Source organism: Lithobates pipiens, unplaced genomic scaffold (genome assembly GCF_037356315.1).
Source record: "Lithobates pipiens isolate NorthernLeopardFrog02 unplaced genomic scaffold, aLitPip1_a1.2 Scaffold_25, whole genome shotgun sequence".
In the NCBI taxonomy this organism is placed as follows: domain Eukaryota; kingdom Metazoa; phylum Chordata; class Amphibia; order Anura; family Ranidae; genus Lithobates; species Lithobates pipiens.
The window spans coordinates 167,803,100-168,091,457 of NW_027507787.1; the positions used below are offsets into that span (position 1 = coordinate 167,803,100).

The following is a 288,358-nucleotide window of genomic DNA, read 5'->3' on the forward strand; positions in this document are numbered from 1 at the left end:
TTACATCTAGTTCCTGTAGGCCACTTTATCATAGACCCTTGGACTTAAAGAGGAGGGCCGGTTAAAAAAAAAAAAAAAAAAAATTAAAAGTCAGCAGCTGCAAACACTGTAGCTGCTGACTTAATAAGCTGACTTACCTGTCCAGGGCGCCCGCGATGTCGGCCGCCCGAGGTCGACCCGTCCTTTGGCTCTCGGGTCCCGGCGCCACCATTCGATCTAAGGGAAACAGGCCGTGGAGCCTTGCGACTTCACTGCCTGTTTCCTACTACGCATGCGCGAGTCGCGCAGCGCTTTGTGAATGGGACGCGCTGTGTTCTGGGACACACAGTTCCCAGAACACAGCGCGAGCCATTACCCAGAAGACGCCGCACGGTGGAGAGAAGAAAGAAGATCTCCACGGAGGAGGAAGAGGCAGATTAGGATGATGTGCCTAGCAACAGGCATTTCTGGTAAGTAAAAATAATCATTTTTTTTATTTATTTTTTTTTATGATTTTTTTTCTAATTTTTAAAGTATTTTTTTTTTTTCAGGGTGGCCCTCCACTTTAAAGAGGAAATGCCGTCTGCTCACATAATTTGTAATAAAAACATCTTTGCCATTCTGAAGCTTCCCTCCAACAATTTTGCATATTAATTTATATATACTGTGATTCTGTACTTTTGCTAACTATGCAGAAAACTCCCTCTACTGAGTCTGGCTGCAACCATTTTAACTGTGGGCAGCTAAAGCTATTGCTTGTTCACTTCCTGGATTTACACAGACACACCTCCAGCTTTGCAGCTCTCATTGGCCCTCTTATGACTCAGCACCCCTCCCTTCCTGGAAAACTCTTGCAACAGAGTGAGGGAGAGCTGTGCATGATGTCAAAAGCCTAGGCTAATGATTAGACAAAAACAAGAAGTGGGCTGTATAAGTTATTTACTGGCAGAAAAAAAAGTTTTACTGTCCAAAGTTAAAACAACAAGGGCAGAAGATTTACTAGAGAGAAAGTTGAAAAAAATTACTGAAGTTCCGCTTTAGGCTGCATTGGTCGAATACCTGGACCTGAATGTCAATTTAAACAGACCAAAACTAAGTATGTATGTACCATGTGGTATAAGGGGGACCATGCAGCAGAGGTAAAGGCTTCTCTTGTGGAAACCATACCACAGCAGAGCAGGATTTATATTACAAGTTCTGCTATGCACACACCTCTAATTAGCTTACTAGATAGGCCTTGGGCCTACGTGCCACCTCTCCATGTGTAGGGCACAACTTTAGAAGGCAATGGGCTCCTCACCATTCCACATGTGGCTATCCTACTGTGCAACAGGCACCTGTTTTTTTCTCTCTCTCCGTCTCCCTCTTGAGTATCTTGTACCCCGTTTCTCACTTTGGTGGTTCTGACAATCTCTGCACATGAAACCTCTCCAGCCAGAATAAATTCCTCTTCCCTTCTGAAGTGTTCAAGTTGTCTTCCGTCAGGTGTTTTATAATGGTGCGGTCTTGATTAATGGCAAAACATTTTTTTTTCAATTTCTTTAAATTCAGAAGCCATTCCCATATCACAGTAGAAAGTTTATATGCAGCACTTAAATGGATGTATGAAACCCAAAAGGACAAGTGGAAAAGAAGGAAGGAGGGTCCCCTGGACCGACTTCAGCATGTGAGCCCACACACCACACCAACGTGCTGATATCAAATGCCCTTTCCAGAATGTTGATTAAGTCAGGCCTCACAGGGAGCTCAATCCTTCTCCAGTAATCCACCAGAACGCTCCAACTGCCCGACTGGCATCAAGGTAACCTTCCAATGCAGAGCAGATAACACAGCCACGGGATGGACATCAGAATTCCTCTTGCTCTGTCCAGGACTCCAGAGTTTCCACAGATCATAAAAAACTTGATAGATCAAAGATTCACCACCATAAAATGAATCTCTCATAGTGAAGTATGTAGGGATAAGCGACTTAATAAAATTCAATGCAAAATACAGCTGTGTTCATAAAAATCATAGATAAAAATCCAAAAATACAGTGGTTCGTAGCGTGCTTATGGCATCAGCAGACAACCTTATGCATTTCAGCCAATAGGCCATCTTCAGAGGTGTGATCAGCTGATGCAAGCATGCAGTTAAATACACAGCAATATTTTGGCTGGACAGAGGTAGATGAGAACAATCCCATACAGGGGTAATTACTTCCGCTGGGTAAAGGATACTCATTGATGTCCCTATTAGAGACAAAAACCTTTCCAAAAGATATCAAGAAACGTACAAAGATGAAGTGATCAAAAAGATTAATTATTCAGGGGTACCACATCCCAATGTTAAATACAAAACCTAAAGAGAAGGGAAAAAGGAACAGGGCTGGAGGGTAACCAACCCCCGGGACTTTTAAACGGTACCCAAATAGGGGCAGACAACAAGAAAACCCATATAAAAATAAACAACATTTTTTTATTAAATCATGAGACAAAGTTTAAAACAATAAACAAATAGATATCAAAACATAGAGTCATATCTGTGTGTACAGACAAGATGTAGATCGAATGACCATAGGATGTTACCAATCGTGCACACGGCAAAATGCTGCTAATTTCAACATGTTTCGCTCCCATGAGCTTCTTCAGGACAATGCAGCTTTTTGTTAAAAACTAAAAGAAGGGGAAAGTAAATTACCAATACAGTAAATAAAGGTATAGTTATATAGAAATTACATATGTTAATCATACATATGCAGTATAATGTATATAAAGGGAGAAAATTACAAACAATGGAGAAGTAATCACATGAACTCAACATAGTTAGTAAATATAAATATTAAGTGAAACATAGTGATTAGGGTGAACAGGTAAGCGAGATAGCATCTTACCAGGTGGATCAAGGCTCTTTAAATTATGTGGTTCAAAAAACAGAAAATATACGCCATTTGTACACCTAGTAAAGGTGAAGAGAGCCGCATAGATACACTGCAAAGACCCCAGCAATCTGCAGAGATGGACATTTCAATTAGAATGGAACAGTAGAGACTATACTGAATTATAAAGGTCATACTAAAGAAAGCAATTACGGAAAAAATACCTGAAGGTAATTAAAGTAACCTACGTTGAATCAATCGAGCCCTCAAGACTTGATACGTAGGTTGCTTAATGACTGCCCACCTAGGATATAAATCACAAGGGGGGGGGGCACATATATCAGTACTAAAATCCTAAGGGCAGACCACCGATTGTAGTTTACTTCAATTTGTAGGACAATGAAGGAATAAGGTAAAGTACGAGAAATTTACCTAATAAAGAAGCGGTATCAGCCGCACAGTGAAGCAGTGAGGAACTGCCTGCTGCAATGCACAGTAGGTGACAGCCAAAACCAAACGTGATCCGTCCGCATCAATTGCCAAACAGGCAGTGATGCGGACTGAGATCTTCCGTGGCCATAAAATCTCAGTCCAGCGTCGGTTTTAGTCCGTCGGACTAGCACACAGAGGAATAAATTGTCCGGCAGACAAATTTGAAGGCAGTCTTATTTCTAGGTCCGCCAGACTTTTGGGAAGAAAAAGTCCACTGGAGCCCACACACAATCGAATTGTCCGACGGACTCTGGTCCACCGGACCAAGTCCGCTGGAAAGTCCGATCGTGTGTACGCGGCATTACTCTTCTCCTCATCTGCATAGAAGAGGCACACACGTTGATTCCTGAGGGGAGAGTATAGCAAGTAATGCCATATTATCTTGGCGTGAAGGAACCCAGACCTAAATATGTGGTATCCTATCATCCACCACCTACTTCAGAGAAACAAAGGACCTGTTCTATTCCCTCCAGAACTCTGCAAACCTACCCACATAGCACAAGATGGTGTGCTATCACATGATTGGGGAAATCCACCAATCACAGAAAGAGAAGGCCATAATCCCCTTAATAACCCACACTCATGTGTACAACATTTTTCTGCCAGGGGCATTCACTGTAGAAATATAAATATCACCACAAAATCAGCAGTTTAGCATCTATCCTCAGACGGAAGGGATTTGCGACTCATTACACATCATTATATCATGATAGAGAAATAAATCCTGCAGCAGACAGCAAGACAGTTTTCTCTGTCTCATTCTCTTTTATTACCAAACACTAAAAAAGGTTCCAAGTGCTGCCTATTTGTGTTGGAGAACCCATTATGAGGCACCCCACTAGCAGTGTTAATTTTGGCATCACATTTTAATTTAGTTTTAGACATAGGGGGTTATTTACTAAAGGAAAATCCACGTTGCACTGCAAGTGCACTTGGGAGTAAAGTCGCTGTAGATCCAAGGGGGACAGGCAAGGAAAATAAAAAACTGCATTTTAGCCTGCACATGATTGGATGATAAAATCAGCAGAGCTTCCACTAATTTCAGATCTACTCCTTAAAATTAGAGCGACTGCACTTTCAAGTGCACTTGCAGTGCAAAGTGGATTTGCCTTTCATAAATAACCCCCATAGTCTTTTCACTAAAATACAATTTTAGCTTTAGTCCCATTTTAGTCTTCTGAATTGTTTTAGTTTTAGTCGTATTTAATCAATTAAAATCTCCAGTACATTTTAGTTGACTAAAATCGAATGGGTTGGGTCAATTGTAATGCATTATTTAACCACTTCAGTCCCGGACCAATTTTCAGCCTAAGGACCAGAAGTCTTTTTACAATTGCGCACTGCACTGCTTTAACTAGTAATTGCGCGGCCATGCAATGTTGTACCCAAACGAAATTTGCGTTCTTTTCTTCCCACAAATAGAGCTTTCTTTTGATGGTATTTGATTGCCTCTGCGATTTTTATTTTTTGCAATATAAATGGAAAAAGACCGAAAATTTTGAGAAAAATATATATTTTCTCATTTTTGTTATAAGAAAAATCGAATAAACTCAAGTTTAGTCATACATTTAGGGCAAAATTTATTCAGCCACATGTCTTTAGTAAAAAAAATGTCAATAAGCGTATATTTATTGGTTTGCGCAAAAGTTATAGCGTCTACAAACTAGAGTACATTTTCTGGAATTTACACAGCTTTTAATTTACAACTGCCTATCTCATTTCTTGAGGTGCTAAAATGGCAGGACAGTACAAACTCCCCCCCCAAATGACCCCATTTTGGAAAGTAGACACCCCAAGGAAATTGCTGAGGGGCATGTTGAGCCCATTGAATATTTTTTTTTTGTCCCAAGTGATTGAATAATGGCACAAAAAAAAAAAAAGTTTACAAAAAGTTGTCACTAAATGATATATTGCTCACACATGCCATAGTTATATGTGGAATTGCACCCCAAAATATATTCTGCTGCTTCTCCTGAGTATGGGGATGCCACATATGTGGGACTTTTTGGGAGTCTAGCCGCGTACGGCACTCCAAAATCCAATCACTGCCTTCAGGATTTCTAAGGGTGCAAATTTTTGATTTCACTCCTCACTACCTATCACAGTTTCGAAGGCCATAAAATGCCAAAATAGCACAAACCCCCCCAAATGACCCCATTTTGGAAAGTAGACACCCCAAGCTATTTACTGAGAGGCATGTTGAGTCCATGAAATATTTTATATTTTGCCACAAGTTGCAGGAATATTACAATTTATTTATTTTTTTGCACAAAGTTGTCACTAAATGATATATTGCTCACACATGCTATGGGCATAAGTCAAATTACACCCCAAAATAAATTCTGCTGCTTCTCCCGAGTACGGGGATACCACATGTGGGGGACTTTTTGGGAGCCTAACCACGTACGGGACCCCGAAAACCAAGCACTGCCTTCCGGATTTAAATATAAAACGCTACCAAAACAAACTGTTAGCGATCGCAGGGATCAGGCCTGACTCTGCGATCGCTGCAGTTATGTGTTTAGTGTTTTGTAAGTGACAGTGATCGATCGATACTGCACTTGGGTGGGCTGGGCGGAGGGGCAAAACGCAGGTGCTAGCAGGTATCTGGGCTGATCCCGCTAACAATGCGTTTTTTTAGAACCCTAAACTGCTAGTATAGATCTGATCAGATCAGATCAGATATTGATCTGTTCAGATTCTATACCACTACGGGAGGTTTATGCTTTGCGTGTGGGTGTTAGCGGTACTGGCACTAACCTAGCGCTGCCTGAGGCGACGCAGACCCTGACCCTAAAACCTAATTGATATCACCCGCCGGGTGATCAGGGGGTTAAACCTTTATTGGGTAAAAAAGCAAACTAACCAGAGTCACCCGTAACACTTATACAGTGATCACTGGTGAAAGGGTTAACTAGGGGCAATCAGGGGTTCACATTTTTATTAGGTAGTATATGGGGGTCCCTGGCGCTATATAAAAACCTGATGGGGAACCTAAATAACTAACTGGCTAACCAGCGTCACCAGTGACACTTATACTGTGATCGCTGGTGAAAGGGTTAACTAGGGGCAATCAGGGGGTTATTGGGTAGTATATGGGGGTACCTAGTGCTATAAAAACCTGGCAGTGAACCTAAAAAAATAACTAGCTACCTAGCGACACTAGTGACACTAATGCAGCGATCAGAAAAATGATCGCTTATGCCGCGTACACACGATCAAACAAGCGGGTGGAAAAGTCCTGCAAACTCAAGTCCGCCAGACAATCCCCCCGTGTGTAGCCTCCGGCATACTTTTTTGACCCGAAAGTACGGCGGACTTAGAAGGTAGTGTTGCACTCCAATCTTCCCGCCGGACTCGCATTTCGGACAATCCGGCCGTGTGTATGCCAGTCCGCCGTACTTTTGAAATGAGCGGACTTTTCCCGCACTGAGAAAAGTCCGCTCATTTCGAGCGGGTCTGCAGGTAGGCGGGGGCCCGCGAAGGAGACGCCGCTGGCCCGTCACCTTGTATGGACTTAAAGGGGAACCCCAACGCCGAAAAAAATCGGCGTGGGGGTCCCCCCAAAGTCCACAACAGACCCTTGTCCGAGGACGCTACCCGGCCGGCCAGGAAAGGAGGGGCGAGCGAGCGCCCCCCCCTCCTGAGCCGTACCAGGCCGCGTGCCCTCAACATGGGGGGTGCCTTGGGGAAGGGGGGCCGCGCGGCCCCCCCACCCCAAAGCACCTTGTCCCCATGTTGATGAGGACAAGGGCCTCTTCCCGACAACCCTGGCCGTTGGTTGTCGGGGTCTGTGGGCGGGGGGCTTATCGGAATCCGGGAGCCCCCTTTAGTAAGGGGGGCCCCGGATACCGGCCCCCCACCCTATGTGAATGAGTATGGGGTACAATGTACCCCTACCCATTCACCTGTAAAATAAAGTACAAAAAAAAAACACAACACACAAGATAAAATAATCTATTGCACAACTCCGGGGGTCTTCCGTCTTCGGGGGTCTTCTCGCCGGACTCCTCCGCTATCTTCTTGTAGCTCTTTTACTAGCGGAGGAGCCCAGCATTCTTCTTTTTCGCCGCAGCCTCTTCTTCCGACTTCGGGGATCTTGTCCCCCTCTTCGGTTCTTCTGCCGGGCCACCGCGCCTTCTTCTAGCTCTTTTACAGGCGGTGGCCCGGTCTTCTGACGCCGCCACCGCCGCCCGTTCTTCTTCTTCTTCTTATTCTCCTTCTTCTCCTGGAGATGTTGACACGACGTTCTCTCCGGCCGCAATGCCAGGGACGCGCTGCGCTGCCACTTATATAGGGACAAGGGGCGGTGTCACATGGGTTGGTGTCACATGGGTTGGTGTCACATGGTGACCCCACCCCCTTACGATGTCACAGTCCCGGAGGATGCTGGGACTGTCACCATGTGACATCAACCCATGTGACACCAACCCATGTGACACCGCCCTTTGTCCCTATATAAGTGGCAGCGCAGCGCGTCCCTGGCATTGCGGCCGGAGAGAACGTCGAGTCAACATCTCCAGGAGAAGAAGAAGAAGAACGGGCGGCGGCGACAGAAGACCGAGACAGAGGAGCCCGGCATTCTTCTTCGTCGCCACGGCCTCTTCTTCTGACTTCGGGGGTCTTGTCCCCCTCTTCGGTTCTTCTGCCGGGCCACCGCGCCTTCTTCTAGCTCTTTTACAGGCGGTGGCCCGGCAGAAGAACCGAAGAGGGGGACAAGACCCCCGAAGTCAGAAGAAGAGGCCGTGGCGACGAAGAAGAATGCCGGGCTCCTCCGCTAGTAAAAGAGCTACAAGAAGATAGCGGAGGAGTCCGGCGAGAAGACCCCCGAAGACGGAAGACCCCCGGAGCTGTGCAATAAATTATTTTATCTTGTGTGTTGTGTTTTTTTTTGTACTTTTATTTTACAGGTGAATGGGTAGGGGTACATTGTACCCCATACTCATTCACATAGGGTGGGGGGCCGGTATCCGGGGGCCCCCTTATTAATGGGGGCTCCCGGATTCCGATAAGCCCCCCGCCCTCATCAACATGAGGACAAGGTGCTTTGGGGTGGGGGGGGCCGTGCGGCCCCCCCTTCCCCAAGGCACCCCCCATGTTGAGGGCACGTGGCCTGGTACGGCTAAGGAGGGGGGCGCTCGCTCTCCCCCCCCTTTCCTGGCCGGCCGGGTAGCGTGCTCGGACAAGGGTCTGTTGTGGACTTGGGGGGGGACCCCCACGCCGATTTTTTTCGCCGTTGGAGTTCCCCTTTAAGTCCATACCAGGCGGCGTGGCCAGCGACGTCTCCTTCGCGGGCCCCGACTACCTGGAGACGCGCTCGAAATGAGCGGACTTTCCTCTGCGTGTGTGGGCGAGTCCGTTCATTTGAAAAGTAGGGCGGATAGTACAGCGGACTTAGTACGCCGTAAAAGTGCCGTGTGTGGGCAAGTAGCCCGTTCGGAAAGTCCGACGGACAGTCTGGCGGTAAGTCCGCCAGACTAAGTACGTCGGACAGACGGCTACGTGTGTACGCGGCTTTAGTGACACTGGCAAAAGGGGGTGAAAGGGTTAACTAGGGGCAATCAGGGGGTTAAAACCATTATTGGGTAGTATATTGGGGTACCTAGTGTGCCTGTGTGTGCCTACATGTCAGTGTAGTGTTGGTGCACACTTACTTTCACTTCTCCTCGTAGTCCGGTCTAAAAGACCGCCCCGAGGAGAATGACATCACTTCCTCCCTGCCTGTGTTTACTATACACAGTGGGAGGAAGCTTTTCATTCGCCAGGAGCGATCGAGAGGGGATGGCCATCCCCTCATCCCAGATCGCTCTTGAAGCGAAACGGACCGCCGCATCCAGCGGGAGGGGGTCCGATTGGACCCCCCACCCGCTGGAAGGCGAGCACGTACATGTACGTGCTTGTGCCTGTCGGTGTCATTGCACCGATGTACATTGCCATGCGGCGGTCCTTAAGTGGTTAAGCATTTCTCAATATATACTCCTGGAGTAAAAAAATCTTATATCATGTTATTATTTATGATATTAAGCCTTGAACAAACTCACACATACAGATTTAGCCACTCTGGATGCAGGGCTGTCTTTAATATTGAATGGACCCTAGGCAAAAAATTTCTTGGGGGCCCCCCCCCCATGCAATTTTGCTCTCCACCTGCTGTGAGACATACAATAAATAGCAGCTAGACTTAAAATCAGTTTACTGTATCAGATCAGGCAGCTATTGCGATTGGTTGCCAGTGGTTACAGCATATCATTACTGCTTAATGACTGGTTGCTAGAGGTTACAGCACACATTACGGCTCACCGATTAGTTACTAGAGGTTACAGCAAATGATTTCTGCTTGTTAATTGGTTGCTAGAGATTACTGTTAAGTAATACTGCTCACTGATTGGTTTCTAGAGGTTATAGCACATCATCTCCTCACTGCAGGGGAGCATGATACACATATGGATGCCACCTTTATTTACATATCAATGCTGCCAGCTGCATCTATTTACTTAGTGATGCTGACAATATTTACATATGAATGCCGGTTATTTACATGTAAACACGGGTCTGTAGGTGAGTCATCTGCACACAACAATAAGGCAGAGCTGGGCAGCATTAGTACCATCACTTCACACTGAGATATCAGGACACAGTACAGGACTAAAACTTCAAGGGACAAGGGCATTTACACTGGGATAGTAGGCAAGTATGAGGCAGCTGCTTTGGGCCCCACAACAATGACAGGGCCCAGGGCAGCTGCCCCTTTTGCCCTGCCTTAAAGACGGCCCTGTCTGGATGGTCTGAGGAGGTCTGTAATGTTGCACAGTGCTCTGGACGGTGTTCTGAGGAAGCCTGTAATGCACAGTTCTCTGGACAGTGGTCTGAGGAGGCCTATAATGCTGCACAGTGCTCTGGACAGTGGTCTGAGGAGGCCTGTAATGCTGCACAGTGTTGTGGACAGTGGTCTGGGGAGGCCTGTAATCTACAGTGCTCTGGACGGTGGTCTGAGGAGGTCTGCAATGTTGCTTAGTGCTCTGGATGGTGGTTTGAGGAGGCCTGTAATTCAAACAGTGCCCTGGACATGGACAGTCTGAAGAGGAGACCTGTAATGCATTATACACAGTGCTCTAGATGGTCTGAGAAGGCTTGTAATGCACGCATTGCTCTGGATGGTGGCCTGAGGAGGCTTGTAATGAACAGTGCCCTGGGGCAGTAGTCTGAGATGATTGCAAAACACAGTGCTCTGGGATGTTGGTCTGGTTGTCTGTAATGCTGCATGGTGCTCTGGATGGTGGTCTGAGGGGAGGCCTGTAATGCACAGTTCTCTGGGACAATGGTAGGAGATGCCTGTAATTCTGCACAGTGCTCTGGATGGTGGTGTGAGGGGAGGCCTGTAATGCACAGTGCTCTGGATGCCACTGGTCAGAGAAGGCCTGTAATGCACACAATGCTCTGGATGGTGCTTTGAGGCAAGGCCTATAATGTACACACTCATAATGCTCTGCTCTGGATGGTTATGAGTTGGGACTCTCGCCGGAAGGTCTGTAATGCACAGTGCTCCTTTGGATGGTCGCCTGAGGAGGCCAGTAATTCTGCACAGTGCTAACTGCTAAGTAGTAAGCACACTACGGACTCACTTGCTGGGAGCAGAAGCACTCACAGGCTCTACACAGGCAGAGCTCCGTGGAAACCAGAAGTTCGCAAGGATAAACATCCCTCCTTCACATTATCGTTTCATTTTTATTCGTTAACGATCTTTTGACCATGCAGGTTTAGGAGATATTTACAATACTTGCAAGTACCTGTAGGTAAAAGTGGTGTAACATGGTTTACAACCACCTTAAAGCATGTATAAGATTATATTGAGTATATATCTACTTTACGGGGTCTTTTTATAAAAAAAAAAATTTCTGTCAAGCATTCGCACAGCCATCATGAATAATCACTGTATTGTGCAATATGTTTATTTCCTATAATCTTCAGCTCCATCTAGTGGTCATAATGCAGTATATTCCTGATTGGAGTATTTCAGGCAAATACCACATTATGGCTGCTGAATGGAGCTGACAGTCATAGGAAATAAACATATTAGGTACAGTACGTTGATAATCTATGACAACTATGAAAAAGCTTGGGACTTTCACAACAGCAATTTTTTTCATAGTCTCCTAAGTATTCATGTACTGTTATTACAGCTTAAGAAGGATAAAAGACAGCTATAAACAGTATAACTTGGATGTGGCATTGATATATAATGGAGGAGATGACACAAAATATAATTCTTTAAGAGGAGAGCAAATATCATCGTAGGGCTGCATAGTTACAGAATAATATTGTTCCAGCACATCACTATGGGAGGACACTGTAAACTGATACAAATAATCCTTTTCAAAGAAAGCATTAACAAAGGATTTACAAGAGGTTAATAAAAGCGTGCCTCGTCATTGAATGGTGAGCAAAAAGAAAAGTAATTGAATCCATGTGTTAAAAATAGATTATACACATTTAGGGCCTTTTCACATGGGCTGTCCAATCAGGTCTGCATGTCCGCTGACATCCGCCGTTATCCGATCTGATGCTATCCAGATGGACGGTGGTCCTATTTTCCATCTGTCTGGTGGATCGGATCGGATATCATCAGATGAAAACGGACAGACGGTCTGTTTTCATCTGATCTCCCCATAGAGGAGAGCGGGATTGGGTCCATCTCCATCTGCTCAGCAGGGATCAGCGGAGCGATCCCCCACTGAGCAAGCGGATCCTGGAAAACAGAGGCGTCCGTGTCAAAGGGGCCTTACGTAGTCATTGTCAGAAACCATGAAATCAGACCAAGAGAGAAGTACAATTAAATCACACTTGTTTAATAATAAAAGTAAATAGAACAAATGTAATCAAAACATAGCCAGAGTTCAGGAACTGAAATGTATAGTCAGACAAGCCAAATGTCAGGGAGCCCGAGATGACCGTAGTAAAACAGCAAGCAGGATCTGGAACCAGAAGGAATGTCAGCCAAGCAAGTCTTTTAACAGGAATGCAGGAGAACGTCTCTGTGATGTTGACTAAGGTGAAGGCAGAGATCCTCTGGGCTGGACGGCTTAAGTAGGCAAGACTGACAAGCAGGATATCATCAACAGATGAGTTACTGTGAAGAGATGAGAGCTGGCAATTAGCTGACAGCTGAGCGGCCAGCTCAGAGAAGGAAGGGCTGAACCCAGCCCTGAAAGTTATAAAGGCAGAAGGTTTTTTTACCTAATGCATTCTATTCATAAAGGTTAAAAAAAAAACTTCTGCAAGCAGCTTCCCTACCCCTTTCCCCAGCCCCCACTAAATACTTACCTGAGCCTGATCTCAATCCAGCAATATGCACAAGAGTAGAGGCTCTCTCGGCTCTCTCTCAGACAAAAAAGCAATAGGAGCCATTGATTCCTGCTGCTATCAATCACAGCCAGTGATGAGGGGGCAGGGCCAATCTGCACTCTGTGTATCTTATGGACACATAGAGCCAGCTTGGGAGCGAGCATGGTTGAGTGCACCTACAGTGGTGTGAAAAAGTGTTTGCCCCCTTCCTCATTTCCTGTTCTTTTGCATGTTTGTCACACTTAAGTGTTTCGGAACATCAAACCAATTTAAACAATAGTCAAGGACAACACAAGTAAACACAAAATGCAATTTGTAAATGAAGGTGTTTATTATTAAAGGTGAAAAAAAATCCAAACCATCATGGCCCTGTGTGAAAAAGTGATTGCCCCCTAAACCTAATAACTGGTTGGGCCACCCTTAGCAGCAACAACTGCAACCAAGCGTTTGCGATAACGTGCAATGAGGCTTTTACAGCATCCTGGAGGAATTTTGGCCCACTCATCTTTGCAGAATTGTCCTAATTCAGTTACATTAGAGGGTTTTCGAGCATGAACGGCCTTTTTATGGTCATACCACAACATCTCAATAGGATTCAGGTCAGGACTTTGGCTAGGCCACTCCAAAGTCTTCATTTTGTTTTTCTTCAGCCATTCGGTGGTGGACTTGCTGGTGTGTTTAGGATCATTGTCCTGCTGCAGAACCCAAGTTCGTTTCAGCTTGAGTACACGAACAGATGGTCGGACATTCTCCTTCAGGATCTCTTGGTAGACAGCAGAATTCATAGTTCCTTTTATCACGGCAAGTCTTCCAGGTCCTGAAGCAGCAAAACAGCCCCAGACCATCACACTACCACCACCATATTTTACTGTTGGTATAATGTTCTTTTTATGAAATGCAGTGTTCCTTCTACGCCAGATATACTTGGACACACACCTTCCAAAGAGTTCCACTTTTGTCTCATCGGTCCACAGAATGTTGTCCCAAAAGTCTTGGGGATCATCAAGATGTGTTGTGGAGAAATTGAGACGAGCTTTGATGTTCTTTTTGCTCAGCAGTGGTTTTCTCCTTGGAACTCTGCCATGCAGGCCATTTTTGCCCAGTCTTTTCCTGATGGTGGAGGCATGAACGCTGACCTTAACTGAGGCAAGTGAGGCCTGCAGTTCCTTGGACGTTGTTGTGGGGTCTTTTGTGACCTCTTGGATGAGTCGTCGCTGCGCTCTTGGGGTAATTTTGGGCGGCCGGCCACTCCTGGGAAGGTTCACCACTGTTCCATGTCTTCGCCATTTGTGGATAATGGCTCTCACTGTGGTTCGCTGGATTCCCAAAGCTTTGGAAATGGCTTTATAACCCTTTCTAGACTGATAGATCTCAATTACTTTCTTTCTCAATTGTTCCTGAATTTCTTTAGGTCTCGGCATGATGTGTAGCTTTTAAGGATCTTCTGGTGGACCTTACTGTGTCAAGCAGCTCCTATTTAAGTGATGCCTTGATTGTGAACAGGTGTGGCAATAATCAGGCCTGGGTGTGGCTAGAGAAATTGAACTCAGGTGTGGACAACCACAGTTATAGTATGTTTTAACAAGGGGGCAATCACTTTTTCACACAGGGCCATGATGGTTTGGATTTTTTTTCACCTTTAATAATAAACACCTTCATTTACAAATTGCATTTTGTGTTTACTTGTGTTGTCCTTGACTATTGTTTAAATTGGTTTGATGTTCCGAAAACACTTAAGTGTGACAAACATGCAAAGGAAAAGGAAATGAGGAAGGGGGCAAACACTTTTTCACACCACTGTATAGCAAGCGTCTTGCTATGGGGGCACTCGGCAAGAAGGAGGGATCAGGAGCGCCGGTGGTGGGCCCAAGAAGACAAAGATCGGGGCTGCTCTGTGCAAAACCATTGCACATAGCAGGTAAATATAATGTTTGTTATTTAAAAAAAAAAAAAAGTGTCTTTACAATCATTTTAATATGATATAGGTTATGTGAGAAAAATAAAAAATATATGTGTCATAAGTTGAAAAAAAAATATATAAGTATAAATAAGAATTAAGGGATGGGATTGCAGAGTCCCATTTTGGGGAGTCATGGGTGTTCATTATCAATTATGTAATATAAAAACTTTATTTAGACAATGGAGCTTTGGGAGGGACCACTCTATTTTTGGGGGAAAACTCTTATGCCCTATACACGCGACTGGTTTTCCCGTCGGAATAAACTCTGAAGGTTTTTCCGACATAATTCCGCTGAAACTGTCTTGCATACACGTGATCACACCAAAGTCCGACCGTCAAGAACGCGGTGACGTACAACACATACGACGGGACTAGAAGAAGGAAGTTCAAGAGCCAGTAGCCAATAGCTTCCGTCTCGTACTTGCTTCAGAGCATGCATCGTCAGAACAGCATACAGACGAGCGGTTTTCCTGATAGGAATTAGTTCCGTCAGAAATATTTAGAACATGTTTTATTTCTAGGTCTGTCAGAATTTTCTAAGTAAAAAGTCTGATGGGTCGTACACACAATCGAAATATACGATGAAAAGCTCCCGTCTGACTTTTTCTGTCGGACATTCCGCTCTTGTGTACGCGACATTAACCCTCCCAATATTGAAGAATATGTAAGGCATCAGCATAACAGGGGTTTGCAAGCTCTTTGCTCCCTTGCTAATTGGATATCAGTCAAAATGCCTGGTATGCCAAGCTGGTAAGCTCTTGTGAGAATTGCTCATTATATGAAAAAAAAAAAAGAAAAAGATAACCATAGCAGCACTTGAACCAGGTTCAACATTATGGACAGACATTCAATTTTCAGTAGTAAAATGGAAAGATTCAACAGCTTATTGGGGGAAATGTAAGGTGTATATGCACAGAGGGTGACATTCACCTCTCTCTCTCTCTCTCTCTCTCTCTCTCTCTCTCTCTATATATATATATATATATATATATATATATATATATATATATATATAAATACATAATCAATGTAAAGGTTTTCTCCTATGGCGAGCAGATGTTGCTACATATCAAGAAATGTAATTTCCTCAAGAAATGTAATTTCCTCTGGTAAATGTCCTTTACCTTGGCTTTATACATACAAATGTTTGGCAAATTGCTCATCAAATCTTTAATATATAGACCCTTGCTTACAATAATTTTTAAAGAATATTAACACAAACCAGCACTTTTACTATGGGAAAATACTGCTCAGTGAAAACTTGATGTTATTCCAGATGTGTGATATTTACTGTTAATCTTAGGTGTGGATCAGAGTTATTAAGGACTTAGGAGAATAGATGTGTGGGCATTTGGGGCCATCTAGGGTTACATATATGTCTGTGACCTCCGTGTTCATTCAAAAAAGCAACACGTAAGTATGACTTCTGTTTTTTGTCAATACAACAATTGTTTTTATAAAGGATCGCTTGACCCAAACGGAAGTTTCAGTTTTTGATAGAATAGAAGTCAGGTGCAACTGAAGTCATGTGTGAGTACCTAGGGTTGAAATTGGGTATTTTCAAGTCCATGTAAACATAATAAGTGTTGGGACTGCATATGAACATGGCAGAGGCTGGCGATTGCGCCAATACACAGAACAAGGGAGTACTTGCTAGCCGATTGCACAGACTTGGATCTATATGGCCTGTATGGTCTTCAACTATTACTCTACATCTTGTGGCCAAACTCCTGAGACCTGCTTACCCTTGCCTGACCTGGCCTGCTCTTGGTGTTGTTTCACCTCTGTCTTCCTGTTACTGTTCCTAATTAGTTCCTAACCCATGTTTGTATGTGCTGGTTCTTGGTGTGACTGGGGGGAAGCACTAAAAGCAGAGCATGCAAAATCTGGTGCAGCTCTGCAAAGAAACCAGCTTCCATGTTTTATTCTCAAAGCTTAAAGTGGTTGTAAACCCTTACAACCAACTTTGACCTACAGGTAAGCCTAGATTAAGGCTTACCTGTAGGTCTAAGAAATATCTACATCTACACGGTTTACGAGATATTTGCCGAAAGACAGGCACCGCTGTCTACGGCGATATGCCGCGACTGGTGGCTCCTGTGCGCATGCGCGGGAGTGACGTCATCGCGGCTTTGCCAAATGACAGCGGCGGAGCTGCGAGACCCACCGAGAAGATGGATGCGCCGGACTACAGGGGACAGCGGTGACTTCGCTGGCTCCTGTGTCAAGTAAGTGACACATAACGGGCTACTATGTGATGCATAGTAGTCCATTATGCTTTACCTTTGCAGGGAATCAAAAAGGAAGTAAACTCATCAGGGTGTACTTCCTCTTAAATTGAACAAGCTGAAGTTAAAAACTGATTGGCTACCATACACAGCTGCACCAGATTCTGAGTGCTCAAGTTTCAGTAAATCACCCTCCTTGTCTGGTTCCTGACCATGGCTTGTATCTGTTGACTTTCAGGTGTGACCTCAGCTTTATACTGTACAGCATTAACACGTCACCATTTTCTAGGTAAATATATTTCTAAAGGTGCTATTGACGTGAAATTTTCACCACATGTCGGTAACAACAACCCATGCAATCCATACATATAAATAAACCAAAACGAATACGTTCAGAAATTAAAGTTATGTGCAATAAAATGGAATGGCACAGGGAAAAGGTATTGAAAACGCTAACTGAAATTTATGTAATATTTCATACAAAATGATTTGTTGGTAATGACAGCTTCAGAACACCTCCTGTATGGAGAAACTAGTCGCATCCATTGCTCATGTGTGATTTTGGCCCATTCTTCCATACAGTCTTCAAATCTTTAGGGTTCCGTGGGCCTCTACTATGAACTCTAAACTTTAGTTCTTTGCAAAGATTTTCTATTGGATTCAAGTCAGGTGATTGGCTGTGCAATTCTAGCAGCTTTATTTTCTTTCTTTGAAACCAATTGGCTTTGTGTTTGGGATCATTATCTTGCTGAAATGTCCACCGTCGTATCATCTTCATCATCCTGGTAGTTGGCAGCAGATTTTTATCAAGAATGTCTTGGTCCATTTTTCCATTCATCGTTCCTTCAATGATCTGAAGTTTGCCAGTACCGTATACTGAAAAACGGTCCCACACCATGATGTTCCCACCTCCAAACTTCACTGTTGGTGTGGGGGTGTTTTTGGAGTGATGTGCAGTACAATTTGATCTTCAAACATCGTGTATATTATAGCATCCAAAGAGTTTAATTTCGGTCTCATCTGACCAGATTATATTCTTCCAGTATTTCACAGGTTTGTCTAAATGTTGTGCAAACAAGTTTCAACCTGCTTTTTCTTCAGCAATGGAGTCTTGCATGGTGAGCATGCATAGCGGCCATGGCGGTTGAGTGCATTACTTATTGTTTACCTGCTAATTACAGGTCTTTTTGAAGCTCTCCACAAATGGTCCTTGGTTGTTGGACAACTCTTATGATAATTCTTTTAACAACTCTGTCAGAAATCTTGCGAGGAGCACCTGGTCATGGCGAAATTATGTTCTTCCCACTGGATTATGGCTCCAACAGTGCTCACTGGAACATTCAAAAGTTTAGAAATCCTTCTGTAACCAATGTCATTAGTAAGTTTTGCAACAATAAGGTTGCAAAGGTATTGAGATAGCTCTTTGCTTTAACCCATCATGAGATGTTTCTTGCGACACCTTGATAATGAGACTCCTTTTTATAGGCCATCGCTTGAGATTTAACCAGCTGATATTAATTTTCACTGACAAGGGACAGGATTGCTTTCTAATTACTAATAGGTTTCAGCTGGTGTCTTGGCTTTCCATGCCTTTTTGCACATCCCTTTCTTCATGTGTTTAATACTTTTTCCCTGTTTCATTACATTTTATTACACATAAGTTCATTTCTGAACTTTTTTGTTTTGGTGTCTTTGTATGTATGGAATGCATGGGTTGTTACTGATAAGTGTCAAACATTTCATGTCAATAGCACCTTTAGAATATATATACCTAGAAAAATGGTGACGTGTTCAATACTTATTTTACCCGCTGTGTTTCTGCCTTCTACCGTACTTGCTGTCTGTGATCTTACCTACCAAGCTCTACCTGTCTCTGACTACACTTCTAGCCTGACCTGTGCTCCAGTGTTCTGCCAGTTGCCTCCCAGTCTCCTTTTTCTTGGTAATCGTCTCCTATGTGAGCAACTCACAGTCAAGCCTTCTTCGAGAAGTGAGCTTCCTCTGTGTTCTCTCATTCCCTGTGCTCCATTTTAGGGGTGTGTGGTCCAGAGGTGTAAGTTGTAAGCTCAACACCGCCTCTAAACTGGTATGGGAGATCTCGCGAGATCTCGGCTGTAATAACCCAAATCACGCGAGATGTCGGCTGTAGCACCCGAAATCTCGCGAGATGTCGGGTGCATTAGCCGCAATGTCTCCTGGGATTACTTCAACGAGATCCCAGGAGACAGTGCGGGCTTCAGCAGGAAATGACGCTGATCCCCGCAAGAGACCGCCCATCGCCGCAGGGGTTTAAAATAAATTACTACAGATTACAAAAGGTAGGTGAATCCAAAAAAAAAAACAGGTGGCATTATGAAATATATGAACTAGAGGCAACAGAATGGGCAAATGTTTGATTATGAGTGCAGAACCCCTTTAAGGGCCCATTCACACCAGCAGCTTTGGGCTGCATTCCTAGTGCAGTACCAACGCAATTGTGTACTGCACTGGTATATGCTGAAAAAAATTGGTCACAGTGCCTTGTAGTGTACAACAACAACAAATGAGAAAAAAAAACCAATGCGGTTTGACTATGCATTGTAGTGCACATAAAAACGCACACCTGTGTCCATTATGCACACAATAACGTAAGCGCTGTGGTGTGAATTTGCCCTTTTGCTAACCATAATGCTTTGTTTATAAACAAAGCCATGTGATCATCATGTCAGTGCCGATATCGTGAGTACACGGCTTTCTTGATAAACATTGCTTTGCAGTGATGTGTTGTAAAACATAACTACGCACTACTGCAGTTCAGCAACACTCTCATCATTCGTTTTAAATACCATGCCAGCATACCCATACTGTAACACACCACAAGGCTGCGTCAGAAAAAAAACACACACATCTGATTTTGGCTGCATTGTGGTGTTAGAGCAGGTAAAAATAGGAAAATAGACAAATATACAAATAAATAGACAAATAAATATGTAAAAAAAATAGGTATTTACAGCATTTAAGTATACCCAAAGAAAGCAAGACCCCATGTCATAGTTCCCATAATTTACCATCCAAAATTGACATTTAAAGTGGTTGAAAAGGTAAAAAAATAAAAATAAACATTTCTATACCTGCTCTGTGCAATTGAATTCCTCTTCTCAGGTCTCCTGTCGGTGCTCATGGCTCCTCCTCTACGTCCAGTGCCCCAATAAAAGGCAGATTCCCATTGGGGCACTTGTGTGTGTTAGCCCCTGAGCCCTGCCTCTGCTCACTCATCACTAAATTTGATTGACAGCAGTGGGAGCCAATGGCTCCCAGTGACTCAACAAGGCCAGCGAGACCTGGAAGTGAGAGGAGAGAAGAGCTGCAGACATGCAATGCGCTGGGACGAATTAGGGCTCAGGTAAGTAACGGGGGGAGGGGGAGGTGAGAGGGGATACTGATGCCTGAACATTTTTTACCTTAATGCAAGGAATGCATTATGGTAAAAAATGTTTAGGCTTTAGAACCACTGAAGGTGGATCTTGCTGTACTGAATGAGCCTCTAGCCACTTACATGTCTTGGATACTCCATCAGTGAAATCCCCTGCCATAATTTTCAACTCTTTTCCTACCTCTCGATAATATAAAATTTATTATAAAAAAAAAATATGGAGCCCCTTATAATGAACATTGCAGGTCTACAGACCCAGAAACTCTGTATGGGGATGGTGGGAACCCTCATAATGGGCATAGCAGGTGGACAGACATGATAACTCCCACAGGGATAATGGGAACCTCTCATAATGGGTACAGCAGGTGCACAGACCCAGGAATTCAATGCAGGGACGGAGGGAACCCCTCATAATGGGCACAGGAGGTGTACAGACCTGGGAACTCAGCACAGGGATGGTGGGAGCCCCTTCTAATGAGCACAGCAGATGTACAAAGCCGAGAACTCACACACAGGGATGGTAGGAACCTCTCATAATGGGTACAGCAGGTTTACAGACCTAGGAACTCCGTATGGGGATGGTAGGAACCTCTCATAATGGGCATAGCAGGTATACAGACCCGGGAACTCGCACAGGGATGGTGGGAACCTCTCATAATGGGCAGAGCAGGTGCACAAACCTGGGAACTCAATGCAGGGATGGTGGGGACCCCTCATAATGGACACAGCATCTGTGTAGACCCAGGATCTCAGCACAGGAAAGGTGGGAACCCCTCATAATCAGTACAGCAGGTGTACAGACCTGAGAACTCACACACAGGGATGGTAGGAACCTCTCATAATGGGTACAGCATCTGTGTAGACCAAGGATCTCAGCACAGGAATGGTGTGAACCCCTCATAATGAGTACAACAGACCTGGGAACTTAGAGCAGGCATCTCAGCCAGAGGAACAAAACAAATTATCAGGGGATTTAACGCTCCAAAATTCAACAAACAATGAACAGTGACACTGAATGACACAGGTAAGCTCTATTCATTCTTGTAATTTAAATAAAAACTGAATTTTTTTTTTGCCTTCTACTCCTTCATAAGGAGTTCCAAAAGATCATGGATGGCACCCCAGGATAAAATGATCAACCCATATCCAGTCCAACTCCAGATAGAGAAAATCGTGTACATAGAAAGTTCAGTAGCTGAGTCCATCTGCGGTACAACCATTTCAAAATACTCAGCGTCTTCATCTGTTGATGATGTGAAGAACGTGTCTTTGTACATCTGTACTCCTGTATGAAGACAAAGGGAAAAGGTACACACTAAGGGTGAGAGGTCTATTTACAATGATGTCTTATGGTAATGCATGTATCTTATGTCTTATGTAATGCATGTATAACAAGCGGTACAATGGTGCAATGCATTGTGAACCCACACAGACACATTAGTGATCAATATACCCGCAATGCACATACCATGCACCGTGTTGGCCTGAAAGGGTTTTGTCCTATTTTTGGGTGATTGCAATACTGTAAATGAAATCATAATGCCCTGGGAAAATGTAAACCTATTAAGATAGATGCGAACCTTGGCACCCAGATGTTTTGGAACTACATTTCCCATGATGCTCAACTACACTGCAGGGTACATGAGCATCATGGGAAATGTAGTTCCAAAACATCTGGGGTGTCAAGGTTCACCATCACTGAGATAGACTGATAGGAGCTGACAGCAGCCACTGCCTTTTAGGAGCCACTGCTTAACCTCCCTGGCGGTATCCCCGGGCATGACTTGGGGTTGATTTTCTCTGCCAGGAGCGGTAACCTCGAGTCACGCTTGGGGTAATATTGCAGAGCTGCCAGCGGAGACCTTACCTTCTCCTGACGATGTCCTTCGCTGTGATCGACAGCGCGATCGCCGGCGAGATTATCGGCATCTGACTTACTGGTTCCGTTCCCTGCGAGCAGCAGCGGCGCATGGGAGCGGAACTGAGCGGGAATTTCAAAAGTGAAACATAAACACAAACACATAAAAAGAGGTGATACACTGTAATCTGAGAGGATTACACTGTATCATCTCAGATCTGACTCATAAATGTACAGTGCCCCTTGCCTCCAATTTTTCCCAATAAAATATTTCTAACATGGCATCAAAAAAGTGCCCCTTCACTACAAAATTGCCTTTGGACCAGTTGAGTAACAGCGACACGGAGTTGCTTGCAGGAATTAGCGATAGTGTGTCGTGGGGAGATTTGTCGTCTGACACTGACACGGATCTGACAAGTGACAGCGGTGATGATCCCGCACCTGACCTCAGTGATGTGCGCACTTGGTACCCTATTGAGTGAAATATAGACCAGGTAGCGCCCCCAAGATTCCCCTTCACTGGATCACCTGGGATGAAGGTAGATGTTGAACCTGACAACCCTCTGGCATACCTGCAATTTTTCCTCACTGAGGAGGTCATTGAAAAAATTGTCACAGAGACAAATCGCTACCAAGAGCAGAAATCCGCTACGCTGCATGCCAGGTTTTCCCGAAGCAGAAAGTGGGAATCGGAGACCAAAGAAGACATCTGGCAGTTTCTGGGACTCATTATTCTTCAGCGGGTGGTGGGGAAACCGCTCCAGAAATGGTACTGGACCACCAATAAATTACTGGCCACTCCGTTTTTTGGCACTGTGATGTCCGAATACCGATTCTCCCTCATCATGAAGTATTTCCACTTCACAAACAATGAACAGTTTGATGAGGCCACGCATCCTGCACCCAAACTAAAAAAAAATCTGGGAGGTATGGCAAATTATCGTGACCAATTTCCAGCGGACCTATGTGCCAGAAAGGGACGTCTGCGTGGATGAAAGTTTGATGGCCTACAAGTGACACCTAAGCTGGATACAGTTTATTGCATCCAAAAGAGCACGGGTTTGGCATAAAATCCTACATGCTCTGCGAGTCATCCACTGGGTACATCTGCAATTCGGTCATTTACACCGGTAAAGGCACGAAGTTCAACCCCAGGTACAGCGGCAATGGGATGGCCACATCATCAGTCCTTACACTGCTGGAGCCATTGCTGAACCAGGGATATTGTGTGACCATGGACAATTTCTATACGTCTCTGGAACTGTTTGAGTTTTTGCTACAAAACAAGACCGATGCGTATGGTACCGTTAGGCCTAACCGACGTGACATGCCATCTATGTTTTCTAATAAAAAAATTAAAAAACAGAGAAATGGTTGCCTGGCAGAAGGGTAAGATGATGGCAATGCGATGGCGAAACAAGAAGAATGTGTGTCTCATGAGTACTGTGCACAATACCTCCACTGCCATGGTCCACAACAAACGTGGGAAAATTGTGCTGAAGCCGCAAGTCGTGATAGACGATAATTGCACTATGGGAGGTGTCTACAGAGCCGATCAGGCAATGACATTTTATCCGGCTATGCGCAAACAGAAAAAAAATATTATAAAAAGATTTTCTGGCATCTTCTGGAACAATGCCTTTGGAATTCTGTACAGAGCAAAGAGTGGCAAGCCTCTTGTTCATTCTGACTTTATCTGGAACGTGGCTGAGCAGATTTTTGTCAAACACCAGACACCATCAGGTCGTCACTTTATGGACTAGATACCACCAACCGCAAAAAAGGCAGCACCTACCAGGATGTGCGTGGTTGCAAAAGAGAAAAGAAAAAAAAAAGAAGAAAAAGAAAAAACTGCGCTGTCTAATAAATGAAAGCAATATTAGCTGCCTGCACAACGGAAAATCTATGTAGTAATTTAAAATATTGATAAAGTGCGGCGCTGGTTGTGAAATATATGTGAAGTATTACAATCAGTGACGACTATATATGATTGTTTTGCTTGCATTGTCCCCTCAGATCTGCAGCGACTGCACTTCCAAGTGCACTTGTAGTGCAAAGTGGATTTGCCTTTAATAAATAATCCCCAATATATGTCACTTGTTAACATATGTTGCTTTAACCTCTTCAGCCCCAGAAGATTTGGCTGCTGAATGACCAGGCCATATTTTGAGATCCGGCACTGCGTCGCTTTAACTGACAAGTGCGCAGTCGTGCGATGCTGCACCCAAACAAAATTTATGTGCTTTTCCCCCCACAGATAGAGCTTTCTTTTGCTGGTATTTGATCATCTCTGCTTTTTGTATTTCATGTGCTAAAGCCTTACTTCATTTACTAAGTGCATTTTGAAATGTAAATTTAAAATGTAAATATAAAATGCAAATCATTTGCAAAGTGCACAGTCTATTTGCCTTTAGTAAATTTTAGTAAATAAACCCCATTGCTCCCAGCTCAACAGAACTTCTCTCTGCTATGTTATGTTTATGTTATGGAGAAGAAGGGAGGAGAAGGTGTTCTGTAGTCCTAATATACATCTAGAATGACAATGCTGCTCCTCCTTTGATACAGTACAGCCAGTGAGCGTTGTCAGCAAATTTCGATTTAGTCTTAGTCTTTTGACTAAAATAGCATTTAAGTTTTAGTCCCGTTTTAGTCTTCGGCAATTGTTTTAGTCGTTGTTAATCAACTAAATCTCCAGTATGGGTGTAGTAGTTAAATTGTAATGCATGATTTAAGCATTTCTCTACAATTTCCAAACTCGTTATATACGGCCGGAGTGAAAAATCTAATATGTTATTATTTATGGTATTTAGGTCTGAGCATGCACTACAGACCAGTGTTAATTTTGACATCAAATTTCAATATAGTTGTTTTCATACTGTTTTGACTAAAATGCCATTTTAGTTTTAGTCATATTTTAGTCATCTCAATTGTTTTAATCTTATTATAGTCGACTAAAATAGTATTAATGTAGTCAAAGAAAATGTTTTAGTCGACTAAATTAACAGTGCTCCCTAGAGCAGCAGTGTGTTACTGGCAAGATCACTGTGTTAAAATGAATACACAAAAGACAACTAATGCAGACACAACATCTAAGGTTCATTATATTTCATTTTTGGCCTTTATGTTTGGATACATTTTAAATTTCTTTGTTTTTGGAGCATCTCATTATTCATTGGCATAGGTGCTAACTCCCCCAGTTATGTCAGGTTAGTTCCACATCTTGGACCAGTGGGGGCTGGTGTTTTTTTTATGGGGGGGGGCAAATAACCCCCCCCCTCAGGCCGCCGGTGGAGCGGCACTATCACAACTAACCCCCCACACTGCACGGCACTAACACTCCCACCAAACCCCCCCTCCACCACCCTCTGTCCTTACCCTGGATGCGGGTGGTGAGAGCAGCGGTAGGAGCTGATGCGGCCATCTTCCAGCCCTGTTCTTAAGCATGGCCGACTTGGGGAAAGCTACTCAGGAGTCCTCTCCTCTCTTCGGTGCGCTATCCTCTCCTCTCCTCCTGGCACCAGGCATCCAAAAGGATTGCCTAATGTTTTGGCCAATCGAGAAACTGGTTTTATACCTGCTTCCCAATCGGCCAGAAGAAGAATCAGTCTTGCAACAGCGAATATTCTTTCGCTGTTGTAACACACCTGCATGGGCTCTGGCCTCATGCTCTGCGACTGGAGCCCACCCTATTTTGAAGCCTATTAGAGCCTCTGGTTCTAATCAGGTGCTTTAAAAAAAAAACCTGACCACTGTAATTTATGTGCCCGGTGCCCTGAAAGGGGCCGGACACATGAATAGGGGGCGGCCGCGGATAGATTCATGCTATGCTATGCATGAATCTATCCACCTCATATAGTGGGGTGGCGAGGAGAGAGGGGGCGGTGCCCAGGTTCCCCCTAATGGACGAGCCGCCACTCTCTTAGACCTCAGGCCCTATGATGTTTTGTCCCGGGATATGTCCTGGGATCACAGCATCACCTTCATTTAAGTAAGGCCTGTTTCACACAGGCTTCAACTTGTCTAAGAGCAGTGTGAACCGCAAGATTTGACAAAGCATTTGCAGAGAAGATTTGTTAAAGCTTTTTAACCCCGATATACGTCGGCAGAATGGCAGAGCCCAGCCATGGATCGCGCGTCGCTGCTGGTGTCCCGCGATTGGGTCACAGAGCTGGAGAACGGGGAGAGGCAAGTGTAAACAAACCTCTCCCCGTGCTTCCTAGTGAGCTTGTCACTGATCGTCTGTTCCCTGTCATAGGGAACAACGATCAGTGACGTCACACCCCAAGCCACGCCCCCTACATTAAGAAACACACATAAGGTCACACTTAACCCCTACACTGCCCCCTAGTGTTAACCCCTTCACTGCCAATGACATTTTTACAGTAATCAATGCATTTTTAATCGCGCTGATTGCTGTATTAATGCCAATGGTCCCAAAAATGTGTCAAAAATGTCCGATGTGTCTGCCATAATGTCGCAGTCACAATAAAAATCACTGATCACCGCCATTACTAGTAAAAAAAAAAATATTTATAAAAATGCCATAAAACGATCCCCTATTTTGTAGACGTTATAACTTTTGCGCAAACCAATCAATAAACGCTTATTGCGAAAAATATGTAGAAGAATACATATCGGTGTAAACTGAGGGAAAAAATGTTTTTATATATTTTTTGGGGATATTTATTATAGTAAAAAGTTAAAAATATAGCATTTTTTAAAAATTGTGTTTATAGCGCAAAAAATAAAAACCGCAGAGGTGATCAAATACCCACAAAAGAAAGCCCTATTTTTGGGGAAAAAAAGGACGCCAATTTTGTTTGGGAGCCACATAGCACGACCGCATAATTGCCAGTTAAAGCGATGCAGTGCCGAATCGCAAAAAGGGGCTTGGTCCTTTAGCTGCAAAATGGTCCGGGGCCTAAGTGGTTAAGGACCATTCATCTCCAGTTTGTAAATGCAGAACACAGTTCCTATTAGGAGTGCTGATTGCCACTTTAAGCAAACTGCTAGAAGACTTCAACACTTCTTGAAGCTTGTTGAAAGCCTGCTAGCAGCTCGCTAAAATGGTCAATCAACACCCCCATTGATCTGTGTTCAGCATTTACAAACTGAAGCTGAAAGGTACTTAAAAAGCTTCAACAAAGCTTGCTGAAAGCTCTTATACAAACTAAAGCTTGTTTGAAAAAGGCCTTATTGCACATGCACAGGAACTGTAAGCCATTTATTCCCCGCATCACAGGAGCTGCAAGTGGGTGGTCCCTGCCTAATCACAAATGGCATATTGGCAGGCCACTCTGATAAGAGGGTGGTATCAGGGCAGGGCCACCTGGTCATTGGACGGGAATCAATGAGATAATGGGCAACAAGTGGGTACATCTATTAGTAGCAATCAAAAGCTTTCTTTGCCCCATGGAGAAGAGTCATCATACACACCTGGATATTCCTTGCTCTCGTTCAGTTTTTGTCTGAATGTCACCATGTCTGGAGAGATGTAGGCAGCATCCAGTGTCAGGCCAAAGGCTAAAATGAAGAGCAGAAGTAGCCTGTTCATGGCTATCTTCCTGATCAGAGTCTGAAGATTAGTCTCTATGTAGATCGTTTTTCACATATGGCAATATTTACAATTTCCTCTGGCTGTCTTGATCGCTGACAGCAGCCATACCGTTTTCACTCCTTAATGTTCGCTATTGTACAGTTGCATGTCTGTTATTAAAGATAACTGTCACTGCTGCTGAAAATAACTGTCACTTAATGGCAGAGAACCTGCAACCACCAGAGCTTAGGGGAGAAGAGGCTGCAAGGACTGGTCTAGCAGTGTTGAGGCAATCTGCGGGAGAGGAGGATCAGGTAAAAAAAAAGTGCTTTTTCTGGTCCCCCTGACATAAATTAGCATTTGATCCTTGCAGTGCGGGAGTAACCACTCTTCTACGGAGGATTTTTTTCGCCCCAAGAGTTGAGGCTGAGTTCTCCATTTGTAAAAAAAAAAAAAAAGCAAATGCACATGATTGTTTTTTTTGTTTTGTTTTTTACCATGGTGCCTGCAAAGCATTGCACCTGCAATCTAAAGCCCCATACACACTATTTTCTGCTGATTTTTGTCTTCAGATTTACCAAAACCATATAGTATGAGATCAAACCTTAGGAGTTTGAATTTGTATGCAATCAGGCAGGCCCTTGTACTACATGGTTTTGGTAAATCTGAAGACAAAAATCAGCAGAAAATCTGATAGTGTGTATGGGGCACCAATGTCAGACTTCTGCAGACACTGCTGACACCTCTCTGCCCTTACCTTCATACAGGCAGTTACTCAGCTGCAGGAAGTGTCAGTGAACTAGGGGGCGCTGATGAGCACCCTAGTGATTCACTGCAAACTGTGGTGAAAGACGGGACTTGTAGTTTATTCACAGATCATTGTGAATGAATGACAGGACTGTGTGAGCAGAGCCCTGCACAACTGTATAACTTAAATATACAGCGGCAAGGCAGCTCTGCTGTGCAGGATCACGTACCTAGTACGCAATCCTGTATTTTTGTGTCTAGGGCGCACATGCACGCCACCGTCGGCCTGTTCCCGCTATGATTATATACAGTGGTGTGAAAAAGTGTTTGCCCCCTTCCTCATTTCCTGTTCCTTTGCATGTTTGTCACACTTAAGTGTTTCGGAACATCAAACCAATTTAAACAATAGTCAAGGACAACACAAGTAAACACAAAATGCAATTTGTAAATGAAGGTGTTTATTATTAAAGGTGAAAAAAAATCCAAACCATCATGGCCCTGTGTGAAAAAGTGATTGCCCCCCTTGTTAAAACATACTATAACTGTGGTTGTCCACACCTGAGTTCAATTTCTCTAGCCACACCCAGGCCTGATTATTGCCACACCTGTTCACAATCAAGGCATCACTTAAATAGGAGCTGCTTGACACAGTAAGGTCCACCAGAAGATCCTTAAAAGCTACACATCATGCCGAGACCCAAAGAAATTCAGGAACAATTGAGAAAGAAAGTAATTGAGATCTATCAGTCTGGAAAGGGTTATAAAGCCATTTCCAAAGCTTTGGGAATCCAGCGAACCACAGTGAGAGCCATTATCCACAAATGGCGAAGACATGGAACAGTGGTGAACCTTCCCAGGAGTGGCCGGCCGCCCAAAATTACCCCAAGAGCGCAGCGACGACTCATCCAAGAGGTCACAAAAGACCCCACAACAACGTCCAAGGAACTGCAGGCCTCACTTGCCTCAGTTAAGGTCAGCGTTCATGCCTCCACCATCAAGAAAAGACTGGGCAAAAATGGCCTGCATGGCAGAGTTCCAAGGAGAAAACCACTGCTGAGCAAAAAGAACATCAAAGCTCGTCTCAATTTCTCCACAACACATCTTGATGATCCCCAAGACTTTTGGGACAACATTCTGTGGACCGATGAGACAAAAGTGGAACTCTTTGGAAGGTGTGTGTCCAAGTATATCTGGCGTAGAAGGAACACTGCATTTCATAAAAAGAACATTATACCAACAGTAAAATATGGTGGTGGTAGTGTGATGGTCTGGGGCTGTTTTGCTGCTTCAGGACCTGGAAGACTTGCCGTGATAAAAGGAACTATGAATTCTGCTGTCTACCAAGAGATCCTGAAGGAGAATGTCCGACCATCTGTTCGTGTACTCAAGCTGAAACGAACTTGGGTTCTGCAGCAGGACAATGATCCTAAACACACCAGCAAGTCCACCACCGAATGGCTGAAGAAAAACAAAATGAAGACTTTGGAGTGGCCTAGCCAAAGTCCTGACCTGAATCCTATTGAGATGTTGTGGTATGACCTTAAAAAGGCCGTTCATGCTCGAAAACCCTCTAATGTAACTGAATTAGGACAATTCTGCAAAGATGAGTGGGCCAAAATTCCTCCAGGACGCTGTAAAAGCCTCATTGCACGTTATCGCAAACGCTTGGTTGCAGTTGTTGCTGCTAAGGGTGGCCCAACCAGTTATTAGGTTTAGGGGGCAATCACTTTTTCACACAGGGCCATAATGGTTTGGATTTTTTTTCACCTTTAATAATAAACACCTTCATTTACAAATTGCATTTTGTGTTTACTTTTGTTGTCCTTGACTATTGTTTAAATTGGTTTGATGTTCCGAAACACTTAAGTGTGACAAACATGCAAAGGAACAGGAAATGAGGAAGGGGGCAAACACCTTTTCACACCACTGTAGAGCAGGAGCTGATCTGCGGGTACTGAGGACTCAATGTCCACCGTCACCCGCCAATCATTTAGCACAGAGGCAGAACGGGGATCTGTCTATGTAAACAAGTAGTATGGGAGGCATTGATCCTGTGTTCCTGTAAAGCAGGGATATTGATAAATGCCTTCCCCTAGTAAAAACACCTCCCCTACAGTGCACAAACACTGGCTAGACACACATTTAACCCTTTGATTGCCCCTGATGTTAACCCCTTTCCAGCCAGTGTCACTAGTACAGTGACAGTGCATATTTTTAGCGTTTAGTGTCACTGGTCCCCAAAAAGTGTCAGTGTCTGATTTGTCCACCACAGTATTGCAGTTCCACTATAAGTCGCTGATCACAGTCATTACTAGTACAAAAAATAAAAAATATTGAAATTCCAAAAATCTATCCCATAGTTTGTAGACGCTATAACTTTTGTGCAAACCAATCAATATAAGCTTAATGGGATTTTGATGAAGAAATTCGGCTTTTTACTGGATATGCGTTATAGCATAAGGAAAAAAAAAATATATTTTTTTTCAAAATTGTCGTTTTTTGTTTTTTGTGTATAGCACAAAAAAAACACAGGAGGTGATAAAATATCACCAAAAAATGTGTGGGAAAAGAAAAGGGCATAAATTTTGTTTTGGTTCAACGTCACATGACCACACAATTGTCAGTTAACCCCCCCTGGCGGTAATCCCGAGTCTGGCTCGGGGTGGAAATTTTGTACCAAAAGCGGTAACCCCGAGCCAGACTCGGGACCGCATCGCTGAATGCAGGGAGACTTTACTTACCTTCTCCCCTGGATCCAGCGATGCCCCCCCGCTGTACGAGTGAGCCGTCCTCCGCTCGATCTATCACGGAGCCGATCTCCGTTCCCTGCGAGCCTTGGGACAGATGGAGATCGGCGCCAAATTCAAAAAGTGAAGCACACAGTATACATAAAGTATAATGTAATCTTACAGATTACATTGCTGTATGTAATTATTTTCACACCCCCTTTGTCCCTAGTGTTCTGCCCAGTGTCCTGCATGCAGTTTTATAATATAAAAACGGTTCTTTATGCCTGGAAACTGGAGATTGTCCATAGCAACCAAAACTGTCCCTTTACATCAAAAATGAATTTAGACCAGCTAGAAAACAGCGATAATAAATTAGATTCACTCTCAGAATTGAGCGATAGTGATTTGTGGGGAGATCCGTCATCAAATACTGAAAAGTAATGACAGTGACAATTCTGCAACTGAGCAAATTTTTGTGTTTTTGATTTGATTACATTATTAAATATTTTTTATTATTGTTATATTATTATTTGGTATAATTATTTATAGTTATTTATTATATTATAATTGATGATTTCATTTTTCAAACTTTATCATACCCGGGATGTCTGCTAGACTTTGGTTTGGACAGAATTAAGTGAGTTATTCCTAAGAATTAAATCTTCCGGATGTCAATTTGTCAAATTGTGACAGTGGATGTAGGGATAGGGTCCTCCGCCCACTGTCACAGTGACGGATTGGAGAGGTGCGAGGTTGCTGCATTAGTAACATGTTACATGTTACACCCTGCATACAGACAGGTGTAATATATAACATGTTATGAAAGGTGACATTATGACCTTATCCTTTGATGTGATTGTAAACTCCGTTACACCACTTTTACCTACAGCCAAGCCTATGATAAGGCTTACCTGTAGGTACCATGAATATCTCTTAAACTTGCACCGTTTAGGAGATATCCACTGTACCCGCATGTGCCGACATCCTCGGCACACGCTACTGAGTAAACGGCCTGCTCGTGATGTTTCTTCAGGAGCTGTGCCATGACCGACGGCTCCCGTGTGCATGCGTCATCGCGGCTCTGGCTAATCACATCGCCGGAGCCCGCAAACCCGGGAGACATTTTGCCGGTCACAGCAGTGTGCGGGGAGCGCTGCAACAATTTCGATCTAAGGTAAGTATTTCAGAATGAGCTAGTGTGCAATGCATACTAGCTCATTATGCCTTTGTCTTGCAGTTTTTGTTGTTGTTGTTGTTTACAAACATTTTAAAGAAGAACTGTGAAAATAGTTGCCAACATGTTAAATTCGTTTTCATGGTTGTCATGTCATTATAGACCTAATTTGGATATTCTCCAAATCATTACAAAAGCACTACAAAATGCTGACATTTCATCCCTGCAGGTTTACAAAATCTACCCAAACCCCCAAATCCAGGCAAACAGCTGTAGTGAATATATAGTGAAAGTGAAATATATAAAGGAGCTGTTGAATCTGCCAAAAGGATTTGTTTGCCGACAACAAATAAACTGGAATATTGATATAATCACAGTCCAACTGCAGAAATGGTAGAAAAAGTAGCATAAGCTAGGGCATTGGGCATTGGCAGTCATCTGACTTGACATGGGGGGGGGTCAAGTGACTTCACAAGGTCTGCTCATAATATTCAGTGAATGCAATCTTACAGAAAGCTGTCAGGGACTGCAGATATGCAACAAGAGATAGTCGGAGACTACGGGCATGTTAGTAGAGATAGTCATGCGACTATGAGCATGCCACATGAATGGGTCAGACTACAGGCATGCTACAAGAGATGGTCAGAGACTATGAGCATGCCTCGTGAAATGGTCAGACTACGGGCATGCTACATGAGATGGTCAGAAACTATAAGCATGCTACAAGAGATGGTCAGAGTCTATGAGCATGCCTCATGAAATGGTCAGACTACAGGCATGCTACAAGAGATGGTCAGAGACCATGAGCATGCCACATGAAATGGTCAGACTATGGGCATGCTACAGGAGATGGTCAGAGACTATGAGCATGCTACAGGAGATGGTCAGAGACTATGAGCATGCCACATGAAATGGTCAGACTATGGCATGCTACAAGAGATGGTCAGAGACTATGAGCATGCCTTGCAAAATGGTCAGACTATGGGCATGCTACAAGAGATGGTCAGAGACTATGAGCATGCCACATGAAATGGTGAGACTATGGGCATGCTACAGGAGATGGTCAGAGACTATGAGCATGCTACAAGAGATGGTCAGAGACTATGAGCATGCCACATGAAATGGTCAGACTATGGGCATGATACAGGAGATGGTCAGAGACTATGAGCATGCCACATGAAATGGTCAGACTATGGGCATGCTACAAGAGATGGTCAGAGACTATGAGCATGCCACATGAAATGGTCAGACTACGCGCATGCTACAAGAGAGGGTCAGAGACTATGAGCATGCCACGTGAAATGGTCAGACTATGGGCATGCTACAGAGACTATGAGCATGCTACAAGAGATGGTCAGAGACTATGAGCATGCCACATGAAATGGTCAGACTACGGGCATGTTAAAAGACTTGGTCAGAGACTACAGGTATAGCACAAGAGCTGTTGGAAACTAGAGGACATGCTTTAAGAGAAATTCAGAGAGGGAAGACACATTGAGGTTGATTTAATAAAGACAAACTGGCTGTTCGCTTTGCAGGGGAATTTTCCTTAGCTTATAGAATGAGGTGAAGATCTGCTGACTTCCATCATCCAATCATGCACAAGCAAAACACTGTTGTTTGTTTTTTCTTTATTTTCCTTGCATGTGATTAAGTATTCCTTGCAAAGTCAATTTTCACCATACTAATCTAAGTTAAATTCTCAAAGTGAACAGCCTATTTGCCTTTAGTAAATCAACCCCAGTACATGACACTGCTAGAGATCACTGCCATTACAGCCCCTATACAAATCAATGCTTCTAACATTGCAAGAGCCCTGAGAGCCCCAAGAGAGCCCCAAGCCACAGGTTAGGCACCAGGGATGTAGAGCATCTGCTTCTGAAGTAAAAACAATTCTGCATGCTGCGCCATTATATGAATAAATAAGGTGTATTGTTAAGTGGGCAATAAATTGTGATTTAATTTATTTATTGTTATGGATTATTATACTAAATTATACATTCTCTTATCCGATTGCCTGAGAAGCTTTAGGGATTTCACCTCTTCTTTGCGGGGGCATCTTTAACTTCTACCTCCCTTAAACTTCTACAGGAAATAAGTGCTACTTGTAATTTTCACACCGGTTTCTGGTAAACATTTACAGTCAAGGCAATAAAAGTTTCATAAGATTTAAAAAATGTCCTCTAATTCATCATAGAGCATTACTATCTCCATTTTCCATTGAGAAAAACCTTGGAGGAATCCATCAGGTAAAGGTTAATGGGGTTAGATGCTGGATAGCCCATTATTGCCCAATCTCAGTCCAATTCGGAAGGTAATTCCAGAGTTATCTTGCCATTAATCTCAAGGTAATAATCCCTGGTGGTAATTCTCAGGTTGGACAGGAAGTCAAAAGAAGCGATTTTATCAGCTGTGTTGTTAATTTAGACAACTAGAGTGAAGTCATAAGGCAGAGAAGAAGTATTAACACGCTGTAGAATTTAGCAATCAACAATGTAAGAAACTGAAAAGAAACACATGACAGCCTGAGGAGGAATACCTTTAAAAAAAACGATGAAAAGAAAATCGATATTTCACAACACGGATGTCCATAAAAGTCAAGGAACAGTGGAAGTGGTCCTAATGATGAGTAGATTATGGCTAATCTGATCTGCCGTTAACCTGCTACATAAAGTCCTGCTATACCTTTAGCTATTTTTTAAGTAGTTCACATAACTAGAAACACATTTATTTAAAAAGACATCCTCACCCTGCCCATCCAGAGAAAAGAGGCAGTATCTTTGCCCTCCCTACCCACTTATACTTACCTTGTCAATACTCCCCTGTAGCTCGATGCTCTGAAACTGCCAGCTGCAATACCCAGTGGCAGTGCATCCCAGTATGGGGTAGCACATTGTCTCTTCTCATGTGACATTTCTCAGGTGTAGCAGCCAATCACTAGACATGAGCGCTGTCACATGCCATAGTGGCATCACCACACCTCCTAACCTCCAATACCAGTCAACTCTGGGATTTTAGTGCCAGCTATGGCATAGGAAGGGACAGTTGGGAAGGGCTGGTGAGGTGACACTTTTTCCAAAAAAAGATGAGGTAAAAGTGTCTTGTTTAAGCCCAATTCTGGGGCTTTTCTTCAAAAAGCTTTTTTCCCCAGCTGCTTACTAAGATAACAGCCCTGGCTGCAATATTCAGCTCTTCAATCTGTCAATCACAGCAATTCCTTTCTCCAGCAAGATGTCCCCAGTCATTAAAGTTGAAGCTAGAAGACTGAGGACATGATCTTCTCAATGTCAACCACAGTAATTCCTTTCTTCAGCAAGATGTCTTCAGTTATATAGGTTGAAGCTAGAAAATTTAGTACATGGCCTCCTTGCTGTCAACCACAGTAATTTATTTCTCCAGCAAGATGTTTTCAATCATCAAAGTTGAAGCTAGAAGACTAAGGACATGATCTCCTCAATGCCAAACACAGTAATTCCTTTCTTCAGCAAGATGTCTTCAGTCGTGTAGGTTGAACCCTAGAGAACTTAGGAAATTGAGAGGTGCTAACATCATTGTTTCTTTGTTTCTATGGCCAGCCATAGACAGAGCGAATTTTCCACCATCAACCCAGACAGTACTGAGAGGGGCATCCCTCTCACCGAGTCATTGTGTTCTCCCTGGGAGGGGGGGCAGGGCATGGGGGGGGGGAGCTGTCCCCGCTGGGAGAACACAGTGATTATTGCTAGTGGGCAGCTATAACAGCTGCTTACTATAATCACATGTTAAATCCAGCTGGCTGGTTGTAGCCAAGTTAATTGATCAATCAACTTGGGTACATTCAGCCTGCCCATACATGGTTCGAATCTCGAACCAGCCAAGATTCAAACTGTCTATGGCTGCCTTAAGTGTTACCTGTAACTCTATGGTTGATTTAGAAATACATGTTGCAAAGCAGAGTTGTCCTTTAACCCCTAGCCAACGATCTCACACAGGTATACTGCGGCAGGTCGGCTCCCCAGCACGAATCTCTATGCCTTTCGCTGCATGAGCATGCCCGTGCACTCTATGTCCGTCAGCGACCCACGATCGCCTAATACAGAGGCAGAATGGGGATCTGCCTTTCTAAACAAGGGAAATCCCCATGCTGACAGGGGACATGTCAGAGATCTTCTGTTCTCAGTGATCGGGAACAGTGATCTCTGTCATCTCCCATCGAGCCCATCTATCCTACAGTTAGATAACACCTAGGGAACACATTTAACCCCTTGATGGCCCCTACTGTTAACCCCTTCCCTGCCAGTGTCCTTTTTACATTGATTGGTGCATTTTTATAGCACTGATCAATGTAATAATGTCACTGGTCCCCAAAAAGTGTCTTTTGGGGTCAGATTTGTCTGCTGCAATGTCAGAGTCCTGCTAAAAATCGCAGATCGCTGCCATTACTAGTAAAAACAATAATAAAAAAAAGTCCCTAAATCTATCCCGTAGTTGTGGATGCAATAACTTTTGCGCAAACCAATCAATATATGCCTATTGTGACATTTTTTTTACCAAAAATATGTATAAGAATATATATCAGCCTAAACTGATGCATAAATGTGTTTTTTTATTTCGTTTTTTGGATATGCATTATAGCAAAAAGATAATAAAAAAAAAAAAAAAAATTTTCATAATTGTTGGCCTTTGTTTGTTTATAGTGCAAAAAATAAAAACTGCAGAGATGATCAAGAAAAGAAAGCTCTATTTGTGGGAAAAAAAAAGGATGTAAATTTTGTTTGGGTACAGCGTCACACGACCACGCAATTGTCAGTTAAAACGATGCAGTGCCGTATCGCAAAAAATGGTCATGAAGAGGGCAAATCCTTCCGGGCTGAAGTGGTTAATTAAACTGGAAGACTGTTGAAGACCCACTCTAGCAGTTTTTTATTTATTTTTTATTTTGTATGGTGTAGTAAAGGGTTAAAACTTCAGTCATAATTTAATTATTGCCTCCTTCCTTTACATCCGGCTCTGTTTTACGCCCATTAAAATTTAGAGGTACATTCCCATAATGGGGACAAAGACAGATACTCTACAACACATAGGTGGGGATGTACTAAAAGTGGAGCACTCAGAATCAGATGTGCATGGTAGCCAATCAGCTTCTAACTTTAGCTTGTTCAATTAAGCTTTGACAACAAAACCTAGAAGCTGATTGGTTTCTATGAAAAGCTGCACCAAATTTTGCACTCTTTCGTCTTAGTAAATTAACCCCATAGACTTCAGTCCCCGCCACCCGACTTACAGCAATAACATTAATAATAACATTATTAAGAGACCACAACAAGAGGGAGCCTTAATACCTTGAAACTTGTTGGCTATTGTTTTTTAAAATGAATAGACCAATAAACACAATATTAACCTTTAACCTGCTGAAATGTTCAAGACTTAGGGCTCAAGCACAGAAATGTAAATACGGGCATATGGCCGTACATCATGAACTATGCCTGTATTTGCAGTGTCAGCGAGCCCCAGCCGGTACGTAATTCTGACCTTAGGACTGCATTGACACAATACGCTGTATGTAGGGTTGCCACCTTTTCTTCAAGCCAAACCCAAACACTTTAGCGGCACAGGGCACATTTGTTTCGTAGTATACACTATAGGATTATAAAAGACCTGGGACACCTTTGGGTGCCCCCCAAGGAAAGTGGTAATGCAGCGCGCTGCGGCAAACAGTGGGTGTGCTCAAACTGCTCTTACTAACATCATGCCCCCCCCAGTGATGCCAAACCTACCATCAGAGAGCATATCCCGAATGGCAACAGATTTTTGTTTTACTATCTAAGCTACTCGGGGAGCCACAGCCCAGTCTAAATAATGTGTCTGGGTTTCAGTCTGCCTGAAACCCTAACACAGGATTCCAAACCCGAACTGTCCGGGTGAATCCTGGACAGGTGGCAACCTTAGCTGTATGGGGTATACGCCTGTAAACAATGGTAATGAGCATTTGCAATAATGTGCAAGTATGCTGGGTTTGCTGTCCTCTTCGATGTGAGGTCCAAGCTCCATGCATCTCCTCGGTCCCCACAGGTGCCATGTCTTCCTCTTCTTCCACTTCCAACTTTTTCTTGAGCCACTCATTGCGCAGGTAAAGGTAATGTAACTCCTGTGCTTGCAAGCTGGAATTAACCACTTTCAGACCGGACCATTTTGCTGGTAAATGACCAGAGGTCTTTTTACACTTTGGCACTGCGCTGCTTTAACTGGTAATTGCGCGGTCATGCAATGTTGTACCCAAACAAAATTTGCGTCCTTTTCTTCCCACAAATAGAGCTTTCTTTTGATGGTATTTGATTGCCTCTGCGATTTTTATTTTTTGCGATATAAACGTAAAAAGACCGCAAATTTTGAAAAAAAATTATATTTTCTACTTTTTGTTATTAGAAAAATCCAATAAACTCAATTTTAGTCATACATTTAGGCCAAAATGTATTCAGCCACATGTCTTTGGTAAAAAAAAGTCAATAATTGTATATTTATTGGTTTGCGCAAAAGTTGTCACATCTACAAACTAAGGTACGTTTTCTGGAATTTACGCAGCTTTTAGTTTACGACTGCCTATCTCATTTCTTGAGGTGCTAAAATGGCAGGGCAGTACAAAACCCCCCCAAATGACCCCATTTTGGAAAGTAGACCCCCTAAGGAAATTGATAAGAGGCATGTTGAGCCCATTGAATATTTTATTTTTTTGCCTCAAGCGATTGAATAATGACAAAAAAAATTTTTTTTTTTTTTTTTTTACACAAAGTTGTCACTAAATGATATATTGCTCACACATGCTATGGGCGTATGTGAAATGACACCCCAAAATAAATTCTGCTGCTTCTCCTGAGTACGGGGATACCACATATGTGGGACTTTTTGGGAGCCTAGCCGCGTACGGGGCCCCGAAAACCAAGCACCGCCTTCAGGCTTTCTAAGGGCGTAAATTTTTGAGTTCACTTCTCACTACCTATTACAGTTTTGAAGGCCATAAAATGCCAAGATGGCACAAAACCCCCACAAATGACCCCATTTTAGAAAGTAGACACCCCAAGCTATTTGCTGAGAGGCATGTTGAGTCCATGGAATATTTTATATTTTGCCACAAGTTGCGGGAAAATTACAAACTTTTTTTTTTTTTTTTCACAAAGTTGTCACTAAATGATATATTGCTCACGCATGCCATGGGCATATGTGAAATGACACCCCAAAATAAATTCTGCTGCTTCTCCTGAGTACGGGGATACCACATATGTGGGACTTTTTGGGAGCCTAGCCGCGTACGGGGCCCCGAAAACCAAGCACCGCCTTCAGGCTTTCTAAGGGCGTTACAGTTTTGAAGGCCATAAAATGCCAAGATGGCACAAACCCCCCCCAAATGACCCCATTTTGGAAAGTAGACACCCCTAAATTTAGGGGTACACTAGTGAGACTAGGTAATAAATGGCGGGTGCCCTGAAACTATAAAAAAATAACTAACCAACCAGCGTCACCTGTAACAGTTATATGGTGATCACTGGTGAAAGGGTTAACTAGGGGGCAATCAGGGGGCTTTATGCGGTAGTATATGGGGGTCCCTGGCGCTATAAAAAGCTGCGGCGAACCTAAATACCTACCTGCCTAACTAGCGTCACCTGTGACACTAATACAGCGATCAGAAAAACGATCGCTTATTAGGCTGGGTTCACACTGGAGCGATGTGGGAACGCCACAAATGCGCGGCGGGTTCCCGCATCGCATGCCTCCCGGCGGCAGTTCACACTGCCCTATGCGAACTGCTGGGAGTGTCAGTGAAATGTTACTGACACCCCCAGATCAGTTCGCATATCGCAGTGCGATCTGCAAACTCAGATCGCATGGTGTGAACACCCATGCGATCCGATTCTGCTGCGGGCCAAAAAAAGGGTCCCGTGCGAATTTGCGGCGGGTGCGGCGAATGGCTGAACTCGAATCGCACAGAGATCGGATGTGATTTGCACTGCAGTGCGGTGCGAATCACATCCGTTCTCAAACCGCTGCAATGTGAACCCAGCCTTAGTGACACTGGCGACGGGGGGTGATCACGGGGTTAAACCTTTATTGGGGGGGTTAGGGGGGTACCTTAGAACTAAAGGGGGCTAACCCTAACTGCCCTAACAGTTATTAGTCACAAATGACACCCGCCGGGTGATCAGGGGGTTAAACCTTTATTAGGTAATAAATGGCGGGTGCCCTGAAACTATAAAAAAATAACTAACCAACCAGCGTCACCTGTAACAGTTATATGGTGATCACAGGTGAAAGGGTTAACTAGGGGGCAATCAGGGGGCTTTATGCGGTAGTATATGGGGGTCCCTGGCGCTATAAAAAGCTGCGGCGAACCTAAATACCTACCTGCCTAACTAGCGTCACCTGTGACACTAATACGGCGATCAGAAAAATGATCGCTTATTAGGCTGGGTTCACACTGGAGCGATGCGGAAACGCCGCGAATCCGCGGCGGGTTCCCGCATCGCATGCCTCCCGGCGGCAGTTCACACTGCCCTATGCGAACTGCTGGGAGTGTCAGTGAAATGTTACTGACACCCCCAGATCAGTTCGCATATCGCAGTGCGATCTGCAAACTCGGATCGCATGGTGTGAACACCCATGCGATCCGATTCTGCTGCGGGCCAAAAAAAGGGTCCCGTGCGAATTTGTGGCGGGTGTGGCGGGTGCGGCGGGTGCGGCGAATGGCTGAACTCGAATCGCACAGAGATCGGATGTGATTTGCACTGCAGTGCGGTGCGAATCACATTCGTTCTCATAAACCGCTGCAATGTGAACCCAGCCTTAGTGACACTGGCGACGGGGGGTGATCACGGGGTTAAACCTTTATTGGGGGGGTTAGGGGGGTACATTAGAACTAAAGGGGGCTAAGCCTAACTGCCCTAACAGTTATTACAGTCACAAATGACACCAATGCAAAAAAAAAAAAAAAAAAAAAATGACATTGGTGTCACTGTGACTGGGGGGCAGGGGTAATTGGGGGGGTGATCGGGGGGTAAAGGGGGGGTGTGAGTGTGCCTGGCATGTTCTACTGTGTGTGTAGAGTGTTGGTGCAACTCACCGATCCGCTCTCCTCCGTGTCGGAACGAAAAATACCGACACGGAGGAGAGAATACATCACTTCCTCTCCTGTGTTTACATTACAGGAGAGGAAGTGATGTCACGGGGGATTTCCATTCGTCGAGAGCGATCGCGAGGGGGTGGCCATGAATGAATGGCCACCCCCTCATCCCGGATCGCTCTCGAAGGAATGCCGACCGCCGCAGGCACCGGGGGGGGGCCCGATCGGGCCCCCCACCCGCGGGCAGGCAGGGACTTATATATACGCCCATATGCCTGCCCGTGCCATTCTGCCGACGTATATCGTCGTGCGGCGGTCGGCAAGTGGTTAATCTCAATACCCAGCTCCATTTCTGGCATCTGTACATTGCCTGGACTGTACACCGTCATGCTTTGCAGATTTTAAAAAATTGGCAACAGGTAAGTAAAATCGTTTTTGGCAGAAGAGACTTATAAATTCTCCTTTACGAAAAGACTCTCCCTGCTTAAAGTGTCACTAAACCCATATCATAAGAAACTATCAATAAATAGTGTATTACATGCTGTTCATACTCACTCAGCCACTATGAAATTTGTTTTCTGTATTCTGAAAAAAACCTATTTGTTCCCCCTTTCTCATCTGCCCCACCACTGTACCTCCCCGCACATCTGCTCCACCACCGTACCCCCATACTCTTCTGTCTCACCGCTGAACCATCTTCTCACCTGTCCTAACACTGAACTTATCTGCTCACCTGCCCCACCCCTGTAACCCCCCCTGCTCTTCTGCCTAACCACTGTAACCCCCTGCTCATCTGTCTCACCAATGCACCTCCTTTCACATTTGTCACACCGCTGTACCCCCTGCTTTCTGTACCACCGCTGAACCCCCTTCTCATCTGCCCCAACTCTGAACCCCCCCGATCATCTTTCCCACCACTGTAACCCCCTTTATCATCTGCCCCACCAATGTACCCCCTTTCTCATATGCTGAACCCCCTTCTCATCTTCCCCAAAACTGAACCCCCCCTGCTTTTCTGTCCCACCACTGAACCCCCTTCTCACCCTTCCCACTACTGTAACTCCTGCTCTTCTGTCCCACCACTGTAACCCCGCTGCTCATCTGCCCCATCAATATACCCCTTTTCTCATCTGCACCACCACCATACCTCCCTGCATATCTGCTCCACCGACTCATCCCCATGCTCTTCTGTCTCACTACTGAATCACCTTCTCATCTGTCCTAACACTGAACCCATCTACTCATCTGCCCCACCGCTGTAACCCGCTTTCTCTTCTGCCCCACCAGTGTACCTCCTGCACATCTGTCTCACCTCTGTACCCTCCTTCTCTTCTTCCCCATCTGACCCACCAATACACCTCCTTTCACATCTGCCCCACTGTTCTACCCCACCTTGCTCATCTGTCCCATCACTGTACCCCCCTGTTCTTCTGTCCCACTGCTGAACCCCTTTCTCGTCTCTTCTACTACTGTACCTCCCTGAACATCTGCCCTGTCTCTCTACCATCCTGTTCTTCTGTCCCACCTCTAAACCCCTTCTGCTCATTTTCCTCACCGCTGTACCCTCTTCTTATCTATGATATGGGTGATATGAAGCAGAGATGAAACACATCTACCTGTCTTGGCACACTCATCCCGCTGATTCATCTCTCGCATCCAGCCCACGTGCTTGTATGTGATGTATGTGATGTCACATACAAGCATCTGGAATGGATGCGCAATGATGAGCTCAGGTCAGGGTCGGATTAAGAACACCATGGGCCTGGTGCTGAGGATTTTGGTGGGGCTTTTTATAATAATAATATATATATATATATATAATAATATATATATATATATATATATATATATATATATATATATATATATATATATATATATATATTTAGCCCCCGTTCACACCTATGCGAATTAGATGTGCGTTTCCCCACATCTAATTTGCATAGTAGAAGAATGTGACTGGCTCCCTATGGAGCCGGTTCACATATTTCCGGGGCGGATGCGGAGTGCACTGCAGAAAAAACGTATGCATCTTTGGCTCCGTTTCAGGGCCGAATTCAGGCATAGAATCGTCCCTGAAATGGGGAACAGGGATGCACAGCGCTCCCGTGCGTTATGCAGCGGGTTATAGTGTGAACCCGGGCTTAGAGTAGCTGACATCCCCTATGTTCCTCTATACATCACAATAGTAATCACAAAATTAAATGAGTACAATATGAGAACTGAGAAGATTTCCTTTAGTTGAACTAACAAAAGTGTGCCCATTCTAGAGCTGGTAACATTGATGATATTCAATATAATTTTAAGGAACAGCTGTGGTTGGTAAGAGGCATAGGGGAGGAGTATGGATAGTATAAAAGTGTGAAGTAAGTGCAGGTGAGGGAGAGGAATGTGGGGGGTATAATAGTGGGAACTATGTACAGGAGAGGAGTGTGGAGGGTATAACAGTGAGCAGTACGTACAGGAGAGGAGTGTGGAGGGGATGGCAGTGGGCACTATGTACAGGAGAGAAGTGTATGACAGTGTGCACTATGTACAGGAGAGAAGTGTATGACAGCAGGCACTATGTATAGGAGAGAAGTGTGGAGGGAGGAGGGTAACATGGGAAGTAGCTGGGGAGTGACCAGGTTGGTGGCGAGTTGGAAATGGATGATGTGTTTCAAGTTTTTAACATTTGCAGTAATGCTTACTGCCCTCTGAAAAGTCATCTGTGGTGGATTGCTTTTCAATGAGTGATATAGCAGCAACTGACAGGTGTTCTGCTTCTGCTTTACCATGCAAAATAGTGTATGTTAATGCTGTGCAATGGAGCTTTCATTTTTGTTTGCAAACTTACATGAGCCATCTTAGCTTAACGCATATCTGGTGAGCCACTAGGAATGCTGAAAAACACTGTAGTATGCAGCCCATGATTCATACAGTGATAGCCATAATCTTCTGGTTGTTCCCTCTGCACATTGACCACAAGGGGTCATGTACTTACCACCTCTGCAATTCAGAAAATGTCTTGTATGTCTTTTGGGAATACAAACTGTTCTCTGATTAGATGGGGTTTAGATTGTGGCCTCGTGGCCCCTCCTATCCACCTCTTCCAATCAGAGAATGTCTTGTGTTAATTGAAAAAATACAGCCCATTCTGTGAATAGCAGCTGTGAATGAATGAATGAATGAATGAATGAAATACTTGTATAGTGCACAATGCGAACTGAATCGCCTCTGTCCTGAGCGAGCACCTGTGGTCAGCGTGCAGAGGGGAAGCCACTCGAGCAGAACCCAGAAGATTGTGACTATCACTGTTTGTAGCGCCAACTACTACAGTGATCATCAGCTTCCCTAGTGGCACTTAGGATATCAGATAGGGGTTGAGCCAAGCTGGAGCAGCGTAAGTTTGCAAAAAGATATAATTTCAGGAGTTCCGCTTTAAGTCTTGGTTTACACATATGCCATGCGGGAACCAGCGTGTTTCCTGTGTAGGTTCCCGAATCGCATGTCTCTTCACACTGCCCTATGCGAACCGCTGTGGGTGTCAATACAAAGTTAATGACACCCCCAGATTGGTTCGCAGTTTGCAGTGCGAACTGTCAAATGGTGCAGAAATCGGATCGCATAGGTATGAACATCCAATGCGAATCTGATTCCAGAGTGGACCAAAAAAAGGATCCTGCATCATTTTGGTCTGAACGCGATGTGAATTCAGCCATACAACCAGTGGCGTAACTAGAACTTTCAGGGCCCCGATGCAAGAAACCATGAAGGGCCCCCCTGAACCCCAGCCAGGGCCCTTCCCTCCGAGTCCGGCGGTGGAACTCCAGGGCGTGGTCACAGGTATGACCTTTGTGAGCCCTGTAGTTCCACCACTGGTATCAGTAGTTTTTATTTATTTATTTTTTTAAATTTTTAGGTGCCCCATTGGGGGACTGTCCCTAGGCAGAATTGGGTCCCCGTCCCCAGAAGAGATGAGGTCCTTTTCTCCAGGGCAGAGGAATTTACTGCCCCCAGGTGAGAAGGGGTCCCTGTCAGCAGGGGAGGTGGGGGTCCCTGTCCTCACGTGAGAAGGGGTCCCTGTCCCCAGGGGGATATGGAGGGGGTATGAAATAGTGTGTGCTAGCTGCCTATGCTGCTGCTGGCCATATGTAGAGGGGGCTGCATGGGCCCCCTGAATCACAGGGCCCAGTTGCGGTCGCGACTGCTGCACCCCCTATAGTTACGCCCCTGCATACAACCATTATTGGTGAATTTGCATCGCACAGACATCGCATTTGATCTGCACAGCAATGCGCTGTGAATCACATGCGACGTCTGACATCGCAATAGTGTGAACCAAGCCTAAAGATGGCCAAACTTCTGTAAAAACGTTTCTGTCATAGTCAGCTTCATCTGTATTCAAGATAAATCTAAGTAAGTCATTTAGGTAAATTTTCCAGCCTACAATATATATTTTCATCCTGTTTGTTTCTCCTAATCAGTGATATCAGCCTACCAGGATCTGCTGCGGTATAACTCCCTTCACTTATTAATAGGTGTTTGTTGGTTTAATCTTGGATTTATCAGGACTTCTGTCGGAAATGAAGGTCTCACATGTCCATAATCTGAGATGCGTATTGCTGATAAGACGGAGATCAGTGACAGAAAAGTCTGTTGTGCTGGCTGTGGAATTTTCTCTAAAGCCTCCACGCTCTATGAGTTTATTATGTACATTCCATCGCTCCCAATATCCTCACACAACCCCAATGTCACGGAACTATCCTTAACTCTCCCGTGACTGGAGGCTGTTGAAGTCTAGATGCCTAGATGGAATTTAACGGCACTGGGATGTATCAATAGACTTGACTATAACGCTATAGAGCTGATTTACTAACACTGGAAAATGCAAAATTTGGTGCAGCTGTGCATGGTAGCCAATCAGCTTCTAACTTCAGCTTGTTGAATTAGGCTGGATTTACACCTATGCATTTTTAGTGCTTTCTGCATTTCTGCATAGGAAACCATGTTAAATGGACTGTAGTGCCAATCTGCAAAATGCAAAAAGCACTAAAAATGCATAGGTGTGAATCCAGCCTTAAAGTGGTTGTAATGGTAAACATTTTTTCACCTTAATGCAAAAACATCTGACAGTGCCAGCGCCCCCAGCCCCCCTGTTTTACTTACCTGACCCGACATCCTCTTCGCCGCCCAGCCTGGCCATTGATTGGCTGGAGTGGATGGATTGAAAGCAGTGCAGCCATTGGCTCGCGCTGCTGTCAATCACATCCAATGACGCGGCGCGCGGGGGTCGGGGCCGAGTGATACAGTGAGCGGCTATAGCCGCCGGCTGTATCACAGGAACGTGCCCGCAAGTGCTTCTCACCATGCGAGGGAGCTTGCATGAACGTGAGAAATAGTGATGGACGAACTTCCGACGGGACGTTTCGCGAACGCGGACAGCGAACGCGGCCGATAGTTCGCGAACCGAAACGTTGACTTCAATGGGAGGCGAACTTTGCAAACCTACAGGTCAAATTTGCAGCCACAAAATAATTAATAGCTGTGCAAACATAGTCCCACCACATGGCCAATGACATAACACATGTATGAGGTGAATCTGGGATCGACAACTACAAGCATTCTTTTTGTATATGGGAAATTGTTGTGACAATTCAGGACTGTGGAGCGCATGAAGGCAATGGAGGAGAGGGAAGGTCAGGGACCAGTGTAGGCAAAGAAGAGGGTGACATACAGCAATGACACCTGCACCGTGGTAGAGTCATCTGACAGCAGCACCGTGATAGAGAGCACTGACATCAGCAGCATGACATACAGCAATGACACCTGCACCGTGATAGAGTGATCTGACAACAGCACCGTGATAGAGAGCACTGACATCAGCAGCGTTACATAAAGCACTCACACCAGCACCGTGATATACAGCACTGACAGCAGCACCGTGATAGAGAGCACTGACATCAGCAGCGTGACATAAAGCACTCACACCAGCACCGTGATATACAGCACTGACAGCAGCACCGTGATAGAGAGCACTGACATCAGCACCGTGATATAAAGCACTGACAACTGCACCGTAAGCAGCCCCAGGAGGAAGTCAGCATAGCACAGGGATGGTGGGAGCCCCTCATAATGAGCATAGCACAGGGATGGTGGGAGCCCCTCATAATAAGCAGCCCCAGGAGGATGTCAGCATAGCACAGGGATGGTGGGGGCCCCTCATAATAAGCAGCCCCAGGAGGAAGTCAGCACAGGGATGGTGGGAGCCCCTCATAATGAGCTTAGCACAGGGATGGTGGGAGCACCTCAAAATATTCACAGCAGAGGTACAGCCCCAGGAGGAAATCAGCACAGCACAGGGATGGTGGGAGCCCCTCATAATATGCACAGCAGAGGTACAGCCCCAGGAGGATGTCAGCACAGCACAGGGATGGTGGGAGCCCCTCATAATAAGCAGCCCCAGTAGAAATATGACACCGCTCAACCTCTCCAAAGAGGAGGGTACGGGCATATACTGTACCTCACTCAACCCTATGTACTGTAGCACCCTAGACAGACCAAGTTACCAGTCCTTATAAGGACTTTTGTGGACCAAGTAGGTTGTGTGTGAGTGATTAGCAGACTGTACGTCAGTCCCTATACCGATGAAGGACTGCTGCAGTATAGGGCAGCGGTCAGCAGTAGTGCACCTCAACCCTATGTATTGTGGACTGATACCAGTCCTTATAGAATGGCAGACTGTACCTCACTCAACCCTATGTACTGTAGTACCCTATACCTTACCAGTCCTTATAACGACCTTTGTGGACCAAGTAGGTTGTGTGTGAGTGATTAGCAGACTGTACGTCAGTCCCTATACCGATGAAGGACTGCTGCAGTATAGGGCAGCGGTCAGCAGTAGTGCACCTCAACCCTATGTATTGTGGACCGATACCAGTCCTTATAGAATGGCAGACTGTACCTCACTCAACCCTATGTACTGTAGCACCCTAGACAGACCAAGTTACCAGTCCTTATAAGGACTTTTGTGGACCAAGTAGGTTGTGTGTGAGTGATTAGCAGACTGTACGTCAGTCCCTATACCGATGAAGGACTGCTGCAGTATAGGGCAGCGGTCAGCATTAGTGCACCTCAACCCTATGTATTGTGGACCGATACCAGTCCTTATAGAATGGCAGACTGTACCTCACTCAACCCTATGTACTGTAGCACCCTAGACAGACCAAGTTACCAGTCCTTATAAGGAGCTTTGTGGAACAAGTGGGTTGTGAATGATTAGCAGACTGCAGCAGAAGGGCAGCAGTCAAGTATAATATTCTTTCTATGTTTGGAAGAAAGAATATTATACGTGTACAAGCCTATTACCATACCACTGATACCAGTCCTGAAAAGAACCTTTGTGGAACTAATAGTAACAGCTACTGATTAAACTGACCCTCACTGCCTCACACACTGCTTCCTGCCTGTCCCTATATAAACTGACAAAACAGAGGCTACTGGAACAATAATTGAAATAGCACTTTTGTGGACCTGATAGTAACAGCTAATGACTAAACTGGCTGTCCCTGCAGCACACACCGTCCTGTCCCTTTCTCTAAACTGACAAAAGACACTCAGGCTGCTGCAACAATCACTAGCACAGCACTGCCTATCCTGAACTACACCTAACACCTATACCAGTCCTGAAAAGAACTTTTGTGTACCAAATAGCTAGCGATTTGGGTCACTGTAATCTCTCCCTGCTCCACACAGCAACCTCTCCCTATAGTGACAGAAGAAAGAATGTAAAATGGCCGCCGGATCGGGTGTTTTTATAAGTTAGGGGGAATGTCCAAGTGTCCATGTGCTGTAATGTCTCAATTGGCTGTCCTGTACCCCATGATGGATGTGTCATCATAGGTCAAAGTTCTTTTACACAGTAAATGTGGAAGTCCGCCGGGTGAACGGCGCCAATAGTCCGCCGAACGGGCGGACCACGAACAGCCGAAATTCGCCGTGAAACGACCGCCGGGCGAACCGTTCGGCCATCACTAGTGAGAAATACTTGCGGGGGGAAGCCGAAACAGCCGCCAAGGGACCCCAGAGGATCAGGTTTGGGGCCACTCTGTGCAAAACGAGCTGCACAGTGGAGCTAAGTATAACATGTTTGTTATTTAAAAAAAAAAAAAAAAATCTCTTTACAACCCCTTTAAGCTTTGATGACGGAAAACAGGAGTGCCAGCAGGGGGCCCGAGAAGAAGAGGATCAAGGCAGCTCTTTGCAAAACCAATACACAGAGCAAGTAGGTATGACATGTTTGTAACATAATAGAGCATGGAAAAATAATGACAAACGCAGAAGAATATGAGTATATGGAGACATTGTTAGCATTCATTGACCCCTAACAAAAAAATTCAGCTTGTATAAGGAGTGAATCATCCGTTCTGTATAACTGGCAATCAAGAATTCCATAAACCACCACTCGCCAATTCACTGCATACACTATGTACTCTTTCTGCTTTTATATGGAATGTTAAGGCACAACAGAGCACAGTAAGACTTATTGGGGTGTATTTATAAAAAAAAAAAAAAAAGCTGAATAGCTGTTCGTTTATCAAAACTGCTTGTATATTTGTTCTGTAAGCAAAAAATCTAATGTTCTTTGGATATATTCTCAGAGATCGAATGTGTGAATGTGGAAAATACCGCATTCTGGTCACTAGATGCCAAAATAGCTGTGCTACTCAGCTCCACCTAGTGGCCATATTGCAGTATTTTTCCTAATCACACCTCTGAACTGCAGAGCCTTTAGCCTGAGAATATTTGATTTTGACTCATTCACACAGAATACATTTATTAGGAACTAATGGACAAACTATGTGCAAATCTTTTTTTTTTTTTTAATAAATAGATTTAACTTTGCCCACATTCACATCGGGCCATTTTTGACATGCGATTTGACACGTCAAGATGATGTCTATTGCCAGCAACGGTACCATCCGGATCAGTGCGACGCCAACTTTGCGGCAGCACCCCAATTCCAAAAGTAGTTCCTGCACTACTTTTGGCGACTTCAGGGGCGATTTCAATAAACATCTGTGCAGGAATCCGCACAGATGTCTCTGAAACCGCTCCCAAAGTCTGACTGACATGCAGGTTTGAAATTGTGTGCATTCAGCTGAAGTCGCACGAATTCAAACCTGCATCAGTGTGAATCTGGGCTTATTGGGGGGGATTTACTAAAACTGTAGCATTCAGGATCTGGTGCAGCTATGCATGGTATCCAATCAGCTTCTAACTTCAGCTTGTTCATTTAAGCATTGACAATAAAACCTGGAAGCTGATTGGTTTCTATGCAGTGCACCAGCTTGTGCATTTTCCAGTTTCTTTTTCTGTACCCCCTCCCTTCTTTCCTTGCTAAATTATCAATAAACACCCTTCTATGAATGTGAAAGAAAAAGCATCACATGCGGCAAATAACCGCTAACGCAGTACCACTTTTTAATGGTACTAAGGCTCTATTTTGCTTTAGTTTCGGAGAGGCAAGAGTCTTGGGTTGTTTTTTGCTATCTGTGTCCCGCTGGGGTAATTCCCTTTACATCCTGTCCCAGAGAAGCAACAGGTAGTAAGGTGGAATCCCCTTTTAGGCAGTTGCCCCAAAGAACCCATGTCTCCATCGGAAAACATCCCCTCCCCTCTTGTTCTCTGACAACTTTGACATTTTGAAATTCCTTTCTCAGTGGCAATGGTCACCAGCACAAATAGAGCGGGTGAATCTTCCCAATATGAACACATACAGCAATAAACACTTGACAGAGGTCTAGCCCTTCCCTTAGAGATACACTTTAAACCACACCTTGGTACAACCCCCTCTCCCCCCACCTCCTTGCTGTCCTGATCAAGCCTTCAAATGCAATTACATTCCTCGCTGTCCCCTAAATAAGGCCAGGCAGGACAGATAGGTGGACACTAGGGTGCCACAGGTTTCCTTTTTCCCCATGTAACCTACAGTTAGTAACCTGCTCACATAGTGTCAAGGTGTTTCTCTTAAAGCTGAACTCCAAATCCATATATATATATATATATATATATATATATATATATATATATATATATATATATATATATATATATATATGGTTCAGAGCCCTATGGCCGGTACGGATAAGGATGACAAACAGGGTTAACATGAAACTTACCACTTGAAATAGACCTGAAAGTGTGCCTTGGTCTAACGTACGGTATACCAAAATAAGGGGGCATACCCTAGATAAGAAATGAGGATAAATGAAATGATGGTGAAATGAAGTGAAATGAGTACTCCTGTGAGGAGTATGATGCTTGTGAAATGCCCTAAAAAGGGGATGGGAGGGTGGGTATCGCGCACAGGAACCGACAAGGAACACAGCCGAACGGGCTGGTTAAATACCCCTCCGGGCTCCTCCCATAATTTTAGGCCACCATACTGGCCTTCTTATTTATGGTTCAGAGCCCTATGGCCGGTATGGATAAGGATGACAAACAGGGTTAACATGAAACTTACCACTTGAAATAGACCTGAAAGTGTGCCTTGGTCTAACGTACCGTATACCAAAATAAGGAGGCAAAACATACAGGTAGGGATTGTGCTTTATTGATTTGACTTATTTACTCAGTGAGCTTGACGAAGGCCTGGGCCATCTCCACTTGTGGATTGGGGATATAGCGGGCGAAGCAGTTAGATTTCCATCTGCCCAGTTTTTTGATCACGTGATCCGGGACTCCTTGACGGGAGGCTGTTGAGGCTGCCCCGATGCGGAATGAGTGTCCGGAGTACTGAGCCTGGTTGAGGTGGAGGATGCGTAGCAGAATTCTAACATGTTCCATGAACCGGGCCGTACTTAGGGGTTTAGCCTGGAATGGCAGGAGTGGACTAGTGTCTGGTTGATCGGCCAGAAGGGTCCATAGGCGGGTAAGAGTGGAGACTGGGCACCAGCTATTATTGGTTTTATAATAGTGAACATCCGTACCAGAGCCAGTCTGCTGTGTCTTGGAGACTGCCAGATGTAGGGTAAAATGGTCTTCGCAACGGACCAGGTAGTGTTTGCGAAGCGTGCGTTCTGTGGGGCTGCTACAGGTGAACTCACCTGGCCGTAAGAAACCATAGAAGGCCAGATGAATGGCTGCCTGTAAGACTATACTGGGATGTAGGCCAAAAGGTGACGTGGCCAGGATGTCTGACATATTCCTGAAAACGTCTCCTGTGATCGCCAGGCGTTTGGTGCTGCACACCGGCTGCCTTCTCTGGATGCCACGCAAGACGGCTCGTACCGCATGGTAGGAGAACACCGAGGGTTCGGAAGGGTTTTGGAACGACGAAAAGTGCTGAATACCGGCCAGATACAACCGGATCGCATTGTGAGACAAAGTGAGTTCTGAGTGACAGTAGGTGATAAAGTCCAGGATTTGTTTGATGCGGGATGTCTCTGTATGGTGGCATGCCAGAAAGCGGTTGAAGGCCCTCCAGGCCGCCTGGTAGGCCTTGAGGGTGTTGCGTGAGAGTGATATGTTGATGAGGTCTGTTGCTGCTAGAAGGTGTGGGGCTAGTCCAGGGTCAGCTGAGACCAGGCCGGGATAGGCGCTGACGTCGGCACGGCTTCTGGTACCTGTTCGAAAATTGAGACCAGATTAAACCGTGAGAGGGCATCGGCTGCAGAATTGTGTCTACCAGGGATGAAGGAACAGTAAACGTTAAATTGGTGTAATAAGGAGAGCTGGACCAGCCGGCGCAGGAAGGACATTATTGTTAGAGACCTGGACCTGCCTTTATTGATGATCTCTGCCGTGGCCAAATTGTCTGTTGAGAACCCCACGGTTTGACCTGACCAGCTGTGACCCCAGACATGTGCTGCTGCTACTATGGGGTATATCTCAAACAGGGAGGATGTCTCGGAAAAACCGGGTATCGCCAGAATTTGGGGAGGCCAGGGAGCTGTGAGCCATAGTTGGCCAAAAATTCCCGCGAAGCCCGTGGAGGCGGCAGCATTGGTCACCACCTGGGTTGAGAGGGAGGACACTGAGGGAATAAACAAGGATACGCCATTCCAAGATGACAGAAATTCTTCCCACATATAGAGATCTGCCATGGCGGCGGTATCAAGGCTGAGGACCTGCTCCGGATCCTGGGTGTGGGATAGCAGCACTAGCAGGCGGGAAACGAAGGAGCGACCCTGGGGTATGATGCGCATGGCGAAGTTTAGCATGCCAAGGAGAAACTGTAATTGTTTCTTGGTGCAAGACTGGGAACAGGTGAAGTCCCTCAGAATGGTCCTGATGCGAGATAGCTTGTCCGTGGGAGGCTGGCCTGCATGGTGTTGGTATCTAAATTAACCCCGAGAAAGGTAATGGCCTGTGCTGGACCATCTACCTTATGCTCTGCAATAGGGATATTTAGATTATTAAAAACTACCCTCAATCTATCCAAGTCCCCAGGTGGAGAGCTGGGTGGCTCGATCAACAGGAAGTCGTCGAGATAATGTATCACCTCCCGACATCGGGCTACGTATAGTAGGACCCACTTAAGTGCCTGGGCAAATGTATCAAAGAGCCAGGGACTGCTCTTGGACCCGAAGGTCAGCTTGGTTGCAAAGTAATAGAGGTCCCTCCACTTGATGCCGTGCCAGCACCAAAGGGACGGGTGGATGGGGAGGAGCTTAAAAGCATCCGCAATATCGGCTTTAGAGAGCCAGGTGCCTGTACCCGTCTTTAGTATGGCCTGGATAGCCATGTCCACAGAGGCGTATTTAAGTGAAAACTCCTCGGAGGGGATGAGGGAGTTAAGACTGGGGATAGAAGAGAGTTGAGGCGCTGACAAGTCGTAAACCAATCTTAGTTTATTTGAAAATCTTCCCTTAACAAGCCCGATAGGGCTGACTCTCCAGGTGTTAAAGGGGGGCTGGGTGAAAGGGCCTATCATAAAGTCCCGGTCCAGCTCGGCTTGCAGGAGCTGGTCTACGGCTGATTCGTCCAAGGTTGCTGACCGTAGATTCCGGCACTCGTGCGTCACATGGGGGAGAGATATGAGACCCGTATGAAAACCTTGGGTGAAACCTTGCATCACGTAGATGGACAGCATTGGAGTGGGGTGACCAGCCAGGTAGAAGCTAAGCCAGGAGACATCGACCCGGCTTAGTCATGTTTTCTTAAATTGTTTCACCTCACATATGAGCCTGGGGTGAGCCCTTTGGCACAGGGTGCAGATATGGAGCAGCCGGCATTGGCTGAAGTTGCATGATCCGTAATTATAGTTATTACAGATCGCCACGCCACCTACGGTTTTGACCGGATGCCCAAACCTGTCTATCTGAGGTAGGCGTGCGGGGGCCTGTTGACCCTGAGCAGAACCTGAGGTTGAAGCGCCACCCTATTCTGGACCTCGGAGACTGAGGTGGCCAGGGAAGACACTAGCACATGCAGTTGCGTAATGGAAGAGGCGATGGATTCCAGGGAGGCCTGCTGGACACTGGGGCCTGCCGTGGCTGGAGGTGGAAAGAGGAGCTTGAAGAGCTCGGCCTTCCTGGCAGTCGCAGGGAAGGGAACGCCTCTATGCCTCAACTCCGCTGTCAGCCTAGGAATGGTCCAAGCCCTGGGGGACCGCAGGCTGGCATCCTCTGAAGCTGGGGATGGGGACAACGGGGCTGTGAGGTCCTCACTGCCAGCTAGAGACATACTGGAATAGTCCAGGCCTGGGCGGATCAGCTGTCCTTAGTGTTGACTTTCTTTCTGAGCGGAACCTAAACAGGGTGACATTAATTACAACAAAATACCAGAAATCTATATGCAATCACTTAAATGAAAATAAGCACAATACCATATAGCATGCCAGGTGAAATGTGTGAAAAAGAACAATTCTCAGTAGATCTAGTAAAACATATAAAAAATATAAAAAACTTGAGCTGATATTCCATGCAGTGCATTACATTGTGCAAATGATGCTGGCAACAATAAAAAACGTGACCATTGCAGGTGAAAAATAAATAAAAATCAAAAAGATAAAGTGCTAATAGTCAATATGAAATGTTCAAAAAGTAATATAAACGTGCAATATTCCGGAAAAAAAATAAAATAAAAAGTTCTTTGCTTCAAACTCCAGTGACACGTGCAAACATATAAGTGCAGTGGCTTTTCCTTCTTTCATCCAATGAGTGAAAGGATGTGCCCTTACCTCACGGCTGTGAGGTTACAGCCTTATTGAAATAATGATGTGTAAATCGCTCCAGTTCTATGACCTTAGGGTGGGTATACCTCACAAAATACAGAGATGGTAATAATCCATAGTGTAGTATTTAGAAAAAAACTGTTTATTAAGTTAAAATGTCAGGGTACTCACATTGAGCAGTAAGCATAAACAGCGGTATATAAAGCAACAAGCGGTGCGTTCCAGCGTCCTTCCTAGTGTCTCTCTCACTTCCTTCCTTACGCGTATTCGTTTATATTACTTTTTGAACATTTCATATTGACTATTAGCACTTTATCTTTTTTATTTTTTTTTATTTTTCACCTGCAATGGTCACGTTTTTTATTGTTGCCAGCATCATTTGCACAATGTAATGCACTGCATGGAATATCAGCTCAAGTTTTTTATATTTTTTATATGTTTTACTAGATCTACTGAGAATTCTTCTTTTTCACACATTTCACCTGGCATGCTATATGGTATTGTGCTTATTTTCATTTAAGTGATTACATATAGATTTCTGGTATTTGGTCATAGACCTTGGTTTGTCACTTTATTTAAAATACTCACTTGGCATGCCATATTACAGTTTTTCACAGCTTTTTTGAATATTATTTCATTATTCGTGTGTTTAAGTATTTACTTATGATTGATACTACCATTTAGGTTATTACGCACTATATCAGTCTAAAGGCACTGTTTACATCTAGTCACTATCCATATCTCTATTTTCTTTCTAGTATCCTTTCACCTGTAGTCCCTTTGCCTCCTTGCCCATTTTCCCTCCATTCCCCATTTTTTCTTCCCCCCTCCCCCCACCTCCCCCCCTTCCCCTCCCCCCCTTCTTTCTTCCATTCCCCCTCCATCCTCTTTTATATTGCGCAACACTAAAATCTATAATTTATATCTCTCACGGAGTAGGTTAAGCTCTTCTCTAGTGTTTGCAGCAGTGTTCCATTTCCTTGTTTGGTTGGTTGGCGCAGAGGTATTTTATACATCAATTAATTACAACACTCGTTGGTGATCTCTGATGGGATACATACCTAATAGAGAGGATGGGCACTTCTGCTTACGTGCGCCTCCTCCCCCGTTCTCATATATATTTTCCTTACCCAAGAAGGCACCGTCCAAACTGGTGCAGGGTGGACCTACTGTGACTCGACTGACCTAAGTAAGAACATGAAAGTAAAATTGCTGAGAGTTCCGCCCTGTTTAAACAGAAAGTGGCTAAATAGTGACTTGAGTGAGGTGACAAGGTGTGTTGTTCCCTTTTCCTATTCATCATTTATTTATTTTTTATTTTTTTTCTCTTTTTTTTTTTTACCCCCCTTTTTTTTTTGAGATGAAATGAAATGAAATGAAATGAGACGAACAAACATAAACAAAATGTTGCCTTTGATGAGAATCTGCCATGACAGAGGCGCAGCTCAGTCGTGTCGCCGGCGCAACTGACAATGAGCCGGACTCTGGAGCATGTACTGAAATGAGGCAATTAGTGAAATGAGGCCAAATGAGCACGGCCCCTCGGGTACAACCCGGACATTGCAAAACAACTGGGTTTGAACCGAGGAGCAGGAGGTGACAGTGAAATGAGTGAATCCGCCATGATAGAGGCCCGAATCGCCATGCCGTAACTTTGCGACTGAGCACGAAGCGGACTCTGGAGCATGTACTGAAATGAGGCCTGTCCTGGGGCACGCCGAGACGAATTAGTGCACAGGCGTGACTATTCGTGTTGGAGCGTGATAGGTGAAACGAAATGATACCCATGACAAAGACAGGGATCAACGGCTGCACTCAAGAAGTGACAGTGAACCCCGTCTCTGGCGCATGTACTGAAATGAGGCGTAGCAGCTGGGCACACCGGAACAAATCGGTGCATGTAACTGCGTCAGGATTCGAACCGGAGCGTAATAAGTGACACACCATGACAGAGACCGGAATCAACGACTGGCCCAACGATTCGGTAAAGAATCTGTCTCTGGAGCATGTATAGAAATGAGGCCAAACAACTGGGCGTACCGAAGCGAATCGGTGCATCGGTATAATGCGACTGGATTCGTAACGGGGCGTAATAGGTGACCAGAAATGATATGCCATGACAAAGACAAGAATCGAAAACCATGCCTGAACCTGCGAGTGATTCTGTCTCTGGAGCATGTATTGAAATGAGGCCGACAACTGGGGCACACCGGAGCGAATCGGTGCATCGGAGATGCGACTAGATTGGAATTGAAGCGCGACTCGTGACCGAAATGAATGAAATGAAATGAAATGATTGAAATGATTGAAATGATTGAAATGATCCGGTTAACTTTAGAATTTAGGACGTCTGATTGGGCATTTTCGAAATGATCCGACGTTTTAGTAGGGACCAGTGATATGGTCGAAAGGTTTGTGAAATGATGTGGTGTCACGGACGGGTGACCACGACTTCTTTCGAGAAGTAAGGAGCACGAATGTTTAGAGGTAACGGATGTGTAAAACAATATCGGAAAATACGATGGTGACATTTCAGTGAGTGGTTCGTGAGTTCAACGCATCACAGTTTAGTGACATGAAATAACATGAAATGAGAAATGGGAGCCCTACCTGCGACAGCTGGACCAGATGCGTTGTACGACACCGGCAAGTTTCGAGTATTGCGACAAATACACAAATGCTCACGATGACAAAAACAGACTGTAACACGAGGACGAAGACAGGACTTTGACGAACACGGAACTCACGAACACTGCACTCACTCTATCGAATGGTCTCGAATAGTCGGCCCCTAGATCTGTGACGTAGTAACTATCGCGCACAGGAACCGACAAGGAACACAGCCGAACGGGCTGGTTAAATACCCCTCCGGGCTCCTCCCATAATTTCAGGCCACCATACTGGCCTTCTTTATATATATATATATATATGTATATATATATATATATATATATATATATATATATATATATATTTGTGTAGCACTGACCCCCGAAGGTCTAGGAGTTCCCGTGATAGATGGCCAAAAGAATGTGGAAACTGAATCTTCTTTTGGGTTATTTATTTATAACAGAAAACAGAGTCTTTCAATAAAGGGTAGAGGGTTAGTAGTGAGTTCAGGTACTCGTATTGCAAAAATCGGAAGTCTTTAGAGAAAAATCCAGAGAATAGCAACCATTTCACAACTGGATTTAACAACCACCGTATAGACCTCCTCTCGCTAGGCCTAGCAGCCGGTAGGGTGCTCGAAAAAGTCTCTGCCACAGACTTGTGATGTACACTTGAGCGTTACTGAGGTTACTGAGCGTTACTGAGGGACATAGATCAATTTAAAGAACTAACATACGGTACCAGGTTCTCTCAGCCGATCCGGCGATACCGTATGAGTGTTGATCCAGTTTGCGTCCTTCAACTAAACCTCCAGGCTCCTTTTAGAGAAGCCAGCCTTGCACACGGCCTTCTCCTGAAGAGTCCTCCTCTGGGGCTCTTCAGTTGCAGGGCCTCTCCATTCAGGTGAGATGGCACCGGACCACCTTTGGATCAGTAGGCCCCGAAACTTCACTCGAGCCTGTCCCTGCAGTTGCGTTGCCTCGGGCCAGCCGGCCCCCGAGACTTGGGATGCATGGTTCCGCACCCCAGACCAGAAGAGCCATGGGGGCTGGGTCAGGGGGACCACCAGAACCGAACATACAGAAAATAAAAGATGAAACCCCAAACCATGAGGCGTTGGTACCTTAAATACCACCTCCCAGAATGCACGGCAGGAAAACACTCCCACTGGGCTGGTTCTGAGAGAATAATGGCATTCAAAGCACCAGCTAGACTGCGTTCCTACTCTTGCCGGCGGTGACAGGGACACCCGCGGTCAAAAAGAACCCAGTGCAACCCAGCTGGACTGGTACTGAGATCAGAAATTTAGAGAAATAGTTCCGAAACCCAACTGTGGTTTCAGGAAAATTAACTCCTGCGCTATATATATATATATATATATATATATATATATATATATATTACTCTTTATTTATATATTTTAGGTCATACAGGAACAATCAGTCACATCAAAAAAAGAATAATACACAGCATGGGCATGTTGCAAATATGGAAATTAAAGTGGTTGTAAACCTCAGTCATGGAACCTGAGCAAAGTACATATATCTGCAGTGTTTACTTATCGCTTGCCAAAGCTCTAAAGCCTCGTACACATGATCGGATTGTTGGCCAACAAAACCATGGACTTTTGCCCGAAGGGTGTTGGCCCAAACTTGTCTTGCCTACAAACGGCAAGGAATTGTCAGCCAACAAATACAACTCTTTAGTTCCACCCTTTGGTCTCCTACTGCTAATTTCACGTTAGTAGAAGTTTGGTGAGTTTTCATTTTGCGCTTTTCAGTTTGTTTCTGAGGACATAATGTGTTATTTATTATTGGCCCTGGAGTTATTGGTTTGACATGATTTTTTTTTGGTTGAATAATGATTTGATTTGGTATATTTTCTATATTTTTGGATGCATAGAATGCACTTTTTGGTTAAGTTCTATTGGCAGATAGCAAGTCTAATTATTTTTTTTCTTTTTTTCTTTTTTAATGCACAATAAAAAAATTGTGGAGAATAATAATTGGCTATGTCTTTTACTGCAAATGACAGTTTGGGAGTAGGCAGTTACATTTAAAAAATACAATGTAAAATTGAGAAGGGACACCAACATACCGTATATACTCGAGTATAGGCCGACCCGAATATAAGCCGAGGCCCCCAATTTACCCCCAAAAAAACTGGCAAACTTATTGACTCGTGTATAAGCCGAGGGTGAGACATGCCTGTCCATCCCTGTGTGTGTGTCCGTCCATCCCTGTGTGTCCGTCCATCCCTGTGTGTCCGTCCATCCCTGTGTGTCCGTCCATCCATCCCTGTGTGTGTGTGTGTCCATCCATCCATCCATCCCTGTGTGTGTGTGTCTCCATCCATCCATCCATCCATCCCTGTGTGTGTGTGTCTCCATCCATCCATCCATCCCTGTGTGTGTGTGTCTCCATCCATCCATCCCTGTGTGTGTGTGTCTCCATCCATCCATCCATCCCTGTGTGTGTGTGTCTCCATCCATCCATCCCTGTGTGTGTGTGTCTCCATCCATCCATCCATCCCTGTGTGTGTGTGTATCCATCCATGTGTGTGTGTGTGTCTCCATCCGTGTGTGTGTGTGTGTGTGTGTGTGTGTGTGTGTGTGTCCAGCCTACCTGTGTCCCGAGCCTTTGTCCCGAGCCTCCGTCCCGTGCCTTGCCTCCTTGCCTCCGTCCCGTGCCGTGCCTTGCCTCCGTCCCGTGTCGTGCCTTGCCTTGCCTCCGTCCCGTCCCGTCCCGTGCCGTGCCTTGCCTTGCCTCCGTCCCGTGCCCTCTTCGTCGGCGCCTCGGCGGCCATTGTAAAATTCAAAAGCCGCGCCTCCGCCTTCGCCTGTGATAGGCGGAACACTGAATTTCCCAGCAGCCTGTGTTCCGCCTATCACGGACATCGTATCATCCTCGTCCGTAGTACGAGGATGATACGATGTCCGTGATAGGCGGAACACAGGCTGCTGGGAAATTCAGTGTTCCGCCTATCACAGGCGAAGGCGGAGCCGGAGGCGCGGCTTTTGAATTATAGAATGGCCGCTGTCTGTCTGCTCGACACGCTGATCGAGCGGGCAGACAGCGATGACTCGAGTATAAGCCGAGGGGGGCACTTTCAGCCTCAAAAAAGAGGCTGAAAATCTCGGCTTATACTCGAGTATATACGGTAGTTGTATCTTTGATCTTAATAACTACGGGATAATGGTGTTGTGGTAATTTGCCCAAATAATTTAAAAAAAAAAACATAATAATATTATTCTTGATATCACTAGAAAAAAAAGCCCTTGAAAATGAGTTTGCAATAACTCCATCAGTATCACCAGCAAAGCAGCTTCATTATTATCCCATTAAAGAAGAAGAGAATGTGCGCTGCATTTCGAGATTTCATAATTTGCCACGTCACGAATGTTAATTCTCCATTACGAACGCTAGTTTACAAGACCGACCGCTTCTGGCTCGTCCTTGCTTCCGAGCATGCGTGTTTGTACTATGGACTTTTGTCCAATGGATTTGTGTACACACGCTCGGAAAATCCGACAACAGACATTTGTCTGTGGAAAATGTTAAAACCTGCAATCCAACATTAGTCAGTGGAAAATCCGACAACAGCTGTCCGACGGAGCGTACACATGGTCGGATTTTCCACCGACAGCCTGTCATCACACATTTCCCGTCGGAAAATCTGATCGTGTGTACCAGGCTTTAGTGTCGTTTCTCTCTGATGCTTCGTTCCTATGTTATCAACAGAGTCATTTCTAAAAAGTTTTCCTAGCACATGACATAAATTTGTTTTGGGGATGAGAGCTCACAACACAGTTCTTTTGCTGTGTGAAGAAGGGTGTGTTCCTATCCTCCAATCAGCTCACACACTCTCTGCACCCCCCCCCCCCCCCATGCTCCTGACAGATGAAGAAAGATTTCAACACAATCTGTAGGGAGGAGAAGACTGCAGATAAACAAGTAAAACTTATGTAGGAGGATTTGTTTTATCTCTGTGCATCATCTGAGTCTGTTCACGTCAATGTGTATACGATGCAGCTGGAAAGTATTCACAGCACTTCACTTTTTCCACATTTTGTTATGTTACAGTCTTGTTCCAAAATTGAATACATGTATTATTTTCCTCGAAATTCTGCAAACAATACCCCATAATGACAATGTAAAAAGAAGTTTGTTTGAAATCTATGCATATTACAACATTAGCTGATACATAAAACCTCCTCCGGAGAATTATTCCCTCCCCTTCCCCTCATATATACCTTTTATGTTCTTCCCTTACTATATAATACTTACTATAAACATACTTTAGAAGTTATGGTCAAAACTTTAAAATCATATATTTTCTTTTAGACATATTTATATTTTCTTGGGATTAAAATGTTTAAAACTCAGCTATAAGAATGTTTTCAAATTCTAAAATATATAAGGCCATTTATTGTCATTCCCACGAGAATATCTTGAAATTCTTATTTGCTTTGTATCATCCGTACTTCAATATGTGTACTTTTTATTTCTGGTATCAAATAATTTGTCTTATATTCTGTACATGTAATTTATTTTAACATGAAATAAAAACTTTTGAACGAGAAATCTATGCACATTTATTAAAAATAGAAAACCAAAAAAATCCCATGTACATAAGTATTCTTTGCTCAGTACTTTGTTGAAGCACCTTTGGCACAAATTACAACCACAAGTCTTTTTGTGTATGATGCTACAAGCTTGGCAAATATATTTTTGGGCAGTTTCTAAGATCCTTCTTTGCAGGACCTCCCAAGCTCTATTAGATTGGATGGGGAGTGTCACTGCACAGCCTTTTTCAGATCTCTCCAGAGATGTTAAATCGGGTTCAAGTCTGAGCTCTGGCTGGGCCACTCAAGGACAATTTACAGAGTTGTCCCATAGCCACTTCTTTGTTATCTTGGCTTTGTGCCTAGGGTCGTTGTCCTGTTGGAAGATGAACCTTTGTCCCAGTCTGAGATCCAGAGCGGGTTTGTCTCTGTATATTGCTGCAGTCATCTTTCCTTCAATCCTGACTAGTCTCCCAGTTTCTGCCGCTGAAAAACATCCGCACAGCATGATGCTGCCACCACCATGCTTCACTGTATTGATGGTATTGGCCAGGTGATGAGTAGTGCCTGGTTTCCTCCAGACAGGACGCTTGCCATTCAGGTCAAAGAGTTCAATCTTTGTTTCATCAGACCAGAGAATTTTATTTCTCAAGGTCTGAGGGTCCTTCAGGTGGGCTGCCATGTGCCTTTTAATGAGGAGTGGCTTCCGTCTGGCCACTCTACCAGATTGGTAGAATGCTGCAGAGATGGTTGTTCGTCTGGAAGGTTCTCCTCTCTCCACAAAAAAGTGCCGGAGCTCTGCCAGAGTGACCATTGGGTTCTTTGTAACCTCCCCGACTAAGACCCTTTCCATTCCGATCGCTTAGTTTGCCTGGGCGGTCTGCTCGAAGAGTCTTGGTGGTTCCAAACTTCTTCCATTTACGGATGACAAAGGCCACTGTGCTCATTGGGAACTTCAATGCTGCAGACATTTTTCTGTACCCTTCCCGAGATCTGTGCCTCCATACAATCCTGTCTCGGGGGTCTACAGACAATTCCTTGGACTTCATGGCTTGATTTTTGCTCTAACATGCATGGTTGACATGTGGAACCTCATATGGACAGTTGTGTGCCTTTCCAAATCATGTCCATTCAACTAAATTTACCACAGGTGGACTCCGGTCAAGTTGTAGAAACATCTCAATGATGATCAGTGTAAACAGGATGCACCTCAATTTTGAGGGTCATAGCAAAGTCTGTGAATAATTATGTACATTTTTTATTTTTAATAAAGTTGCAAAGATATCAAACAAACTTCTTTCAAGTTGTCATTATGGGGTATTGTTTGTAGAATTTGGAGGAAAATAATGAATTTAATGCATTTTGGAATAAGGCTGTAACACAACAAAATGTGGAAAAAGTGAAGCGCTGTGAATACTTTACGGATGCACTGTATGCAACGGTTTACAACCACTTTACAGTGATTATAAACCTCAGACATGAAATATGAACAAAGCATATCCCTCTATAGCAGTGTTTCTCAACTCCAGTCCTCAAGGCGCCCCAACATGTCATGTTTTCAGGATTTCCCTCAGATAAGACGGCTGTGGTAATTACTAAAGCAGTGAAACTGATCAAATCACCTGTGCAAAATAATGGAGAGCCTGAAAACATGACTTGTTGGTGCGCCTTGAGGGCTGGAGTTGAGAAACACTGCTCTATAGTGTGTGCCTGTCTCAGTTAAGAGCACCATGTGTCATTTCTGTCTGCTGTTTCATTCCTCTGCTATCAGCATGAGTCACTTCTGACAAGTTTTCCTGACACCAAGAGAAAAAAGGTGACGGGGAGGGACCTACAGCACACAGCCTGTGATTGACAGCCTCAGCTCGGTTCCTGTGTGATGTGTGAAGGGGGGGTGTCTCTTCCCTCCAATCAGCTCTCACAGCTCTCCTCACAGAGCTCAGCAGAGTATAATTTTAGCTCTCCGCCCCTTTTTCTGACAGCTCAGGCAAGCTTTATAAATTCTGCACTTTGAACAGATGTGGAGAGGAGAAGACCGCAGATAAACAGGTACAACTTTTGTAGGAGGATTTGTTTAATCTCTGTATCATATACCCAGTCAGGTCAGTCACCTCATGGGGTATATGTAATGGCTTTCAACCACTTTAAATCATCATCATCTCAAACACAGAGGAGCATTACACTAGAAAATGCATATAAGAGATTAAGTATTGAAGTATTGAAGAACTGCATATACCACTGTGCCAAAGAACCCCTATGGAGGTATATCCTGCACGACTTTAACCACTTGCCACCCACCGTATGCAGAATGATGGCCGGGAAATGGTTCAGTTATCCGCCCAGTGGGATAGGCCGCGATCGTGCGCCTGTGAGGCGGGGATTGGGGGTGTGGTGCATCAGTCTAACACACCGCATCTCCGATCGAGGTAAAGAGCCTCTGACGTAGGCTCTTTACCATACGATCATCTGTTCACAGCTGATCGCAGTGTAAATAGGAAGAGCCATTTATCGTCTTTTCTTCTACTCCACTCGCAATGCCAGATGCGAGTAGAGGAGAGCTGATCGGCGGCTCTCCTGACAAGGGGGTCTGTGCTGACTGATTATCAGTGCAGCCCCCCCACCCGAGGATGCTAACCCAGAACCACCAGGGATGCCCACCGAGGACCACTGGAAATGCCAATCAATGCCCAATAGGGATGGCACTCAGTGATAGTGCCCATCAGTGATAGTGCTGCCTAACAGTGCCATCTATCAGTGCTGCCCATTAGTGCCCTATATTAGTGACCATAAGTGGCCACCAATGCCACCTATCAGTGCCCATCAATGCCACCTATCAGTGATCAGTGCCACCTATCAGTGTCACCAGAGGCGGCTCTAGGCTTTGTGAGGCCTTAGGCAAAACTTGGACATAAGGCCCCACTCACGCCCATAATGGGAAAAATAAAAATTGTCTGCAAAAAGATGCACAGATCTAGCACACAGGTGATCAGCATCATTTCCAGGGCACCCATCAGACATATGCAGCCAATGCCGGGGGGGGGGGGGGAGAAGGGAAGGTGAGAAAGAGAGAGGGGTGATAGAGAGATCCCTAGCCCTGTCCCTGTCTGCAGCTTCTCCTGTGCCCCATGTCCCAGTCTGCAGTCCCTGTCTGTGGGAAGGTTGGTGTGATGCTTGTTACAGTACCTTCCAAGCCAGCCGGATGTTCATGATGGCCAGCAGCATGCAGGGTCCATTCTTGTTCTGGGTGGGGACAGTGTTCTCCTTCCAGAGGATGTTTGCTGTGTGATTGAGTGGTCCCTGGTCACCAGCACCTTCTGCTCGTCTTTGGTTTCTGGACCCCAGTCAGCCTGTCCTCCGGTCCTGGGAGGTCTTCAGAGCTCTTCTCCCTCCAGGGATATGGGTCCTTGCTGCCAATGCTGCTCACCTTCCCCACCAGGCTCAGACTGGGACAAAAAAAAGGGGCCCAGGTATTTTAGACTGAGCAGTCCATGAGACTGGTCCCCTCCTCACTCTCCATCCTTACAGATCCCCTGCAGCAGCCGGTGGGAGAAAGGAGACTGGAACCTTGCAGAGCTGTGGGGGGGGGGGGGTGAGGGGGGCCGAGAGAGAGCACAGGGATATCGGATAGCATGGGAGTGAGGCAGAGAACACTCGGGGGGGTAGAGAGCAGGTGGGCTGAGAGCACTAGGTGAGTATAGAGCGGGGGGGGCAGAGAGTAGGGGGGAGCTGGAGAGCACTAGGGGAGCAAGAGAGCACTGGTGGGGCAGAGAGCACTGGTGTGGGGGCAGAGAGCACTGGGGGAGCCAGAGAGCACTGGGGGAGCCAGAGAGCACTGGGGGGGGGGGGCAAAGAGAATGGGAAAGGAGAGAACAGGAGCTGAGGAGCATGGTGGGTGGAGAGCACTAGGGAGAGGAGCCAGGGAGAACGTGGTGGGACAGAGAGTACGGTGCAGTGGAAAGCACTGGGGGGAGCCAGGGAGCACATGGGGGGCAGAGAGCACTGGGGGAGCTGAAGAGCACTGTGAGGGGGAGCTGGAAAGCATGGTGGGGTGGAGTGCATGGAGGGGCGGAGAGCATGGGGGGGAACTAAAAAGCATGGTGGGGTGGAGAGCATGGGAGGTAGGCAGAGAGTACTGTGGGGGGACCAGAGATCACAGTGCGGTGAAAAGCACTGGGGGAGCCAGGGAACACATGGGAGGGGGCAAAAATCACTGGGGGAGCTGAAGAGCACTGTTTGGGGAGCTGGAAAGCAAGGTGAGGTGGAGAGCAGTTGGGGGTTGAGAGCATGGTGGGGTGGAAATCACAGCGGGCCAGAGGAGATCATAGGGGGTGGAGCAAGGGAGCACATGGGGGAACCAAGAGCATGGTGGGGTGGAGAGCACAGAGAGGGTGGAGCAAGGGAGCACATGGGGGGACAGAGAGAATGGTGGGGTGGAGAGCACAGAGAGGGTGGAGGAGATCATGGGGGCGGAGCCAGGGGAACTGGAGAGCACGGTGTGGTGGAGAGCACTAGGGAGGGGCAGAGAGCACTGGGGGAGCTGGAAAGCAAAGTGAAGTGGTGAGCATGGGGGGGCTGAGAGCAGATGGGGGCTGAGAACATGGTGGGGTGGACTGAGAGCATGGTGGGATGGGGAGCAGGTGAGGGGACTGAGAGCATGGTGGGGGGTGGGCTGAGAGCATGGTGGGGTGGGGAGCAGATGGGGGGATTGAGAGCATGGTGGGGTGGGGAGCAGATGGGGGGAACTGAGAGCATGGTGGGGTGGAAAGCAGGTGGGGGGACTGAGCATGGGGTGGGGTGGAGAGCAGATGGGGGGACTGAGAGCATGGTGGGGTGGAAAGCAGGTGGGGGGACTGAGAGCATGGTGGGGTGGGGTTTAGAGCAGATGGGGGACTGAGAGCATGGTGGGGTGGGGAACAGATGGGGGGACGGAGAGCATGGTGGGGTGGAGAGCAGATGGGGGGACGGAGAGCATGGTGGGGTGGGGAGCAGATGGGGGGACTGAGAGCATGGGGTGGGGTCGAGAGCAGAAGGGGAGACTGAGGGCATGGTGGGGTGGGGGTGGAGAGCAGATGGAGAAACTGAGAGCATGGTGGGGTGGGGAGCAGATGGGGGGACTGAGGTCATGGTGGGATGTGGAGCAGATGGGGGGACTGAGAGCATGGTGGGGTGGGGAGCAGATGGGGGGACTGAGAGCATAGTGGGGTGGTGAGCAGATGGGGGGACTGAGAGCATGGTGGGGTGGAGAGCAGATGGGGGGACTGAGAGCATGGTGGAGTGGGGTGGAGAGCAGATGGGGGGACTGAGAGCATGGTGGGGTGGGGAGCAGATGGGGATACTGAGAGCATGGGGTGGGGTGGAGAGCAGATGGGGAGACTGGGGACAGGGTGGGGTGGGGTGGGGTGGAAAGCAGATGGGGGGACTGAGGGCATGGTGGGGTGGGTTGGAGAGCAGATGGAGAAACTGAGAGCATGGTGGGGAGGGGAGCAGATGGGGGACTGAGGACATGGTGGGGTGGGGAGCAGATGGGGGGGACTGAGGACATGGTGGGGTGGGGAGCAGATGGGGGGACTGAGAGCATGGTGGGGTGGGGAGCAGATGGAGTGACTGAGAGCATAGTGGGGTGGGGAGCAGATGGGGGACTGGGAGCATGGTGGGGTGGGGAGAAGATGGGGGGACTGAGAGTATGGTGGGGTGGGGAGCAGATGGGGGACTGAGAGCATGGTGGGGTGGGGAGCAGATGGGGGGACTGAGAACATGGTGGGGTGGTTAGCAGAAGGGGGACTGAGAGCATGGTGGGGTGGGGAGCAGATGGGGGACTGAGAGCATGGTGGGGTGGGGAGCAGATGTGGGGACTGAGAGCATGGTGGGGTGGGGAGCAGATGGGGGGACTGAGAGCATGGTGGGGTGGGGAGCAGATGGGGGGAATGAGAGCATGGTGGGGTGGGGAGCAGATGGGGGACTGAGAGCATGGTGGGTGAGGAGCAGATGGGGGACTGAGAGCATGATGGGGAGTAGATGTGGGGACTGAGAGCATGGTGGGGAGCAGATGGGGGGACTGAGAGCATGGTGGGGAGCAGATGGGGGGACTGAGAGCATGGTGGGGAGCAGATGGGGGGACAGAGCATGGTGGGGTGGGGAGCAGATGGGGGGGACTGAGAGCATGGTGGGGTGGTTAGCAGATGGGGGGACTGAGAGCATGATTGAGAGCAGATGGGGGACCGAGAGCATGGTGGGGTGGGGAGCAGATGGGGGGACTGAGAGCATGATTGAGAGCAGATGGGGGACTGAGAGCATGGTGGGATGGGGTGCAGATGGGGGGACTGAGAGCATGGGAAGATCATGGGGCAGAACAAGGGAGCACATGGGGGGACAGAGAGCATTGGATGGGGGGGCCGAGAGTGTGGGGGTGGAGAGCACAGAGTCGGGCCGGAGGAGATCGTGGGGGGTGGAGCCAGGGGGCAGCAAAAAAAAGCTGGATAGGAGGAGCGGCGGCGCCGCTGCATATAGAAGAATTGTTGTTTCCATATTCCTCCTGCAGCCGGTGAACGCTCGTTTCAGCTCTCCCCCGCAAACATTTAGTGGCTTTAGGAGGAATATGGAAAGAGCAATTCTTCTATATGCAGCGGCTCCGCCGCTCCTCCTATCCAAGAGCGCAGGAGGGCTGCATGGTCCGGCATTTTACTTTCTCTCCAGGCGGCATCAGAAAATCGGATCCTTCCCCTTCACAGTCATGGGGGCTGCGCTGCTGTGTAACTTCTGTCCCTGGCTGAGCTGCTGAGCTGAATTGGCGGTCAGGTCACGGGTGAGCGGCACAGACCTATGGCTACCCCCGCATGCCTTGCTGAGATCGCACCTGGAGTCTGGTGCTGACGTCTAGAGGTCTTTGCTGCCACCAGTCCCGGATGCTCCATGATTGGCCCAGGGGGCCTTCAGGCAGTGCCTGATTGGTCAGTCCGCCCCGGGGCCATGGAGTCCCGGCGGCAGGGGAAGAGAGGCAGAGCCGCTGGTGGCAGTAGTATTGATCGCAGGCAAATTAAGCGGCCGCGAGGCCCCTGTGAGTGCGAGGCCTTAAGCGGTCGCCTAATTTGCCTAATTAGAGAGCCGCCTCTGAGTGTCACCCATGAGTGCAATCAGTGCCCATCAGTGCTGCATATCAGTGCCACCTATCAATACTGCCTCATCAGTGCCCATCAGTGCAGCCCAGGGCTGGACTGGGAATAAAAACCAGCCCTCGAAATAATTTTATACCAGCCCCATAGCATTATTATACCAGCCCAAAAACATAGCGTTTTTTTTTCTTGTTTTGGTAAAAGGGAAAACCATGCATTTTAAAGCACATTTGAAGAGCGCATTATACAGTCAGGTCCATAAATATTGGAACATCGACACAATTCTAAACTTTTTGGCTCTATATACCATCACAATGGATTTGAAATGAAACAAGCCAAGGTGTGCTTTAACTGCAGACTTTCAGCTTTAATTTTAGGGTATTTACATCCAAGTCAGGTGAACGTGTAGGAATTACAACAGTTTGTATATGGGCCTCCCATTTTTTAAGGGGCCAAAAGTAATGGGACGGATTAACAATCACCCATCAAACTTTCACTTTTTAATACTTGCTTGCAAATCCTTTGCAGTCAATTACAGCCTGAAGTCTGGAACGCATAGACATCATCAGACGCTGGATTTCATCCCTGGAGATGCTCTGCCAGGCCTTTACTGCAACTGTTTTCAGTTCCTGCTTGTTCTTGGGGCATTTTTCCTTCAGTTTTGTCTTCAGTAAGTGATATGCATGCTCAGTCGGATTCAGGTCAGGTGATTGACTTGGCCATTGTATAACATTCCACTTCTTTCCCTTAAAAAAGTCTTTGGTTGCATTCGCAGTATGCTTTGGGTCATTGTCCATCTGCACTGTGAAGCGCCATCCAATGAGTTCTGAAGCAGTTTGCTGAATATGAGCAGATAATATTGATTGAAACACTTCAGAATTCATTCTGCTGCTTTTGTCAGCAGTAACATCATCAATAAATACAATAGAATCAGTTCCATTGACAGCCATACATGCCCACGCCATGACACTACCACCATCATGCTTTACTGATGAGATGGTATGCTGTGGATCATGAGCAGTTCCTTTCCTTCTCCATACTCTTCTCTTCCCATCACTCTGGTACAAGTTGATCTTGGTCTCATCTGTCCATAAGATGTTGTTCCAGAACTGTGAAGGCTTTTTTAGATGTTGTGCAGCAAATTCAAATCTGGCCTTCCTGTTTTTGAGGCTCACCAGTGGTTTACACCTTGTGGTGAACCCTCTGTATTCACTCTGGTGAAGTCTTCTCTGGTTGCTTTGACACACATACACCTACCTCTTGGAGAGTGTTCTTGATCTGGGCAACTATTGTGAAGGGTGTTTTCTTCACCAGGGAAAGAATTCTTCGATCATCCACAGTTGCTTTCCGTGGTCTTCTGGGTCTTTTGGCGTTGCTGAGATCACCGGTGCATTCTTTCTTTTTAAGGAAGTTCAAAACAGTTGATTTGGCCACACCTAATGTTTTTGCTATCTCTCTGATGGTTTTGTTTTGTTTTTTCAGCCTAATGATGGCTTGCTTCACTGATAGCGACAGCTCTTTGGATCTCGTATTGAGAGTTGACAGCAGCAAGTTCCAAATGCAAATAGCACACTTGAAATTAACTCTGGACCTTTTATCTGCTCCTTGTAAATGGGATAATGAGGGAATAACACATACCTGGCCATGGAACAGTTGAGCAGCCAATTGTCCCATTACTTTTGGCCCCTTAAAAAGTGGGAGGCACATATACAAACTGTTGTAATTCCTAATCCATTCACCTGATTTGGATGTAAATACCCTCAAATTAAAGCTGAAAGTCTGCAGTTAAAGTACATGTTTGTTTCATTTCAAAACCATTGTGGTGGTGTATAGAGCCAAAAAGATTAGAATTGTGCCCTGGTGCAGCCTCATTAGTGCCCATCAGTGAAGGAGAAAACATACTTAATTACAACGTTTTGTAACAAAAACAAAGAAAAACTTTTTTTCAAAAATTGACAGTCTTTTTTTATTTGTAGTGCAAAAAATAAAAACTCTAGAGGTGATCAAATACCACCAAAAGAAAGCTCTATTTGTAGGAAAAAAATTATAAAAATGTTGTTTGGGTACAGAGTTGCATGACTGCACAATTGTCATTCAAAATGCAACAGTGCTGAAAGCTAAAAATTGGTCTGGGCAGGAAGGGGGGAAATGCCCTGTATTGAAGTGGTTAAATACAGACAGGAAAAGACTAGGCAAGAGAAGAAAAGAGAGAGAGAGAGAGAGAGTGAGAGAGAGAGAGAGAGAGAGAGAGAGAGAGAGAGAGAGAGAGAGAGTGAGAGAGAGAGAGAGAGAAGTCCTGACTATGCAGACGGATAAGAAAAAGGAAATAGGCATGGGGAGAGGGGGACTATGTGTGTGACCTGAGTCACATGAACAATAAAGGGTTTCTGAAGGGTCTCTAACATCCTTATGAAGGGTGCAATCTACGGTACCACAACTGCAAGCCTGGGATATTGTGGTGTTCAAGTGAGAAGATGAACTCAGTCCAGAGGAACCACATTTTACAGGCTTGTTTCTCCCTACGATTTGCCACTGCCATGAGTTCTTTCATCAGTTTCAAGAAGATCTTCAGCACCCCCCCCCCCCCCCCCCCCCCAAAATAAAAGTATAGTCAGCAGCTACAAATACTGTAGCTGCTGACTTTTAATAAAGGAAAACTCACCTGTCCAGAGATCCAAACCCAGGCTGGTTCTTCAACAGTCTTTGCCCCCCCCCTTCGCCACAGGCATATTTACTTTGGTAAACTGTCTGTGGCTCCTTACATCTTCACAGCCGGCGTCCCATTGCACATGTGTGAGCTATACTGGGCTTTGTGATTGGTCCCACAGCCTCCTTTGATCTGTGATGTGTCCCAGAAGGCTGTGGGCAAAGAGAGGGGTCCAAACTTCCGCTCTGATCACCTAGGCCATGGATCTTCAAACTTTCTAAACAAAGGGCCAGTTTACTGTGCTTCAGACTTTAGGGGGGCCTGGATTGTGGCCAGTGGGAGTAAACCTCGTTCCCTATCTTTGGTATTAGGAAAATTATTAGTGCCCCATCATTGGTGTCAGTTGGAGGAATAGTGTCCCATTGTTGGTGTCAGTGGAAGGACTAGTGTCATAGTGTCCCATCATTGGTGTCAGTGGGAGGAATAGTGCCGCATTGTTGATGTCAGTGTAAGGAATAGTGCCCCATTGTTAGTGTCAGTGGGAGAAATAATGCTCCATTGTTGGTGTCAGTGGGAGGAAAAGTTCCCCATCATTGATGCCAGTTGGAGGAATTATGCCCCATCATTAGTGTCAGTGGAAAGATTTGTGCTCCATTGTTGGTGTTAATGTTAGGAATAGTGCCCCACTGTTGGTGTCAGTGGGAGGAAAAGTTCCCCATCATTGATGCCAGTTGGAGGAATTATGCCCCATCATTAGTGTCAGTGGAAAGAATTGTGCTCCATTGTTGGTGTTAATGTTAGGAATAGTGCCCCACTGTTGGTGTCAGTGGGAGGAATAGTGTCCCATTCCTGATCTCAGTGCAGAAAATATTGCCTCATTGTTGATGTCAGTGGAAGGAATAAGGGCAAGGCAAAAGCAAGTAGAGGGCCGCATTCAGCCCCCGGGCTGCAGTTTGGGGACCACTGACCTAAGCAATCCAAGTGGAAGTGGGAGAAGGTACCTATCAATACTAGGCACATGATCCCATACCCCCCAACTTTTTGAGATGGAAACGAAGGACACCTATTACCTAAAGTATGCATAGGACACACCTCCTGCCACATCTCCTTAACCACTTGCCGACCGCCGCACGACGATATACGTCAGCAGAATGGCACGGGCAGGCGTATGGGCGTATATATAAGTCCCTGCCTTCCCGCGGGTGGGGGGCCCGATCGGGCCCCCCCCCGGTGCCTGCGGCGGTCGGAATTCGTTCGGGAGCGATCCGGGATGAGGGGGCGGCCATCCATTCATGGCCACCCCCTCGCGATCGCTCCCGACGAATAGAAATGCTCCCTGACATCACTTCCTCTCCTCACAGGAGAGGAAGTGATGTAATCTCTCCTCCGTGTCGGTATTTTTCGTTCCGGCACCGAGGAGAGAGGATCGGTGAGTTGCACCAACACACCACATGTACAGTAGAACATGCCAGGCACACTCACACCCCCCCTTTACCCCCCGATCACCCCCCCAATTACCCCTGCCCCCCCCAGTCACAGTGACACCAATTGCATTTTTATTTTTATTTTTTTGCATTGGTGTCATTTGTGACTGTAATAACTGTTAGGGCAGTTAGGGTAGCCCCCTTTAGTTCTAATGTGCCCCCCTAACCCCCCCAATAAAGGTTTAACCCCGTGATCACCCCCCGTCGCCAGTGTCACTAAGGCTGGGTTCACATTGCAGCGGTTTATGAGAACGAATGTGATTCGCACCGCACTGCAGTGCAAATCACATCCGATCTCTGTGCGATTCGAGTTCAGCCATACAAATAGTATGGGTGAATTCGCGCCGCACCCGCCGCAAATTCGCACGGGACCCTTTTTTTGGTCCGCAGCAGAATCGGATCGCATGGGTGTTCACACCATGCGATCCGAGTTTGCAGATCGCACTGCGATATGTGAACTGATCTGGGGGTGTCATTAACATTTCACTGACACTCCCAGCAGTTCGCATAGGGCAGTGTGAACTGCCGCCGGGAGGCATGCGATGCGGGAACCCGCCGCGGATTCGTGGCGTTCCCGCATCGCTCCAGTGTGAACCCAGCCTAATAAGCGATCATTTTTCTGATCGCTGTATTAGTGTCACAGGTGACGCTAGTTAGGCAGGTAGGTATTTAGGTTCGCCGCAACTTTTTATAGCGCCAGGGACCCCCATATACTACCGCATAAAGCCCCCTGATTGCCCCCTAGTTAACCCTTTCACCAGTGATCACCATATAACTGTTACAGGTGACGCTGGTTGGTTAGTTATTTTTTTATAGTTTCAGGGCACCCGCCATTTATTACCTAATAAAGGTTTAACCCCCTGATCACCTGGCGGGTGTCATTTGTGACTGTAATAACTGTTAGGGCAGTTAGGGTTAGCCCCCTTTAGTTCTAAGGTACCCCCCTAACCCCCCCAATAAAGGTTTAACCCCGTGATCACCCCCCGTCGCCAGTGTCACTAAGGCTGGGTTCACATTGCAGCGGTTTGAGAACGGATGTGATTCGCACCGCACTGCAGTGCAAATCACATCCGATCTCTGTGCGATTTGAGTTCAGCCATACAGATAGTATGGCTGAATTCGTGTCGCACCCGCCGCACCTGCCGCAAACTCGCACGGGACCCTTTTTTGGTCCGCAGCAGAATCGGATCGCATGGGTGTTCACACCATGCGATCCGAGTTTGCAGATCGCACTGCGATATGCGAACTGATCTGGGGGTGTCATTAACATTTCACTGACACTCCCAGCAGTTCGCATAGGGCAGTGTGAACTGCCGCCGGGAGGCATGCGATGCGGGAACCCGCCGCGGATTTGTGGCGTTCCCGCATCGCTCCAGTGTGAACCCAGCCTAATAAGCGATCGTTTTTCTGATCGCTGTATTAGTGTCACAGGTGACGCTAGTTAGGCAGGTAGGTATTTAGGTTCGCCGCAGCTTTTTTTTTTTTTTAACTTAGGTTTTTATTGATAATATTCGCGGTACAGAGGCATAGACATGTTTCACAGAAAGGAAGGTGTGAATACATTTTATCACGTAAAAAGAACAAAAGAGAAAGGCCAGGTTACAGAATTATGTTTGTCGACATCGATCGGTATTAAGACTGATAACAACATTGCTGAAATAATAGAAAACATATAGCAACAATTCAGACATAGCTGCAATTGAAAGGCCTATTGGTCAACATACTTGGATATAACACAGAATACAGCCATCGTTTAAAACAATTATAAGAGTTACGTATATCTAGCTGGAACTGTAAGGCCGCGTACACACGGGCGGACTGTTCGCCCAACTTTGTCCGCTGAACAGTGTTTCAGCGGACAGTCCGCCCGTGTGTGGGCTTTCAGCGGACAGTTTCAGCGGACAGTTTGACGGACAAAGTCTTTCGGAAATTCCGAAAAACTGTCCGCTGAAACTTTGTTTGAGCGAACAGTCCGCCCGTGTGTAGGCTACTTTCGAAATGAGCAAACTGTTCCCGCTCGGAGGAAAGTCTGCTCATTTCGAGCGCGTGTGAAGGTAGGCGGGGCCCGCGACGGAGACGTCGCGGGCTCCGCCGCCTGGAATGGACTTAAAGGGGAACCCCAACGCCGAAAAAAATCGGCGTGGGGGTCCCCCCAAAGTCCACAACAGACCCTTGTCCGAGCACGCTACCCGGCCGGCCAGGAAAGGGGGGGCGAGCGAGCGCGCCCCCCCTCCTGAGCCATACCAGGCCGCGTGCCCTCAACATGGGGGGTGCCTTGGGGAAGGGGGGGCCGCGCGGCCCCCCCACCCCAAAGCACCTTGTCCCCATGTTGATGAGGACAAGGGCCTCTTCCCGACAACCCTGGCCGTTGGTTGTCGGGGTCTGCGGGCGGGGGCTTATCGGAATCCGGGAGCCCCCTTTAAGAAGGGGGCCCCCGGATACCGGCCCCCCACCCTATGTGAATGAGTATGGGGTACAATGTACCCCTACCCATTCACCTGTAAAATAAAAGTACCCAAAAAAAAAACACAACACACGAGAAAAAATATTTTATTGCACAGCTCCGGGGGTCTTCCGTCTTCGGGGGTCTTCTCGCCGGACTCCTCCGCTATCTTCGTGTAGCTCTTTTGCTAGCGGAGGAGTCCGGCTTTCTTCCTCCCCGCCGCCGGCCTCTTCTCCCGACTTCGGGGGTCTTGTCCCCCTCTTCGGTTCTTCTGCCGGGCCACCGCGCCTTCTTGTAGCTCTTTTGCAGGCGGTGGCCCGGTCTTCTGTCGCCGCCGCCTTCCGTTCTTCTGCCGGGCCACCGCGCCTTCTTATAGCTCTTTTGCAGGCGGTGGACCGGTCTTCTGTCGCCGCTGTCGCCGTCGCCGCCTTCCGTTCTTCTTCTTCTTCTTGTTCTTCTTCTTCTCCAGGAGATGTTGACACGACGCTCTCTCCGGCCGGAATGCCAGAGCCGCCCTGCGCTGCCACTTATATAGTGACAATGGGGCGGTGTCACATGGTATATGTCACATGGGTTGGTCACATGGGTTGGTCACATGGTGACCCCGCCCCTTTACGATGTCATAGTCCCCATGTGACATCAACCCATGTGACCAACCCATGTGACATATACCATGTGACACCGCCCCATTGTCACTATATAAGTGGCAGCGCAGGGCGGCTCTGGCATTCCGGCCGGAGAGAGCGTCGTGTCAACATCTCCTGGAGAAGAAGAAGAACAAGAAGAAGAAGAAGAAAAGGAAGGCGGCGACGGCGACAGCGGTGACAGAAGACCGGGCCACCGCCTGCAAAAGAGCTATAAGAAGGCGCGGTGGCCCGGCAGAAGAACGGAAGGCGGCGGCGACAGAAGACCGGGCCACCGCCTGCAAAAGAGCTACAAGAAGGCGCGGTGGCCTGGCAGAAGAACCGAAGAGGGGGACAAGACCCCCGAAGTCGGGAGAAGAGGCCGGCGGCGGGGAGGAAGAAAGCCGGACTCCTCCGCTAGCAAAAGAGCTACACGAAGATAGCGGAGGAGTCCGGCGAGAAGACCCCCGAAGACGGAAGACCCCCGGAGCTGTGCAATAAAATATTTTTTCTCGTGTGCTGTGTTTTTTTTTTGGGTACTTTTATTTTACAGGTGAATGGGTAGGGTACATTGTACCCCATACTCATTCACATAGGGTGGGGGGCCGGTATCCGGGGGCCCCCTTCTTAAAGGGGGCTCCCGGATTCCGATAAGCCCCCCGCCCGCAGACCCCGACAACCAACGGCCAGGGTTGTCGGGAAGAGGCCCTTGTCCTCATCAACATGGGGACAAGGTGCTTTGGGGTGGGGGGGGCGCGCGGCCCCCCCTTCCCCAAGGCACCCCCCATGTTAAGGGCACGCGGCCTGGTACGGCTCAGGAGGGGGGGCGCGCTCGCTCGCCCCCCCTTTCCTGGCCGGCCGGGTAGCGTGCTCGGACAAGGGTCTGTTGTGGACTTTGGGGGAACCCCCACGCCGATTTTTTTCGGCGTTGGGGTTCCCCTTTAAGTCCATTCCAGGCGGCGGTGCCCGCGACGTCTCCTTCGCGGGCCCCGCCTACCTGTACACGCGCTCGAAATGGGCGGACTTGCCTCCGCCTTACGTGGGCGTGTCCGTTCATTTCAAAAGTTGAGCGAACTGTTTGGCAAACAGTTCGCTGAAACAGTCCGCTCGTGTGTGGGCAAGTCCGCTCATGCAAATTTTGAGCGGACTGTTGCGGCAACTGTTTGACGAACAAAGTTTCAGCGAACAGTCCCCGCGTGTGTACGCGGCCTTAGGAGAACAATGTAGGCATAGCTCGTAACAGAATGTTACGGTGAACGAATCTGGTGCTAGAGATCATGTCAGTCGCATTCTCCTTGGGTCATTGATCCAAGGATCCCAGTCCCTGAGGAATTTATTTTTGGAGAGGTGCGCTTTGGAGAAGATGTGTTCCATTTCGAAATTGGAGTTTAGAATGGATATCACCTCTCGGAGGTCTGGGGGTTGAGAAGATTTCCACCTACGAGCGATAGCCAGTCTTGCAGCAATTAGAACGTGGGTGGATACTGTTTTTAGCTTTTTGGGCCAGGATGGGATCGCCAGCCCAAGAAGGATATCCAGGGGAGTTAGATTCGAGGCAGCACAGTTTATTGTGTGAAGGATGTTGCGTACTTGAGACCAAAAAACTGTTAGCGATGGGCATTCCCACCAAACATGAAAAGGTGATCCTACAGAACCGCACCCCCTCCAGCATAGAGGAGATACATCCGGGAAAATTCTTGCTAGTCTGTCGGGCGTGTAATACCAGTGGTGGAATACTTTTTGTAGTGTTTCCCAATGGGTTGTGCAGCGTGAAAGCTTGGCAGGAAGAGAAAGAGCCTGGAGCCACACATTGTTAGGTGGGCTAGTCGGTAAGTGCTTAGACCATTTTAAGATGTGGGTTTGAATTTGGTCATCTGAGGATCGGGATAAGTCTTTGTAGATATACGATATACCTCTGCTTGCAAGATTGATCGTGGTGAAGTATGTGAATGTGGCGTGCAGAATCCCACGTTGGTGTGTCCATTCGATCTTGTTAAGTAGGGATCTGATCCTTAAATATATGTAGAAAGATTTGTGAGAGATTCCATGAGTGGATTGAAGCTCTGCAAAGGATTTCAGACGTGAGGCGGAAAATAATTTTCCTAGATCCGAGATGCCTGCTTCAATCCATTGTTGTACGGGCAGGTCAGGTAAAATTAGAGTTAGCGACTGAATAGGCATAAAGGGCAGTATAGATTGAGGTATGCCTTTCGACAATTGTGGTAGAGATGTCCACACTCTAATAGAGGCAGACACTGTGTCCAATGGGGAATGCCGTGTGCCAGGTGCTATAAGGTAGGCAGACAAAAATAACCTGGGTTTGTCGGGTAGCGTTTCCGATTCTATCTGTGCCCAGTTAGAGGAGGTAGGTGAGATCCACCAAACTCTAAGTTGTTCCAGGAGGACTGCTTTGTAGTAAAGAGTGACGTTGGGAACACCCATTCCTCCTCTGCAGGTTGGAGTGGTTAGAGTTTTCTTGTTTATCCTGGGTTTTTTACCTTGCCAGATAAAGGTATGGAGAATGTTCTGAAGAGATTTTAGGTGTATCGGTAGAAATGGTATTGGGAGAGTGCGGAAAACATATAGAATGTGAGGGAGCAGAAACATCTTAACTAGTGCAATCCTGCCCGCCCATGAGACAAATGGGTGGTTCATCTCATGGGACAACTGATGGAGCCTCGCCACGAGGGTTGAGTAATTAGACCGCAGAAGTTGTGTACTGGAGGGGGTTAATTGAATTCCTAAATAAGTTAGAGACGCAGAGGTAGACCAGGAAAAGGGTGATTCTGTGGATATATGTTGGATCGTCGGTTTGTCAAGACCTAGTGCTAACATCAGGGATTTGCTGTGATTTTAAGAGATTGCACTGAATTGATCCAGAATTTTTTGAACTTCCCTCAATGATTGTCGTGGGTCGGAGAGTGATATTATTACGTCGTCTGCGTATTATCCTATCTTATGTTCCACGGGGCCTATCGTGATACCTTTAACGTTGGGGTTGGAACGAATTTGTTGGGCTAATGGTTCCATGACCATAGCAAATATTAGAGGGGAGAGAGGACACCCTTGGCGTGTGCCATTAGTGATATAAAAAGGGTCTGAGGTGACTCCTGATGTCCATACACGTGCACTGTGGGAGGAATAGAGACAGAGGATGGCTTGGAGCAATTGGTCGGAGATACCGAACTTACGTAGTACCGCTTCTAAGTATATCCAATGCACTCTGTCAAACGCCTTCTCTGCGTCCAATGAGAGGAGCAGAGAAGGCGTTTTGTTGTGTTCCGTCCATTGAATGATGTCAATAAAATGGCGGGTGCCATCCTAGGTTTGCCTACCAGGGATGAAACCCACCTGGTCCATATGGATCAGTTGTGTCATCACCGTGGAGAGTCTAAGGGCCAGCAGCTTAGCATATAGTTTGGTGTCTGTGTTTAGGAGTGAAATAGGTCTAAAATTGCCTGGGGTGTCTGAAGATTTACCCGGTTTGGGTAATGTCACTATAAGGGCATTCAGGCACTCCTTTGGCATTGTGCCAGAGGAGGCATATTGTTTGAAGGCGTTGCAGAGATGGGGGGGGAAAGAATGTCATTGTAGTGTTTATAATATTCATTGACAAATCCGTCGGGGCCCGGTGCTTTGTGAAGTGGGAGCGATTTGATAGCTGATTGGACTTCGGCAGGCGAGAAGGGAGTGGATAAGTCTTTAAGTTGAGTCGGAGTTAGCGACGGTAACTGGACTGAAGAGAGGAAGGAGTCTATAGCAGCGGTAGTGATCGGGGTATCCGACCCCGTGGTTTGGAGATTATAAAGGTTTGAGTAGAAATCTGCGAATGTATTGGCTATGTCTAGGAGACTGGTCATACGTGTGCCTCGGGAGTTTAGAAGATACGGTATTTTCGACTTGCGTTGTTGTTTTTTGACTTGTTTGGCCAAAAAGGCTCCTGACTTGTTGCTGAGGGTATATGAATTCAGTTTCAGTCTTTTGATATAGTAGTCAAATTTATTGTGTAATAGTTCAGTAAGTTGTCTTCTATGGTCCCGAAGGGAGTCTAGCAGCATATCAGTGGGATTGGCTTTGTGGGCTAGTTCCAGGGATTTAATGCGTTGTAATAAATGGTCTACCTCTGCGTCTCGTCTCCTACGTTCTTGGGCTCCCAATTTCATAAAGAGCCCCCGTAACGAGGCTTTGTGCGCTAACCACACAGTAGCTTGATTGTCTACCGACACACAATTGTGCTCAAAGAAACTCCTAATCTCGGATTCTATTTCCCTGTCATAAATGGGATTGGTAAATAAGGATGCATTCATGCGCCACACAGAATGGTTAGTGGGGCATTGAGAGGGGAATAGAGTCAGGGAGATTGGTGCATGGTCTGACCACGTAATTGTACCAATGTGGGATTCAGAGGAGGATAACAAAGCTTTTTGGTTCGTGAGAAAGAGGTCGATCCGAGAGTAGGAGTTACCAGGATAGGAATAAAAGGTGTAATCGCGCTCAACATCGTGTGTGCATCTCCAGGGATCATATAGGTTCTCATCGGCCATAAATTTAAAGAGAGCGGTGGATGCCTTCCTACCGGGGTTGGTTATCTAGCATAGGATCAGGGATATCATTAAAGTCCCCACAAATGATTATGGGGTGTTGTTTAAACAGTTGTAGTTTGTTCTTCAGACATTTGAAGAACTTCTTTTGAGAAGTGTTGGGTGCGTACACGTTCACCAAAGTTAAGAGATGATTGTCGAAAGACGCGGTTAATATGATGAACCTGCCTTCTTCATCTGTGTCAACTTGTTGTGGGATAAAGGACAAATCGGAACTCACAGCGATCATCACCCCAGATTTCTTTTGGGCGTGATTAAAGAAAAAATAGTGGGAGTATCTTTTGTGTGTACATTTTGGTGGATTTTGTTGTGTAAAATGTGTTTCTTGTACACATATTATGTCAGCTTTTTGCTTATATGCCTCCTTCCAGAGGAGGTTTCTTTTGAAAGGGGAGTTAAGCCCTTTGACGTTAAGGGAAACAATTTTAATTGGCATGGTGGTTATGTATGGTGGGTGTTGCACAGGTGTTGAGCGCGACCACAGGTATTACAAGGAAGCTTAGTACAATTTGTATATAGTACAACAAGAAATGTAAGCATATGCAAATCACATTTTATAATGCCCGTAAATTTAATGCTAATAACAGGATAGAAATCGCGTGTGCGATCCTAGATTATGGTATGTGAAGAAAGCGCTTGACCTCAGGGACTGGTAGTTCTATCAAGGCTGGTTGGGCACCAGTGGTTAACAGAACGATGGAGCAAAGGACGGTAGGAGAGTAAAATAAAATAAATAAAAAAAAAAAAAAAAAAGAATAATAAGGGAGTATGAGCCAAAAACTGTAGTATCAACAATGGCCAAGCGTAACAAATGAACAAATTACCTTCGTAGTAAAGAAAAGGTACAGGGAGAAAACTGTGACGGTGTGCGTGGCACACTATAATTCAACGAGGTGTGAAACTGGAGAAGACGCCCAGGCAGGCTTCACATGCCAGGGACATTGCTGTTCATGGAGGTCCATCAGGTTTTGTTGGATTTATTCGAGGCACGACGGGGAGAAGGCGGGGAGCTTGTAGGATGTTTTGCTGAGTTGTGAGACTTCGGTCGGAGAGGAAGCAGACCCCAGTTGGTTAGCTTCTTGTAGCCGTCCTTAGGTGATAGGATCGGAACCACTTTCTGTTGGTAAGTGACTAGAAGCTTGGTGGGGAAACCCCAGCGATAAGCAATATTGTGCTCTTGGAGCAAGGAAGTGACCGGTGAGAATGCTCTGCGGTGTTCCATGGTGGCGGGTGACAAGTCCGCAAAAAGTGATACTGTATTGTAGGGAGAAGGAAGGGGCCTCAGGTTCCTGGCCGCGCGAAGGAGTTGTTCCTTAACTTGATAGAAATGGACCCTGGCCAAGACATCTCGAGGTGTGTCAGCTGGTAGATGGTCCGGTTTCGCAATTCTATGTGCTCCGTCGATGGTCATATCTTGGGGTGTGAGGTCAGGGAGAAGGGTAAGGAAGAGTTGATGCAGGTACCTGGGCAGATCGTTAGGTTGCACGGTTTCAGGGACACCTCTAAATTTTATATTATTACTTCTGGACCTGTCCTCGAGGTCTGCGAGTTTCAGCTTTATTTTCTGAATCTCTTCGGTATGATGGTCGTGCGCAGCGAGGATTTCATTATGAGCCCTGTTCATGTCTGAGAGGTGTTCCTCCGTCATGTCTGCTCTATCTTCCAGGTAGTCTAGCCTGTCATGTGCTTGGGATAGAGAGAGTTGCAGCTCCCTGTGGAGATCCTTCTGCAGAGTGAGCAGCATAGATTTTAGCATGCTCTCAGAGACGGGATTGTCAGTCACTGGCATGGTAGCCAGAGTAGATAAGGGGGCTGAAACAGCAGATGCAGGGCCAGGGTCAGAGCCATGATGCTTTTTAGCTATGGGTGCTTTCTGAGGAGAGTTACAGGGAGAAGAGGCCATTCTCTTACCTCTCTCCTGCGGAATGTCCCCTGTGTAGAGCTGAGGGGGGGGGTAAGCTGTCCATCTCCTCATGTTCTCCTCTGCTGCGTCTGTCTGTGTCAGGCCGCTCATAAGGCAGATCGAGCGGCGTTGGGCTGTGTCCTGCAGAGCGTGTGTGGAGGGCGGCCTGGTCGGCGCCATCTTGGAGTCCTCCGTGCTCCATGCGGCCGAAATATTCCGTCATTCGGCGCGGATGGCAGCGTCCGGGCATACCGCCGTGTGTCCCGTGACTTCCCTTCTCCGGTGGGCTAGAGAACGTCGGTCCGTTGCGCTGTTGTAGCGTATTAAGCCTGCTGTGGAGCGAAGCTCGTCAATCAAGCAGCCATCTCGCTCCGCGGCTAGCCACGCCCCCCCTCGCCGCAGCTTTTTATAGCGCCAGGGACCCCCATATACTACCGCATAAAGCCCCCTGATTGCCCCCTAGTTAACCCTTTCACCAGTGATCACCATATAACGGTTACAGGTGACGCTGGTTGGTTAGTTATTTTTTTATAGTTTCAGGGCACCCGCCATTTATTACCTAGTCTCACTAGTGTACCCCTAAATTTAGGGGTGTCTACTTTCCAAAATGGGGTCATTTGGGGGGCGTTTGTGCCATCTTGGCATTTTATGGCCTTCAAAACTGTAACGCCCTTAGAAAGCCTGAAGGCGGTGCTTGGTTTCGGGGCCCCGTACGCGGCTAGGCTCCCAAAAAGTCCCACATATGTGCTATCCCCATACTCAGGAGAAGCAGCAGAATTTATTTTGGGGTGTCATTTCACATATGCCCATGGCATGCCTGAGCAATATATCATTTAGTGACAACTTTGTGAAAAAAATAAATAAATAAAAAAAGTTTGTAATTTTCCCGCAACTTGTGGCAAAATATAAAATATTCCATGGACTCAACATGCCTCTCAGCAAATAGCTTGGGGTGTCTACTTTCTAAAATGGGGTCATTTGTGGGGGTTTTGTGCCATCTTGGCATTTTATGGCCTTCAAAACTGTAATAGGTAGTGAGGAGTGAAGTCAAATATTTACGCCCTTAGAAAACCTGAAGGCGGTTCTTGGCTTTCGGGGCCCCGTACGCGGCTAGGCTCCCAAAAAATCCCACACATGTGGTATCCCCGTACTCAGGAGAAGCAGCAGAATTTATTTTGGGGTGTCATTTCACATATGCCCATGGCATGTGTGAGCAATATATCATTTAGTGACAACTTTGTAAAAAAAAATAAAAAAAAATTAAAGTTTGTAATTTTCCCGCAACTTGTGGCAAAATATAAAATATTCCATGGACTCAACATGCCTCTCAGCAAATAGCTTGGGGTGTCTCCTTTCTAAAATGGGGTCATTTGGGGGGGTTTTGTACTGCCCTGCCATTTTAGCAGTCGTAAACTAAAAGCTGCGTAAATTCCAGAAAACGTACCTTAGCTTGTAGATGTGACAACTTTTGCGCAAACCAATAAATATACAGTTATTGACTTTTTTTTTTACCAAAGACATGTGGCTGAATACATTTTGGCCTAAATGTATGACTAAAATTGAGTTTATTGGATTTTTCTAATAACAAAAAGTAGAAAAAGTAGAAAATATCATTTTTTTTCAAAATTTGCGGTCTTTTTCCATTTATATCGCAAAAAATAAAAATCGCAGAGGCAATCAAATACCATCAAAAGAAAGCTCTATTTGTGGGAAGAAAAGGACGCAAATTTTGTTTGGGTACAACATTGCATGACCGCGCAATTACCAGTTAAAGCAGCGCAGTGCCAAATTGTAATTGTCATTTACCAGCAAAATGGTCCGGTCTGAAAGTGGTTAAAGGAGCATTATACCAAAAAAAAGATTAGTTAAACCCACACGTGTTTTTTTTTTTAAATCACCACTATTCCTTTATACTGGCTTTTAAAATACAGAAATTGGATGAATTGTTTAGTACTGGGAAACAATAAATAGTGTATTTTATATACAACTATATATATATCGGACCAAAATGAGGGACAAATGAGGAGGAAGGAGGGACAGAGGGACTTTGTTCCAAATCAGGGACAGTTCCTCGAAATCAGGGACAGTTGGGAGATATGCGCTCCCCACTTCCCTCTAAAAATTTTTTCCAAAAGTGTAAGAGGAGGGGAAGCGGAAAAGTGGAACTTTCCCTTTTTGGGTGAAGTTCTGCTTTCATTTCATTCATCTTGGTCAGTGGCCTCCAAATTGTGGCCCTGGGGCCGGATGCGTCCCTTTGCTTGCCTTTATCCGGTCCTTGAGGCATTATTCCTGCCACTGACACCAAAGATGGAGCATTATTCCTTCCACTGACACCAACGATAGGGCACTATTCCTCTCAATGACACCAACTATTTCTGCCATATTACCAAAGATCTGGCATTGTTTACTGCCAGTGGGCACAGTCCGGCCCTCCTAAAGTCCGAAGGACAGTAAACTGTCCCTTTCTTTAGAATGTTTGGAGACCCCTGATCTTGGTAAACCAAAGGCCAATGGAAAGGGTTACAGTCTGTTTCCAAAATAATGAAATACTTGCCTTTGCGACACTGAGCAAATGTATCAATAGGGAACACTTGAAGCGCTTCAGTGACAGATGGGGGCACAGGGGGTTAGGTGTAACAAAAAGACAGCAGCATCATCTGAATGTCAGTCAGTTATATAAAAGAAAAACAAATAGTAAAATGCACTGTGAGAAATAGAGATAAAATAGGAATTAGTCTGATGACACATAAGGTAGTATAATAAACTTTAAATAGAACTCTAATGATAATGTAGTGGCACTAGAAATTGCATAATGCAAAATACATCTGATAATAACAATTAGTAATATATCCAAGGTAACAAAAAAATCAAAAGGTGTAAATTTGTAAAGTCCCACAGTTTTAAAGTGAGAAAAAGAAAATCAATCAATGAAAAGAAAATTAATCCAATGGTGATTCTGGGCAAGCATCTAAGTCCAGAAAGATAGTCAGGTAGCCAACCACCAGCAATAGACAGATTCAAGGCTCACCAGAACAGAAGGTTGCCATTACAGCAGCATATCAGCAAACGTGAATGAAGGATAGGCCAAAATCTACCTATTCAATGACCAGCACCATATGAATTCAACACTCACCAGAAGCATCAGCTACAGTGCCTTGAAAAGGTATTCATACCCCTTGAAACTTTCCACATTTTTCTCATGTTACAACCAAAAATGTAAATGTATTGTATTGGGATTTTATGTGATAGACCAACACAAGTGGAAGTGGAAGGAAAATGATAAATGGTTTTCAGCATTTTTTGCTGATATGCTTCTATAAGGGCAATCTACTGTTCTGGTGAGCCTTCAATCCGTCTATTGCTGGTGGTTGGCTACCTGACTATCTTTCTGGACTTAGATGCTTGTGCAGAATTACCATAGGATTCATTTTCTCTTCATTGTCATTTTCTTTTTCTCACTTTGATACTGGACTTTACAAATGTACACCTTTTAATATTTGTCATCTTGGATATATTACTGATTGTTATTATCAGATTTGTTTTGCATTATTCAGTTTCTAGTGGCACTACATTAACATGTACATTATATAAAAAAAGAGTTTGCTTACTAAATACCTGAAAGTGTCATGGTGTACTTTCTCTGTATTTCTCTTATGTTCACATACAGAAAACATTGAATACTCAGACTCAGAACATTGCTTTTGTGAAAGGTAATGTACAAAACCACCACTAGATGTCACTTATCTGCAGCAATATTATAAGAAGGTTGCTGATTAAAAATACAGTATATACTGTATTATATTAATGTTGTTATTATTTAGGTATTTATATACGGCCAATAATTTACAAAGTACTTTCCATACTGTACATTCACATCAGTCCCTGCCATCCAGGAGCTTACTATCTACTCTACAACAATGCTCGTTTGATACAATACAAGTAAAAAAAAGATAAATACAACCAGGAAATGTAAGAATATAAAGTAGATGCAAACCCAAACTGGAGGACACTCTGGGGGAAATGTACTAAAATTGGTGCAGCTGTGCATAGTAGCCAATCAGCTACTAAGTTTAGTTTGTACAATTTAGCTTAGACAATAAAACCTGGAAGCTGATTGGTTACTATGCAGAGCAGTACCAGATTCTGTGTGCACCAGTTTTAGTAAATCTCACCCCTCTGTGTCATAATCAATTGCCATTTTTATTTTTAACCACTTCCAGACCAAGCCTTTTCTGGCAAGTGGTTCAGATGTGAAGTTTGCAATTGCAAAGCTGAACAATGCCAATTACCAGCTATGGAAGTTCAAGCTAGAAGTGCTTTTGAGCAAGGATGGCTTGTGGCAAGTGCTAAATACAGACAGACCCACAGACGGAGAGACGGAGGACTGGGATAGGAAGGATAGGCAAGCAAAAACAACCATAAGCTTACTAGTGGAAGGTGACCAGTTTGTCCACATAAGAACAGAAATAAAAACGGTCAAAGGTATGTGGACTTCATTACAAAAGCTGCATGAGCATTGAAGTCTAAACAGCAAACTGTTTCTGCTAAGAAAGCTTTATAAAAGATAAGACTAGAAGAAGGCCAGCAATTGCGTGACCACGTGCAAGCTATGTTAGAGATAGACATGTGCAGGATGAAAAAAATAGTTTCGTTTCGATTAGTTATTTAATTTCGTTATTCTAAATTTGTTTAGTTAAATTCGTTGCATTTGTTACATTCATTTTTGGGATTTGTTTCATTCCATAGTCGAAAAAATTATATCAAATTTGAAAAACTTTGATCATATTCGAAAAAAAAAAATCTTCCGCATTCAATTTTTTTTTACCGCATTTGAAAAAAATCTACCGAATTTGAAAAAACTATCAGATTCAAAAAAATCCTACCATATTTGAAAGAATTCTACAGGATCCAGAAAAGTATATATAACCATTTTTCGAAATTCAAATTTTGTATAGATTAAAATCGAATTTGAATACAAAGGATTCAAATAGAATAGAAACATAATAGAAAAGAATAGACTAGAAAACAATCAAACATATATATTAGACATATATATTATATTTTATTCTATTTTGTTCTATTGTTTTTCTATTCTACTCTTTTCTATTATATTCTATTCAAATTCATTCTATATGAAATTCAAATTTCTTATAGAATGAATTTGTGGATTCTATGTTATGTTAAAATGCATGTTTTTGTATCTGTACGAATGCGTTGATGTCTTAAAACAAAATTTTGTTTCTGTACAAAATGTTCATGATTCCTGTACATGCTTTTTCTCTCAATAAAATTTGTTAAAAAAAAAAAAAAGAATGAATTTGAATTAGAATAGAAAAGATAAGAATAGAAAATAATAGAAAAGAAAAACAATAGAACAGGATAGAATACAATATAATATATATTATAATATGGAATAAGTCTCCCCCAGTAAGAAAATATAATATACATTATATTTTATTCTATTCTGTTCTATTGTTTTTCTATGCTATTTTCTATTCTATTCTAATCTTTTCCATTCAAGTTCGGATTCATTCTATATAAAATTCTAATTTCGCAACATGGCTTCAGAAATTCGAATTTCATATAGAAGGAATTTGAATTCAAAATATAGAATGAATTTGAATCGAAAAACAATAGAACAGTACAGAATAAAATATAATATATATTATATTTTTCTTCTATCCTGTTCTATTGTTTTTCTATTCTTTTCTATTCTATTCTAATCTTTTCTATTCAAATTCAATTTCATTTTATATGAAATTCAAATTTCGGAAGATGTTTTATTTATATATTTATATTATATGTAAGAAGGCCAGTATGGTGGCCTGAATTTATGGGAGGAGCCCGGGGGTATTTAACCAGCCCACTCGCCTATGGTCTTTGTCGGTTTCCTGTGCGCAATACTACGTCACTAGGCCGACTGCTCGAGTTTTGTTGCCATTCGGATAACTTCTCTCTACTAGAAGTCTCGTGGTTTTCGTTCCCGTTCGTGTTTTGTACAACGTCTCTGGCTCGACTGCCGCAGGTAAGGGTCTCGATTGACCTTCCTTTACTAGAAACATTTCTATTTTTGAGTATCGTTAAAACCTGAATATCTCGAAGTCATTCGTTACGAAACCGGGTCGTTATCACTCAAAACGCACCATTTTTGCAGCGCCCTTCATTTCACGGGCCTCATTTCAGTAGAAATTGCTTGAAGAAAAAACTGCACTGTTTTCGTAACTTGTTATGTTGTCTGCCTCATCTCCGTGTTCCACAGACGAATCGTTGCCAGTCGCATCACACGGCACAACGATTCGTACCTCTGCCACAATTGGCTCACGTAGGTCATTTCATCATTTCACTCATTTCTGTCACTCACTGCTCTCCGATTTGAATCCAGTCGCATCCGCTAAATGCGCCGATTCGTTCCGGTGTGCCCCTAGTTGCTCGGCCTCATTTCGGTACATGCTCCAGAGCCCGCTCGTTGCTAATCGATCCAGGTCTCTATCATGGGAATCATTTCACTGTCACCTATTACGTTCCGAATCGAAACCAGTCGCATTTCTCAAACGCACAGGTTCGATCGACATGTCCTAGTTGCGTTGGCCTCATTTCAGTACATGCTCTAGAGCCCGCTCGTTGACGGTCGCAGGCTGCGTCCTCTCCGATTCGTAGCTCTATCATGGGAAACGTTTTCATTGTCACGTAGTGCGTTCAGTTCGAATCCGGTTGCATCCCTGTGCATCGATTCGTCCGGACGGCCCCAGGTATTTTTTCAGCCTCATTTCAGTGCATGCTCCAGAGACCGGTTCGTTTCCAGTCTCAGTTCGTGGCCGGCCGATCCAGGCCTCTGTCATGACAGAAGTTGTTCATTTCATTTCACTGTCACGCTCCGCGCTCCGGTTCGAATCCAGTCGCACATACACATGCACCGATTCGTTCCGGTTCGCCCCAGGTTATTTCCCACATTTCAGTACGTGCTCCAGAGTCCGCTTTGTTGTCAGTCGCACTTGCGACGTGACCATTTCGTGCCTCTGTCATGGCAATCATGCTTCATTTCACTGTCACTTACAGCGCTCCGACTCGAATCCAGTAGCATCCGTGATGCATCGATTCGGTTCGGCGTGCCCCAGAGGGAACGGCCACATTTCACTTTTTCCAACAGGTTGCCTTATTGTACGGTCACAATTACAGCACTTATTCACGCTCCCGCATTGGACACGGGTCATCCTACACTTCGTCCTTTACGCAAATGATACGTCGGATTGGGACAGCAAAAAAAAAAAAAAAAAAAGGAAAGGAGAGGAAAAAAATGATGATAAAAAAAATGGCGGTGATAATAAAGGAGTTGTGGCGAAAAATGTCTACTCACCGATGCACTTCGGTCGTATTAGCCAGCCGTTTACGTCACTCTTCAGTTTACTTGTTAGGCTCCTCACCAATTGTCATCTGTTGTTTCTCTCTCCAGGTCAGTCAAGTTCAGTAGGTCCACCCTGCACCAGCTTGGACGTTATCTTCCCAGGTAAAAAAAAAAAAAAAGGAGAGGGGAAGGCGTGGTAGAGGCAACAGCAACCATGCTGGTATACATATATATGTATGTAAAGGCACGCGACAATATATATATATATGTATACACGTTCGCTCCCGCCTTAGTACTCAGCAACAGGTGGATTCGCTTGGTAAAAATAGAGAAACAGTCTTGACTTATGTCACCCTCTATAGGTTCCGGTCATCCATCCTTCATCCCCAAAGAGATAGGACATCACTCCTAGGGCACGATTCACCTGGAGCCATGTCCCAACTCGGCAGCGAAGACCTTACCGCCCCCTTGTCTCCTCGCCCACCTTCAGTGAGCGACAGCGTACAGTCCTTCAGGGGTTGGACTATCCCCAGGCTGACAGCGGAGCTGAGACGCAGGGGCATTCCCTTCCCCACTACGGCTAGGAAGGCAGAGCTTTTCAGGCTCCTCTCTACCCTGCCAGCTACGGCCAGGCCTAGTACCCCGCCTCAGGCTACTCTCCAGTCCATCTCAGCGGCTATAGGCCAACTGCATGCTATGGTGTCGTCCCTAACCAATACGGTCACGGACGTCCAGGCCAGAGTGACGCTCCTAGAAACTCACCCAGCCACAACCACCCCTGTTCCGGTTCCAGTCCCGTCACCACTGCCGACAGGTAACGAAGGAACATGTCCCGCGGTCTGTCCAGCACATCTGGTGCTGGCCGGCATAAGGAAGGACATCTTGGACGGCAAGGATGTCAACCTTGCCTCCCTGCTTATTTCGGTACATGACCTTGCAGAGAACAAGGCTTACACCTGGGGAGATGTCTGCGTAGTCCTCAAAGCTAAGGACCCCAGGCTGAATCGTAAACTTTCCATCCCAGAGTTTGCCCTAGCCTTTGGGATGCTGAGAGACATAATTTGCTCAGCATCCCCTGCCAGGAGGGAAGAGCTGGATTTGTACCTCCACACGGTAGTGGACCTAGGATACAAATACGGAGGCTTCTCCTTTTACGACTATCATCGTTCGTTCTCAGCCACTAAACTGGCACAGTTCCAGTCACCCACAGACTGGAGCCTTATGGACACCGAACTGTTCTGCCGGCATTTTGCCGGCCTTCGTTCACCCCTGTGTGCCATCTGCCAGTCCTCCACCCATACCGCTTCCTGGTGCGCCAACATACCGGTTAGTCGCCCGGTAGAGTTCCCCTCCACCTCTGGTGCAGCCCTAGGCCCATCAGGCCCTGCGCCAAAGAATCAAGTAGACAAATTTGGATGTACGGTCCGAACCGTAGGGGGAGCGGCCATCTGCAATAATTATAACTATGGCTCATGCAATTTTAGCCAGTGCCGCCTACTGCACATCTGTGTCATATGTTACAGAGCGCACCCCAGAAATTTGTGCGAGGTCAAAGCGCACAAGGGCTCATGACTGAGCCGCATAGACGTCCTATGCTTGGGCTTCTACCTCACTATGCACCCCACTCCTTCACTAGCCACCTTCCTCATCGGTGGCTTCACGACAGGCTTCCACACCGGCCTCATCTCCCTACCCCACCAAACCTACGAGTGCAGAAACCTCCGCTCAGCAGCCTCTGACGAGCAGGCCATTGACCAACTGCTGCAAAACGAGGTAGAACGAGGCTTTGTCATAGGTCCCTTCACACAGCCCCCCTTCAATACGTGGAGAGTTAGCCCTATTGGGCTTGTCAAGGGCAAATTTTCTAATAAAAATCGTTTGGTGTACGACCTGTCTGCGCCTCGTTCTTCCCACATTCCCAGCTTAAACTCCTTGATTCCTTCCGAAGAGTTCTCATTAAAATATGCCTCTGTGGACATGGCGATTCAGGCCATCCTTAAAGTAGGCACAGGTGCGTGGCTGGCCAAAGCCGACATATCCGACGCCTTTAAACTATTGCCTATCCACCCGTCCCTCTGGTGCTGGCACGGAATTAAATGGAGAGATCAATATTATTTCGCCACTAAGTTAACGTTTGGCTCCAAAAGCAGCCCGTGGCTGTTCGACACGTTCGCTCAGTCTCTTGAGTGGATTCTCCTGCACAAGGTTTGTTGTCAGCAAGTTATCCACTACCTGGATGACTTCCTATTGATTGAACAGCCGGGCACACCTCCAAGGGACCTCGACAAATTAAGGACTGTCTTTGGGAACCTCAATGTTCCCATCGCTGAACATAAGGTGGACGGGCCCGCGCAGTCAATCACCTTCCTCGGAGTCAATCTAGACACCAGCTCCATGCAGGCCAGCCTGCCCCTCGACAAACTGACCCGCATCAGGGCAGTTCTCCACTAGTTCACCCGCACCAGGGGATGTACAAAGAGGCAGCTACAGTCGCTATTGGGCATGCTCAACTATGCCATGCGTATAATTCCACAAGGTCGCTCCTTTGTCTCGCGCCTGTTGGTCTACCTTTCTCACAAGACCCGGATCAAGTCCTCTGCCTAGATACCGCAGCCTTAGCAGACCTGTCAATGTGGGACGAGTTCCTGTCCACCTGGAACGGTATCTCTCTGTTCATCCCGTGTATCTCACCTCTCTCGCCACAGGTAGTGACAGATGCCGCAGCCTTCACAGGGTTTGCGGCAATTTTTGGCCACCATTGGTTCGCCGGACCCTGGCCTTCTCAAATACTCAGGATCCCTGGGTTTAGTCAGTCTTCATCCCTTTTCGAGCTCTACCCCATGGTAGCAGCCGCCCAGCTCTGGGGTTATACCTGGACAGGACAAACTGTAGGTTTCACCACCGATAACCAGGCCACAGCCGAAATTGTCAACAAAGGCAGGTCGAAATCTCTCTCCGTGATGTCCTTCCTACGCAGGCTGGTGCTGCTGTCTCTGCAGCATCAGTTTAATGTTTACTGCACGTTTATCCCAGGAAAGTACAACCGTGCAGCTGACGCACTGTCCCGCTTTAATTTCCTGTCCTTCTTTCAGCAGGTTCCCAGTGCAGATACGGTGTCAGCTCCTATCCCGCATTGGTCTCAGTTGACCCTGGACTAGAGCCGCATCTACATAGAGCCACTCAGCTCATCAACCGTTCACTATCGGACAATACTCTGAAAGCCTACCAGGTAGCCTGGAAGGCGTTCAATACATTTCTGGTTGCCTCCACAGTAGGCACCCCCACAGATGCTAGGCACATACTAGCCTTCACCTCATACTGCCATAATCAACTGGCCTTGTCCTTCAACACCATCCGCTTATACTTAGCTGGCATACAGCACTTCCTCTCACTTCAGGATCCTACCAAACCATCCATCTTCTCGTCCCACGCGATCCGAGCCATCCTGCGCGGCATCCAGAACCAACAGCCGCCAATAAAAGTCAAAAGGCTCCCCATCACCAGTTCCATCTTCAGGGACATGTCCACCATGCTTACCAGCTACCCCTTCGGTGTTCTCCCCAGTCTGGTCATACAGGCAGCCATTTACCTGGCCTACTATGGCTTCCTACGGCCCAGCGAGTTCACCCATAACAGCCCACACAGTCCAGTCCTTCGCAGACATCATCTGCTCCGTCACCAGGACCACTTCATCCTCCACCTCTCGGTAACCAAGACCCAGCAGACAGGCACCGGCGTAGATATCCACCTCTACAAAACCAACAACGCCTGGTGCCCGGTCGCTGTGCTTACACAGTTACTCTCTCGGCTACCCGAGCTCCCGGACTCTAGCCCTCTTTTGCCCTTCCCGGTCAAACCATTAACGAACTGCCAGTTCATTAAACATGTTAGGATTCTCCTCCGCAACTTGCTCCTCAATCCCGGTGAGTATTCCGGCCACTCCTTCCGCATCGGAGCAGCTTCATCCGCATCCCGACATGGGGTCCCAGACCACGTCATCAAAAGATTGGGCAGGTGGAAATCGGCCTGCTTCACTCGGTACATCCCTAACCCACAGTTAGAGATGTCTCGGGCATTCACTCAACTGGCTCAATAAAGATTAAACTGGAAACAATAAAACTCTCTCATCCCTACCTAAGTGTTTTGCCCCCTTATTTTGGTATACCGTCCATTAGACCAGGGCACACTTTCAGGTCCATTTCATATAGGGTATCTCATGATAAGTTTGTATTGTTCGGATACGTATCGGTCATAGGGCTTCAGCCATAAGTAAGAAGGCCAGTATGGTGGCCTGAATTTATGGGAGGAGCCCGGGGGGTATTTAACCAGCCCACTCGCCTGTGGTCTTTGTCGGTTTCCTGTGCGCAATACCCACCCTCCCATCCCCTTTTTTAGGACATTTATCAAAACATTTCTCTTCAAACACATTCATTTCTAATTACTGGGTATGCCCCCTTATTTTGGTATACCGTCCATTAGACCAGGGCACACTTTCAGGTCCATTTCATATAGGGTATCTCATGATAAGTTTGTATTGTTCGGATACGTATCGGTCATAGGGCTTCAGCCATAAATATATATATATGTTTTCTATGCTATTCTATTGTTTTTCTATGCTATGCTTTTCTATTATTTTCTATTGTAATCTTTTCTATTCAAACTCAAATTTCCTTTAGAGTGAATGTGAATAGAAAAGATTAATAATTAATAATTAATAATAATACGATTAATTAAAATAGAAAAGAATGGCATAGAAAAACAATAGAACAGAATAGAATAATATACACACATATATATATATATATATATATATATTAAATCACCGGGCCCCGTACAGTCTACCTGACAAGGCTCTCCTCCTCCCAGTTTAAATCTCCCCTCCCAGCAAAAATATTTGCCCCCCCATCTCACCTCCCAACTCAAATCTCACCCCACTTCCCCCTCCTGGCAGAAATCTAATTTGCCCCAAAAAATCACCCGCCTAGCACACATCCTCTTTCTTCTCAAAATTTTCCATTCTAGCACAAATCTACTCCCCTAAATCCCCCCTCCCAGCACAAATCTCCCCAATCTCTACTTAGCAGAAGCCCCCCACCCCAAATCCCTCCACTTAGTGCAAATCCCTCCTCCTAGCACAAATCCTCCCAAATCCCTCCTCCTAGCACAAATCCACCATCCCCTCCAAATTACCCTTCCCAGCACAAATTCTTCCTCCCTACCCAAATCCCCCCCAAGCACAAATCCCCCCAATCCCCCCTTAGCAGAAGCCCCCCCCCCAAACCCCTCCACCTAGCGCAAATCCTCCCAATCCCTCCTCCTAGCACAAATCCACCATCCCCTCCAAATGACCTTTCCCAGCACAAATTCTTCCTCCCTACCCAAATCCCCCCCCAGCACAAATTCCACCTTCTTAGCACAAATACCCCCCCCCCCCTCCCCAGCACAAACATTCCCCCTCCAATCCCTCCTCCTGGCTCAAATTCCCCCAGACCCTCCCTCTAACAAATATCCCCCCCACCAATCCTTATTACAATTCTCAGCACAGATAGTTACTCATCCCCGCTCTTCCACAAACCTCCAAAGAAAAAACTATTGTCCACCCTTATTATGTACAGTACAATTTCACTGTAAGCTTAAAACCTTCCCCCACTTCACTATCTATTGTCAGAGCAACACATGAGACAGGATCACTCTTACATTGCATCGGACTGTACACACACACACCGTTTGACGATGGGCATCCCTTGGATGAGATGGGGGTGAGGGGGCGGTAATCCAACTGTGTGTGTGTGTGTACAGTCAGATGCCATCTAAGAGTGATCCTGTCTAATGTACAGGAAGAGCTCTGTTCCGACAGGGGCGAAAGTCCAGAGAGCACAACGCAGCGCACCTCCTCCAAGCTCTCTCCACTCCGCTACTTCTCCTCTCACTGCCACAGGATACCGCTCCCTTGTCCCCCTCTGAGTGTGGGCGAAGGTGTGGCGTCCAATCAGGCAAGGCATTTAAGGGAGGGTTGGACTGGGGGGCACAACTAAAATATGCATGGCAGCAGCCCTCCCCAGCACCCCTCTAGATCTGATCATGTCTGTGTCTCTCCCTTCAGCAGCTGAAAGCCGACAGGAGGGAGAGAGGGAGAAATCGGCTTTCAGCTGCTGAAAAGAGCAGCACAGTGCATCATTCTGCATTTGCTCCTTCCCGCCCCACCAATCCCCTTGCTGCCTGGGCCCTCTGTATGTTCAGGCCCTCTAATGTAATAAATTCTCCATGATCTAACCTCTCCAAGCAGGGGCGGACTGACAACTCATGGGGCCCCCTGGCAATAGGAGATTATGGGGCTCCCAGGCAATCAGAGATTATGGGGCCACACAGTATATATATATATATATACACACACACACACACACACACACACACACAGTATACACATACATGTACACACAGTATACACAGACATGTTTCTATTAGCTGAGAAGGTACTGAAGAGGTGGGGCAGCTATAATCTCTGGATTTTTAGACCAAAATGATGTCAGTAAGGGACATTTCAGATACAGATGTAAAAAAACAAAAAACAAAAAAAACTGATTTTTACATACTGTCCCTGGTTTTACTGAGGCTGGCAACCCTGATGGGGCCCCCTAGTGGCCCGGGGCCCTCGGACAGTGCCCGAGTGGCCAAATGGTCAGTCCGCCCCTGTCTCCATATAATTCCATGCTCATTGCCAGATTCCTTCTCACCTCCCCTCTGAGCATGACCTTCTCCTCCACTCTAATCAGTCCCACAATCAGGACTTCCCACCAACTTCTCCGTTTCTATTATTCTCTCCCCCACAAACCATTCAATTTTCACAGAAATATCATCAACATAGTGAAATGATTTGGAGATTCTGGGAAGGCAACATTGGGTTGTTTTTGGTTGTTTTTTTTAAGGGTGCAATAGCCACCGCAATACGTATATACAATGTGGCTTTGAAGTGGTTTACCATGATCATTGCTGAAGCTATCAGCCATAACCCCAGTATTGTTTTTTTACAGCTGGCAGCTGTCTTTCTCATGAAAGCAGTCCAAGCGGCTCATGAGCCACTGGAATGCTTTCAGAAGCACCACTCACTGGTGTCTCTCAGACATTTTGTTTTCACCCATTCGCCAGAGCAGCGATCCAACGATGTGGCAGGATGGTCCCAGAGGCAATCAAAGAGTAGATCCTCTTTGATCACCTCTATTACCTTGGAGGAAGTCTTTTTTTTTTTTTTTTTTAAGCAAAAAATCAATTTTCTTTTTGATCTTTTGCTTTTAAAGGTAAAGGAGCTTTGACCCCAGATAGCAACATAAAGAGGACCTGTCATCCTTATTTCTATTACAAGGGATGTTTAAAAAATAAAAATAAAGGGACTGAGCAAAAATAAAAAGTAAAGTAAATAAGTAAAAAGTTCCCCATCCCTCCATGCTCGTGCACAGGAGCAAACACATTTTTAAGTTGCGCCTGCATATGTAAACTGTATTTGCACATGTGCATCACCATGAACGTTAGAGTGAGAGCAATAATTCTAGAACTGGACCCCCTCTGTAACTTGAAACAGGTAACCTGCAAAGACGTCTAAAGCATCGCCTCTGGAGATTTTTAGGTATCGTAGTTTGTCGCCAATCCACGTGCGTGTGCAATTTTAAAGCATGACATGTTAGGTGTCTATTTACTCAGCGTAATATCATCTTTTACATTTCGGGCACTTATTGTGTTTTTTTGTTTTTTTTAATCATTAAAGTGAATTTTTTCCCCAAAAATTGTGTTTGGAAAACTTTTGTACAAATACTATGTGACATAAAAAATTGCAACAATTTCTGTTTTATTCCCAAGCGTCTCTGCTGAAAACAATGTATAATATTTGGGGGTTATAAGTAACTTTTTAGCAAAAAATACTGATTTAAGCTTGTAAACAATAAGTGTCAGAAAAAGACTTAAAGCGGGATTGCACTGTGGAAAAAAAATATTAAAAGCCAGCAGCTACAAATACTGCAGCTGCTGACTTTTATAAATGGACACTCACCTGTCCCGGGGTCCAGCGATGCCGGCAGCCGAGGCCGATCGATCGCTCGGCTGCTGCCCTCACCATTCTAGGTGAGGGAATCAGGAAGTGAAGTGCTGCGGCTTCACTTACCGGTTCCCTACTGCGCATGCGCGAGTCGCGCAGCGCAATAGTAATTGTCCGCGCTGTCTCTGGGACCCATGTGTGTCCCAGCAGACAGCGCGCAGGGACAGGAAGTGGCATAGACTCCCGTGGGAGTCTATGCCCGGAAGTGGGTGTAAATACCTGTCTTTGACAGGTATCTGCACCACCTCCCCCCTGAAAGGTGCCAATTGTGACACTGGAGGGGGGGAGGGTTACGATCAGCGGAAGTTCCACTTTAGGGTGGAACCCCGCTTTAAGGTCTTAGCCCTTGTACACATGGTCGGATATTCTGACGGAAAATGTTCGGTCGGACCGTGTTGTCGGATAATCCGACTGTCTGTGGGCTCCATCGGACTGTTTCCGTCGGAACATCCGATGGACAAAGTTTTAGAGCTGGGCTATAAAAATTTCCGACAACATAATCCGATCGGACTTTGTCCGATTGTGTGTAGAGAATTCCGATAGGACAAAGTGCCACGCATGCTCAGATCAAATTCCTAGACCAAAGCTATTGGCTACTAGCCTGAATGTAGTCCCGTCGTAGCTAAATAACGTCATCACGTTACGTACGATCGGATTTTCCGACAACTCTGTCCGACCGTGTGTATGTAACACAAGTTTTGGACGAAATCCGTCGGACAAAATCCAACGGATTTTGTTGTTGGAATGTCCGACCGTGTGTACAAGGGCTTAAAGTCATTAAATGACTTCTCAGCACTATGGTAAAGCTCCCAACTGTCCCTCGTTTGGAGGGACTGTCCTTGTTTTGAGACCAAAATCATCTGTCCCTTATACAGTCTCGTATGTCCCTCTTTTTTGGTCTGATGTGTACATCTCTATACAGAATGTAACACTTTTCCTACCAAAAGTGTTTGCTGCACCAAACTTTTTATCTAGCTTCTATATTACTGCATTTATTATTTTGAAAAGCCTATATAAGGGAAGAGTAGAGGTCAAAAAAGCACTTTTTGTATGGTTTAGCCAATCATTTTTTTTGCATTTAAGAGGTTTTTCATGGTAGACGTCTAGAAGCCTTTCAAATTTGTCAGTATTCCCAGCTGATGCCACTACCTGGGGAAATTCATGATTCCACATTGCTGTTACTTCGACCCTCCCCACAATTTCAGATTTAGCCTCCTTTCCTCCAAATACAAATTGCAGCCATGTGTCCTTGTCAGGGACCTAGGATGAAACAAGTTGTTAGGGGCTTTACAGTAACCATTATTAGTTTGTAGATAGTCATCATGTCTCAATCTCTTCTCACAACTGATGCCTTTCAGCCCCCTTATTCATTTTGTTACTCTTCAGTGAACTTTTACAAATTCCTGGACATTATTTTGTTGATTGGTGACCAAAACGTAACTGCCTACTCTTGAAAATAGGCTTGAAAATATTTTTTGCCTGGAGTAGGGCTTTACATGACTTCCTATATGTATTGTGATAACTGTATTGAATTCCTATGTTACACATCCCTTACATTGAACTGTCCCATGGGTGTTGATTGCGCTATACACATGGATAATAATGACACCTTTGTCATAACATATACGTGCTGGGAAGGTGCTGTCTTCAGAAACATGTGGAATCTGGGATAATTAAAAGAGCTCAGCATATAATATTCATAATTCAATTTGTGATTAAATTGTCTCACGAACTATGTGCAAACCCAACAACCTTTCTCTGCAATCCCTGGAAAAACAATGAGACCTGGTTATTATCGAAATTTAAGTGTTGCAGACTTCACATTGAGGCAACCATGGGAACCATACTCATAATCCCAGGTAATATGCATATAGACTTATTAATGAAAGAGGTGATTGAAATATCATAAAATCAGAAACAAACCCTACGAACCCTACCAAAACGAACATGTCGAAGCAGTTTTTCAACTTTGAAAAACAAAAAACATTTTTAAATCATACCTTTTTCAGTTATAGAAGTCAAAGCTTATTAATTCTGTTTTTCTGCATGACATAAAAAAGATTGAATAAAAAATTGTAATATTATACTGGAAGCTACAAGCACATAGAAAACAGACATTTTTCAATGAGCCAAATTTTTCCTCAAATTAAGGAAAAAAAAAAATTACTGGAAAATCACCCTCATGTCCAACGTGCTGCAATTTATGATTGAACCATCCAAGCAAACATTATTGAGTGATTTTAAAACCTGCGTGGGCACCTTTACAAGTACTTCCCTGTTGGCTGGTAGTAATGGGTCAGGGGCACAAAACTTACCCCTCCTCAGAGACAGGAAGTAGCTTAGATGAACAGGAATAGTGTGGGTTATTTTGTCATAGTTTTTTTTTTCATCACTAATGCATATCAAGTTTTGAGACCAAAATCCTATGTCACTCATGCAGCCTCAGTTGTCCCTCTTTTTTGGTCTGATGTGTTCATTTCTATACAAGATATATTGTATCTTACCAAAAGCAATATGCTGCACTAAACTTTTTTTTATCTAGCTCCTATATTACTGCATTTGTTATTTTGAAAAGCCAATATAAGGGAAGAATATAGGTCAAAAAAGCACTTGTATGGTTTAGCAAATAATTTTTGCATTTAAGAGTTTTCTCATCATGGTAGACTTCTAGAAACCTTTTGAATTTGTCAGTTCTGATGCCACTACCTGGGGAAATTCACAATTCCACCTTGATCCTTCCCACAATTTTTGATTTAACCTCCTTTCCTCCAACTAGAAATTGTGCCCATGGGTCCTCATCAGGGACCTATTATTAACTACTTCAGCCCCGAAAGGATTTACCCCCTTCCTGACCAGAGCACTTTTTGTGATTCGGCACTGCGTCGCTTTAACTGACAATTGTCCGGTCGTGTGACGTGGCTCCCAAACAAAATTGACGTCCTTTTTTCCCCAGAAATAGAGCTTTCTTTTGGTGGTATTTGATCACCTCTGTGGTTTTAAATTTTTGCACTATAAACAAAAAAAAAAGCAACAATTTTGAAAAAAAAATGCATTATCTTTTACTTTTTGCTATAATAAATATCCCCCAAAAATATATACATTTTTTTTCTCAGCTTAGGACGATACGTATTCATCTACATATTTTTGGTAAAAAAAAATCACAATAAGCGTATATTGATTTGTTTGCACAAAAGTTATATCGTCTACAAAAGAGGGGATGCTTTTATGGCATTTTTATTAATATTTTTTTTTTTACTAGTAATGACGGCGATCAGCAATTTTTATCATGACTGCAACATTATGGCGGACACATCGGACACTTTTGGCGCTATTTTGGCACCATTCACCTTTATACAGCGATTGGTGCAATTAAAAATGCACTGGTTACTATATAAATGTGACTGGCAGTAAAGAGGTTAACACTGGGTGGCGCTGTAGGGGATAAGTGTGTCCTAGGGAGTGATTCTAACTGTGGGGGGAGGGGCTACGTGTGACACATCACTGATCACCACTCCCGATCACAGGGAGCAGAGATCAGTGACACTGTCACTTGGCAAAATGGGGAAATGCTTGTTTACATTAGTATCTCCCTGCTCTTCCTCTCCGTGAGACGATTGCGGGTATCCACAGAACCTGTGGCACGCCTGCTATACAGACCTCGCGAGATCACATACAATAACATGATTTTGCGCAGAGGAGCCAACCTGCCACAGTAATACTGCGGCGGCTGGTCCGCAAGCGGTTAAACAAGTTGTTACCATTGATGTCACCATTGATTGATTTGTACAGTGGGGAAAATAATTATTTGATCTCCTGCAGATTTTGTAAGTTTGCCCACTTACAAAGAAATGAAGGTATTTCATTTTTATCATAGGTGTATTTTAACCCCTTGGTGCCGGCCATGTGCAAATATGTAGTCTCTCGGTGCCTGGTCCTTAGCTCAGAGGGGCTGCATATTTACATGAATTGCCCCCAATACACCTGTGCCAAGATCACACACTCTGCACACTCCTGACACAGTTACCGTCACCTAACTGAAAGCTCTCAATTGCTTCTTGCGATCTGGAGTTTTCGGACCACATGACCGATGGGACAGCCAACCACAATCGCCTAACAACCGGCTCTCTGTTTACATCACATGACGGCTGTGATTGGACACACCGGTCATGTGATCAGGATGGCCAATCACAGAGCCCTCCTGCCGATCTGAAATGTGTCATGTCCAGGTGATACGAGCGCATTTGGATCGTGCCGCTGTGTGGGCCCACGCACACGCGATCCCCCTCCTTCTGAGGGATGTTCCTGAACGTCCACTCAGAAGGAGAGAGCACCCACCCAGCCGTACATATGCAGTGGCCAGGTGGGAAGGGGTTAAATAACAAATATGTCATACTTACCTCCTCTGTGCAAGGGTTTTGCACAGAGTGGCCCCGATTCTCCTTTTCTGGGGTCCCCCCATGGCGCTCCTGGCCCCTCCGCTTCTCGAGTGCCCCCATTTGAGAATAATCACTCCAACAGTTGTCTCCTTCTCACCAAGCTTCTTGCTGATGATCTTGTAGCCCATTCCAGCCTCAAGGTCTATAATCTTTTCCTTGACGTCCTTTGACAGCTCTTTGGTCTTGCCCATGATGGTGAGTTGTGAATGGAATAAATAGATTCTGTGGACTGGTGTCTTTTCTACACATAACGAGTTGTTATTAAGAGCACATTCTTGACAGGACTAATCAGTGTACCATGTGAGCACATACTGTAGCCAGTCTATGGGAGTCAGAATTATTGTTGGTTGGTAAGGGATCAAATACTTATTTTACTCAATGAACTGGAACTCAGTTTGTATAATTTTTTCTGGATTTTTGGTTGTTCTTCTGTCTCTATCATTCAAAGTTTACCTATGATAAAAATGATAGACTCTTAATTTCTTTGTAAGTGGGCAAATTTACAAAATCCTCAGGGGATCAAATAAATACTTTCCCCAATGTAGATAGTCATCATGTCTTAATCTAGTCTCACAGCTGATGTCCTCTTATTGAATTTATTATATTGAAGGGGAGGTCCACCCACCTCTGCAAAAATTAAAAGCCAGCAGCTACACATACTGCAGTTGCTGACTTTTAATAATAGGACACTTACCTGTCCTAGAGTCCAGTGATGTCGACACCGCAGCTAATGTTTCCATCAGCTGTCGGATGCTGCCACCGCCATTGTCGGTAAGGGAACCCAGTAGTGAGAAGCCTTACGGCTTCATGCTGGGTCCCTACTACTGCACATGCTGAAGGTACCGCTGTGGTCTCCTGCTGGCCCAGCCACGAGGGAAGGAGGAGGGAGGCAAGCTGCTGACGTAATTTGCTGCAGCCTGGTCTCCCAGAAGTGGGGACAGGGTACACGTCATAGTCAGGTATCTGCTCCACCACCTGAAAGATGCCAAATGTGGCACCAGAGGGGGGAGGAGACAAATGAATGGGACTCCGCTTTATCTGTATACTCAAGATGAGTTTAACCACTTAACGACCGCCGCATGCCATTGTACGTCATCACAATGGCATGTACAGGCACAAGCACGTACATGCACGTGCTTGCCTTCCAGCGGGTGGGGGGTCCGTTCGGACCCCCTCCCGCTGGATGCGGCGGTCCGTTTCGCTTTAGGAGCGATCCGGGATGAGGGGATGGCCATTGGTTTCTGGCCATCCCCTCTCGATCTCTCGATCAGTGAGAGGAAGCGGCGAATGAGAAGCTTCCTCCCACTGTGTATTGTATACACAGGCAGGGAGGAAATGATGTCATTCTCCTCGGGGCGGTCTTTTTGACCGGACTACGAGGAGAAGACTAAAATTAAGTGCACCAAACACTACACTGACACTAACTAACACACAGGCACACAAACCCCCCCCCCGCGATCACCCCCCCGATCGCCCCCCCCCCCCCCCCGTCACAGTGTCACTGATTGCAGTGATCATTTATATTTTTAGTTGTAAAAGTAAAAAGTGTCAGGGCAGTTAATGTTAGGTCCAGGGTAGCCCCCTACCCCCCCAATAAAGATTTAACCCCCTGATTGCCCTTAGAGTTAACCCTTTCACCCCCTTTTGCCAGTGTCACTAAGCGATCGTTTTTCTGATCGATGCATTAGTGTCACTGGTGCCGCTAAGTAGCTAGTTATTTTTTTAGGTTCACTGCCAGGTTTTTATAGCGCTAGGTACCCCGATATACTACCCAATAATGGTTTTAACCCCCTGATTGCCCTTAGTTAACCCTTTCACCCCCTTTTGCCAGTGTCACTAAGCGATCATTTTTCTGATCGCTGCATTAGTGTCGCTAGTGTCGCTAGGTAGCTAGTTATTTTTTTAGGTTCACCGCCAGGTTTTTATAGCGCTAGGTACCCCAATATACTACCCAATAACGGTTTAACCCCCTGATTGCCCCTAGTTAACCCTTTAACCCCCTTTTGCCAGTGTCACTAAGCGATCATTTTTCTGATCGCTGCATTAGTGTCACTAGTGTCGCTAGGTAGCTAGTTATTTTTTTAGGTTCACTGCCAGGTTTTTATAGCGCTAGGTACCCCGATATACTACCCAATAATGGTTTTAACCCCCTGATTGCCCTTAGTTAACCCTTTCACCCCCTTTTGCCAGTGTCACTAAGCGATCATTTTTCTGATCGCTGCATTAGTGTCGCTAGTGTCGCTAGGTAGCTAGTTATTTTTTTAGGTTCACCGCCAGGTTTTTATAGCGCTAGGTACCCCGATATACTACCCAATAACGGTTTTAACCCCCTGATTGCCCCTAGTTAACCCTTTCACCCCCTTTTGCCAGTGTCACTAAGCGATCATTTTTCTGATCGCTGCATTAGTGTCGCTAGGTAGCTAGTTATTTTTTTAGGTTCCCCGCCAGGTTTTTATAGCGCTAGGTACCCCAATATACTACCCAATAATGGTTTAACCCCCTGATTGCCCCTAGTTAACCCTTTAACCCCCTTTTGCCAGTGTCACTAAGCGATCATTTTTCTGATCGCTGCATTAGTGTCGCTAGTGTCGCTAGGTAGCTAGTTATTTTTTTAGGTTCACCGCCAGGTTTTTATAGCGCTAGGTACCCCCATATACTACCCAATAATGGTTTTAACCCCCTGATTGCCCCTAGTTAACCCTTTCACCAGCGATCACAGTATAAGTGTCACTGGTGACGCTGGTTAGCCAGTTAGTTATTTAGGTTCCCGTCAGGTTTTTATATAGCGCCAGGGACCCCCATATACTACCTAATAAAAATGTGAACCCCCTGATTGCCCCTAGTTAACCCTTTCACCATTGATCACTGTATAAGTGTTACGGGCGACTCTGGTTAGTTTGCTTTTTATAGCATCAGGGCACCCACCATTTATTACCCAATAAAGGTTTAACCCCCTGATCACCCGGCGGGTGATATCAATTAGGTTTTAGGGTCAGGGTCTGAGTCGCCCCAGGCAGCGCTAGGCTAGTGCCAGTACCAGTACCGCTAACACCCACGCGCAAAGCATACACCTCCCGTAGTGGTATAGAATCTGAACAGATCAATATCTGATCTGATCACATCTATACTAGCGTCCCCATCAGTTTAGGGTTCCAAAAAAACGCATTGTTAGCGGGATCAGCCCAGATACCTACTAGCAAGCACCTGCGTTTTGCCCCTCCGCCCAGCCCACCCAAGTGCAGTATCGATCGATCGCTGTCACTTACAAAACACTAAACACATAACTGCAGCGTTCGCAGAATCAGGCCTGATCCCTGCGATCACTAACAGTTTTTTTTGTAGCGTTTTATATTTAAATCCGGAAGGCAGTGCTTGGTTTTCGGGGTCCCGTACGTGGCTAGGCTCCCAAAAAGTCCCCCACATGTGGTATCCCCGTACTCGGGAGAAGCAGCAGAATTTATTTTGGGGTGTAATTTGACTTATGCCCATAGCATGTGTGAGCAATATATCATTTAGTGACAACTTTGTGCAAAAAAAAAATTTTTTTTTAATTCCTGCAACTTGTGGCAAAATATAAAATATTTCATGGACTCAACATGCCTCTCAGTAAATAGCTTGGGGTGTCTACTTTCCAAAATGGGGTCATTTGGGGGGGTTTTGTGCTATTTTGGCATTTTATGGCCTTCGAAACTGTGATCGGTAGTGAGGAGTGAAATCAAAAATTTGCACCCTTAGAAATCCTGAAGGCAGTGATTGGATTTTGGGGTGCCGTACGCGGCTAGACTAAAATTGAGTTTATTCGATTTTTCTTATAACAAAAAGTAGAGAATATATTTTTTTCTCAAAATTTTCGTTTTTTTTCCATTTATATCGCAAAAAATTAAAATCGCAGAGGCAATCAAATACCATCAAAAGAAAGCTCTATTTGTGGGAAGAAAAGTACGCAAATTTCGTTTGGGTACAACATTGCATGACCGCGCAATTACCAGTTAAAGCAGTGCAGTGCAAAATTGTAAAAAGACCTCTGGTCCTTAGGCTGAAAATTGGTCTGGGGCTAAAGTGGTTAAACCGGTGTTTTGTAAAGGGGTATGGGTGTCAATTTACCCACCTAATAAATACCCCTTCTAATGCATGAGAGTATTCTGCTTGACTGGATAGTGACAACATTGTATTACTTGCTATTTTTTAGTCTATGCTGGACCAGGGCCCCCAATTTTTCCAATAATCCAATCAATCACAAGTAAAAACCTTTTTTTTCAGTTTCAATTAATTTTTATTAAAACGTTTTTTAAACAATATAAATAAACACAAAATGCATTCAAAGATACAGAGGTACATATCATTGTGCATTATACAGAGAGAAGACCTGGGTACAGATATGTTGAGCTGTATAATGGTGTACAAGCCTCAGAAAGATCGAGTTAAGGCAGCTGCTCTCAACCAGGGTCCCATGGATTTCTAGGGTTACTGTACAGGTTGCTATGGATTCCTTGAGCAATGAGATATTTCTGGCTCTTAGAGAAGTAACCACTGACCCCAGGATTTTTTTGGATATCTGAAAAGGGGGAATTCTTCACAATGACAACAAATATAAGAATCAGTGACCATCACACTAATGTAGCATTAAGCTGTATATATAATAATTATTGTCAGGGTTTCCTTGAGACTGGAAAGTTATTTCAAGGGTTCCTCCATGTTAAAAAGGCTGGGGAGGCAGCTTCAAGGCAAGAGAATCAGTAAGGGAAGTATTAGGTCTCACCCATTAAATAATGAAGGAATGCATACAGCAGTGCCTTAAAAAGTATTCATACTCCTTTAAAATGTTCTATATTTTGTCATGTTACAACCAAAAACGTAAATGTATTTTATTGGGATTTTATGTGCTAGACCAGGGGTAGGCAACCTCGGCACTGCAGCTCTGGTGAAACTACAAATCCCATCATGCCTCTGCCTCTAGGAGTCATGCCTGTGATTGTTAGGGACCTGCAGTGTCTCATGAGACTTGTCGTTTCAAAAAAGCTGGAGGGCTGAGGTTGCCTACCCCTGTGCTAGACCAATACAAAGTGGCACATAATTGTGAAGTAGAAGGAAAATGATAAATGATTTTCAATTTTTTTTTTTTTTAGAAATAAATATATGAAAAGTGTGGGGTGCATTTGTATTCAGCCCCCTTTACTCTGATACCCCTAACTAAAATCTTGCGGAACCTTAGCCTTCAGTCCACCTGTGTGTAATTCAATTTAAATACAAATACAAATATTGTTCTGTGAAGCTCTCAGAGGCAGGGGCGTAACTAGAAATCACAGGGCCCCATAGCAAAATGTTGTATGGGGCCCCCCCTTCAAACAGCCCCCCCCACAAAAAAATGGCGGGGCTTAAATTAAAAAGTGGGCGTGGTTTAAAATGTGTGGCTCAAAGGGGGTGTGGTTCGAGTCTGAGATGAAGGAGGAAAGAAGGAAGGAAGCAAAGAAAAGGGATGGAGGGACAACAGGCCCAGATCCTACACCACAATAGCAATATACATATTCCAGAACGTAACAGATAAAGATACTCCAAACAGCTGGTGTTAGCGCTTCAATAATCCTCACCTGTACCCAATGTGGCCTGCCTGTTCCCAATGCAGCGTGGCCTGCCCATGCCCAATACTGCCTCACCTGTGCCCACTTGTGCCCAATGCAGCCTCTCCAGTGCCCAATACAGCCTTACCTATGCCCAATGCAGTGTGGCCTGTGCCCAAAGCACCCTCCCCTGTGCCCAATGTAGCCTCACCTGTGCCCAATGCAGCGTGACCTGCCTGTGCCCAATGCAGCCTCACCTGTGCCCAATGTGGTCTCACCTGTGCCCAATGCAGCGTGGCCTGCCTGTGCCCAATACAGCCTCACCTGTGCCCAATGCAGCCTCCCCTATGCCCAATGCATCGTGACCCATGCCCAATACAGCCTCACCTGTGCCCAATGCAGCGTGACCCGAGCACAATGCAGCCTCACCTGTGCAGAGGGAGAGGCGAGCCAGTGGCGGAACTACCGGGGAGGATGAGGAATGCATACTGGAGCCCTCAAATGGCTGCTGGCAAGTGTGGGGCTGCCTCACAGTGGGGGGGCTCTGGCTCTACATCCAACTCCTGGCATGTCTCTTCCAGAGCTTTCCACTGTGATTTCCACTCACCGACACCTGGCCTGGATCCCTCCTGAATGACTTTACTCAGGACGTGCTGACCGCGCTGGTCGGGACCCCCGTGAGTCCGGTCGCGGGACCCGCGGATCGTCTCACGGCGCGGCCAAATGGAGGAAATGCTGTATAAACATTTTCCCATTCTGCCTAGCAACTAGTGACGCTGATCTCTGCTCCATGTGATTGGAGCAGAGATCAGTGTACACTAAATGAAAGCCCAACCCCCCCACAGTTAGTAACACACCCCTAGGAACACTTAACCCCTACACTGCCACCCACTGGTTAACCCTTTCACTGCCAGTGTCATTTCCACAGGAATCACTGCATTTATATAGCAGTGATTACTGTATAAATGACAATGGTGTCAAAAATGTCCGATGGGTCCCCGACAATGTCGCAGTCACAATAAAAATCGCAGATCGCCGCCATTACTAGTAAAAAAAAAATAATAAAAAATTAATAAAAATGCTATAAAACTATCCCTATTTTGTAAACGCTATAACTTTTTTGCGCAAACCAATCAATAATCGCTTATTAACCAAAAATATGTACAAGAATACGTACCGGCCTAAATTGAGGGAAAAAAAATTTTTTATATATTTTTGGGGGATATTTATTATAACAAAAAGTAAAAAATAATGTGTTTTTTTCAAAATTGTCGCTCTATTTTTGTTTATAGCGCAAAAAATAAAAACCACAGGGGTGATCAAATACCACCAAAAGAAAGCTCTATTTGTGGGAAAAAAAGGACGTCAATTTTGTTTGGGAGCCACGTCGCACGACCGCGCAATTGTCAGTTAAAGCGACGCACTGCCGAATCGCAAAAAGTGGTCTGGTCTTTGACCAGCAAATTGGTCCGGTCTGAAAGTGGTTAAAAATGCAAACACTAATACTGTTAACTTTATAGCTGTAAAAAAAAAAAAAAAAAAAAAAAAAAATCAGAAATATGTAGTAAAGATAATTCCTACATGCAAAAATGCACTGTACATTACATGTTCTTTAGACATAAATTTTTTTTCAAACATTAGTTTCCTTTGCCAATTCAAATTCAAAAAATTACCATATAACACGAATTAAAAGATCAGCATTTGTAATTTTCCTTTATGTAACCAATGACTAATGTTAGAATTAGAACAACTAGAGAAATGCTGAATGAATGTGCAGTCACAATTGCAGCCTCACCTGTGCAGAGGAAGAGGCGAGCCACTGGCAGAACTACCGGGGAGGATGTGGAGTGCATACTGGAGCCCTCAAATGGCTGCGGGCAAGTGTGGGGCTGACTCAGAGTGGGGGGGGGGGGGGGCGAGCACCGTCCGCACGGTCCCCCAGCCAGGGGAAGCGAGGAGAGGAAGAGGCAAGCTGTCTGTACGAGCAGAGAGCTGTAATAGCTTTCATTTGAATGTCCTGTGTTCCCGGGGCTCACCGTCACAAAGCCCCACCTCTTGGCCCGGAGCCTTTGATGATGTCACATGTCCCGCATTGGACCGGTGTTCTGTCTATCAAAGACGCCGGGCCAAGAGGTGGGGCTATGTGACGGTGAGCCCCGGGAACACGGGACATTCAAATGAAAGCTATTACAGCTCTCTGCTCGTACAGACAGCTTGCCTCTTCCTCTCCTCGCTTCCGCTGGCTGGGGGACCGTGCGGGAGGTGATGCCCCCCTCCACAGTATGCATTCCTCATCCTTCCCACGGGCCCCTCTCAGCTGCGGGCCCCATAGCGGCTGCATGTGCCGCTATGGCGGTAGTTCCGCCACTGCTCAGAGGTATGGAAAGAGTATGGCACAACTGCAAATCTACCAAGACATGGCAGTCCACCTAAACTGACAGGCTGGACAAGGAGAACAATAATCAGAGAAGCAACCGAGAGCCCATGGTAACTCTGGAGGAGCTGCAGAGATCAGCAGCTCAAGTGGGAAAATCTGTCCACAGGACAACTATTAGTCGTGCACTTCACAAATCTGGCCTTTATAGAATAACGGCAAGAAGAAAATCATTGTTGAAAGAAAGACATAATAAGTTCCATTTGCAGTTTGTGAGAAGCCATGTGGGGGACACAGCAAACAAGTGGAAGAAGGTGCTCTGGTCAGATGAGACCAAAATTGAACTTTTTGGCCTAAAAGCAAAACGCTATGTGTGGTGGAAAATGAACACTGCACAGCACCCTGAACACACCATCCCCATCGTGAAACATGGTTGTGGCAAGATCATGTTGTGGGGATGTTTTTGTTCAGCAGGCACAGCCAGGAAAGCTGGTCAGAGATGATAGGAAAGTGGATGGCGCCAAATACAGGGCAATCTTAGAAGAAAACCTGATAGATTCTGCAAAAGACTGGGGCAGAGGTTCACCTTCCAGCAGGACAATGACCCTAAATATATAGCCAGAGCTATAATGGAATGGTTTAGGTCAAAGCATATTCATGTGTTAGAATGGCTCAGTCAAAGTCCAGACCTAAATCCAATTGAAAACCTGTGGCAAGACTTGAAAATTGCTGTTAACAGACGCTCTCCATCCAATCTGACAGAGTAAGCTATTTTGCAAAGAAGAATGTGCAAAAATGTCACTCTCTAGATGTGCAAAACTGGTAGAGACATCCCCAAAAAGACTTGCAGCTGTAATTGCAGGGAAAAGTGGTTCAACAAAGTATTGACTCAGGGGGGCTGAATACAAATACACGCCACACTTTTCACATATTTATTTGTAAAAAAAAAAATTTGTACCATTTTTTTTTCTTAGGCCACGTACACACGCGGGGACTGTTCGCTCAACTCTGTCCGCTGAACAGTGTTTCAGCGGACAGTCCGCTCGTGTGTGGGCTTTCAGCGGACAGTTTCAGCGAACAGTCTGCTGAACAAAGTTTTTCAGAATTTCCGAAAAACTGTCCGCTGAAACTTGGTTTGAGCGGACAGTCCCCGCGTGTGTAGGCTTGTTCGTCAAACTAAGTTCTGCGCATGCTCAGAAAGAATTTATACGCCGAAGGTTGCATTGCAGTGTATAGGACGTCGTTTTCTAGTCCCGTCGTACGTGCCGTTCACGTCATCGCGCACGGTTTCAGCGGACTGTTCGTTCGTCGTGTGTGGCCAAGTCCGTCCATGCTAATTTTGAGCGGACTGTCCGCTGAAACTGTTTGACGAACAAAGTTGAGCGAACAGTCCCCGCGTGTGTACGCGGCCTTACACTTCACAATTATGTGCCACTTTGTGTTGGTCTATCACATGAAATCCCAATAAAATACGTTTACGTTTTTGGTTGTAACATGACAAAATGTGGAAAATGTCAAGGGGTGTGAATACTTTTTCAAGGCACTTTAGATGTATAAAAGAGCAAGTGGGAATTATATGGTTGAAGTTATTCAGTACCCCATGTTTTCAATTTCCTGTGCACGTAACTTGGGTGTTCATAGTGCACCAAGCTTTAACTTATTTACTTTGCTCAGTGAACATTGGGGTAGATTTACTGAACCTGGAGAGTGCAAAATCTGGTGCCGCTGTGCATGGTAGCCAATCAGGGTCTAACTTAAGCTTGGTCAAGTAAGCTTTGAAAAAAAAAAAATGGAAGCGGATTGCTTTCTATGCACTAGATTTTCCATTTTCTTTTCTAATTAAACAGACTTTTGTTTTTCATTAAAGCTCGACTTTGAGAATAACACCCCCCCCCCCCCCACAACCCTCCACCATTAACTAATCACCAGGGTAAAATAAATCAACCCTTTCCCTTTTTAATTACCTAATGCCACAATTAGGAGACAATCCAGCTCCAAGCCCATTCCTCTTGTGTTTATATCATTCTTTGATATGAACACTTCCTATTGGATATCAAGTGGAGGGTGTTATCTCAGTATCAGGGGCGGACTGACCATTAGGTCAGTCAGGCGCCAACCGAGGGCCCGGTGTCCAGCAGGGGGACCCACGGTGTTTGCAACTGCCCGTAGAGTTAACCCCTTTTTGGGGCTGGCCATTAAAATCTATTATGGGCATCGGTGCCAGGGCCGTCTTTAGTATAGATTAGACCCTGGGCAAAAAATTTCTTAGGGCCCCCCCATGCAATTTCCCTCTCCACCTACTCTGAGACATACAATAAATAGCAGCTTGACTTAAAATCAGTTTTCTGTATCAGATCAGGCAGCAATTGAGATTGGTTGCCAGCAGTTACAGCATATCATTACTGCTTACTGACTAGTTGCTAGAGGTTACAGCATCACCTACTCACAGCAGGGGAGTATGATATACATAGGAATGCTGCCTTTATTTGCATACCAATGCTGCCGGCCGCAGCTATTTACTTAGTATTGTCGCCGCTATTTATATACGAATGCCAGTTATTTACATGTAAACATAGGATCTGCAGGTGAGTCATCTACACACAACAATAGGGCAGAGCTGGGCAGCATTAGTAGCAGCACTTTACACTGAGATATCGGGACACAGCACAGGAATAAAACTTCAAGGGACAAGGGAATTTAAACCTGGATAGTTGGCAAGTATGAGGCAGCTGTTTTGGGCCCCACAACAATGGCAGGGCCCAGGGCAGCTGCCCATTTTGCCCTGCCTTAAAGACAGCCCTGATCAGTGCCCGCAAAAAAGATGGCCGCAAGCCGACCATGGAACGGCACATGCGCTGTTCCAAAGCCGACCAGGCTCGGGAAAGTTCATACGCGCTCGGCCGGGCGGCGCATGCGCAGTAACATAATGGTGCCTCCCGGCGCTATTTTCGAATAGAGGATCGGGACACTGGCAAAGGAGCCGAGCAGGGGTGAGTACTGAGGAGGGAAGAGGAGAGTAAAACTGTGGGTAAAACTGTGAGTGAGAGCGGAGGACATCGCTGGGAGCCCGGAGGTGGCGGAGGGTGATGATGTGGCATGCAGGGGAGGGACAGAGACTAATGTGTTCTGTCAGCTATCATATTTATATTCTCCACATCATCAGTGCTGTGTCTTCCTCCTGTGCCCCTTTCACCTCTCCACAGGTCAGAGAAGCACTGTGCTGCCCTGACCTGTGGAGAGGTGAAAGGGGCACAGGAGGAGGACACAGCACACTGATCATGTGGAGAAGTAATGATGGTGGACAGAGGAGGAGGCTACTGTGAGAAGGATACTATCATGTCTGCAACCTCTGTCCCCCTCCTGCAGTATGTCCACAACCTCTGTCCCCCTCCTGCAGTATGTCTGCAACCTCTGTCCCCCTCCTGCAGTATGTCCGCAGCCTCTGTCCACCTCCTGCAGTATGTTCGTAGCCTCTGTCCACCTCCTGCAGTATGTCCGCAGTCTCTGTCCACCTCCTGCAGTATGTCCGCAACCTCTGTCCTCCTCCTGCAGTATGTCCGCAGCCTCTGTCCACCTCCTGCAGTATGTTCGTAGCCTCTGTCCACCTCCTGCAGTATGTCCGCAGTCTCTGTCCACCTCCTGCAGTATGTCCGCAGCCTATGTCCACCTCCTGCAGTATGTCCGCAGCCTCTGTCCACCTCCTGCAGTATGTCCGCAGCCTCTGTCCACCTCCTGCAGTATGTCTGCAACCTCTGTCCACCTCCTGCAGTATGTTCTCAACCTCTGTCCACCTCCTGCAGTATGTCCGCAACCTCTGTCTACCTCCTGCAGTATGTCCGCAACCTCTGTCCACCTCCTGCAGTATGTCCGCAACCTCTGTCCACCTCCTGCAGTATGTCCGCAACCTCTGTCCACCTCCTGCAGTATGTCCGCAGCCTCTGTCCACCTCCTGCAGTATGTCCGTAGCCTCTGTCCACCTCCTGCAGTATGTCCGCAACCTCTGTCCACCTCCTGCAGTATGTCCGCAACCTCTGTCCACCTCCTGCAATATGTCCGCAACCTCTGTCCACCTCCTGCAGTATGTTCGCAACCTCTGTCCACCTCCTGCAGTATGTCCGCAACCTCTGTCCACCTCCTGCAGTATGTCCGCAGCCTCTGTCCACCTCCTGCAGTATGTCCGCCACCTCTGTCCACCTCCTGCAGTATGTCCGCAACCTCTGTCCACCTCCTGTATCATGTCTGAAGCCTTTGTCCACCTCCTTATCATGTCCGCAGCATCTGACCATCTCTTGTCTTTTATCATGTCTGCAGCTCTCTGCCCCCATCCCAGGGATCCCCCTCTGCCCCCATCCCAGGGATCCCCCTCTGTCCTCATCCCAGGGATCCCCCTATGCCCTCATTCCAGGGATCCCTCTCTGCTTCCATCCTAGGGGTCCAGGGGTTTACACAAGTTGCAGCCTCAGCAGAAATTATACACCCTGTCACGCTTGGCATGGGGCTTGCTCTGCAAAGGTTGTGCAACCTTATCCAGTACAGCGACCAAGTGGCTAAAGCAGGCTATAAGGAGGGGTTGTATAACATAACCTGCTTTAACCCCTTGGATCCCACACTAGCATGATTCTACTGTGTGCATTACACATTGTTGCTGGGTGTTTGCAGAGTGGCCCTATTCACTTGATTGGGTCATGATCATCCACCAAAAGCAACAGGGGGTATAATTCCTGCCGCAGCATGTGTACATCCTCAGCTGCTGCCTCTGCAGCTAAAGGGGGTAGAGACCAATGTATGTAATGTGGGCAGTGTGGCTGGAACACAGGGGGGGCCCCATGATCTCCTATTGCCCGGGGGCCCCATGAGTTGTCAGTCCGACCCTGCTCAGTATCCAGACGAGGACTTGTGTCAGGGGAGTGGAGGAGACTGGTGGTTTTGTGACACTATCACAGTACTGAATTAGCAGCCCCCCGCACCTGAACTGGTGATGGCAAAGGACCTGGAAGGGGGAGTTTGATGAGTATAGCTACCTTCACCTGGTAAAAGGTAAAAAAGCAGACTGGATGGGTTGGGTGGGGGGATGAAAATAGTTTTTGTCTGGAGTAGGGCTTTAAATGACCTCCTTTGTGTATTGTGATAACTGTGCTTCCTATGTTATATCCATTACACTGAACTGCCCAACGGGTAATGATGACGCTATACGCAAAGACAATAATAATGACACCTCTGTCATAACATATATATATATATATATATATATATATATATATATATATATATATATATATATATATATATGCTGGGAAGGTGCTATGTTCAGAAACATGTGGAGTCTGAGATAATTAAAAGAGCTCAGCATAAATTATTCATAACTAAATTTGTGATTAAATTGTCTCACGAACTATGTGCAAACCCAACAACCTTTCTCTGCAATTCCTGGAAAAAAATAATACCTGGTTATTTTTAAAATGTAAATGGTGCAGATTTCACATTGAGGCAACTATGGGAACCATGCTTGTAATCCCAGATAATATGCGTATGAACCTATTAATTAAAGAGGTGATTTAAATATCATAAAATCAGAAACAAATCCCTACAAACCCCACCAATACGAACATGTCCTAGCAGTTTTTCAGCTTTGAAATTTTTTTTTTTTTTAATTCATATCTTTTTTCAGGTGAGAGTCACAGAAGTCAAAGCTTAGTATTTTTTTTTCTGTACAACATTAAAAGATTGAATTAAAAAAAATTGTTGGAATACACTGCAAGCTACAAGCACATAGAAAACAGAACATTTTCAACCGGCCAAATTGTTTCTCAAATTATTCAAAAATAAAAAATGAGTGGAAAACCACCCACATGTCCAACTTGCTGCAATTGATTAAAACATCCAAGAAGACATTAACGAGTTATCTGTTTAAAACATGTGTGGGCACCTTTACATGTACCTCCATGCTCGCTGGTAGTAAAGGGTCAGCGGCATACAATCCCCCCCCCCCCCCCATAGACAGGAGATAGTTAAATAGAGGAAGGGGAATTAAATTTATTTTTTTGTAGTGTAGGTAAATTGTTCATTCTTGGCTGGCAGACAAGCTTGTGTTTTTCTGGGTCAGGGTTTGAATGACTCAGGGAGGGTTGGATGGCTCACAGACAGCATCTCTAAAACCTCCCCCTACTTCTGGAACTTGCTGGAAACTTTCAGAAGAATGGGAGTGGAGATTAGGAGGAGATGCCTGGAGTTTTCACGAGGGTCATAACCAATCCCTAACAGATATGTTGGCAGGGGGCAGGTCCCCCCAAATACTCGGGCTCAGCCCAGCTGTGGCAGTAGAGATCGGGTAGAAGCTGGAGTGTTAAGCTGTCAGTGGCCCTTGAGGGTGGGGGGAGGTCGACCTCGGGCGTGGGCTCAGGTGCGGAAGCGATCCTCTTCATGACACAGAGGTTTCAAAACCTAACCTGGAGGCACAGGAGCAGGTGGAGGACATCAGCAGAATAGGGATGAGCCAAACACCCCTCGTTCGGTTCGCACCAGAAAATGCGAACCCAGGCAAAAAGTTTGCCAGAACACACCAACACAGTGAAAGAACATGAAAAAGCCCAGCGAGATGGCCGCTTAATCTTGGTGCTCTGTTCCCCTCTGCTGCAGCCTCCCCTGAGCACAATGATACTTACCAGGACAGGGAATCTCACATCCCCCAGCATCATGATATCTTCCTCATGTTTAACAGATTTGAAGGACTGCTGGACAGGGGACTAGCAAAGACTGCATCCAGGATTACTAATGATATTAAAATGGATCTTCAGCTACTAGGCTCATGTATTGAAACCATTTAAAACAAAGTGAATTCCACAATAGACAGGGTGACAGTACTGATGCAGAAAAACATCAAATACTGGTGGCTGTTTTCCTTTAGTCTTAAAATTTAGTTCAAAATCAAACCCTTCAGATTTTTCTCGTTCCAGGAAGGAGAACATCTACTGCAAAAATTGGGCCTCATATCCACTGATCCGCCCTCGCCAGTGCAGACTTCATTCACGAATCTGTCTAAGCGGCCACCACCATCCAGCCCACTCACATCTTCATGGCAGAAGTCTAAAACCAAAAAGGCCAAAGAATGCTTACCCCCCCTGATATGGTGAACAGCTACACTTCCGTTTTCAACCTCCCGTCACTGGAACTGGGTCCACTTGGCCCCTTTGGCATTACTGCCCACCTGGACTCACAAGTCAATTGACCTCCCGGATTTCCTATCCCCCTACCTCGCCATTGGACCCTGTTGGTCCCCCGCATTCCTCCGCTCTGCATACAAAATGTTGGACTGCATCCTGGCCCTTTCTACGCTTCCCTCTACATCAGCCTCGGACACTGTCAAGGTTCCTCTGGACTTCCTGGACCTATTCCTTGGACCACTCACCGGGGATCTACTTTCACCCTCCTCTCCTCTTTAACTCCAGATGGCCCTATTATTCTATGTGGCATGTGATGCTATACAGCAGACTATTGTGGCCCCTCTACTCTCAGGACACAAGCTGACAATCTTCTGGCCCCTGGACTGCCTTCTTCCTCACTTTTGGGAGCTCCCCCGGTCACCTTTTACCACCTCTCCCTGGCAACATGGAGCTCCCACCCCATCTATCAGATCCCTTCCCTCCCAGTCACCCTCTTGCTCCTCTTCTCCTGGACCCCCAGCTCTGGTTTAGCCCATATCAGCTAGATCCTACTTGATGGTTTATATGTAATAGTTCTTTAGGGTGATGCACTCTGTTTAACATTGGTTCATTATTATACATTGGGGAGTACCGCAAACGGAGCAGTACCATTGCACCTCCTCCTGTACTCGGAGCTGCAGATTTTTTGCCCTCCTGGTCAGGACTTCCCCCACTGGATGGGGGATACGCTTTTTTCCCCCAGGGATGAGTGGTATTTTTCAACACCCACTCTGGGGGCTTTCTCTTTATACTTCTCTTACCTATATCTTTTCTGTCTCTCTTTGCTGGTATCAATTATATCCTTCCAGTGATGTGTGTGAACTCACACCTGCACAGGATGCTTAAGACTGCTCCCCTCGCCGACACCATCACTCCGGACTCTGGTTATCCCACCGGGTGAAAGGTAGGTGATTGGAGATCATTGGCAATGGCCTCTACGCTGCTCCATGGCTGACCACATCACACCCCGACCCTCCATGCGAATGGCATCTCATAATGTTCAGGGGATTAACTCACCCATTAAATGCCGGAAAATATTCCAGTCCTATCATGACCATAAAATAGACATACTGTTTCTTCAGGAAACACACTTCCCCAAGACATATTGCCCCCTTTATACACTCTAAATTCCCCAGGTTTTTTCTAGAAAATTCTGACAACAAAACCAAAGGAGTATTTTTCTTTCGCAATATCCAGTTCTCTTTTCTTTCAGCATTTAAAGACCCAGAGGGTCGGTTCTTGTTTGTGAAAGGTCTCATAGAAGAACAGCTCTACTCATTCATCTCATATTATGCTCCAAATAGGGGGCAATCAAAATGTTTCAAGACCCTCTTTTACACCCTGAGCCCACTTACCAGGGGCCTGGTCAATTATGGAGGAGACTCTAACATTGCTTTTGATGAAGGGTTAGATAAATCCTGCCTCCCAGGCAAGGACCGTGTCCGTCCCATCAGACAGAGCATCAATGTAGCCAGACAAATTTTTCATCAGGGGATGACGAATGTATGGAGAGAAATTAATCCACATGCGCGGGACTATACACACTTTTGTAGCCCTCACAATACCTATGCTAAAATAGATCACTTCTTTCTACTATCAACCTATATCCTGTTGGTGACTAAATCTGTTACTAAATTTATAATCAGGACACCGAAAAGAGTATTGCTGGAGTCTTAATGCCTTGATTCTTAGCAAACCCACACATGTACTTGAAATTGACAAAGGCCTACAGGATTTCTTCTTACTTAACAATATCCAAAACGTTTCCCCCATCACAATGTGGGCAGCGCATAAGGCCTTTATTAGGGGTAAGGCCGCGTACACACGCGGGGACTGTTCGCTCAACTTTGTCCGTCAAACAGTTTCAGCGAACAGTCCGCTCAAAATTAGCATGGACGGACTTGCCCACACACGACGAACGAACAGTTTGCTGAAACCGTGCGCGATGACGTGAACGGCACGTACGACGGGACGGAAAATACGACGTCCTATACACTGCATTACAACTTTCGGCGTGTAAATCCTTTCTGAGCATGCGCGGAACTTAGTTTGACGAACAAGCCTACACACGAGGGGACTGTTCGCTGAAACCAAGTTTCAGCGGACAGTTTTTCGGAATTTCCGAAAAACTTTGTTCAGCAGACTGTTCGCTGAAACTGTCCGCTGAAAGCCCACACACGGGCGGACTGTCCGCCGAAACACTGTTCAGCGGACAAAGTTGGGCGAACAGTCCCCGCGTGTGTACGCGGCCTTAGATTATCCAAATAGCCTCTAGGCTCAGTAAAGCTTGCAAGGCAGATATTGAAGGCTAGAGAAGGAATTTTCGTTATTGAGTAAACTGCACAAACGTCACTCATCCCCAGGCTCCGTGGTAAAACTTGAACAGCATGTACAGCCCTGAACCTTGCCCTTACTGCCCTAGCTGAAAAAAGTCTACGCTGGGAAGGAGGCTGGTTTTATCACCAGAAAGACAAAACAGGCACCCTCCTGGCAAAGAGGCTGACCTCTATAAAATTAAGCTTTGCAATGTCACCCTATCGCAAAACCCTCAAAAAATCTTGGAATTTTTTCAGAACTTTTATAGCTCCTTGTATAGTAGCGGGGATTTTTTTCAGGGGGAACTTGGTGGAACTCAGTTCCACCACCTCTGGCTCAGACCCTTGGAGGGGCCTGCTCACCACAATCACTTGTAAACACAGAAGTCTGGTTTCTGTGTTTACAAGCGACAGCTCTGCACTCTGTGTATAACCCCCCTGAACTCTGCACTCTGTATGTAATGCAATCCTGGTATTTAATGCCCCTTTAAGACCCTCTTACTGTTCCTGAAATTTGACTGACCACACACACACTATTTTATGTGATTTGGAGGGTGTGTGTGGGTGGAGGGGATTTGGGGGGTCGTGGTTGAGTTCCAGCACCTATTGTCTGAGAAAAAAAGACCAGTCTAGTAGTGAAGGGAAGGTTTCCTCCCCTAACTTACTGGACACATTTCTTACTTCACTAAATATCCCCAAGATCACAGATCAACATAAGGACGCCAATCTCAGCTGAAGAAGTGTCCCAGGTAATTAAAAACCTTTGAAATAACTCAGCCCTCGGCCCAGATGGATTCTCAATTCCATACTACAAACATTTTTCCGCCACCTTAACCCCTTAACTGGCGCGTTTCTACAACCAACTATGAGCAGGAACACAGCTTGATAAGGACTTGAATTCTGCTTTCATTACAGTTATCCATAAACCTGGCAAGGACCCTAGTTGCCACTCTAATTTCTGCCCTATTTCATTAATTAATAATGACCTTAAAATCTTGACGAAAATGTTAGCGGACAGAATCTCCAACTTTATCAGCCTTTACATACATAAGGATCAGGTCGGCTTCATACCTGGGAGACAGGGCCCAGATCAGATCAGGAGGGTAATCGATTTAATCTCTCTTCTGAGGTCTGGATGGGATGGTGGCACCCTCCCCCCCCCCCCCAAACAGGGTTCCTGCTATCCTTCGATCTTATGAAAGATTTTGACTCTGTATCCTGGTCTTATCTGGTTCCAATCCTGCAAAGAGGGGCTTTGAACAATCTTTTATGAACATAATAGGAGCCCTCTACTCGAACCAGGAGGCAAAAATTTAATTGCAGTGATATTATAGGGAACCCTTCTCAATCCGCAAAGGTACAAGGTAGGGGCGTCCCTTATCCCCACTGATTTTTTCCATTGTCATCGAGACCCTAGCCATTGCAGTTAGGGACAACCCTGACATCCATGGAGGACGGTGTAGGCTCAATACTCACAAGTGTGCCCTTTTTGCAGACGATGTACTGCTCTTTATCACCTCGCCATTAACTTCACTACCAGATATCTAGACATGAAATTTCCAATTTCAGTGGACCAAAAAAGAAATCCCTTATCTAGGAATTAACTTGACGGCTTCAGACGACCACCTGTATGCCGCTAATGTCCCCCCAATGTTTCGTAAACTAGAAAATTATCTCACACACTGGGATAACTTGAGACTATCATGGCTAGGCAGGGTCAACTTGGTTAAAATGACCCTATTACCACACATTATATACTTGTTCAGGTCACTACCCATCCCAATCCCTAGGGATCAAATCAGGTGATTTCAATCCAAGATAATCCGCTTTGTGTGGGGCACTAAGGGGCATAGGTTCGCCAAGAGGACCCTTTTTCAAACCAGGGTTCAGGGAGGAATTGGATTGCCGAACCTTATTTGGTACCATATGGAGCGGCAAGCAATTCCCCAATACACCCTAGATTTTCTCCTCTGGTGCCCTGCCAAAGCCAGACCTGCCATCATGGCTCCTACACTGTCCCACTCATTAGCCCTATGGGACTCCCTCAAAAAGAACCCACTCCTAATTTCACATTGGCACCCACTCTCACACATTTTTTGAAACCCCCTTTTTCCCCTGGGTATGGACATCAAGGCATTTCAGTGGTAGCTGGACAAGGGGCTCAATAGAATAGGACACTTTGTCAGTGCTGTGGGGCCCCTAACTTATGCCCACTGTTCTAGCAGGCTTGACATGCCCAGATTCCACCAAATCTCTCTGTGTGGTCAGGCAATGGAGCAGTCAGGAGGGATAACAGTGATATAACGATCACTTGCTAAGGCGGAATATAAATCTCTCTATATGGGGGAGTGGGAGAAAGACCTGGGACAGAGCTGGAGCCTGGGGGAGTGGCACAAAGCTCCTGCCTCAGCCTCTAAGGGCTTACTGAATACAACACTAATTGAGGCTAACCTAAAAGTCTTAATGAGGTGGTACCTTGTCCCACTAAGAATTGCCAAAATCTATCCACACACATCTCCCCTGTGCCTCCGAAATTGCAGACACATTGGTTCGATGCTACATACATGGTGGGACTGTCCGAAGATCAGAGGACTCTGGAATAGATTATTCCAAATCGTTAGGAAACATACGGAAAGACCCATCCTTCAGACTCCTCAAATAGCTCTCTAACTTCCCTTGCCCAGGGACACTGAAATTGGCCCAACACCTCATTATGTTTATCCTACTTCGAACCAAACTGACGATTGCCCGAGCCTGGAAGCAAACTTCAGTATCTTTCACCTTGGTTAAAAGGAAAATTTCATGGATAATGACTCAGGAAAAGACAACAAGCATCATTTTGGATACTCTTGCCAAACATGACGCTATCTGGGAACCTTGGACTAGATAAATATCTCTGCCACTTGCCATCTCTCTTGGATCCGTGTAGGGAAGCAGGCATTGCACCGTCGCTGAAGATTATATTATTGCCTCTTCTTGTCATCTCTTCTCCTATCTCTTTCTCCTTCTTTTCTTCTCCTCATTTCCTCACCTCCTTAGGTCTCTCTTCTGACCTTTGCTTACTGCTTGATTGGTTTTCCTTAAGTTGCCTTACACGGGCAGAGACAGCTTGGGACAAGTCCTTTATTAAAAAATTAAAAAATAATGTCCCACGATGTAAATTCATGCCATGGGAGGCTCCTGCTGACTGATGCTTCTTCTCTGTGACAGTTCTTATATAGCTGAGGGCGGGGCCACCCGGTGATGAAAACGGGTGACCCCGCATCCTCTAACACCGTGGGGGCTTCCCCCTGCAAAGTGGAGCATTTCCCATGTTTAGAACAGTACCACAGCAAAATTACATTTGTAAAGGAAAAATTGGCATCTAAAACTGATTGTGGCTGTCATGAATTGTCGGGTCTCGGCAATATAGATAGTTTACGTCACCAGGTAGCCCAGCCCTAAGCTATATAAGATCTGTCACAGAGAAGTATCAGTCAGACGGGAGCCTCCCATGGAGGCGGAACGGTTGTGGCTTTTTTTTTTCGGTCTCTCGGGCGGCATGAATTTACATCGCAGGACATTTTTATTTTTTTATTTTTTAATAAAGCACTTGTCCCAAGCTGTCTCTTGTCTTTTTTACAATTTTTGACACTTTTTTTGTGAAATGGTAGGGGTACAGCATACCCCATTACCAATTCACATGGGGGGGGGCAGGATCTGGGAGTCTCCTTGTTAAAAGGGGCTTCCAGATTCCGATAAGCCCCCTGCCCTCATACCCCCACAACCACCAGGCAAGAGTTGTGGAGATGAGGCCCTTGTCTCCATCAACATGGGGACAAGGTGCTTTGGGGTCAGACTTCATAGCACTCTCCCCATGTTGAGGGCATGTGGCCTGGTACGGTTCGGGGGGTGCTCTCTTGTCCCCTCCTCTTCTCCTGTGGCCTGCCAGGTTGAGTACTCGGGTAAGGGTCTAGTATGGATTTTGAGGGGACCCCTATGACTTTTTTTTGTTAAATTTGGCACAGGGTTCCTCTTCATTTCCATAGCAGACCTGGTAACGATTTTAGGGGGACCCACACGTAAATTTATTTTTTTTATTTTGGTTCAGGGTTGCCCTTAATACTCATACCAGACCCAAAGAGCCTGGTAATGGACTGGGGGGGACCCATGCTCTTTTTTTTCAATGAGTTTTATCTATATTGCCGAGACCCGACAATTAATTACAGCCACGATCAGTTTTAAATGACAATTTTTCCTTTAGAAATGTTATTTTGCTGTGGTACTGTTCTAAACACGAGAAAAATGATAACTGAGATAGGAAAGGGGGTCCCCCCAAAAAAGGGAAAGGAAGGGACAACCCTTTTTTTGTTGTACTTTCCCAATTTGTGTTTTGATTCCCTACTTTTTTCAATTATCCTTTGTAGAAATGGTTTTAGTCTGAAAAAAAATGTGTAATTTTTTTTTCTTTCGTTATTTTTTTACTTTGTAAGCTATGATATTAAAATGGATCTGGGTGGTGATATAACTGGGACCACATATGTAAACATATGCACAAGATAGGATATTGACTCCAATTGAGTGGATCTACTGTATTCTCAGGTTTTTTTTTGGTTTTTTTGAATGGAAAAATCTCAAATATATTTAGCAAAATAAAAAAGTAGAGGAAGAACTGCTCAAAAGTTTTAAAAAATGCGGCAAGCAAGGTAGCAATGTGCCACAGTTTGGCGACAGTAGCTCCAGACCTCCCTTAATAGGGACCTTACTAATAGGGACCTTACTAAAAGTAAGATAGTCTTGAGTTAAGGCAGATCGTTTTGTAGTGAGTGCGTAGACTTGTACGTATTGTGAGTAGTACTGTGTGCTGAGTGTTTTTTTTGTGTTTCTTTTCTTTTCTCTATGGGTACAGTGAAATTTGGATCCTTTGATGCCAGAGGCCTTAACTCTCCCTCTAAAAGAACACAAATATTAAACTCATTTCATAAGCAGAAAATTGGTATCATTTTGTTTCAGGAAACACATTTTCATTCAGATCACATTCCCAAAATATATAACAAAAATTATTCAACATGGATCCATGATTCATTTCTATATTCCAAGTCACAAGGAGTTTCTATTGTGATACATACAGACCTACCTCATCAAATGCAAAATTGCAAAATTGGAAAGGCAAAGATGGTAGGTCCTTGATTTTAAGGATCTTACTAAATGGAATTTTTTTTTACAATTATTAACTTCTATTTGCCAAATTATGAGCAAATTAAGAATGGAATAAAAGTCTTTGTGGACGCAATGGATAAAGTAGAGGGAATGGTAATAATCGGAGGAGACTTTCATTTTATAATGGACCCAAAAATAGACACAACAGCAATCCATCCACATAGGAACAATAAGCAATTAAAAGAATTTATACATCTACTGGAAAAATATCAAATGGTGGACATCTGGAGGGTTCAACATCAGTGGGGAAAAAAAATATTTGTAGTATTCAAATATACAAAATACATTTCATATGGGCCATTTTTTTATTAGCCAAACAGGTCTAATGATGACTCCCTCTACCAATATTGAAAAATGTTTCTGGTCAGATCACGCTCCGATATACATGGTACTAGTGATAATTGAGTATAAGAAAGCATTAGGGTTATGGAGGCTAAATGATAACTTGATTATAGATAAAAAATGTGAAATGGATATTCGACAAGCAGTAAAATAATTTTTGCAGATTCGTGAGGCAGATGATACTTCATTTTCCATACAATGGGAAACATTAAAATGTGTATTGTGGGGACTGTTCATCAAACATGGAGCAAGATTAAAAAGGGAAAAAGAACATAAAATATCACAATTATTGGAAGAAATTTCAAGATTAGAAAACATACACAAACAAAATCTTAACCCAACAGATAAAATACTGCTAAATGATAAATGTATCGAATTACACAATTTATTTGATGAGCAGTCCTTGCGACTATGGGATAAAAATAGAGCCCGGTCTTATCAATATGGGAATAAGACCAGAAACATGTTAGCCAGAACAATAACACAACAACAATCCCTGACCTCTTTAGTAAAAATTTTGAAAACCTCTGGGGAAATTACATACGACCCTATGGAAATTTTCAAAACATTTCATACATACTATTCCAAATTATAAAATATAAATATACAACAAGGAAATAAAGAAGGGGAAAAGAACATAGAAGAAATATGCCAATATATTAAAGAAAGCCCTACCTACTCTTCCTAAAGAAAAAATTGAAGAATTGGAAAAATAAATCTCAACAGAAGAAATACAAAAAGCTATATCAGCACTGGTCCTGGGCAAAGGCCCGGATGGATGTACACCAAGATTTTACAGGGTATTTCAGGAGATAATTACACCCATTCTAAAAAAGACATTTAATTCCATATCGGCTTCACAAGATTTTGCACCACAAAGTATGGAAGCTCATATCTCACTCATCCCTATGCCAGAAAAGGACAACACATTGTGTGGTAACTATCGGCCAATTTCCCTCACAAATATAGATGTATGTCTATATTCTAAAATTATTGCCAACAGATTGGCAATCATTTTGCCTTAATATATAAATTTAGATCAAGCCGGTTTTACAATGGGGAGAGAAACGAGGGACAACATAATAAAAACATGTATATTGGAGGAATACGCCCAGAAGACCACCATCCCAACATGTCTTTTATCGATAGGTGCTGAGAAAGCATTTGACAGGGTGGGATGGTGATTTTTGGAAGAAACTTTAATTAAACTAGGGATTGGACCTAAGATGCTTCGTAAGATCATGGCATTATATTCCAATCCTAGGGTGAAAATATGAACAAATTGAATGCTTTCCGAATATATAGAAATATCAAATGGCACCCATCAAGGATGCCCCTTGTCCCCACTGTTATACATGATAGTGATGGAGCATCTTACCACAGCAATACAGAAAAATGGGGATATTCAAGGGATAAACGTTAAAGGAAAAAAATTTAAAATTGCAGTATATGTGGACAATTTGTTAATATACTGTATGTCACTAATCCAATTGTAACAATACCAAATCTTATATAGGAATTTAAACGGTTTGGAAGAGTAAGCCATTTTAAAGTTAATTATAACAAATCAGAAATGTTGAATGTGTCATTAACAAACAAGGTTCAGGTTCTTCTTCAGAAGCATTTTACCTTTAAATGGCAAAAGGAGGCAATTAAATATCTAGGGATATATATCCCAAGGGACCTGATTAATTTGCAGGAATTAAATTACTCTTTAATAATTCGAAAAACTATAAAATCACTCCAAAGATATGATAAAATAATTAATTCTCGGATGGGAAGTATTAACTTAGTGAAAATGGATATTGACAAAATTATTATATGTATTTCAAGCCATACCTTTGACTCCTCCATTGGCACAATTACTTAAAGCCATAGGAAGTTGTATTTGGGCCCACAACGAATAAAAAGAGAAATCTTAATTTGAACAAAAAAGGACAGAAGTCTTGCACTTTCCGACTTTACAATATATCTACAAGCTGCATCCTTGATAAGGATAATAGATTGGTATCACAATGTAAAATATAAGCAATGGATAACCTTAGAGGAAGATATTATAGGCCTACAACTTAAATCCCTCATATGTATTAAACCTCAGCTTCGGCCTGAGAAAAAGGAATTAACGATCTTTGTCTGCAACTTTACAAATATGGGATGCAGTATTGAAAAAGTGAGGACTCTCTACAATGATTGTGCCAATGACCCCGCTGTTCTCCAAGCCTGAATTTCCACCAGCATTAGTAGCTACAAATTTCATTAAATGGAGCAGGTTAGAGAACACAAGGATAGTTCAGACCCTAGAAGATGGCAAACTTCCATGATTGCTTGAAACTGGGCCTGAACATAAAAACAAATGGATGCAGTATTATCAACTAAATGCGTATATTGAATTTAAGACACAACCATTATTGATTGATAGACCACTAACTTTGAACAACTGTTAGTAGAGGAACAAAGACTGACCCATAAATTGTCCATTGCATATAAAATGTTACTGTCAGGGCTGGCTTAGCCCTTCCTCCTCTGGGCTGGCCGCTCAGCTGTCGGCTAATTGCCAGCTCTCTTCTCTTTCCACAGTTACCAGCTGTTCCCGATGATGCTCGTTTGACCTGCCATTTAAAGCCTTCCAGCTCACTTTTTCCTTTGCCTTCACGTTGGTCACATCACAAGGAACCATCTCCTGCTGTTTTTTTCAAGACTGACTTGCTGACATCCCTCCTGGCTTCTTATCCTGCTTGCAGTTGTTCTCCTTGGATCCCTGACTTCTGGCCTGGCTGATTACCCGATCTTGTTTATGAACTTTGGACTGGCTGACTACCCAATCTGGCTACGGGACTCTGGCTATGCTTGACTACGCTTTTTTCTATTTACCTTTTATTTTTATTAATAAACAAGTGTGATTTGATTGTACTTCTGTCTGTCACGTACCTTCTAGTAGCGAGCCCGGATTGCAGAAAGAGGCCTCCCTTACAACTCCCACTACCGGTTTCCTGGCAATGTAATAGGGAACAAAGGAGTAAGGAGGGGTACATGTGCCTGGCAGGATCAACAGATGAGAGGGATGGATATGTAAAGTTCAGTGGAGCAGGTAATCACAGCGAATGGATCAGCAGGTAGTTTATAGCAGATAATACGTTTCAATGGAGCAGGTAACTTGCAGCAGATGACACAGTTCAATATAAGCAGGTACTTGCAGCAGGTGAACAGTTCAATAAGACAAGTAACTTGTAGCAGACATACAGTGCAATATAAGCAGGTACTTGCAGCAGGTGAACAGTTCAATATGAGCAGGCTACTTGCAGCAGATGACACAGTTCAATATAAGCAGGCACTTGCAGCAGGTGAACAGTTCAATAAGACAAGTAACTTGTAGCAGACGAACAGTGCAATATAAGCAGGTACTTGCAGCAGGTGAACAGTTCAATATGAGCAGGCTACTTGCAGCAGATGACACAGTTCAATATAAGCAGGCACTTGCAGCAGGTGAACAGTTCAATAAGACAAGTAACTTGTAGCAGACGAACAGTGCAATATAAGCAGGTACTTGCAGCAGATGAACAGTTCAAAACAAGCAGGTTACTTGCAGCAGATGACACAGTTCAATGTAAGCAGGTTCACCTTTAGCAGACGGATGGTCAAAGCAAGCCGGGTCAGATATCAGACTGGAAGAGAAGTACAAGGGAACAGGCAGAAGAATCGTCACAACAAGCCGGGGTCGGGTGCAGGCAGATAGCAGATGGGTCACAGGCAGGCCAGGCCAAACAGGAACAAATACTACGGATCAGGTCTCACAGGTATAACGCTGTAGAGCAGACAGCAGAGACCATTAGCAAGAGGCTGGTTTAAATAGGCCGTTTGGCGCCAACGGTCTTCCACTCATCTCCGGCCTTGATACGGATCAAGTTGTAAGCCCCGCGGAGATCAAGTTTAGTGAAAACAGTAGCAGTTCCCAGTCTTTGGAATAACTCTGGAAATAGAGGGAGAGGGTACCAGTTCTTTATAGTGATGTTGTTTAATTCACGGTAGTCCACGCAGGGTCGGAGAGTGTGGTCCTTCTTCTCAACAAAAAAATACCCGCACCTGCTGGGGACGTAGACGGGCGAATGAACCCCCTCTTTAAATTTTCTTCGAGGTATTCTTTGAGTTTCTCCTGGTCTATCTCTGTTAAGGGAAAAACCCTTCCAAACTGAATTTTGGCTCCAGGAAGTAACTCAATGGGGCAGTCATAAGCTCGGTGGGGCGGGAGCACCTCTGCCTTTTGTTTACTGAATACGTCTAGGAATTCATGGTAAACTTCGGGAATGGCCTGACGTAAATCGATCTCTGAGTCAATAGATAATAAGGTTGCTGGTCTCAGGAAACCGGAGGAACCACAGAACTTCTGGCAATAAGGCCAATTTATGTTTGGATTGTGGGCCTGTAGCCAGGGCATCCCAAGTATTACAGGAAAAAGTGGAGAGGTGATAATGTCCATCCGGAGAAGTTCTCGATGCGAACAAGAGAGGTCAGTCTCTTCATGCGATTTTCATGACACTGTCTCAGTCTGTTTCATAATAAACATAGGTCTCACGAGACCAGACCGCGCTATGGGGGTACTGCCAGGCCACAGTGTAAAATAACACTGGAAACGGTGTCACCACCCCTATATCTTGCAGTCCTAAAGAAGATCGCAAGTAAAGGCAAAGGTCAAATAATTAAATTAGGAGGGGCCAGGCGCTACCTATAGTAACTAAGAAGGGATATGTACAAATATGTGTAAAACCATAAAGATATAACCCCACATACAGCACCGCCAGCTAGAAAATTACCAATAGAAAATTGGGGGTGAGACCCCTCACCAAACTGTAAATAGTTGCAAGAAAGGAGTAGACAGAGCGACTAAACAAGATCTTATAACTGTGCTCCAATAGTGTATGGTAAAATTCAGTATATGATAGGGGAATGTTACAGGCTATAGTATATTAAATGCCCAAAGGTGGGTAAATGTATCAGACGCATGTATACCCCTATTATCAACTTATATAGCCACGTGCCCAATTCACAAATACACAAATAACACTCAACACCGGATATGTAAACCTAAATGTATAAAGTGCAAACTTATATGTAAGTAAATGTGTATTTAGCAGGGAATGCTATGATATACAAAGATGTGTGGTGAAGGCCATTAAATACCAATAAGGACCAAAAAATGTGCAAATATGCAAAAATGTGCAAAAAATTGCAAAGTAAAAACAAACATGTGCAATGGATGCAAAAAATGTGCAATGTGCAAAAATGTGCAAAAATGTGTGCTGAAAAATTATATACTAAAAAATACAAAATATTGTGCAAACAACCAGATATTAAAAAAGTAAGAAGAACACAGGACCAAGCAAAAGAAAAAATAATAATAACTTATATAAAGTCCATGGGTAAGTGCATATATACTCCAAATAAAGTCCTATAGAATGCAGTCCACAACAGGTGAAAAGGTATGTATCTTCAGATACTTCAGATAAATGCAAAATAAAAGTGACTGGTGCGCAGATAAAATTCAGGTGACTTCCGTGCTCACCCCCTCGGCTCCCCACTCACCAGAACTTTAAGCCCACACAGGGCAGTCAGGCCTGTAGATCTTAAACAGCAGAAACTGATCCACAAAGGGAAGGTCCAGAAGGAAGCGATTATCCACTCTCTTCTCCTTTCTTGGTGTATAAGGAGGGCTAATGTTGATAGATTGAAGTGTCCTCAGAGAGAAAAAAGGGGGGACCTCATAGTGTAGTGATTCCAGGTCTCAAAAAAGGTAGTATTTTAAAAAAAAACATAAACTTTATTGATAAAAAATCAAAATGACATAACCCCTAGGGGGATATACATAAATAATACAGTCCCAGGTAAAATAAATAGTCAAAATCTTTTGATTAGGGTGATCACAAAAAACCTTTTTGACACTATAAAAAATATTTAAGCCAAAAAAATGTATATAAAAAATAAAAAGCAAAAAAATGAAAAGGAAAAAGGGGATTGAGTTTGCCCACCTTTTCTAAAGTGTCAGCTTGTATGAGCCAAGTTGCTTCTAGATGAAACAAATATAGACAGGGTATAGCTCCTGGATACAATTATCTCTGCCGTAGGGTCACGGTAAAAATAGCTCCCGGCCGCGACAGCCTAAAGAGAACTCATGAGCCGCTGGTCCTATCGGGGGATATCTCCCTCCAGGACGAACCTCAGCTGATAGTCCCGGCGAGGAGCAAAAAAACAATACGCTTGCGAGGAGGATAAGCGTGCGTTCCACCCTGCGTTCCACCTGTGCTCAGTACACTCCGGAAGTGGTGTGCGTGATTACCTCTGACGCGTTTCGTCATAGGACGTCTTCAGCGACGATATCACGCACCCACACACCTACTTCTTAAATATTCAGAGAGAGGCCACCCATAAACTAAGGAGAGTAGGTGATAGGCTGACTCACGCAAAGAGGTCCACCCACACCATACATTACATGAGGCCGGTTTATTAAGCTATTAGAAAGCTGTTTAACAAGGAGAATCCCTACAATCAACAGGAACGGCTCCAGTACAGGGAAGATACATACCTTTTCACCTGTTGTGGACTGCATTCTATAGGACTTTATTTGGAGTATATATGCACTTACCCATGGACTTTATATAAGTTATTATTATTTTTTCTTTTGCTTGGTCCTGTGTTCTTCTTACTTTTTTAATATCTGGTTGTTTGCACAATATTTTGTATTTTTTAGTATATAATTTTTCAGCACACATTTTTGCACATTGCACATTTCTTGCATTCATTGCACATGTTTGTTTTTACTTTGCAATTTTTTGCACATTTTTGCATATTTGCACATTTTTTGGTCCTTATTGGTATTTAATGGCCTTCACCACACACCTTTGTATATCATAGCATTCCCTGCTAAATACACATTTACTTACATATAAGTTTGCACTTTATACATTTAGGTTTACATATCCGGTGTTGAGTGTTATTTGTGTATTTGTGAATTGGGCACGTGGCTATATAAGTTGATAATAGTGGTATACATGCGTCTGATACATTTACCCACCTTTGGGCATTTAATATACTATAGCCTGTAACATTCCCCTATCATATACTGAATTTTACCATACACTATTGGAGCACAGTTATAAGATCTTGTTTAGTCGCTCTGTCTACTCCTTTCTTGCAACTATTTACAGTTTGGTGAGGGGTCTCACCCCCAATTTTCTATTGGTAATTTTCTAGCTGGCGGTGCTGTATGTGGGGTTATATCTTTATGATTTTACACATATTTGTACATATCCCTTCTTAGTTACTATAGGTAGCGCCTGGCCCCTCCTAATTTAATTATTTGACCTCAGTCTGTTTCATGGTTTCTGATATTTACTTCCCTCTTGACCCCTTAATGAATTAGCATGCATGAGAAAATGGGAAAGTGAAATAGAGAGTTGAATTCCATTAATAGAATGGGACAAGGCATTTTCACTAACACATAAATTATCGGTAGCAGTTAAACATCTAGAATGAAATTGTAAAATCATGATGAGGTGGTACTGGAGTCCAGTGGACCTAAATAAAATAAATAAAGACAATACGGAAATTTGTTGGAGATGTCTTAAGGATATAAGAACAATGACACATATCTGGTATGAATGTCATATGGTGAAGGATTTCTGGTGTAGAATATCTGAAATATATCAGTTGGTCTCAGGAATTGAGATACAACCAAGTGTTAATATCTTGATACTATCTATAATACCAGGGTCAATGAAATCTATAAAGACTGATATTCTTCACCATATGATAATAGCTGGCAGGACAATAACAGCCCGAAAATGGCGAAAAAACAAAAAGTCATACAATAGTGTAATGGGTCTGTGAAATTAACGAAATACAACTTATGGAGGAACAGATAAGGAGAGAAGAGAATGTAAGGAATCAAATGCCCAAAATATGGCAACAATGGGAAGAGTTTTGGTTCTCAATAAACAGGATATAGTATTTATGAAAGGGAACATACCTACCACCCCATTGAGATGGGAGTCCTTTTTTTTTGTGGGATGATTGGAATAGGAGACAATTCATGAGATCTTGTGTAGGTGATAGGGGAAAGGTGGAAGGATATAGAAAGGGAAGATGGATCCCAATATAAGGAAATAATGCCCTTTATCAGAGACAAAGGATATTATTTATAGTTAGTAAGATAAAGTAAGATATAGGAATGTATATGTATTTGTATAAATTGTGTATAAAATTTATGAAAAAGAGATTGAATACAAAGATAAAAAGAAGCTAAAGATAAAAAAATGTGTCAGCAGTAATGCCATTGTGTTAAGATTAATGCTATCATGACAAAAAATGTAAATCAGCAAGATAAAACTATGCCATAGCACTGTATATCAGTCTCATGCCCACAATCCAAAAATTCCAAAAAGGTTTCTAGAATGACACAGATGAAAGTTAAGCAGCATACCATTACCTGTTTACTCTAATGCATTTAGGCTACTAATCAAATCATTCACTGTAATCATAAACACTTTATTTATTGCGAGCTGTCCTCCCATACCTGTTTTTTCAGAGGTCAGTGGGAGCAAACCAAAGCTGGAGAAGGGACAGATGGCTATTTATATATATATTATAGGTGTGTGTACAGTAGAAGTGAGTACAGAAATTATCAGGCCACCTGCTAATTGGGCGTGTAGTGCCAAGAAGCTGGCATAACATCTGCAGAGCAGCAAACTGCAATAGACATTCGCTGGGATCAAGAAGAAAGCAAGAGCATGTGGTATTCACAAGTTACATTTAGGGTCAGTTCTCACCGGAACCTAAAGGCCACACACGATACGAAAATCAGATGGAAAAATTTGTATGATGAGCTGTCTGCCAATTTTCAGATCGTTAGTACGGTGCTTTCGACAGCAGATTTAGCTTTTTTGTCACACAAAAGCTGGATGTGCAGACTATAACATTTTTGACCGATGTGAACTCAATGTGCGATTTTCATTTCATTAGTATGGTTTTCGTATGAAAAAAATTGTAAGAGCAAGATTACACATGCTCAGAAATGAAAGAATACATGCAAAACTATTCAACACATTACGTCACTGCTGACGTTGTATTGTTCGTATTGTGAGTAACGTTTTCATTTTTGACATGAGACTAGCATGCCACAAAAAACAGACGTTCGGTCTTCCAAAAATCGAAGAGTATATATGAGGCTTAACATACCTTTAAAAGTGCACTGCACCAGATTGTGTTTGGGGTGTCATTAAACTTGCTGACCAGACTTTTTCTGGAACTTTTTGTTTACAAGTTTAAATTAGTATTTTTTGCTAGAAAATTACTTAGAAACCCCAAACATTACACACACACACACATATATATATATATATATATATATATATATATATTTAGCAGAGGCACTATAGAATAAACTGGGTATCGTTGCCAAACTCAATAAAAAAAATAAAAAAAATTTAATGAATAACCACTTCAGCCCTGGATGATTTTACCCCCTTCCTGACTAGAGCACTTTTTGCAATTCGGCACTGCGTCGCTTTAATTGACAATTGCGCGGTCGTGCGGCATTACACCAAAACAATATTGACGTCCTTTTTTTCCCACAAATAGAGCTTTCTTTTGGTGGTATTTTATCGCCTCTGTGGGGTTATTTTTTGCGCTATAAACAAAACAAAGTGCCAATTTTGAAAAAACGCTATATTTTTTACTTTTGCTATAATAAATATCCCCCAAAAATATATAAAAAACGTTTTTTTCCTCAGTTTTGGCCGATATGTATTCTTCTACATATTTTTGGTTAAAAAAAAAAAACTCGCAATAAGCGTATATTGATTGGTTTGTGCAAAATAGTAGGATAGGGGATAGTTTTATGGAATTTTTCTTTTTAATTTGTTTTTATTAGTAATGACAGTGATCTGCGATTTTTATCAGGTCTACAACATTATGGTGGACAGATCGGACACTTTTGACACTATTTTGGGACCATTGTCATTTATATAGCAATCAGTGCTATAAAAAATGTATTGATTACTGTGTAAATTACACTGGCAGTGACATTTACACAGTAGCATGGGGGCGGTGAAAGGGTTAAGTGTGTCCTAAGGAGTGATTCTAACTGTGAGGGGGGTGGGCTTCAACACACAGGACAGTGATCACTGCTGTCGATGACAGAGAGCAGTGATCTCTGTCCTGTCACTTAGCAGAACGGGGAAATGCTTTGTTTACAAAAGCATCTCCCCGTTCTTCCACTCCATGACACGATGGAGTGGAAGAACTCCATCTGTTTCTGTTATAAAATGTTCTAAATAAGTACGCTTTCTCCTTCACTGTTGGCACTGATGAGGTGGCACCAATGAGGTGGCACTGATGGGCACTGATATGCAGCACTGATCGGCACTCATAGGCTCCACTGATAGGCACGGAAAGGCTGCACTGATGGGCACTTATGGGTGGCACTGATAGGAGGCACTGATGGGCACTGATAGGTGGCACAGATAGTCACTGATGGGTGTCACTGATATGCATCACTGATGACACTGGCAGGCATTGCTGATGGGCACTGATTGAAATCTGTCTGGGCACTGATTGGCATCTGTCTAGGCACCTGTCTGGGCACTGACTGTCATCCCTGGTGGTCCAGTGTGGCGTGTGTGAGTGAGGCACAGTCAGGAGGACAAGGGAAGCACACCTGGGAGGACTGGGAGCTTGCAGTCTGAGATGGGTGCAGAACCATAAGCGTGGACTGGTGGAAGGTGCAGTGGAAATAGGCAGCTGCAGCCAGGAGGGCTGGAAGGGCCTGAAGATGGGTTACTGGGCTCAGTAGCGGCATGTAGGACAGCTAGCACCACAGACTTTCTATTTTGTTATATACAGTACCTGAACAGTGACTATATTTGTTCAAATACAGGCACTGTTCTGCTAAATAGTTTCCAGCTGGCTCCCTGGACAAAGTTGAATGTTCCATCAACCTTTGTTAAACGGAGTAGGGCTTGGGACATCTCAAAGTGTATCGCCAGCTAAACCCACCGTCTGTAACTATTGCCACTTCAATGTAGTGCCAATTAGTAATTTTAGTTGTTCCTCTGAGGAAATTTCCGTTTACTTTCCTCTCACTGACACCAGGGACTTCACTCCATTGAGATATACATTTTCAGTGGACTGGCAATTTAAGAGCTATATGGCGTCTGGCAACTAAGCAGACAATTCAGATAAAGTGGCAGACATGATTCCAAGCAATTAAAAAGCTAATAATTAATTTTGTAACCAACCCAAATTTTCTTCACAGAGCAGAAAGCTTGATTTATCTATTCTAACGAAAAACATTTTTTTTTTTTGTGTTGGCTCTCCATTATTACAGTGAATGAAAAAAGATACCTGGCTGTTCCAGAACTTGGCCAGGGGCCTCAATGCTGATGCTTCCATAAGGCAGCACTTCCCATGTTTTTTGTGAGAGCAAAATTACATGAAATAAGGGCTGAGATTTTTCCAACTAATAAAAACAATCATCTTTACTAGGCAATAGCAAAAGTGAGAGATAATTACCTCAACAGACCTAAGAATCATTGTCCTACAGCAGTGAAAAGTTTGGTATCTCAACTAAACAGCTACTGACTAGGGATGAGCTGAAGACCCCCCATTTGGTTTGCACCAGAACCTGCGAACGTACCGAAGGTTCGCGCAAACTTTAGAACACTGTTAAAGTTTATGGGACTCGAACGTTCAAAATCAAAAGTGCTAATTTTAAAGGCTAATATGCAAGTTATTGTCCTAAAAAGGGCTTGGGGACCCGGGTCTTGCCCCAGGGTACATGTATCAATGCAAAAAAAAGTTTTAAAAACTGCAGTATTTTCAGGAGCAGTGATTTTAATGATGCTTAAAGTGAAAAAAAGTGAAATATTCCTTTAAATATCATACCTGGGGGGTGTCTATAGTATGCCTGTGAAATGACATATGTTTCCTGTGTTTAGAACTGTCCCTGCACAAAATGACATTTCTAAAGGAAATTTAAAACTGCTTGCTGCTTTAATGTAATGTCTGGTCCTGGCAATATGGATGAGAATCATTGAGAAAAATGGCATGGGTACCCCCTCCCCCCCTCCAGCCCTTTACCAGCACCTTTGGGTTTTGTATGGATATTAAGGGGAACTCCGCACCCAAATAAAAAAAAAGGAAAGGCGTGGGGCCCCCAAGCCCTATATGCTCTAAACAGCAGTATACAGGCGGTGCAAACAAGGCAGGGACTGTAGGTTTGTTGTTAAGTAGAATCTGTTTGTAATTTTGAACTAGTACATTTTTAAAGTGTAGCTCTAGCCAAAAGCTAGCTTTTTGGAAAACATAGGGAAGGGTTATCACCCCTGTAACATTTATTTTGCGGTCTGTGCATCTCTTCAGAAGATTTCACCTCACTTTCTGTCCCAATGACAAATGCTTTTTGAAAATTTGGGATTTTTAGTAAAACAAGGATTGGTGATAAAGCATCAGTGGAGAGGAGACACATTTTGACCATATTAACTCTTACAGGAGAAAATTTCCCTTCCTAGAGGTAGATTTCATCTCACTTCCTGTTTTCTCCTTCCATTTGCAAGTAGGAGTCGTTTGTAAGTTGGATGTTTGAAAGTAGGGGCCTGCCCTATATACTCTGCAGAAATCTGGGCCTTAGGTGTTGGTGTTGTCACAACACCGTAAGCCCTCACAGTTACTCTTGGTGGGCACTGGAACACCCTGCTGTAAACTATTATATCAAGAATTGTAATTACATGCCATTGTTGAACTGCGGCAGAAAAATTGGGCCTTTGGTGGTGGTGGTGCTGGTGCCACAACACTGTAAGTCCTCACAGTTATTCTTGGTGGATGCTGGAATGGGCCCTGCTGTGAAATATTAGATCAAGAATGGTAATTACGTGCACCTGATGAACGGGCAGAAAAATTGGGCCTTTGGTGGTGGTGTTGTTTCCACAACACTGTAAGCCCTCACAGTTACTCTTGGTGGGCGGCTGGGCGCAGGAATGGGTCCTGCTGTGAAATATTAGATCAAGAATTGTACTTGCATGTCCCTGTTGAACAGGGGCAGAAAAATTGGGCCTTAGGCACTGGTGCTACAACATTGCAATGCCTCACAGATACTCTAGTTGGAGCGCAGGAATGAGCCCTGCTGCAAAGTATTGCATCAAAAATTGTAATTACATGGCCCTGTTAAGCAGGGGCAGAAAAATTGGGCCTTAGGCACTGGTGCTGGTGCCACAACACTGCAACCCCTCATAGATACTATAGTTGGAGCGCAGGAATGAGCCCTGCTGCAAAGTATGGCATCAAAAATTGTAATTACACGCCCCTGTTAAACAGGGGCAATAAAATTGGGTGCCGGTGCCACAACATTCCAACCCCTCACAGATACTGCAGTTGAGCGCAGCAACAAACCCTCCTGATAAATATTGCATCAAAAATTGTAATTACTGTCAGGGCTGGCTTAGCCCTTCCTCCTCTGGGCTGGTCGGTCAGCTGTCGGCTAATTGCCAGCTCTCTTCTCTTTCCACAGTTACCAGCTGTTCCCGATGATGCTCATCTGACCAGCCTATTTAAAGCCTTCCAGCTTACTCTTTCCTTTGCCTTCGCATTGGTTACATCACAGGAACCATCTCCTGCTGTTTGTTTCAAGACTGGCTTGCTGACATCCCTCCTGGCTTCTATCCTGCTTGCAGCTGATCTCCTTGGATCCCTGACATCTGGACTGGCAGATTACCCAATCTGGTTTATGAACTTTGGACTGGTTGACTGGACTCTGGCTATGCTTGACTACGCCTTTTTTCTATTTACCTTTTTATTTTTATTAATAAACAAGTTTGATTTGATTGTACTTCTGTCTCTGTCTGTTTCATGGTTCCTGACAGTACGCGAAGGCCATGAATTCAGAAGATACAGTCAATCCACTTGTTGGTAATATTTTTTCCAGATTGGATGAGCAAGATCACTGCATGGATCAGTTTGCCTTGGCATTACAAACGCTCCTGAATCGCACGGCTCACCTGGAATCCCCCACGGTGGCTGCTCCGGTATAACCTGAGTCGCAGGTCGCCCCTGCTGCTGCGCCAGTCTCTGTGCAGGCACCCGCCTCGAGTATTACCTCTATAAGAGGTATGTCTGGTTCTGCTCCGCTTCCCCAGCGATTTGGGCGCGATCCAGTTCAATGCAGAGGGTTTCTCAATCAGGTTGAGATATACTTCGAAATGCTGCCCCAGGCATTTCCCACGGACAGAAGCAAAGTAGGTTTCGTGATATCTTTGCTTTCTGAGAGAGCCTTGGCCTGTGGCTAACCCTCTATGGGAGACGCAAAAACCTGTTATCTTGAGTTACCCTCAGTTTGTGGCCTCCTTTAAAAGGGTTTTTGACGTTCCCGCACGCTCCGCTTCTGCTGCCAAGTGCCTCAACTGTTGCCGACTACGCCATTGAATTCCGTATTCTGGCAGCAGAGGTTGCTTGGAACAATGAGGCCCTCGTGGCTGCTTTTACTCATTGTCTCTCGGATTCCATCAAGGATGAGATAGCAGCCCAAGATATACCCACTGAGTTGGAGAGCTTGATCTCGTTTGCCCTCCTCATTGACTCCAGACTCAGAGAAAGACTTTCTCTTAAGGAGCGCTTGCGGAAGCCTCCTGTACGTTTTCCTCCAAGCTTTGTAGTCCCACCCATGCCTCCCTCACCTGCCATGCTTCCTGGTACCAAGTTGGTCAGTGAAGATGAACGAATGCACCTGGGCTTCATGCATCTCTCTGTGGATGAGAGAGCCTTTAGGAGGAGGGAGAGATTGTGCCTTTATTGTGGCAAGGCAGGTCACTTTCTGAAGTCTTGTCCTACCCGTCCAGGGAACGCCCAAACCTTGAGGTCCTGTCATGGACAGACCTTAGGTGGCGTTGTTTTGTCCCCAGTTATCCAGAAGGATGAGCCCCTGGTTTTGGTCACCCTTTCATCCATCGAGATACAGGCGCTAATCGACTCTGGGGCTGCAGGCATGTTCATTGATGCTGCTTTTGTTTTGCAGAACTCGATTCTGCTGCAGCTGTGTGACACTCCACTTGCCATTGAGGCTCTTGACGGGAGACCTTTACAGCCTGTCCATGTGACTCATGAGACGGTTCCATTGTTCATGGCCGTAGGGGCTCTTCACCACGAGATAATCCAATTACAAGTTATTTCCTCACCCAGATATCCTTGGTTACAGAGGCACAACCCCTCTTTTGATTGGCTCCATGCTGAGGTTCTCTCCTGGTCACCACAATGCAGTGAGACATGCTTCCTGAAGGTATCCAAGGTCCTGTGCACCGCTTCACTCCCCTCCCTGCCGGAGGAGTATCGTGATTATGTCTTTGATAAAGGTCAAGCCGGTAGTTTGCCTCCACACCGGCCTTATGATTGCGCAATTGACCTTCAACCTGGTGCCATACCTCCTTGTGGCCGGGTTTACCGTTTGTCGGTCTTGGAGGATAAGGCCATGGAGGAGTATGTTGCTGACGTACTTTCTCGAGGTTTCATCCGCAAGTCCTCGTCTCCTGCTGGTGCTGGTTTCTTCTTTGTGAAAAAGAAGAGCGGTGAACTGAGACCTTGTATAGGTTATAGGGGTCTCAATCGTGTCTCGATTAAGAATGCCTACCCGATTCCATTGATTACAGAATTATTTGACCGCCTCAAGGGAGCAACGGTTTTCACAAAGCTTGACCTGAGAGGGGAATACAATCTTGTGCGCATTAAGGAGGGCGATGAGTGGAAAACTGCGTTTAATACCAGAACAGGCCATTATGAATACCTGATAATGCCTTTTGGCCTTTGTAACGCCCCGGCAGTTTTCAAGGAATTTATTAACGATGTCCTCCATGATTTGTTGCAATTGTGTGTGGTGGTTTATCTTGATGATATTCTCATATTTTCCAAGTCCCTGGAGAGCCACCACATAGATGTCTGTCGTGTACTTCAGAAACTAAGGGAGAACAATCTCTTTTGTAAACTGGAGAAGTCATTTCCACTGCTGGTTTTTCGATGGACTCAGAGAAACTGTCGGCAGTCCTACAGTGGCTTCGACCTGTGGGTTTACGTCCTCTGCAACGTTTCCTGGGCTTTTCCAACTACTATCTGAAGTTTATTCGTAACTTCTCGTCTCTGGTCAAGCCTCTGACTGATATGACCAGAAAGGACGGTAACCCACAGAGTTGGTCTCCTGAGTCCATTAAGGACTTTGAGACTCTCAAGGCTGCCTTTGTTTCTGCTCCTGTGTTGGCACATCCTGATCCTACGTTGCCTTTTATCCTAGAAGTTGATGCTTCTGAGACTGGAGTTGGCGCTCTTCTGTCTCAACGTCCTAACTCTGAGAGCGCTATGCATCCGTGTGGTTACTTTTCCAAGAAATTGTCACCTGCTGAATGCAATTATGAGATTGGTGACAGAGAGCTGTTGGCGATCATTTTAGCCCTGAAAGAATGGAGACATCTCCTTGAAAGTACCACTGTGCCTGTTCTTATTCTTACTGACCATAAGAATCTTACATTCTTGTCTGAGGCTAAGCAACTCTCTCCCAGAAGGGCGCGATGGGCTCTTTTCTTGTCGAGCTTTAATTACATTGTCTCATTCTTACCCGGTACTAAGAATGTAAGGGCTGATGCCTTGTCATGACAATTTTCCTCCACTTCCAAGTCGGAGTCGGTTCCGGTTCCTATGATTCCTCCTGATCGTATCTTGGCTACGGTTCGCACCAGTCTTACTACTCCTTTGGGTGACAAAAATTCTTGCTGCTCAGGTCCATGCTCCTCCTGATAAACCTTGTGACCGCTGCTTTGTCCCAGAGAGTCTCCGTATTGCAGTGCTCCAGACTTACCATTCTCCCAAGGCAGCTGGCCATCCTGGGAAGAAACAACTCATTTAGGCCATCTCCCAACAATTCTGGTGGCCTAGTCTACGGGCTGATGTTACTGTCTTCGTAGCTGCCTGTCCCATGTGTGCTCAGAGTAAGACTCCACGACACCTTCCAGTGGGCCTCCTACAACTCATACCCAATGGAGAGAGGCCCTGGACTCACCTGTCTATGGATTTCATTGTGGAATTGCCCAACTCCCAAGGCAACACTGTTATCCTTATGGTAGTTGACCGGTTCTCAAAGATGTGTCATTGTATTCCACTTAAGAAGTTGCCCACCTCTAAGGAACTGGCTTCCATTTTTGCTCGGGAGATCTTTCGCTTACATGGGCTACCCAAGGTGATTGTCTCGGATAGGGGCAGTCAGTTTGTCTCCCGGTTCTGGGGAGCCTTTTGTGCACAGTCGGGAATCCAGCTTGCGTTCTCTTCTGTGTATCACCCACAGTCTAATGGGGCTGCAGAACGAGCCAATTAGTCCTTGGAGCAATTCCTACGTTGCTATATTTCTGACCATCATAACAACTGGTCTGACTTATTACCTTGGGCAGAGTTTGCTCACAACAGTGCCTTGAATTCTGCCTCCCGATTGTCTCCATTTATGGCGAATTATGGTTTCCAACCTTCCATGTTGCCTGACTCGTTTGTTCCACAGAGTATTCCTGTGTTAGCCCTTGTACACACGGTCGGAGAATGTGTCCTATCGGACCGTTTTGTCGGATATTCTGACTGTGTGTGGTCTGCATCAGACTGTTTGTCGGAAAAGTTGGAAAAGTAAGATATTGCAACGGACCAACTTTTCCAACTTTTCCGACAAAATGCTCCGATCGGACATACGCCAATCATGTTTAGCCTACTCTGACGGACAAAGTGCCACGCATGCAGAGATCAAATTCCTAGACCAAAGCTATTAGCTACTAGCCTGAACATAGTCTTGTTGTAACGAAATAACGTCATCACGTTATGTACAATCGGATTTTCCGACAACTTATTCCGACCGTGTGTATGCAACATCACTTCCGGACCTCTTCCGGAATTAATCAGTTGGAATTACTCAGACGTATTTTGTTGTCGGAATCTCCGACTGTGTGTACAAGGGCTAAGAGGAGCATCTCTGTGGTCTTCGTTCCACTTGGGTACAAGTCCAGGAGGCTTTGCGTCATGCTAATGATAGGTACAGACTCCACGCTGACCGCAGACGCCTGTCTGCGCCTTCCTACCAGGTTGGGGACAGGGTCTGGCTGTCATCTCGCAACCTCCGGCTTCGTGTTCCCTCACTGAAGTTTGCACCTCGGTTTATTGGGCCTTTCTGTATCCTTCGCAGGATTAACCCAGTAGCTTACGTGTTGGACCTTCCTCCTAGTATGCACATCTCAAATGTGTTTCATGTCTCCTTATTGAAACCGTTGGTCTGTAACCGATTTACCACCTCTGTGCCATGTCCTCACCCTATTCAGGTTGAGAACCATGGGGAGTATGAGGTGCAATCCATTGTTGACTCCCGTAGGTTCCGTGAGCGCATACAGTACCTGGTGCATTGGAAGGTGTATGGTCCGGAGGAATGCTCCTGGATTTCCACCGCTCCTTCTCCACCGCTCCTTCTGTGACTGACCGAGGCCTCAGCAACACGTTGTCCAGGACCAAGTATGTGTAACCTCCCAGGCTCTGGAAACGCGTTGCACAACCCTTTCTGTAAGGCCCCCCGAAGATGTTTCATCCTCTGATCCCTCTGTTCTGCCTCAAGTGCCCTGTCCATTATTCCAGGCAGAGTGTGCTCCAACAGGTGAACAAGAGGTACAGTGTCACTGATGCATGCGCTGTCACTGCTCACGGGACAGTACATGCATCCCTGATCATAGACCACTGGCGTGGGGAAAAAACCAAGCTCCTCTGACCCTGTTCTGGTGCCATAGTTGCGCAGGTACTTATTGATGGCCCTTTGCAGCATGGCCAATGTTGAGTTCCACCTGGTGGGCATGTCACAGATTAGGCAATTCTTGGCCAGGTTAAATTCTTTTTGGAGGTCAGCCAGTCGAGCACTGGCATTATATGACATTGCATTATATGACTGGTTGAAATGCATACAGACTTTCTCGGCCTGCCTCAGGATATCCTGTAAGCCCGGGTACCTGCCCAAGAACCGCTGCACCACCACGTGCTAAACAGGGAACATGGGTGAAGTGTCCCTGTCGGAGGGCGGAAAGGAGGTTGGTGCCATTGTCGCAAACCACCATTCCTGGCTTAAGCTGGCATGGCGTCAACCACATCTCAGCCTGCCTCTGCAGAGCTGACAGAATCTCTGCCCCAGTGTGGCTTCTGTCCCCCAAGCACACCAGCTCAATTACCGCATGGCATCTTTTTTCCTGCGTACTTGCGTAGCACAGGAAGAGGCCATGGAGAAAGAAGAAGAGAAGGGGGTGGAGGAGAGACACTAACTGTAAATACTGCAGCTGTCTGCCTGCGGTAATAATAGGATCAGAAGAACACCAGCAATTATTTTGAAGGTAGCTTTAGGTGCACACTGTGCAGAGGACACAACACACTTAGAGCTTCCGTTTGGTTGTTTTGATGCCTGGGGAACCAATTGAGAGACTTCCACTCATTGCCTTCTCGGTGACAGTCAGAACGTCACTCTTCTCTCTGTCATTTACTAAAAACTGAGAAATAAGTTTTAGGTGGACTGGCCCTTAATCTGTTGCTGCCACAAGTGTAAGACTTATGTTAGAGGTAGAAGGATCTGTAAGTAGACTGCTGGCCGCCAAAACAGCTGGGATTTTTGCCTACATTCCTTCAGCAAGCTGTTGACTTTTTACTAGTATTGAGTTAGGTGGCTGTAAATGCTAACAATCACATCTACAGCTTGCAGAAGCACCCCCTACCACTGCCACCACCACCACCGCCATCACCACCTCCTGACCTCCCCAATTGCCATGTATCTCGAAGCTCCACTGACCCATGTGGGCACCCAAGACAGCCATGGTGGGTGTCAGCTGGGAAAGTGGACGACGTTCAGCATTTCGCTAATCATCCCTGCAGTGAATAAAGTTGGAAGCAATGTCACTTCTGGTTCCAGCGCTGTCATTGCCTGCCTGCCATAGCATGGGAAGAAGCTTATGAAGCTAATTATGACATTGTGGCATTCATTTACTAAAACTGGGGAGTGCAAAATCTGGTGCAGCTCTGCAAAGAAAACAATCAGCTAGTAAGTTAGAAGCTGATTGGTTTCTATGCACAGCTGCACCAGATTTTGCGCTCTCCAGTTTTAGTTAGGCTTGGTTCACATGAATGCGAATTGGACCAGATTTCAATAGAGCCGGTTCACATATGTGCGGGGCGGCCGCGGTGCAGTTTTAAAAATGGTCCTGTGTGCGATTTTGGATTCTGTCCAGGTGTCATTTCAGGTGGAAATTTGCACCTGAATCGCATCTGAACCAGTGAACAGAACCGTACCAGACACCATCACTGAAAGCATGGCCGCATATATGTGAAAAGAGCCTAAATCAACCCCTAAGGGTCTACTAGACCTCTAATCTTTCCTTAAACTTCTCACCACTGTGCCATCATATAATGGGCCGACTTGTCAGCCCCAAGTTAAGTTAAAAAAGTAAATGTAAAACTTTAACCACCTCCCGCCCGCTGTATTGTGAAATGAAGGGCGCAAAGTGTCTCTCTAGTTTTGGGACAATGTTATATGATGTCGTCCCACTGGGACACGGCGCATTACCGATCTTGGTAAAGAGCCGATTATGAGGCTCTTTACCCATGTGATCAGCTAAGTCCAATCACAGCTGATCACATGTAAACAAGGAAATGGTGGTTAACGACATTTCTCTCCTCACACTGACAGCGTGTGAGAAGAGGAGAGGAGAGGCTTGATCAGTAGCGTTTCCCCACAGGGGAGATCTGCACAGATAATCAGGGCACTGATCATCATCAGTGCCCTGATTATCAGTGCAGCCACAACAGTGCACAGCAGTGATGCCAGTCAGTGCCCAGTAGTGATGCCAATCAGTGTCCAGCAGTTATGCCTTTCAGTGCCCATCAGTGCCACCAATCAATGCCCATCAGTGTTGCCTATCAGTGCCCATACACCTATCATTGCCCATAAGTGCCACCTATCAGTGTCCATCAGTGCATTAACTTTAGCATATCTCTTATTGAAAATATGGGCTTGACAAATAGCTGCGCTAATGAAGTCTAAAAAATATATATAATATTTGGGGGCTTTTACCAATCTTTAGACCTACAGTATATCACAAAAGTGAGTACACCCTCACATTTTTGTAAATATTTTATGATATCTTTTCATATCTTTTCATGTGACAACAATGAAGAAATTACGCTTTTGCTACAAAGCAGTGAGTGTACAGCTTGTATAAAATATAATAAGCCCAGTTGGGACATTTTTAGTTAGGGGTGTACTCACTTTTGTTGCCAGCGGTTTAGACATCAATGGCTGTGTGTTGAGTTATTTTGAGGGGACAGCAAAATGTACACTGTTATACAAGCTGTACACTCACTGCTTTACATTGTAGCAAAGTGTAATTTCTTCAGTGTTGTCACATGAAAATATTTAATAAAATATTTCCAAAAATGAGAGGGGTGTACTTACTTTTGTGAGATAGACCAGGAAAAAGCAAAGAACAGAAATCGCACAATTTTGTGTTTACCAATTATCTTGTAACATGATAAGAATGTGTCTTCGTGCTCTGTTATGTCACCGTATTTGATTAGGCAACTTAATAATTCATTAATACATGTTTTCATTTACTTTAATTACAGTGTGTAAAAATATGAGGTGTGTCTATTAAATAACGAGAGTGATTAAATGCATTTAATGCTTGTCCCTTTCAATATATTCCCCATTTGCACAAATACATTGCTGCAGCCTTGTTATCCACTGGTCGATGGCATGGGAAAAATACATTTCTGTCAAAACAGCCTCCGTTTTCTACTTTACAGCATCAACTGACTCAAACATGTCCCTTGAACCACCTCAATACTTACACCCTCTTCCTGCCCAGACCAATTTTCAGCTTTCAGCGCTCTCACACTTTGAATGATAATTACTCAGTCATGCAACACTGTACCCATATGAAATTTGCGTCCTTTTTTTCACACAAATAGAGCTTTCTTTTGGTGGCATTTAATCACTAGCAGAGCTTTTATTTTTTGTGCTATAAATAAAAAAAGACCGAAAATTTGGTGAAAAAAATGCCCTTTTCTTTGTTTCTGTCATTGCGAATTAGTAATTTTTCTTCATAAATTTTGGCCAAAATTTATACTGCTACATAGCTTTGGTAAAAATAACCCAAATTAGTGTATATTATTTGGTCTTTGAGAGTCTACAAACTATGGTGCCAATTACTGAAAATTTATCACATCTGACCAGGCCTTCAGTACATCAGGTGTATCTCATTTCTTGAGACACTAATTAGTCAGGCTACATGGATACCTTAAATAAATAATAATCGATGAGCATCCTAATGAGACACAATGTATAGGGATGGGAACAATTGTAGACCTGCACCCACACACGCTCAGGTTGAACTGGTGTTTTTATTCAACCTTACTATGTACAGTGATTGCTGCTAACTTCCAAGTCCCATGCCCAGCAGCTGCCCTACTGCTTACTGAACACAGGAGGTCACTGGCTCTGTGTGGGTACCATTCAGAGAGCACAGAACCAAGAACTAGCTAGTGGAGATCACTATATATATATATATATATATATATATATATATATATATATATATATATAGTTATAGGCTTGTTACAGTTATTACAGTGTTATATATCTACACAAAACAGTAGAACTGTGTAATGGAAGATACTGAAGGGGCAGAGCACAGAATGGTGATTAATGCGCCATACACACGATCGCACATTCGGACAACAAAATCCATGGGATTTTTTCCGACGGATGTTGGCCCAAACTTGTCTTGCATACACGTGGTCGCACAAATTTGTCGGAATCTCCGAACGTCAAGAATGCGGTGACGTACAACACGTACAATGGCACTAGAAAGAGGAAGTTCAATACCAATTGCGCCACCCTTTGGGCTCCTTCGGCTAATTTCGTGTTAGTAGAAGTTTGGTGACAGACGATTCATGCTTTTCAGCCACTTGCTTTTATGATTGTTACTGCTCTTCAGTTTGTGCTCATATTTGGGTTCATATTTCTATTACCTATTTGATTTTCAGTGCGTTCTTGTACTCTCATATATTTTCAGCTCTGGCCTTTGTTTTTCCAGTGCTTTCAGTTAGTTCGTTCTGACCAGCCAACCGTTGTGAAGCCACGAGGACCCTCACCCCAGACCAGAGGGTTTATATCCATAGAGTTTATATACATTGTCACTATAAAAACACCAACTTACTACAAAAATTACTATCAAGCATTGAAAGAAGCTACACATTGTTGAGTAGAAAACATTTTACTCAAAGCACATTCACATGTGCGTTAGAAAAAGGGTTTGGAACAAATCATCATCTTTGGTGTATATTTTTTTTGTTTCACAATGTAAATAGCCTTTTTTTGGTTAAACAGGCATGTTTCAAAGCATAACATACACAACTCAGGAACTTACAAAGTTCATCTTTGACAAAGTGAAGGCAATATCAGACATGAGTATGTCCAAACTGTGTTGCTCTTGCCTTCATCAGATGATGTCACCCCTGTAAAAGCCAAATTTTGAAGATGCACACAAATTGGGATTCAAACTGGGGATTTCCCTCCTGATCCCATGCCTAATGTCAACATGTGCTAACTCCCATCATGGGGGATCAATGGACATGTTTTGGGGGATGAAACCCCTTCCTCTCACCTAACTGAGTTGGGAGGAAGGGGTTGCACCCACAAAATGCGTACATTGATATCCCGTGATGGCAGATAGCACATGTTGACACACTGTGTCCATCTTCAAAATTTGGCTTTAAAAATACTTTAAAAGTAATTTTTTTCAAAAATACACAAGAAAACTGTACAATTTTTGTGCATTTGAGATTCTGCCTAAAACATCAATGATGTTCTTCATTTTTTTTTTGAACATCATTGATGTTTTCCTTTATATTTTCTAAATCACGATTGCACCCCTATTCCCCCCCCCCCATGAGGATCTGGGCACTTTCACTCGTGAAATTAGATTCTTCTTCCACAGCATCCACATCACTTAAAAGAAAAAAACACATCATGTATTAGAAATATGCAGGAACAGATATCTTATCTGAAACTGTGGTCTCAGACACTCACCTGTTGAGGTGACAATTTTGCCCACTTCCTAAACCTCTCCCTCCTCATTCTCTGCTTGTGCATTGGGGATTTCCCCTTCTTTAGGAGGTGGGGGGTCCCTGGTGTTCTCAGATGTCACGCGTCTTTTCTCCCCTATGTGAATAAAAAATAGGTATACTTAGCACACAGATATTGGAGGGCAGAAATAGGAATATGAAACATTGCTTGAAAGTTTCATACAATTGTCTGTTTTGGCAGAGTTCCAAGCTGAAGAACATTTTATTTCCTTTCTAAAGCTGGAATACTTACCTTTTTTGTTAAAGTATCACACATAGAGACACCCCTATAGTATCCACTGGAGCACCTGTGTGGAACACCCCAAAAAGTTTGATTCTGGTGTCCCACACTAGTGCTCCTGTGTCCAGATGTGTAAACAGCTGCTGAGTGTCCTCTCCTTACACTGAATCAAGTTTGCATTTCATTCTAGTTACAAACCCATCTAGACAACAAACTTATTTTAATACAAATAGCCATGAACAACTGTAGTTAACCTTTACCTGCCTAAAACATCTTATAAGTGGGCGAACTAACAATGATTTCTACGACTGATTACTGTGCCCATGAACATGAAAGTTGCTATTTTAAAATCATATACAATAGTAAAGAAAAGCACATGGAGCAGCACGAACGTTAAGAAGAAGAATAGGAACACACGACAAAATACTAACTTTTTTGAAGCACACTCTTTATTCTTCTGTACTGATCGTGCTCCCTCAATTTGAGGTCTGACCATTGTTTCCTCAGTTGATCCTTGGATCGTCGTACCCCAAAATTCCTATGCAGACTCTTCACAACTTTAGGTATGATCTTGGCCTTTCTCACATTTGTGTTTGCGTTTGGTCCATACTTCCCATCATAGTCAGCCCTCTTGAAGATGTCCACCATCTCCACCATCTCTATAAAGGTCTTAATTGAGGCCTTCAATCTCCTCTGGGATCAGGAAGGTTCAGGGCTCCGGCCTTTTGTCCTTGCGCCTGTTGTCTCTCCGCCATGTGCTCTCCCATTGCGCCGAAAGACAAGGGGCGGGGAATAGACTAGAAAGAACATCAGGGGCGGGTGGAGTTTCACACATGCGCAGTGTATATAAAGTGGAACACGCGTGCATTGTACGTACGATCTGTAAGTGGAGGATGAATTAACGGAAGCGACGATCATTATAACGAAGGTACAATTTTAAGTTTCGTGCATCAGTGGCCTATACTGCTTATAGACTGAGGCTATATTGGGTCAAGATTAGAAGAGTTTCACCTTATATTAGGGTTTGTCTTGTGTTGCATCTTGCAGAGAAAATTGATCTATTCAATGATGAGGACTTTATACCCATATTCATTAATTTGTACAGAGAGCTGTCCTGCCTGTGGCAGGTAAACCACCCCTTTTATAACAATAAACCAAAGAGGAAGGCAGCGCTGGATCAATTGGTGGAATTTGTGAAGCTGGTGATCCTCACGGCAGACATCCCCTATTTGAAGGCCCTAATTGGTGGTATGAGGAGCACTTATAATAGGGAGCACAAGAAGGTCCAGGATTTCCTGAGATCAGGAGCAGCAGATGACATTTATGTATCCAGGCTGTGGTACTATGACAGACTGCATTTTCTGCCAGGCCAGATTGAACCCAAGCCAGCACTCTCCAATCTTACTGTAAAGGCTTCCTTCCCCCCCAGCTGAGGCTTCTGTCTACCAACCTGGGCCTTCCAGGCCACAACATGTGAAGCAGCCCAGCTTGAGTCAGGTATAGCATTCTTCAAAATATTTCTGTTTGTCAAATGAATGATGTTAAATATATGTGATTTGTTTTACATATCAATAGACAGTAGTGACCACAAATGATTGGGACAAGAATGAAGAATGCTGGGGTCAGAATGATAGTCTTTTATATTTATTAACATTCAATTTGCAACAGTCATGAGCTGAAAATTGTGTGTGATTGAGTTTTCATACACAGGAAAGCCTCAGCCAGGAGGAGGCCGTGGAAAGTGGCAGCCAGGAGGTGGCGGGGGTAAGTGGCAGCCAGGAGGTGGAGAGGCCCAGTAGCCTGCCTGAATTGCAGGTCCCTCCCCTCGGCCTTCCACAAAAGAGTCCCAGGAAGAGGAGTAACCTGAAGGAGGCAGCAATTTGCCTATTTCTGAAGGCTACTGCAGCCCTCAGAACCCCCCCCCCCCCCAGTGTTCAAGAGGACTATGCCTACATGACAGCCGGCAAAATGCTGGAAATGAAGAAGGGCCAACGCCTCTTCTGCGAGGAAGTGATCTTGCAAGCCCTAAATAAGGGGTTGAGGGGCAAACTCACAAGCCAAAGCCAAGTTTGTGAGTTCAACCATGGTCCTCCTCTTCCTCCTACACCTCCTGCCTGGAAGGAAGTGTGTAAGTAAGACCAGAGAGTGATAGCCTGAGTTCAGTCTGGTACGGCAAAAGATGCAGGCTGTTGTATGACCACAGCTTGGGGACAGATAAGTCATCTACTGCTGTTCCTGATCTTTTGTAGTCCTGGACCAGATTGTGCTCACTATTGTATGGACTCCTCAGGCCACCAATTTTGACTGTAAAATAATTGATGTGTGCACTGGGGTACAAAGGCTTCGCCAATTTCAGCAGTTTCTCCAGCGTTGCTTTTCTCTTTATTTTGTTATGACCCAGAATAAATGGCTATTTCTTTTTTTACAAATACTTGCCTATGTTTTTTACTTCAAAAAGGTCAGTTTGTTTGTGAGTAGGCAGGTACATTTCAAAAATACAAGGTCAAATTAACAAGGGACACCAACACAAACCAACCTCCTTGAGGTTAAAAAATTCAAGATAATAATGGTGTTGTGGTAGCTGAACACACAAAATGTGAAATAATATTATGGAGAGCACTAGAAAAATAAAATAATGCAGATCTTGATAAAAAAACGAATAAAAAAAAAACATTATGGAGATCTGACGAAAAAAAAATGAATATTATTCATGAGATCACAAGAAATAAAAAAGAAATCAGTTTGTGAGAATATGAGCAGCAAAACATCTTCATTCTTCTAGCATTATAAAGAAGAAGAGAAAAGATTTCAAAATTTGCAGCGTGACGAATGTGCTATCTTCATTACGAACGCTAGTTTTACCAGACCGAGCGCTTTCATCTTGTAATTTATGATCAGAATTTACGTGAACGGATTTTGTTGTCGGAAAATTTGAGAACCAGATCTCAAATTTTGAGCGCTGGAAATTCCGATGGAAACTGTCCGATGGAGCCTACACACGGTCGGATTTTCCCACAACAAGCTCTGATCACACATTTGCTGTCGGAAAGTCCGACCGTGTGTATGCGGCATAACAGTCACCACTATCTGCTCAGAGTGAACTCGAGAACTGAGCAATCAGTAGTCATGTGATCGCTCAGGTCTCTGAATTAGAGCCAGTGGTGCAGCCATAGAAGTATGTATGTTAATTATTTTGTTTCCCACGCTTTTCCTTTAAAACTTCATAAACCTGCTTATTGAGGTTAATTTGCATAAACTATTTCTGGGAAAGTACCACGATTATCCTTTACAATAAATTGCAGTGGCAAAGGGCCAGCTATGTTAAATGTAATTGCTAGATATGATAATGATAATGTATTATCTTTGAACTCATTGATTCTGCAGTGTATGGAACGTGGAAGCTTGCACACATATACGGAATATATACATAATGGGTAGATTGGTGGTTAACAGTGCCCAAAACTGATATTCAGCCTAAGGCTGCCACCTCTTCATAAGAAAAAAAAATACAAATAGAATAATAGCCTCTATGCTATTTATTAATATTAATAATATGCTCTGTGATTAGTTGGATGGTCGGATGACAACAGTAAATCTCTCTCTGTGTATGTTACTGTACCTCCTTTAAAAGTCCCCAAAATTCCCCCCTTTTATAATATAGAGTTAAGAGAGTTTTGCATGTAAACAAACAAGCCAAATTGAGTGGCAGACATGATTCTGAGGGATTAGAAAGCATTTACTGTTTAGTATATAACCAAACAAAACTTCCTTTTTCGAAGCAGAAGGCTTTATTTATCTAATACATTAAATATTTACAATTATTAAAGTAAAATTAATTCAATTTGATTAAAGTATTAAATTAAAATTAATTTAATTCATTTAAATGAATGTACATAATTAAAATTATTACATTAAAACGAATGAAAAGTATTCATCTAACACATTAAATAATTTGTTATTACTTACATTAATTAATCTGTTATTATTACAACTGTCTTATCTCTCTATAATTTGGATGTACATTAAATGATAGATTATAATTATAATACCCGGTTGCCATAGCAATAAGCTTTTTTCACAAAGCTAGCATAATTGGATATGGCTCATTTACACCATATGTAGTCGAAACACAATTTTAACCGCTTCCACACTGCCCACTGTACATATACTGCAGCACGAAACAACGTACCTGTATTTTGTTTCCTCTTCCTGGGTCTGGGGCGCCCGTGCCACTGGAGACCCACTCCTGCTGTGGTTGGACACAGCGGGAGCCAGTCAGTGGGTCCGGCAGGTGCGATGGCTGCCGGCCACCTGCCATCATTCATAGGAGAGGCAGAACGGTGGTCTGTCTATGTAAACAAGGCAGACCATCGTTCTGTCACAGAGAAAGACAGAGATCTGTGATTCCTGCTAATCAGGAACACAGATGTCCCTCTTCCTCCAGTCAGTCCCTCCCCCACACAGTTAGAAAGCAAAAAATAAAAACCACAGACGTGATTAACTACCACCTAAAGAAAGCTCTTGTTGTGGGGGAGAAAAAAAGAGAAATACAATTTATTTTGATACAGTGTTGCAGGACCGTTAAAGTAAGTAACGCAGTGCTGTATCGCAAAAAATGGCCTGGTTATTAAGGGAATAAAACCTTCGGGGGCTGAAGTGGTTAATGCAGTACCAGCACATATGCAAGAACAATGAATGTATTTCAATGAGCCCAGTTTACATAATTGTGGTGCTTTCATGTACATTTGTAAATCTACCACAAATGCATTAAAAATGCACATAAAAGTGCACGTGGAACAGCACTCTGAACACAGAGATTGTGCTGTAAATGAGTGCTTAAAATGTTACTAAAGTCCGATTGTTTTTTAAATTAAAATAATAAACATGTTATACTCACCTGCTCTGTGCAGTGGTATTGCACAGAGTGGCCCTGATCCCCAGGGGCGATCTTGGCTCCTTCTCTTTTTTGTATGTCCCTATAGCAAGCCGAAAAGATGTAGCTGGATAGCCGCACTCCAAATTATTCAACTTTATTTCAAAAATTTAATTAAAATCATAGCATCTAGGCTTGTATACAGACTAACTGCACAGCCGCTGACATGTTTCACACCGAACATGGTGCTTAATCATAGCTATGACTAAGCACCATGTTCGCTGTGCAGTTAGTCTGTATACATGTCTAGATGCTATGATTTTAATTAGATTTTTGAAATAAAGTTGAATAATTTGAAGTGCGGCTATCCAGCTACATCTTTTCTACTTCAGTTCATGTTGCTAACAGAGCCGGAACCCTGTGGGATTGTGGAGACAGCTGTTTTGAGAGAAGTCATTACCTTGGAGAGGTAATTCTTTGTATCCCTTTAGCAAATTTTGGGGACACACGGTGTGTGCTCGCTCCTGATGGAGCCGTGCTCCATAGATTTACACAGCTGGACTTAGGCCCGCTCCCTAGGAGATAATAGATGCAGTCATGCACAGCGCTGATCTTTCCCCCCCTCTCTTCCTCGTCACACAGGGAAGAGGGGGCACAGGGCAACTGAAAATGTTTTTTCAGGTAAAGGTTTTTAGGTTTAGTATCACTTTATGTGGGTCAACTGCAGGTCAAAAGGAGGTCAACTGCAGGTCAAAAGGAGGTCAACTGCAGGTTAAATGGACCTTTCCAATGAATTCTGGTAATGCCATTGACACAAGCCCAACACTGACCAATACAGACCCTGGGCTGGTGCAAGGATTTTTGACACCCTAGGGAAAACCTCATTTTGCCCCTGATTCCACTCACTTTGCCCTGCCCATGTACAGTGGTGTGAAAAAGTGTTTGCCCCCTTCCTCATTTCCTGTTCTTTTGCATGTTTGTCACACTTAAGTGTTTCGGAACATCAAACCAATTTAAACAATAGTCAAGGACAACACAAGTAAACACAAAATGCAATTTGTAAATGAAGGTGTTTATTATTAAAGGTGAAAAAAAATCCAAACCATCATGGCCCTGTGTGAAAAAGTGATTGCCCCCCTTGTTAAAACATACTATAACTGTGGTTGTCCACACCTGAGTTCAATTTCTCTAGCCACACCCAGGCCTGATTATTGCCACACATGTTCACAATCAAAGCATCACTTAAATAGGAGCTGCTTGACACAGTAAGGTCCACCAGAAGATCCTTAAAAGCTACACATCATGCCGAGACCCAAAGAAATTCAGGAACAACTGAGAAAGAAAGTAATTGAGATCTATCAGTCTGGAAAGGGTTATAAAGCCATTTCCAAAGCTTTGGGAATCCAGCAAACCACAGTGAGAGCCATTATCCACAAATGGCGAAGACATGGAACAGTGGTGAACCTTCCCAGGAGTGGCCGGCCGCCCAAAATTACCCCAAGAGCGCAGCGACGACTCATCCAAGAGGTCACAAAAGACCCCACAACAACGTCCAAGGAACTGCAGGCCTCACTTGCCTCAGTTAAGGTCAGCGTTCATGCCTCCACCATCAGGAAAAGACTGGGCAAAAATGGCCTGCATGGCAGAGTTCCAAGGAGAAAACCACTGCTGAGCAAAAAGAACATCAAAGCTCGTCTCAATTTCTCCACAACACATCTTGATGATCCCCAAGACTTTTGGGACAACAGTCTGTGGACCGATGAGACAAAAGTGGAACTCTTTGGAAGGTGTGTGTCCAAGTATATCTGGCGTAGAAGGAACACTGCATTTCATAAAAAGAACATTATACCAACAGTAAAATATGGTGGTGGTAGTGTGATGGTCTGGGGCTGTTTTGCTGCTTCAGGACCTGGAAGACTTGCCGTGATAAAAGGAACTATGAATTCTGCTGTCTACCAAGAGATCCTGAAGGAGAATGTCCGACCATCTGTTCGTGTACTCAAGCTGAAATGAACTTGGGTTCTGCAGCAGGACAATGATCCTAAACACACCAGCAAGTCCACCACCGAATGGCTGAAGAAAAACAAAATGAAGACTTTGGAGTGGCCTAGCCAAAGTCCTGACCTGAATCCTATTGAGATGTTGTGGTATGACCTTAAAAAGGCCGTTCATGCTCGAAAACCCTCTAATGTAACTGAATTAGGACAATTCTGCAAAGATGAGTGGGCCAAAATTCCTCCAGGACGCTGTAAAAGCCTCATTGCACGTTATCGCAAACGCTTGGTTGCAGTTGTTGCTGCTAAGGGTGGCCCAACCAGTTATTAGGTTTAGGGGGCAATCACTTTTTCACACAGGGCCATGATGGTTTGGATTTTTTTTCACCTTTAATAATAAACACCTTCATTTACAAATTGCATTTTGTGTTTACTTGTGTTGTCCTTGACTATTGTTTAAATTGGTTTGATGTTCCGAAACACTTAAGTGTGACAAACATGCAAAGGAACAGGAAATGAGGAAGGGGGTAAACACTTTTTCACACCACTGTATACCCCACCTTTTTAATGGAGCCCCCATCAATTCAGACTCCCAAGAGCCCATCAAATGCAGCCTCATCAGCACCCATAAAATGCAGCCTACCAGGACCCATCAATGCAGCCTACCAGTTCCCATCAATGAATGTCTGCCTCCTTCCATTCATTCGGGAGCCGGGACACAGACACAGTCTTCCACCGCCACTGTGCCTCTGACTCTATGTGCGAATGAAGCGGCGGCTGCCTGCTGATTCTGAGACTTAGTTGCTTGCTGCAGAGAGAAGAGAGTAGGAACACCAGTAGCCGGGTGCCCTAGGCAGCAGTTTGCCTATTGGTAGCACCGGCCCTGTACAGAACCCAGAAATACAAACTCCTATTTAGACATGGCCAGTTTGTTTTGTAACAAAACAAAATTTGGCCTTATTTAGCATTGAAGAAAAACATTATAAATTTCAGCTAATAAGAAAGAAATGATACAAAAATAACAAATTCATTTGGCATGATTTGTTAATTAGTTAATGGTCTAATGAAACTGCAGGTTGACTAAGTAAATCTTACAGCCCAATCAGCTGATTCATTTTATGCTGGAGGTTGGTTATAAATCTGGTGAAGCTCTGCAGTGAAACCAATCAGCTTCCATGTTTTTTGGTCAAAGCTTAATTAAACAAGCTGAAGTTAGAAACTGATTGGATACCATGTACAACTGCACAAATTTTTGCACTCTTCAGTTTTAGTAAATCAACCCCACTGTGTGTGTGTGTGTGTGTGTGTGTGTGTGTGTGTGTGTGTGTGTGTGTGTGTGTGTGTGTGTGTGTGTGTGTGTGTGTGTGTGTGTGTGTGGTGTGTGTGTGTGTGTGTGTGTGTGTGTGTGTGGTGTGTGTGTGTGTGTGTGTGTGTGTGTGTGTGTGTGTGTGTGTGTGTGTGTGTGTGTGTGTGTGTAGTAATGGATATAGGATCTAAACATTAGGTTCCGCCTCGTACCAGCAGCAGTGACACAGTACAACCATTGGAAAAGTGCATTTCTAAGAAGGGGGTTGTATTGCATTTGAGCAGAGGAGACGAGTTTTGAGAAGCAGCAGGAGACGCATTGTCATCGTGTGTGTGTTAATGGATTCAATAAACCAGGCACCTCCAGCTGTTGCAGAACTACAAGTCCCATGAGGCATAGCAAGACTCTGACAGCCACAAGCATGATCCCGCGCGATCCCGCGAGCTGTCGTAGCTGTACGTTGGTTCCTTTAAGCGGGATAGCAGGCGCGCGCACGCCCAGTGCACTGCGGGGGTGGTGATGCTCATGATCAGTGGGTGCGATGATCACCAGCCATAAGCCAACGCGGGTACGAGAGGCAGAACAGGGACATGTTCCCTGTTCTGCTCTAAGAGGGGGCGCAGATCATCAGTTCCTAATAGCTAGAAACCACGATCTGTCATCTCCTATAGTCAGTCCCCTCCCCCCTACAGTAAGAACACACAGTCAGGAAACACAGTTAACCCCCTTGATCGCCTCCTAGCGTTATCCCCTTCCCTGCCAGTGAAATGTATATAGTAATCAGTGCATTTTTATAGCGCTGATCGCTGTATATTTGTCAATCGTCCCAAAAATGTGTCTGATGTGTCCGCCATGTAGTAATGATAAAAATCGCAGATTGCCACCATTACTAGTTAAAAAACATAATAATAATAAAAATGCCATAAATCTATCCCCTATTTTGTAGATGCTATAACTTTTGCGCTTTCTGCGATTTTTATTACCAATAATATGTAGAAGAATACATATCGGCCTACACTGAGGAAAAAATTTGCCAATTTTTTTTTTAAATTGGTGATAATTATTATAGCACTAAGTACAAAATATTGTGTTTTTTTTCAAAATTGACGCTCTTTTTTTGTTTATAGTGCAAAAAATAAAAACCGCAGAGATGATCAAATACCACCAAAAGAATGCTCTATTTGTGGGAAAAAAAGGATGTCAATTTTGTTTGGGTACAGTGCCAGTTAAAGTGGCGCAGTGCCTTATCCCAAAAAGTGCTCTGGTCATTGAGCAGTCAAATCTTCCAGGGCTGAAGGTAATATGCATGGCAAGTCTCAGGGTAGAGATGGGGATCTAGGGTCAAGGAGCCAGGGTTTCCACTGCGCAGAAATTTGGTTGTTACTAGATGGGCTTAAGCGAATAAGGATTCCTATAGGAGATGGTCCTTTAATATAGTAACCAACTCAGAGATGGCCGGGGCCATTGTATTTTATCAGCATTTGGCAATAGATTTTGGGCCGATATAAAGGTAAATTTGTCGGCCACTGTTCGAATCCAATGCCAAGTAAGGCGCAATTTGGGGTCTGGAGAGCAGGAGATATGTGTGATTGATGTAATAAAATAAAAAAACTTGTTTCCAATATTCAAGCAGGATTGTTTATTGCCACCAGATATGTATATAAGTACCATGATGTCCACAGTTACGCCAGCGAAGTGGTGAGGAGTAGAGATGGGCAGAACACACCCCCAGTTCGGTTCGCACCAGAAAATGTGAACAGGCAAAAAGTTCAAGCGAACATGCCAACCCTATTAAAGCCTATGGGACACGAACATGAGATATCAAAAGTGCTCATTTTGCAGGATTATAGGCAAGTTGTTGCCATAAAAAGTGTATTGGGACTTGGGTATTGCCCTAGGGGACATGTATAAATGCAAAACTTTTTTTTTAAAGCTACCGTTTTTTCAGGAGCAGCGATTTTAATAATGCTTAAAGTTAAACAATAAATATTCCTTTAAATATCATGCCGGGGTGGGGGGGGGGGTCCCCTTAGTCTGCCTGTAAAGTCTCATATCTGTGCAATATATAGAACAGTTCCCGCAGCAGCAAAATTACATTTCCAGGAAATAGGAAAAAATGGCATTTAAACTTGCTGTCTCCTGGCAATAGAGATGAAAAATCAAGGAAAAAATTGGCGAGGGTCCCTCCCCAGCACATACCAGGCCCTTTGGGTGTGGTATAGATTTTAAGGGGAAGGACAAGGGTCTCTTTCTGAAAACCCTGACCATTGGATGTCGGAGTCTGCGGGTGGGCGGCTTATCTTTTTTTAATTTTTTTTTAATAAAGGAATTGTCAAAAACTGTCTGTTGTGGTTTTTACTTTTTGACACTTTTTTTGGTAAATGGGTACAATGTATGGATTTTGGGTATGGATTTGGGGGGGGGGGGGGCCTCACGTCCTTTTTTAAATTTTTTTTTTTGGTGTTCCCGTTTCTTTTTACATTTTTGTATTGCCAGCTTTCTTTATGTTTACATTCATCTTGAGTGGGGAAGCCCGCTGACAGATGATGACTCATGGTTGTTAAGGACATGGGCGGCTGGCTTCCTGGCCCTCTGTTTAACAACCAGCTATTTCTTCACACAGAATTCGAACCGGTCGATTGTTTTTCAACCGATCCGAATTCTAATCTTTCTGAAAAGTTGGAATCCATTAGAAAACGAATAAAACGAAACAAACTTTAACGGATTTCAGCACAATTCATTACTATTTGTTACTATTTCTTTTGGTGATTCGGATACATCTGAATCTCTGATTAACCAAAAATTTTTCCGGATTTGTATTCTGACAGAAACTAATTGCACATGACTACCAACTGCAATAGGCAACCTACTTACATGTTTGTTGTCAAGATCACTCACTTCTCGCCTGCACATATTGCCCCCATCATACCCTCCACACCCCTTTCCTGCACATGCAAGGTTACAGTCATACCCTCTACACTCCTTTGCTGTACATACTGCCTTCCATCATACAATGCATGCACACTCTTCTTCTGCACATAAAGAGCGTACACGGAGCCGCAGCAGCAGGCTGTGGGCGTAGGGACGGCATGACAGCTGCTTTGAATGCACTGTCGCTGTTTTAAGGGGCAAGGATAATGGGCGCTTTAAGGATCGGAGTAGACGGGGCGGAGGGCGGAGCCTGCCGTTTTCAGTCATGAGGCAGAGGAAGCCAGGGGCAGTCGGAGAGCGGAGGAGGAAGTTATTCCCACCCACCCTCCCTTTTTGTTTTTGGGGGATTATTCATTGGGGTAGGATTAGGTGGGTTGGCAGTGTTTTGAGGTCAGTTGAGAAGGTCAAGTGGTGCAGGTGGAGAATAGGTGGTACCCATCCATGGTGATGGGGGTGGTTGGATTTGTACTTCATGGTTACATGGGGTTAACCGGGAAGAGTAAAAGGGGTAGGTCACTGCATTGGTTGGTCAAGAGGTTAAAGGTAATGTGCAGTGACCAGTAGGGTCTATTATATGCTATGACCCAGGATACAGTTTTAAAGGAAAGTTGTTTACATGTTAATTATGGTTATTTATTGAAAGTTTATATTTTGTTACATATATATATTTTGGTTAAATAAATCAAGGCCTGTCGGCCATTTACTCCAAACATAGTCTGGTCTGGTCTGGTTTATGGGGGTGTTGGGTTTGGAGAGAGGTGGAGGTATCTTTCGGGTAAGAATGATATTGAGGGGAGGTGTCAGACAACACAGAGGTCATGCATAATTGATCTTATCCTCTGCTCTTCTCTCCTGCACATGTTGTCCCTTATTTATACTTTCCACACTCCTCTCTTGCACACAGCCCTCTGTGTTCTTTTCCCTCACATATTACCCCATCATATCCCTCACACTCCATTCCTGCATATGCAAGACCACAGTCATACCCTTGGTACTGCTTTCTTGCACATACTACTTGCTATCAGCATCAGGGCACTGTGATTAGCTGTACAGTGCTGACCTCATCAGGAGCCGGTCTTACTGCCTCCTGATTATTGGTAGTTGACTGTGAGCTGTCAGTGACAGCTCAGTTACAGTTCTGGTGGAACTTATTAAGTGTGACCCAGAACAAGACAGCGATATATACATGTGGCAGCTCTGCATTAAGGCCTGCCCACCCTGCCACCTATATGCTTATTGCTGTTGTAAAGGGGTTAACATTCAGATTCAGATGACCAGCAAAAGTGGCAGTTAGAGAGGTCTCTTTACCATTTAAAATGAACAGTGATGCTTAAAACAGTTTTCATTATGTGGATAAAGGCCATTCACGCCAGGTCAATCAGCTTTGTTGCAATGAACATACAGTACATTTGTTAATGTGAATTGTGTTAAAGCAGTCCATTCATAATGGATCAAAAAATGTACCTGCTATATCTTTTGTAGTGCACCACAATGCATGTAAATGTGTCACCATACATTGCAGTGTGCTGCAAAGTAAGTATATTGTGGTGCAATCATATTCATGCATTACCACAACGTGAAGGGATGCATGGGCCCTTAAACTGAGGGACACAGTAATAAATTTAGTAAGCATGGGTTACATCAGGGATGCTCAACCTTTTGAAAAATGTGGGCTACTTAAGTGATTTGGTAACTGGTCGCAGGCCACAATATAAATACAATACAAAAATAAAATCGTTCAGAATTAATTTTGTTTTACAATTTTGAATAGTATAATGAACATTTTCCTCCTGCAGCCACTGAATGTCAATGGGAGGGAGAGAAGGAGAAGCCTGTGTCATTCCACCTTGGACAGGAGTCAGCGGTACAGAAGAAGCATTGGGTTATGGGACGCCTACTCTCTTCACAGCTGCCTGTTTCCTCCGCTAACGGCTCGATGCACTCTGATTGTCTGGGGTGGCGGGTCGGCAAGCCCAGATCACGATAAATGGATTGCTGACCCTGGACATGTGCTTCCCTGGTTTAAGGTCGAGGGCCACATCAGAGGGCTCCGAGGGCCTCCTAGGGCCACATGTGGCACACAGGCCACAGGTTGAACACCCCTGGGTTGCATAGTACTAACCCCAGGTAGTCCAAGTGAGAAAAATTATCTGCACACCAACATCCATCCAACAGGTTTATGGAAAGACTGCCACCAGGACTAAAACAATGGACCAAGGGGTGACGACATTTCACACATACATAGTGCTTCTTCAAAACCAGATGTCGGTGTGCAGCTAATTTTTCTTACTTGGTCTACATGTTCACGGTTGTGAGCCGGAGATAGCCCCCAGCCCTTCTTTTTTGGTGGATTATTATACTCACCAGCAATCTGTCTCATTTCTCCTACTAGCCCGAGGTGAACTGAACACTAGACACCAAAAATATAATCCAGTCCGTTGCCTACATAACTCCCTCTACATCCAGATCACTTCAGGTTTAACTTGGTGTTACAGGAGAATTGACTCCTTTTTCCAGCGTTTCTTTTGAAGTTTTCTTTTGGTAGATCTTATAGTGACAGCTCAAAATCTGAGATTTTCCACGAGTTCACCCCAAACACATAGTGTTTCCAGTTTGTAGGGGCAAAGTGATTGGCCAGATTTAGACAGTTTGCCATCCTGATCCTCCAGCTCCTGCAGCCTGGAGTCAGTCATTTAGTGCTGGCATTACTAGCACAACTAAATGAAACATAAGATGGCCATACACCTATAGATTATCTGCAGATTTTCTATGGTTAGATGGAAAAAGTTTAGTGAACATGGAGAAATCTGTTGCACTTTTTCCATCTAACCATAGAAGATCTGCAGATAGTCTATAGGTGTATGGCCAGCTTTAGCTTATTTCAAATTGTGCACAAGCCAGCCAGTACCTCAACTGACATTCGCTGACATTAAACAAACATCATACTTGGTAAATGACATCGGCCAGGTTTCCCAGCACAGCTATTTACATTCCAGGAACGCTGTGAAAATGTACGTTGCAATGGGAGTTTGGCGGGAGAGGACCATTGTGCTTGTGTTATCATGATTTTTTTTGTTGGTCATGGGGGCATAATTAATCATGACTGATGGCGGATCTACATCACCGGACAGTGTGGTTGCCATATAATTTACATTGTGGGTAATCTTTGTTTTGTTTTTCTACTTGTTTATTTTTATTTACCTTGTCAATTTGGTGAATAAACAACAAGGAGTACTATGTACCCCTTACTCATTGATGTGGGGAGTAGGATATCAAGGGACCCCCCTTATTTTAGAGGGGAAGGTTTCCAGATTCTAATATGCAGTACCGTATATACTCGAGTATAAGCCGAGATTTTCAGCCTCTTTTTTGAGGCTGAAAGTGCCCCCCTCGGCTTATACTCGAGTCATCGCTGTCTGCCTGCTCGATCAGCGTGTCGAGCAGACAGACAGCGGCCATTCTATAATTCAAAAGCCGCGCCTCCGGCTCCGCCTTCGCCTGTGATAGGCGGAACACTGAATTTCCCAGCAGCCTGTGTTCCGCCTATCACGGACATCGTCTCATCCTCGTACTACGGACGAGGATGAAAGGATGTCCGTGATAGGCGGAACACAGACTGCTGGGAAATTGTGTTCCGCCTATCACAGACAGGGAGGCGCGGCATTTGAACAGGGGAATGGGCGCCGACGAAGAGCGGTGATCCTGGGACGGGACCGGACGGAGGCTCGGCTCGGGACGGGACGGGACCGGACGGAGTCTCGGGACGGGACGGGACCGGACGGAGGCTCGGGACGGGACGGGACCGGACGGAGGCTCGGCTCGGGACGGGACGGGACCGGACGGAGGCTCGGGACACAGGTAGGCTGGACACACAAGGCCACACACACACACACACACACACACACACACACACACACACACACACACAGGGATGGATGGATGGATGGACACACACACAGGGATGGATGGATGGATGGACACACACACACACAGGGATGGATGGATGGATGGACACACACACAGGGATGGATGGATGGATGGACACACACAGGGATGGATGGACACACACACACACAGGGATGGATGGATGGATGGACACACACACAGGGATGGACAGGCATATCTCACCCTCGGCTTATACACGAGTCAATAGGTTTCCCAGTTTTTTGGGGGTAAATTGGGGGCCTCGGCTTATACTCGGGTCGGCCTATACTCGAGTATATACGGTATATCCCCCCTCATCCACCAGGCCAGGGACGTAGGGATGAGTCCCTGGTTTCCATGACATGCTTTTTTCTTGGTTGCATGACATTGTTTTTCTCTTCCACAAGACATGTAAGGTTCTGCATTTCTGTTGTGGAGGGTTTTCTACTCTCTCCTTTTTTGGATATCCTGCAAGCCTGGATAAGGTCCTGGTGTTGAATTTCAAGGGGATCCCGTCCAAAAAAAATGGTATGAATGGTGTGGGGGTCCCTCTAAAATGCATAATGAATTGTTATCCTAGATCAGGGGTGTCCAAACTTTTTTCAGTTAGGGCCAGATTTGATTAAGTGAACATGCGTAAGGACTGACCATTTTGCATGACATTGTTTGAACCATTAAAATTCGGTCTAAGTGTGTTCGTTCGAGCACTAATACACTGCCCAACAATAATTATCTTGTCTTTGTGGCTGTGTGTTGTGAAGAGATGAGCTTGGCCATGTTATTTTGCTATACCGTATTTATCGTTGTATAACACACACATTGACTTTAGGAGGGAAGTTTCAGGAAAAAAAAATTTAATTTTAAATAAAGAACCGTGAAGCCCATCTGTGCCCATCAATGCAGTCTAATCAGTGCCCATCTGCAACCTCACAAGTGCCATGAATGCAGCCCCATTGTCGCCATGAATGCAGCCCCACCGTTGCCATGAATGCAGCCCCACCATTGCCATGAATGCAGCCTCACCATTGCCATGAATACAGCCTCACCATTAACATGAATGCAGCACCCTCCATTGCCATGAATGCAGCACCCTCCATTGCCATGAATGCAGCACCCCCCATTGCCATGAATGTAGCCCCACTGTTGCCAGGAATGCAGCCCTACTGTTGCCATGAATGCAGCCCCCCCCCCCCGTTGCCATGAACGCAGCCTGACTTATGCTCATCTGCAACCTCGGAGGAGACAGGGAGGGGGTGGGATGAGCACCAACAGATTACATACAGCAGAATCTGTTTTCTTGGTGGCCTCTTTAAAACAAAGTCCCGCCTACTATGATGGACAGAACAGTCGTCCAATAACAGCGCAGGAGATGGGACTTCCTATTACAGAGGCCGCTGTGCAAACAGGAAATTCACCTGTGTGTACGGCACTCATCCCACCTTCTCCCTGTCCCCTCCAAGGCAGCCAGCATGTACAGTGGGGATCAAAAGTTTGGTAAAAAGGTAAAAATGTGTATTAATGTGCATAACGAAGCCAAGGAAAGATGGATAAATCTCCAAATGGCATCAAATTACAGATTAGACATTCTTATAACGTCAAAAAAAGTTTTATACTGCCAAAGTTTGGACACCCTGCAGAATTTATAGCATGCACTGCCCCCTTTGCAAAGCTGAGACCTGCCAGTGTCATGGATTGTTCTCAATCATCATCTGGGAAGACCAGGTGATGTCAATCTCAAAGGTTTTAAATGGCCAGACTCATCTGACCTTCCCCCAACAATCAGCACCATGGGTTCTACTAAGCAGTTGTCTAGAAAACTGAAACTGAAAATAGTTGACGCTCACAAAGCTGGAGAAGGCAATAAGAAGATAGCAAAGCGTTTTCAGATGTCAATATCCTCTGTTCGGAATGTAATTAAGAAATGGCAGTCATCAGGAACAGTGGAAGTTAAAGCAAGATCTGGAAGACCAAGAAAAATATCAGACAGAACAGCTCGCAGGATTGTGAGAAAAGCAATTCAAAACCCACGTTTGACTGCACAATCCCTCCAGAAAGATCTGGCAGACACTGAAGTTGTGGTACACTATTCCACTATAAAGAGATACTTGTACAAATATGGTCTTCATGGAAGAGTCATCAGAAGAAAACCTCTTCTACTTCCTCACGACAAAAATCAGCATTTGAACTTTGCAAATGAACATATAGACAAGCCCGAGGCATTTTGGAAACAAGTTCTGTGGACTGATGAGGTTAAAATTGAACTTTTTGGCCAGAATGAGCAAAGGTACGTTTGGAGAAGAAAGGGCACAGAAATTAATTAAAAGAACCTCTGTCCAACTGTTAAGCATGGGGGTGGATCAATCATGCTTTGGGGTTGTATTGCAGCCAGTGGCACAGGGAACATTTCACTAGTAGAAGGAAAAATGGATTCAATAAAATTTCAGCAAATTTTGGATGGTAACTTGATGCCATCTGCGAAAAAGCTGAAGTTAAAGAGAGGATGGCTTCTACAAATGGATAATGATCCTAAACACACCTCAAAATCCACGCGGGATTACATCAAGAGGCATAAACTGAAGGTTTTGCCATGGCCTTCACAATCTCCTGACCTCAACATTATTGAAAATCTATGGATAGACCTTAAAAGAGCAGTGCGTGACAGACAGCCCAGAAATCTCAAAGAACTGGAACACTTTTGTAAGGAAGAATGGGCAAAGATACCTCAAATAAGAATTGAAAGACTCTTGGCTGGCCACAAAAAGCGTTTACAAGCTGTGATACTTGCCAAAGGGGGCAGTACAAGATATTAACTCTGCAGGGTGCCCAAACTTTTGCAGATGCCATTTTTTTGTTTTCTGTCATTTTGAAAGTGTAAATGATGGAAATAAAATCTAACATTTTTTGACATATTACAGTGCCTTGTGAAAGTATTCGCCCCCCTTGAACTTTTCAACCTTTTGCCACATTTCAGGCTTCAAACATAAAGATATACAATTTAAATTTTTTGTGAAGAATCACCAACAAGTGGGACACAATTGTGAAGTGGAATGAAATCTATTGGATATTTTAAACTTTTTTAGCAAATAAAAAACTGAAAAGTGGTGCGTGCAAAATTATTCGGCCCCTTTTACTTTCAGTGCAGCAAACTCACTCCAGAAGTTCAGCGAGGATCTCTGAATGATCCAATGTTGTCCTAAATGACTGATGGTGATAAATAGAATCCACCTGTGTGTAATCAAGTCTCTGTATAAATGCACCTGCTCTGTGATAGTCTCAGGGTTCTGTTGAAAGCGCAGAGAGCATCATGAAGACCAAGGAACACACCAGGCAGGTCCGTAATACTGTTGTGGAGAAGTTTAAAGCCGGATTTGGATACAAAAAGATTTCCCAAGCTTTAAACATCCCAAGGAGCACTGTGCAAGCGATCATTTTGAAATGGAAGGAGTATCAGACCACTGCAAATCTACCAAGACCTGACTGTCCCTCTAAACTTTCAGCTCAGACAAGGAGAAGATTGATCAGAGATGCAGCCAAGAGGCCCATGATCACTCTGGATGAACTGAAGAGAAAAGCAACAATCAGTCTTACACTGCACAAATCTGGCCTTTATGGAAGAGGGGCAAGAAGAAAGCCATTTCTCAAAGATATCTATAAAAAGGCTCGTCTAAAGTTTGCCACAAGCCACTTGGGAGACACACCAAACATGTGGAAGAAGGTGCTCTGGTCAGATGAAACCAAAATCAAACTTTTTGCCCACAATGCAAAACGATATGTTTGGCGTAAAAGCAACACAGCTCATCACCCTCAACACACCATCCCCACTGTCAAACATGGTGGTGACAGCATCATGGTTTGGGCCTGCTTTTTTTCAGCAGGGACAGGGAAGATGGTTAAAATTGAGGGGAAGATGGATGCAGCCAAATACAGGACCATTCTGGATGAAAACCTGTTGGAGTCTGCAAAAGACCTGAAACTGGGACGGAGATTTATCTTCCAACAAGACAATGATCCCAAACATACAGCAAAATATACAAAGGAATGGTTCACAAATAAACGTATCCAGGTGTTAGAATGGCCAAGTCAAAGTCCAGACCTAAATCCAATCGAGAATCTGTGGAAAGAGCTGAAAACTGCTGTTCACAAACGCTCTCCATCCAACCTCACTGAGCTCGGGCTGTTTTGCAAGGAAGAATGGGCAAGAATTTCAGTCTCTCGATGTGCAAAACTGATAGAGACATACCCCAAGTGACTTGCAGCTGTAATCGCAGCAAAAGGTGGCTCTACAAAGTATTAACGCAAGGGGGCCGAATAATTTTGCACGCCCCACTTTTCATTTTTTTATTAGTTAAAAAAGTTTCAAAAATCTAATAGATTTCGTTCCACTTCACAATTGTGTCCCACTTGTTGGTGATTCTTCAAAAAAAAAATTATTTTTTTTATATCTTTATGTTTGAAGCCTGAAATGTGGCAAAAGGTTGAAAAGTTCAAGGGGGCCGAATACTTTCGCAAGGCACTGTATAAGAATGTCTAATCTGTAATTTGATGCCATTTGGAGATTTTTCCATCTTTCCTTGGCTTCGTTATGCACATTTATACACATTTTACCTGGGGTGCCCAAACTTTCAATCCCCACTGTATATCTTTTGTGGCCGCCGGTACTCAGGGATTCGTTGGGGGCCACAAAAGATATACATGCCTAAATTACCAGGCAGGCCGTTTGAAACCAGAGCACGAGCCACGATTGGCCGGACTTTGGACAGGCTTGTCCTAGATCAATCAATGTTTTGCAACCTTTTTCGGTCAAGACACTCTTTAAAATTATGCAAAATTACGAGGTTCCTCATTCTAAGATGTGAAAAACTAAACAAATAGTTTTATATAACACATCAACATCCACACATGTAGAACACCCAATGTTAGAGGTGATTTATTCTTCCAAAGCAAACACACCTGACCCAGTATTCCAATGTTTCTCTTCTCCCTCAATTTCTCAGCTAATGGGACCTCGGTGCTTATGGAGATGGGCAGGGGAAGGCAAACAAGGATGTTGTACAAGCATCTGATGTCGTCCTTATCAGCCGATAATGAGATTGGTTGTTAGGACATCAGTGGCTAAAAGGTTGTAATGGTGCCCAATGAAAACCTTTGGCTTTCTGTAACTAAAACGCAGCCTTGATCCACTTATCGACTCATGTATACTTTTTGGACAATTTTTTGACATTTTGCCAAGGCACCCCTGAAGAAACCTGAAGGCATCTACCCTGGTTGAAAAAGGCTGTCCTGGATAGAGGTCTGGTATGGGTTTTAAGGGTAACCCCCATACAAAAAGAATGGCATGGGGTGTCTCAAAAATCCATATCAGACTAGGGTGTCCAAAGGATATACAGTGCCTTGCAAAAGTATTAACCCCTTGGCTTTTTACCTATTTTGTTACATTACAGCCTTTAGTTCTTTTTTTTTTAATCTGAATTATATGTGTTGGATCAGAACACAATAGTCTAAGTTGGTGAAGTAAAATTAGAAAAATATACAGTATCTCACAAAAGTGAGTACACCCCTCACATTTTTGTAGATATTTTCTTCTATCTTTTCATGTGACAACACTGAAGAAATGAAACTTTTCTACAAAATAAAATAGTGAGTGTACAGCTTGTATAACAGTGTAATTTTGCTCTTCCCTCAACATAACTCAACACACAGCCATTAATGTCTAAACTGCTGGCAACAAAAGTGAGTATACCCCTAAGTGAAAATGTCCAAATTGAGCCATTTTCCCTTCCCGGTGTCATGTGACTCGTTAGTGTTACAAGGTCTCAGGTGTGAATGGGGAGCAAGTATGTGGTGTTATCTCTCTCACTCTCCCATACTGGTCACTGGAAGTTCAACATGGCACTTAGGCTGGGTTCACACCGCTGCGGGTGGGAGACCCGGATGTGATTCGCACCGCACTGCAGTGCAAATCACATCCGATCTGTCTGTGCGATGCGAGTTCAGCCATACAGATAGTATGGCTGAATTCGCATCGCACCCGCCGCAAACTCGCACAGGACCCTTTTTTTGGTCCGCAGCAGAATCCATGTTCACACCATGCGATCCGATTCCTGTCCGAGTTTGCAGATCGCACTGCGATATGCGGACTGGTCTGGGGGTGTCATTAAGATTTCATTGACACTCCCAGCAGTCCGCATAGGGCAGTGTGAACTGCCGGCGGGAGGCATGCGATGCGGGAAAACGCCGCGGATTAGCGGCGTTCCCGCATCGCTACGGTGTGAACCCAGCCTTAATGACAAAGAACTCTCTGAGGATCTGAAAAATAGAATTGCTGCTCTACATAAAGATGGCTTAGGCTATAAGAAGATTCTTAAGACCCTGAAACTGAGCTGCAGCACGGTGGCCAAGACCATATATCAGTTTAACAAGACAGGCTCCACCCAGAAAAGGCCTCGCCATGGTCGACCAAAGAAGTTGAGTGCAGATGCTCAGCATCATATCCAGAGGTTGTCTTTAGGAAATAGATGTATTAGTGCTGACAACATTACTGCAGAGGTTGAAGGGGTGGGGGTCAGCCGATCAATGCTCAGACCATACGCCGCACACTGCATCAAATTGATCTGCATGGCTGTCATCGCAGAAGGAAGCCTCTTCTAAAAATGATTCACAAGAAAGCCCGCAAACAGTTTCTGAAGACAAGCAGACTAGGGGCACAGATTACTGGAACCATTTCCTGTGGTCTGATGAGACCCAAAGATAAACTTATATAGTTCAGATGGTGTCAAGCGTGTGTGGTGGCAACCAGGTAAAGGCGTACAAAGACAAGTGTGTCTTGCCTACAGTCAAGCATGGTGGTGGGAGTGTCATGGTCTGGGGCTGCATGAGTGCTGCCAGCACTGGGGAGCTACAGTTTATTGAAGGAAACATGAATACCAACATGTATTGTGACATACTGAAGACAAGCATGATCCCCTCCCTGTGGAGACTGGGCCGCAGGGCAGTATTCCAACATGATAACAACCCCAAACACACCTCCAAGATGATCATTGCCTTGCTAAAGAAGCTGAGGGTAAAGGTGATGGACTGGCCAAGCATGTCTCCAGACCTAAACCCTATTGAGCATCTGTGGGACATCCTGAAATGGAAGGTGGAGGAGTGCAAGGTCTCTAACATCCACCAGCTCCATGATGTCGTCATGGAGGAGTGGAAGAGGACTCCAGTGACATCCTGTGAAGCTCTGGGGAACTCCATGCCCAAGAGGGTTAAAACAGTGCTGGAAAATAATGGTAACCACACATATTGACACTGGGCCCAATTTTGACATTTTCAGTTAGGGGTGTACTCACTTTTGTTGTCAGCAGTTTAGACATTAATGGCTGTGTTGAGTTATTTTGAGGGGACAGCAAATTTACAATGTTATACAAGCTGCACACTCACTTACTTACTACTACATTGTAGCAAAGTGTCATTTCTTCAGTGTTGTCACATGAAAAGATATAATAAAATATTTACAAAAATGTGAGGGGTGTACTCACTTTTGTGAGATACTGTACATAAAACTATTTTGCAGAAATAAAAAACTGATAATTGGCATGTGTGTATGTATTCACCCCCTTTCTTATGAAGCCCATAAAAATCTCTGGTGCAGCCAATTACCTTCAGAAGTCACATAATTAGTGAAATGATGTCCACCTGTGTGCAATCTAAGTGTCACATGATCTGTCACTACATATACACACCTTTTTAAAAGGCCCCAGAGGCACCACTAACCAAAAACTGCCATGAAGACCAAGGAACTCTCCAAATAAGTAATGCCGTACACATGGCCGTATTTTCCATCAGAATAAACTCTGACGGTATTTCCGATGGAGTTTCGCTGAAATGGACTTGCCTACACACAATCCCATCAAGGTCCGTTCATTTAGAACAAGATGACATATGACGGGACTAGAAATAGGAAGTTAAATGGCCAGTAGCCTATAGCTGCCCTTGCGTCATTTTTGATCTGTGGGAATGGCATACAGACGAGGAATTGATTCCATCGGAAAGATTTAAAACATGTTCTATTTCTAGGTCTGTCAGAATTTATTTAAAAAAAAGTCAGATGAAGCCCACACAGAATATCCGATTAAATTATTCCGTCTGACTTTTTCTGCCGGAAAGTCAGACCGTGTGTACACGGCATAAGGGACAATGTTGTTGAGAAGTACAAGTCAGGGTTAGGTTATAAAAAAATATCCAAATCTTTGATGATCCCTAGGAGCGCCATCAAATCTATCATAACCAAATGGAAAGAACACGGCACAACAGAAAACCTGCCAAGTGATGGCCACACACCAAAACTCACGGACCGGGCAAAGTGGGCATTAATCAGAGAGGTAGCACAGAGACCTAAAGTAACCCTGGAGGAGCTGCAGAGTTCCACAGCAGAGACTGGAGTATCTGTACATAAGATGACAATAAGCCGTACGCTCCATAGAGTTGGACTTTATGTGGCCAGAAGAAAGCCATTACTTTCAGTAAAAAACAAAATGGTACGTTTTGAGTTTGTGAAAAGGCATTTGGGAGACTCCCAAAATGTATGGAGGAAGGTGTTGTGGTCTGAGTGATCTAAAATTGAACTTTTTGGGCATCAAAAAAACGCTATGTCTGGCGCAAACCCAACACATCACATCACCCAAAGAACACCATGTTTTTCAGAAGTCAGGACTGGTAAACTGGTCAGAGTTGAGGAAAAGATGGATGATGCTAAATACAGGGTTATTCTTGAGTAAAACCTGTAGCACTCTGTGTGTGATTTGAGGTTAGGACAGAGGTTCACCTTACAGCAGGACAATGACCCCAAACACACTGCTAAAGCAACACTTGAGTGGTTTAAGGGGAAACATGTAAATGTGTTGGAATGGCCTCGTCAAAGCCCAGACCTGAATCCAATAGAAAATCTGTAGTCAGACTTAAAGATTGCTGTTCACAAGCACAAACCATCCAACTTGAAGGAACTGGAGCAGTTTTGCAAGGAGGAATTGGAAAAAAAGCCCAGTGGTAAGATGTGGCAAGCTCATAGAGACTCATCCAAAGCGACTTGGAGCTGTGATAGCCGCAAAAGGTGGTTCTACAAAGTATTGACTTTAGGGGGGATGAATAGTTATGCACATTGACTTTTTCTGTTATTTTGTCCTATTTGTTGTTTGCTATTCAATAATAAAAAAAAAATCTTCAAAGTTCCGGGCATGTTCTGTAAATTAAATGATACAAATCCTCGACCAAATCCATGTTAATTCCAGGTTGTGAGGCAACATACAAATGCCAAGGGGGGATGAATACTTTTGCAAGGCACTGTAACAAACTCAGAGAGAGATTTACTGTTGTCATCTGGCCATCCAACTAAACACAGAGCATAGTGTTAATATTAATTCATAGCATAGAGGCTAGTATTCTATTATTTGTATTTTTTTTTCTTATGAATAGGTGGCAACCTTAGGCTGAATAGCAGTTTTGGGCACTGTTAAACTCCAATATACTCATGTATATATTCCATATTTTAAAAATCGCAATAGGCGTATATTGATTGGTTTGCGCAAAAGTTATCGCATCTACAATCTATGGGATAGATGTAGGGACTGCGACTTTTAGCGGGACTGCGACATTGTGGCGGACAAATCTGATTTTAAATAACACTTTTTGGGGACCAGTGACATTATTACATTGATCACTGCTATAAAAATGCACTGATCAATGTAAAAATGACACTGGCAGAAAATGGGTTAACACTAGGGGGCGATCAAGAGGTTAAGAGGTTAAGTATGTTCCCGGGGTGTGTTCTAGCTGTAGGGGGGATGGACTGCCAGGAACATGACAGATATCACTGTTCCCCTCTGTCATGTCACTAGGCAGAATGGGGAATGGCCTTGTTTACATAGGCAGTTCCACGTTCTGACCCTCACCAATGCGATCGCAGGTCACCGGTGGACATTAAGTCTGCGAGCACGCCCCGACGTACAGACCGACGTACAAGTACGTTGGTTCGCGCAGGAGAGCCGACCTGCCACAGTATATCTGTGTGAGCTGGTCGACTAGTGGTTAAAAAGTCATTAAATATATTTAAATTTATTAAAAATATGGAACATATGTAAACCCTCACCTTGCAAACCAACCCATTCAGTTTAAAATAGAAACGAAAGGCAAAACATTTTTGTATAGATATAAAAAACATAAATATCAGTGATTGACCTAAGTTTAATGAAGCAAAAGCTAACCTGAATCATGCTTCACGAAAAAAAAATGGTCCAGAACAAACAACCCGTGTTTGAAAAGGTATGGTCCCCTTGGCTTTCTTACCTACAGGTACCGGATACTCGGGGTTGACATTGGACCAGTGGTGGGGTAGATTCCTGGATTGGTAAGGTCTCACTTCTCTGGTATTCTTCCTTTTCTTCCCTTTACTTCTGTTTTCTATTTCTATTCTTAAGAGTAGTATTGGTACTCTAGTCGGACCCTCTGTCCCTTTGCTGCTTCTTGGGGGGGGGGGGGGGTTTATATTACAAGTTTTCTTAAAGAATACTATTCTAAATGTTTGTTATGTTTGTTGCTCCCAGACAAGGGCGGTGCATCCATTAAGGGCACACGGGCGATGCCCCCTCTGTCATGCCCCCCTCCTATATGTAAAATAGATAGATTCCTGCTATGTAGCATGAATCTATCCATGGCCACTGTAGCCACCCCCTATTCAGGCATCCTGCCCCTTTTTGGATGCCGGTGCCTGAATTACAGCGGCTGGGTGTTTTTTTTAAATCTCCTGATTAGAGCCAAAGGCTCTAATATGCTTCAAAAAAGGCTGACTCAGAGTGCAGAGCATTGCGCTAGGAGCCCATCCAAGTGTGTTAGAAAAGCAGCCACTGTGGGGGGTCAAACTAGCTGCATATGATGGGCACAGAGGCTGCATATTATGGGAAAAGTGGCTGCATTTTATGGGCACAGTGGCTGCATTGGCTGCATTTTATGGGCAGAGTGGCTGCATATGATGGGCACAGTGGCTGCATATGATGGACACAGTGGCCGCATATTATGGACACAGTAGCCGCATATGATGGACACAGCGGCTGCATATGATAGGCACAGTGAGGCTGCAACTGATGGGCACAGTGAGGCTGCAACTGATGGGCACAGTAAAGCTGCAACTTTTTTTGTTTGTTTGCGCCCCACAAGAATTTTGAGCACCAGCCGCCACTGCTCCTAGAATAAGATAAATAAGTCTAGGGCTAGGTGCCATAGTGGTTCCTATGTTAGCCATAGTTCTATCAGTATGGTCATAGCCTGCTTAGGTGGAGGGGTGGGCGGGTGTAGTCCTGCTTGCAGTGGCGTAACTAGAACCTTCAGGGCCCCGATGCAGGAAACCACGGCGGGGCCCCCCCCCCGACCTCCGGACAGGGCGCTTTTCTCCAAGCCCGATGGTGGAACACCAGGGCCCCCCAATTGGGTGGCCGCATATAAAGGAACCGATTTAAAAAACATCAATTACAGCCACTGTGCCCATCAAACGCCACCATTGTACCATCAAACGCCACCACTGTACCATCAAATGTCACTACTGTGCCCATCAAATGTCACTACTGTGTCCATCAAACTCTGCCACTGTGCCCATCAAGCTCTGCCGCTGTGCCCATCAAATGCCACCGCTGTGCCCATCAAATGCTGCCAGTGTACCCATCAAATACTGCCACTGTGCCCATCAAATTCCGCTACTGTGCACATCAAATGCTGTTGGTGTGCCCATCAAATGCTGCCACTGTGAATCCCCACCGCCCGCTCGCTGTCTGCCCGCCAATTACCCTGTCTTGGTGGGGCAGCGGGTAACGACCATGAGTGGGGTCCTCCATGCATCTCCTGCCATCCTCATCTCCCATCCTCTCCTCCAGATGGGCATCCAATAGCTGTGTCTATCGTTTCAGCCAATCGGGTGATGGGTAACAGACCCGCACACCTGATTGGTCGAGAGGCGGTTCAGTGTTAGGAAAGTGAATATTAATTCACTTTTCTAACACACCTGGGTAGACTGTGAGCGTCAAGAATGACGCTCGCAGTTCACCTATTTTGAAGCCTATTAGAGCCCATGGCTCTAATTAGGTGCTGCAAAAACACCCCCCGCCGCTGTAATTCAGGCGCCCGGCACCCCAAAAGGGACCAGACACCTAAATATGGGGGTGGCAGCGGTGGCCATGGATAGATTCATGCTATTCTATGCATGAATCTATCCATTGGTCATAGAGGGGGTGGAACCTGTGCACCCTTTTGGATGCACCGCCACTGATAAACACATGCACATTCACATACATACATATGCATACCTGCACACTCACATACATGCACACACACATACAAGCATGCTCACACATATAAGCATGCTCACACACACACACACACAAGCATGCTCACACACACACATACATGCATGCTCTCACACACACACATACATGCATGCTCACACACACACACACACATACACGCATGCTCACACACACACATACAAGCATGCTCACACACACACATACATGCATGCTCACACACATACAAGCATGCTCACACACACACAAGCATGCTCTCACACACATACAAGCATGCTCACACACACATACAAGCATGCTCTCACACACATACAAGCATGCTCTCACACACATACAAGCATGCTCACACACACATACAAGCATGCTCTCACACACATACAAGAATGCTCTCACACACATACAAGCATGCTCTCACACACACACACATACATGCATGCTCACACACATACAAGCATGCTCACACACACACATATAAGCATGCTCACACACACACACATACATGCATGCTCACACACACACACACAAGCATGCTCACACACACACACACACATAAACACAAATACAGTAGATAGTCTTATTTAAAAAAAACGGCAGACATTTACCTTGGCTCTTCCTGTGGTACTGCACTGTAGGGGGAGACAAAGAGCACACACTGTGCTTTCACTAAAGGCTAATGTGAGGAGCTCCCTGCATAGTACTGATTTCAGTTCGGCTGATGATCAAGGAGCTCCTCTCAGCCTCCCCTCCTATGGAACAGTACAGGGTGCCCTCATGGGCCCCCTGCAGCAAGGGGCCCGGTCGCCATGGCGATCTTGGCGACCCCTATAATTCCGCCACTGCCTGCTTGGCTGAGCCTACAATATTGGCCTGAAGTAAGGCCCACTGGATGTTTGCCCTTTTCCTAACATATAGCTGAATCTGTATTGCTATATGGGACTCTACAGTTAACCACATTGGCGATGTTCCTGGTACCTAACAATGGACTGTTCATAACTGTTTTTACCTAAATGCCTTATCCTTTGAATATGTTATTGTCAATATTTTCTTGTCAACTGATTTTTATGATAGTGTCATTTCAGTGCAAATTTCTTTTGTTACTTCTATATAACTATAACATGTTTTTTTTTATTGTCATTTAAAAAATGTAATAAAAATATTGAAACAGAATACTGCCAGAAGAGCAGAAGATTATTTGGTTGATTTATTAAAGGGAAATAGACTGTGCACTTTGCAATGCAGTTGTTTCAGAACTTAGTAAATGAGGTAAAGCTACACTTACCGGTAACAGTGTTTCTGGGAAGTCTTCAAGGATGGCACCGTGAGAGATGACTGGTCCCACCTGACAGGAAACACAATCAACAAAGAGGTTAAAACCTCCACCCCTCCCTGTGCTCCTCAGTTATGAAAAAGTATTGACCCACACCAGTGCATGAGAGTGAAACACCTCAAAACTCCATACAAAACCAACATAACAAAAGAGCGGGTGGGAAGTAGGCCTGCCGTCCTCAAAGACTTCCCAATAGCACCGTTACAGGTAAGTGTAACTGGTAATTTTCTCAAGCCATCTTCCAGGACGGCACCCTGAGAGAAGAGAAAGTAGCTCAGGCCTACCTTACGGCGAGACAACAGCTTGTAGGACCTTCCTACCAAATGCCATATCCTGAGGTGACAGCAACTCCACCCTGTAGTGTCTCAGGAAGGTGGTCTGGCTTGTTCATGTAGCTACCTCTTGGCTACTATGAGGCAATCAGAATCAATCTGCCCTCTGAAAGACCTAGCTTCTGCAATATCCTTGGGATCAGAACTAAGGGGGAAAGGCATATGCCAAGCAGAAGTCCAACAACTTGGGCCAGCGTGTCTATCCCCTCCGAACCCCTCTCTTGAGAGAGGGAGAAGAATCTCTTCACTCTTCTGTTCCCTCTGCGGGCAAAGATATTGATCTCAGGGTTGCCGAAGTGCTGGCACACAAGGGAGAATACTTCGGGTTCAATTCTCACTCCCCCTGATCAATCGGCTGCCAACTGAGGTAGTCCGCTTTGACATTGTATGCCCCCTTTATAAGTACTGCAAAGATGGAGGGGATTCTCTGTTCTGCCCACTCAAGGAGCTCCAGAGCCAGGATCAGAAGAGCGTAAGACCTGGTGCCTCCCTGATGATTCAGGAATGCCACCACGGTTGCGTTGTCAGGAAAGGACCTGGACCTCCCGACCTCTGATTCTTTCCTCGAAGGCCCTTAAGGCCTCTTTTACTGCCAACAGTGCCCAGAAGTTGGAGGAAGCGCGCTCCTCTGACTTTGGTTCCAGGCGCCCTGGGCTCGAAGTTACTCTAAGTGGGCCCCCCCAAACCCAGGCACTTGCATCTGTTGTTATGCTGAGGGGTTGGAGTTGGGCCCAAAGGTGGCTTTCCCACAATCTCTGAGGATAGAGCCACCACTGTAGAGATTTCTTTACACTTGCTGGAATGGGAACCCTGTCTTCCAGCTTTCCCTTTTTCCCATCCCAGGAGGATAGGAGGAATTGTTGGAGAGTTCTGTAATGGAGCTGAGCCCATGGGACCGCTGGGATACAGGATGTCATTAGCCCAAGACATCTCATGACCCTTCTGTAAGAGACCCCTTCTACGTCTAGAAGGGATGCTACTGCTGAAATAAGGCCCTTTACCTTCCCCTGAGGCAAAACAAGCTTCTGTGCTGTAGAATCCCCCAGGAACCCTAGCTAGATCTTGGTCTGGGCAGGAACCAGCGATTCTTTCTCCTGGCTAATGATCCACCCTAAGGACTCCAAGGTATTCACTACCTTCGCCAGGTCGGAGAGAAGGAGATCTCAATTCTGGTTGTAAACCAGTATGTTGTCGAGACAGGGGATCATCGTTACTCCTTGGAGATGAAGGAATGCAACCAACTCTGCCAGGATCTTGGTAAACACTCTCGGACTGGCTGCCAGTACAAGGGTAGGGCATAAAACTGCCAGTACTGCACTCCTTGCTCCGAGGGGATTGCGAACCTTTAGAAAGGCCTGGTGCTCTGAAAAAATAGGGACGTGAAGATAGGCATCCTTCATCTATCGTTATCATAAATACGTCCTTCAGAAGGTGCCTTCTGAGAGTATAGGCGCTTTCCATGCGGAACCTCTTGTACCGCAGGAACGTATTTAACTTTCTTAAATGTATTATGGGGCGGTACTTTTCCGAGGGCTTTGGGACTACGAAGATGTGGGAATAAAATGCCTGCCTACACTGGCACTATGACCCCCCTGCTCTGCCAGCTGTCTGACACTGTAAGAGACCCACTGCTTTCTGAGGGTCCCTGGGTAAGTGGGTTAAAAGGAAACTTGGGGGAGGTGAGGAGAGAAACTCCAATTGGTAGCCCTCTCTTACAATCTGAAGGATGTGGGGACTCTGAGTATATCTTTCCCACTGAGAGAAAGTGGGGAAATCTCCCCCCCACCCTTACTCCACTTGGTATCCTTGTCGGCAGACTTCTGGCTGGGGAAGAGAAGACCCCCCCTTCTGCTTGCCTTTGCCAACCCCCCAACGCCTATTAACGTTACTTTCCTTTTTATCTATAAACTGTTTTTTAGCCCGGAGCCTCCAAAAAAATTCCCCTGTCCTTCTTAGATTTAATGGGGAATTTTTTGCCTTTCTCTGTAGACCTAGAAAAGGCCCGATCCAACCCAGTGCCGAAGAGCAAGGAACCCTCAAATGGAAGACCACACAGCCAAGTCTTAGAAGAGCTATCCCCATCCCAGGTCTTGACCCACAAGACTCTCCATGCGGAATTCAAAAGGGCGCAAGTCTTGATGGTTGTACGCACTGTCTCGACTGCCACATTTGCCAGGTAGGCTACTGCCCTACCAATTACCTCTAAAGAGTCCAAGACTTGTTTGGACTTAGAGGTTCGCGACACATGATCCATTCATTTTGTGACCCACGTGTCTGCGTTCCTCACCACACAAGCCGAAGCCAAGGCAGGGCTCATAGCCGCGCATTGGCTTCCCAGGCCCTGTGCAAGAGGGTCTCGGCTCGTCGATCCATCTGGTCCCTAATGTTGCCTGCATCCTCAAAAGAGAGGTCGAATTGCTTGGACACCTGAGCCAGGGAAGAATCTAATCTAGGTGTCTTCAAGAATCTCTCTTCCTCTTCCTCCTTGAAGGAACACCTATGTTTCCACATTTTAAACTTCAAAAGTTCTCTTTCAGGCTCCTTCCACTCCCTCAGGATGATATCCTTAAGAGCCTGATGGACCGGGAGGACCTTGGATTGGGGCTTAACCAAGCCTCTATACATCCTATCTTGTTGTCAGGGCTGGCTTAGCCCTTCCTTCTCTGGGCTGGCTACTCAGCTGTCGGCTAATTGCCAGCTCTCATCTCTCTCCACAGTTACCCAGCTGTTCCTGGTCCTGCTCGTCTGACCTGCCTACTTAAAGCTGTCAAGCTCACTTCATCTCTGCCTTCACCTTGGTCACATCACAAGAAACCATCTCCTGCATTTCTGTTTAAAGACTGGCTTGCTGACATCTCTTCTGGCTCCTTATCCTGCTTGCTGTTCCTCTACATGGATCCCTGACTTCTGGCCTGGCTGATTACCTGATTTGGTTACTGCCTACTCGATACGGTTTCTGGACTCTGACTATGCTTTGACTACACTTACTCTATTTACCTTTTTATTTTTTATTAATAAACAAGTGTGATTTAATTGTCCATCTGTCTCTGTCTGGTTCATGGTTCCTGACACTTGTGCGGTCACCTGTGCTATGGGTTTCTGAATCTCATCTGACGCATACACTCCCCTAAGAAAGCCTTCCATATCATTTCATCGGGAGCAAAGATATGGTCTGCAGTCCTCCCCCTCCTCCTTCTGACTGTCCTCAATGCCCTCATCAGAACCGATCTGATTGGGGGATTCAGCCTCCTCCTCATCAGAGTCCATAGAGGGGAAAGCTCTCAGGGGTTCCGGATGCCAATGTCTGCTATCCTCTGCTCGGTTAGAGGAGGGGCCCTCCTTGGAGGAAGAACCCTCTCTGCGAGTGTGAGGTTCAGGGTCCCTAGCTTTGAGGGTTGCTTGGAAAGCTTTAAGGGTCGTCAGCATCTCTGACTGAATGGAGAGAAAGTCTTTCATAACCTGGGAGGTTTCTTTCTTCGCTAGCTTGTATATACACTTGTAACAAAGAGTGATCCTGAGGTAATTTATCGTTACAGTATCCTCATCTCTTAGAGCGGGAAGGGGCTTTACGACGACTGGTGACCACCTGGGCAGTATCGTCCTCTCCTATAAGAGACACGTATGCAAGTTAGAAAGCAATGCCCCCTTGCTATGTCCCACAGGAGTAAGAGTCGGGGTCCCACTCCCCCATCATTACCCCTGCCAGCTTAGGTCGACTCACCCCTTTGGTCTCCTTTAATACTGCGGCCACTGCCAGTGCCGCATTCCTTGCTGAGACTGGTGCTTATGTTCTAGTAAGAGAAGGACTTGGACACCTGCTCCACCGTTGGTCTGACCTCCGCTCCCAGCTCAGAACGGCATTGCCATTTTGCTGAAGACCCCCAGAAGTGACCCAGGGAGGAATGGCAATGCCATTTCCGGCACTAGAGAGGAAGCCGAGTCATTCCTCTTCCTGTCACCAGCAATATGGCACCGAATCCTCTCAGCTCAGCCGAATGGCGCTATCTCCCACTGGCAGCGACCTGCTCGACCTTCTGCAGGAGTGCCAGGAATTGGGGGTACCTTGAGGGAGACCTGACCGGCGGCTCCCTCCCGCTGAATGGACGCCTGCCAGGTAAGGGGGAAGGAACAGGAAAATGGTCCCTGAAGTTCTGGGTACCCCACTGTACCCAGGGTCCTTCAGCTCTCAGTGGGGCTCTTCCCAAAACTGCCACCCCCCCTGAAAAAGTAGGGCGACCCTCCCAGGAAGGAATACGGCTTTGGGTCTATTAGGAAAAAAAAATGGTTTTGCTGTGGGGAAACACCTCTTTGTTGATTGTGTTTCCTGTCAGGTAGGACCAGTCATCTCTCAGTGTGCCGTCCTGGAAGACGACTTGAGAAATAAAAATACAGCATTTTTGCTTGCACATGATTGGATGAGCTTCTGCTCATTTACTAAGCATTGGAGTAATGGAACTCGCCTGGTGTTTTCTGTGCAACGTGCATAGAGCAAGTAACTAGAACTTTTTTTAATTGACTTTAGCATCACTTTAATCGATATAAATTCCAATGGATTGTTGTATTCTACAGCCATTTAATAAGTCATTTCTGGTCATTACAGCTACTACTCACCCCCCAAAAAATCTCATTCATTAACCTTTAAATTGGGATAAGATACCTTCATACTGATATTTTACATTCCATTGAACACAGCCTGGTGGAAACAGTCAGATTGAGTGATTTTACACTCATCAATCCAATGTCACTGAGATCTGATTTTGTAGATTTAGATTGTGTGTTTTTCCATTTTGAGATACTTATCTGATTTAAATTTATGGAGAAGGAAATTATTTTAAAAGTCTGGCTGCGTGATTTGGCACGTCTCTTTGGCACTTGTTCTTTTGGCTCCTGACCTTAACATTACACCCAGCTGGCATCGGAAAGCATAGAAAATCAAAAAAAGTAACCTTCCCACAAAACCTTTATTCATATAGAAAAATGTAAAAACATAATACGCACTAGTGCATGTGCACAGTATACACAACCTTTCTCTCTCAATCCCGCCCTCCCATCACCCCTGAAATAACCCCCCCCCCCAAAAGACACTCTCCCCTTTGTTCTAAAAAAAAAAACCCTAAAAAAAAAACTGCCCACCCAACCCTACCCTGAATCCCCTGAATTAAAGACAGCTGAGCAATAGGGACCCTATGCCACTCTATAGCCATAATGCGCTGGCTGATCCCTGGGTCTCAATGCCAATCAAAAATGACTTGTGCAAATAACTCCTAATAACACTGCCGACACAACCATCCTGCATAAAAGCCTAGCTGAGCAAAAGGACCCTATGGGACCCTATGGGACTCTGCCACTGTATAGCCACAATAGCCTGGCTGATCCCTGGATCTCAATGAGGTGAGCTGATCTACTTATTTGTATACTGTTTGTAATATAATCCCTCGAGATAACTGTATGATGTAATTGTATATTGCAACTGATGTATGTATATTCTCTCGCTTTGTCATGCTGTATTAAATGTATTTCTGCCTTATAGATCATTCTCCTGATGAAACGTTTTTTCCGCAAAACTAGTTGAGGGAATTGTGTATACTCATCTTCATTCGGAACCCGCCAGTAGTTTGTTATTTGTGTGTGTACACTATTTGTTATTTTTTTGTAACTGCATTGTCTCTATTAAACTTTATATATTTTTTAATCAGCATCTATTTCTTGATTACCAAGTACCGGGATAGTTCAACTATTAAACATTTCTTTGAGTTTAGCTGCACAGGGTCAGTATGAGCAACTGCCTTGGCACCTATATACCAACCAATCTTCTTGCAAACTTCTACTAACATTAATTTAGCAGAAGGAGCCCAAAGGGTGGCGCTAAAGAGCTAAAAAAACACGTAGTACGTCTAGTACGTCACTATGTTCGTAATTGTTGGCCAACATTTGTGTGACTGTGTGTACGCAAGACAAGTTTGAGCTAACACTCTTCGCAAAAAATTCCACGGTTTTGTTGGCAGAAAGTCTGATCGTGTGTACGAGGCATGAGACTGGGATGATTTTTTATATGTTATATTTTAATAGGTTTTTAACCACAACACAATGGCACAGGCAGGCACAATCACGTAGATCTACGTGCCTGCCTTCCAGCGGGTGGGGGGTCCGATCGGACCCCCTCCCGCTGGTTACGGCGGTCCGTTTCCCTCCGGGAGCGATCCGTGATGAGGGGATGGCCGTTGGTTTCTGGCCACCCCCTCTCGATCGCTCCTGGCCAATGACGAACTTCCTCCCACTGTGTATTGTTTACACAGGAAGGAGGAAGTGATGTCATTCTCCTCGGGGCGGTCTTTTTGACCGGACTACGAGGAGAAGACTAAAAGTAAGTGCACCAAAACACTACACTGACACATAGGTACACATAGGTACACAAACCCCCCCCCCCCCCCCCCCGATCGCCCCCCGATCCCCCCCGCCCCCCCTCCCCCCCCCCCAGTCACAGTGTCACTGATTGCATTGATCATTTCTTTACTGATCAATGCATTCAGTGTCAGTTGTAAAAGTAAAAACTGTCAGGGCAGTTAGTGTTAGGTCCAGGGTAGCCCCCTATCACCCCCAATAAAGATTTAACCCCCTGATTGCCCCTAGAGTTAACCCTTTCACCCCCTTTTGCCAGTGTCACTAAGTGATAATTTTTCTGATCGCTGCATCAGCGTCGCTAGTGTCGCTAGGTAGCTAGTTATTTTTTTAGGTTCACCGCCAGGTTTTTATATATCGCTAGGTACCCCAATATACTACCCAATAATGGTTTTAACATCCTGATTGCCCCTAGTTAACCCTTTCACCCCCTTTTGCCACTGTCACTAAGCGATCATTTTTCTGATCGCTGCATCAGTGTCGCTACTGTCGCTAGGTAGCTAGTTATTTTTTTAGGTTCACCGCCAGGTTTTTTATAGCGCTAGGTACCCCGATATACTACCCAATAATGGTTTTAACATCCTGATTGCCCCTAGTTAACCCTTTCACCCCCTTTTGCCACTGTCACTAAGCGATCATTTTTCTGATCGCTGCATTAGTGTCGCTACTGTCGCTAGGTAGCTAGTTATTTTTTTAGGTTCACCGCCAGGTTTTTATATCGCTAGGTACCCCGATATACTACCCAATAATGGTTTTAACATTCTGATTGCCCCTAGTTAACCCTTTCACCCCCTTTTGCCAGTGTCACTAAGCGATCATTTTTCTGATCGCTGCATCAGTGTCGCTACTGTCGCTAGGTAGCTAGTTATTTTTTTAGGTTCACCGCCAGGTTTTTATAGTGCTAGGTACCCCGATATACTACCCAATAATGGTTTTAACATCCTGATTGCCCCTAGTTAACCCTTTCACCCCCTTTTGCCAGTGTCACTAAGCGATCATTTTTCTGATCGCTGCATCAGTGTCGCTACTGTCGCTAGGTAGCTAGTTATTTTTTTAGGTTCACCGCCAGGTTTTTATATCGCTAGGTACCCCGATATACTACCCAATAATGGTTTTAACCCCCTGATTGCCCCTAGTTAACCCTTTCACCAGCGATCACAGTATAAGTGTCACTGGTGACGCTGGTTAGCCAGTTAGTTATTTAGGTTCCCCGTCAGGATTTTATATAGCGCCAGGGACCCCCATATACTACCTAATAAAAATTTGAACCCCCTGATTGCCCCTAGTTAACCCTTTCACCACTGATCACCGTATAAGTGTTACGGGTGACTCTGGTTAGTTTGCTTTTTATAGCATCAGGGCACCCACCATTTATTACCCAATAAAGGTTTAACCCCCTGATCACCCGGCGGGTGATATCAATTAGGTTTTAGGGTCAGGGTCTGCGTCGCCCCAGGCAGCGCTAGGTTAGTGCCAGTACCGCTAACACCCACGCGCAAAGCATACACCTCCCGTAGTGGTATAGGATCTGATCAGATCTATACTAGCGTCCCCAGCAGTTCAGGGTTCCAAAAAAACGCATTGTTAGCGGGATCAGCCCAGATACCTGCTAGCACCTGCGTTTTGCCCCTCTGCCCAGCCCACCCAAGTGCAGTATGGATCGATCACTGTCACTTACAAAACACTAAACACATAACTGCAGCGATCGCAGAGTCAGGCCTGATCCCTGCGATCGCTAACAGTTTTTTTGGTAGCATTTTATATTTAAATCCGGAAGGCAGTGCTTGGTTTTCGGGGTCCCGTACGTGGCTAGGCTCCCAAAAAGTCCCACACATGTGGTATCCCCGTACTCAGGAGAAGCAGCAGAATGTATTTTGGGGTGTCATTTGACTTCTGCCCATAGCATGAGCAATATATCATTTAGTGACAACTTTGTGCAAAAAAAAAAAGTTTGTAATATTTCCGCAACTTGTGGTAAAATATAAAATATTCCATGGACTCAACATGCCTCTCAGTAAATAGCTTGGGGTGTCTTATTTCCAAAATGGGGTCATTTTGGGGGGTTTTGTGCTATTTTGGCATTTTATGGCCTTCGAAACTGTGATACGTAGTGAGGAGTTAAATCAAAAATTTGCACCCTTAGAAATCCTGAAGGTGGTGATTGGTTTTCGGGGTGCCGTGCACGATTAGACTCCCAAAAAGTCCCACACATGTGGTATCCTCATACTCGGGAGAAGTAGCGGAATATATTTTGGGGTGCAATTCCACATATAACCATGGCATGTGTGAGCAATATATCATTTAGTGACAACTTTTTGTAAAAACATTTTTTTTTTTTTTTTTTGTCATTATTCAATCCCTTAGGACAAAAAAAATAAATATTCAATGGGCTCAACATACCCATCAGCAATTTCCTTGGGGTGTCTACTTTCCAAAATGGGGTCATTTGGGGGGGTTTGTACTGCCCTGCCATTTTAGCACCTCAAGAAATGAGATAGGCAGTCATAAATTAAAAGCTGTGTAAATTCCAGAAAATGTACTCTAGTTTGTAGACGCTATAACTTTTGCGCAATTTTTCTTATAACAAAAAGAAGAAAATATCTTTTTTTTTCAAAATTTTCACTCTTTTTCCATTTATATCGCAAAAAAAAAAAATCGCAGAGGCAATCAAATACCATCAAAAGAAAGCTCTATTTGTGGGAAGAAAAGGACGCAAATTTCGTTTGGGTGCAATATTGCATGACCGCGCAATTACCAGTTAAAGCAGCGCAGTGCGAAATTGGAAAAAGACCTCTGGTCCTTAAAGAGGGATTCCGCCCCAAAAAAAAATATTAAAAGCCAGCAGCTATAAATACTACAGCTGCTGACTTTTAATAAATGGACACTCACCTGTCCCGGGTTCCAGCGATGCCGGCAGCCGAGGCCGATCGACCGCTCGTGCCTCGGCTACTGCCGCCGCCATTCTAGGTGAGGGAATCAGGAAGTGAAGCGAATCGGCTTCACTTCCCGGTTCCCTACTGCGCACGCGCGAGCCGCACCGCGCAATGGGAAATCTCCGCGCTGTCACTGGGACCCGTGTGTGTCCCAGCAGACAGCGCGGCAGGACAGGAAATGGCGTAGACTCCCGTGGGAGTCTATGCCCGGAAGTGGGTGAAAATACCTGTCTTTGACAGGTATCTCCACCCCCCTCCCCCCTGAAAGGTGTCAATTGTGACACCGGAGGGGGGGGGGGGGGGTTCCGATCAGCGGAGGTTCCACTTTAGGGTGGAATCCCGCTTTAAGGTGTTTATTGGTCCGGAGCTGAAGTGGTTAAACTGTACATGTGACTGGAGTTCTGCTTTAAAAACAAAGAATTATATATTATTTTTATTATTAATAATGTATCTTGCTGTATTGATATTTTAAATAATGAAAACTTTTTACTTTTTTTCCCAACCTTTACATTTCTTCCCATATAGAAAAAAATCATCCCTTACAAAAGAATTTAGGGGAGGAAACAGTGCTGTGCTAAGTGTTTAGTTAAAGAAATCTGCTGTTGAAAGTGGGCACTTAATACAGTAAACAGCACATAATAATGACCCTTTGCCCTGAATTCTGGAAAGTATATTGAAGATCCCCCAGATTTCCTAAGCAATCTTTAACCACTTAAGCCCCGAACCATTTTGCTGGCCAAAGACCAGAGCACTCTTTGCGTTTCGGCACTGCGTCACTTTAACTGACAATAGCCTGGTCCTGCGACATGGCTCCCAAACAAAATTGACGTCCTTCTTTTACCACAAATAGAGCTTTCTTTTGGTGGTGTTTAATCACCTCTGCATTTTTTTTGTGCTATAATTTTGAAATTAATTAAAAAAAAACAAACACAATAAGCGTTTATTGATTGGTCTGCACAAAAGTTATAGCATTTACAAAATAGGGGATAATTCTATGGCATTTTTATTAATAATTTTTTTTACTAGTAATGACGGCAATCAGCGATTTTTATCGTGACTGCGACATTATGGCGGACACATTGGAAATTTTTGACACATTTTTGGGACCATTGTCATTTATACAGCAATCAGTGCTATACAAATGCACTGATTCCTGTGTAAATGATAATGGCAGTGAAGGGGTTAACCACTAGGGGCAATGTAGGGGTTTAGTATGTCCTGGAGAGTGTTTCTAACTGTGGGGGGGGGGGGGGGTGTGGCTATCTGTGGCCCGTCACTGATCTCTGCTCCCAATCACAAAGAGATCAGTGACACTGTCACTAGGCAGAATGTCTAATGTAAACAAGCATCTCCCCGTTCTTCCTTTCTGTGTGACGATCACAGGGACCCGCGACCCGACTCCTGGAGCTTGGCGTGGGCGCGTGCGGGTTGCCTCATAAAGGGCAATGTACAGGTACTTTAGTTTGCCTGCACGAGCCCTTCTGCCGATGTATATCGGCGTGAGGCAGTCGGCAAGCGGTTAAGAACCTGAGAATAAAGGACGAAGGATTGAACGATGACGCTCACCCTGTCACCCCCAGGGAAACACATCAGGGTCATAGTCACACAGGCCATGCTAAGGGACTGTCCCTGAAAAGAGAATTCTCTGCTGAGACTTCCAGATGTTCAAATTTACGATTTGCTGCAGAAGACTCTAAAAAGAAAAGATGCCCTTTGTTATACTTTAAATGTATGCTACATCTAAATAATTATAATTATAACTGAAGGAATTTTTTTTTATAGTTTTCAATAGAGTAGAGAGGCTAATCCCTATCCACTCTATCCAAAACTATCATTTTTTTTCAGGTCTTTATTGCTGTCTGTGCCCCCATTAGGGAGATGCATCCTCTCTATTTGTTCTGTTTACACAATGAGAGTGAAGGTGAAAAGAATCCCAAATTTTGAATATTCACCAAACATGAGTACAGAGGAAATCTTCCAATGGGGACACTAGTTCTGGTGACAATCAGGAATTCCCTCACTTTGGAGGGATTTCCTCTCACTTCCTGTTTTACTATGGGGCAGGAAGTGAAGGGAAATCTCCCCAGTGGGACACAGGTAGCAGAAACATGACAGGGTTTATAACCCTCACTTACTCTATCCAAAATTACAAATGATTTTACCTTTATTTCTACTTTGCCTGGCATACTGAATGACGGCAAAGTGCCATAGCACAAACACCAATCAAGCTTTAGTGACCTGACAACCCAAAGCCGTTCAAGTCCTGGGACTATAGTGCACTTCTGCAGTACCTCATACAGTTGAACTAGTGCCATTTGGTACACTTGAGAAACGACAATGGTATTTGGGAATGGGATTTGTATTTTCAGACTCTGAATAGAGGATTTATATTCTACAACAAATACTAGCGTCAGAAGCTTAACAAATAATCTAATTGTAATTTAGTGTTCACCTCTGCATTGTCGTGGTGTGTGCTTAACCACATGCCGACCGGGCCATAGCCGAAAGACGGCTACAGCACGGTTGGCTTGTTCTGGGAGAGCGTCCATGGACATTCTTCCGAACTCTCACTTCCATGCAGCACAGTGGTGTCCATGCTCGCCGGGTTCACGGGACCCGTCACAGCACGGATCGTGGTAAAGGGCCAATAACAGCGGCCCTTTACCACGTGATTGCTCCCTCCAATGAGAGAATGATCACAATGTAAACAAACTGGGGTCATGCAGAGTTCCAGCTCTCTTCTCTCCTCACATCGAAACAGCGTGCAAGAGAGATCGAGTGTAAAACTTTTTGCAGTGTCCAACAGTGCCACATAAGTGCTACTACAGTGCTAATCTGTGCCCTACAGTACCTATCAGTGCGATTACAGTGTCCACCAGTACTACTACAGTGCCATCAGTGCCACATTGGTACCACTACAGTGTCCATTAATGCTACTACAGTGCTCATCTGTGGCATCAGTGCCACATCTGTGGCATCAGTGCCACATCGGTGGCACCAGTGCCACTATACTGCCCATCAGTGCTGCCAGTGCCACTACAGTGCCCGTCAGTGCTCCATCAGTGCCATTACAGTGCTCATCTGTGTCATCAGTGCCACATCGGTGCCACCTGTGCCACTACAATGCCCATCAGTGCCACCGGTGCCACTACAGGGCTCATCAGTGCCACATTAGTGCCAATACAGTGATCATTTGTGCCATCAGTACCACATCAGCGCCAATACTGTGCTCATCTGCGCCACTACAGCTCTCATCAGTGCCACTACAGTGCCCAATAGTGCTCATCAGTGTCCCCATATCAGAGGATCCTCATCAGCACCCATCAGTGCCGCCTTATCAGTGCACATCAGTGCCAGATAATCAGTGCAGCCTCAGTGTGGTGCATTGTGCATCAGTGCAACCTTATCAGCACCCATCAGTGCATCCTTATCAGTTCCCATCAGTGCACCCTCAACAGTACCCATCGGTGCACCCTCATCAGAACCCAGTGGTGCACCCTCATCAGAACCCAGCTGTGCACCCTCATTAGAACCCATTGGTTCACCCTCATTAGAACCCAGTGGTTCACCCTCATCAGAACCCAGCGGTGCACCCTCATTAGAACCCAGCAGTGCACCCTCATCAGAACCCAGCAGTGCACCCTCATCAGTACCTATCAGTGCACCCTCATCAGTACCTATCAGTGCACCCTCCTCAGAACCCAGCAGTGCAACCTCATCAGAACCCAGCAGTGCAACCTCATCGAAACCCAGCAGTGCAACCTCATCAGCACCCAGCAGTGCAGCCTCATCAGCACCCAGCAGTGCAGCCTCATTAGACCAGCCTCATCAGCACCTATCAGTGCACCACATCTGTCCCAGAGTCCCTACCACAGCAGTTTGTCACCACAGCCCACAATCACTAGTATGGCAAAAAAAAAAATTCTACTAAGGAGGCATACCAACTGCTTAGCTTGACCAACGAGAGCAGCGGGGAGCTCTCTTTGTTTGCGTCTAATTCTGGTTCAGAATATGAACCTGTTGTAAGCAGTGGGTCTGCTACAGAATCGGAGCAAGAGCATAGTGTGCCCATGAAACAAAGGCGTTCTGGCATAGAGCAGCAGGCTACCACAAGTAGAGTTGTGAAATCAACCATCAGCTCAGTGCCATCCACCAGAAATACAGTGGCATCAACTAGCAGGTCAGTGCCATCCACCAATAGCACAGTGCCATCCACAAGTAATTAAGTACCACTGCAGCAAAGGCCAAGTACTAGTAGGGTGTCATCTCAGCCCCAAAGGGTTAGGATCCATACCAGCCTTCCCTATGCCCTTGAAAACCCTTTGTGGCTTCCTCCGAATTCAGGAGCAGCAAACATGCTCCTTTCACTGCCCAGTCAGGTGTTCAGGTGTACACAGAGAATTTCGCCCCTATTGATTTTTTTAATTAAATTTTTACCCAAGATCTATTATCCTCCATGGTGGCCCAGTACAACCGCTATGCACAACAATTAATAACAAGAAACCCTGGTTCAAGTTATGCCCATCCCTATAAGTGGAGAGCATTAACAGTGTAGGAATTTCAATTATTTTTAGGCCTAACCTTCAACATGTGACTCACAAAAAAAAAGAATTATACTCCTTTTGGTCCACCAACCCCATCCACCACATGCCAATCTATTCATCCATTATGCCAAGATAAAGATACTTTATGATTATGCGTTTCCTCCATTACAATGACAACACCCAGTGCCCCCCCCCCCACCCCCCACTCTAAAATGACCCACCATGTGACAAATTATTTAAAATTTGGCCACTTATACATTTTTTCTCTGAGAAATTCCCCCAGTTTTTTATCCCCAACCAAAATATCTCTGTGGATGAGTCATTGGCCCACTTCATAGGCAGGCTTGGCTTCAAGCAGTTTATCCCCAGCAAAAGGGCCCAATATGGGGGTGACCAAGCCACAGGGTACATCTTTAGGGCCATACACACGATCAGACTTTTTGACAACAAACATACAAACTAGCTGTTTTAAGGCAACATCCGACCATGTGTATGCTCAATCGGACAAACTTTTTTGATTTTCATCAGACAAAAGTTCGCTCTGCAAACAGACAAACTTTTCAGCAACAAAAGTCAAATGGAGCAAAGTCCGATCGTGTGTACAGAAAACCCTATGACTATAGTACAAAGTACAAACAGGCATGCTCAGAACCAATGCAACAGATCAGACAACAATACAGAAGTTGACCAAAGGGTGGCAGTAAAGAGTAGAAAAAACACGTTGTTTGGTGAAAGTTGGCTGAAAAAGTCCTGTATGCTTAACAAGTTCAGGGCCAATGCCCTTTGTACAGAAATCCACAGGAAAGTTTGTTTAAAGTCCAATCGTGTGTATAAGGCTTATGCCTTGCTGGTATACGAAGGGATGGACACCCAACTGCATCCCTCTGAATGTCCAGAGTACATTGGCGCCAGTGGAAAAAGTTGTTTGGGAGCCTGTATATCCACTCCTTGGAAAGGGTTACCATCTTTATGTGGATAATTACTATACAAACTTGCCCCTCTTCCGCAAGGAAGGACACTCCAGAATGTGGTACAGTACGAGCCAATAGGAAGGGCTTCCTGCAAAGGCTAAGGGGGTGGAGAAATCAGAATGCCCAGACACATGCTTGGAGATTCGGATTTTTAAAACACCTGTCTTCTGATCCCTGGGGCTTCACCCTCTCTCCTAGAGGGTGCAGCATAGAGGTTTTGGATTTCTTTGCCTGCCAGTTGCCATTGACTGGTGGGAGGCGGGGAATACGTAGCCTCTCATTGCACTTCCGTTTGGTGGCAGTTGAACGTGACTAGGGTTTTTGGTGCTGTGTGGTGTCCTTCATGTTGCACCCCATTATATTGCAGACATAATGTGGGGGGATGCCGGCACGAATGTGGGCGGTGGAGGGACGTGGGGGGTGGGTGAATCCACCTATTCGGGCAGTTTGGTTGGGATTTTGGGTGCAGCATTGCACTTTTCACTGCTTGGGTGGGGTGAGTGCCCCATTGTATTGTGGGGGGGGGGGGGGGGGGCTTCACATGTGTGGACAGAGATCCATACACTGGCCCTGGTAATTTGCAGTCTTGTGGATGTGGTTGGCCTACAGCTTACTAACTTATCTAGTGGTTAGTTGAAACTTGATTAAACCATTGTGTCAACAACACAGGTGCTGAATAAACTAAATGAACCCCACTCAATTCTGTGTGCAAATTTTATCTTGAGCTATTGACATCTGCAAGCAAAGCAAATGCGAGGATGAGCCAAAAGATCTATGCAATAGCTCATAGATATTTGCCTGGAAAATGTTTTTAAATATTTTATGCAAGCTCATATTTTTTGGAATACTAAGGCTGCTTTCACACTGGGGCGGTATTCAGGCGTTACAGCGCTAAAAATAGCGCCTGTGTAACGCCTGAAAAAAACCGGCCCCTTTAACTCCAGTGTGAAAGCCGGAGGGCTTTCACACTGGAGCGATGCGCTGGCAGGACGGTGAAAAAAGTCCTGCTAGCCGCATCTTTGCAGCGGTGAAGGAGCGGTGTATTCACCGCTCCTATACCGCTCGTACCCATTGAAATCAATGGGACACCGCGGCAATACCGCCGGCAAAGCGCCGCTGCAGCGGCGCTTTGCGGGCGGGTTTAACCCCTTTTCGGCCGCTAGCGGGGGTTAAAACCACCCCGCTAGCGCCCGCACACCGCCGCTAAAACGACGGTAAAGCGCCGCTAAAAATAGCGGCGCTTTACCGCCGACGCTGCTCCCGCCCCAGTGTGAAAGCAGCCTAAATAATTTTTTTTTTGGTAATTAAAAAAAAAAAGATATATTCTCTAGGATGACTGCCAATATGAAGCCACCGAATGTGACAAAACAGTGGCCTTAGTATGCATGTACTCATTGCCTCCTTTAAAGATATGAATGCGCTCCTCCTTTTTCCTGGGAACCTGCCTATTAACAGCAAAACCGGACTGTTATTATCATGCTAGTAGCACATAAAATAGTGCTTTCAGCATTTCGTGTAGAGAGGTAATTAGTGCAGGAGATAGCAATCCTATTGGTCGTTACATTGTGTTTATCTTTTTGCGGGATATCAATGTGATTGCATTAGGACAGCGCCTCGTTTAAATATTTATAGGAAATATAATTATTATGATTATATGAAAGGGAATTTAAAATCAAAAATATAATTATTATGATTATAGAAAAGAATGCAAAGGTATATACCATAATGGCCCAGCAGATGTATCCTACTGCAAATTAATCACATCTGTCATACCTGTAGAAGCTGTAACTTCAAATTATTTTTTTTTTTTTACTCCTACTTGTTGAATAGTGTGAACCCTGTGACTTTAAAATCCTTAGTACATTTTCCTTTGGGTGGTTTTTAATGCCGCATCCCTAATAGGACATGCCTTAAATTAAATCCCAAGGAAGAGAAACAAAAGGGAAGGGAAGTGGGTAAAATAGGAGGGGGGTTCCATGTATAAAGGCAGGATTTTCGATGCAATGCATAACTCATACAATTAATAAAATATGATGGAGTTGATTTACTAAAATTTGAGAGTGCAAACTCTGGTGCAGCTGTGCATGGTAGCCAATCAGCGCCTAACTTCAGCTTATTCAATTAAGCTTTCACAATAAAATCTAGAAGCTGATTGGTTTCTATGCAGAGCTGCACCAGAATTAGCACTCTCCAGATTTAGAAAATGAATGGCAATGCATTTTATTATCTAAAAGATAAATAATATTTTTATACAACAAAGGGAATAAAATCACAATGACGTATGTAACAAATAAACTTACCCACTCCCTTATTTCAAGAATACAAATATTTTCCACATTACACATTAATTGCATGGTGGGCATTGGTGTGCGCAGTCTATTGCAGTAGGGTGTGCACTCCAGAGTAAGGATGAGCTCAGGTGTGTTCGCATGGACCACGTGCAGAGCCCACCAGGAAGTCGGCGTAGCGCTGCGCTAATCACAGGCAGTGAGACATTCCCCCCGATGCGCGGCTGCAGAGATCGGGCAATGTCTCACTGCCTGTGATTAGCGCTGCGCCAACTTCCTGGCGGGCTCTGCACGTGTCCATGCGAACACGCCTGAGCTCATCCCTACTCTAGAGAACAAACACACATGCGTGTATATCAGCAGAGCAGTGAACGGTTTCAGAAGGGCAGTGGACAGTGTTAGTAGTTTTTGTTTTTATTATTTTTCTAAATTATTTTTTACAAATTATTTTTTTCATTTTTTTTTTTACAATATTATTTTTTTATTGTGTATAGGGATTACTAATGCGCAAACCACATAGGAAGATAACAAAACCTAAAACGAATTAAAATAGCTGCCAACAAAAAAAGGTGTTCACACACTAAGTAAAAATTAAATAAATAGGAATGTGGCGCTTACTGAGCTAAAACTAAATGAACATTAATGATAATACTGATTGAGGATGAGCTCCGGCGTGTTCGCACAGCCCACGTGCAGAGCCCGCCAGGAAGTCGGCGCAGCGCTGCGCTAATCACAAGCAGTGAAACATTATCCCGATGAGTGGCTGCAGAGAACGGGAAATGTCTCCCTGCCTGTGATTAACACAGAGCTGGCTTCCCGACGGGCTCTGCACATGGGCTGTGCGAACACGCCAGAGCTCATCCTTAATACTGATAAAGAATAGCTTCAAATAAAACAATATCAAATATCCACTGAAAGTGATTGTGCATACAAATGTGCAAAAATAGCAAAAAAACAAATAAAGTGCAAAATAGTGCTGCAATCTGGCAGACAATAAGTGTGCAAATGTCAATTGTGCAAGCAATGGCAACATAAAGTGCAAATAGCAATCCAGGACTTCCAACAGTGCAAAAACAGATTCTTTGTGCAAGATAAAAAGTCCAATGTGTAAACAAGTCTCTTTATGAAGTGCAATAAATTCCAAATAAGGTGCTAGATCCAAACATGCAGGCCACTTTATCCGATGTACAGTGCATGTGCCACAATCTAACACACTTCCTCCATTCAGTGTGGGTGATAACATTTCCTTCAGCCTCTCACCTCATAAATCGAATAAATAACCCAAACTTGAACGATTCACACTGGCCGATCGGTCCCTGGCAGATCTATCCCCCGATTATTCAGGAACAATCAAACTCTCAGGATGACAACGCTCAGTGACATGGAAAGGTAAGAGGAGGACTCTGTGGGGCAGTATTTAAATAATACTTTTAATATAGTTAGTAAAAATTTACAGTTAATGCAACAGGAATACAGAATGTGCAAACAGGAACAACACTTATTTTTTAGGATTTTTTAGGAGCCCCACTGAGGGTCTTTGGTGAAATATTAAGGGTCTAAGTAGAGAGAAAGGAACTGAAGACAGAGCTTCCCCAGTCCCTTTCTCCCCAGTCTCAGCTGCACTGGACAGTGATTGAATGGAAAGTGCTCTGCGCTGAGCGGCTTCCTGTTCATTCACAAAACTTAAGCATAGTAAACATAGTTTATTATGCTTCAGTTAAGAATGAACACAGGAGCGATTGCTCATTATGTTAGTTCATTCATCCAATCCATCCTGAATCATCCCCCGCAGCAGCTGGCAGGAGAGGAGGGAAGCTGACAGCACTGCAGGGGGGAAACAGGGGCAATCGGCATGGCACAGGGGGATTAAGGTGTGCCCAGGCACACCCCCCTGTGTGCATGCCTGTGATGGTGGGAAAGGCTACCTTTATGCCATATCATGTGTAGCGATGACACTTTGGACAAAGTGTCTTTCATGTATAAATTTAGTTTTCGCCTCAGAACAGTAAAGGGGTTCTGAGGGTTAATTGTGTAGGTTTAACTTTAACATTAGTTTGGCTGGGCTGTGTTAGAGTTCTGCCTGGTCATGTGTACAGTTAGGTGCACATGACAGGCTCAGAACCAGGCCTGGTTGGACGTTTTGGGTATCAGCTTCCCCGGAGCCAATCAGCGGGTGTGCCGGGCCCCGCTCAGGAGTCTGGGGAGGGGTACTTAAGATGTTGAAGTCACGTGTTCAAGGTTAGTTCATGAGGCCCTAGTAGTCTGTTCCTGATTCTGGATCGGGGTAGCCCCGCAAGGGGACCCGGTCACGGGATCGTTAGTCGCTCCGCAACATGCTTCGGTTGGCTAGCCCCAATAGACTCGCCTGGTCTGGGTTAAGGATCAGTCTGTTCCCGAGTCTCGGAACCGGCTGGTCCGAGGAGCAGTAACTGAGGGAGGATTCAAGGCATCCAGATGTGCTCTTGGCTTGGAGGGGCACCGCAGCTTGTGTAAGTGCCCGTGGGAGGACTCTTCGGAGGAGGGCCAACAAGCTGGCATCCTGAGAAGTGCCTGGTTGCTGAGTTGTGAAGGACATTGACGAATCCATGCTTTTTCCAGTACTACCAAGGAGACAGAGAATGTTCCAGGTACTGAGGAAAAAGGTTACTGTTCACTTCTTTTACCAGTTACTCAAGGTCAAAGATATTACAAGTTCTGGATCAAAGTGCTGACTGCCATAATCTCTGGCTAGAGATGTGTTCAGCCTTGAGGCGTCCAGCTGCGAGTGGCTAATCTCTGGGTGGTACTAGAGACTTTGTGATATTTGCAGTTCAAGGTGCCTGAGTTCTTTCACCCTTGCCCTCTGTTGCCATACGAGACTGTGTTTGTTGGATGTTACCCCTGCAAATAAAACCCTTTCAAAAGGACTTTATTGGTGTCAGCATCCAAGGTTGTTGGGTACTAACTCTAGGAACCCCTAGACGTGGAGGAACAAGCCAAGCGGAGGTAACCGGTAAGCCCAAAAGTTAAGGCCGCCCTGCCAAGGGTTATGGCCGCTACACATGTATAAGTGCTTATACTGTAGGCTCGACACATTTCCTGCATATACTCCATTTCATCAGGAACAAGTAGAGGGATATTATATGCTCTAAATTAGTGGTTCTGAACTCCTGTCCTCAGGACCCACTAACTAGCCGGTTTTGCAGGATAACTGAAATACATCACAGGTGATATAATTTCCTGCTCAGTGATTGCAGTATTCTAGTCTGCATCTCCCTAAGGTAACACTTCAAATCTGGCCTGTTAGTGGGTCCTAAGGACAACAGTTGAGAACTACTGCTCTAAATACAAAACAGAATCATAAGGAAAATGACAATTTCATACATATTTAATACAACCAACATTTTGCTAGACTGCATTATTTATACTACAGTATACCTTTGCGCCTCACCTGAAAAACCCCAATGGGAGAAGAATTAGAAACATTGTGATTTTATTCTCTTTGGAGTACAAAAATATCTTTATACTTTTGGATAATAAAATGTATTGTACTTTATTATTTGTGATAGTGACGCCTCAAAAATCCCGCCTTTATACAAGGAACCCTGTCCTTTTCTCTCCATCACCCCCCCCCCCCCCCCCCCCCGCGGAGAGCTTCAGATTGAAGGCATTTAAAATTCTTAGGATCCTGAGAATGAGTTGGGTGCACTCTATGTAGAGTAAAAACAATTCCAAGGAATATTTTTTTTAACCAAAAAAAGCATTTTCTTGTCTTTAGCCCCAAAAAAGCGCTATATGCAGTTTTTCACAGTGAGCAGAAAAGTTAGTAAACATCCTGGACCATTAAATTGAGGTGTTAATTAATATATATAATAGGTCCTGTCCACTGGCAATATTCAGACTGCTTAGAGGAAATGGAGGGATGTAAGGTATATATGGGTAGAAGTGAGGTATAAATAGGACAGAGGTCTGACGTCCACATCCTGGGAAGAAGTCTTGATGACGAAACATGTTGGACACGACATCAGATGCTGGAAGTGACACAATTTTAGAAGTGGTCACAAGGCATTTTTTTCACTGAATGTTTGTAAGTGCAAATATTTTAATAAATATATGATTTTATAAGGATTTATTGAACTATGGTCTTTGCATGGGAGGGTGCAGGAGAAATCCTGGAGTGAAGAAGGGGGACTATTGGAAATCGATGATTTTTGTGGAAATGTTTTTCATGTGAAGCCCCACCCAATCATTCCCATTCCCATCTGTAATGCTTTAAAGGATTACAGTCACATCTTGTTTGGCTGTACTTTTGCTATGGGTCACAAGAATGTAGTTCGTTCTGCACTCCTGTGACCCACTTTCAGCAGACAACAGGACGAAGCCCCGCTGTCTGCTGATGTCACAGAGCCAGTCCAGGCTCGGGAAAGATTGTGACAATGGAGTCGGTATCAGCCCACATGCCTGGACCAGGACTCAGTTCAACCTCTTAGCGAACCATGGGGGGGGGGGGGGGGTGATCAGAGCACAGAGCCAGTGACTGACAGTCAACAGCTCTCTGCTCAAGGAGCTGTGAGAACTAAGCGATCGGCAGTGTTTGATTACTTTGTTCTCAGTGTTAGAGCTGGCAGGGGACGGATGCAGTATTGGACTGATGGGGCATCCACCTAGATATAGGTAAGTATGATTATTAAAAAAAACAAAAAAACAAAAAACATACTTTAAGTAATGGCAATTATGTATTTATTTTTTTATAAATACCTGTTTTGCAATTATTTTCTGGAGCACTTCTGGCTCTGTCCGCCTAGACGATTATGTCACAAGTCGATTCCCATGGAATCCTGGGATATAGACGGCATCCATCCCAGGAGCCCATGGGAATCACCTAATACTGAAACATTCTGCGATTTCCAGACCAAAAAGGACGGGAATGAGAGAAGTTCTGTGCCGGAAGGAAGTGGAGCCTCGCTGATCAGGACTAGCCAGTACGTGGACAAGAAATGTGATGTGGGTGTGCAGGAGCTAGATCAGGGGGTGCATGCTGGGCAGCCAGCTGCACTGAATCCCGGAAATGAAGACAAGCGGGCTTCAGATGCCCACAGTAGAGATGGACCCTGCCTGCTTCTGAGATCAGGTTAGTTTTTCATGATTTAAAAAAACAAAAAAACAAAAAGGACTACATTACTGACATTACCCAAAGGTAACAGTAAAGTGGTTTGAAGCTTATTTTAGGTGTTGTGTATAAGCAATAATATACTATATTTTGTTTATTTTTACTTCTGGGGATTACCTGTACCAGTCACGCTGAAGAGCAGTAACAAGAAGGAACAACAGGTTAATTAAAGCATAGATATTTGGAAGTCTGGTAAGGAGTTTGGAGTGTCGGAGCTGAGGTGATTCACTTGGTGGAATTTTACTATCGGTATTAATAGGAAATGCACATGTTGCACATATGATGAATGAGTAAAATCTACAGTGGTATAGGGGCAGGTGAAACTGTATCAAAATAGCAATAACACCACACAGCCATTAAAGTGGTTGTAAACCCTCATGTTTTTTTTTGCATAGGACGAATTAAGGTGAAAAAACACCTGTCAGTGACCAGCCCCTCAGCCCCCCAGAGCCCCGTATTTCCCTCAGTGGGGATGTGCTGTCCCTCTCTCCACGGGAATGCCGGCTCTTGATTGGATAGATTGATAGCAACGCAGCCATTGGCTCCCTCTGCTGTCAATCAAATCCAATGATGCTGGCGCCGGGGGCCAAGGCCGAGTCTGGCATTTGTGTCTATGGACGCAAATGCTGGACTCGGGAGCGCGCCCACAAGGTTAGACCCCCCCGGAGAACGCTTCTCTTAGGGGGTTAGCTGATGCGGGGAGGAGCCGAGAGAGCTGCCGAGGGACCCCAAAAGAGGATGTTTGGGTCCACACTGTGCAAAATGAGCTGCACAGTGGAGGTAAGTATGATATGTTTGTTATTTAAAAAAACAAAAAATGAGCCTTTACAATCACTTTAACCACTAGCTGACCAGCCACTTCAGCGGCAAATTGGCACGGCTGTGCATATTGCCGTAGGTATATGTTGGCTCTTTAAGTCACTATAGCAGGCGTGCAGCACATCCCCGGAGCCGAGGCACGGGAACTGAGGGTGCGATGTCCACCGGGCACCCACAATCACTTGTGACAGAACGAGAACGGGGATGTGTGTGTGTAAACACACAAATCTGGTTCTGTCAGGGGAGAGGAGACAGATTGTGTGTTCCTACTAAGTAGGAACTACAATCTGTCTCCTCCTCCAGTCACTCCCACCCCCCCACAGTTAGAACACACTGAGGGAACACATTTAACCCATTGATCGCCCCCTAGTGTTAACCCCTTCCCTGCCAGTGACATTTATACAGTAATCAGTGGCTATTTTTAGCTCTGATTTCTAGATAACTGGTCCCAAAAAAGTGGCAAAAGTGGCCGATCTGTCTGCCGCAATGTCACAGTCCCGATAAAAATCTCAGATCACCGCCATTACTAGTAAAAAAAAAATAATTAAAAAATTACATAAATCTATCTCCTATTTTGTAATAAATAACTTTTGTGCAAATCAATTAATGTACGCTTATTGGGATTTTTATTTACCAAAAATATGTAGAAGAATACATATCGGCTTAAACTGATAAAGAATTTTTTTTGGGGATATTTATTATAGCAAAAAGTACAAAATATTGTGTTTTATTCAAAATTGTTGCTCTTTTTTTGTTTATAACGCAAAAAATAAAAACAGCAGAGGTGATCAAATACACCAAAAGAAAGCTCTATTTGTGGGAAAAAAAGGACATAAATTTTGTTTGGGTACAATGTCGCATGACTGTGCAATTGTCAGTTAAAGCTGCGCAGTGCCATATCACAAAAAATGGACTGGTCAGGAAGGGGGCAAATCCTTCTGGGGCTGAAGTGGTTAATGTCTAAACTGCTGGCAAAAAAGTAAGTACACTCCTAATTGAAAATGTCTAAATTGGGCCCAGCACTGCCTAAACCCTCTTGGGTATGGAGTTTACCAGAGCTTCACAGGTTGCCACTAGAATCCTCTTCCACTCCTCCATGATGACATCACAGAGCTGGTGGATGTTAGAGACCTTGAGCTCCTCCACCTTCCATTTGAGGATGACCCACAGATCCTCAATAGGGTTTAGGTCTGGAGATATGCTTTGCCAGTCCATCACCTTGAGGTGTGTTTTGGGTTGTTTATCATGCTGGAATACTGTCCTGTGGCCCAGTCTCCGAAGGGAGGGGATCATGCTCTGCTTCAGTATGTCACAGTACCATACCTTTGATACGCCATACCTTAGAAACGCCACTGCATCAGCCACTTGCTTCTTGATGATGCCCAGCCATTACTGGATTCAGATGTTGGTTCTGAGGTTGAGGATGGCAGGGACATGAGCCTAGAGAGAGGGGAGAACATTGGTAGACAAATTAGCATTCATGTTCCCACAGACACAGCGTATTGTCAAGTTGTCTCAAGTGGTAATGATGATGATGATGATGAAGATGGAGGAGATGGAGATGATGATGATGATGATGATGATGCTGAGGTCACTGATGTGACTTGGGTGCCAGATAGAACAGAGGAGGAAATTGAGGGTGAGGCGGCACAACCACAAGGAGGCCGTCATCAAGAAATTCTGCAGCTGCTATCTCCCGGCCCACTCCCTAACGCTCAACTGCCTGGGCCTTTCAGCACATTTGCAGCAGATCACACTGTTGCTATCTCCAAACTGTGTCTAAGGCACATCAAAGGTGGTAAAAAGATCAGCCATTTTGGTACTACATGCTTAACAAGGCATTTAACATCCAACCACTCAGCCCGTTAGTAAGAGCACCTAAAAGCCACACAAAAGGGGCACAAATCTGTCCCTCCTCCTCCTCCTTACCCACTTCAGTCTGCCCCTGCTATACTGAGTCATTACCTCTCAAAAGCCTCCACTGACAGGGATGATGGTATAGAAAAGGGTGTCGCAGGTCCTAGCAGCACATCTGCCAGCAGCACACCACCAGCTGTAGACTGTAGCCGGCAAATTTCTCTGCCCTATCTGCTGCAGTGGGAAAAAAAATACAGTCCCTGCCACCCACATGCCCAGCGTCTAAATGCAAGCTTGTCAAAGCTGTTGGCTCTCCAACTTCTGCCTTTGAGCCTGGTGGATTCTGTCCCCTTCCGTGAATTCGCACAATGTGCTCTACCACAATGGCAGGTTCCCAGTCGCTACTACTTTTCACCTAAGGCCGTTCCATCTCTCTACCATCACATGGAAGGGAATGTTCTGGCATCATTGGGCGAGGCAGTCAGATGTAAAATCCACCTTGCTGACACGTGGTCCAGCAAGCATGGGCCGGGATGATATATTTCATTCTCAGCACACTGGATAATGCTGCTTGCAACTCGAAAGGATGCAGGACAGGGCTGCAGCTTATTATGCCCCCCACGTATCCATACAGCTGGTGGTGATGGTGCCAGACCTGTGAGCTCTACCCCCTCCTCCTCCTCTTCCACCACCTCCATGCCCTCCTCTGCAGAATTGTCCTATGAACTTCAGGTACCCCTAAGCGTTCAAAGGGCTATTGCATGAGTCAGGCTAAAAGGTGCCATGCAGTGCTTCAGCTGATGTGTTTAGGGGACAGGAACCACACCGGAGCAGAGATTCTTGGAGCTCTGCAGAGGCAGACCCAGAGATGGTTAGTACCATGCCAGATGGAGCCAGGAATGGTGGTGTGCGATGATGGCTAAAACCTCCTTAGACAGGGAAAGTTGACACATGTGCCATGCCTGGAAAATTTGAGGCGCATGGGCAACCTAAAGTTTCAAAGCCTGCAAAAAGACCCAAGAATACGTGGCATAAAGGAGAAGGATGATTACTGGTTTGCAATCCTCCTTAACCACCGTTATAAAGGGAAGGTCTCAGAACTCATCCCATCCCCACAGAGAGTGCAGAAGATAAAATCTCTTGAGGACACTTTACAGAGGATTTTATTGAACATTTTTCCTGACTCTAGTAGGTTACATTGTCGTGGAAAACATAGTTTTGAGTCTTCTGTTGGTCAAGATGGGAGCGTTGCAGAAAGCGTCCGCCTAAGTGAGGCATTTCAGAATTTTTTTAGTCCTCGTCGACCAGGGCTGTCAGCTTCCACATCCCATTGGCAGCGTCTGTATCAAATGGTGGACGATTACCTTGAGGCGGAAACAGAGATGGAGAGCTTTCCACTGGCTTACTGGGTGATGAAAATAGACCACTGGCCAGAACTTGCACAGTATGCTATTGAGTTGTTGGGCTGCCCTGCATCCATTTCCGATTTCAGAATAGGCATTCAGTGCTGCAGGAGGTTTCGTTACTGATCATAAAACGTGTTTGTTCAAAAACTCCGTGGACCGTTTGACTTTTATAAAAATGAATCAGTCCTGGATTACCAGCTATGAAGTCCTTGATGACGATGTCACTGATTCTTTTTGGGATGTGAAATCTCTGCAGGACTTTGAGGCTGCCTAGCTTTGAGGGTGTACAATCATTTCATCTGGAAGAATGTTTTTGGTATAGGTTTCATGGGCACAATTAACACCCAAAGACCAATTTTTCTGCTCCTGTTTGACAGGTGCATATCATTACAGTTTTTTCCAGAAAGGCCAATTTTTGCTTTCATCAAGAGTACCTCTATAGGGTTACGGTGGGAAGGTGCCAAGACACCAAAAGACCAATTTTTCTGCACCTGTTTGACAGGTGCATATCATTGCAATTTTTTACAGCAAGGTCAATTCTTACTTTCAAGATTACCTCTATAGGGTAACGGTGGGAAGGCGCCACCGACACTCAAAGACCAATTTTTCTTCTATCCAAAGTCAAAGTGACACCAGAATGTATGCAAACAATCTATAATCTTATTGCCAGTGCACAACATTGTGGCCCCATCATACACAAAGGCTCCCCAGCTGTTGCTGAGCAAAATAAAGGCAGCTTACAGGGAATATTAAATTTTCTTGGGGCTTTATAAATGCAATTATTTCTGCAGCAGATTCTTGACACACAGATCTGCCACTTTACAGGTAGACTAAAGCCCCATACACACTATCAGATTATCTGCTGAGTTTTTCCTTCAGATTTACCAAAACCATGTAGTAGAAGGGCCTGCCTGATTGCATACACATTGAAACTCCTAAGGTTTGTCCTCATATTATATGGTTTTGGTAAATCTGAAGGAAAAACTCAGCAGATAATCTGATAGTGTGTATGGGGCTTTAGGGGACCCCAAGGCACTATATTGGAAGGAATTTTTAATTTTTATGCTTTTACTTTAAAAATAAACAAAATCACTGCTCATTTAAAAATTATGCTTTTCACAAACTTTTCTTTTTGATACATGTCCCCAGAGCAGGACCCGGACCCTTATAACCATTGTATGCACAAAATACTTGTACATAAGCGTTCAAAATGGGCACTTTTGATTTTTGATGTTCAGGTCCCATTGACTTTAATGGGGTTCGTTATTTGGGTCTGAACTTTTGCAGTGTTCAAAAGTTCTGGTGCGTACCGAACAGGGATCCATTCGGTCCATCCCTAGTAATAATACATAAATAATTGTTTCGATTATGTAACAATTACACATATGTTATGACACAGAAAGATAAACAGATTTTGTTGTTTCACCAGTGAACCTTTCCAAACTACAAAATAACACCAATAAAAGTGAAGATGTTAAATACATAGTTACACATTTTATAGATGCAACAAACAATGTTATTGCATAAAACATATTTTTGTGTTGAAGGTTATTCTGGAATTTCTATAAAATCTTTTAATGGAAAAAGTCAAATCAAAGCTGACGTTTATTCTGCTTATATTTTGCCTTCTCTGGTTCCTCCTTTTTGCAGCAGAAGCTCCTTTCCTGGATGTGTTTTGTGCCCTCCAATAGCCTCATTTATTTAAATTGTAACTTTATCCATAATATCTTGGTAAAAAAATAGTGTTCATTAGCAAGGAATACACATTCCACATTACTAATTATGCTGCCAAAATTTGAGTGATGTAAATTGACTCCAGCACTTCTCCTGTTTCTTCTTGCTGGAGGCCGCCATTTTGCTGAAGCCCAGAGCCCCTGAACAGCAGTAAATCATAAAGCAGAACTAAACCCATCAATTTAACAGTTTCAAATAACACATACAGTACATTCCTGGAATGCCAGGATTGCTAACGGCCACCTTTGCTTGTGTTCTCAACCAAACTGTCAACCATCAAATGTCTGGTGTCATAACTGATCACATGTGCAGTTGCAGATCAAACAGAAGCAGCTTCCTTGGATGTAAAGAATAGAAGGGTTTAATTTCGCGTTAAGTCTGTCAGCAGATCGGCCTCTACAAACTCAGCAGTGCCTAAAAATGCAAGCAACTGAGCATGTGCAGAGCAGAGTTAGGCCTCATGCACACGAGACGCAGGTGAAAACTCTGCTCAAAAAAAGCTGAAACGCGCGTTTAGAAATGCACGTTTTGCCGCGCTTGCATGCCGCGTTTAGACGCGTTTAGACGCATTTAGACGCGTTTGCGTTTATAAGCGTTTATAAAGATAACATCCCTGTAGACCCTCCCCAAGCTCTCAAAGCATGTTTTTTTAAACTATTTCTGCTATTTTGATCAGAGTGAGCAGCAGCCGCATAGAGAGCAGTTGTACACTTGCATTTGCCTCTCTTTCTGTGGTATATATTTTTAAATGGATCCCATATTGAATATATGTCAGGAGATGCTCCTGATGTTGCTCTTGATGAGACAGCAACGTCGTCGCAAATTTCGCGAGAGGTCCAGAGTCAGAGCTCGTCGATATTGGACCCATCCGTTGATGGGACAGCGAATGTCCGTTGGATATTTCACAAACATGTATGTGCAGCTGCGTACCTACCCCGACAAGTTTTTTAATTTTAGCCGGATGTCCATTGTCACATTTGATCTGCTCTTAGAAAAAGTACGACCTGGTCTGACATTCGTGGACACCAATATGAGAAACAGTATGTCACCAGAGGAACGTCTGTTGGTAACGATCAGGTATGTGTATATATTTATAAAATATATTTATCTATAGATGTACAGATGAATTTTTTTCTCTGTCCTTTATTTTAATTTAAATTTTCATGTGGCAATTTTTAACATGTTTTCATTATTTCTAATATAAAACAATATTAAAATAGTTAATTATTTATTTTTTAATCTTAATATATGTTTGTATTAATTTTTTCTAGTTTCAAATTGTTTTATTTAAAAGCAAATCTATGTTAATTAGATTTTTTATAATTGTTTTAAATTTATTTGGCCAATTTTTTAATATATTTTTATCGTGAAATATGTACTGATTAATATATTTTAATTCTTTGCTGCTGTATATGGTAGTATAATATTTTTTAATGCCTTATTAAAATAGCCAGAATCCTAACCCTAACCATTCATCCTAACCCTAACCACTAATCCTACCCCTAACCCTAAACAATAACCCTAATACTAACCACTAACCCTAACCCCTAACACTAACCCTACCCCTAACAGCTAACCCTATCCCTTACACTAACCCCAACCCTAAACAACCCTAACCCTCATCCAACCCTTAATCCTAAACAATAACCCTAACGGATAACCACTTACCATAGCACCCAACCCTAATGACCAAATTACATTGCCGCAGATGGTCACAGTTGACTTTGAGGCCATGTATCTCTGATGCAGAAAAGTGCATGACATTTTGCGACCCGAATTTGGGGCCCCCTATCTCGGGGTCACTTAGTGACAGGATCCTCAAATTTGGATATGTTGTAGTGCTAGTTCCACTGTGTCTGCATACCGAATTTGGGGTTCCTGGCAATAATTGGCCCCAAGATATGGGCCCCCAAATTCGGGTCGCAAAATGTCATTCTCTGATGCAGAAAAGTGCATGACATTTTGCGACCCGACTTTGGGGCCCCCTATCTCAGGGTCACTTGGTGATAGGAACCCCAAATTTGGATATGTTGTAGTGCTAGATCCAAATTTGGGGTTCCTGCCAATAAGTGGCCCCAAGATATGGGCCCCCAAATCGGGTCACAAAATGTCATTCTCAGATCATATTTCTGAGTTTTCAGGTCCAAAAAATTGGGTTCCTTTCAAAACGCATATAAACGCAAATGCGTTTTGCGTCTGAAACGTGGACATTTTTGCGTCTGAACCCTATTTTTTGCTTCTGGAAAAACTAGGTTAAACGCAACTGCATAAAAATGGCAAAAAACGAGACTGTGTGCATGGACACATAGGATAACATTGAATGAGTTCAGGGGCAGTTGAAAAAAGTGTCCAACTGCATCTGAACACGCGTTTAACTGCGTCTCGTGTGCATGAGGCCTAAAACAGTATATTTCTGGATTATAAACAGTATAGACACTTATGTTTAATGTTTTACATAGCTAAGGAGCCAGCCTGAGGTGATCTAGCAGGACTTCATTTTATGACTAACGTTCCACTTTAACTTCTTTCCAGAAAAACAAACAGCGAAAAAAAAAAAAAAATTGTGTCGAAGGTTATTCTGGGATTTCTAAAAAATGTTTTAATGGAAAAAGTCAAATCAAAGCTGAAGTTCATTCTGCTTATATTTTTCCTTCTCTGGTTCCTTCTTTTTGCTGAAGAAGCTCCTTTTCTGAATTTGCTCTTGTGCCAAAAAGGACCTCCATTAGCCTTGTTTATTTAACTTCTTTCCAGAAAAAAAAATAAAAAACAAACAGAGAATTTTTTTTTTTTAATAAAAACTGTAAAGTGAGAGTGCACAAAAAAGATCAAATCCAAAAAACAAACAAACAAAAAAAAAAAACAAGAAAAGAAAACACTAACTGATATCAACTAAGCATCCTAAACAACAACCTTCTTCTCCCAGGAAAAAATCATTCAAAATAAAGACAAAATCTTTTTCCTGACAGACTCCATGGCAGCCTACGTATGGGTTAATCCCGCCTCTCATACCTCATAGGACCTCACTCCCATAAATCTTTGCTTCTGAACAGAGACTGTGTTCCTTTTTTGTCCTCCTCCTAGGACCAAGGTGTTTGCTTACCTTATGAAGAGTTCCGGTCCAGTCCTGTTTGCACGAAGATCCTGAGGGTGATTATGGATTCCAGCAGTCCCAGCTATTAGCCGGGTGGAGACGGGCGATATATGCGATGCCATGAAGAGCTTACTAACCTGCCATTGGCAGGCAAGCGGCAATTTGGCCATACATCCTTTGCTATTAGCAGGAGGCCTCTATTTTGATGTCCCGTTCATGCAGTGGGTGGAGTACCCCCAGTCAGGATGGATCGGGATCGTGCCGTGGCGGTATCGTATTGATTTAATCATTATCATTATGGCAGCCTGTTTGTGTGTGTTGTTTGTCATCTCCTTCTTTCAATTTCCTGGTACGTATGGCGGCTGGAGCGCATTTGCGTTCCAATCCGCCGCCTCTTTCGTTCGTTCTGCGCAGGCGCGTGCCTCGTTCGGATCGAGGCTTGGTCCGAACGTGCCCAGTTTTCGGAAGACGGCGGTGATCGTGCATGCGCGCGAACTCCGCTGACCGACGCCGGGGGGCGTGGTGACGTCACCATCGGCGCCAACATTTAAATAGCTGTCAGATACAGCTATGGTTGGGATCGCTCTGCGGGAGAAAGGCAGCTTCCCGGTGTGCTGTGTGTCTTGCTTGGAGGTATGTTCTGTTCGCCAGTAAGCTCTACTATTTGATTCCTGTCAGATGCTTATGGTGTTTTCGAATCTCTCCAGCATACAGACTTTCTCATTATGGACGTATCATCGCCCCCCAGTGGCCAACCCTTACGCTGCAGGTAGGAATATTATTTCCTTCTGCTGGGTTTGTTTTGGGTAATTACTTTTGTTTTTTCTTGCTGTAGTCTTTTCTTCTCTATTTAGCCCTTCTAGGTCTGAACGTAATTTGTCGGCACGCAAAGATACTGACCAGTCTAGGTTACATCATCGTCAGTCTACGTCAAGTTCTAGACACTCTAGATCACCCTCCAGACACCATAGATCAAGATCTGGATCTGGTCGTCATTCTACCCACCGTTCCAGCCGCTCAGAGAAAGCCTGCTGGGGTTGTAAATCTCACGTTCCAGAGGGTAAATCTCTCTGTGAGTCTTGTTATTCCAGAGCTATGAAGGAAAGGGGAGCCGGAGACCAGCAAGTGGAAGCATTGGTCAGGAAGGTGGATCAAGAATCTCTAAACAAAGCAGAGTCTGATCGGATGTTTAACCCTCCTTCCGTTACAGCTCCTGTCAATGCAGATGCAGACCCTGTAATTCCGGGTCCCTCCAGACACAGTGTTTCTCCAAGTGAGTCTTCGGACAGTGAGATTGATGATTCAACTGCAGGTTTTGATTTTTCTCTTGTCCCGCAGCTAGTCAGAGCAGTCAAGGATGCTCTAAAATGGGAAGAGCCAGTTGAAGCACCCTCTAAACAGAGGAAGTACTTTAAACACCTTAAGAAGGATCGCCCGAATTTCCCCTTCTTGGGTGAGCTCGGTGAGATTATTTCAGACGAATGGGGAAAAGTGGAGAGGAAGAACTCCTTAATTTCCAAGATTGCCAAAATGTACCCGTTTAAAAGCGAGGACGTTAAATATCTGGATTCAGCCCCTCTTATTGATGCGGCTCTAATGCGTCTAGTCAGACATGTTACACTCCCTCTTGAAGATACCGTTTCGTTCAAGGATGGTTTAGAGAGGAAGATTGACACTGACCTGAAGCGCATTTATATCACCGCAGGCATGGCTTGTAAGCCAGCTCTGGCTCTTGCAGCATTATCTAAAGCCATGGAGTCTTGGACGGATGATGTTGGTGCGGCTTTGGGAAGCGTTTCGGAAGAACTTATCCGGAATTCACCAGTACATGAACTGAAGTTAGCATCAGTCTTTTTGGGTGAAGCATCCCTTGATATTATCCGCCTAGTGGCACGTGTCATGCTCTCCTCAGTTACTGCGAAGCGCGCTCTGTGGCTTCGTCCGTGGGTTGCAGATCCTGCCTCTAAACAGGCATGGTGTAAGATTCCCTTTGAGGGGCCCTCCCTCTTCGGGAATAAGCTTGATTCTGCCATTTCCCGTGCTACTGGGGGTAAATCAGGGTTCTTACCCCAGGATCGTCGCCTCTTGAGTCAGAGGAAAGTTCAGCTCAGACAAGAACAAGAGCGTGCTAGAGATGCTCGCCGTTACAGGCCTGGTCGGGAATTTAGGAAGAATTGGAGAAGGACTCAGTCTTCAGGCCAAAAATCCTCTAAGTCAACTACATCAGGGGATAGAGAGGCTTCTAAGTCCTTTTGATGTGGGGCCTGTCCAGACGGAGAAAGTAGGGGCTCGGCTACTCCATTTCCGGCACGTCTGGGCAGCCTCGATTCAAGACTATTGGACTGTCAAGACGGTCTCCTCAGGTCATTCCTGGGTGTCCTGGGTCCGCCCATTTATCAGTTTGTTCCTACAATCCTACCACTTGTGGAAGAAAAAAGAAAGGTACTTCTGTCTTACACAGATTCCCTGTTGGCCCAAGGCGCTGCCATTCCGGTCCCAACCAAAGAGAGATTTCAAGGGGTCTACTCCCCCCTTTTTATGGTCCTCAAAAAGAATGGCTCCTGGAGACCAGTTATCGACCTAACGCATCTGAATTCCTTCATCAAGAAGGAAAAATTCAAGATGGAGACATTACTAACAAGGCCTAGGCATAGACTTGAAGGATGCTTATTTCCATGTTCCGATCGCAAAAGAGTTTCAGAGGTACCTTCGGTTCGCAGTGGGCGAATTACATCTTCAATTTGTATGTCTCCCGTTCGGGCTTACATCGCCTCGAGTGTTTTCGAAGCTCTTACTGGCTGTGGTAGCACTAATCAGGATCAAAGGTATTCGATTACACCATTACCTAGACAATCTACTGTTGCTTTCCCAAGACAGAGAACAGCTACTGTTACATCGAACTCAAGTCATCTCGACACTCACGGAATTCGTTTGGCTGTTGAACCGGGAAAAAAGTCATCTGGACCCAACTCAGTCTTTGATTTTTCTCGGAGCCCAGTTCAACACGGTCGAAAGTACCATCTCCCTTCCGGTGGAGAAAATTCCAGTGATCCGAGACAGGATTCGGCCTGCATTGCATTCTCCTCTTCTCAGAGCCTCGCAGTGCCTCAAGATAATTGGCACTATGGTATCCACAGCCCCCATGATAAAGTGGGCACAATGGAGGATGCGTCCCTTTCAGAAGGGTTTTCTTCTACAATGGGACCAGGGGTCTCGAGACCATCTGGTCAGGATAACCCCCTGCATGCGGGAGAGTCTCTTCTGGTGGCTCCAACGAAAGAACCTCCTCAATTGCCATTCCATAGCTCCCGTCTCTTGGATCACAGTAACGACGGACGCCAGCAACAAGGGCTGGGGCACCCTGTGTCTGTCAGAAATAGCCCAGGGCGTGTGGGAATTTCCAGCCCAAGAGGTAGTATCCAATGTTCTAGAGCTTCGTGCTGCTCTCCGTGCTCTTCAAGCCTTTTCTCACCTGATTTCGGGGACCTCGGTTCTCCTAAGGATGGACAACACGACAGCAGTGTCTTATATCAAGAGACAAGGAGGCACCCGCAGTCTCTCTCTGCTGAAGGAAGTGAGCCCGATCATGTCTTGGGCTCAGATGAACTTGTCAAATCTGACGGCGGTTTATCTCCCCGGAATTCAGAATGTCCAGGCGGACTTCCTATCAAGGTTCTCCCTGGACAACAACGAGTGGTCTCTCCATCCCGAGATATTCACATGGATTCTGTCTCTAGGGATCCTGCCAGAAGTGGACCTGTTTGCCTCCCTGTGCAATTTCAAGCTGGAGAAATATTATACGAGGTGTCGTTGTCCTCAGGCCTTCGGTATGGATGCACTGACGGATCAGTGGAGGTTTCGCACGGCTTATGCCTTTCCCCCAGTCCCGGTCATCCTGCGATTCCTTTCAAGACTCAGGTGGGAGAAAGTCAAGGTGGTGACAGTTGCTCCATTTTGGCCCAACAGGCCGTGGTTTCCGCTCCTAATGCAGCTGAGTTTTCGGGATCCAGTTCCACTCCCTTCCAGGGCAGATCTCCTGCTACAGGGAACATCTCTTCACCCATGCCCGGCCCATCTTCATCTGATGGTCTGGTTCTTTAAAGGGGAAGGTTGGAAGCACTAGGGTGTCCAAGTACTGCCATCGCTACTCTACTGAATGCTAGAAGGCCAGGTACTAATAAAGTCTATCAAAGAATCTGGGCAAAGTTTGCTGACTATATTTCTTCCGTTGGCAGTTCCTGTAGTGATCCGAAGATTCAAGACATTTTGGGTTTCCTACAGACGGGACTAGACCTGTCACTATCAGTGAGTTCCTTATGAGTTCAAATTTCGGCAATTTCTGCATTCACTGGAGTTTCCTGGGCCAAACACCGTCTTGTCAGACAGTTTTTCAGGGGAGCAATAAGACTCAGACCCCAGAAAAAACCAAGATTCTCCAAATGGGATCTTCCTTTTGTCCTGGATTCCTTTTCAGAGGAAAGGCCTGAGCATATGGTTCAATCATCTATCAAGGCTCTTTCTCTCAAAGCTGCCTTCCTGGTGGCTATAACATCGGCCAAGAGGGTCTCCGAGATCAGCTCTCTGGGTTGCAAAGAACCCTTTCTGATGTTCTTCCCGAATCGTGTGGCCTTGGTTCCCATGTTAGGGTCAAATCCTAAGGTCACATCTGTATTTCATGAGAACCAGGAGATTGTTCTTCCTACTTTTCGGACTTCCGGAGATTCTAACATTCATCCTTTAGATGTTGGAGAAGTTCTAAAACAGTACTTAGAATCCACAGCTCCTTTTCGTACTTCTGACCATCTCTTTGTTTACTTCCATGGAAAGAATAAGGGATCGCGTGCTTCTTCGAGAACCATTGCAGCTTGGATTGTTCAGGCTATTCAAGGGGCGTATAAAGCTAAGGGTTTGGCTCCTCCAGAGGCGGTGACAGCTCATTCTACCAGGAGCGTTTCAACATCATGGGCGGCTGCTCATCATGTTTCTCCAGAAGTAATCTGTAAAGCGGCCTCATGGTCATCAATTAATACGTTTATGACACATTATTGTGTTGAGCCGGCTTCTTTATCTTCGGTTAATTTTGGTTTACATGTCTTATCTGTTGACGGTGCCAATTAAACCTTTTTCTGTTAACCAGCAATTTCCCACCCGGGTGTGTATGGCTAGTTATTTCCCATACGTAGGCTGCCATGGAGTCTGTCAGGAAAACGGAAAATTTATATCAATTACTTACCGTAATTTTCCTTTCCTGATGGACTCCATGGCAGCAGGAGTTCCCTCCCATTTGCTGGAGTAGGCTAAGTTACGGAACACAGTCTCTGTTCAGAAGCAAAGATTTATGGGAGTGAGGTCCTATGAGGTATGAGAGGCGGGATTAACCCATACGTAGGCTGCCATGGAGTCCATCAGGAAAGGAAAATTACGGTAAGTATTTGATATAAATTTTCCGTTTTCTTTCTATTTCAAGTAACTCAATGGGCAAATGTGAGGATTTTGTTTTTTTTTCTTGAAACTTTGTTGATTAGATAAAAACAATCCTTTAATCCTGAGTGGTCAATGGATAACTGGAGAGCCTGAATTAGAGCGATCATGGAAGAATCACCAGTAATTATTTTATTTAAATAAAAGGTGCAGGTTTAAAAAAAAAATTAAAACTAACCTTTGAGATTTTATTATCGTGGTAAAGTTTATATGATATACAAAAAGAGTTCAGTGCTGTAAATATATATATATATATATATATATATATATATATATATATATATATATATATATATATATAAATAGTTATCAAATCAAAAAAATCACAAATAACAGTGGCCATAAATCACCTTATGTAATGAAAATAGTGGTGACAACAGTCACAGAAGTATTAGTCAAAAGTGTCCATCTTATTATAAAAAAAAAAGTTTAGTAAATAATAATAGTGCAAGATGGCAGCACCTAGTTACACTCCAAACATAGACCAAAGTAATCTTCAATGGGTCGATCACCTTGGTGTATACAGATACCTTACCAAATTTGTATGGCCCCAATTAAGGAATGGTCATAGAGCTCTCATTATGCAGGCAACACCAAGATATCCTGGGATCTTTATTCATAAGGGGCTCTATGCATGGGAACACATATGGAAAGAGAAACCTCTCACATTGTAGTAAATTAAATCTTCTAATTTATTAACCACTTCAGCTCTGTACTCAAATAAAATTGATGTCCTTTTTTTCCCACAATTAGAGCTTTCTTTTGGTAGCATTTGATCACCTTTTTTTTTTTGTACTATAAACACATGACCGACCATATTGAAAAGAAAAACAATATTTTACTTTCTGCTATAAAACATATCCAATAAATAAAAAATAAAAAAAATCTAATTTCTTCATCAATATAGGCCAAAATATATTCGGCTACATATTTTTGGTAAAAATAATCCCAATAAGCGTGTATTGCTTAGTTTGTGCAAAAGTTATAGCGTCTACAAACTATGGGATAGATTTTTGGATTATTTATTTATTTAGTACTAGTAATGGCGGCGATCAGCGACTTCTAGCGAGACTGCGATATTGTGCCGGACAAATTGGATGCTAACTGACACTTTCAACCTTTTTGAGGACCAGTGACACTAATACAGTGATCAGTGATCAAAAAATATTCACTGTCACTGTACTAATGACACTGGCTGGGAAGGGGGTTAAACATCAGGGGTGATTAAAGGGTTAAATGTGTTCCTAGCTGCTGTTTTACTGTAGTTGGGGAGGTGCTTGTACTAGGGGAAGGCATGGATTAATGCCTCTGCTTTGCAGGAACACAGGATCCATGCCTTCCCTACTGACCGAACGATGATCTGCGTTGTTTCTAAAGATATGTTGGTATTGCGCTGCCCCTATATTAAATAACCCTCCGAGGGTGATAAGTATAATGCCTAGTTACACAAATCAATAGTGTAATATAAAAATATATATATAAATGTCTACTGAATAATATCAAAAAGTGCAAAGTGCTACATTAAATAAAATAAAATAAACACACCACAGAGGTGATAGAATCCAAATAAATGAAAATCAAGTGAACAAAGGTAAGTAACTAAAAACAGTCTCTTAAAAAATTACTATTTTGATAAAGTGCAGAGAAAATGCAGAAAAAAAAGTAAACACACTACACAGTCAATTGAAAACCTCCACGGAAACACAACTGCTTCAATTGAGTGCAAGGCCAAAAAACAGTGAATTGATCATAAAGTGCCAAGTGCGTCTTATAAATGTGCAAATAAGTAAACACTCTCCAGAGGTGATATAAGTGAACCACCCTAATAATAAACAAATGATATACAAGAAAATAAGAAAGAGTATACCTGGACCAAACCGAGGGTACCCTCTCCTGATCACATGGAAATAAACTTTAGAATTAAACAAAAAATATATATAGTAGTAAACGCACTACAGAGCCGGCTGTAACATACGTTATATCAGAATGAATCCGGCCTCTATAGATTAAATATTCATATTGAAATCCATCAAAAAGAAGAGTCAATTGACTCTGTAGTGTGTTTACTTTTTTTTCTGCATTTTCTCTGCACTTTATCAAAATAGTAATTTTTTAAGAGACTGTTTTTAGTTACTTACCTTTGTTCACTTAATTTAATTTATTTGGATTCTATTACCTCTGTGGTGTGTTTATTTTATTTTATTTAATGTAGCACTTTGCACTTTTTGATATTATTCAGTAGACACTTATATATATATATATATATATATATATATATATATATATATATATATATATATATATTTATATTACACTATTGATTTGTGTAACTAGGCATTATACTTATCACCCTCGGAGGGTTATTCAATACAGGGGAAGCGCAATACCAACATATCTTTAGTTTCATATTAAGTGGATACGGTGTGATCCATTCCGGTAGTAGCAGCAGCCCCTGACATTTGATAGATCACCAGTGGTAGCGCAGGAATAAAACCCTATCATTTAAACGATGATCTGCGTTGTTTACCTAGGAAGATTGCTGTTCTGCCTGTGTCCTGAAAGATCAGTGGGTGCCGGTGGACTTCGGGTCCATGGGATCCGCTGTGTAGATTCACAGCAGGAACGAGCCGCCGCAAACTTGGGCATGATTCTCGGAAGTGCAAGATCACGTATATATATATATATATATATATATATATATATATATATATATATATATTTATATATATATATATATGTGTGTGATCCTGCGCAGTGCGGGCGCCCTCTAGGTCGGCAAGTGGTTAGAAAATCGTAAAAAGCACTTATAAAAACAGAATTGATGGCCACACGGGCAATGTTTCGCGTTATAGCATGAGCATCCAATCCTCTGCTAACTCTCGGCACAGTCCTCTTCTGGGTATCCGCTGGCATGTTGGCACCACTTTTGCTGTATAAATCATCAGGAAATTCTTTTATTTTGTTTAAATAAAAAGTGCAGGCTTAAAAAAAATATAAAAAAAAAATTAAAAATTAAAAAAGTGACCACTCTAGCTTTAGGTGGTCAACGTCTAGGGTGAGTGTACATCCATGTAGGACACTTTTGTCTGAACACTGAAAATTGGAGCACCAATTATTTATCAATGCATGAGCACTTTATTTCACAATTGTGGGACGTTTACAACAATTGAATATTTAATTCACTATTTTATGTTAAAATTCACTAATTTTGTACCAGCTAAGTGCGGTGTTTAATTACTTTATCATTGCAGTGACACTAGTCAGCCGTCATTCACACTGCTGCTGGCAAGTGGTTGATTATTTTATATCTATTATTTCTTTAACGCAAAGTTTTTTTGTTTAACTTTTGAGATTGTATTATCATAGTAAAGTTGCTAATAATTAATGATCAGATTATGTACAACTAGTAATTATTTTATTTTAGATAAATAAAAGGTAAAAAAGCTTTATATTCCAACAATATACGGTTAAGTTTAGCAAACACAACTGTACATTAACATTTGCAGAAGCACACCTTGTCTGTTTTTGTTCACTGCAAAGATTCTGTTCAACAAAGCATAAAAATACAGCAGGAGAGCCAAAAGGATAAAGAGCACAAAATGCTTTCATGGTTCTTCAGCAATAATCACATAAAACAGTGTATGAAACCATAACAATGTTTTTTTATTATTTTATTTTAGTTTTATATATATACTAAATACAATATAAAACACACACACTATATTGCCAAAAGTATTGGGACACTTGCCTTTACACGCACTTGAACTCTAATGACATCCCAGTCTTAGTCCGTAGGGTTCAATATTGAATTTTGAAATATTGGCCCATCCTTTGCAGCTATAAAAGCTTCTGGGAAGGCTGTCCACAAGTTGTAGGCATTTGTCTATGGGAATGTTTGACCATTCCTCAAGAAGCGCATTTGTGAGGTCAGGCACTGATGTTGGATGTAAAGGTCTGGCTTGCAATCTCCCTTCTAATTCTCTGTGCAAGCCAGTCAAGTTCCTCCACCCCAAACTTGCTCATCCATGTCTTTATGGACCTTGCTTTGTGCACTGGTGCGCAGTCATGTTGGAACAGGAAGGGGCCATCTGTTCCCACAAAGTTAGAAGCATTAAATTGTCCAAAATGTCTGGGTATACTGATGAAGAGTTCCCTTCACTTTAACAAAGGGACCAAGCCCCACACCTAAAAAACAACCCCACACCATAATCCCCCCTCCACCAAACTTTGCACTTGGCATAATACAGTCAGGCAAGTACCATTTTCCAGCAACCACAAAATCCAGACACCATACCAGACAGACACCACTCCAGGGAACACGTCTCCATTGCTCTAGAGTCCAGTGGAGGTGTGCTTTACACCACTGCATCCGACACTTTGCATTGCACTTGGTGATGTAAGGCTTGAATGTAGCTGCTCAGTAGGGATGAGCTTCGAGTTCGAGTCGAACTCATGTTCGACTCGAACATTGCCTGTTCGCCTGTTCAGCGAACAGTGAACAATTTGGGCTGTTCGCAGCAAATTCGAAAAGCCGGAACACCCTATACAAGTCTATGGGAGAAATCTAAAGTGCTCATTTTAAAGGGTAATATGCAGGTTACTGTCCTAAAAAGTGTTTGGGGACCCGGGTCCTGCCCCAGGGGACATGGATCAATGCAAAAAAAAGTTGTAAAAACGGACGTTTTTTCAGGAGCAGTGATTTTAATAATGATTAAAGTGAAACAATAAAAGTGTAATATTCCTTTAAATTTCGTAGCTGGGGGGTATCTATAGTATGCCTGTGAAGGGGCGCATGTTTCTGGTGCTTAGAACTGTCCCTGCACAAAGTGTCATTTGTGCAGGAAAAAAAGTCTTTTAAAATCACTTGCGGCTAAATTGTCGGCTCCCCGTAATACAGAGAACACTCAATGAGTGTTCTCTGTATTAGCCGACAATTCATTCATTGATGAGGACAAGGGCCTCATCCTCACAGCCCTGGCCGGTGGTTGTGAGGGTCTGCGGGCGGGGGGCTTATCAGAATCTGGAAGCCCCCTTTAACAAGGGGACCCCCAGATCCCGGCCCCCCCCTGTTTGAAATGGTAAGGGGGTACAAAAGTACCCCTACCATTCCACAAAGAAAGTGTCAAAATGGTTAAATAAGACAAACACACTTTTGAAAAATTCCTTTATTAAAAATAAAAAAAATAAAAAAAAGATCCCAGCGGTGCTAATCCACTCTTGCTATCCAGCGACGGATCTCCGGGGTCCAGCGATGGATGATCACATCCAGCGACGGGGGATCTCTCAGTCCAGCGCTGTCCATACATCCTTCTTCTGTCTCCACTGCGGAGACTGCGGAGATCCCAGTGCTGACGTTTCTTATATTAGGAGGGCGGGCCACCCGTCACCTAACCCCGCCCCTCTGACGCTGGAGAGGGAAGCCAGGGGTTCCCCAGTGACGTGTGGGTGACCCAGCCCCCTCTGATGTAACGCAGGTTTACGTTACATCAGAGGGGGCGGGGTCACCCACACGTCACTGGGGAACCCCTGGCTCCCTTCACCAGCGTCAGAGGGGGCGGGGTCAGGTGACGAGTGGCCCCGCCCTCCTAATATAAGAAACGTCAGCGCTGGGATCTCCGCAGTGTCTCCGGAGTGGAGACAGAAGAAGGATGTATGGACAGCGCTGGACTGAGAGATCCCCCGTCGCTGGATATGATCATCCATCGCTGGACCCCGGAGATCCGTCGCTGGATAGCAAGAGTGGATTAGCACCGCTGGAATCTTTTTTTTATTTTTAATAAAGGAATTTTTCAAAAGTGTGTTTGTCTTATTTAACCATTTTGACACTTCCTTTGTGAAATGGTAGGGGTACTTTTGTACCCCCTTACCATTTCAAACGGGGGGTGGGATCTGGGGGTCCACTTGTTAAAGGGGGCTTCCAGATTCTGATAAGCCCCCCGCCCGCAGACCCTCACAACCACCGGCCAGGGTTGTGAGGATGAGGCCCTTGTCCTCATCAACATGGAGACAAGGTGCTTTGAGGGGTCACAGACCCCCAAAGCATCCTCCCAATGTTGAGGGTATGTGGCCTGGTACGGTTCAGGAGGGAGGGGGGCCGCTCTCTCGTCCCCCCCTCTTTTCCTGCGGCCTGCCAGGTTGCGTGCTCGGATAAAGGGTCTGGTATGGATTTTTAGGGGGACCCCCACGTCAATTTTTTTTTTTAATTTGATGCGGGGTTCCCCTTAATATCCATATCAGACCTGAAGGGTCTGGTATGGATATTTAGGGGGACCCCACGTCAATTTTTTTTTACATTTGACACGGGGTTCCCCTTAATATCCATGTCAGACCTGAAGGGCCTGGTAATTGAATTTAGGGGAACCCCCACGCTTTTTTTTTATTTTTTATCAATGAATGAATGAATTGTCGGCTAATACAGAGAACACTCATTGAGTGTTCTCTGTATTACGGGAGCCGACAATTTAGCCGCAAGTGATTTTAAAAGACTTTTTTCCTGCACAAATGACACTTTGTGCAGGGACAGTTCTAAGCACAAGAAACATGCGCCCCTTCACAGGCATACTATAGATACCCCCCAGCTACGAAATTTAAAGGAATATTACACTTTTATTGTTTCACTTTAATCATTATTAAAATCACTGCTCCTGAAAAAACTGCAGTTTTTAAAACTTTTTTTTGCATTGATCCATGTCCCCTGGGGCAGGACCCAGGCCCCCAAACACTTTTGAGGACAGTAACCTGCATATTACCCTTTAAAATGAGCACTTTATATTGTGAACGTTCGAGTCCCATAGACTTTAATAGGGTTCTAAAGTTCACATGAGGTTTAGGTCTGTTCGCAGGTTCTGGTGCGAACCGAACAGGGGGGTGTTCGGCTCATCCCTACTGCTCAGTCATGGAAACCCATTCAATTAACTCTCTATGCACTGTTGTTGTGCTAATCTGAAGGCCACATGAAATTTGGAGGCCTGTAGCTATTGACAGGTGGCGACTTCTGTGCTCTGTGCACTTCAGCATGTGCGGACCCCGTTCTGTCATTTTACGTGGCCTACCATTTTGTGACTGAGTTGCTGTTGTTCCCAGTTGCCTCCTCTTTGTTATAATACCACTAACAGTTGACCGTGGAATATTTAGTAGCAAGAAAATTTCATGGGTGGACTTACTGCACAGGTGCCAACCTATCACAGTACCATGCTTGAATTCACTGAGCTCCTGAGAGCGACCCATTATTTCACAAGTGTTTGTTGAAGCAATCTGCATTGTGTGTATATTGTGTATATATAGATATATCTAATATACTGTATATATATATATGTATATATATATATGTATATATATATATATATATATATATATATATATATATATACAGTATATTAGATATATCTTTTACATGTATGTTGATTATAGCATTTATGATGTGTTTTTGAATGGTTAAAAAAAAGCATCAAGAATGCTTTTTAAATGCCCATGAAAGTAATGTTTTTTAGGTGGGAAGTTCTTAAAGGGGAAGTGATGTAGAGAAAAAGATCCACTTTGAGGCATGGTTAGGTTATGGTGTGATAGCAGGCATTTTTCAGAATTTTCTGCAAGATGGATTCATATTTATACTTTGATCCCTGACATTTGACTTGGTGCAGCTCAAGATGATCATGGAAAGACTGGCCCAGCGGTAAAAGAGGAGGGTGTTGCGCTGGTACTGGGTGCATCCCATAGTCTCACAGAGAATTTCCAAGGGCCATTTCCATACTCTTTGCCACAATTTCAGGTGTACCCCCAAATGTTCTTTGATTATACCAACAGAAAGGTGTCCGTGTTTGATGCCCTTCTTGGGATTTGTTAGACTCTGTAGGGAAATTTACCCTAAAACTGGTGCACACAGAAACTGGTGCAGCTGTGCATAGTAACCAATCAGTTTGCAGGTTTTATTGTCAAATCTTAATTGAACAAGCTGAGTTTAGAAGCTGATTGGTTACTATGCACAGCTGCACCAGAATGTGTGTGCTTCAGTTTTAGTAAATCCCCCCCTATTATTTATTGGTTTACTCTATATATTATTCTCTATAGTTTTCCAGTGCATTCTTGGATACAGAAACTCCACTCCCTCTCCCTTAGCACCCAGCCAACACTTTATAAATGCCTCACTAACACACACATAGGTGTGGTTAAACTTCAGTTATATCACGTTAAACAGGAAGTAAACTCCTGTGCATAATTTGTACCTATAGGTAAGCCTATAATAAGGTTTACCTTTAGGTACTGTAAATATCTCCTAAACGTACACCGTGTCTTTCTTCTCTGAGCTGGCCGCTCAGCTGTCAATTAATTGCCAGCTCCTATCTCTCCACAGTGACTCACCTGTTGATAACCTGCTTGTTAGTCCTGCTTACTTAAGCCGTCCAGCCCAGATGATCTCTGCCTTCCCCTGTTCAACATCACACAGATTCTCTCCTGCGTGCCTGTTAAAGACTTGCTTGGCTGATGTTCTTTCTGGCTCCAGATCCTGCTTTCTGTTGTTCCACTATGCTTATTCCTGGCTTCCTGACTTTCTGGCTTGTCTGACTATCCGTTCTGGTTACCGAATTTTCCCTATTTCCTGACTACGTTTGTCCTATTTATTTTTATTATTAAACAAGTGTAATTCTGTCTCGGTCTGATTCATGGTTTTTGACAGGCCATGAATTCAGAAGATGCAGTCAATCCACTTGTTGGTAATATTTTTTCCAGATTGGATGAGCAGGATCACTGCATGGATCAGTCCTGAATTACATGGTGTTTGTGGCTTCTTTTAAAAGGGTATTTGACGCTCTGCTTCTGCTGCCAAGTGCCTCATGCCATCAAACAGAGTACGAGAACTGTTGCCGATTACAGCATTGAATTCCGTACTCTGCCAGCAGAGGTTGCTTGGAACAATGATGCCCTTGTGGCTGCTTTTTCTCATGGCCTCTTGGATACCATCAAAGATGAGATAGCAGCCTGAAATACAGTGCCTTGCGAAAGTATTCGGCCCCCTTGAACTTTTCAACCTTTTGCCACATTTCAGGCTTCAAACATAAAGATATAAACATTTTATTTTTTGTGAAGAATCACCAACAAGTGGGACACAATTGTGAAGTGGAACGAAATCTATTGGATTTTTGAAACTTTTTTAACTAATAAAAAGTGAAAAGTGCAAAATTATTCGGCCCCCTTGCGTTAATACTTTGTAGAGCTACCTTTTGCTGCGATTACAGCTGCAAGTCGCTTGGGGTATGTCTCTATCAGTTTTGCACATCGAGAGACTGAAATTCTTGCCCATTCTTCCTTGCAAAACAGCTCAAGCTCAGTGAGGTTGGATGGAGAGCGTTTGTGAACAGCAGTTTTCAGCTCTTTCCACAGATTCTCGATTAGATTCAGGTCTGGACTTTGACTTGGCCATTCTAACACCTGGATACGTTTATTTGTGAACCATTCCTTTGTAGATTTTGCTGTATGTTTGGGATCATTGTCTTGTTGGAAGATAAATCTCCGTCCCCGTTTCAGGTCTTTTGCAGACTCCAACAGGTTTTCATCCAGAATGGTCCTGCATTTGGCTGCATCCATCTTCCCCTCAATTTTAACCATCTTCCCTGTCCCTGCTGAAGAAAAGCAGGCCCAAACCATGATGCTGCCACCACCATGTTTGACAGTGGAGATGGTGTGTTGAGGGTGATGAGCTGTGTTGCTTTTACGCCAAACATATCGTTTTGCATTGTGGGCAAAAAGTTAGATTTTGGTTTCATCTGACCAGAGCACCTTCTTCCACATGTTTGGTGTGTCTCCCAGGTGGCTTGTGGCAAACTTTAGATGAGACTTTTTATGGCTATCTTTGAGAAATGGCTTTCTTCTTGCCACTCTTCCATAAAGGCCAGATTTGTGCAGTGTACGACTGATTCTTGTCCTATGGACAGACTCTCCCACCTCAGCTGTAGTTCTCTGCAGTTCATCCAGAGTGATCATGGGCCTCTTGGCTGCATCTCTGATCAGTCTTCTCCTTGTCTGAGCTGAAAGTTTAGAGGGACGGCCAGGTCTTGGTAGATTTGCAGTGGTCTGATACTCCTTCCATTTCAAAATGATCGCTTGCACAGTGCTCCTTGGGATGTTTAAAGCTTGTGAAATCTTTTTGTATCCAAATCTGTCTTTAAACTTCTCCACAACAGTATTACGGACCTGCCTGGTGTGTTCCTTGGTCTTCATGATGCTCTCTGCGCTTTCAACAGAACCCTGAGACTATCACAGAGCAAGTGCATTTATACAGAGACTTGATTACACACATGTGGATTCTATTTATCACCATCAGTCATTTAGGACAACATTGGATCATTCAGAGATCCTGAACTTATGGCGTGAGTTTGCTGCACTGAAAGTAAAGGGGTTGAATAATTTTGCACGCACCACTTTTCAGTTTTTTATTTGCTAAAAAAGTTTAAATTATCCAATAGATTTCGTTCCACTTCACAATTGTGTCCCACTTTTTGGTGATTCTTCACAAAAAAATTAAAATTTTATATCTTTATGTTTGAAGCCTGAAATGTGGCAAAAGGTTGAAAAGTTCAAGGGGGGCGAATACTTTCACAAGGCACTATATACCCACTGAGCTGGAGAAGTTGATCACATTTGCCATCCTCATTGACTCCAGACTCAGAGAAAGACATTCTTTTTTACGGGCACTTGCGGAAGCCTCCTGTACATTTGTCTCCGAGCTTTGCAGTCCCACCCTTGCCTCCCTCACCTCCCATCCCTCCTGGTACCGAGTCGGTTAGTGAAGGTGAACCCATGCACTTTGGCTTCACACGTCTCTCTGTGAATGAGAGAGCCCTTAGGAGGAGGGGCAGATTGTGCCTTTATTGTGGCCAGGCAGGTCACTTTTTGAAGTCTTCTCCTACCAGTCCAGGGAACGCCCAAATCTTGAGGTCCTGTCACAGACAGACCTTAGGTGGCATTGTTTCATCCCCAGTTATCCAGAAGGATAAGCCCCTGGTTCCGTTTACCCTTTCTTGGGTTGAGTCGTCCGTCGAGATACAGACTCTAATCGACTCTGGGGCTGCAGTCCTGTTCATTGATGCTGCCTTTGTATCGAAGCACTCAATACTGCTGAAGCTGCATGCCACTCCACTTGCGATTGAGGCTCTTGACAGGAGACCTCTACAGCCTGCCCATGTGACTCGTGAGACTGCTCCATTGTTCATGGCCATAGGGGCTCTTCACCCTGAGATAATTCAATTCTAAGTTATTTCCTTACCTAAATTTCTGCTGGTTATTGGCTATCTTTGGTTACAGAGGCACAGCCCCTCTTTCGATTGGCTTTGATGTGCTGATGTAGCCACCTTCGTAGCTGCTTGTTCCGTGTGTGCTCAGAGTAAGACTTCACAACACCTTCCAGTGGGTCTTCTACAACCCATACCCAGTGGAGAGAGGCCCTGGACCCATCTGTCTATGGATTTCATTGGGGAGTTACCCAACTCCCAGGGCAACACAGTTATCCTTATGGTGGTCGACCAGAAAAATGTCTGATTGTATTCCACTTAAAGTGGGGTACCCCCTAAAAAAAAAAAATTAAAAGTCAGCAGCTACAAATACTGCAGCTGCTGGCTTTTAATAATCGGACACTTACCTGCCCCAGGGTCCAGCGATGCGGGGGAACGAAGCCCCCCCCTCGCTCCCCGCTCCGCTCGCGGCGCCGTCATGCATACTGTGGGCACCCGGCTGTGGCTTCACAGCCGGGCACCCACTGCGCATGCGCGAGCGGCGCAGGGCGCCGTGATACGCCGTACAGTCACCTGGGACACATGACAGGTCCCAGGTGAATGTGCGGCGCGAGGGGAAGTGATGTCACCAGCCCGGGCAATGAAGAAGGCAGACTACAAGGGACCCCCTAGCAACCGGTATTTAGAGGTGAGTAAAAAAATATTTTTTTGCCTATTATTTTTTTTTGATTTTTTTTACGAATTTTAAGTAGTTTTATTTTTTTGGTAGTAACACCACTTTAAGAAGTTTCCCATGTTTTGACTACATTTGTTCTATTTACTTTTATTATTAAACAAGTAAGATTTAACTGTACTTCTGTCTCAGTCTGATTCATGGTTTTTGACACACCATTTAGGAGATATTTTCATTACATGCAACCGATGAAATCATTAGCGCCTGCGCTCTGAAGGATTGGCCACCCGTGCCGTTCCTTCAGATACATGTGCCGTGAATGATGGCTCCCCTGCATACGCAGGAGTGACATCATCGCGGCAGCAGCCGGCAGTCTGTGGACCCGGAAGGAAGACTGCGTGAAGATGGGCGCTGCCTCCAGCGATTACATCGCATCGCTGGAAGGCTTTGTTTTCAGGTAAGTTTCACATAATGCACTAGTATGTGATGCATACTAACACATTATGCCTTTACCTTGCAGGTCCTAAAAAAAACAAAAAAAAACAAACAGCTGTTTATAACCGCTTTAACATTGAAATAATGGAGGAGGGTGATAAGTGTTGATGCCTCATAAAAATGACATCCTACTTAAAGTGTTACTAAACGCCCAACAGTAAAATCAGTCTGTAAATGCAGTAAAGCATCCTTATACTCACTGTGGGGGTCAATCCTCTACATTGTGTGAAAAGGCTGTTTGATCATCTCTTCTCTGATCCTTCCCTTCTTCCACAGTCCCCAATCTATCTCCTGAAAGTCCTGAGCTGTGGGGGCACTCTGCACATGCTCAGTTTGGTGTGTATTTCTAGAGAGTTCTTTTTTTTTTTTTGGGAGAGTGCATGTGATCAGCACAGAGCTAATCAGCACTGTTCAAACAGAGGGTCAGGGGCCATGCAGCCTCATAGGACAGTCATAGGAGAATGAAAACTTCTTCTACAACCTTCAACCAGTGCTCGGCTGGACACTGATAGAGGTCACAAGACTGTTATATAGGAGAAAGGGTATTTAGCAGTTTAGATTTACTAAAATGATTACATTTCCATGTTCTGTGTACTGTGGGAGACCAGATATAGTAAATACAGGGTCCTGGGTTTAGTAACACTTTAATAAAAAAAAAAAAAAACACAATTCTACTGCAGGTGTTGGTGCATGTGTGAACATGCGAACATGTGAACAAGCCCTGTATGCCAGATGTGGTCAGCTGTGTGTGTGTGTGTGTGTGGGGGGGGGGGGGTTCTGTACTCCTAACACACTTCCTGTACAAGGGTTAACATTCTGCTCCTTCAAAAGGTACAGTAGTGTAAGTGAGAGTTGTCACCATAGGAAGGGTCTTACTGGTAGGATCACCAGGTGAAAACAAGCATTAAATAAAATAAAAAAAACTGAATAAACAATGCATGATTCACACATTTCCCAATCGATCCCAGCAAGAAAAATGTGTGAAAACATTTAATAATAGACTCCTATAAAATCTCTTCAAAATGTGTAATTTATCAAGAGGTGATCAAACTTAGGTATATGACTGTATAAAAATAAAGTAAAACATTCAATGGCAAGAATTGGATTTTTTAATTTTATTTTTTTCTACAGGTGGAGCAATTCTACAGTACAAAACATACAGTAGACGCAGTCATAGATCTCACTGGCTGCATTCCCAAGATATAATAAGACCAGCATCCACCCAGATCAAAAATTATTTTGGATGGACAAACCCTTTAAATACCGTATTTGGTCCGAATTGAAATTTTGGTGGAGCCGCACCCTGGTCTCACAGAGGTAAAAAGAGTTGTAATTTTCCAGATGCTTCTAGTCTCATCAACGTGCCTCTTTAAGTAAGGAGTCATTGAGTTTAAAGAGTGGCCATTGCCAGCACAGAAGCTACAGCAGGAAGGTGTGTCTGCAATCAGCCCTTTAAACAACAAGCTTCACACCCTTTCAGGGATAGAGTTCAAGTCATATATCTCTCTTGCATCTCCAGAATGAGGCTCACCCTTTGCTCTTGGCATCATCATACATGGAAAACACTTCATATTCATATTAGTTAACAGTATACTACTGGAGGGTGCAAAATCTGCACCAGAGCATCTAGATTTGTTACCTGTAGTTCAAGAGAGTAGCTATACCATAGATGGAATACCTCCTTGTCAGTATGGTGGTACGTGGGGTAGTAGGCACTAGGCAGTAGTAAACACCCAAGTCCAAGATAGGCAAGAGCAATACAGTATTTCACAAAAGTGAGTACACCCCTCACATTTTTGTAAATATTTTATTATATCTTTTCATGTAACAACACTGAAGAAATGACACTTTTCTACAATGTAAAGTAGTGAGTGTACAGCTTGTATAACAGTGTAAATTTTCTGCCCCCTCGAAGTAACTAAACACACAACCATTAATGTCTAAACTGCTGGAAACAAGTGAGTACACCCCTAAGTGAAAATGTCCAAATTGGGCCCAAAATGTCAATATTTTGTGTGGCCACCATTATTTTCCAGCACTGCCTTAACCCTCTTGGGCATGGAGTTCACCAGAGCTTCACAGGTTGCCACTGGAGTCCTCTTTCACTCCTCCCGAGGACATCACAGGAAGTTCATGGGAGGAGGAAAGTGTTCAAGGTTCACATGAAACAAGGTACAGGGCAAGATTATCTGAGGGATTGTCCAGGTAACTGTCCAGCATCCCAGGTGACTCAGCAAAAAGAAGCATCACCAGACATAGCAGGGGTTGTAGGTTCAAACCTGGGTCCTGACATTAAGAGTTGAGGTCTAAAGGAAATCTAAGATTTAAATAATGACATGTGACTTCTGCTCAGTCCAGGGACACTGTCAGATCACGTACAAGATGATGCTCACCTCAGCAGGTTTGATGACGCTGGGTATCATTCAACTCAAAAGAGTAACAGTAAGCCAGCTTGGTATAGAGTTGTGTCCCCTAAAACACCATTTAGTAAATATAATACAATCCTATGCAAAATTTCTTATTTTCACAACTAAAGAGAAATCTTTTTAGTCCTGAACTTATCATATGAAGGAAATATCTGCAAAACTCTATCCATTTATTTTGAGTGTGGACATCCCACTGGCACCAGTACATTTTTATTTTAAATGCCATTGTATATGGCCAGACAAATCTTAGATTTGAGGGTATGGGGAAAAGACTGTGCTAGACCACAAATCAAAAAGTGAAAATATTGAAAAAGCTGCTAACACTCAAACAAACAAAGTTAAACGTGAATAATAGATCAAACAGTGTAGCGCTAGTGTGTACAATAAAGTGAAATCAAACATCTATCTTCATGCAATAAAAGTTAGTTGTGTTAAAACACATAAAGTGCATGAAGTAATATAAGCTAACAGTCCATAAAATTGTGGAAGTGAAGAAAAATCTTCTTATTGAGGTGACACCAAACAATCAAAGGCAGAGAAAGCAGTTTGTCTGTAGTCACTGTCAGCAGTGCTTTAAAAGTAAGTAAATAAGCACGCTTACCAACTGGGGTTGACACACATGTCGTACGACAGTGAGTCAAAAAGGCTCGTAATCCTATAAGGGCTGAGGTTGGTGCTGTACCCAAGAGAAGGTTGGTTCAATCTGATGTGGGATCCCCGATTCTCAGCTCCAAGGCTCCACAGACCGTCCTCGCAGCAGGTGGGTATTACTCCAAGGCAACTCCTCATGAACCCCGAAAATGCATATGGACAGAAAACGGGAAGGAAAGAGGGCTTTTCTCATCAGCAGTATATAACAGTCTTGTGACTTCTATGAGCATCTGGTTAAAGCTTGTAGAAGGAGGTTTCATTCTACTCTGACTGTCCACTTGACAACAATCCAGATCACCAGATACACTTTCGGGGTTCTCTAGGAGTTGCCTTGGAGTAATAACCACCTGCTGCGAGAACGGTCTGTGGAGCCTTGGAGCTGAGAATCGGGGATCCCACATCAGATTGAACCAACCTCTTCTTGGGTACAGCACCAACCTCAGCCCCTATAGGATTACGAGCCTTTTTGACTCACTGTCGTACAACATGTGTGTCCACCCCGAGTGGTAAGAGTGTTTATTCACTTACTTTTAAAGCACTGCTGAGAGTGACTACAGACAAGCTGCTTTCTCTGCCTTTGGTTGTTTGGTGTCACTTCAATAAGAAGATTTTTCTTCACTTCCACAATTTTATGGACTGTTAGCTTATATTACTTCATGCACTTTATGTGTTTTAACACTTGTGTTTTTTGTGGTTTTTACACAATTAAGTTTTATTGCATGAAGATAGATGTTTGATTTCACTTTATTGTACACACTAGCGCTACACTGTTTGATCTATTATTCACGTTTAACTTTGTTTGTTTGTTAGCAGCTTTTTCAATATTTTCACTTTTTAATTTGTGGTCTAGCTCAGTCTTTTCCCCATACCCTCAAATCTAAGATTTGTCTGGTGATATACAATGGCATTTGAAATAAAAATGTACTGGTGCCAGAGGGATGTCCACACTCAAAATAAATGGATAGAGTTTTGCAGATATTTCCTTCATATGATAAGTTCAGGACTAAAAAGATTTCTCTTTAGTTGTGAAAATAAGAAATTTTGCAAAGGATTGTATTCTATTTACTAAATGGTGTTTTAGGGGACACAACTCTATACCAAGCTGGCTTACTGTTACTCTTTTGAGTTGAATGATACCCAGCGTCATCAAACCTGCTGAGGTGAGCATCATCTTGTACGTGATCTGACAGTGTCCCTGGACTAAGCAGAAGTCACATGTCATTATTTTAGACCTGCGCAGTACAGAAGGAGGATTTCCTATCACCGCCACCCAGGAAGAAGAAGAAGAAGGACCCATGATATTTGCAGACCAGTCTGAAAATGGCTGTTTTTATTTTTCTTAAGAAATTAGATTGAGGGGAGGCTTTTGGGAGGGTACCATGATAGTTTCTGCAATTCTGGCGTTCCATTTTAAATATACAGTATAAACTATTAGTGCAGCTTTGGGCCTTGATCACACAAGAGTACTACAGCGTATGCCTGTGAGAGGGCTGTGTGTACCCGCACAGGGCTGCATAGGTGCTCCGCGCATCCCAGTGGAGGCAGTCCCATTCATGTCAATTGAGAAGCAGGGGCTGCACGAACATAGCTTCTACTCCCATTCTTACATCCATATAGGTGCATGGCCCCGAACGCACACTGTCTGCGTTTAGGGCTGTTTACCCACACAGATGGAAAATCGGGAGCAGCAGCTGTGTGTGCAGCCGCTGTGTCCCAATTGACATGAATGAGACTGCCTGGAAGGGGATAAGCAGAACAACCGTGCATCCCTGTGCGGGTAAACACGGCCCTCTCACAGGCATTCAATGTAGTATGTCTGTATGAACCCAGAGTTTTCTCTGAAATTAATACTTTATGTGGGTTTTATCAGCTCTTTCCAATTTGATTATAATATTTCATATTTAATTTGCATAACTACCGTATATACTCGAGTATAAGCCGAGATTTTCAGCCTCTTTTTTGAGGCTGAAAGTGCCCCCCTCGGCTTATACTCGAGTCATCGCTGTCTGCCCGCTCGATCAGCGTGTCGAGCAGACAGACAGCGGCCATTCTATTCAAAAGCCGCGCCTCCGGCTCCGCCTTCGCCTGTGATAGGCGGAACACTGAATTTCCCAGCAGCCTGTGTTCCGCCTATCACGGACATCGTATCATCCTCGTACTACGACGTCTGTGATAGGCGGAACACAGGCTGCTGGGAAATTCAGTGTTCCGCCTATCACAGGCGAAGGCGGCGGCGCTGCTTTTAAAATTTACAATGGCCGCCGACGAAGAGGGCACGGGACGGAGGCAAGGGAAGGCACGGCACGGGACGGGACGGGACGGGACGGCGGCGGCAAGGCACGGCACGACACGGGACGGATGCAAGGAGGCAAGTCACGGCACGGGACGGAGGCAAGGAGGCAAGGCACGGGACGGAGGCTCGGGACAAAGGTAGGCTGGACACACACACACACACACACACACACACACACACATGGAGACACACACAGGGATGGATGGATGGATGGATGGAGACACACACACACACAGGGATGGATGGATGGAGACACACACACACACAGGGATGGATGGATGGATGGATGGAGACACACACACACAGGGATGGATGGATGGATGGATGGAGACACACACACACAGGGATGGATGGATGGATGGACACACACACACACAGGGATGGATGGACGGACACACAGGGATGGACGGACACACAGGGATGGACGGACACACAGGGATGGACGGACACACACACAGGGATGGACAGGCATGTCTCACCCTCGGCTTATACACGAGTCAATAAGTTTGCCAGTTTTTTTGGGGGTAAATTGGGGGCCTCGGCTTATATTCGGGTCGGCCTATACTCGAGTATATACGGTAATTTTGTAAATATATATATAGACCTAGTATATCTAGTTCAGTTAGAACTGAAGTGTCCTGGATAAACACCCTCATTAAAAAACAAATACATCTGAATGTAACTACCTGCTACTAGCTGTACCATGACCTGGATAAATGAGAACCTTCACAGACATATGGACCTATTACAAGTACCAACTCAAAGGATCCGCAAACTTTTCCCCATGGCATATTGCCCTAATCTTAAAAAAGAAAAAAAAGAAAGAGTACGGTTAAACTTAAATACATGTTACACTATATTGTCAAAAGTATTGGGACACCTGCCTTTACATGCATATGAACTTTAATGACATCCCAGTCTTTGTCCGTAGGGGTCAATATTGAGTTGGCCCACCCTTTGCAGCTATAACAGCTTCAACTCTTCTGGGAAGGCTGTCCACAAGGTTTAGGAGCGTGTCTATGGGAATGTTTCACCATTCTTCCAGAAGCGCATTTGTGAGATCAGGCACTGATTATAGGCTTACCTGTAGGCAGGCATGTACTGGCCATTGGGACTACCGGGAGTTTCCCGGTGGGCCGATGGCTCAGTGGGCCACTCTGATGTAAAGGGGCTGGTGATGAGCCACTCTGATGTAAGGGGGTGCTGATGGGACACTCTGATGTAAGGGGGAGCTGATGGGACACTCTGATGTAAAGGGGGCTGGTAATGGGACCCTCTGATGTAAGGGGTGCTGATGGGACACTCTGTTGTAAGGGGGATGATGATGGGACACTCTGATGTAAGGGGGTGCTGATGGGACACTCTGATATAAGTGGGCTGGTAATGGGACCCTCTGATGTAAGGGGTGCTGATGGGACACTCTGATGTAAGGGGGCTGGTGATGGGACACTCTGATGTAAGGGAGTGCTGATGGGACACTCAAAATGTAAGTGGGCCGGTCTGAATGAAGTCCAGGGTCAAATTTCTGTCCCAGTCCAGCCCTGCCTGTAGGTACAATTAAAGTAAGATGACCAGATTTTTAAAATGAAATCCGGGGACATATTTTTTTTTTTTTTACTAATGGCAGCAATCAGCGACTCATAGCGGGACAGCAATATTGCGGTGGACAAATCGGACACTAAATGACACTTTTAACACTTTGTGGGAAACAGTGACACTAATGCAGTGATCAGTGCTAAAAATATCTACTGTCACTGTACTAATGATACTGGCTGGGAAGGGGATAACATCAAGGGCAATCAATGGGTTAAATGTGTGCCTAACAAGTGTTTTCTCACTGTAGAGGAGGTGCTTTTACAAAGGGAAGACATAGGTCCCTGTACTAGCTTTGCAAGAACACAGGATCAATGTCTTCCACCATGACAGAATGATGAACTGCCTTGTTTACATAGGCAGACCACTAGGCGAGTCCGCCAGATCCGCTGATTGGCTCTGATACCCAGAAATGCAGAATCACGTATATAACTGATCCTGCGCAGTGCGACCGCCCTGTAGCAGTGAATCTGCTATCAAGCGATCGGCAACTGGTTAAAGTGGTTGTAAACCCTTACAAACCACTTTGACCTACAGGTAAGCCTAGATTAAGGCTTACCTGTAGGTCCAAGCAATATCTCCTAAACCTATATGGTTTAGGAGATATTTGCCCGCAAACGGGCACCGCTGTCTACGGCGCATGCGCCGTAGACAGCGGCGCACAGGCCCACTGAGCGCGGCATTCTCAGGGACGGAGCTGCCGCGCGTGTCAGCTCCCGTGTGCATGCGCGGGAGTGACGTCATCGCGGCTTCGCCGAATGACAGCGGCGAAGCTGCGAGACCCCACCAACAAGATGGATGCGGCAGACTACAGGGGACAGCGGCGACTTCGCTGGCTCCTGTGTCAGGTAAGTGACACATAATGGGCTATTATGCGATGCATAGTAGTCCATTATGCTTTGCCTTTGCAGGGAATGAAAGAGGAAGTAAACTCATCAGGGTTTACTTCCTCTTTAAGATCATCAGCATTATGATAACTCACAGGCAGGGGGCACTCTGGCTGGGTCTGTCACAGTGTATCACATACCATGGCTGCTGGGTACTGATTTTGTTAACATCACCAATAAGTGCCTGCTGACTGTGAGTTTTGATACCATCCATTATGCCAGAGAGACAGACACAGTAAAATGTAGTTTATTCACAGACACCCCCAAAGCACTCCTGTATTGAAGCCTTGAAGACACTGGCAGCCCCACAATTGGATCTGCTTCCCCTCTATTCCTGCTGCTGGACATCATCAGCTGAGCTCAGCTGCGTCTCTCTGCCCGTTGCTGCCGCCAGCCTCACAGCATCTCAGGCCTCACTCTTGGGGCCCCGGTTACTACTGGGTGGGGAGCGGAGGAAAATGACTCTGCTGGGGAAGGCAAGGAGATAAGCAGGCAGGCAGCTGGCCGGGATTTGAGCCAAGGCAGAAGAACATGTGAGCGGAGCTGAATGGGCATGTGCAGGAAACTGAAGAAATAGTCCATCCGCTCTGACCAGCACATCATCATCAGAAGGGACACAGATAATGGAAAAAATACACCCACCTAAGCTAGTAGGAGCGGGGGTGTAATTCAGATTTTGTTTTTTTTTATTCTGCACTGACTGTCTTTGAAAATTGCCCCAGCTCCTGTTGAAGTCAAATCTGGAGACAAAACCAGATACAGACTTGGTCCGGGGACAGTGTCCTCAATCCGGGGACTGTCCCCTGAAACCGGGGACATCTGGTCCCCCTAAATTAAAGAGGAAGACTTTCTATTTCCTCTTTAAAATTCGTCTGCTTGTAAAGGCAGGAGTCCCAATACTTTTGACAACATCGTGTATTTTAAACGGCAATTCTGAATGTTTGCTTTGTATAGCTTGGATAAGGATTATTGCAAGTCTGTGTCTATGTTGGAGCGATTTCTCCTCACTTCCTGTTCTGATCGCAAGGGGGTGAGTAGGACAGGAAGTGGGGAGGAAATCTCTGCAATGGAGATGCACACAGCAAAAAAGACACCTTTCTTCAGAGCCAGGAAATGGTAGAAGCTCTTTCAAGTTTTCATTGCTATATGTGTTTTTCTGTCTCAATGAGCACCATTCTCCTTTCTGGATAAAAAAATACAGATAAATCTTAGCTAGTGGCATCACATCCTGTAAAAAAAATAATAATTCTACAATACCAGAGAAAAAAGTCTGATATAATCCTTTTACCGTTATTCACTTTGAAAATGATGCAAGCACGTATATCAGATTTAAATGATAAACTTCTTAAGAAGAATACAATTGTATAGCACATCCTACTGAATGCTGTTTCATTACACTTGACGTGTTTTATCTATCTGGGTAACAATGTCACTAAAATCTCCCTCTGCCGATGCTGTGTGCAGCAGTCTATTTACGAAGATGATTCCCCTGCTGGCCAGGCAAGAGTACTGCGCCCTCTACCTTGGGTCAATGCGTTCACAGCCCGGGCGCTCGGCCAAGGGTTAATGAGTACGCTCTTTACAGGTTGTCACAGTAAACCGATAATGGATGAATTCTTCGTCTGTCAACAAGGAACCCAGCCAATTGTTTATATGGAGAGAAAGAGATGTTTTTACAGACAAGGAGAGACATTCTGTGGCGAATGGGAGAGGAGAGCAAAAATTTGTGAGAGAAAGAACCTGGATGTAGGACATGAAAAGCAGTGAATGGATTGAGAGTTTTCTCAATGTCAGGAAAGGTTCAGCACACACTACTAGGGACCTGAGAGAAGATCAACACTTGGGGGGAAAGGGGGGGGGGGGCGATGGACTAAATAAATCAATTCACTCTATGCAGACACTTGCAAAGCAGAATCTTGAAGGGACAGGTCCTGCAAAGAGATATTATGTAAGTTTATACCTATGATAACTTGAATCTGCCATTTATATGGGTTAAAGGGAAATCAAAGTGTATTTTAGGGTGTTACATTGTAATGATCACCTTTTAGGTGAGCCTATCATATCTTTACATCATAATTTTATACTTTTAAGTATTCTCACATTTGAAGATAATAGTGTCTACTATCTAAAGTCCATGACTGCTCAAATATTTCAGCTGTTTGAAATTTTTTTTCCCAAGAGAATTTATTGGAGGATTTGCAAAGTACAAAAGGACCAAAAGAATTGAACAGAAGCAACAAATTTACGTTTTAATGTATAGTTTTTAACAGGTCAAGTCTACACTGTGATAGAGGGAAGCAGCAAAGTATAGTCTCCATGCAATGCCACCAGGCATTAGTAGTGTTTAGGACTGGTAGATCTTGCCAAGGAAATGGTAGTTTGTGGCCTCAGTGCTCAGGCTGCCTGTCCTCTAGAAGTTAATTTGGTGTAAGGCATTAGGACAGGGTGTAGGGTTAGGTGTTTAAAGTTAAGGGTATGGGTTAAATTTAGGGATGTGGTTGAAGAACCCAAATAACAACACCATGGGGATTGTATGTCACGTCAAACCCTCATTTAAAGAGAGGTGATTTACAACGACTTCTTAGTCTGTCCCTTCCCTGAATGAGTATTCTAGGCGTTGGGTTATTCATACAATAATAATGAGTAGGGATGAGCTTCGTGTTCGAGTCGAACGTACGTTCGACTCGAACATTGGCTGTTCGGGCGTTCGGCGAATTCCGAACGTTTGGGCCGTTCGCGTCAAAATTCGAGTGACGCGCGCGCGGACCACAATGCACTGCGGTGGCGCAGTGCATTGCTGCCCCATGATTGGCCAAGCATGCACTGTGACCCCGCATGCTTGGCCAATCGCAGCGCCGGCAGCGAGGAGAGCCATGATTGGCCACAGGCATCCTGCCTGTGGCCAATCATAGCTCAGGCTGTGTAGTGCACGCCCCACACTATATAAGGCCGCCTTTGAGGCGGCTTCGTGTAGTGTGTTACTTAGCATCTGAAGCAGTGGGTGTTCTGTGTACCTTCAACACAGTTACACACCAATCGTTTTTGGCTGATTTCCTATCTTGCTGCTGTGTAGTGGTTGTTGTCTGTGCCCTGACTGCAGTATACACCACTATATTCACCTCACCTATATAGCTAGTGATCTAGCTTTAACCACTTAACAACTGCCCATTGCCGATTAACGGCTTCAGGGGGGTTGTTTAACTCTGAGAGGCCGTTAATTAACGGCCTCCCAGAATTCTGCTCTCGCGTGCCCCGAGGTGTGCGCACTCGAGAGCATCCGTGACCGCCGGGTCGCATCACGGATCACGGTAAACGGCCGCTCATAGCGACCGTTTACCACGTGATTGCTCCGTCAAATGACGGAGTGATCACTTGGAAACAAACCGGCGTCATGTTATGACGCCTGTTCCTCCCTCCCCTCTCTGTACCGATCGGTACAGCGGAGGGGAAAGAGATCGGTGTCAGCAGCGATGTGGACTGCATCTGCAGTGCCCACATCGCTGCTCACCGAATTTAACCCCTCAATTCCCTGCCAATACTCTGCAATACCAGTGCATACTCTGCAGTACCCTGCCATTACTCTGCAGTACCCCGCCATTACTCTGCAGTGCAGTACCCTGCCATTACTCTGCAGTGCAGTACCCTGCCATTACTCTGCAGTACCCCCCATTACTCTGCAGTAACCCCCATTACTCTGCAGTACCCCCCAATACTCTGCAGTACCCGCCATTACTCTGCAGTACCCGCCATTACTCTGCAGTACCCCCAATACTCTGCAGTACCCTGCCATTACTCTGCAGTACCCCCCATTACTCTGCAGTAACCCCCATTACTCTGCAGTACCCCCCAATACTCTGCAGTACCCGCCATTACTCTGCAGTACCCGCCATTACTCTGCAGTACCCCCAATACTCTGCAGTACCCTGCCATTACTCTGTAGTACCCCCCAATACTCTGCAGTACCCTGCTATTACTCTGTAGTACCCCGCCAATACCCCGCCAATACTCTGTAATACCCTGCCATAAATTGCCATACCCAGCCATACTCAGAGATACCCAGCCATACTCGGTGATACCCTGAAATACCCAGCCATAGACGCCTCCCACCCCTCACCGCCCTCCGGTGCTTCTACCAACTCGCCAGTACGATCAAAGCCAGAATCTTTTTTTTATTTTTTATTTCAGGCTTCCCAGCCTAGAGGTGAGATGTGGGGTCATATTGACCCCCCAGATTTCACTGTAAAGAGGACCTGTCACCCCATATTCCTATTACAAGGGATGTTTACATTTCTTGTAATAGGAATAAAAGTGATCAAAAATATATTTTGGGGGAAAAAAATGTCAAACTAACATAAATAAAGTAAAATGAACAATAAAAAAATAAAATAAAAATTAAAGCGCCCATGTCCCCATGTGCTCGCATGTGCGGTATCACCGAGAATGTTAGAGCGAGAGCAATAATTCTAGTCCTAGACCTCCTCTGCAACTCAAAACATGTAACCAGTAAAAAAAAATTTAAAGCGTCGCCTATGGGGATTTTTTAAGTAGCGACGTTTGGCGCCATTCCACGGGCATGTGTAATTTTGAAGAGTGACATGTTTGATATCTATTTACTCAGCATAACTTCATCTTTCACTTTATGCAAACATTGGGCTAACAAGTGGTTAATAATAGAGCTTGCAGTCAGTAGTGTTAGGAGATAGTGCGTGCTGTCTGCGTGCTCTGTACCCAGTACATACCGCTATAATATAGGGCAGGCCCCTACTTTCAAACATCCAACTTACAAACATCTCCTACTTGCAAATGCAAGGAGACAGCAGCAAGTGAGATGAAAAAAGATGGACGACAAAACAAATTATACAGGGGTGATAACCCTTCCCTATGTTTTCCAAAAAGCTTAAAGATAGTTTTTTTGACTGGAGCTACACTTTAAAAATGTACCGGTTGAAAATGACAAACAGATTCAACTTAACACAACAAACCTACACAGTCCCTGTCTTGTTTGCACCGCCTGTATACTGCTGTTCTGAGTATATAGGGCCTGGGGGCCACACGCATTTCCTTTTTTTAATATGGGTACGGGGTTCCCCTTAATATGCGTACAAGACCCAAATAGGCTGGTAATGGGCAGGGAGGGCTACCCATGCCATGTTTCTCAATGATTTTCAACCATATTGCAGGAACCAGATATAACATTAAAACCGCAAGCAGTTTTAAATGGTGTTATTTCCGTTTAATGTCATTTGGTGCAGGGACTGTTCTAAACACGGGAAACACGTGGCACTTCACAGGCATACTACAGACACCCCCCAGGCACCATATTTAAAGGAATATTTCACTTTTTTTTTTCACTTTAATCGTCATTAAAATCAGTGCTCCCGCCAAAACGGCAGTTTTTAAAACTTTTTTTTGCAGTGACCCATGTCCCCTGAGGCAGGAGGCAGGTCCCCAAACCCTTTTTAGGACACTATCTTGCATATTACCGTATATACTCGAGTATAAGCCGAGATTTTCAGCCTCTTTTTTGAGGCTGAAAGTGCCCCCCTCGGCTTATACTCGAGTCATCGCTGTCTGCCCGCTCGATCAGCGTGTCGAGCAGACAGACAGCGGCCATTCTATTCAAAAGCCGCGCCTCCGGCTCCGCCTTCGCCTGTGATAGGCGGAACACTGAATTTCCCAGCAGCCTGTGTTCCGCCTATCACGGACATCGTATCATCCTCGTACTACGGACGAGGATGATACGACGTCTGTGATAGGCGGAACACAGGCTGCTGGGAAATTCAGTGTTCCGCCTATCACAGGCGAAGGCGGCGGCGCTGCTTTTAAAATTTACAATGGCCGCCGACGAAGAGGGCACGGGACGGAGGCAAGGGAAGGCACGGCACGGGACGGGACGGGACGGGACGGCGGCGGCAAGGCACGGCACGACACGGGACGGATGCAAGGAGGCAAGTCACGGCACGGGACGGAGGCAAGGAGGCAAGGCACGGGACGGAGGCTCGGGACAAAGGTAGGCTGGACACACACACACACACACACACACACACACACACACACATGGAGACACACACAGGGATGGATGGATGGATGGATGGAGACACACACACACACAGGGATGGATGGATGGAGACACACACACACACAGGGATGGATGGATGGATGGATGGAGACACACACACACAGGGATGGATGGATGGATGGATGGAGACACACACACACAGGGATGGATGGATGGATGGACACACACACACACAGAGATGGATGGACGGACACACAGGGATGGACGGACACACAGGGATGGACGGACACACAGGGATGGACGGACACACACACAGGGATGGACAGGCATGTCTCACCCTCGGCTTATACACGAGTCAATAAGTTTGCCAGTTTTTTTGGGGGTAAATTGGGGGCCTCGGCTTATATTCGGGTCGGCCTATACTCGAGTATATACGGTAGCCGTTAAAATTAGCACTTTCCAATTCGAACGTTTGAGTCCCATAGACTTCAATGGGGTTCTAACGTTCGTACCGAACGCGGGGGTCGTTCGCAAGTTCTGGTGCGAACCGAACCGGGGGGTGTTCGGCTCATCCCTAATAATGAGTATATTCCTCCTTTGAGTTCCTGATACCCCCAGTCCTGGTGATCTTCTCATGGGCTGCTGAGACTGTGTCCACACTGATTTCTGTCATTGTTCTACTACCTTAACCAATTGCCGACCGCCTCGCGCTGATATACGTCGGCAGAAGGGCTTGTACAGGCAGAATCAGGTACCTGTACGTTGCCCTTTAAGAGGCGGCCAGCGGGCGTGGGAGTGCCCGTGGCAAGCTCCGTGAGTCGGGTCGCGGGATCCATGGACTCAGTCACCGCGGGATACCCACGATCGCCTCACTGGGAGGAAGAACGGGGAGATGCTAATGTAAACCAGCATCTCCCCATTCTGCCTAGTGACAGTGTCACTGATCTTTGCTCCCTGTGATCGAGAGCAGAGATCAGTGACATGTCACACGTAGCCACACCCCCCACAGTTAGAAACACTCTCCAGGGCACACTTAACCCATACACTGCCCCCTAGTGGTTAACCCCTTCACTGCCAGTGTCATTTACACAGGAATCAGTGCATTTGTATAGCACTGATTGCTGTATAAATGACAATGGTCCCAAAAATGTGTCAAAAATGTCTGATGTGTCCGACATAATGTCGCAGTCATGATAAAAATCGCTGATTGCCGCCATTACTAGTAAAAAATAATTAATTAATAAAATGACTAAAAATGCCATAAAACGATCCCCTATTTGTAAATGCTATAACTTTTGTGCAAAACCAATCAATAAACACTTATTGCGATTTTTTTTTACCAAAAATATGTAGAAAAATACATATCAGCCTAAACTGAGGGAAAAAAACATTTTTTATATATTTTTGGGGATATTTATTATAGCAAAATGTAAAAAAGAATGCATTTTTTTCAAAATTGTCGCTTTTTTTGTTTATAGTGCAAAAAATAAAAACCGCAGGGGTGATCAAATACCACCAAAAGAAAGCTCTATTTGTAGGAAAAAAAGGACGTCAATTTTGTTTTGGAGCCACAATTGTCAGTTAAAGCGACGCAGGAAGGGGGTACATTCTTGCGGGGCTGAAGTGGTTAAAGCGAATACCCAATTGAGGTTGAGTTTGATGAATCTTTACTAGTGTTCATTTATATTTACATGAGAGATTTGATGTCCTGATGAAGCGAATTTGTCTGTCAAACATGTTGACCTACATTCTATAATCTGGGAGGATCTCCAAGCTACAAATGCTCTGCTTACTTTAATAGGAGACAAGTAGTAGACGTGTTTCATATAAAAAGATGTGATTTTCAAATGATGAGTTTGTTAAATTTATATAATAAAGGCATGTTGATACTTTTAAAGGGTAACTCCACTTTTGTGGGGGAAAAAAATAATAATATGGCATATACAATTGCGAGACACAAGTCATATTGTAATCGAATGTTATTAAAAAACACCATTCCTTTTCAATCTGCAGCTCTGTCATTTTCTGTAAAATACAATGCAATATGGCAACCTGGAGGTGTTCTGTGCACAGAATGTGTACAGAATGCCACCCAGAAACATCATTTCCTGATTGGCTCACTGATTTTTCCCAGAAGTCTGCACTAAGATACAAGTCAGAAATTAGGCATCCCCTGTAAAAAAAAAAAAAAAAAAAATTTGGTGAGATCCCTATAGGAACACATCTAAAGGGATGCTGAACCAGCAGCTTTCCTCAGAGCTTTGCAGCTGCTGTAGCTGATTGATAATTATGAAACTACTCCCATTCGACTCACTTTCCCACATGGACACAGATAAACACACAGGGATTTCTTCAGAATAACAAAAGTTAGGAATCTGCCACCCAAATTTGTTAAAATCCTTGTAATGTTCATATCACCCAGAGGTGAATGCTTTTTCTCCACAAAAGTGGAGTAACTCAAAGCGTAAACCCAGTTGAGGTTGAGATTGATGGTTCTTTACTAGTGTTCAATATATTTGCATGAGAGATTTGTGGTCCTGATGAAGCAAATTTTTCCGTGAAACAAGTCGGCCTACATTTTATAATCTGGGAGAATTCCCATGCAATATATCCTCTGCTTCCTTTAATAGGAGACAAGTGATTTTAAAATGATAGATTTGTTAAACTGATATAATAAAGACATGTTGATTATTTTTATTATTTTTTGATATGTCTATAGTTCACAGGATGGATCATTAAAGGCGTACCGCACACAGTTTTGTCCTTTGAATTTCCCCCTTACTGAGTTGCCATAACTTGTTCTGCTCTGTGTCTTTACATGGAGACAGCCATCTTAGTAGAGACATGTAAGAGCCTTCATCTAGGAGAACAGTGGGGAGCACATTATTGATATCACCAAATATCACTCCAAAATATCCTGAGATTGGTAATCAAAAGCAGCTTTGACTTAGATCTCACACTGCAGATATACAGCTATGAGTGCCAGGTAGGGTTGCCACCTCATCCCTTTAAAATTGAACACATATTAATTACACAGGTTCTGTGGCTGATTAGGGTGGCAATTAAACTCACTTGGTGCCTTGTCTGCATTAAATTAGCATCAGAACCTGTATAATTCATATGTGTTTGGGTTTAAAGGGATGAGGGGGCATCTCCAGTGCCTAGGCACCTTCACATACCATCAAGAACAGACTGCGGGTCAGGCCTTCTCGTCCAACATCAGTGCCTGACCTTACAAATGTGCTTCTGGAAGAATGGTCAAACATTCCCATAGACACACTCCTAAACCTTGTAGACAGCCTTCCCGAAAGAGTTGAAGCTGTTATAGTTGCAAAGGGTGGGCCAACTCAATATTGTACTCTATGGACTAAGACTGGGAAGCCGTTAAAGTGGAAGTCAAGTCAAAAATTTATTTTTTCCTATTAATAGTATGTTAAATATCTTTAGCTTTGATATTATTCATTTTCTGGATAGCTGATTGTTTAGCTTAGAAAGTCTTATCTAAGCCAGACAATCAGCTTCTTCCGGTTCTTCACCAACAACGCTATCTCCCTTTATCTGAATTTGCTAAGCTGTCTTTCACTTCCTGAAAAGGTTGTCAGTTGTTCTTAGACAGGCATGCCTAGACCTGCCCAGCCCCGCTCAGCCCCGCTCAGCCCCGCCCCCATCCCTCCTATCCTTCACAGAATATGATCCCTCATGTTTTCATTGCCTTGTTTTGGCCAACGGCTTCTCCTGAGAGAGAAGGAGAGGGCAGGCATTGGAAATATGTTGTGTTTGTTAGAAACTGTAAAGCTACTTTCACACTGGGGTGGGGAATGTTAGCCGTAAAGTTTTTAGTGGCGCTTTACCGCTGTTATAGCGGCGCTTTTCAGCTGCTAGCAGGGAGCTTTTAACCCCACCGCCAGTGGCCGAGGAAAGGGTTAAAAGCGTTGCTGCCCATTGATTTCAATGGCAGGGGTGGTTTCGGAACGAATACAATGACGGTCATTGCAACTTTGTATCTCGCATGGTATTTACGCAGCAATTTTTCAAACACTTTTTTTCAGAAAAAAAAACAGTTTCATGCTTAAAAAAACAAAACAGTAAAGTTAGCCCAATTTTTTTGCATAATGTGAAAGAGGAAGATACGCCGAGTAAATAGATACCCAACAGGTCACGCTTCAAAATTGCACGCGCTCGTGGAATGGCACCAAACGTTGGTATTTAAAAATCCCCATAGGCAACACTTTAAATTTTTTTACTGGTTACATGTTTTGGGTTACAGAGGAGGTCTAGGAGGTCTAGGGCTAGAATTATTGCTCTCGCTCTAACTTTCACGGCGATACCTCACATGTGTGGTTTGAACACCTTTTTCAAATGTGGGCGGGACTTGCATATGCGTTCGCTTCTGCGTACGAGCTCACGGGGACAGGGGCGCTTTAAAAAAAAAAAAAAATTATTGTTAATTTTATTTTTATTTTTTTCGTTTGACACTTTAAAAAAAAAAATTGATTACTTTTATTCCTATTACAAGGAATGTAAACATCCCTTGTAATAGGATTATGGCACGATCGGACCTATTTACAGTGAGATATGGGGTCAATAAGACCCCATATCTCACCTCTAGGCTAGGAAGCCTAAAATAAAAAATAAAAAAACTCCTAAGAATACTAGGACTCATGGGATCAGTGGCAATGCTGGGGAAGGGGGTATATGATCAGTTGCAATGCTGGGGGGTTGATGGTATCAGTGGCACTAGGGGGGGGTGGGATTAGTTAGGAGGCAGTACACTGTGAATTCTGAATCATTTAGAGCGAAGCTGGAAATCTTTGGCAAGTATATTGTGTGGGATTTTGCTGATGTAATGGGGAATTTACACTGACCATCAATGTGATGGGGAATTGCACTCAACACCATGTAACGGTGGATTTTATGCCATCCACCAATAGAAAAGAGGTATTTCTACACTGACACCAATGTAATAGGAGCATTTACACCAACCACCAGTGTAAGGGGGAATATACAATGACCTCCATGTAAGGGGGAATTTAAAGGGAAATGTACACTAATCACCAATGTAATGAAGAATTTACACTGACAACCAATGTATTGGGGGATTTTACATCAACAACCAATAAAGGGGGATTTATACACTGGTCACCAATGTAAGGGGGATTACACTCACCACCAATCTAAAGGAGGCTTCTAGATGGACCACCAATGTAAGGGAGGATTTGAAACTGACCACAAATGCAAGTTTGGATTTTTTTAACAATTACCAATATAAAGAGGATTTTCTACACTGGCCACCAATGTAATGGGGATTTACATTGACCACTAATGTAATAGAAGCATTCACAGTAACCACCAATGTAAAGAGGGATTTACACTGACCACCAATGTAAAGTGGACCTTCACACTGGCCACTAGTGTGAATGAAAGAATTGTACACCAAGCCCCAATGTAATGCAAAGATTTACACTGACCACCAATGTAACTGAGACATTTAGCCTGTGTTCACATTTGTGTGTGTGTCGGGAATACATGCAAAATCCCTTTCTTGACACCATAGAATGCGACTGTATGTGTCCAAAGTCGCATGACAAGTCATACTAGTGGAAACTGAGCTTTAGTGTATGTTTCCACTATTGCAACCCCAAAGTTGCACAATTTAGAGTGAGACTTTGATGCGACTTTGATCCAACTTTACAATCTCTGGATAAAAGTTGCATCAAAGTAGTGCAGGCACCTTTTCAAAGTTGGTGATTTTCAAAGTCTCATAGATGGGAACAGGTGCCATTGAAATCAATGGACTGTGGCTTGTAATGCGACTTTGTGTCCAAAGTCCCATGATAAGTCATACTAGTGGAATCAGAACCTTAGCGTGGTTGCCTGTACTATGATCATTGTAGACTGTGAGCTGAGACCCCAGAGCACTTCCAGCTACACTGACAGTTCCCCCGCCCTCCCATGTCCAGCTCCATTCTCCTGTGCTAATCTTCATTTAAAGCCCAGCACAGCTATACTATATATGTGCACTGCACCACCCCCCCCCCCCCCCCATGTCCTGTGTGGATAGCTCTTTTTTTATTTCTTCATTTTCTCATGAATTAGCATGTACAATGCATCCTTAATGATGAGAGAACACTGGGCGGGAACCTATGATCAGCTCCTCCCATCCTGTATATGCCCACTGGCTATACAGGAACAGTAATGTCACTAGCTTTAAGTAACCACACCCAGAGACTGCTTTTAGACTCAAAAGGAAGTAGAATTGAAGTCATGTGACGGCACTGGATACTGCAAAATAAAGGTAGGAAAACTGGAATTTTTTCATTTTGAGCATGGGCGTTCCAATACTTTTGACAATATAGTGCATCTGGAGTTATTTCCTATTTACATTTTTTTTTGAAAAAGTGAACATATCCTTTAAAATGGACCTGAACTCAAATGTGAAGATCTGCTATATTATGAACTGCTATGCCTGTAGCACAGGGCATTATGGCCGTTGTGTGCAGCAGGGCTCGGAGGGGTGGCCAGGCTATTTGAAGTTAGTTCCCCTTCATATTTCTTGAAAAAGTGAATTTACCCTTTAATGAAGTAGGTTTGGTGATAAGGGTTAGGGAAGAGCTTTCTGTTCGGGTCGAACATGAGTTTGACTTGAACACTGGCTGTTCACTCGTTCGTCGAAAACAGAACATTATGGGCCGTTCGTGCCAAATTCAAGTGGCGCATAATGGCTCATAATGTACTGTGCGAGCGCAGGGCATTGCTGTATGATGACTGGCCAGAGCATTCACTATGACCTGCATGCTTTGGCCAATCACAGCGCCCTCAGCTAAGAGAGCCATAATTGGCCAAAGGCAGGGTGCCTTTCGCCAATCATGGCTCAGGGGGACTAAGTCCACGCCCCACATTATATAAGGCCACCTGCAGGTCTGCCTCATGTAGTGAGTTGTTGGCGTGGACGGAGAGAGAGAGTCTAATTTCGATTGAGCAGGCAGGCAGATTATTCAGTTAGCTGCAGTGTATTTAATATATACAGTATATACAGTCAGTATATATATATATATATATATATATATATATATATATCCAGTTATCTAGATCTGACTGCATTCCATTCCTGGTGTACTGTTTCTAATATACTTCAGGCAGGCAGGTGATACAGTTAGCTGCAGTGTATTTAATTTATAGACTATCTGTATATATATATATATATATATATATATATATATATATATATATATATATATATACACACATATACAGTATAGCTATATCTCACTGCAGGCTGTTCCTGGTGTACTGTTTCTAATATTTTAATATACTGTAGGCAGGCAGGTGATTCAGTTAGCTGCAGTGTATGTAATATATATATATATATATATATATATATATATATATATATATATATATATATATATATATATATATATATATATATACACACAGATAGTCTTGTATATATTTATATCCACTGCATACAGTTTAGCTATATCTCACTGCAGGCCATTCCTGGTGTACTGTTTCTAATATACTTAGAATATACTTAGAGTATACTAATATACTCTAATATTCAGTATACAGTACTGTGCACCCATAGTGCAGTTGCTACTACTTTTCTGGTGGTGTACACAATATAGTACACCCATAGTTGTTATTAAACTTCTGTTGATGTACACAGTACTGTGCACCCCTAGTGCAGCTGCTACTACTTTCCTGGTGGTGTACACAATACATACAGTGTACCCATAATTATTATTAAACTTCTGTTGGTGTACACAGTACCGTGCACCCCTAGTGCAGTTGCTACTACTTTCCTGGTGGTGTACACAGTACACAATACAGTGTAGTGTGGTTTTGCTAAACAAAGTTTACAGCATGTCCGGAAGGCCAACAAGTAGAGGCAGATGCTCACAGGCCACTAAAAGAGGGCAAGCAGGCTCTGTGTCTACAGTTGACAGTGATGGCCGTGGACACGGTGCATCATCAGCACGTGGCCGTGGGGCACGCTTGTCCTTTTTTTCTGCAGCTGGCCGTGTTATTAAAACATGCAGAAAAGTTGTTGGAATGAATAACAAAGCCCTCCTCATCCACCTCATACTCTTTCACCCAGGTTCAGAGTAGTTTGTCTGCCAATGCAGCTGCCAAAGTGGCCTATTCCATCAGCTCCATGTCAACAGTCACTCTTTCCCTAGCCCCACCATCATGCACGGAGGAGTCCCCCAAACTATTCGACCACAGTGTTGGGTACATGCTTCAGGAGGATGTGCAGCTATTTGAAGGCTCCGATGAAGGTACCCAGGTAGAGGAAGGGAGTAACATGAGCCTAGAGAGAGGGGGTGCCCAAGAAAGTCAAGAAACTGGCAGTCATGTTCCCCGAGCTGCAGTATACTGCCAAGTTTGCTCCAGTGACGAGGAGGAAGGGGATGATGAGGTCACAGACTCTACTTGGGTGCCTGATAGAAGAGAGGAGGAGGAGGCACATCGCCAACGAGGCATGAGGCCCTCCATGGGGCAGCTTAAGGTCAGCCACTCTATTGCCTCACACCGCAGAGCTAAGCAGATGCACGGCACTGCTGACTCCCCACATATTTTGAAAAGTTCTTTGGTGTGGGCCTTTTTTGACACATGTGCAGCAGATCGCATCGTTGCTGTTTGAAACATATGTCTGAAGCGTATCAAGCATGGCCAAAACAGCAGCCACTTGGGCACCACGTGATTGACCAGACATATGACGAACTCCCATGCAGTCCATTGGCAACAGCACTTAAAAGACCCACATCAAAGAACAAGGCAGACCTCCCGTTGCTCCTCATCAGCTGGGATCTCGAAACCTCACTATACCTCCAGTCCCCTGAGAAACCTGCACTGAGAGGAATGAAGATATAGAAATAGGTGTCCCCAGTACTTGCGGTCAATCTGCTAGTGGTACACCAACATCGGATCTTAGCAGGCAAATTTCCCTACCCAAGTTGCTAAACCGTCAAAACAAATTTGGTCCCAGCCATCCACATGCTCAACATCTGAATACTAGCTTGGCCAAATTACTAGCACTGCAACTGCTGCCTTTTCAGCTGGTAGACTCTGCCCCCTTTCATGAATTTGTGGAATGTGCTGTACCTCAGTGGTAGGTTCCCAATGCCATTTCAGCCATTCCGGCTCTCTACCAGCATGTGGAAGGCAATGTCTTGGCCCCGTTGGACAGGGCAGTCAGCAGTAAGGTGCATATTACTGCTGACTTATGGTCCAGCTGGCATGGACAAGGATGTTACCTTTCTTTCACAGCGCACTGGGTAACTCTGCTGGCAGCTGGGAAGGATGCTGGGCAGGGTTCAGTATTTTTGAAGCTTGTTCTGCCACCACACCTCCAAAACTCTAGTAGTTGGGATTCTGGCCTCTTCCCCTGCAGATTTCTCCTCTGAACCAACGGTTCTCCATAGGCATTCAAGGGGCTACGCAAGCACTTAGGCAAAAAGATTCCATGTGGTGGTTGATTTGGTCTGCTTAGGGGACAGAAGCCACACTGGGGCAGAGATTCTGTCAGCTCTGCAGGGGCAGGCTCAGTGGTGGTTGATGCCACGCCAGCCTCAGCCAGGAATGGTTGTCGGTTGTTGGATAGGGTCAGGGGAGCTTGTTTTTTTGCCATGCCAGTGTCTACTGATCAAGGATGCACTGTCCTGTCACCATTTGAGTAGTCTACGAGGATGGTGAGCAGTAACAGTGCATGCATCAGTGATACTGTCCCTCTTGTCTTCCTGTTGGAGCACACTCTTCGTGGAATAATGGACAGGGCACTTGAGGCAGAACAGCGAGAGGAAGAGGAGGACTTCCTTACCTCTCAAGGCCCCCTTTATCCAGATACTAGTATTCCTGCAGGCCCGCTGATCACACAGGAAGAAGAGGAGGAGGATTGTGTCTGCATGGAGGTGGAGGATAACACTCAGCATCAACAGCAGTCTTCAAGGGATCATTTTCAGTCCCCAGAAACCCTTGGAGTTGTACGTGGCTGGGAGGAGATGGTTGAGGATCATGTGATCCTTAATGACCCAGAGGACTCAGGATCGAATGCCTCTGCAAACCTAAGCCTCCTTGATCCTGCAAAGCAGAGAAAGGACCCTAGGATTTGTGGTATCAAGGAGAGGGATCATTACTGGCTGGCAACCCTTCTTGATCCACTTTACAAGGGTAAGGTTGCAGAACTTATCCAGCCTTCGCAGAGGAAGAAGAGGATGAAAAATCTTCGAGAGGCCTTGCAGAAAGGTTTTTGCATTGCATTTCCAGAGCCTGGGAGGTTACAATTTCCTGGTGCTGGACAACGTGTTGCTGAGGCTTCGTGCAGTCACAGAAAGAGCAGTGGAGAAGGTGGCCAGCTGACGGATACCTTCAGACCATTCTTCAGTCCTCAGCACCCAGGTCTGATCAGTTTCAGCAACCATCGCCAGTGTCTGAATTACATGGTGTGGGAATATATAGGGGCAAGATCAGACTTGGAGACCTTTCCAACAGAGCATCCACTGGGTTACCGGGTCTTGAGGATGGACCACTGGCCAGAGCTTTCTCAATATGCAATTGAGCTACTGGCCTGTCCTGCATCCAGTGTTCTTTTGGAATGCACATTCAGTGCTGCTGGAGGCTTTGTAACTGATCACAGAGTGCGCTTGTCCACAGACTCTGTTGATCAGCTCACATTCATAAAAAGTCTTGGATCACCAGCTACCAAGCACCTGATGCTGATGTAAACAGTTTTTTCTATGGATGTGGGGTCCCTTGAAGGCTGCATATGCTGAGTGCCTATCCAAATATCCTGAGTGACTATCCTATCTTAATGATGATAGCTTCTAGGAATATTTTCAGTTCAGAGCACCACCACCACTTCCAAGGCCCAATTTTTCTCCTCCTGTTTAACAGGCGCACGTAATTACAATTTTTAATCAAATATTTAACAGCTCAGCTCGTTCCTGCACTCAACAAGAATATCTGTGAGGGGTTGCAGTGTTGTGGCATCACCACCACTGCATAAGGCCCAATTTTTCTGCCCCTGTTTAACAGGGGCACGTGATTAAAATTTTTGATCCAATATTTAACAGTAGGGCTCGTTCCTGTGTTCAACAAGAGTATCTGTGAAGGGTTGCAGTGTTCTGGCAGTAGCACCACTGCCTAAGGCCCCATTTTTATGCCCCTGTTTAACAGGGGGGTGTAATTACAATTCTTGATATGATATTGCACAGCAGGGCCCATTCTGGTGCCCAACCCAAGTAACTGTGAGGGTTTACAGTGATCTGGTACCACCAACACCTAAGGCCCAATTTTACACCGAGTGTATAGGGCAGGCCGTATAGTATATACAGGCGATCCCCTATTTTCAAACATCCAACTTACAAATGATTCCTACTTACAAGCGGAGGAAGCAACAGGACTTGAGAGGAAATCTACCCCGAGGAAGGGATATTCACTCCTGTAGAAGTTAATATGGGAAAAAGGTGTCTCCACTGATGCTTTATTACCAATCCTTGTTTCTACAACAACCCAAAATTTTCAAAATCCAATTCTCATTGGGACAGAAAGTGAGGAGAAATCTTCTGAACAGGGGCACAGACAGCAAAACAAATGTTACAGGGGTGATGATAACCCTTCCCATGTTATCCAAAAAGCTTAAAAATAGATTTTTTGGCTGGATCTACACTTACAAAATGTACCTGTTCCAAATTACAAACAGATTCAACTTAAGAACAAACCTACAGTCCCTATCTTGTTTGTAACCCAGGGACCGCCTGTATACTGCTACTGTTCAGAGTATATAGGGCCTGGGGCCCCACTCTTTTTTTTTTTTATTTGAGTTGCGGGGTTCACCTTAATATCCATACCAGACCCAAAGGGTGAAATGTGATTTTGTGCAGGTACTGTTCTAAACACGGGACAAATGCGCCACTTTACAGGCATCCTATAGACACCCCTCAGGCGTGATATTTAAAGGAATATTTCACTTTTATTGTTTCACTTTAAGCATTGTTAAAATCACCGCTCTCGAAAAAACTTTTTTTTTTAATTGATTCATGTCCCCTGGGGCATATTAGCCTTTAAAATGAGCACTTTTGATTTTTCACGTTCGAGTCCCATAGACTTTAACGTTTGCGTGTTCACAACAAATTTTTGGTCTGTTCGCATGTTCTGCCGCACACCGAACCAGAGGGGGGGGGGGGGTGTTCGGCTTATCCCTAATAAGGGTAAAGAATAAAGAAACTCTGAATCCACATCCACATGTTTGTCATCTACAATATCTACTTACACTGGATCTCCCTTCTGCAGCAATTTGGGCAGCATCACCTATCTCAGAAAATCAACGCTCCCTGAAATAATTTCTCAACCTGGAGGAACTCTTGAAATGACATCCAAGTCATAAGAAATCCCAGCTAATTGTGCCTAGAGCTCATGGTACTTCAGCATAAACTGTAAGTTGAGACAAAAGAATAAAAAAACTGTAAAGCTGGTCATACACCAGAAGAATTTAGTTTTTTTTTTCTTTCTTTTCTTTTCTTTTTTCTTTAAAGAACAAATTTCTAACAGCGAATGTGGTTTAGAAAATTCCATTCACTACAAATTCTAATGTTAAAAGCCAAGTCATAGAATGTGCTGATGATAATTTCTATGAATGTTCATACAAACATTTGTTCATAAATTTACTAGTGTATGACCATTTCAGGTTAAAGAATGTGGCATACTTAAAAGGTAACTCCACTTTCGTGGGGGAAAAAATAGCAAAAAAAAAGTGCATATAGTTGCGACACTAATCATATTGTAATTTAATGTTATCAAAAATTACCTTTCCTTTTCAATATGCAGTCACTGTATTTTCTGAGAATGCATTGCAATATGGCTACATGGAGTTGTTCTGTACACAGAGTGTGTACTGACCATTCCACAGAAACATAATTTCCTGCTTGTGTGATTGGCTCACCAATTTTCCTACAAGTCTGCCTAAGATACAAGTTAGATTTCAGGCATCCTCTGCAATAAAAATTGCATTTTTGGATAGATACTTTCAATAGAAACACGTCTTAGGCCGCGTACACACGCGCGGACTGTTGGCCCAACTTTGTCCGTCCAACAGTTTGAGCGAACAGTCCGCTCAAACTTAGCATGGACGGACATGGCCACACACGACGGACGAACAGTTTGCTGAAACCGTGCGCGATGACGTGAACGGCACGTACGACGGGACGAAAAATACGACGTCCTATACACTGCAATGCAACCTTCCGACGTGGAAATCCTTTCTGAGCATGCGCGAGACTTAGTTGGCCGAACAAGCCTACACACGAGCGAACAGTCCGCTGAAACAAGGTTTCAGCGGACAGTTTTTCGGAATTTCCGTAAGACCTTGTTCGGCCAACTGTCCGCTGAAACTGTCCGCTGAAGCCCCACACACGAGCGGACTGTCCGCCCAAACACTGTTCAGCGGACAAGGTTGGGCGAACAGTCCGCGCGTGTGTACGCGGCCTAAAGGGATGCAGGCCCAGCAGATTTCCTCATTAGTGCTCTGCAGCTGCACACATGGCAGTTAATTATGAAACCACTCCCATTAGATCCACTCAGAACAGAGGCACAGAGAAAAGTGGAGTTACGCTTTAAAGTATCTGTGCCCAGGGCTGTTCTCTACAACAAAATGGTTTTCAGTAAAAATAATTAAATGAATAATAATGCTCAGAAAAGAGAGAAAGAAAACAGGTCAGCAGAGAAGAGCCCCATTACATTGTTGGTCAGTGAGAAGAATTCTTATCATATTGCTGGCCAGTGGGAAGAATAGCCAATGATTACAGCAGGGTATCACCAATCATCTCACCGATACTCAGCGGCTCCATCGATGGATGTGATGACACTGTCAGGGCAGAGCCTACCTCATGACGTCATCACATCCATCACTGGGGCCGCTAAGTATTGGTGAGATAATCAATGGCTATATTGGTCCTGATCTTTTAGGACACAGATACATAGCAATATTTTCTGGCTGACCATTCTCTTGCTTCACAAAGCATATTGGAGCATTTTTATTAATAAAGAGCTTTAAAACGGAGAGCACTAGATATTGTTATTGCTTTGAAGGATATTTTCTGTGGACTATAACTCGTGGTTAGTAGTTGAGTAGTGGTGTGATCTTCTGTGAGGTTGGAGACATTTACCATCATCCCTTCAGATTTCCATTTTTTGCTTGATTAGAGCTCTTATAATTTGGAGGTCTAATCAGGTCAATCAAAGGTGGGCAGATTCTCATACACAGTTGGTATGATGGTTTTGGCTTGAGGAGATGTTAACTGGTTCACAAAAAAAGATAGTTGCTATATGAAAGACTGCACATGAAGTTTTGGAGCATGGATTTTTTTTTTATATACACAGTTTATGTCACAAAAACATTATTGTATTTTATTGTGGAGAATCTGCACAGATTTTATCTTCAGTCTTTTATTGTTAAATGTTTGGTGATTTTTTTATTTACATTGCTGCACATATTTATATATTTATTTGATACCTTACATTTGTGAATAGTGGGAAGAATGCCCATTATATTGGTGGCCGATTTGAGTTATTTCCCTTACACTGGTGGCCGATTTGAGTAAGGCCGCGTACACACGCGCGGACTGTTCGCCCAACTTTGTCCGTCAAACAGTTTCGGCAAACAGTCCGCTCAAACTTAGCATGGACGGACATGGCCACACACGACGGACGAACAGTTTGCTGAAACCGTGCGCGATGACGTGAACGGCACGTACGACGGGACGAAAAATACGACGTCCTATACACTGCATTATAGCTTTCGGCGTGAAAATCCTTTCTGAGCATGCGCGCAACTTTGTTTGACGAACAAGCCTACACACGAGCGGACTGTTCGCTGAAACAAGGTTTCAGCGGACAGTTTTTCGGAAATTCCGAAAAACCTTGTCCGTCAAACTGTCCGCTGAAACTGTCCGCTGAAAGCCCACACACGAGCGCACTGTCCGCCCAAACACTGTTCAGCGGACAAAGTTGGGCGAACAGTCCGCCCGTGTGTACGCGGCCTTACTGGTATTTCCCTTACACTGGTGGGCGATCTGAGGAATGTCCCTTAGAAGAGTGGCTAGTGGGAAGAATGCCCCTTAAAGTGGTGGTCATTGTGAACAATGCCCCTTTACAAATAGCTTAAATGAAATTGGTGTTACTGGCTGCTTATTTTTTTGTTCCAATGCTTTTATTGACATTTTTACATATAACAATATACAAATCATAATAAACAGATAGTTTGATATACACGATATACCTTCACACATTAGGTTTGGTTGAGTAATAAGAACCTATTACATTATTAAAGAGTATAAAAACCAGACATTGAGAACTTTATATCAATGTAGGCGTTATAGAGATTACCGTAGAAGGGCTTGGTGGAAGCAAACATGTTGTCTAGGTCTCAAGGGATGTTATTTTTAGGCCAAATAGACCAGCTTTTATCAAACTTCATGTCTTGTAGAGAGTTAATTGCAATAAGGCTTTCAAACGTATAGTTTCTATGGACTGATTTGTATACATCAGAGAGGTTTATGGTGGTATTCGTTTTCCAAGTGCGTAGTATTAATGCTCGTGTTTCTAATAAAATATGGCTATTACAGGTCTATATTCAGAGGGGGAATTTTCTATGCCTTGGTGTAGTAGTGCCAATGTTGGCAAAGGGGAAGATTGTATCCCTTTTAGGGAGGAAAGTAGACAAAATACTTGGTTCCATAAGCTTCTTACATTTGGACAACGCCAGAACATATGTAACAGGTTTCCTATTTGTCCACAATTCCTCCAGCATTGTGGTGATGAGCCTAGAAAATAACTTGATAGTCTATACGGGGTATAGTGCCATCTATTTGCAATTTTTATTGTCATTTCCCAGTGTTTAACACAGTGCGTGGATTTGTGTATTGCTTTGAATGCCTCTTGCCATTAACTCTCGGAGACTGTAGCGTTTAGATCCATTTCCCATTTACCCATTGCCTTCGTTTTTTTAAAGGTTAGTTTGTTTTGTAAGTGATTATAAAATAGTGAGATTCCCTTTGTATCTTTGTTTGGGCTTGTGTAGAATTGCCAGATTTTGGGTGGGACGCTAATTTCTGGGTTAGGATAAGCTTTAAGGAAATTTGTAATGCACAAGCAGGTGAACAGTTTGTTACTCGGTCAACTATATTGTGTTAGTATTTGTTCTGGGGTTTTGGGTTGGGGTCCATTATATAGATCTGATACTAGTGAAATCCCCTGATTTGCCAAGTCTTTCACTGATAGCATTGGGATTTTTGCTTCAAGTAATGACATTGGTAACCTGTAGGTTATCTTCTGGGCTTCATTGTTGTTCAATTTAAGTTAGAGTCTCCATGCCATTAGAGAGGTCTGCATGGGCGGAGAAAGGGATGACATATCCCATCGCTCAGAAGTAGCAACTTTAAGTCAGTGGTAGATGACATTGTTTTTTCAATATCTACCCATTATTGGGTTTTTTGGCTTCCCAACCAATATTTAATGTAACAAGATAGTCATGTAGATCTACTAATCCTGCTCCTCCTGCTTTCCTATGGGCAATAAGATTGTTGTGTGAGTATCTAGATTTTTTTCCTCCCCAGATGAATTGCCAGCTAATGCCCGACCATCTGTTAAGGTATGTTTTAGGTATGCGGACTGGTAGGGAAAGGAAGACATATAACATTTGTGGCAGTATCAACATTTTGTAGGCTGCTATCCTCTGCATCCATGAAATCTCTTTATTCGACATGTCTCTTAGTTGGGTTTCCAGTTTAGTTATTAGTTTGGACATATTACTTTTCACTAGAGCCAAGATGTTATTAGTTATGGTAATGCCTAGGTATGCAATACCTTTATCACTCCAAGTGTATGGCAGTTGGCTTTGTAATACGTTTCTTATCTTAGGAGATACTCTGAGGTCTAGAATCAGAGATTTACTAAAGTTCACTTTATAGTAAGAGACCTCTCCAAATTCTGTTAAGATTTTATGTGCCTAGTGAAGTGATTTTAGTAGGTTGGTCAAGAGTAGGATGACATCATCCGCAAAAAGATTTATAGAATGCATACTAGAGCCAAACTGGAACCCCTTTATCAGAGGGTGAGATCTGATCGTTTCAGCTAATGGTTCAATCATAAGGTTGAAGATGGTCCCATTCGCTATATTAAAGATTTTGGATAAGAAACCCGCTGATTGTACCTGAGCCTATGGGCAAGAATAAAGTGCAGACATAGCCGTGAGAATGTGTCCCTTAAATCCAAACTTTGTCAGAACTAAGTGCATGTAAGCCCAGTGAACCCTATCGAACGCCTTCTCTGCGTCAATGGATAACAACAGAGAAGGAGTTCGATTCACCCCAGCAGAGTGTATCACATTTATAATTCTTCTGGTAGCATCGGAAGTTTGTCTCCCCTTCACGAATCCCATCTGATCATGTTGTATAAGTGTTGGAATTACATTCATTAGTTGCTTGGCCAGTAATTTTGCATATACTTTGATATCTGAGTTTAGTAAGGCTATCAGTCTGAAATTTTCCGGTGTTGTAAGGTCCTTTCCTGGCTTGGGTAGTGTGACTATGTGGGCTCTTAGCATTTCTTGGGGGAAGGATGTCGTTTCTGCTGCTTGGTTAAAAACTGGTTGCATGTGCTGTACTAAAATGTGTTTAAATGTTTTGAGGTATTCATTAGTAGACATGTGCAGAGTAAAATATTTCGTTTCGGAATTTCGTTTTCGTCTGAAAACTTAATTTATTTAGTTACTCCCGAAATTCGTTTTTATTTATTTCGTTTTTCGTTCAAAAATTGCATTCGTCCGAAAATCTACATGAATTACGGTCGAATCTGTCTTGGAAGGCTTATGGTGTCTGTCGAATGTATAAAGAAGATTCGACGGAGCTAACTATATAGCATACTTTAGAACCCTATTAAAGTCTATGGGACTCCAACGTTCAAAATCTAAAGTGCTAATTTTAAAGGCTAATTTGCAAGTTACTGTCCTAAAAAGTGTTTGGGGACCCGGGTCCTGCCCCAGGGGACATGTATCAATGCAAAAAAAAGTTTTAAAAACGGCCGTTTTTTCGGGAGCAGTGATTTTAATAATGATTAAAGTGAAACAATAAAAGTGTAATATTCCTTTAAATTTCGTAGGGGGGGGTTGTCTATAGTATGCCTGTGAAGGGGCGCATGTTTCCCGTGCTTAGAATTGTCCCTGCACAAAGTGTCATTTATGCAGGAAAAAAAGTCCTTTAAAATCACTCGCAGCTATAATGAATTGTCGGCTCCCGTAATACAGAGAACACTCATTGAAAGTCATTGATAAAAAAATAAATAAATAAATAAATTAAAAAAAAAGCGTGGGGGTCCCCCAAATTCAATTACCAGGCCCTTCAGGTCTGGTATGGATATTAAGGGGAACCCTGCCTCAAATTTAAGAAAAAATTTGACGTGGGGTTCCCCCTAAATATCCATAACCAGACCCTTCAGGTCTGGTATGGATATTAAGGGGAACCCCGCGTCAAATTAAAAAAAAAATTGACGTGGGGTTCCCCCTAAAAATCCATACCAGACCCTTTATCCGAGCACGCAACCTGGCAGGCCGCAGGAAAAGAGGGGGGGACGAGAAAGCGCCCCCCCCTCCCTCCTGAACCGTACCAGGCCACATGCCCTCAACATTGGGAGGATGCTTTGGGGGTCCGTGACCCCTCAAAGCACCTTGTCCCCATGTTGATGAGGACAAGGGCCTCATCCCCACAACCCTGGCCGGTGGTTGTGGAGGTCTGCGGGCGGGGGGCTTATCAGAATCTGGAAGCCCCCTTTAACAAGGGGACCCCCAGATCCCGGCCCCCCCCCTGTTTGAAATGGTAAGGGGGTACAAAAGTACCCCTACCATTTCACAAAGAAAGTGTAAAAAATGTTTAAATAAAACAAACACACTTTTTAAAAATTCCTTTATTAAAAATAAAAAAAGATTCCAGCGGCGGTAATCCACTCTTGCTATCCAGCGACGGACGGTCAGCTCTCCATCGATGTCTAATGTCATCCAGCGCAGCGCAGCATCCTTCTTCTGTCTCCTCCACGGAGACACTGGAGGCATTCCGGCGCTGACGTTTCTTATATACGGAGGGCGGGGCCACCCGTCACCTGACCCCGACCCCCTCTGACGCAAGGGGAAACCCGGGGTTCCCCGTGACGTATGGGTGACCCCGCCCCCCTCTGATGTAACGGAAACCTGCCTGTGTTACATCAGAGGGGTGCGGGTCACCCCTACGTCACAGGGAACCCCGGGTTTCCCCTTGCGTCAGAGGGGGGCGGGGTCAGGTGACGGGTGGCCCCGCCCACCCTATATAAGAAACGTCAAGCCGCCGGAATGTCTGTAGTGTCTCCTCCACGGAGACAGAAGAAAGATGCTGCGCTGCGCTGGATGACATTAGACATCGATGGAGAGCTGACCGTCCGTCGCTGGATAGCAAGAGTGGATTACCGCCGCTGGAATCTTTTTTTTATTTTTAATAAAGGAATTTTTCAAAAGTGTGTTTGTTTTATTTAACCATTTTTTACACTTTCTTTGTGAAATGGTAGGGGTACTTTTGTACCCCCTTACCATTTCAAACAGGGGGGGGGGCCGGGATCTGGGGGTCCCCTTGTTAAAGGGGGCTTCCAGATTCTGATAAGCCCCCCGCCCGCAGACCTCCACAACCACCGGCCAGGGTTGTGGGGATGAGGCCCTTGTCCTCATCAACATGGGGACAAGGTGCTTTGAGGGGTCACGGACCCCCAAAGCATCCTCCCAATGTTGAGGGCATGTGGCCTGGTACGGTTCAGGAGGGAGGGGGGGCCGCTCTCTCGTCCCCCCCTCTTTTCCTGCGGCCTGCCAGGTTGCGTGCTCGGATAAAGGGTCTGGTATGGATTTTTAGGGGGAACCCCATGTCAAATTTTTTTTAAATTTGATGCGGGGTTCCCCTTAATATCCATACCAGACCTGAAGGGTCTGGTTATGGATATTTAGGGGGAACCCCACGTCAAATTTTTTCTTAAATTTGAGGCAGGGTTCCCCTTAATATCCATACCAGACCTGAAGGGCCTGGAAATTGAATTTGGGGGACCCCCACGCTTTTTTTTTTATTTATTTATTTATTTTTTTATCAATGACTTTCAATGAGTGTTCTCTGTATTACGGGAGCCGACAATTCATTATAGCTGCGAGTGATTTTAAAGGACTTTTTTTCCTGCATAAATGACACTTTGTGCAGGGACAATTCTAAGCACGGGAAACATGTGCCCCTTCACAGGCATACTATAGACAACCCCCCCCTACGAAATTTAAAGGAATATTACACTTTTATTGTTTCACTTTAATCATTATTAAAATCACTGCTCCCGAAAAAACGGCCGTTTTTAAAACTTTTTTTTGCATTGATACATGTCCCCTGGGGCAGGACCCGGGTCCCCAAACACTTTTTAGGACAGTAACTTGCAGAATCTTTTCTCTCTGTCAAATCTTTTTTCTCTGTCGAATATTTTCTCTATATAATCTTGGACTAATAGAGGTAAGGTTAAGCACATTCGACCACAGGTTCTATAGACAGATTGTTATCGTCAGAGTCATGTCGAATCTCCTATTCTATATCGAACTGTTGTAACAATGAAAACGAAAATAAAGCATTTATTTATGTCGGATCTTTCGTTTTTCGGATTTTGTGCTTTCGTTATCGTTTGTCAAAACGAAAACGAAAATAGCTGAAATTCGGACGAAAATGCATTCGGACGAAAACGAATGCACATGTCTATTCATTAGAGAATCCATCCGGCCCAGGTGATTTATCATTTGGAAGGTTGTCTTTTGGTTTTATATTATGGTGTTAAGGTTTGATAATTGTTGTTCGGATAGGGATGGGAGCTTTCATCTCTGCAGGAAGGATTGAATTTTGTCTGTGGATGGTTGGGGTGTATTGGGATCTAAGTTGAGATTATATAGTGTATATAGTAATCTGCGAATTGGTTTGCTATACCGTGAGGGGTCCACTATCTTATGTTGCGTTGTGGGGTGGTGGAGAAATGGAATTCTGGATTTTGTGTGTGCGGCTTTTAGTCTATTTGCTATGTATTTACCTGCCCTGTTGGCATTGGCGTAATAGTTTAGTTGTAAGCGCCTCAGGTGTTTGTCATATTGCTGGAAGAGCTGTTCTCGCAATGATTCTCTGAGACTGGTTAATTTGCTAGTTAGGTTGTGTGTGGGGGCCTGTTTATTTAAAGTTTCAGTGTCATGAATCTCTTTCAACAAAGCATTAATTTTTTGTGTGTTTTTTTCCTGAGCTCCTAATTGGATAAGGATGCCCCTTATATATGCTTTGTGGGAGTTCCAGAGTATAAAGGGATCCCGAACCGAGTCTTTGTTTTCTTGGAAGAAATTTTTAATGTGATGCGATATTTTGGCATGGGTGTGGGATTCTAGTAACAATCTTACATTACAGTGCCAGATGGGAGGGGAAGAGGAGACACCCTTTTCTAAAATGGACAAAGATATTGTGGCGTGATCAGACCACGTTATATCATATATCTTGGCATTATCTACATGTTGCAGGAGCCATTTGTCTTTTAAGAACAGGTCTATGCTCGAATATGAGCTGTGTCTGGGGCGTTGTGGCATCTCCATGCATCAAACGGTTCCTCATTGTGCAAAAGTGTTTGGAGTGAAGCCGTACCTCTGGATCTTTTTGTGGTGGTATCCATTGTTAAATCCGGTACCACATTAAAGTTCCCACATATCAGAATGTTGCCATGTTTCATAGAGGCACCTTTTTTAAGCACCTTCCTTATAAAACGAAGTTGGTGAGAGTTAGGGGAGTACAGTGTGATTAGTGTGTAGGGTTTGGAGTTAATATCACTGGTAACTATTATATACCTCCCACTCTCATCCAGAAATTACTCCTTTTGTTGGAAGGATACTGAGTTGCTTATGGCCATGAGGATCCCTCCTTTCTTGTGGTCAGGTGTGCAGGCCATAAAGATATGCGGAAATTTTGTGTGTGAACAGTGTGGGATTTTGTTCTTTTAGAAGTGGGTCTCCTGGATGCAAAGTATGTCTGCTCTCTGTTTGCAGGCTTCATTCCATAGGGAAACTCTTTTAGCAGGGTGATTTAGACCTCTTGGGTTAATAGACAGACAGGTGATCGTCATTGCTTGGCCATACTGAGTGAAGGGATTTAACCCAAATGGTTTCGGTGTGAGAGGTCCGGTAGATTCCGAGATATCTGTGTATATCGGAAAAAAAACAAAAGGGGTAATAAAAACAATACACAGTCAACATGGTAATTATAAGAACGGGATCTATAAACTGATCCGTGTGCAGAATCATCTGCTATTTGTTACTAGGTGGGGTAAAGGAGGAAACAGAGAAATAGTTATGCGTATTAGTCGTTGTTCTTCGAGTTTCCACCAGCAATTTTTTTGTGATTACGCTTATGGGTGACTACTTGCCATTCGTCATGCATATATGCCGAATTTTCTGTTGGCACGCGGGTAGCTGTTTGGTCTGGCAAGATGTTCCACTTTCTTAAGGCCACGATCCCTTCCTGCAGTTTAGAAATCAGAACAGTGACCCCATTATGGATGATTGAAAGTGTTGCTGGGTACTTCCACTTGTGGGGGATGCTGTGATTTCTTAGTTCTTTCGTGATGGTCGCCAGGTTTCTGCGCCTTTGAAGTGTGTGTGTCTGGAGAGATCTGGTAGCATCCTTATGTCAGCGTATTGCAGGGGTATTTTGTCCAGCTTGCAGGACGCCAGTAGGATTTGTTCTTTCACGTGATAATAATGAACTCTCAAAAGGACATCCCTCTGTGTTTCTTCAGGGAGAAAGGAGGGTTTAGGGACCCTATAGATTCTATCCACTATGAGATCCTTTACTGTCAGTTCTGGTACCAGAGAACATAGCCTGGGCATATTGCAGGAGTTGGTTAGAGCGGATAGATTCAGGGATACCCCTCAGATTGAGGTTGTACCTCCTGGACCTATCCTTGAGGTCTGCGATTTTATCCTTCAACCACGGTATGTCCTTCCCCTGTACTGTGTGTGCTTTCACCATTACATTGTATGATGAGGTGTATTCTCCCATCCTGTGTTCCACTCTGTCCACCCTGGTGCCAAGTGCCTGTACTTCCTTATGACAGTTATTGATTCCTCTCACCATGTCAGAATGCAATGATGTCATAGCGATATCAGCATTTCTTTTAATGTAGTATCAGATATGGGTGCATCTGTGGTCGGGAAGTCGTTTATGGGGTCTCTCTCAGGCATCCCCTGTGCAGCTGCAGAGTGTTGTGGCCCGCTTACCTCCATTAGTGGATCAGCTTGCAGCCTAGTAGGGGAGTCTCTCCACAGCCTAGCCTTCACCGGACTCCTTGTGGAGGGGCTCGGAATCCCAGAAGAGGACCCACTGTGGAGGATGCGGCAATGAATGCTCTGGATGGTGCGCTGCAGCCTGCTGAGTTCATTCCGGCTGGAAAATCCGGCAGTTGTTCTCCCGTGCCCATTTTGTTGCAGCCTGCCTGGGCCTCAGGTAAAATAGTTGTTCAGTTTGCGCGGCTATTGTGGGTCCTTTCGCTGGGGTCCCATCCTCGCTGCATGCTCCTTGTAAGTCTGCTTTCGGCTGGTGCCTTTGATGCCCGTGGATGCGGCTGGTGGACTCGGGTGGCTCTGGATTCCTCCGGAGAACGAGCGGAACTCACAAGCTATGTGTCCATCATGGAGCTCGGTCACCACGCCCCCTCCACTGGCTGTTTATTTGAGAGTTGGAAGATGCTGATTGCTCAAGAAACCCCTCGGAACCTCTAATGGAACCCTAGTTGAAAAATGCTTTCCTAGAGTGTCCGAGCCTTGGAATGCTGGTCTGCCTGCAGACATATTCCACCACCACTCCTTCCCAATTTTTCAATGAGCCTTGGATTCCCTATCTGCCTGCAGACAACTTCCACCGCTACCCCCTTACCAATTTCAACTGCATCCTACTGACAATAAAATCTCTCACTTTTGCTGTATGATGGGTGTCAGGACATCAAGTGAGGGGTAAGTCTCCCCAATGGGACACAGAACAAATTTCTAACCCTTCCCTAGTCTATCCCAGAGGTAAGAAAATAAATATGTATGTGTAGTTTGCTTTGAGGGTGGGCTGGCTGCACTTTTAAATCAAAATGTTTTCTGATTGAAGAAACTGAATGATTGGTCAATCAGAAATGCCTTTTTGAGTAGCACTGACCTGATTTCCTCCCAGGGTTGCAAACCCACACATTTTAGTTTCACTGACAAAACTTGAAAATCTCACCACCAGGCTCTACCTTTACGCGTTATGCTACCATTCTCGTGGCTTCATCTGGAGGAATAAATGTTTATACCTCCATATGAAGCCCAGAGGATGGTGGCATAACACGTAGAGGTAGAGCCTGGCAATGGGATTTTACTCGCAACACGTGAGATCTACTGGATTGTGTTTTTATGCTGTATTTTATTTACCGTATTTACCTGCGTATAACACGCACTTTTTTCCCCTTAAAATCAGGGGGAAATCGTGGGTGCATGTTATACACCGATCCCCTGCCGATTATCAGCTCTTCTGCCTTTTCTGGTGGTCTCAGCAGCTTTCGGCTATTTTTGGCGAGAACAGCCGAAAGCCACCGAGAACGGCTGAGTGCGCCCGAAAATAGCCGAGAACGACCGAGAGCTACTGAGCGCCACCGGGATACACAGGACATCCGCTCTGTATCTCAGCTGCGCCATTTTTAAATGGAAAGCCTGCAAAAGAAACTGACAAGGCTGCAATGGAAGGCTGTAAATGACATGTAAGGCTGCAATGGAAGGCTGCAAATGAATGACAAGGCTGCAAATGACTGACAAGGCTGCAATGCAAGGCTGCAAATGACACTGACATGGTTGCATTGTGGGCATTTAAATGTAAGTTTTTTTCCTTAAACTTCCCTCTTAAAAGTTTTTTTCTTTAAAATTCCCTCCTAAACTTGGGGTGCGTGTTTTACGCCAGCGTGTGTCATACGCCGATAAATACGGTCAATAAATGTGAGTGCAATATATGAAGCTGAGGTGGCGAGGTTTATTAATACCTTTGGTACTGCACCATTGGAAGCATTCTTGTTTTTTATGTCATTTTGGAGCTGGTGATCAATGGGAAGCCAATTTAAAGGAGAACCACTCTGTGTTCAGAGCATGTTTGACCCTTTCAGGTTCTAAGAAGGAGGTGAGCTTCCATTGCACCCGGTAAAGGGAACACAAGTCACGGAGTGGAGTACAGTTATTTGTGAAGCACGTTTCTTATGGAAATGTCTTGTGTGCTCCTTATATAAGAAAATTTGTACTCATCATATCACATATGGACGCTATGTGATCTGTGTGCACTTGTTTGGCACATTATTAATTGGCACTGACATGTTAACCACTTAAGGACCGAGCCTCTTTCTGAGATTTGGTGTTTACAAGTTAAAAACATTCTAGAAAATTACTTAGATTACTTGATACCCAACAGGTCACGCTTCAAAATTGCGCCCGCTTGTGGAATGGCGACAAACATTCACCCTTAAAAATCTCCATAGGCGAAGTTTAAATTTTTTTACAGGTTGCATGTTTTGAGTTACAGAGGAAGTCTAGGGCTAGAATTATTACTCTCGCTCTAACGATCGTGTCAATACCTCATATGTGTGGTTTGTTTCAAATTTTCTCTTTATTATTCTTTTTCAAAATTATCCATAATACATTCTGGTACATTTACTACATCATACATAAAAAACTCTCTCAATATATAATACATTTACTAACATATCCCCATACACTCAAAAATAATAATAAAAAAGAAAAAAAAAAAAAAAGGAAACCCCCCCCCCCTCTCTTCTTAACCTCTTTCCCTCCTTCCCCCCCTCCCTATCTATCCCCCCTCCCTCTAATATCCCATTTCCCCCCTCCTATCCTCTCTCTCCCCTCCCCCTCCCCCACCCCACATTATAAGTATTCCCTCATTCCACTAGAGGACCTAAACTCTTCCCATTGTTTCCATACAATTGGTAGTTGATTATTTATATATCCTTCTACTCTTATTTGTTTTTCCATAAAGCATATTTCGTTCATTTCACATATCCATTCTCCTATTGTTGGACTCATAGTTTCTTTCCATTTACGTGCTATTATTGTTCTAGCTGCTGTTGTCATATGTTGTATTATCCCCTGTTTCATATTGTGTACTGTATCTGACGTAAGAGAAAATAATGTTATCTTCACGTCTGGAGTCAGTCTTTTTCCAGTCACTTTTTGATATATCTCAAAAATCCTTAACCAGAAATTTTTTACTTTCTTACAACTATACCAAATATGCTCCATTGTCCCTTTTTCTATCCCACATCTCCAGCATTTATCTGTGTTGCCTTTATTAATTATTTTTAGTGCCACTGGACTCCAATACCATCTCATTGTTACTTTATAATTTCGTTCTTGATGTTTTAATGCCGTTGTGGTTTTGTGTATTATTCCTAATATTTTTTTCCATTCTTCTTCTACAATTATCTCTCCTAACTCTTCTTCCCACTTTTTTATTCCTATTAAGTCTCTAATATCTCCTGTGGGTAACAGTGATTCGTATATTTTAGATAGTTTATTTTTATGGTTCTGCTCCTTTAATATTATCTGCTCAAATTTAGTTAATGGTCTATTTATTAAGTTTATATTGATTTCAATAAATGTTTCTAGTTGGTGATATTGCAACCAGTGTTTTTTTATTTCTAATCCAAGATCGCTTAAACTAGGCATATTACCATCCACCAGGATCTGGATCAGTCTTATATTCTCCATCTTATTCCATTTCAAATAGCTAACACTTTCCATTGCTGGCTTAAATTCTGGGTTAGATATCAATGGGGACAAGGGTCCAGTCCTGGAGGATAGCTTTCCTTTTTTGAGCACCGCATCCCATATTTTTAAAGTAGCTCTCACAAAAATTGGTAGTTCCTTTTTTTTCTCCCTTAGTTCAGGTCTTATCCATGGCAGGAATTTTAACTGTATACCTGCAATATCCTCTTCCAGCATTACCCATTGTTTATTTTTACTGTCATGTTGCCAATTTATAATTCTAATCAATGATGCCGCTTGCATATATTTTAAAAAATCAGGTAAAGCCAAACCTCCATTTTCTTTTGTTCTAGTTAATGTTTCTCTTTTTATTCGGGAGGTTTTTTTTGTCCATATAAAACTATTTATAGCCTTCCTTAAATCCATCATTATCCTCTTAGATAAAGCAATGGGTAGCGTTTGGAATACATATAAGACCTTTGGTAATAATTCCATTTTTACTATATTTATTCTCCCTAACCATGATTGTGTTATTCTTTCATATTTTTGCAATTGTTTTATTATTTTGCGTATAATCACATTATGATTGAGTTCTTGTATCTGCTTCAGATCCTTCGGAATCATGATGCCCAAATATTTAATCATCTCTTTCTGCCATTTAAACGGAAAATCTTTTTGTAAAAGTGATTGCATTTTATCTTCTAAAGTAATATTCATCATTTCAGATTTTTCGTAATTTACCTTGAAGTTACTTAATTCCCCAAATTTATCAAGTTCTTTTATTATATTAGGGATTGTTATAATAGGATTTGTTATATAAAGTAATAAATCATCAGCGTATACTGCCAATTTATACTCCTTATCTCTAATTTTAATCCCTTGTATATCTTTATTTTCCCTTATTGCATTAATTAGATGTTCCATTACTATTATATATAATAAAGGAGATAGGGGGCATCCTTGACGGGTCCCATTTGATACCTTTATAAACTCTGAAAGCATCCCGTTTATTCTTATTTTGGCTCTTGAGTTGGCATATAGTGCCATAATTCTGCCTAACATCCTAGGGCCCAGTCCTATCTGTAATAATGCCTCTTCTAAGAACCGCCATCCCACCCTATCAAAAGCCTTCTCAGCATCTATAGTTAATAAACAGGCTGGGATGGCGGCTCTCTGAGCATATTCCATAAGCGTACATGTCTTTATTATATTATCCCTGGTTTCTCGCCCTTTTATAAACCCTGTTTGATCTAGCTTTATATGTTCCGGCATTCTTGGGGTTAATCTATTAGATATAATTTTTGAATAAAGTCTAATATCGATATTTGTTAATGAAATGGGGCGAAAGTTTTTACTTAATGTATGATCTTTTTCTGGTTTCGGAATAAGTATAATGTGAGCTTCTGTACTCTGTGGTGCAAAGGTTTGCGTTTTAGTTATTGAGTTATATGTTTTTTCAAGTAAGGGTATAATTAGATTTTGAAATACTTTATAAAACCTTGCTGTATAGCCGTCTGGTCCTGGGCTCTTTCCCAGGGCCATTTCGGCTATTGCCTGTTGTATCTCTTCCCTTGAGATTTTTTCTTCCATTTCCTCAATTGCTTCTCTAGAGAATCTGGGCAAGGCTGTCTCGTTAACATATTTTCGAATCTCTTCCCCCCTTTCCTCCTTTTTATTTTCCTGCTGTATTTCTATATTATATAGTTTATCATAATAGTTTTGAAATGTTTTTATAATTTCAGCTGGATCGTGTGTTATTTCCCCGTTTGTTTTTAAGATCTTTACTATAGATGTTGTAGGTTGTTGGTCTCTCAATGTTTTTGCTAGTAGTTTCCCCGGTTTATTTCCATATTGATACCAATGTGTTTTATTCCTATCCCTTATCCGGAGAGACTCCTCATTAAGCATGGCCTGTAGCTCAATTCTTTTATCTTTTAAGAGTATATAATCCTCTGGCTTCATTTTCTGTTTGTGCTTATCTTCCAGTCTCCCAATTTCCAACAGCAATTGAGTTTTCCTTTGCTCTTTTTCCCTTTTTACTCTACTTCCGTGCTTGATGAACAGTCCTCTTAATACGCATTTTAAAGCTTCCCACTGTATGGGGGGTGAGGTATCATCTTTATCGTGATTTAACTGAAATTCCCTTATCTCTCGCTGGATATCCTCAAAACATTTTTTATCTTTAAGCAGGTTGTCATTCAAACTCCACCTTCCTCTTGTTTTTACAAATTCCGTTATTGCTAACTCTAAATATATGGGTGCGTGATCTGACCATAAAAACCCTCCTATATTTGTTGTTGGTTTCAACAATAGCCCCTTTTGGTTCAGGAAAAAGTAATCTAACCTATGATAAGAGTCATGAACATTTGAGTAATATGTGTAGTTCTTTTCTTTTTGATGTTGTACCCTCCATATATCAACCATTTGATGTTTATCTAATAATTCTTTAAATTCTTTTAGATGTTTATTTTCCCTTTGAGATTTGATATTGGTAGTGTCCCTTTTCATATCCATTATAAAATTCAAATCACCTCCTATTATTATTATTCCTTCTGCACTATCCAGTGCGTTCCTTAGGATTTTTATCCCTGTCTTAACCTGTTCATAGTTTGGTAGATAAAGATTAATAATTGTAACCATCCTCTCAAGTATTTTTACCTTTACAACTATTGACCTACCATCTTTTCCCTTATGTTCCTGAACTATTTGATGTAACAGATCTTTATGAAAAGCTATTGATACCCCTCTTGATTTGGAATATGTAAATGTGTCATGAATCCAATTAATATCATTTTTATTAATTAATTTCGGAATGTGGTCGGAACGAAAATGCGTTTCTTGTAATAGGATTATTTTTACCTTTTGTTTATGGAAAAAGTCTAAAATTTGGTTTCTTTTTGAGGGAGAGTTGAGGCCTCTTGCATTGAAAGAACACATTTTCAACCCTTCCATTTTAATTTATTGAGATATACTGTTCCCTATGGGGGTCCCAGCTACTTTGGAAAAATAGAGAGAGGAAAGAGAGAGAAAAAAAAAAAAAAAAAATATAAGGGGGCTATTCTTTTATTCCCCTACACTTAGTCCTAACCCCCCCTTATCCCTAATTTTCTCCTTACCCCCCCCCCTTGTCCCTTCTCCACTCACTCCCCCCCCCACTCACTCCTTCTCATTCACTACCCTATAACTACCGACTTAAAAAAGTCTAACTTACTTAACAAGTAAGATCCCTATTAGAAGGGGAAATATCAGGACCGCTGATGCAGATTAGCCGCCCGTCAGTACCCCTGTCTCCTAAGCCGCCTGTTTATTCATATCTAACTCAATGCTTCTGGCTTCTATTGCCATTCCACTTATCCCTTAGTTTATGTCCTTAAGCTTCCTCCCTCTTACCCTTGATCCTCGCAAAAAAGTTTTAGACGAAGGAGGGAGGCCAAGGCTTAATCTGAGAATAAATGGCACAAGGATGGGGGAAGGGGGAGGAAAAAAAAAAAATAAAAAAAAAAAATATTCCATATATATAAAAAAAAAAAAAAAAAAATTTTTTTATAATTTTTCTATTAATCAATTCCATTTAAATTTTTATCTGTGTATTCCCCTATATAAATAAATAAATTTGTCATATTTCATTTATTACAAAAAACCTCCATCTCCCTTTTACCCCTTAATTGTGAAGAAAAATAAAAAAATAAAAAAATAAATAAAAATAAAAATAAAAAATTAAATAAATTAATTAATTAATTAAATAAATTTTAGATAATTTTTACCATATTCCCTTATATCAAAAACCACCTCTTCCCCTTACCCCTTATTGTGAAAAAAGAAGAAAAAAAAAAAAAAAAAAAATGTATAATTTTTCTATTAATCAATTCCATTTCAATTTTTATCTGTGTATTCCCTTATATAAATAAATAAATTTGTCATATTTCATTTATTACAAAAAACCTCCATCTCCCTTTTGCCCCTTAATTGTGAAGAAAGGGAAAAAAAAAAAAAAAAAAAAAAAAAAAAAAAAAAAATTAATTAATTTAATAAATTTTAAATAATTTTTTACCATATTCCATTATATCAAAAACCTCCTCTTCCCCTTACCCCTTGTTGTGAGAAAAAAATAAATAAATAAATAAATAAATAAATTTTATAATTTTTCTATTAATCAATTCCATTTCTATTTTTATCTGTGTATTCCCCTACATAAATAAATTTGTCATATTTCATTTATTACCAACAACCTCCCTTTTACCCCTAATTGTGAGAAGAGAGAAAAAATAAATAGATAAATAAATAAATTTCATTATATCACAAACCACCTCCTCCCTCTTATCCCCCACTGTGAATAAAGAAAAAAAACAAAAAAAAAAAAAAAAAATTTTTCCCTTTTTTCCATAAGTAAATAAACTTGCCGTATTTCATTAAATCAAAAAAAATTAAAATAAAATAAAAACCCCTCCTTCCTTTTCCCCCTATTTGTGAGAAAAAAAAAAAAAAAAAAAAAAAAAAAAAATTTTTGTCATATTCCATTATATCAAAAACTTCCCATACCCTTTAACCCCTAGTTATAAAAAAAAAAAAAAAAAAAAAAAAAAAAAAAATTTTTAACCATAAATCTCCAACTGGCCCCCATCAATAAATAAATTCCCCCTCCCCCCATCCACCTCCATAATTCCCTATAAGCTTTTTACTGTTTTACTATTTTTCTATAAGGTTTTGGCCATTCTGGTAAGTCTACTGGTGAAAGACCAAGATCCTTTACAAATTCCGGTAAGTCTTCTAGGTTCCTGTAAACTACTGACGAATCTTCATAATAAACTTGCAGTTGAAATGGGAATTTCCATCTGTATTGCAAGTTCCTTTTTCTAAGTTGCTCCACCAGTGGTTTTAATGCTCTTCTTTTGTCCAGAGTATATTTGGTTAGATCCTGAAAAAATGTCAGTTGTTTTCCGTCATATTCTATATTCTCCTTATGTCTTATTGCAGTCATTATTTTATCTTTTATTCGTGCATAGTGCAGTTTACAGATAACGTCTCTAGTTTCACCAGCTTTTGCCCTCCTCACTCCAGCTATTCTGTATGCCCGATCGATCAGCAGATCGTCTATGGACAAGTCCATGTCCAACCTTTGGAAGATCCCCTGTAAAACTGATATCAAGTCCCTTGAGTTCACATTTTCATCCAAACCTCTAATTCTTATATTATTTCTTCGACTATTATTTTCCTGTTCATCTAAAGCATTTCTAGCTTGTATTAGATCTTTTCCCTGTTCATGTAATTTCTCTTTTAGTCGGGACATTTCTTGCTCCATTTTTGTCATTCTTATATCCAGTTTGCCTATTATCTCCTGTGTTCTTTGGGTAGATGTTTTAATTTCTTGTATTTCAGCCTTATAGGTGTCCTCCAATCTATGTATATATTGGTACATGTCTGTCCTAGTAGGGAGGGAACGAATATATGTCCTTATATCCCAATTTTCATTATCACCTTCCCTTTGTTCTGTTAATGATCCCATTATCTCTATTGGTGAGCTGTTCCTAGGATGATTCGTTGTATCCTCTCCTAGTGCCCCCAGAGACGCTGATGTTTCTGTTTCCGTCATTTCCAATAGTTCCTGTGATGTTTGTAGCGTGTGCCTTATATGTGATGTTTGCTGAGGCGATTGAGACTGACCCTTTATCTCTGTCTGTGGGTGCATTTGCTGAAAAAACTCCTTAATATCAGTAGTTTGATTGGCTTGGGCCCCTGTGGTGCCTTTACTTCTTTCTGCTTTTTTGTCCTTTTTATCTTTTTGATTTTGGGGTGTTTTACTACCCCTCTTTGGTGCCATAGTTTGCCCTTTAATTTCCTGTGATACTTTCGGCCCTTTTCTATTAGACCGCAAATATCTCTTTAAAAGATTGCAAGGCTTATCAGCAGTAGTCCTTATTATTATGTTTTCCTATGGGGGTTTTCAGCCTTTTTTCTATTACGCTGTAATTGGCCCTTTAAGAGATTGCAGATTTATCAGCAATGATTTTTAATGGTTAATCCGTATTTATTATATTTTCAATACTATTACTGAGATGTATTCCACATTTATACAGACAGTCCATAACATTCCGGCCCAGTTTAAATAAACCCTCTGTTTTTATGTGGTTTAACCATTTGGGTTTGAACACCATTTTTATATGCGGGCGTTACTCACGTATGTGTTTGCTTCTGCTTGCAAACTGGGCAGGACGGGGCACATTTACATTTTTTTCTTAACCACTTTCAGACCGGACCATTTTGCTGGTCAATGACCAGAGGTCTTTTTACAATTTGGCACTGCGCTGCTTTAACTGGTAATTGCGCGGTCATGCAATGTTGTACCCAAACAAAATTTGCGTCCTTTTTTTCCCACAAATAGAGCTTTCTTTTAAAGGTATTTGACTGACGCTGCGATTTTTATTTTTTGCGATATAAATGTAAAAAGACGGCAAATTTTGAAAAAAAATGATATTTTCTACTTTTTGTTATTAGAAAAATCCAATAAACTCAATTTTAGTCATACATTTAGGCCAAAATGTATTCAGCCACATGTCTTTGGTAAAAAAAAAGTCAATAACTGTATATTTATTGGTTTGCGCAAAAGTTGTCACATCTACAAACTAAGGTACGTTTTCTGGAATTTACGCAGCTTTTAGTTTATGACTGCCTATCTCATTTCTTGAGGTGCTAAAATGGCAGGGCAGTACAAAACCCCCCCAAATGACCCCATTTTGGAAAGTAGACACCCTAAGGAAATTGATAAGAGGCATGTTGAGCCCATTGAATATTTTATTTTTTTGCCTCAAGCGATTGAATAATGACAAAAAAATATATATATTTTTTTTTTTTTACACAAAGTTGTCACTAAATGATATATTGCTCACACATGCCATGGTTATATGTGGAATTGTACCCCAAAATACATTCTGCTGCTTCTCCTGAGTACGGGGATACCACATGTGGTCGACTTTTTGGAAGCCTAGCCGCGTACGGGGCCCCAAAAACCAAGCACCGCCTTCAGGATTTCTAAGGGCGTACATTTGTAATTTCACTCCTCACTACCTAACAAAAATAAATTCTGCTACTTCTCCTGAGTACGGGGATACCACATGTGTGAGATTTTTTGGGAGCCTAGCTGCGTACGGGGCCCGGAAAGCCAAGAACCGCCTTCAGGCTTTCTAAGGGCGTAAATTTTTGAGTTCACTCCTCACTACCTGTTACAGTTTTGAAGGCCATAAAATGCCAAGATGGCACAAAACCCCCACAAATGACCCCATTTTAGAAAGTAGACACCCCAAGCTATTTGCTGAGAGGCATGTTGAGTCCATGGAATTTTTTATATTTTGCCGCAAGTTGCGGGAATATTACAAACTTTTATTTATTTTATTTTTTTTCACAAAGTTGTCACTAAATGATATATTGCTCACGCATGCCATGGGCATATGTGAAATGACACCCCAAAATATATTCTGCTGCTTCTCCTGAGTACGGGGATACCACATATGTGGGACTTTTTGGGAGCCTAGCCGCGTACGGGGCCCCGAAAACCAAGCACCGCCTTCAGACTTTCTAAGGGCGTAAATTTTTGACTTCACTCCTCACTACCTATTACAGTTTTGAAGGCCATAAAATGCCAAGATGGCACAAAACCCCCACATATGACCCCATTTTAGAAAGTAGACACCCCAAGCTATTTGCTAAGAGGCATGTTGAGTCCATGGAATATTTTATATTTTGCCATAAGTTGCGGGAATATTACAAACTTTTTTTTTTTTCACAAAGTTGTCACTAAATGATATATTGCTCACACATGCCATGGGCATATGTGAAATGACACCCCAAAATAAATTCTGCTGCTTCTCCTGAGTACGGGGATACCACATGTGTGGGATTTTTTGGGAGCCTAGCCGCGTACGGGGCCCGGAAAGCCAAGAAACGCCTACAGGATTTCTAAGGGCGTAAATTTTTGAGTTCACTCCTCACTACCTGTTACAGTTTTGAAGGCCATAAAATGCCAAGATGGCACAAAACCCCCACAAATGACCCCATTTTAGAAAGTAGACACCCCAAGCTATTTGCTGAGAGGCATGTTGAGTCCATGGAATTTTTTATATTTTGCCGCAAGTTGCGGGAATATTACAAACTTTTATTTATTTTATTTTTTTTCACAAAGTTGTCACTAAATGATATATTGCTCACGCATGCCATGGGCATATGTGAAATGACACCCCAAAATATATTCTGCTGCTTCTCCTGAGTACGGGGATACCACATATGTGGGACTTTTTGGGAGCCTAGCCGCGTACGGGGCCCCGAAAACCAAGCACCGCCTTCAGACTTTCTAAGGGCGTAAATTTTTGACTTCACTCCTCACTACCTATTACAGTTTTGAAGGCCATAAAATGCCAAGATGGCACAAAACCCCCACATATGACCCCATTTTAGAAAGTAGACACCCCAAGCTATTTGCTGAGAGGCATGTTGAGTCCATGGAATATTTTATATTTTGCCACAAGTTGCGGGAATATTACAAACTTTTTTTTTTTTCACAAAGTTGTCACTAAATGATATATTTCTCACACATGCCATGGGCATATGTGAAATGACACCCCAAAATAAATTCTGCTGCTTCTCCTGAGTACGGGGATACCACATGTGTGGGATTTTTTGGGAGCCTAGCCGCGTACGGGGCCCCGAAAACTAAGCACTGCCTTCAGGATTTCTAAGGGTGTAAATTTTTGATTTTACTCCTCACTACCTATCGCAGTTTTGAAGGCCATAAAATGCCAAGATGGCACCCCTAAATTTAGGGGTACACTAGTGAGACTCACAGGTAAAAAAGCACCTAGGCTGTCAGCGACTGTATCAAAACGCTACAAAAAACACTGTTAGCGATCGCAGGGATCAGGCCTGACTCTGCGAACGCTGCAGTTATGTGTGTTGTGTTTTGTAAGTGACAGTGATCGATCGATACTGCACTTGGGTGAGCTGGTCTGGGCTTGGCGGAGGGGCTAAACGCAGGTGCTAGCAGGTATCTGGGCTGATCCCGCTAACAATGCGTTTTGGGAAACCTGTTTTGTGAACACCCATGCGATCCGATTCTGCTGCAGACCAAAAAAAGGGTCCCGTGCGAGTTTGCGGCGGGTGCGACGCGAATTCAGCCATACTATCTGTATGGCTGAACTCGAATCGCACAGAGATCGGATGTGATTTGCACTGCAGTGTGGTGCGAATCACATCCGTTCTCATAAACCGCTGCAATGTGAACCCAGCCTTAGTGACACTGGCGACGGGGGGTGATCACGGGGTTAAACCTTTATTGGGGGGGTTAGGGGGGTACCTTAGAACTAAAGGGGGCTAACCCTAACTGCCCTAACAGTTATTACAGTCACAAATGACACCAATGCAAAAAAAAATGCAATTGGTGTCACTGTGACTGGGGGTGCAGGGGTGATTGGGGGGGTGATCGGGGGTGAAGGGGGGGTGAGAGTGTGCCTGGCATGTTCTACTGTACGTGTGGTGTGTTGGTGCAACTCACCGATCCTCTCTCCTCGGTGCCGGAACGAAAAATACAGACACGGAGGAGAGATTACATCACTTCCTCTGCCTGTGTTTACATTACAGGAGAGGAAGTGATGTCACGCTTCACTTCCATTCGTCAGGAGCGATCGTGAGGGGGTGGCCATGAACGATCGCTCCTGAATGGATACCGACCGCCGCTGGCACCGGGGGGGGGGCCCACCCGCGGGAAGGCAGGGACGTACATGTACGCCCATATGCCTGCCCGTGCCATTCTGTCGACGTACATCGTCGTGCGGCGGTCGGCAAGTGGTTAATTATATTTTTCCTTTTATTTTTACACAGTTCTTTTTTTTTTTTTTTTTTAATGTGTCACTTTTATTCCCATTACAAGGAATGTAAACATCCCTTGTAATAGAAAAAAGCATGACAGGACCTCTTAAATATGAGATCTGGGGTCAAAAAGACTTCAGATCTCATATTTACACTAAAATGCAATAACAAAATAAATAAAAATGTAATGACATTTGAAAAAATAAAATAAAAAAATGTAAGAGCTGTGGGCGGTGACGTTTTGAGGTCGCTTCCTCCCTACAATGGTATGGAGATGGGTGGAGACCATCTACCGAACAGGGAGAAGAACCCGATCGCCTCCACCGCTACCGACGGCTCCGGTAAGCACCAATAAAAGTGATCTTGCGGCAAATCCGCAGCAGAGACCACTTTTAAGTGGTTAATTTTATGGATGTTAGACACATATAGCACTAAGTTTCATAAGAGGCGCTATCACATAGATTTTATATATTATTGCTGTTGATGTGGGAACATATAGGTGATAGCAGCAGCTTCACTTCCCCCCATGCTCGCCTCCAGGACTTTTCCGTAGTCTCTCCCATCCTATGTGTAGCAATGTCCCGAGGCCCCAAAGACCTAATGGTGACCTCAAGGGTTAGGGAGAGCTGACATCCTTCCTTGTAGAGTGGGTTACCAAGCATAGGGAGTGTGAAGCAAGAAGAATAATGGGCGCCAGTCACTTTTTGAATGCAAACAAGAGATTTATTGTCTCTAAACAGAACTGGGGGAGATCAGGTTAGGGATAGGACACCCTTGAGCAGATGCAATGGTAATTGGCAGACTCCGAGACTTCTATAGTTAGACAGCTATACAGTGAAAAGCCTCCAGCCGGATAACACTTATGTATAGGTAGGACTGGTGTCTCCTATGGCAATTGATCTTGCAACAGTCATTAACGGTAGTTGTACATAACTCTTGGCAACACAGAACAGTCCTTTACTTATCTCACAGTATCCCACTGTAGATCTTAACTCCCTGATCTCCCAATCTCTCACTAGACTTCCAGATACCAGTTGTCACTGGATCCCCTGAGCTCTTCCACAGCTTTCCTGCTGTATACTCCTCACCCCCGCTATCCTGCTTGGCACTTGTTGATGCTTTCACTTCTTTAATGTCCCTGGCTGGTGAGAAGACTGTTCAGGTACTTGCTTCAGCTTACTCACAGCTTCCCCTCTACCTCCGACCACAACTGGTTCCCCCTCCAGCTGAACCTTCTCAAACAATCCTGCAGTCCCATACCTATGTTGCTTCTCCTGCTCCTGGATAGGCCTTGGGCAGTCTAGCAGCCAGGATAGGCCTTAGGTTTCTGGCCTAGCAGTCTGGAGCAACATAACAAACGTCCACCCAGACAGCCGTCCAGGTGTCATAGAACCCCAATCACATTACTTCACCCAAATAAATAAACTCTCCCAATGGGCCAAGGGGCTTACAGAAACCCTTGCCCATTGGCTGAAACACCCCATCCAGTCCTAATTTGTCCTTGCTATGCCCTTGTCTATATACAGTGGTGTGAAAAAGTGTTTACCCCCTTCCTCATTTCCTGTTCCTTTGCATGTTTGTCACACTTAAGTGTTTCGGAACATCAAACCAATTTAAACAATAGTCAAGGACAACACAAGTAAACACAAAATGCAATTTGTAAATGAAGGTGTTTATTATTAAAGGTGAAAAAAAATCCAAACCATCATGGCCCTGTGTGAAAAAGTGATTGCCCCCTAAACCTAATAACTGGTTGGGCCACCCTTAGCAGCAACAACTGCAACCAAGCGTTTGCGATAAGGCTTTTACAGCGTCCTGGAGGAATTTTGGCCCACTCATCTTTGCAGAATTGTCCTAATTCAGTTACATTAGAGGGTTTTCGAGCATGAACGGCCTTTTTAAGGTCATACCACAACATCTCAATAGGATTCAGGTCAGGACTTTGGCTAGGCCACTCCAAAGTCTTCATTTTGTTTTTCTTCAGCCATTCGGTGGTGGACTTGCTGGTGTGTTTAGGATCATTGTCCTGCTGCAGAACCCAAGTTCGTTTCAGCTTGAGTACACGAACAGATGGTCGGACATTCTCCTTCAAGATCTCTTGGTAGACAGCAGAATTCATAGTTCCTTTTATCACGGCAAGTCTTCCAGGTCCTGAAGCAGCAAAACAGCCCCAGACCATCACACTACCACCACCATATTTTACTGTTGGTATAATGTTCTTTTTATGAAATGCAGTGTTCCTTCTACGCCAGATATACTTGGACACACACCTTCCAAAGAGTTCCACTTTTGTCTCATCGGTCCACAGAATGTTGTCCCAAAAGTCTTGGGGATCATCAAGATGTGTTGTGGAGAAATTAAGACGAGCTTTGATGTTCTTTTTGCTCAGCAGTGGTTTTCTCCCTGGAACTCTGCCATGCAGGCCATTTTTGCCCAGTCTTTTCCTGATGGTGGAGGCATGAACGCTGACCTTAACTGAGGCAAGTGAGGCCTGCAGTTCCTTGGACGTTGTTGTGGGGTCTTTTGTGACCTCTTGGATGAGTCGTCGCTGCGCTCTTGGGGTAATTTTGGGCGGCCGGCCACTCCTGGGAAGGTTCACCACTGTTCCATGTCTTCGCCATTTGTGGATAATGGCTCTCACTGTGGTTCGCTGGATTCCCAAAGCTTTGGAAATGGCTTTATAACCCTTTCCAGACTGATAGATCTTAATTACTTTCTTTCTCAATTGTTCCTGAATTTCTTTGGGTCTCGGCATGATGTGTAGCTTTTAAGGATCTTCTGGTGGACCTTACTGTGTCAAGCAGCTCCTATTTAAGTGATGCCTTGATTGTGAACAGGTGTGGCAATAATCAGGCCTAGGTGTGGCTAGAGAAATTGAACTCAGGTGTGGACAACCACAGTTATAGTATGTTTTAACAAGGGGGGCAATCACTTTTTCACACAGGGCCATGATGGTTTGGATTTTTTTTCACCTTTAATAATAAACACCTTCATTTACAAATTGCATTTTGTGTTTACTTGTGTTGTCCTTGACTATTATTTAAATTGGTTTGATGTTCCGAAACACTTAAGTGCGACAAACATGCAAAGGAACAGGAAATGAGGAAGGGGGCAAACACTTTTTCACACCACTGTAATGTCACCAGCTACAATGCCACCTAGTGACAGAAGAGTGCAGCCATTCTAGAATTATCCTAACAATTAGCCAGGACAATTACTACCTGGCAAACTAAGGGCTCTCTGATTCCTCCTGTATGGAAACTCTACTGCTGGCCCTAAATAAATTCTGTATAATAATAAATAATAATATACCTTTTTTTCTATACAGGCGTTACTCTTCAATCTACTGGGCAACTTTTCTGGCCATTCAATTAGTAGACTCTATTTTCTGCCAGGTATCTGGCACTGTGACTTTTCAGCGCCTAAAGGGCTTCAACCCACCCTTCAAGCTGAAAGGGCTGATGACCACCTGTCCCTACCTAATGGGTTCCTGTGCATAGATACACTTCCCCATTTCAAATCCAGTGGAGCAGGTGGCATACCCAATCTGCCTAAAAAAGAGCATGTTCTGCAAAGGGTGGGTGGGTGAGCTTTTTGGAACAGGAAGGAAGGAAAGTTAATAGTTTACCAGGCCAAATGCACTTAGGGAGTGGGGGGGGGGGTTACCCAATAGAAAAGTTCACTAAAGGTGAACTTGTTCTTGAGAAAGAAAGTTAGATTCCAACTACAGCCAAAACTTTTTCATGGGCTTCTCACAAAGGCAAGAAGATACAGGCAGTGATATTAACCTGACAGTGGTTTTATCCCTTCTCCACTCTATCCGAAACCGGTGGAGCTATAATTAGTTTAAAACAAAACCTTCAACATATATGTTATTAGGACATTCATACCATGCTTGTCCTAATTACCTGGTGTCATTGGTGTGCAATGCCTCGTCCTTCAGCTGGCAGTATTACTCAGTCAGTAGTGATGCAGCAACACCAACAATGAGCCATTAAGGGCTTACCACGCTGGCTTAGTCCTTCTCAACTTCATGCCATCTTTCCCCACTGGCTCAAATATAGGGCATAATTATTCCTGTTTTTCTTTCCGTAAAAAAAAAATGGATTCCACTTTGGTCTTTTGCACCCTTCAAGTAATCAGACAGTCTTTCAACATTTACCCTAGAGGTCATTCATGCCTTGAAGCCCACACCAAATTTAGCAATTTCAGATAACACAACAAAAACTCTAATCTAAAACTGTAAAAATTAAAATCTAAGGCTTTTGTTCAATGCGCTAATAAATACCCTGCTCAGGTTTTTCATTAGAGGCTGCTAAAATTTTGAAAAATTGTAAGATTCTTCATTAAACTTTTCTTTCTTTTTTTTTTTTTTTACAGTGTACTTATATTTTTTTAATTGTATGTCTCTCTGTGTGCACAGGGAGTGTGCAAAGAAAGAAATATCTTAACAGCTTACTATGAAACCTCATGTGATCACCATATGATAGTTGGCATGTAGACCACATGACTGGAAACCAAGAAGACTGGAGCTGTCAGTGACTGAACTGAAAATCCTGTATGTACATGGTAACATACACGATAAGTGCACATCGATTAAAAAATAAAGCAATATATTCAAACTTAACTTTTGCTAGGAAAGGTGATTGGAGAGTGAAACTGTATAAAACTAATTTTTAAAGCCCCCCTAATGTCCTGCGGGAACTTGAACAGTTAGCAATGTTAGGAATTTTACTTAATATCGCTAGTTTGGAACTCCTGAATGTCACACTCCCCAAGTCCACAACTTCATTTACATTAAAGCTGTCCCTTTAATTGAATCTCTTAATTAGTCACACATATCCCTTCCAATTTAAACTCCCTTGGTTAGTCTTGAATACAGTAAACTTTTAACTGGAAGTTCTCAAGACTTCTCTGAATTGAAGGTCACCAAACTATTGTGGTATGGTTGTATCAATGTCTTGAATATGAACATTTACCTGGTCTTCTTAATATCTTTAAGCCATCCCAATAAACCCACCCAAGTTGTTTTTTATTCATCTCTACTCCATAAACCATTGTGTTTGTTTGGAGGAATGAAAAGCCTAGATTGAAAATATTCTGTCATTAAAAAGCCTAAGAATGAGGAGGGAATAGGGCTCCCAGGCTTTAAGATCTACCACAAAGCCTCCTTCATTAATCCAATTTCTGACTAGTTTTGTTGCCACATCGATAAGAGGGTGATGCAGTTCGAACAATATCTTAGCTCTACGGGTTTGAAAACTCTTTCTTGGCTGCCCCCTATTAAAGACCTCATCATGCTTCTCTCCCATATCTGCCACTACACCCCACTAACAATCTATCAACACTTGGGGAATAGCATTGTTACCTCGTGGTTCACTACGTAAATTCAAATAAATACTGTATCAAACCTGATCTGGGAAAAAGAGCTCACACAATGACTCCTCCAACAACCCCTTCATTTTGAGAACACTAAAGACCTTGTTCTTAGCCCTTGTACACACGGTCGGAGAATCTGTCGGAATGAGTCTTATCGGACCGTGTCGTCAGATAATCCGACTGTGTGTGGTATGCATCGGACTGATTCCGTCCGAATCTCCGTCCGACCCAATTTTCCAACATGTTGGAAATATTTCCCGACCAACTGGGCCTGACGGATCTAATCCGATCATGTGTAGAGCATTTTCATCGGACCAAGTGCCACGCATGCTCAGATCAAATTCCTACATCAAAGCTATTGGCTACTAGCTGAATGTAGTCTCATCATAACGAAATTACGTCATCACGTTCTGAAAGATCTGATTTTTCGCCAACTTGGCCCGACCGTGTGTATACAACAGTTTCGGACACAATCCATCGGACTAAATCCGACGGGCAAAATCTGACGGATTTGGTTGGCAAAATCTCTGACCGTGTGTACGTGGGCTTAGGCAGCAGTGACAGTGTGCTGGACTCTTTGTCTTTATGGACTTATCTCCTGCAGGCCTGGCCCCCTCACCCCATTATTTGATAATCCTGTCTTTGACCAGCTTGTAGCGACTACAGGTATCTAAGCATTCTCCAGAGATTTTTGGCCTCAACTCCATCAAATACTATCCACACACATGCAGCATCCTCTGTGAAAACACTAACTATGGCAACAACCACACAATCCACTGGCTGGCTCATTTCTACACAATGCTCCAGTTCCATACATACACTGAAGGGACACATTCCACCATCTCTAAAACCTACACCACTCTCTTCACTGCTTCTCAACTTCCGTCCTATGCAATTTCACAAATGTTCATGTCAAGGGTCTTTAAGCTATGGGCCAGGGGCCAAGAATTTATCCCACACACGGCAAGTCTGTATCATAATACCCTCCTCCAATCTTCAGTGCAAATGCCCCCCTCCTCTGTGGTTGGTTGCTAGGACTGCTGGCATCCTGGCAACCAGTGATGTAATTGCCCTGTCCCCAGAATTTACCAAAGGAGCAGACATCCATCCAGATCTGCTTCATCTCCACAGATCCTTATCGACATATGATGGGGAAATGGCATATCTCATACTTCCTTGTTAAAGTTGTCTCACAATATCTAAGAAACCCTCCATTACCCTGGTTACCTTAGCTGACTTCATACCAAGTAAAATGGAATTACAAACTGACCGTAAAAATGTTGCTCCAAGGGAAATTTGCCAGGGGTTGGCCATCTCCTTACACACAAGTTTTATATACTAAAGCTAAAATGTAGAATATCCAGTCTCATCTCTAGAGCTGCATCATGCATGCTCCTGGTCTGGTTATCTGTGCCATGCCCCGCAGGCGGGCGGGACTCTGTGGTGAAAACGCATCTTTAGTTAAGTATTCTTGATATATTTTCTAATATTGTTAAATTTGTTATCTGTATCTGTCATTACGTAATTAAATGTTATACTTATAAGTATTTGTCTAATCTCTTTTTGCACTAAACTATCACGTAACCGTTATAGAATAAAATAATGTCTGTGGAGTTCCAGACACTGTAGCTTTTGACCAAAATAATTTGGAGGAGGCCCTATCTACATGGACCTGTTGAGTCATAGAGATTCAGATTTTTTTAGTGTCATGGCATCCTCCGCAACCTCCTGAGAGACCCTTCCCTGCCCTTTTCTTCCCAGTCGGTATCTTAATTTTGTCTTCCCCTTCGACGTTAGCGCTTTATTCATAACTCTAAAAAGGGGTATACTGTATTTCATTGTATGGCCATTGTTTCTTGTGCCCCCACCTTCCATTGTTCAATTGTGTAACTCTGCTCTGTAATGGACTTTACTTTGAACCATATAAACTTCTTGAATATAGATATATTTGAATGAAAATTATTTTTAAGGAACTTGACAGCATTTTTTTTTCAGTTTGAAGTGGCTTAATTGCAGCTAGGGTAACGATTAATTCATAGTTGGTAAGGTTGGAAAAAAACACTAGTCCATCCAATGATGTCATTGTTTTATTGAAAGCTGAAATTTAGGTATGGCAATTTTTACATACAGTGAGGGAAAAAAAATATTTGATCCCATGCTGATTTTGTACTTTTGCCCACTGACAAAAAAATGATAAGTCTATAATTTTAATGGTCGGTTTATTTTAACAGTGAGACACAGAATAACAACAAAAATATCCTTAAAGATAGATTTTCTAAGTTTGCATTTTAATGAGTGAAATAAGTATTTGATCCCCTATCAATCAGCAAGATTTCTGCCTCCCAAGTGTCTTCTATACAGGTAACAAGCTGAGTTTGGGAGCACTCTCTTAAAGGGAATGATCCTAATTTCAGCTTGTTACCTGTATAAAAGTCACCTGTCCAGTGAAGCAGTGGCGTCGGGGGGGGGGGGGGGGGGGGGTTGCTGACGGGGTTGGAGCCCTGAGTGGGTATGTGTCGGGGGGGTCAATGTATGTGTCAAGGGGGATCAGTGTATGTGTCGGGGGATCAGTGTATGTGTCGGGGGGGATCAGTGTATGTGTCGGGGGAATCAGTGTATGTGTCGGGGGGGATCAGTGTATGCGTCAGGGGGATCAGTGTATGTGTCGGGGGGAATCAGTGTATGTGTCGGGGGGGGATCAGTGTATGTGTCAGGGGGATCAATTTATGTGTCAGAGGGATCAGTGTATGTGTCAGGGGGATCAGTGTATGTGTCGGGGGGATCAGTGTATGTGTCGGGGGGATCAGTGTATGTGTCAGGGGGATCAGTGTATGTGTCAGGGGGATCAATTTATGTGTCAGAGGGATCAGTGTATGTGTCAGGGGGATCAATGTATGTGTCAAAGGGATCAAGGGGGTCAGTGTATGTGTCGGTTGATCCCCCTTACCTTATGATAAGGAGATAATCACATATAAGTAAAGGTCCCTTTAAGGCTCTTCTCTCCAGATCCACAAAATTAGCTTCTCCTTTTACATTTATTGCTCCGTGGAATGCCACCACTGTGCCATCAAATGCCACCACTGTGCCCATCAAACTCTACCGCTGTGCCATCAAACTCTGCTGCTGTGCCCATCAAATGCCACCAGTGTGCCCATCAAATTCTGCCAGTGTGCCCATCAAATGCTGCCACTGTGTCCATCAAGCTCTGCCACTGTGCCCATCAAGCTCTGCCACTGTGGCGATCAAATGGCGCCACTGTGCACATCAAATGCTGTTGGTGTGCCCATCAAATGCTGCCACTGTGAATCCCCACGGCCCGCTCGCTGTCTGCCTGCCACTTACCCTGTCTTGGTGGGGCAGCGGGTAAGGGCCATGAGCGGGGTTCTCCATGCATCTCCTGCCATCCTCATCTCCCGTCCTCTCCTCCTGATAGGCGTCCAATAGCTGCGCCTATTGTTTCAGCCAATCAGGTGACAGGTAACAGACCCCCACACC

General features: G+C 44.2%; 1 long non-coding RNA gene across 2 annotated transcripts; it reads right to left on the reverse strand.

The window, feature by feature from the left end:
* Nucleotides 1-21,286: 21,286 nt before the first annotated feature.
* Nucleotides 21,287-179,538, reverse strand: LOC143929951 (uncharacterized). Of its 2 annotated transcripts, none has more exons than XR_013262667.1 (3): nt 179,474-179,538; nt 150,559-150,690; nt 21,287-21,555 (listed from the first exon to the last, which is right to left on the reverse strand). It is a non-coding gene; the product is annotated as an uncharacterized LOC143929951 (long non-coding RNA). The 2 variants fall into 2 exon arrangements; XR_013262668.1 differs by lacking the exon at nt 21,287-21,555 and adding an exon at nt 149,728-150,477.
* Between the last annotated feature and the right edge of the window lie 108,820 nt (nt 179,539-288,358).